Raw genomic sequence first — 288358 nt, 5'->3', positions numbered from 1 at the left:
TATAGAGACAAAAAAAACATATAATATACTTCTAGGAACTTTACCAGTTTTTAAACATTTTAAGGAGAGACAAAGACAATAAAATCGCTAAAGGCCAGCCCAAAACATGGGAACAATTTTTTAAAATACTAGCTATACCTCTAACAATTTTGTTTATTGATGTGATAAATAATAGCACTCAAATTAAACCCTTTTTTTGACAATTATAGTATAGATATAAGTAGTGATCGTTCTAGGCCGGGGATTAGGAGGGATTGCTAATCTAATGAAAACTAACTCAAAGATACAAAAATATGCTTAAAAATACTTAAACAAACTCAAAGACTCTTAACTAAACTTATATGACTCAAAACAAACTCAAAAGACTCAAAACAACACAAAACAATAAAAAAGACTCAAACTAGACTCTAGGACTTAATTTGGACGAAAATAGAATTGGTTTTGACTCAAAATACTTAAAAACACACAATAGGACAGATTTGACTCAACGAATTAAATGGGATTGGGTTTTTGACGAATTTAAGAGAAAAAACAAGTAATTAAAAGACTTAAGTAAACTTTGGATGAATTTGAGAAAAATTATGGATGATTAACTAGCTAGAGGATTCTTTTCCACACATGATACATTCAAATACAAATTGATTTCCAATTACCTTTTCGATAAACCATGAACCTCAACACCCCAGATTAACCGTGACATCACTAATTAACCCTCAGATTTTCCTTTAGTTATTGGATTGGATGACATCATACGAGAACCCAAAGCATTCTTCAAAAGTTCCCTACATGACATCATAATAGAGATACAATCAAAGATCATTACGTTCTATGAAAATCATAAGTATTGACAAAGCACTTGTAACTATGATATCATGATACTCATGCTTGGAATTTACTTAACATGATTGTGAAAACAACCTTAACTACTTGTGAATATAAGTTTGTAACGATTATGTGAAACTCTCTTATATTCTAGCACCAAATTCAAGCATGCAAATTAAGTAGGCCTCCTTAATCAACATACAAGAATAAATTATCCATCAAACGGTTAAGTAAATTGCATTCACAATTTATGAAATCACAACTGGAATTAATCAATTCATATCATAAACATAATCATGGTTTCAAAGTCTCCCCTAGCTAAAACGAGTTTAGCCTCTCATGTTCACAACAAAACAAAGAAAACTTGAATTAAACATTGAAAACAAAAGATAGATTACACCTAAAAATGTTCCAACACTTCAACTTGAATGCAAAAACATCCAAGGCTTATTCTTCTCCTTTTCTTCCTTGCTTTGTTGCGGCACAAGAGTTTTGGGGTGATTTTGGATGGATTTCTGGGTTAAGGATGGATTTAGGTTGGTAGGGGGTTGCGGCAAAGGTTTAGGAAAGGTGTATGAGTGTTTGGGTGAAGGTATGGAAGTATGGGAATGGTGGAAGAAAGGTTGAAGGCTGCGGCAAAGGTTGGTGGACAGAATGAAGGATGGCAGATTGTATGAGTAAGTGATTAGGGTTCTCTACAGGTGCGGCCTTGGGTATTTATTTGAAGGGTAAGGTCTTCACTTTTATCACATAGTTTAGGAAAGATTTTGACCCCAAATCCATAAGGAAAAGGAGATATAAAATCAGAAATCAAAGGGAAAAGGGAAGGAAACTTGCGGCCAAATAAATAGTAGGAAATGGAATGTTTTTTAAGGCTGAAATAAGGCAAGGATTTAGGATAGAATAGGTATGTAAGGTGCGGCTTTGAATAGGGTGGAAGAGGAATGTGATATTGTGACACAAAATAGGAAATAGGCATTCCCCTTACACGGCAAGGAAATGGAGGTTTATGGAAGGCACGGCAAGGGACATAGGATGCAAGGAAGGTTTAGTTTGTGTCCTAAAATGCATAAGAGTCCTCAATGTTGCTGGAACCTAGGGCCTTTTAGGATTAGGAAAGGTCAAACCAAAATAGGAAACCTTGGCTTAACTTTCCTACTTCAAGTAGGAATCCTTCTTTGATTAGGAATCCTAACATCTTTAGGTCTTCAATTTCGTCCATTCCTTTTGCTCCAAGCATATGCTATCCATTCCAAACCCAATTTTGCTCCAAAAGGCTCCAAAATGCACCTTCTTGCTTCCTTAGCCATATAAACCTATAAACACACGAAAATAGCTTAAAATACTAAAATAACTATTAACTAACAACAAAAATGTAAGAAAACAAGCTAACTAAGTCGCCTAAATATGCTCCTATCATTTATTAAAAGACCTCAGCCCACAGAACTTAATGAGATTAATGTGTGGCACCAACTAATTCCTCCTCGATCATTTTTGTAGAATCACTTTTGAAACTATATGTAGTACCAGTTTGTATCCTTTATTACTAGAATCAGCCCAACCGTCCTTGACCATTTTTGTAGAACCAGTTTCAAATATATATAGAATTAGTTTTGTATACTTTTTAGTAAAACCAATCTATATAATTTTAGTAGAATTAGTTTTGGCTACTTCCAACAAAACTACATATATGTCATCAGTCCAACACCTCATCGACCATTTTTGCCGAATCAGTTTTAAACATATGTAGATTCAGTTTTGTAAACCTTTTAGTAGAACCAATTTGTATAGTTTTATAGGATCGATTTTTATAGTTTCAACAAAATTACATACATGCCATCAATCTAACCCTTCATTGACCATTTTTGCAGAATCAGTTTCAAATATATGTAGAATCTGTTTTGTATACATTTTAGTATAACCAATTTGTATAGTTTTAGTAAAATCAATTTTGTATATTTTTAACAAAACTATATACATGTCATCAATCCCACCCCTCATTGACTATTTTTGCAAAAGCAGTTTCATAATATGTAGATTCATTTTTGTATACTTTTTAATAGAACCAATTTGTATAGTTTTGGCATAAACAATTTGTATACTCCCAACAAAACAACATATATGCCATCCGTCCAACCCCTCCTCGACTATTTTTGCATGAGCAATTTCATCTATATGTAGAATTATTTTTGTATACTTTTAATAGAACCAATTTTTATAGTTTTTAGTATAATTAGTTTGCATATTTTCAACAAAATTATATAAATGTCATCAACTCAACCCCTTCTCCACTATATATCTTTACAAAAATATTTTAAACTATATTTAAATCAATCTTTACTTTTTGATAAATTCAGTTTGCTTACATCTTAATGTCATTGTTGGGGCTCTGATATACCTAGACTGTAATCCACCATAGCTGAATACCACCCAAAAATTCACAAATGCAAAACCAAATCTTCAACCTTTACACATTCAAGTGAAAAAAAAAATAACTGGTAAAATAATAAAAAAGATTTACAGAAGCAAAAGCAAGAACACATAATTTCTTTAGACACTTTTGCCTTTTTCCTTTGACATCGACATTCGACATTTGAACTAATAAATTCCCCTTTTCTTTCTTGTTGATCTTAAGCTAAACCCAGAATGGAAATCTTCCATATTTTTTCCCCTGATAATAAAAAAATTGTTAGCAAGTCCTAACCCATAAAATTATTAAAATCTAAGCAAAACCCAAGATCTAAAACCCACTCCAAACTTTCATTTTATCATCTAAATAATCATATCACTCGATTTTCTCCAAACTAAAATCCACCACTAATTAAATAATAATACAATTTTCTTAAAACAAACCAACCAATAGATATAATCAAAACCAGATCATCAAATTCAACTGGAAAATAAACAATGACTAACATACCAAGAAAATTCCCCTCCACAACAAAACATTGGATGAAAAGCCATGTGTGGGACCATGATTTTTTAGGACCGGAGTAAGGCTGATCTGAATATAGTTACCTCAGAAGTCCAGTTATGAACTTACGAACTCCAAATGACGCTGTATCAGACGGAGTGGAAGTGCCACCATCCACAGTACTCCGGGGTAATAAGTGGAGTCCTTGCAACTCTATTGGATGATCATACTTGTTCTGCAAGACATGCGATCTGATTTGATCCTGATACTGACCCAATCAAATCCTTATGGGGGCGTTTGTTTGCCCTCACTAACTCGGATTGGACTGGACTGGACTAGCTATTAGTCCAATACTGTGTTTGTTCCATACTGGGACTAACATTAATGAGACTAAAGGGGACTAGCATGGACAAAACCCTTCACTAAGAGGTCTTAGTGAGACCCCCCAATAACCATGAGACTAGCTAAGACTATCCTCTATTTCTCGTCCTTGTCATGCTCAACGACCACTCTCGACAGACTCCTCGTCATTGCCGGTCACCTAGATCAATCATTAACTTCCCGACTCTCTTTCAGATCCATTTCACAACCAACTTACATATAAAATATACCAAATTGAAGCTGGGAGTGACAAGATTACGATTTTACTTGAATCGAGGCCAAAATGTGGTCGAATGTGGCCGGAAAATGGCCTGGAAGTCTCGGCCTGTTTGGGCTTCTTCAAATCCATGACAAATTCGAGCATGCAAAGCTAAGATCTCGGTCCAGGGATGGTGATGAATTTTTTGGCGGTGCTAACTTCATCCAATTTAATGAGGGTTGGCCAAAAAACACATCGGGAAACCTGCAACTCGTCGGGAAAATTGGAGTCGTGAGGTTCCGTTCGAACAACGCATAGCTAGAGAGGGAGGGAGGACAAAGAAATAGAGACTGGAATCAATAAGGAGTTTGACCAGGAATGAGAAAGAGACATGAATTGAGAGGTCTGAGAGGAAAAAAAGAGGGAGAGGGTGGGACGATGAGAGAAGAGGAAAAGAGTGGGACGGAAATGGTAGGAAAAGATGGAGAAAAAGATAAGATCGTAATAAAATATTAATAATTTATATATTAAATAAAATAATATTAGAATTTGTTATTATCCAGTTTCTTAGTCCAATACTGCACCAAACGCTTCACTAAGTTGGTCCAGTTTAGTCTAGTCTAAGCCAGTCCAGCTTAGTCCTTGAAACTAATCCAGTCCGAGATAGTCCGGCGCAACAAACGCCCCCTATAAGTACCATCTAGGAATTGACGTGCACCACAAGTAATCACAACTACTACGAGGGTGCAATATCTACTTCTAAATATCTTCTAAGATTCTCCTGGCTTAGAATGAGGATTCTATGCTAAAAATGTATCTCTCCCACGGTATAAATACACCCATCTAGGGTTCATCTATGGTAACGCAATCTAAACACTTCAATTTTATTGCTCACTGCTTGAGTCTAAAATCATTCACTAACTTGACCGTTGGAGAGTCTTTGGCTAGCAGCCCCCAAGGGCCGCCTTAGGCTTGCTCACAATTGTTTATTGTTTTGCATGTTGCTTGAGTATGTGCACAATTACCATTCACGGTGATACGCAAAATTATTGCCAACAATTGGTGCTTTTATTAAGAATGAACTCCTATTCCTCTCTGCAATATCAATCTACCTTATGGAAGTTATGCCCAAGTGGTCGCTTTATGGTCAAGCCATTAACCAGAACGAAGAAGATGCCTCATTCATGAATCAGGTTTGGGATGCCAACCTGAAGATATACACATCAGTGAAGGATCTCCAGAAGAATCTACAAGCTAGGGAATGGGCAAGACTCATGAAACTAGACGAAAGGATGAGAACTATCGAAGACACCATCACCCATTTCGAAGACTCCACCGCTCAAGCTCCTTGAAAGGTGACATGTCTAAATCCAAGCAAGCTGGTCCAAGAACTTGTTCCAAAGGTACGCCATGGGAAATCACAGAAAGCCTAATGTTTACCCTCGATTCGGTATCCAAGAAGGAGGTTGTTCCTCGGCATCAATCACGTAGGAGAGAGGCATGAGTACTTCCAAAAGACACGGAAGGGAAGAAAGACAACGCGGGAAGGAAATCAACCCAAGATCACCGCGATGTCTAGACTAGAAACGACCCAATTTCCCCTCAATGGCCCTCTTATTGTCAGTCACGCTTAAGAAGGAATGACAATATGGTCACTTACACAAAACATCCATGACGTCAACTTACATGTGTATTAAAATTTGTCTCTTCTTGAAATAATTTTAAAACCTTGTCTCAATTCAAATTTAAAAACTAAAGGTACACTTTGTGTGTAATTTCTCCTTTCAATTAATGAGAATGTAAAATGAGGGATGAGAACCTTATTTATTCTTGTTTTAAAGTTGGATGGAATAAATTAAAGATAATTAAAGAACAAAAATGATAGGGGTATGTATGTGGTGGCATTAGTCTTGGCTTTAAATTTTGATTTTTACATTTTTTTAATGTTTACGTGGGCTAGATTGACAAGTGGGGTATAATCATTATCCACTGGGTGCCACGTCATGGGTTAATGAAAGTTCTGACTAAAAGGCTAACAGATGTAAGAAAGTGTCCCACAATGTTCACTTTAGGTATGATATTGGGACGAAAAAAACTTGATGTAAGTTTGAAAACCACGATACTTCAAGATAGTAAATTGAAAACTACCTTTATTTTTATATGGTTTTATGTGTTGGTCAACCCATGTGATAACACAAATATAAATGATAAATCTGAATACGTTAGGTCATCTCCAACCGAGCCGGCCAAAGGGCTATAGGTCAAACCATGACCCGTTTTGACACAAAATTCATCTCTAATGGTGGGTTGGGCCAATAAAATTTGAGACCCACCAGGCCAAAATATAACCAAATGGCCAGAGGGTTGGGCAAACATAGCCATCTAGCCCTAAAAGTTAGGCCCAGTTGTGCTGCTAGCTGACGTCATGCAGCTTTTTTTTCTTTTTCTTTTTTTTTTCAATTTTTTTTTTATAATTTTTAAGACAATATTTAAAATTTTTTTTTCTATAAATACCTAAGTCATTTCTATACTATTTTTCACATCATTTTCACCCTTCCATACTATCTTACCTAAATGTCTAAATTGTTAACATGTAAGTAAAATTAAAATATTTAATAACATGAAACATAAAACAACATTTAGCGACAAGTGACCCTCAAAATATGTTCGGCAACCTTATTTTAATATCGCAGTTTAATTCAATTAACCGATAAAATTAAAGAACAAACTTAAAATAATAAATTATTGAGGGGACTTAAAAATAGCCCCTTCGGTTGGAGATTGTATAGATAGTCCTGACACTGTTCATTAAAAAATAATTTCTGGTAGGGCTTTAATCTGAACGGGAGCTAAACATATTCCCTTTGGTTGAAGATGGCCTTATTGCCAGTCCCTAAATGTGACCAAAGCTTTTATTAATAAAAACTGCCAAGTATAAGATTTGAACTTCATGTGACGACACAAGTAAAACTCTAGTTAAAAAAGGGGGTGGAAAAATTTTGGAGGACTTATTTGTAAATTTCCTTTTCTCTCTGCCAGTCAAGTATATATACGAATTATTTACATGCATCATTTGGTTGAGAGATTTTTCAGTGTGACTGAAACATGAAGTGGTACATCATGTGTTATTATAGAAATGGTGGGACATATGTGTTAAAATGTAAATAACTTAAAAAATAAAATTTCTCACCATTTATATAAAAACACGTGATGTACCACTTATGTTCCGATTACAATAAAAAATTCTCCCATTTGGAGAACAAGTCAAATGAATGTTCAACCAGTTACATACTAACTTGGAGTTTCAATTGGTCATGAAAATATGCAATGCATGGTTCAAATTTGACATATTTCTTGTGATTTTTTTATGTAAAACGACACACTTCTCTGTGGATACTTTATTATAATGTCGTTTATTGTCAACATCTTTTGCTGGCAGCGGGCAGTTTTGTGTGGTTTTGGGAATCCTTTGTGGGCTGTGGAGGTAAAAACATTGCAGGAAGAACGACGCAGTGAATTTTACTGGTGCGAGCTAAATGGGTAATTATTGGTAGTGAGGAATGAGGGGATTCAAGTATAACAACGACTGTGATTGAGAAATGAATAGTGGATATAATTGTAAGTTGACCAAACCCCATTTAGTATAAGAGTGTTTAAGGAGAAAGAGACGCCAGACAGCGCAAACAAGTGGAATTTGCAATTTTGAGACTTAAAATCATTATATTTCATTCTACAACAATAAGCGAATTCGAATTTAAAGCATCTTTTTGGATAATAGATAATAAACATTTATGTGTGACTATAAAGACGATTTATTATCTAAGTGAGTCAGGATGCTACGGATATAAATGAATTAAAATGATAGATAGAATGGATAGGTATGGACTACTATCTTCTAGTGCGAGGAGAGGCTTGAAAACCCTATAAACTTTGGTTCTAATACCAGCTTACAACGTAGACGCTAGAAAGAATAAAGCAGCAGACTCTTACGAAGAGAAAGGCACATAAAAACGAGTTTACAACTCAAATATCAATATGATAATTCAAACAACTTCTCCCCTTCTTTTTTACAAATACAAGTATTTATAGGCTTACAACTTAAAGTGAAAAATATCAAAAGACATAAAAAATAAAGGCTTACAATATAACTCCCAACAAACTAAATGATTTCATAAAATGCCATTAACCTAGGAATTTCATAAGCCACAAATTTAAAGCTAGATACATGCATTATAACTCTAAAAATGCATGTATTATATTATAAAATTTAAATCCCAGCTAACAGTAATTTTATGTAATAACGCATTCAGTCCTTGGCCTGCATCATTATCGTGGGGTTGGAGAGAATTCGTCCTCGAATTCGGATCATCATCTGATTTGGAGTGATAAAATTGAACTATGCCGGTCCAAACAAATAGATATTTGGAGCATTTAATATTGATTGTTGAAGTGTGAAAAGCACCCTTAATAGCATACCTTGCAACCTTGACATTCTCTTTCATTTGATTTATAATGTCAACCAAAACTTTGGAAATTTTGAAGTAGAAGACATCAACCCCAATTAAATCAACATATCCAGTAGTTTCCAATGAACTCATTAAATCATGAAACTCCAACTTCAAAAATTCTTTTTAATCAACATTTTTAATAATTAGACAAGATTCCATAAGAACATTTCGTTGAACCACACAAGAACTTTGACAACAACTGTGATAAGGGAGAACGATCAAACTCGGGAGGAATCACTTGAATAATGTTCACAACATATTGGACATGAACTATCCAAGCAACGATCAAATACTGGAGGAAGGTCCAGATTAAGATCTTCATCTAATGGCATCTGCGACATGTTGAATATAGCGTCACCCTTGGATTGAGTTGACGCTCTAATACCAACTGATGCAGAGCGTAGCGGACAAAAACAAATTAAAATGATAGATATAATGGATAAGTAGGGTCCATTATCTCCTAGTGCGAGTAAAGGCCTGAAAACCCTATAAACTTTGGTTCTAATAACAGCCTACAACGTAGACAATAGAAAGAACAAAGTAGCAGACTCTTACAAAGAGAAAGCAACATAAAAACGAGTTTACAACTCAAATATCAATATGATAATTCAAACAACTTCTCCCCTTCTTCTTTACAAATACAAGTATTTATAGGCTTACAACTTAAAGTGAAAAATATGAAAAGACATAAAAAATAAAGGCTTACAATATAACTCCTAAAAAACTACAAATGATTTCATAAAATGTCATTAACCTAGGAATTCCATAAGCCACAAATTTAAAGCTAGATACATGCATTATAACTCTAAAAATGCATGTATTATATATAAAACTTAAATCCCAGCTGCCAGTAATTTTATGTAATGACGTCTTTAGTCCTTGGCCTGCATCAGTCACTAAGATTATCAAATAATTTTGTTTCTACTTGTAAGTGAGAGGATAGGTTTAACTCCTGTGAATGACGAGTTTGATACCAAATTATTATGACTGTCTAATTTTGTTGTTTATAAAAATATTTCATTTATTAGTGTAAATATATCGTTGTATTGAAAATAAAAATCTAACACTTTTACACACTTAAAAAAAAATGAATCGAAATGGAAAAGAGTTCATTAATTGAATCTGTGTTCATAATTCTTCCCTTTCAAACAATTAAAACGTTATACAGATATTTTCTTCATTTTCTCTTGAACAAAATTAATGATGTTAATTAAAAAAACTTACAACACATTAAATACGTGTACAAAATTCGAGTCTTAGCAGGACTGCAAGAACAATAACCCGTAAGGCAAAACTAAGAGCATCTATAAAGGAGATGTCAAATTTTAAACATTAAAATGATAATTAATAGCTTATGTGGCAATTTGACATTTTGTACAATATTTTACTTCACCCGATATGTTAAATAATAATATCATTTAATAATTTTTTTTATCTTTTTGTGGAGTTCAATTAATAAGGCAACCAATCAAATATTTCAAAAACATAACAACATTTATTATGTATTATATTAATCTATTAAAAAATCATTTAATAAATTTGACATTTGCTGTCAAATTTGACAACAAAAAGCTTTGTCTTCAAATGACTCAGCGCCACGTAAGAAATTGAAGGCTCGGTTGGAGAGAGTTTGTTGTCATTTTTTACTGTTGTATGCCTACATGGTAATTTTGACATCTCCTTTAGAGATGCTATAAAACATACAAAATCTGCAAAAACAACTAAATAGTATGTAATTTATTTATAATCATCATTTTTCAAAAATATTCAACAAGATATTACAATAAAGCATCACTAATCGCAAAGCAACGAGTAATCTTCAAACACTAGTTCGAGCTCATCGGGATCCGCACGATTACACAGATAAATAAAACTGTTAAACTATGTGTTACAAGGAGATGATGTGAGAACAAAATCTCAAACCATAAATTGGGATTAGGAGTATGATGCCCATGGGTTTATCGCATCACCTAATCACCGCCACGATCCCAGAACACCAAATAAAGTAGATCCAGCAAATCAAACAGCTCCACCAAATTTTTCACGTCAAATTTTGAACATGGGCAACCACGCTTTAGCGGTTAGATTATCTCAACGATTCAAATTGATTCTTGATTAGATAAGGTTTAGATTCGATCCAACTACTTAAATAACACGAATGTTTAAGCGCTCGCTCCTACAAGGTTCTGTAACTAACTGTCGAAAATATATTATGTCTATTTATTTCCTTCTCAACAAAATTTCTTAGCAGGGAAGTTAATTAACCCTCATTTAGGACGTGTAGATTTTAGATTGGGCTAAATCTAAATTGGACCGGATTGTTAAGATATTCTTCCATAATTTAATTGCATACCATATTTCTTTACCAAAACTACATACCATATCAAATGAACTTTTATTTATTTATTTAAGGAACTATAAATCATCTTTGTATTGTCTGAACAAAGGAACAGTAAGAAAGTTCAAATGACAGCAAATATCTTAGATTTTAGCTGGAAAATCCAGACCTCTTGTAAAGAAATAAACTTTTGTACCAGATCCCATTACCAGTACCAAAGCTGAGACAGAGTCATAAATCCGAACCTCCTAGTCCCAGAAGAAAAAAGTATGAAAAAGTTACAAATGTTGGACTGTTTTTTCACAGACTTTCAGAGAGTGTGAGAGAGTCAACCGGCCCTTTTTGGAGCTTTGTGTTTGTAAGGCTTCGAAGTGTCCACATGGTGCGTTTTATCTTCACCTCTCTCTCTCTCTCTCTCTTCGTCTTCTCTCTCTTGCTTTTTTCTTTTCTTTTCTTTTCCTTTCTCTCTCTGCAACAAATCTTGGAAAAAATAAGCCCTTTCCTTTCCTTTCTCTCATTTTTTTTTAAAAATTTTCTCAGGCCCTTTTGGAATAGTCAAGCATGCAGTGGAAGCAAGGGATAAACACTCTCACCTAAAAAACTAGGGTTCCCCCATTTAGTTTTCCTCCAAACCGAACAGCAGTCATTTGAGGCCCCCTTCTGGTGCTTAGCTGTTTTCGTGAGTTTTTAGAGAGAGAAAGTTTGAGAGAGGGATAGAGAATGAAGAGCTAAGCAGCTGGAGATACCCAAAAAGGGCTTGCTTGCCTTCTTTCTCTTTCTTTCTCTCCAAAACCAAACCCTCCCCAAACTATGCAAGAGAGGGAGTTGGAGACACTTGGGTTAACTCTGAAACGTTTGTCTCCTTTGCCTCTCTGTGCTTTCCTTTTTCTTCCAATTTATTTTCCGTCCAAATATTTTTGAGAGAGAGAGAGCAAATTAAGTGGTTGTAAATTTGTTAAGAAATAGGAGCAAAATCTGGAGTGAGAGACGACAGGAGTTTGGTTTGATAGGGTTGAAGAACAAAAGAAAAAAGAATCTTGGGTTTTTATTTTTTGATGAGTTTTGGGGGTTTTCTGGACAACAGTGCCGGCAGTGGTGTCGGTGCAAGAATCGTGGCTGACATTCCGTACACAAACAACAGCAACAACATGCCCTCCAGTGCAATCGCTCAGCCACGCCTTGTCACTCAGTCTCTCACTAAATCCATGTTCAACTCTCCGGGACTCTCACTTGCCCTAGTAAACATCTCTCATTTTTTCATTTTTTTGATCGATTTTTCTTTGTTTCTGATGAAATGGCCTGAAATCTGATCTGGGTTTTTGTTATTTTTTGGCTCTGATTGTGTATTTATTTTATTTTTTGGTTATATATTATCAGCAGACAAATGTGGATGGGCAAGGAGATGTGACGAGAGTGGCTGAGAATTATGAGGCAAACAACGGCGGGAGAAGGAGCAGAGAGGAAGAGCACGAGAGCAGATCTGGGAGTGACAACATGGATGGTGCTTCTGGGGACGATCAAGATGCCGCTGACAACCACCACCCTCGTAAGAAGAAGCGTTACCACCGACACACCCCTCAGCAAATCCAAGAACTTGAAGCGTATGATAATAAAACCCCCATTTTTTTCCGTATTTATTTATTTATTGTTGTTGCATAAACTGATTAATTTTTCGAGTTCTTGTTTAATTATTTTTTATTATTTGTTCGGTTTTTGGTGGGTTTTTAGGCTGTTCAAAGAGTGTCCTCATCCTGATGAGAAGCAAAGATTAGAGCTGAGCAGAAGGCTTAACTTGGAGACTAGACAAGTCAAATTCTGGTTCCAAAATCGCCGAACCCAAATGAAGGTAAAATATATACATCTCCTTTTCCCCCTTTTTTTTATTTTTTATTTTTTATTATTATATCTCTTTCAGTCTCATTTTTTTATTTATATTTTGCTTTGATGTTGATGGAATTTTGATTGTGCTGGACTTTCTAGACGCAACTGGAACGCCATGAGAACTCGTTGCTGAGGCAAGAGAACGATAAGCTCCGAGCGGAGAACATGTCGATTCGTGAGGCTATGAGGAACCCAATTTGCTCAAACTGTGGCGGTCCGGCAATTATTGGAGATATATCACTAGAAGAGCAGCACCTCAGGATCGAAAATGCTCGATTGAAGGATGATTTGGACCGAGTTTGTGCACTCGCCGGAAAATTTCTAGGCCGACCCATTTCATCCCTGGCTGCATCCATGGGGCCTCCGCTCCCGAGCTCCACTTTGGAGCTCGGAGTTGGGAGCAATGGGTTTGGTGGGATGAGCAATGTGGCTACATCGATGTCCATGGGAAATGATTTTGGAGGTGGGATTGGGAGTGCTATGTCAGTTGTGTCTCATGGCAGGCCTAGTGTGACGGGGCTAGACCGGTCGATGGAGAGATCAATCTTTCTAGAGCTTGCTTTGGCTGCCATGGATGAATTGGTTAAGATGGCTCAGACGGATGAGCCCCTTTGGCTTAGGAGCTTAGAAGGTGCAAGGGAGGTTTTGAACCATGAGGAATACATGAGAAATTTCACTCCTTGCATTGGATTGAAACCGAATGGTTTCGTCTCCGAGGCTTCTAGGGAGTCTGGAATGGTCATCATCAACAGCTTAACTCTTGTTGAAACTTTGATGGATTCGGTAATAATCCAAACACTTTGTGTTGAAATTGTTGTAGCAATGAATGAAGATGCTTTTCTTATTTGGTACTTGTTGGTGCTTCCGATGCTTGTTTAATTTTTTGCTTACTTTATGTTCAAACTTAATTCTCGTTTTGTTTGATTTCTTTTTTCACAGAATCGATGGTTGGAGATGTTTCCTGGTGTGATTGCAAGAACCTCAACCACTGATGTGATTTCCAGTGGCATGGGAGGAACTAGAAATGGTGCACTTCAACTCGTAAGTACTTGATTGTCAGTCGGTCCTAAAGAAAAAAAAATAAAAAATTTAAAACATGTACTTTGTTTTGCTGCATTTTATCTGAATTATTCACATTTCAGATGCATGCTGAACTGCAAATCCTATCGCCCTTGGTTCCGGTTCGTGAGGTCAATTTCCTCCGTTTCTGCAAGCAGCACGCAGAGGGCGTGTGGGCTGTGGTTGACGTGTCGGTTGACGCCATCCGTGACACCTCCGGGGTACCGACATTTATGAACTGTAGGAGGCTCCCTTCTGGCTGTGTTGTGCAAGACATGCCCAATGGGTACTCTAAGGTAAAATTAGTACTAATGTCCTTATCAGTCTATTAAATTAATGTACTTTCTCTTCTAGTAAAATAGAAATCAAACTTACTAGCCTAAACATGCAATTTAGCGGTCAGAAATCACGCAAAAATCATCCATGCCCTCGTGATGCGGGCATGGATGATTAACCGCGGCACAACTCAAGTACACAGTTTCAGTTACATTACATGGTTCTTATTTGTTTGGTTCAAATTTATTGTGCTTTTCCCAAGTGGTTGTGTTCTTCTTCCCCTTTGCTCTTTAATGAGTCTGTTGAAGTAACTGCAAAATTGTAGCTTAGTTATTTAAGTCAAATATCATGCAATTTTCTTCATTCTCCAAAGCCACCACTTAATTAATTTAATTAATTAAGAAAAGCTCATGCATCAAAGAACTTTCTTTGTCTAGTGATTACTCACTAGATCACCACACTGTCTCAGTTTCTTTGATGGTTTTTTTTTTTCACCAACCCAATATTTAATGCCCTCTCCAAGAATCGGAACCTTCCTCAAAATCTTATCATCTGGTCTCAAATCTTATTCTAATAATTTTAAACAATTCCGATCCCATGTTTTAATCAACCCTAAAATATTATTATTAATTTATTTATTACACTCCCTAGGATATGAGCCCCCAATTTTTTATTCATGAGAAGCCTCCATTACCAAATTTTTGAACACATAAATTTCATATAATCCTCAATAACCCCAATTGCCTTGCAATCAACCACCACGGGGTGGCTTAGTGGTTGGAGACGAATTTCAAGTTTGTATTTTACACGGTATGTCTTGATTCGATTCTTGATGTTAGTGAATTGCACGATGGTGGCCAAGAGGAGGTTAAAATACCTCTGTAAGTTTTCACGGTCACCAAAAAATGGATTGCTGTGGTGAAGCCAGTAGCTGGTCCATTTTTTTAAAAAAGAACTGCCTTGCAATCCTCAAATCAGGTCAAATTATTTATCCATTTGATGTTTCTATTCCAATCTTTGATGCTTGTCATTTGGCCTTGTATTCCAGCCCTTTCTTAATCCAAGACTTCCTATTCAAACTCCCAAGACTGCCTATCTTTTGTTTCTACATGGCTCCTCTCCCCTCTCCCCACACTCCTCTCTAGGGTTCTGTGTATAGTTGTCATACACACACACACACGCGCACACATATATACAATTTATAATATACATATTTGTATTATAGACAACAACGTCATTTACAAATCTCGATGTCACCCTCTCTTCCTTTAAATGTTGCGCAACTATATCTTCGCCCAAATATTTTAACTCACTTTTTGCTCGATGGCCGTGTGATTGATTCCATGTCTCTGACTATTGTTATTATTATTTGGTCGACTTGCTGTATTTGTATTTTCTCACATTCCGCAACTATCCTGCATGATTTCTTCCGCATCAGAAAAAACTGCTATGTATGTGTCATGTGTCACTGACCCCACAATGCCGCAACTACTAACCATATTGGAAACAACTTGAATTTTGATAGCTGGCGTCGGCCTACCTTAGCCATAAACTATTATTGCTTTGTAATTAAATTTCCCACATTTTGGTTTTTGTTAGGTGGGTTGGGTTCAAGTTTTTTTATGTTAAACGATAGATTTGTTAGATAAGGAAGTCGACGGGGTTCAAACCCACACCATGGTGCAAGGGCATCACTTTTCTTCACCACTATGGTAGAGGGCCACTTGCGGGTTCAAGTTTTCTAACTTTGCAAATCTTTACCACATTAATAGTGTGATTATGTTAAGCTAATTAAGATAATTACTAATAATAAAGGTAATTAAGATAATTACTAATGTGATTTATAATATAATGTTGCAGGTTACATGGGTTGAGCATGCAGAGTACGATGAGAGCCAAGTCCACCACCTATACCGACCCTTGTTAAGTTCCGGCATGGGCTTCGGCGCCCAACGGTGGGTTGCCACCCTTCAACGCCAATCCGAGTGCCAGGCCATTCTCATGTCCTCCTCCGTCCCCTCCCGCGACCACACTGGTAATTTATCAATCAATCTAACATTTTTAATGAATTGATTAATGTGGATAATGTTTGTTGATATAATTAGTTGTGTATTTTTTGTAATAGCTATCACTGCCAGCGGAAGGAGGAGCATGCTGAAGCTGGCGCATCGGATGACGGACAACTTCTGTGCCGGGGTGTGTGCGTCGACGGTGCACAAATGGACCAAGTTGAACGCCGGGAATGTCGACGAGGACGTCAGGGTCATGACTCGGGAAAGCCTAGACGACCCTGGCGAGCCGCCCGGTGTCGTGCTCAGCGCTGCCACTTCGGTCTGGCTGCCAGTCTCCCCACAGAGGCTATTTGATTTCTTGCGCGATGAGCGACTAAGGAGCGAGTGGGACATACTCTCCAACGGTGGGCCTATGCAGGAGATGGCCCACATCGCCAAGGGCCAGGACCCCGGCAACTGCGTCTCCCTCCTGCGCGCCAGAGTACGTTTCTTTTTCTCTACAAAATCGAATTATTTATTTTTCAAAAATGTTATTTTTACCGTCTAGTTATACTATTGCTTGTACTATATTTTTAATAGTGATGAGACCTACATAAAATGATGGGTATAAGTGATAGTACAACTAGATGTGGGGAAGATGGGGAAGGGGTGAGTGAGGCAACGTGTTTATGGGTGGGGGTGTAAAAAGGTGAATGTGGAAAGGACAAGGTTGGAATTTGGCAGTATGTATAGGGACGTTTTGGGGTGGCAGAGAGCAGACAATGGAGACAGTGTTTGTTTCGGTAGTATCCAAAAAAAGTCAAAATTGAAGGACGGGGATTGTCAACTTCTTGTGTAGTTACTTTCTGACCTCACCTTTTACCATTTATTTATTTAGTTTTATTTAACTTGAAAAAATAAAATAAATAAAAAGAAAAAAAGTCCGGCTAGTGAGGTCAGGTTTTGACTCTTCAATCATGAAGTGGCATACGTGTAAAATAATGGGATACTGAGGGTATTGTGTTTGTGATGGTACAGGCAAACGCAAACCAAGGTAGCATGCTGATCCTACAAGAGACATGCATAGACGCGGCAGGGTCTCTTGTTGTGTACGCGCCTGTTGACATTCCGGCCATGCACGTGGTTATGAACGGCGGGGACTCCGCCTATGTGGCGCTCCTGCCATCCGGGTTCGCAATTGTCCCTGATGGCCCGGGCTCGCGCGGGCCCATGTTTGGCAAAGGTGGCAGTCACGGCAGCGGCAACAGTGGCGGTGGCGTTGACGACGGTCTCCATAGAGTGAGCGGGTCCCTCCTGACGATGACGTTTCAGATCCTGGTGAACAGCCTGCCGACGGCCAAGCTGACCGTGGAGTCGGTGGAGACGGTGAACCACCTCATATCCTGTACCGTCCAGAAGATCAAGGCCGCCCTCCATTGTGAGAGCTGATCATCTATCCGATCATATATCCTGTGTGGGGGTCACGTGGGCATCACGTGATCCAACCTCACCCTGTAGCTTTTGTGTTTTTGTTAGGAGACTTATTAATGTGGTTGTGCATGTGGCCGTGGCGGTGGCGGTGTAAGTTATATTAGGCGGCGGTGCATGATGAGTGCATGTGGTGGGGGTATTGAGTCAAGAACGAACCGCACTGGAGAGTCCTTGCATGGTGATAAGGATACATGAAACTTGCACGCACGTGTGATGACTTGCACACGTGTTTGGGGAGTGCGTTCTTAGCACAAGGCAAGGCTGGTGGTTCGGGTATTGACTCGGGTCCACCCCTGCTTTTAAATCCAGAAAATGAGTCTGGCTCGACATGGATTGTGAAAAGCTAAATAGTGTTGGAGAAATTGACCCTTTTTGGAGTTAGATATTTTAGTTGTTTTGTGAATTTAATTTCTGGGGTAAATTACATTTTACTTCCTTAGGTTTGGGGTGAATTTTAATTCCTTACAATATTTTTAAAACATTTCAATTTCATATATTTATTTATCATTTTATTTCAATTTTATACATTCGTTAGAAAATCTGTTAAGTAAATCGTTAAATGATGATGTGGCAAATATGAGATCTACATTTGTGTTAACGTAGTTGTCAAAATTGTGTCACGTGGCAAAAAATTAATTTTTTATGCATTTAAAATATAATAATATTTACCCTACTTAAATTTAAAAAAAAAAAAAAACCAAACAAACCTGGAAAATCCAAAATCCCATCTTCTCCTTCCCTTCCTCACCTTCACCGAGCCCAAACCCCTCCACCTCCGATGCTCTTCACCACCACCATGTCCAACCCTTTCCTTCTCACACTCCACCTACTTCTTGTAATCGGGGCCCACTCCGACCACCCTCCCTTCTCTTTCCCCAGAGACCCACTATCTTCACTACTTGTTCATGCCCAATCGGGACTCGCAAACCCCTTCACATCAAATCTGAAACAAACCCACCAACCCACTAACCAAATCAGAAAGAATCACAAAAAAAAAAATGAAAAAATTGCACGTAAATGCAAAATAACGAGAGAGAGAGAGAGAGAGAGATGTCGGAGATAGCGAAGGAGAGGGAGGTGAGGGGTTGAGTGGCGGTGGGGGGAGGGGCTGAGGGAAGGGAAGGAGTTGGAAGTGGGGCTTTATAAATGGTTCGGATAGAAGGATTTGGGTTCCGGTTTGGCGTCGTCTTCGGCGGTGGGGCTCGGCCAGGGAAGGGGAGATGGAGAGAGTGGAGGAGGGAGAAGGTGGGTCAGGAAGGTGAAGAGGGAGGAGTGGTCTAGGGGTTGCGATGGTGATGGGGAAGGGCTGCGGTGGTGATGGGAGGAGAGGGAGGTGGGTCGGGGGGGGGGGGGGGGGGGCTAGGTTTTTAGGTGGGGAGGTGGGTTTCAATTTGGTTTTCATTTAAAAAAAAAAAATTAGGGTAAATTATTATAATATTTTAAATGAATAAAAAAATTTGCCACATGGCACAAATTTGGCAGCCACATGGCACAAATGTGGTCTCCACGCCAGCTTTTAACAGATCAATAGATGAAAAATGTAATGAATGTATTCTATTGAAATAAAATAGTACGTGAGGTATAAAAGTGAAATGTTTTGAAGATGTTGTATGAAATTGTAATAGATCTCAAACCTGAGGTGGTAAAGTGTAATTTACCCTAATTTCTATGTTAATATGTGATCATTTTGATGTTGATGACACACAGTTCATGTTATCAGATTCGGTTTTGCAATTTGTGTTAATCAAAGTAATTTAAAATATCGTAATTATTCTCTCACTTTCTAAGTTTGAACAAAAGAATTAAGGGTAAAAATAAATTCAGTCTATGCAAAAGTAATGTGCAGAAATTATTTGCTACTTGTTACTTTTTTTTTTTTTTTTTTTTTTTTTTATGTTGAGAAAAATTGGTGACTATTGTTATTTAGTATTATTGTTTAGTAATATTTTTCTTTACATATAAATGAGAACTCCTTAGTTTGAATTTTTAGATGACGGGTTTGATATTAATTTTTTTTTTCCTCTTCTAATGTAAACACCTCAATGTATAAAAATGTAATTATCTACTATTTTTACTTTTTGTACCATCTTTTAGGGCAAAAGTTAAAATTTAAGTGGTCATGGTGGGTGAGTGAATGTGGTGGAGGCAATAAAATAAGGGCAAGAGGAAAGATTATTTGATGTGTTGTGAACACGGTCTGGTACAACATGTGTAATAATATAATTGGCTCGAAACTTGAAAAAAGAATTCAATAAATTGTATTATGACATTTGGCATATCAAGTCGTGTTTCTGGCATATTGAAATGTTTCTCCAAAAGAAGTTGAGGCGAAGAAATGGGGGGGCAGATTGTCTTCCCTCTTGTTTGGGTGCCCTTTCCATCTTCTCCTATTTTTGCGGTCACGGTTAAACCACGTCAATATTTTATATTGATTTTTTTATAGAGATAATAAGACAAAAAACAATAAGAATATAAAATGTTGACGTAGCTTAACCGTAACCGCACAAAATCATTTTTGTTTCAACTGTGGAAGAAGTTTTTGGAATGACATCATTCTTGTTTCAATTTCCTGTTTTTATTTTCATGGCAAAAAAATAGTATTATATAGCCATGAAGAAGTATTCACTGCATCAAAGACAATGATGAATTTCGTCAATGTCATATTTCAGACCTTTTTATTGTTGTTGGAGAGTTGCAAACTTAAACGACAAAGGGATCAGGAAGGAAGCTAGATCTATTTTAACTTCACAATATTCCTTTATCAAAATATTTATTTGAAATTTATTTTTCTTTTCATGTCATTGCCACATCATTTAGTAGTCATTTTAACTTTTAATTAGAAGAGTTAGATGTAAATAAATCCAAGAGCTTATAAAAAGTGTAAAAATATTTGTCAGAATGGTTGTCCTTTGATTCAATCCTATATATATGAAGCCTTTAAGGGAAGAGATCCCCAATTTTTTTTTATAAAAATGGGGATTAATTGTGGGGTCCACACTACATCAAACTTTAATGATCCGAACCGTCTATTTTTCAAGTTGTACTTCATAGATCGTTCTTGCAAAATATTAATTTGTCAAATCGGAAATATTTAAAACATCTAATTGGGTTCAAAGAAATGACTGAATACTTTGTTATATAAAAAACAATGAAATTTTATCTAGAAAATTAAATAGGCAAATGATTTCGGATTGAATTGAATTTTTGCAAGGATGATCTATGAATCTACACTTACAAAATAGATGGTTCGGATTGTTGAAATTCGATGTGGAGTGGCACCCACACCTAATCCCCATTTTTTTCAAAAAATGGGAATCAATTTGCAAAAGGGCATGTGTATATATATATATGGATGTATAGAAGAAGAAGTTATAAATTGAGAAAATAAAAGTGTACCCTTTTATGTTTAGGCTTTCAAAAGGAGAAAGAAAGGCTAAATTGTCAAAATGGTCCCTGAGATTTGTATAACACATCACTTTGGTCCCTGAGATTTCAAATCAATAAAAGTGGTCCCTGAGATTGTCCACCATCCATCATTTTGGTCCTTCCGTTAAAAACTCCGTTAAGTGTTTCGGAGCCCTTGGCCGGAAGTTTGGGCAATTTTCAAAGCTTTGTAACTCAGTTGTTTCTTAATCAAATTCGACCCATAATATATCAAAATGAAGACAAGAAAGTGGAGAATAAGATTATACCTATTGGGAAGCCCAATGGTTGCCGGAGATGGCCATAAAATAGCCTTAAAATTGACTGGTCTAAGGGAAAATTGGAAAACTCGTCGGAAACTGGGTAAACTTTAAACATTCATAACTTCTTAAATACTCAACGAAATCAAGTGATTCAAAAACGAAAAATCATACTTCTCGATGAAACAAAGAGAATGGTTCCTTTTTTGACGGCTAACTCGAGACCAAGGTAGCCACTTTCAAGCCATTTTCCAGCCAAACCACGGTGAGTTAGCCGTAAAAAAAGGAACCATTCTCTTCGTCTCGTCGAGAAGTATGATTTTTGTTTTTGAATCACTTGATTTCGTTGAGTATTGAAAATGTTATGAACGTTTAAAGTTTACCCAGTTTCCGCCTAGTTTTCCAGTTTTCCCTCGGACCAGTCAACTTTGAGGCTATTTTCCGACCATCTTCAACAACCATTGGGCTTACAAATAGGTATAATCTTATTTTTCACTTTCTTATCTTCATTTTGATATATTATGAGTCAAATTTGGTTAAGAAACGATTGAGTTACAAAGCTTTGAAAATTGCCCAAACTTTCGACTAAGAGCTCCGGGACACTTAATTGAGTTTTTAACGGAATGACCAAAATGATGGATGGTGGACAATCTCAGGGACCACTTTTATTGCTTTGAAATCTCAGGGACCAAAGTGATGTGTTATGCAAATCTCAGGAACCAATTTGACTATTTAGCAGAGAAAGAAATATTTTGGTGGCGTTCGGATTACAACATTCCTTAATTCCATAATTACAAAGTCTCAACCCATATCTCAGTGTGTAAAACAAATTATTTGATCCAAATGCGATGTGATGGTACCTAATTCACAGACCCTTTATCTAAAGAAATTCTCTTTTTGGGTAAAAATAAGGACTAGTCGTAATGTTCACTCCATGTCGAATTTCAACGATTCGAACGTCTATTTTGTAAGTCTTGATTTATGGATCATTTTAGCAAATATTCAATTTAATCTGAAACCATTTGCCTATTTAATTATCGCGATGAAATTTCATTGTTTCTTGTATAATAAAGTGTTCATCAATTTCTTTGAACTCAATTAGATGTCTCAAATATTTTCGATTTGGCTAATATTTTGTAAGAATGATCTATGAGGTTTAACTTGAAAATAGACGATTCGGATCGTTGAAGATGTGTTTTGGGCCCCACAATTAATCCATATTTAAAAATAAAATAAAATAAAATAAAAAGCTGCTAGACTCACCCCATTGTCATATTTCCTCACCTATGTTATAATTCCACTCACCATGAAAAGTTAAAAAATTGAAATATTATTTTCTCACCCACCATTAGGAATATATATATATATATATATATATATATATATATATATATATATATAAACTTGTCTCTTAGGAAAAAGAGAATAACTTCTTTGCCCCGATTCCACAATCGCAACGTCACAATAACAAAATCATTGATCTTCCCAACTTCTCGAGCTCATTATATTAATTCTTCTGTACTCTTGAATAATTACGTACCGAAATTTTACATTATGAATAAGCATACAAGAGTATAATTTTTCACACAAAACACTAAGAACCTTATTATAAGAAATGCGAAGGAAACTAATAGCTGCATAGAAAATCTCGAAAATGATATCACGGGGATTGAGAGAAGAGAAAGCCATTGGACTAGAGAAAGACAGGCTTTTCAAGGTTATAAATGAGAAATATGAGAACATAAAAAATCTCCAAGTAATGGCATCGTCATTAGAGCAAGACTTGACAAGTGCATTTATATTGTTCTTCTCAGAAGTTGTAGAAAATTTGGTTACAGTTGAAAAGCTTATTGAAGATTTGGAGAAGGCCAAACATATGATAGAGCTAGAGATTAAAGAGAAGAACAAGAGAATTATTGATTTAGAAAAGGAAGTATCTGGTTTGAGGAATAGTATGACAAGTTTGGAGGAAGCCATGTTTACTGAAAATCTACAAGCAGATGAACTTCTAGTCTTCAAGCATTATTGGAAGCCAACAAACTGGAAAATTATAAACTTGAAACCATTCAAACAAACCAAAATTTCACATGATGAATAATCACCAAAATCTTTCAATTGAGCGGGAAGCAAAAATCTCAATACCTGCTGCTAGTGGCATAGGTGTGGCTGTGAAAATATTATTATATATCTTTTAAGGTCTCTATTAGTCATTTTATAAATGAGCAAAAATTTAATTAAATTTTTTATTAAAATGGTGGGTGGAGAGATAAGACGTTGGAGTGAGAATAACAACACTAAAAGCAAAATGGGAATCTCTTCCCTTAAATGTCTCCCCTTCAATACTCTAGAAGGTTTTACATGTATAAGACAATCCTAAACTCCTAACATTAATTCCAATTCATGAAAAATGATAGGGTTATTAGTTGCCATTTTCTCTAAATCATGGAAACATGTATGTATGTGTTTTTAGATATACGCAACTCTCCTTAGCTGCTCATTTGCCCTAATTGTTGTCCGCAGAGCCAACTCACTTCTATGATACTGATTGCTTATTCATATTTGTATAAATAGGCAATCAATATCATGAAAGTGATTAGGGCAAATGATGGAGACATGAACATGATGAGAGCTTAGAGGATGGGATGGGGGGTTTTCAATCTTGCCAGGAGACCAAGGCCTCTGAGTTTTTGTTGGAAATAAATAAATTAAATCCCACAAAATTTTCCTTATAATATCATGTGCTCAGATTGACGCATCCTGATTCAAAATGTTCATCTGGACTCCAAATCAAGCTATGATGGTCGACACCTGAAGGTGACGAAACCATAAAGTGTAATGAGGTGGAATATGTGAATAAATTTAAATCTAAACGTGCCTAAATGTAAGGGTGCGCATATGAGCGGGAGTGAACCCAAATCACACGTGATATTAGAGCATAAATAAAGTATAGTAAAGGTAGGATAAGAATTATACCGTCGATGGTAATCACCTATACCAAGGTTTGCCAAGAATCCTTATCGACACGAAAGCTCAACTACTGAAACTTGGAAGGGTGAAAAATAAGGGTGAGTGGGCTTAAAAATAAAGCTTTGTAAAAACCTTTTTGAAAACATAATAACCCCTCGTCATAAAATAAGTATAGTTTCCGAAATATACGTACTACATATAGTATGAAAATACTTACCACAGTCTAATTCAATACGTCACAATATTTCATAAATAAATATTTAACGTCTGGTAATCACATAATCTCACATAAAAAGGCATAACATATTGAATGCTCATCGACATATGCTGACACACGAGTTCATGCAGAGATATTTTGACATGAATAGGACTGGGTGTAATAATGATATACGCTACAGTACTACAATCACGTGAAGACTGGTGCTATGCGCATCACATACGAGTCCTAATTGCCTATAACAATCTAGGACATGACTAACACCTACAATGGATCCAAAGTGAGCGTACGGTGCGATGTGAACATATACGTGAAAGACTGGCCCTAGTCGGGTGAGTACTAACACCAGTGCAGCAATGATGAGCATATAACATAAATAAAATCATATAGCAGTAAATCAATAATTTATATTGACATAATACTCTTCACTGCCGTAAATATAAATAAGGCATCCCATAATAATATGCATATCTGTGCATCTTGTGGGATTCATAATAATCTCACAATTTTCATCGTCGTGACAATTCTTATAACGTCAATTTAATTATGGCAATCACATAGAAAAATTCTTTATTAAATATATAGCTGGAAACTAAACAAATATATATACACACACACACACTATATATAAAAGAAAAGACCCACGCACATATACTTGCGAAGTCATAATCGTTTGAACGAAAAAACCCTAAGTTTGCGATAGTAATCACACCTAAGTATAATAATGGACTCGTTGGTAAAACTCAACTAAAACGATTAAATTTGAGAAAACAGAGTGCATTTGGAATCAGGGTGTCAAAATACGCTAAGAAGGGTCCTAGACAAATATGGTAAAATGATAGCTCATTTGCATCACGAAATGACAGTCAACGAAAGTCAACAGTATTGCCGGGTATTTATGTCAATTCACTCTTTTAAAATTAATAAAATCGTAAAATTAGGGACGGGTTGTTACACAGATTGCTCACACACACGTGAGTTAATGTATGAACTGTCCTCGTAAATTTTCCTGTTTGACAATTTCATCGTCACATGATGTCACAAAGTCACGCTTAGACTATAACATTTATATTGATTCCTTAATCATACACTTTAATCCTTGAAATATAAATCATGTGTTTTATCTATATTATAATATATTAATATATGAATTAGTAACATCACGTGTGGTTTTAAGTTGTAACTACCACAGTAACCACACCCAAAACTCACAAACATCCTCGCACATTGCTTATTGTACAATTTCAATTTACTTGCTATTTCAGAATGCGTTGTTCAATATTGTGTTAATATGAATTATGAAATGAAAATTTTTATTTGAACTTGTATAATTTTTTTTCTACACTCAATTTAAACTTTAAATGTGAATTATTTTTTTCACCTTATTGAATAACTATCATCAATACAAGATAAAATTAATAATAAAATTACAATTTATCAATAAACCCACACCCAATTATCAAACCCTACCATTATGTTATCTTTATCCTAAGTTCATTATGGCTAAAAACCCTAAGATCAACTCATACAAAAAAATAAGCTCTTTTTAACCGATGGATGATGATTTTGAAGTTTGAATCATCCAACTAAAGTATGAATCAATTTATGATAGTTTTTATTTTTTTTTTATTTTTTATTTTTTTTTATTTAAAGATTTAGGAGTGTATTGCCTGCAAAAATGGACTTTTTTATTTGAATTTTTTATAGGACTTAGGAGTGTATTGCCTGAAAACAAGGACTTATGCCAATCAAGTTTTTTCCCATTTGGTTTCAAGCTTTTTTAGGGTGTAGGAGTGTAAGGTTGCATCCATATGCGATTTTCCATGAACTGTGCATGCGTGCTTTTTTGTAAGGTAACCACGCGATTTTTTATGATTGTAGCCGTGCGTTTTTGTGTCTTTATAATTTGTTTTATCGAAATAGAGTTTTAATTTGGAAGTGACATTTTATCACATTAGTAGAAAAGAGTTGAGCTCTTATATAATGATATGTATCAATTTAAGCAATTTCGGGAGCTAGAGAATGTTGCCAGCAGTTTCTACCATGTGGCACAAAAAGAGTCAAATGAGAATTGTACTCAAAATACCAGGGGCGTGTGGAACAACTTAAGCAACTTTGAGGGTTAGAAAATATAGTTACCAATGATATTTTGGCTCTTGAAGATGATTAAAACTACTTTGATAGATACCTTGAGAACTTGAGATTTCCTTATCTTTGAAAATATTGGGTAAAGTACAAAAAACTACCTCAACTATTAGTGTCACGACACTTTCATACATCATCTTTTAAAATTGACAATGTCATACCTCATCTTACGAATTTGTGTCAATGTTATACCTTCCATTAGTTAGGCCGTTTATTTCTCAGTTAAATGCTGATGTGTCATGATCCGGAACCCATTTTTTTATTAAAAAATTATTAAAAATTAAAAAAAATGATTTAATATTTTTTAAATATTAAAATAATAAAGAAAAGTTATTAAAAAAAAAAAAAAAAAACCAACATCACAACATCAGTTCGTCCCCTTCCCCCCCCCCCCTTCTCTCTCTTCTCCCCATCTTCATCTTCTTCCCCCGCAACTGCAACCCAGAAAAAAAAAGAAGAGGAAAAAAAAAAAAAAAACCAATTTGTTTTCCCTGCTCCCCACCCCCTCTTCTCCCCGCACCCACCCTCTGCACCCAAACCCAGATCCCGTTGAGGTGGAATCAGGAAACTTTCGCCAGGCCGATTCCGAAGGTTGAGAACCTGGGCGCGAAGAAATTGGGGGGGGGGAGGAATGGGTGTGGAGGGAAGAGGGTGGGTGCCGAGGGGGGGGGGACAGACGAACTGGGTTTTTGTTTTTTTTTTTTTTCCTTTTCTCTTCTTCTTCTTGTTCTTCTTTTGCAGGTTGGGTTGTTGGGGGGGGGGGGAAGGGAGGACGAACTGGGTTTCCCATTTTTTTTTTTTCCCCTTCTTCTTCTTCTTCTTCTTCCTCCTTCGGGTTGGGTTGGGGTTTTTTTTTTTTTTTTTTTTTTCTTCTTCTTCCTCCTCCTTCTTTCTGGGTTGCAGGGGGTTGGGTTTGTGGTGGGGGGAGGGGGGATGAACTGAGTTTGGCTTGGGTTTTTTTTTTTTTTCTCTTCTTCTCTTCTTCTTCTTCTTCTTCTTCTTCTTTCTAGGTTGCAGGAAGATGGGGAACAGAGAGAGGGGGGAGGGACGGAAGGAGGGGTTTATTATTATTATTTTTTTTATGTACTTTTTTTATTATTTTAATATTTAAATAATATTAAATATTTTTTTTGTTTTTAATAATTTTTTAATAAAAAATGGGTTCCGGATCAAGTCACGTCAGCATTTAACTGAGAAATAAACGGCCAAGCTAACGGAAAGTATAACATTGACACAAATTCTAAAGATGAGGTATGATATTGTCAATTTTAAAAGATAAGGTATGAAAGTGTCTTGACACCAATAGTTAAGGTAGTTTTTTATACTTTACTAAAAAATATTTGATAGATATGTTGATGTTGTTGCTCTTGAAGATGATTAAAAGAGCTCATATGTGCTGACAAATTCTTGAAAGTCTACATTGTAAATGGGAGATATGTCGTACAAAGATGGTACACGTGTGAAATGCTTCCCCATGTCGTATGTTTTTGGTAAACATGTTTTCCGATCTTTTCCCTTTGCATCATTGAAGGAAGAAAAGAGCTGGTTTACTGTTGTATCTTCTTTTATTATCAGTAATATGGCCAAAATGTTTTCTCTGCAGGAGCATGATAGCTCGGCTTATAAGTCGGGAATCATTATGAATTTATGCTAACGAAAAGCTATTAATTAGCTCACTTTTTTTTAAAAACGATATTATTTACATTAAGGAATAGAGGGTGAGCTTAGCCTCACAATAGGGTAACAATAATGTGTTTTGACTTCGCCTTTGGCGAGAACCGAACCTAAGAGCTCTTATTTACAAATGAAGAGAAATATCACTAAACCGTAATACTAATTTACATTTTTTATTTTATTTTAAGGAAATTGTTCATCCTTGACATGAAATTTCAGGTAGTTTTTTATTTTGTTCTTTTAGTCCATTGGACAGATGACTATTTGCCGGCAATTACATATTGCTAGCATGCGGTAAGTTTAAAAGTTCAATGAATTTACATGGCTTTTTTATATTTTTTTAATGGGTGTAAGGATAAGTTTACATTTTGAATTAGGTTTATAAGGGTAGTTTAGGTAGTAAATTTGAATTTAAAGAAATATTGATAGTGTAATTAAAAATAATACAGGTGTAAAGAGTAAACTGAGTATAAAGGAATATTATATGAGTTTTAATAAATTTCTCTTCTGAAATTATGACATGATATTTCAATCACTCATATTTTGGGAAGAAATGCAATGTAACCTTCCTCTTGGCGCAACATGTACGCATGGGCTCTGCTTTTTCCCATGGCCCAAGAGTACGCCGACCCATTTTATTGTTCTTGTGAACTAGGTAAAACCCAAAGTTCAACAACTAAAAGAGGCCATAACGGCAACAAAGTAGAGCCCAGTGGTCCGAATTAGACAAGCAAGGGGGCACAACTAAACCGAGAAGCCTTAGCCCAACAAGAGGCATAGCTGGACTGGAGATAACCTAATGGGAACCCATCCATTGATAAATGTTATATTACTGAAAAGTTGAAGTTTTACCATAAAACAAATTGGTAATAAAAGAAATTATTCAAGCATAGTTGGTGCGGGATTGAATTGGATTGTATAATTCTACCTTCAAGCTGGACAACATTTTATCATTTCTTCTTTTAACATATCTTTAATATAGTGAGTTATTCAATCTTAAAAACCAAACCAGCTAGTTTAAGGAAAAAAAATTATATTCCTTCTCAAGGGTGAGTTAGATGTAACGACCCGTCCTTAATTTTAGTGTAATTTTTCCATCACTAAGGTACATTGACCAAAACACTCCTTTAGGGTGCACGTTGACTTTTATTGATTTTATTTTCATTATACGTGTGATGCATTAATCAGCATATTCTTGTAGCACTCGTTGCTACAAATGCTTATGCAATTGTGGCCTCAATGGGCTTTCTTATAATTTGGATATGATATTTTGGGGTTAATCTATTAGGAATAGGGTTGCATAGTTATGGTTCATTTACATTAACATCTAATTGAATAAAAGACTTGATGAATATAAAGGTACAAACAAAATGAGAATCAGATTTAAGGTGAAACTTTTATGGGTTGTTAAATGCAAGGGTATTTATGTAAACTTAATCAATTTCAAGAGAATTGTATTAGTTATATGGGATCCACGAGGATACTTATTTTCTTGTCCTGGTTCTCTTTTCTTCTCCAGCTCCTCCTGAAGGATATTTCCTCCATTTCGCATTTTTTTGTTTTCACTCGATGACAGGACATTGAATCCCTCGTCAATTTCTTGACGATGTCACCACCAATCACCATTGTGGATGCAAATTTCTGCCTTCTTCTTCTTGGACAAAATTACACCTACAAAACAATTAACACCTTAGGGTCAAGGCCACGAGCCTCATGCGCCAACAATGATTTTTTGGGGGGGGGGGGGGGGGGGGCGGCTTTGGCTGAAGAACCTCCGATGCCAAAGTTAGAATTTAGAGAGTTTTTGGAGTTTTGCAAGAGTGTGGATCTAGGTTTTTAGAGGAAATGAGGTTGAATATATAGTGCATGACCAGTCCCCCTCTTGAGAAAAGGTGGCAAGCCCTTTGGGGTATTTTTGTGTGAAATGGGTGATTTAATTGGTAATTAATGGATTAATTAGGAATAAATCCATTAATTAGCCAATTAACTTGATTTATATGGAATGCTTTGAAGGTTATGAAATAATGACCTTGTGGAAAATATAGGATGAGGATGGATGAAATAACTTTGAATTTGTTACCTATTTTGGGCACTTTTGACTTGATTGTGGGATGTTTGTCCATTGCTCGTGCGTAGGAATTTCGGTGCTCCTCAAGGGTAATTTTGTCCTTTTTGCCCAAAAATCCACGTGTCACCTCTTGATTATTTTTGGCTCCACAAATGCCCCCACACCTATTGGGCTGCTCGTAGGAAAGGGCAGCAGGTGTAGAGATCTTTTTGCTTTTGGAAACGTAGGATTGTTTCCTATTTTGATGTTGATTCCCTCTTTAATAGGAAATTAGATCCATCTAGGAAAGGGAAATAAATTTCTCTCAAAGCCAATTTAAGTGGGTTATTAAATCAACTTTGGAGAGTGATTTATTCTACCCTACAAGAGAGAGAGAGCTTAGAGGATATTTGTTCCCCCTCCTTTAGCAATCTTCTACATCTTGCCCGTGTAAATGATCGTCTTTCGTTGCTTTCTTCGTCTTCTCCGCACCGCATCGAGGTAAGAAAAAATTAATTTTCCTTGTCTTTTTCTTGGATAGCATTGTCGCGGGGCAGCCATCGGGGTGGTGCAGCACGTCGGCTGACAGGGGCCAAGAGTCGGCTCAGCATAGGCTAAGGAGGTGTTGTGGCAAGGATTGCTGCTTGGGCTGCTCGGCTTGTCCTCACCACTATCTGCATGTCCTCACCACCATAAACTTCATTGTGATATTTGTTTCATTGAAAACGAACCCGAAACACGAGTTCGAAGAACAAGGTTTTGGGCCGAGAATTCTAGGCGTGATTTAGACAATTTTTAGCCATCTTTTGAACTCAAAACATGTATAAATCGATTCTTGTTGTTGATTAGATAAATTTTCATGTTTGGATCGTGTGATTTGGTTGAAAAATGAGAAAGTTATAGCGATTTAAGGTTTGCCCAGTTTTGCGGCAAACCGTGACCTTCCAGACCATTTCCCGGCCAAACCACAGCCGTCGAGAAAGGTACCAATATGTTCGTCTCGTTCCAAACTATGATTTTTGTTTTTGAATCACTCAATTTCGTTGAGCATTGACAAAGTTATGGACATTTAAAGGTTGCCCAGAAATTCCGACGAGAACCTAGTTTTTCCGCGGACAGTCGTCTTTCAGACCATTTTCCGGCCACCTCCGGCCACCGTTTGGACTCCAACCAGATATAATCTTGTTCTATACTTCTCTAACTTTGTTTTAGTATATTATGGGTTGAATTTGGTTGAGAAACGAGTCAGATATGGAGTTCTAAAGATTGCTAGAAAATCTGCAAAATCTGCAGAATCCGGCAACCGGAGAGGTTGAAGAAGAGGAATATTCTTTGGAGTATTCCTTGCATTGACGGTTGACTTTTGTTGATTCTTTTCGGGTTTTAACCTAGGATCTAACATAGAGTAATTCGACGTTCTGAATCCATTTTTGACATCCGTTTAGTGAAATTCTAATGTTTTAATGTAGTTTCATAGGTGATCAGCTAATTGACCGCCACATGAATTTATGAGTGGCAGAGATCCAACCGTTGGATCGTAATGAAACTTTAGTATGATGTTTTATAAGCATAATGTGGATATTTGGAAGTTGCGGATAGGAAATCCTAGGTGCAGATCTTCCAGATCGAGTTACGTAGGATTGTAGACCCTACCGTCGATCTTTGATCGATGATTGGCTTTTGGTCAATGGGTCTCAAATCATTCAACAACGTCCTTGGGAGATGTGTTTTATGTAACGTACGTGTTCTATCGATAAGAATTCTAAAACGTGATATGATAATTGTTCTAGGCGACGATCGTTCGTGATGCCTTACTATTCGTGCTAGGGAGTTGTAGAACGGACTCTAGGTGAGTGGACATTTGCTTTATATATATATGGTTTCCAGAACATTTTTCTTAAATGATTTATGCTTTGAATGCCATGTTGTAAATGAGTTGCATTTTGAATATTGTACTATTATACTTGTGGATTATATTGTGTGATGCTGCGGAGATTCAGGTAAGTTTCAGGTGAGTTTAATGCGATTGAATGGATTGTATTGCATTGGTATGCATATATCTATTTAGAGCTCATCAAGGCTACACCCCGATATTAGTGCTCTTGCCCAGAGGTTAGGGCCAACCTTCCCGTGATCGTTCACCTCCCGCACTGCACGCTTACCTTGGATCCAAGTCTGGTGCCAGCTTGTCGTACATACCACAATAGGTGGTTCCAACTCGTAGGTGACTTGTGATTTAGCGCACAACCTTCACGTGATCGTAGCACTTAAGCATACATATTTATACCTAGCCTGTCGTACAGATCACATCAAGTGACTCCGACTTGTGTACTAGCCTAGGTTGATGAGCTATAGTTCCAGTCGTACAGGTCACATTAGGTGACTCCGACTGGCATGATATTTTATATTAATTACACACCTAGCTTATATGATTTAGAACTGATACGTTATGACATGGCATATTTTGGGTTTCAATGTCCTTGTGTATTGTTTTACTTATATAGTATTACTTTCTGGAAACTATACGGGTTTTACAGTGAGGGGGTTTTATGTTCAGACAAGATAAATATGTTTTCAAATGTCTTGTTTTTGCCCACTCACCCTTCTGTTTTTCGCCCCTCCAGGTTTTAGTAGTTGGCTTCCGTATCGACAAGGATTATTGGCATATCCTAGTATAGGTGACTACCTATGATGGTATAATCCTTATCTTACCCTACTGTACTTTACTTATGCTCTGACGTCGCATGTGAAATGGGTTCATTACCGTCATAGCGCACTTTTGTCTTTAGGCAATTTTAGGTTTCAATTTATTCACATTTTTCACATCATTATACTTTATGGCTTCATCATCTTCTAGGTGTCGGCCGGCACAGCTCGATTCGGAGTCCTAGTAAACATTCCGGGTTAGGGTGTGTCAACATATCTTTTGTAAGATGCATCTTTTATTCTAGATATTCACGTTGTGTTTTGGATTGTCAATTTTTGGTCATTCCTTGTACCATCCTATATTGTTTTTTTAATAAAGCATCTATTATTCAACCAAAAAAATTGTTTTGATATATGCTATGTTTTTTAATTTATTCGATTAAACATTTGTTTCCTTTAAGATTTTGATTAAACATTCTTACTACAATTTTTTATTAAAAGTTTAATTTTTCACGTTACTTCTTTCTTTTTACTTTTTTTGTTTACGCTTTTTTTTTTTTCAAGAATTATTTTCTACCCAATATTTTCACGTTACTTATGACAAAATAAAATTCACGTCAATTATTTACTTTCCTTTCTTCATTTTTCCCCTTTCTTTCTATTCCGCTGCATTTAATATATCCACCTTTGATTCAAATTTTTTATTTTTTATCATAATTTATTTTAATGAATTGAATAAATATTCAAAAATTTATTGTCACAGAAACAAATATAATAAGGGTACGTTTAATTTTCAACAAAAACTTACGTTTAATTACAATAGTATGTTTGGTTGCCTATCATATAAGTACAATGGTACATTTGGTTTCTTGGTACATTTGGAATCTAAACATACTAAAAGTTAGCCCATTTGTTTTCAAATGTACCATAAGTTTCAATTATACATAAACTTTTCATTATTTCTACTAATTTATTTTTCTTTTTGTTATTTCTTCTTCTTCCCCCTCTAAATCGAGAAAAACTTGTGTGGGGCTTTACTTGCCACTGGATTTTGTTGAGTGGCACTACAATCCAATCAAAACTCGCAATGTGGCAAGTCTTAAATATTATCTTTTATTATTTTTCTTTAATATTTAAAACTTTCATAATTATATTTCCTATTAATTGATATAAGATTAATTTAAGATTTCAATTTTCCTCTGATCTCCTCTGTCTTCCCTTTTTCTTCTCAAATTTTCTCTCTGCCAGTGCCGGCTTCTTCCCCACTCTGTGCATTTCCTTCCTTCATAAGAATAATGGGAAAAAAAATTAAACCATCTTCTCCATCTATAATGAAATAAAACTGTGATATATATATATATATATATATGTATATGTGTGTATATATATATATATATATATATATATATATATATATATATTCTAACACAGGCTTGATGTTTAACAAAATTTGTTTGTTCCTTTTTTTTCATTTTTTTTTCCTCTTCTATTTCTCGCTTATTTTTCTTCCCCAGTTTTCTCTGCCGTGTGAGGTCTTCTTCCCCCTCTTTATTTCCTTTCTTCATAAGAATATGGGGGCAAAAACAAAGTCATCTTCTCCAAACCTATACTTCTTTTTTTCGTTTTTTTTTTTTTAACAAAAGCTGTTTATTAATTTTTTTTTTCAATTATAAGCACAATTTCATTGCCCAACAACTTGTCCTGTTTTATATATCTCTGAGCTGTAATTTGCGTGTTTATGTTTTTCCTATAAAGGATTAGAATATTTTGTAGCAAACTCTAAATACAATCTTGCAAACTCACTCCATACAATCGAGTTGATCTTTTCACAATTATTGGTTATACTTCACTTTCTTTTGGTTGAAGTACAACTATTTTGGTTGATTATCCATCTTTAACATGATGGTAGAAGTGGGAGAGAGAGAAGAAACTGAAGACTTCTACGGCAAAACATAAAAGTACCAAAAGGGAAGATTTGGGAAGAAAAAGAGGGAGGGGGAGAAGAAAAATATACATCAAATTAATCTCATGATGTATATTAATTAGTAGGAAAAATAATTATGAGAAAAGAATGATAAAAGATAATATTTAAGACTTGCCATGTGGCAAGTTTTAATTGGATTGTAGTGCCACTCAGCAAAATCTAGTGGCAAGCAAAGCCCCACATAAGTTTTTCTCCTCTAAATCCCATTCATATATTTTATTTTTAATTTTTATAATCAACTTATATTGTATGTTAATTGTATTTGTCTACCTACATGACAAACTTTTTTTGTCACATCCCAGCTCGGGGCAGATCACTTCCCGGGCCCGCTCTACCACCGTAGCACGATATTGTTCGCTTTGGGCTTACCATTCCCTCACGGTTTTATTTTTGGGAACTCATGAGCAACTTCCCAGTGGGTCACCCATCATGGGATTGCTCTAGCCCCCTTCTCGCTTAACTTCGGAGTTCCTACGGAACTTGAAGCCAGTGAGCTCCCAAAAAGCCTCGTGCTAGGTAGGGATGAGAATATACATATAAGGATCACTCCCCCTGGGCGATGTGGGATGTCACAATCCACCCCCTTTAGGGGCCCGACATCCTCGTTGGCACACACGCGACCAGGGTTAGGCTCTGATACCAAATTGTCACATCCCGGCCCGAGGCGGACCACTTCCTAAGCCCGCTCCACCACCTTAGCACAATATTGTTCGCTTTGAGCTTACCATTCCCTCACGGTTTTGTTTTTGGGAACTCACTAGCAACTTCCCAGTGGGTCACCCATCATGGGATTGCTCTAGCCCCCTTCTCGCTTAACTTCGGAGTTCCTACGGAACCCAAAGCCAGTGAGCTCCCAAAAGGCCTCGTGCTAGGTAGGGGTGAGAATATACATATAAGGATCACTCCCCTGGGCGATGTGGGATGTCACATTTTTGATAATCAACTTGTATCACAAATTAATATGTCTTGCTTGTAGGTATGTTATGTTTTTGCACTTTTAAGTTAGGTTTTATATCTCAATTACAGGTATATTATCCATACATATATTTGTTCCGTAAGTAAGGTTGTACGTTATACAGGTGGATTTATGTTATCAAATTAATTGTTTTGTTAGAAGATATCAAGCAAATAATGACACACCCCTGACCCGAAGAGTTCAATTGGACTCCGATTGAGCTGTGCTGGTCGACATCAGGATGGTGACGAAGTCATAAAGTGTAATGATGTGGAAAATGTGAATAAATTTAAACCTAAAAGTGTCTAAATACAAAAGTGAGCTTGTGAGCAGGGATGAACTCATTTTACACGTGATGTCAGAACATAAGTAAAGTACAATAGAGTAGATTTAAGAATTATACCATCGAAGGTAACCTTATATACCAAGATTTGCCAAAAATCCTCCTCGATATGAAAGCTCAGCTACTAAAATATGGAGGGTTGAAAAAACAAGGGTGAGTGGGCCTAAAAAATAAAGTTTTGTAAAAACCTTTTCGAAAATATAATAACCCTTTATTGTAAAACAATTATAGTTTTCAAAATATACATACTACGTATAATCTGAAAATACTTACCGTAGCTTGTAATATCACAAGATTGCCATATGTAATAATATTGCGTAAATAAATGCATAATGATCGATATCACATAATCTCACATAAAAAAACATATCATATTGAGTGCTTATTGACATATGCTGACACATGAGTTCATGCAGAGATATTCTGACACGAACATGACTAGGTATAATAATGATTTACATTATAGTACTACAATCACGTGAAGACTGGGGCTATGTGCATCTCATACGAGTCCTAATTGCCAATAGCAATCTAGGACAAGGTTGTCACCTACAATGGACCCAAAGTGAGCGTACAGTGCGAAGTGAACATACACGTGAAAGACTGGCCCTAGCTCGGGTGAGTACTAACATCGGTGCATCAACAATGAGCATATTACGTAAACAAAATCATACATTGGTAAATCAATAATTTATGTCGAGATAATACTATTCATTACCGTAAGAATATGCATACCTGTGCATTCTATATGATTCAGGATAATTCCAAAATTCTGTCATTTCGCTAATTCTTATAAACATTAGTCTAATTTAGGCATACTGACACACCCCGACTCGGAATGTCCACTAGGACCCCGAATCGAGGCCTGTTGGCCAACACCTGGAAGGTGACGAAGCCATAAAGTGTGATAATGTATAAAATGTGAATAAATTAAAATCTAAAAGTGCCTAAGTACACAAGTGCGCGGTGAGCGGGTCTGGACCCATTTCACACGTGATACAGAGCATCGATATAGTACAGTAAGGTAAGATAATGATTATACCATCATAAGAAGACATATGTACTGAAAAGTGCCACGAATCCTCGTCGATACAGAACTCCGCTGCTAAAACCTGGAGGGGTGCAAAAATAGAAAATGTGAGTGAGTGAAACAAAACTTTTCAAACCAATTTCAATTACCAAAGGTAATAACCCCTCGCCGTAAAACCTGTATAGTTCCAGAAAATCATACTATGTATAAGTATGTAATCAAATGTATACTAACAGTAAATCCAGAAGTATACCACTACACAACATCTCATTAACAATATAAATAATCATGTGCTTAATAACCCATACTAGCTCGCAAGTCGGAGTCGCCTATGGTGACCTGTATGACTGCACTCATATCTCCTCAATCAATGCTAGCACATAAGTTGGAGTCACCTATAGTGACCTGTACGACTTATCCATATCTCATCAATTAATGCTATCACATAAGTCGGAGTCACCTAAAGTGACCTGTACGACTCATCAATATCTCATCAATTAGTGCTAGCACATAAGTCGGAGTCACCTTTTGTGACCTGTACGACTTAATCTATAGCTCATCAAATATCCCTGCACACGAGTCGGAACCACCTCTAGTGTTCTGTACGACAGGACTAGGTGTAAATAAGTACACTCAAGTGCTACGATCACGTGAAGACTGTGCGAATAATCACGGGTCACCTACGAATCGGAACCACCTATAGTGGTCTGTAAGACAGGCCTGCGCACCTACCTTGAGTACAAGGTGAGCGTAAGGTGCGGGAGGTGAACATCACGTGAAGGACTGTGCCCTAGCCACGGGCGGGAGCACTAACACGGGGGTGCAGGTTTATGAACTCTCAATGCATCTCAATATAACATGTACAACTCATGGGCAACTTGTACGACAGTATCAGAGTTGCCTAACATTGCAACCTATACGACAAGATCCTAAATCAGTGGATGTTCCTCTCTTTCCTGGGAGTATAAGAATCAAATGGGTCTAAACCCGGTCAAGGAAACCAGTGTGCTTGTTACGTCGGAGTTGCCTAACACATAAATGTAGTCATGCCGTAACTCCATCAATTCAACTAACACCATAAACTCACCTGAACTTACCTGGGTGTCCTGCGTTCACCTTTGCAACTCAAAGCATTCACAATAATTATGTGCATGTAATATACATATGGATATACCATGATGCAATCTAATACTCAACCATGTCATAGCATTTTCAATTATATACATATACATAATATGGCATAAAATGCATAAGCTGTAACGCCCTACTCCCGAACTATTTATTTTCGAGGATAATCATCGGTGATAAGCCCAACTAGACACTAATTTAAGTAACTATCATTACTTACATTTCCTCACTTTAATTTCTTGATTCTTCACACATTGATTTATAACCAACATTTAACCACCAACACATAAGGTTAAATCTCACATTTTACACCAATGTCCCTCACATTGTTCAATTCCCCAAACAAGGCTATTGTCTCAATTATTTAATCTCACTTCTTGTATGGCTGCATCTAATGTCTCGCTAGACTGCCTACGTACCCTAAACAGGGATCAAGCCATTCATAGTTCACGCATGTACTTCTAAATATTCACATAAATTATATGAAATATTCAATTTATAAACGTTTGTGGAGATGTCAATCTTAAATACACACACACACACACACACACACACGATAGAAGGGAAAAGACCCACTCACCTTAGGTCCATGTTACAACTCCTAAACACGAATATCGAAACATCACGAATGATTCTCACCTAGAACAATTATTCAATCACGTCTCAGAACTCTTATCCATAGAACCCATAATTTACATAAAACACATCCTAATGACGTTCTAGAATGATTTGAGATCCATTGACCAAAAGTCAACCTTTGGTCAAAGATCAACGGTAATGTCCACAACACTACGTAACTCAATCCGGAAAATCCGCACCTCGGATTTCTAATCTGAAACTTCTAAAGATACACATTATATTTCTAAAACATAATACTAAAGTTTCATTACGATTCAACGGTTGGATCTTTGCCAATTGCCAATTCAAGTGACGGTCAACGTTTTATTTTACGAACTTAAAAATCCAATTTGGGAAGATCCGTACGTCAAATTTCCAATCTGTAAGTTTCTAATATCCTCAAATATTACATACCATAATGTATTAAAATTTGGTGATGATCCAACGGTCGGATCGTCAATTCATGCAAGGACCTCTTAATGGCCAACTAGGTGGTCAACTATGAAACTATATTAAACATCATAATTTCACTAAACGGATGTCAAATGTGGAATTGGGGCTTCAAAATTAACCTAGGAAGGTCAGGTGGAGTCTTGGCCCACGCGCCGCCGCGCGTGGTGGCCGGCAGCCACGGTTTGTCGAGAAATTCCACTATTTCTAAAAATTCTCAAATTTCACGGAAATGAAGATCTCAAAGAGAGGAACAACTTTCATACCTACCACGAAGTCCAAAAGTGGACGGAAGACGGTCAATTTTGCCCACAAAGCTGGCGGGTGCCTAAAGGTTTCTGGTGTCGATTCATCATCTACAGTGGTCCAACGGGGTCAAGGTTGGTTGGGATTTTCTCCTGGGATGATGGGCTACAAAGCCCAAGTGGTGGCATCGGCCATTGCTTTTCCAATTAGCCGAAAATTTGAAAAGAGTGGCCAAACATGGTTTTGATATGTCGGATTTCATGGCTTCGCCCTGCCACATATGGTGGTTTATAAAGGTGGTTCTTGGTTGGTTTTCGTAGAGGGGAATGAGAGTTTCAAGGTGATGGTGATGGCGTCGAAAAACTCCATCGGAGTTGACCGGAATCGGCCTTAGAAAATGGAAGGTCGCGAAGGTGGTTTTGGGTTGTGCACGGGAAAGAGAAGCTGGGAGCTTCTCTCCTTTTCTCAGATTGGCTGCTGCCTTCATTCCTTCCATTCTGATTGGTCACTCCCTCCTTTATCTAATTGGTCTTTTACTAACACAAATTTGATTGGGCCACTTTCCCACAAGGTGGGAATTTAAATAATTTATAACTAAACTTTAAATAACCATTTTCAAACGTCCATAACTATACCGTTATAATCTGGACTCGCAAACGGCTCTCGCCTATGCGTTCGTACCAACGAGTACTATGAGGATACACTAAAAGAATAAGTCCCACATCTCTCAAACCAATGGTCAACGGAAGTCAAAGTCCTTGCCTCTAGGGCATTTTCATAAATTCACGATTTTAAAATTCATAAAAACGTAAAATTAGGGACGGGTTGTCGCACATACGTAGGAAATTCTTTTTCAAATGTATAAATGGAAACTAAATAAATATATAATATTTAAAAGCAAATACCCACTCACAGATGCTTGCGAGATCGCAGACGCTCGAACTAGAAAAGTTGGAGTCTCCGATAACAATCGCACCTAAGCATAATATGAGGTACTATCAGTAAAACTCAACTAAAACGATTAAATTTGGAAAAATGGAGTGTAGATATGGAATTAGGGTGTCAGAATACGCTGAGAAGAGTCCTGGGCAAATTTTGTAAAAAGATAACGAAAAGTCAATGGTCAACCCTAAAAGTCAGCCAAGCTGTCCCACCGGTCAACAACATTAAAAGTTTGGAATTTTGCTAAATAGATGTCAAAAAGGGACTCGGGGTGTCGAAATTAGCCTAGGAAGGTTTTCGAGAAAATTTTGAAAAAGTGAACGCAAAGAATTCTAAATCCATTAGGATGTAGGCCGAGCTGGATCCCAGTTTAGGGTTTATAGGCCAAAGGTTTGGGCTGGCCCATGGATCCGGTTTTGGGCCCCTTTTTCTCCTTTTTTTTTTTTTTTCCTTTTTTTTTCGGTTGGGGTTGCCATTGCAATCATCAGAGACTGTAAAAGAGAAGGTCGGGATAAATCTCGACTTTGATGAACCACAAAACTTAACTAAACGTAGCCATGTAATATACCAAATTGAAGATCGGAGAACAAGGAATCAGAATATACCTTCACTAGGTCTTACCGTGGCCAGAAAAGTCTGCAACAACCCGCAAGTTCGCTGGAAATTTGGGGAAAAGTTCCCCGTGCCATTTCTGCATCATAAAGTCGCTAAAACATCTCAAAATTTCCCTAATCATACACCAAAACAAGATTTAAGAATTTTTTTTTTTGGGGGGGGGGGTTGTTTTAAGGTCACCTTCACTAGGAATGGTGAGAACTCGCTGGAGTTTGAGAGGTTAAGTGGTGGTGGTGGTGGTGCCTATGTGCTTATAGAGTGAAGGAGAGATAGAGGGATGCGAAAGGAACATCATGGCTACTGGTGACTTGCTACGAGGCCTGCAGCAAGTGGGTGATTCAGCTGGGCTCATCGAAGATGGCAAATGGTGATGGGTCGCCAGTTTTGTGTTACATAAGTGAGAGAGAAAGAGAGAGATAATGAGAGTTTGAGTGAGAAAGAGAAAGAAATAGGATGAGATAAAATGGGAGTTAAGGTGGTGGTCTATAGGGTAGTTCGCCGAAGAAGGGTTTGTGGTCCTCGGCTTCTCAGCCTATCTGTTTACAGAGATGAAGAAGATAATGAGAGAGAGTTTTTTATTTATTTGTATTTTTATTTATTTATTTAATAAAAGTAGAGGGAGGAAATGAGGTGGCAGTAAGAGAATGGTCCAAGAATGTGTTGGAAGGGAACCCAAGGACAAGATAGAGGAGTGATGTGTTTCATAAAATCTTCGTTTTAACTCCAAATTCAACTCCACTTGCACCTATGCGTTCGTATCGTTAAGTACCTCGATAATACGGTAAAATAGTAGCTCGTACACATCACGAAAAGACAGTCAACGAAAGTCAACAATCTCGCCTCTAGGGGCATTTTTTCAATTCACTCTTTTAAAATTAATAAAATTAGGGATGGGTTGCTATATTCTACCCACCTTAAAAAAAAATTCGTCCCTGAAATTTGAAATCATTTGTTATACATAAACTATTTAATGATAGGAAGAATATATATATATATATATATATATATATATATATATAAGAGGAAGAAATCAGCTAGAGCGGTTGCATAAAAAAGGATGCCATTCCGTCGCAATCGGATTGCAATGATTCCTCTTTCATGCTTCCAAACTAAAATTTTCCTTCTCCTTCAGTATAATACTAAAATATAAATTCTTATAAAAACAAAATGTTAAAATTATATATATATATATATATATATATATATATATATAGATAATAACATAATGTCAAAAGTACATATGTAATAATGTAAAGTTAAGATAGTTGTATTGAAATCAAAACTGAACATAGAAATAATTTTCACCTACGCACTCGTAGCGTCACTTAATCCGAAGATATGCGTGTAGTATCTTTGAGTCAAGCCCAAACAATAAATAAATAAATAACAATACTAACGTAGACGGGCCTACTTGTTTACTTGCTTAACGAATCCAACAAATAAGTTATCTATATTATGGTATGTAGCCCGTAATACCGACAACTCATTGTTGTCCAGATAAGCAGGTAATAAATTCTTGAGGGTGCAATATTACTATCTTGCCCCTCATTGGGAAATACACATACATCGTCTAATGAAAGGCTCGATCGCGCTCACACACTACCCTATCAAGCAACAACATCAAAAGTACACAATTTCCTATATCTTAGACTCGATCCCTCGAATACCTGTTCGCAATACTCTTCTATCAATCATGTATTATGCATAAAATCTCTATACCACGTCTCAAATGGTGCCGTACCCAAAAACTGAAAGTGTAACTGCAATTACACATAACTGTAACGAAGATAAGTGTCTATCATAACCATGCAAAAACTACAGTACATACAAAACGCAACATGTACAATAAGGTCTGACTGGCCATTTGTCTGAGGGTAAAATGTGATAGCAGACAACAACTTAGTACTCATAGCCTTCAAAAAGACTTCCAAAGACTTGTAAGTGAAACGCGCATCATAGACAGATATAGTAATGACATGCACACCATGTGGCCAAACAATGTAGCACACAACGCCTTAGGGAGCAGATTCATATCGAATTTCTCTTGGATTTAGTGAAAAATTTGAGGATCAAAACAAGTCCATCAAACCTAGAGTACAAGATAATTGGATTGAATGCATAACATCTTACTACAACGGTAGCTTCAGGAATATTTAATCACCAACGATAAAGATTCGTTCAGCAGAGTATTTGTTAGGTGATTGAGGAATTAATGGTCACAACTAAAACTTCAATGTTCGAGCGATTCTCCTAGACGGTCTATCTGTCTCATAAATAATACGAAATGCAGTAAGGTTAACACATACTCAAGGTTGATTGGAATACCTTCCAGCACAATTAGGTGAATATGAAATCACAGTCAAAGCACATGATGATCGAAATGCCACAAAATTTGATAAGTTCAAGAATGAAAAATTTAACCAATTGTTCCCAAATGTAGTCCCTTTGGACCAACAAAAAGTGAGTTGACTTGTCAAGTCGGTCGATAATCACCGAAGCATCATCATAATCTCCATATGTATAAGATACCTCGCACCAATATGGTGATATTTCCCATCTCTATTCAGATACAGGAAGTGATTATAACAACCCGAACGATTTCTTGATGATTCGTAAATAACATCATATCAAAACGCGTGAATTCCAACTGAAACGAAATAGGACAGGCTGAGAGTGTTCAAGGGTAGATATGTCTTTTGCTACGGTAAACATTAATTATGTTTGCATGACTGAGATAATACATGATAGTGCAATCGTAGACGTTGATTTTGTTTTTTCATCACCGTAATTCGAGCATTAGCTCATTTTGAGTGAAGAGGTTTTTGGAAAGTTAGTGTGGTTGGTAAAGATTTTGCACGTTTATTTTCAAGTAAAGAAGGTAACCTTCGACTCTAGTCATGAGTAAGATGGTTCATTTTGTACGATCCCAATTGTTGGAACCAAAAGCAATACTCCATCATATTGTATCAGTACTCAACCAATACATCCAGAGAAACATCACTGTGGATTTTTGAAATTATCAATGTCATCAAAATATATAAGAATAAAGCTCGAGAAGAGACAACACTTCAGTTGTCAGAAATTTTATTCATAATCAACATCACAACTAAACTAACTTTCCTTGGTCAACAAGTGAGGAAAAAGCCATCATTGAAAAATCGCAAATAAATCGCTAAAAAAAATCGACAAAACCAAGGATATCTTGTAATTCACAACACTTTGTTAGGATTTCAACTTTCTTCCACTACAACCTTTTAGGGAAAGAAAGGAATATCATCTATTGAGATTACGTCTCCCAAGAAAAGTACCAATCTAAACAAAGCTAACATTTGATGAATTTGGTATAAAGCTAACTGTCGATATTTGGAGAATTTGATCTCGATGTTGGAGTAGGTAAGAAAGTCGTCGGTAAGATTACTACAAATCCGTCAAGCTACGGAAGAAAACTTGGGCTTTAAAAGTTGTTCGGAGAAACATCAACTTGAAGTAGAGGTTAACGGCTTCTAATCGTCACCCAATTGAGTTGCTAAAATCTAGTTAAGATCTTAAGGTTCAGTCTTCTGCCCTGCAAATAGGTTTGAGGTTTGTAAGATAATGTGTTGGGTTGAATGATTCCTAATCAAAAAACTTTTACAACTAGGTTTCTCAAAACCGAAGGAGTTGTTCGATATAATGCAATGAGAATTTGTGTAGTACGAGAAAGTGGATCTATGGTGTATTCTACTTCCCGCCTCAGTGGTATCCTAGGTAAAATTTTGGGAACCGATGCCAAAGATATTCGTTGTCGAAACTTACCATACAACTTCCTTTCTCTATGCCGTGTACTAATAAGTCTTCCCAGCTTTCTTGATACTCAAATTGTTCTTACAACGGGAAAATAACTCATGCTTTGATTTTAATGTTTACCTATGGAAGTGGTTAGAAACGTGATTGGTCGAAGATGTTTTGGTTATCTATATGGGTGGTAAGGTTAAAACAACTACGAGTTTATCGTCCTCATCTAATGCTTGCTCCTAAGTTTCCACGACTTAATTTTTTCGGCTCATGTAATCATTGTTAATCAGTTTATCAGTTATGCAGCTAATTAACACATTTATGATATTTTGATATTGTTCGTTATCCTGAAACTGTGAACCGGCGTTCTAGCACAAAGGTATCACTCCCAGATACTAGTATATGTGTTTGGTATCAGAAATCATACTGCTTGAATACTGGTTGACAATTTCTGGATATCGGACAATATTGTCAATTAGTAACGCCACCGTAGACTGATTACATGTTAGAGCTCGTTCGGGTGGATGGTTTCAGATGATTGGTAAAGAATTGGTTTTATGAGGTGGTTTCATTGATTTTAGGGAAAATCAATTACTGTTTCTAGGATTTCTACTAAACGTAGGCATAACAACTATTGCTCCCAAACTATACTCATCGTATACGGGTACAACTTTGAAAGAAATTCTGGGAATTAATATTGGTTGAAATGTCCTAAGGTCGGAAAAAGGAATTTGTTAATAACCTACCTTAGAATGGACCTAAATGGAAATCTATCTTCCACACAAAGATCCAGAATTATACTAGTACATTTAAAGGATTAATGCCATCAGGGACCAAAAGTGATTGTCTCCCAAACGTTTTTCCTGTTGAGTTCTACCAATGTACCACCACACCATCACTTGAGATATTTTGGAATTTTCGATGAAAAGTAAAACTTTGTAAGAATTCTAATAGGTGTTATACTAGCAGGTATTGCCAAAGAATCGAAACTAATTATGGTTCCCTATCTTGAAAGGTTTAGTAATGATGGCTGGAGAATATTGATGGGATTGATTGGTAATTCTTTGATCATACACAACTATCGATACATTAGTCCGGCTTCAAGGACAACAATTCGTTCCAAATCGAGATTTTCCTTGACAGTGAGGTTTTTCGTTTAAAATATAAGAGGTCGATAAGTCGTCTAAGTAACCCATAACTTAGAAAAAGCTAATACATTTTTCATGCTAAACGAGGTGGCAAGATTCGAAAATTAGGCTCAAGAACCGAGAATGCTTACATCACACGTGTGATGAACGCAATACTGCACCAACTAGGCTCTAATACCAAACTGACACACCCCAATCCAGAAAGTCCACCTGGACTTTGAATCAAGCTGTGTTGGCCGACACCAGGAGGGTGATGAAGCCATAAAGTATCGTGATGTGGAAAATGTGAATAAATTTAAATATAAAGTGCCTAAATACAATAGTGCGCTTGTGAGCGGGAATGAACCCATTTCACATGTGATGTCAAAGCATAAGTAAAGTACAGTAGAGTAGATTTAAGAATTATACCATCGAAGGTAACCTCCTATACCAAGATTTGCCAAAAATTCTCGTCGATACGAAAGCTCAGCTACTAAAATCTGGAAAGGCGTAAAATAAGGGTGAGTGGGCCTAAAAAATAAAGCGTTGTAAAAACCTTTTCAAAAACATAATAACCCATCGTCGTAAAACAAGTATAGTTTCCAAAATATAAATACTACGTATTGTCTAAAAACACTTACCGCAGCCTGCAATATCACAAGAGTGCCATACATTGCAATATTGCGTAAATAAACACATAACGACCGATATCAGATAATCTCGCATAAATAAACATATCATATCTAGTGCTCATTGACATATGATGAAACACGAGTTCATGTAGAGATATTCTGACTTGAACAATGCAGGGATTTGATGCTAGAATATAAGGGAATTTCACTTAATCGTTATGAGCTTATATTTGCAAGTAGTAAAAGTCATTAGTCATGATTGAGTTAAGTAAATTCTTGGCAGGAGTATCATGCTTTTCATAGTTACGAATGTTTTGTCAATGCTTATGATTTTCACATAACTTAATGATCTTTGAGATGTATCTCTATTATGCTTTTCATAGTTAGGGAACTTGAAAAAGAATAATTTAGTTGCATCGCTGAGTCCAATTCAATGAACTTAGGAAAATCTGAGAGTTAATTAGTGATGTTCACAGTTAATTTGGGGCATTGTCATTCATGGTTTATAGGAAGAATAACTGGAAATCAATTTGTATGCATATTTTTCATGTGTGGAGAAGAATCCTTTAGCTATCCTTTCATCCATATTTCATTCACAACTTAATTTACTTGCTGCCCTTGACTTTTGTTTTAATTAAATTCGTCCAAAATCTCCCCCCTCATTGTTTTAATGTTAGTTTAACTTAGTTTTCAGTTTTATAAGTTTAGTTTGTGTTGATTAACATCCCTTTTAATCGTTGGAATAGAACTATCCCTACTTACTTGTACTACGATTGCATAATTTATACGGTTAATTTATGTGTTAGTTTCTACCACATTAGTGGCACACTCCCATTGGCCCAAAAAGAAACGTGTTCCAACCAAAACACCCTCGTTGTTCCAATTTTCGTGAAATCTTCGTTATAATTTTGAATCACATTCCGTTTGACGAGTACTATTCAAATATGTAAAGAGAAGTGGAAAAATATGTAAGGATCAAATACGACCTTGTAGAATTTCGTTTAGTCCATTAGGCGCGTTTTCATCTTTTTACTTCTCGTAAAAGTTATATGTCGTAAATATAAATGCATCGAAGCCACATATGAAATATGAAATACGTAATTTTAAACAATAAAATCTTGGGGCGGAATTTCACACAATATGCTCGAGAAGTTGGATTTAGTGTCAGAATGGGTTCAAGTAAGAAGAAAAAATGAATGAATGAATGAAATCACTTGGAAACAATTTGTTTGTTCAAAGGAAGGTGAACTGGATGAGACTTATCAGAAACAAAGAAGAATACATCAACCAAGGAAGAAATGAATCTTAAATCAACACGCGTTGTAAGGCAAACTTAAGCATTTCTCGTGACAAGTCGGGGACGAAGTGGTCTATTTGTAACTTTGAAAGTGTCATAATCATGTACTTTCAACACCTACAAAAATACACCTACTACTTTTTGAAACGTTTCGAAAGTAAAGAAGCTTTACATGGAAAAACAAAGTAGTGCAAATGCACCTAGAAGTCAACAATTCAGAATTATGGAAAATGAGGCAGGTGGAATTGCAAATGTTGGATGTGTTGACAAAGATTTGAGAAAACTTGAAAGAGATTTGTAGAAATCAAGGGATATGATGCTGGCATGCTTCTTGAATATTTTGATTCAAAAAAGGAAAAGAACCCATCTTTTTATTTTGAAGTTAATAAAGATGAGGAAAATAGGTTGAGCCATTGTTTTTGGGTTGATTCCACTGCAAGAAAAGCATACTTCTTTTTTGGTGATGTAGTTACTTTTGATGCGACTTACATCACAAATAAGTATAGTATGATCTTTGCTTCATTCGTAAGGGTTAATCATTACAATAAGACAATTGTATTTGGATATGGTTTTTAAGTGATGAGAGAAAACAGTCATTTATTTGGTTATTTGAGCAATGGCTAAAAGCTATGCCTAGCGGTCCACCTCAAATGATAATAACGGATCAAGATCAAACAATATCAAGGGCCACTGCTAAAGTTTTTCCTTTAGCTTTCCACCGGTATTGTATTTGGTATAATGGATAAGTTTCCACAAAAGCTTGGCCCCAATGCTTTCAGTTTATATGCCACAATTAGCGCTAGTATATACGGTTCCGAAACTATAGAAGAATATGAAGAAAGTTGGAAGCATGCATTATTGCAACATAGTGCATTGGAGAATCATGAACAACAGCTCCCAATATTCAAAGTTCATAAGCAATGGGTTCATTGCATTTTGCATGCTTATATTTTCAGTAGGAGTGTCGAGTAGTCAAAGAGTTGAAAGTGGGCACTCTTTCTTCAAGAAATATGTTTCAAAATGCATCTCTTTGTGGGATTTTGTAACACATTTTAAATGGGCACTCAAACATCAAAGACACAAAGAATTGGTTATCATGTGGATGTTAATGAAGTTCCAAAGTTGAAGACATTATTTCCAATTGAAAAGCAGATGCGTGGTTTTTATACAAAAACGATATTTTAAAAGTTTCAGATGAAGTGATTCAAAGTACTACCTATTTAAAGCGAAGCTATAAGGCAGCACGAAAAGAATGTGTTTATGTTGTTATACGTGCTAATGCAGAAAGCTCAAAATTGTGACATATTGTTCATGATAATGTTTCTAGTTTTGCCAAGTGCAGCTGTAAAAAATTTAAGTTTGAAGGAATTCCGTATAGACATATTATATTTTTTTCTCAGAAGTATTCATATTGTAGATTTGCCAAGCCATCATGAAAAGATATACAAAAAGTGTGAAGGCTGAAAGAGTTGAGGATGGAGATGGATTGGAAATAAAAATTGTGCAAGATAAGTCATTAATGATGAGGCATATTTAGTTATCTCAACTTTCACAGTGCTTAATTGATAAATCATCCATTCTGGAAGAAACAACTGAACTTGTAAGAAAATGAATCAAATTGCTTCATATTGCAGTTAAAAAGATTATGCTCCAATTTAGGTGTTGGCGAAGTGCCAACAAAAAGAAAACTTCAAAAACATATGATCAATGAACCAGCTCAAGTAAATACCAAGGGAAGTGGGAAAAAAAATGAAGTCTTCCAAAGAAAAGGCAATGAGGAAAGTTAAGAAGTACAAGGCATGTGGAGGACTTGGGCGCACCATAAGAAAATGTCTAGTATCAGAAGACAGGTAATATTTATTTGCTTTTAATTAGTATGTATAATTCTGATTTTTTTAATTAACTTATGCTTGGTCAATCATTGCATAACATTGTAGTTCATGTATACTTATATATCAAGTTTATATTTCATAGATCAAGCATACACAATGCCGAAGCTTCTCATGACTGAACATGTTTACCAAATGAAACACCACATATTGCTGGTATACATGTTAAGTGCTTTATAGTAAATTTACAATTATCTCTTTGGCATAATAGCACTAATTTAGTTGGTTCCAATCATACAATTCGCTTGTATCTTATTTGCCAAATCACTGAAGTTGCTTCTAAGTCTTACAATTCACCGCAGAAAGTACATTTTCGTAACTAAAGAGAATTTCAATTTTCCTAGGACCTTGTGAAATTTGAAGTCATGTTGCTCTCCTTTAACCTGCAACTATCGAAAATTTGAGCGTGAACCTATTTTTAATTTTTGGCGTGTTTTGATTTTGTTTAGGTGTAAAAGGATTATATAGACTCATCAGTTTTTTGGACCGTTAGATTAATCCTATGGTTAATATAAAAGAGGTCCTCACAGGTCCTCAAAAAGCGGACCTTAGGAGAGCATTCCTGTTGGATCTAAACTAAGATAAACTTGTGGTTAATATGCATTTGGTCCTCACAGGTCCTCAAAATGAGGAGCATGACTGTTAAAATTGGTACCAAGTGGAATATCCTATATATAAAAATTATAATCCTCTGGATTGACTAGTCAAGCACGCTAATCAACTAAGATATATTTGTTAGTCAATAAATCAAATATTCAATCACCAATTTCAATTCCCAAAAACTGTCCTAGTTAGCAAGGTCTCAGTTCATTGCAAGTTATTAATGTGTCAAGTGAGCGTGACTATGAGCACATACCATTTAAATGTTCAAGAGATATGTGTACCATGTATGTGTATGTATGTGTACGTGAGATATGTGACACAATATAAATAATTTTGAACACAAGATGTTTTTGGTTGAAAAAACCCACCTCTGGGTTTAAAAACAAGGGATTCTCCACTGAGTCTAATCCACTAGTGTAAACAATGGTCATACAAAGACCACACAAAATCAATTCCTAGATCACTATCTACGAGGCAGCCTACCTTTGTGCAACCTTGCCTTACACGAGATGAACTCATTTGGTCTTCACAAAGCGGCAGCTCCTCATGAGCTCTTCATCTTGTGGCACCAATACCAACTCAATTATGAAATGATATGATGTTATGATATGCATATAAAATTTGGATTCAAACGACCAGTCAGATTCTCCAGTCAAATAGTTGAAAGAAGAATCTAACTTGAATCCAAAAGCTTGGTCTAAAAACATATTTAAAGCTTAAAACCAAACCAAGAATTTAATGCAAAACCTTAAAAGAATGCAACCCAAATATACAATGATTCGGTGTGTAATGCATGAACTTGGTTTTGCAACTAGGGTTTCATAAATGAGGAGGAGGAATAAGGTGGAAGCCTAAATGCTCTATTTCGCTCTAACTTCTCCCTCTAAACAATATGCACCAACAAAAACCCGAAATGAAAAGAAACCCTAGCTAGGGATTTTAACCCCAAAAGTATCAGTTTGTTTTTCTCACCAACTAAGAACACTTGTTGTACTACAAACTGATCAAAAAAGATTAAGGGCTGAGATCTGACCATCAAAAGAAAGCTGTCAGGAATCCCATATGGGCAGCTCTTAATTTACGTGCCTAGCCAGCTGGAAAGCAATGAGCAATACTAGACAACAACACTAAACAAAATGCACAAAGAATATAGACGTGAAATGCACATGCATGACCAAACCTTTTGAAGTGAAGTGAGCCACATCCTTGAACATTTAATCCCAATAGCAGCAGCCCATAACCAGAGAATATAGTCTAAAACTAAATTAAGCATGTGGTACACAAATTCAATATTTGACAAGGAAAGCCAAACACTTAAGACTAGACTTTACAACTGTAAAACAACATCGACGCATTTAATTGGAAGTTATCTCTCTCATTTTGTTACTAATAATGAGAAATTGTTTAAGTTAATTCTTAATTAAAAAAAATCACAAAAATAAAATTCCTAAATTTTGGGTAAGAGTAATGTTAGGCTGACTAAATTTACAAACTAAATGATATGCCACCAATAATAAATAAGCATGTTATTCTCTCTAGCATTAATAATTAGTTGAGACTTGCTATGTGAAACCCCGTTCTCAGATTTTACTATTCAATTTCCTATTTCATAGTTATAGGAATTAATTTTTATTTATATTTTCATTAATTTTACAATTGTAGTTTGTTAGAAAGTTTGATTTTCTATAAGTAGTCAATAAAAGCCATAGACCTTATGGGTCACTTGTAATATTTTCGGGTACAACTTGATCCCATAAACACGTAGGCGAAAATCATTCATGAAACAAAGTTTTAACTTAGGAATTACAAGACCCTAAAGAAAGGGGCATTTTTGTCAATAAGACCCGATATATTTGGAAAGCTCCAGCCTTGCTTGCTAGAGCAACATTTCTAATTTGGGGAAATCCAAGTCGTGGGTTAACCTAGATACCACTTGACTCGATGAACTAACCCAGCTCGCTAAGGATTTTTTTTATCGCCGTTTCTAGCAATTCTGATGACTACGACTGTGATCACCACTACAATTCGACTCCCTTCATCACCATAAGCATAACTCACCCCTCAATTTCTCCAGTAACTACCATCATGGACTCCGACGCAAAGGTTGTGAATCACTGCCATTGTGCACCGGTGACTCGTCGTTCTGTTGACGACACTAGCAACCACCACCACTTCTGAGAAGCCCTTTATCTCAGGAGCAAGACCTTACCTTATGATCCTCTATTGGTGCAATATCGAAGACGCGGCAAGCCCATGTGTTTTCTGGCCACCTGGAGCTTTTTCAACAAATTTCGTCGGCTTCCGCCCTCATCTGGCCTCTAGTACAAGTATAACTTCTTATCCTCATGCTGAGATCTACATTGTGATATAATTTTTGTGTATTTTAGGGTTGACCAACATCCAGCGATGGCGGTGTCACATGGCTAGTGATCCAACTTTGTCTCCCTAAGTTAAATTTGATACCGTGAATCCATTTTTGATATCCGTTAGATGAGATTCCATTGTCTGAACTTGGTTCAATAAAGATCTGCCACGTGCCCTTTGTAGTAGATGAAGAGTCGACCGTTGGATTGTCACAAAATTAAAGTATGTGGTTATACGTAATATTTTGGGGTCTTGAGAATTTACGGATAAAAAATCTGATGTATGAATTACGAAGGTTGTTGATCATACCGTTGACCACATTGACCGAGGGTTGACTTTTGGTCAAAATGTTCCGAATTGTTCTTAAATACTGAAATTAACATTACTAAATATCCAATAAAGCCCAGTGAGCCTATCTTGATCAGCGAGCCATCATGAGGGATCTGTGCTTCAATTTGCATGCCAGTGGCACCTTACTAAAATTTACGTAATTATTGAACTTCTAAATGATGGATATGTGTGACTAGTATGAAAATATGAGCATGGAACCATATTAGAAGTATTATGTAGAACTTATATGTATGTATGACAAGACTTTTGGTTAGTCATATGACATTGATAATGTTTGTTCTTACAATTGCGATTCATGTTGAATTGATGTATGTTGTATGATGTATGATGCATGATGTAGAATGCATGATGCATGATGTGTGATCATATAACTAAAACATGTAACAATGTAGTACATTGGTGGTTTCTTTTAGGTTAATCCGCATTGGGGGTCATTGCCTATTTGGTTACCTTGTCCCCACATGCAATCCTGCTTAATTAATTGCATTGGGGGACCATAGTATTGGGTGCATGCTTATGGTTCTGCTTGGTTAATCTGCATTGGAGAACTATACACATTCTAGGGCGACCCTGCTTGGTTAATTCACATTGGGGGTCATTACCTACTTGGTTACGTGGTGCTTATGGGTGGTCCTACTTGGTTAATCAGCATTGAAGGACCACACCATTTGATGCATGCCTATGGTTCTGCTTGGTATATCCGATGAAGATCATACGTATTTTAAAGGTGATCATACTTAGTATATCTACAAGGGGAGATCACTGTATACACGATTATATTACGTCTATGGTCCTACTTGGTATATCCCGATGGGGGCCCATACGCATTGTAGGGGTGATTATGCTTGGTGTATCACGATAGCTGATCATTACCTCCTTAGGGTTGTAAGGAGTGGTTGTGCTTGATAAATCTGTGACAGGTGACCACTTCCTAGTGAGATTCCATTTGAGTGCTCCAGAATCCTAGTTCTTGGTCGAGTCTGTTGAGCTAGCCCTAAACCCTACATACTTGTGAATAGAAATATTGATGGTAGACATTTGTTTGTAAATTAGGGTTATGATATTGCTTGAAATCCATGTAGGGAAATATAGAGATTTACTTTATTAAATTTCATGAAAGGATACTTGTCTTGTTGGTTGATTAAGTAGTTAAATGTTAATATTGTGTATCCTTGGATCATTGAATCGATTATTTGTTGTGATTGTAAAATTGTGTTGTAAAACATTGTGATGTATGTGGATGACGAAATGACAATCCTGCTTGTCATATGATTTCATTATGTAGTCTGGAATCTAGTGATTTATGCTCATTGAGTTCCATTGAGTGCTTATGGAACTTTTATGTTTTTCTGCTAGGAAGTATCATGAGAAATGTCACAGTTTAAAAAAAGGGTGACACAAATGGCTTGATCCTATCTTAGGGTACGTAGGTAGTTTAACACAGAGGTAAGATGCAACCATGATGAAAGAAGAGGAAAAGCTACTACACTATTGAACTGTTAGTGTTTTTTGGTCATTGTCTCGAAAGCGAGACATGATAGTTGAACAGGTAAGTTGTGACGTTACTCTTTGATCATGGAATAAAAATTTGATGAGGTAACAATTGATTAAAACATCTTCGTCAAATCATAAAAAGTAACAGATATTTAATTTAAAAAAGTGAAAAATTAGTTGGGGATTCTAATTTCCTAGACAAAAAAATTACAAATTTTACTGAATTTCTCATTAATCATTACACCAACAGCACTCTTCCCTTCAAATGACCACAATCATTGCCAAAACAAACATCTCATTACATCTCAGAATCTAGTTTTACAACAAAAACAATCTTTCAATAATTTTTTTCCATTCCCTCTATTTTTACTCAATATCTTTCTTGGCAATGCCTCTATTTTTACTCCATTGTCCAATTCAAAACATCAATTTCCAATTTTTTTTTAAAGTTTTAAAAATTACATTTCATAAAATAGATCGATTCGTTCGGCATTCGGGCCAACACAGTTAATTAAGTCGAAATAGAAAATGTCTCAGCCTTTGGAGGCAGATTGTCTGCCCTCATGTTTGGGTGCCCTTCCTATCCCTTTCTATTTTATGCGGTCATGTTTAAACCACGTCAACATTTTTTATTCATTTTTTTAATAGAGACAATAAGACAAAAAACAATAAGAATATAAATTGTTGACGTGATTTAATCGTGACCGTACAAATAGAAATAAATAGGAAGGACACCCAAATAAGAGAGCAGACAACTTGCCTCCTAACAACTTGATTGGAAGACAAACCATCCAATGACCAGTCAAAAAGGCACTCTCACCCGAATATTCCGTTTCAAAATCTCCTCTTTTATATGGAAAATCCGCAAATACGCGCCGTCTGATCCTCCATCATATCCGATCAACGGCTGGAATTTAACCTTTGACCAAGGTACAATAAAGAAATGGTGTAAGGCTGGAATGAATGATTTTCTTCTTCTGTCCAAGTTTGACCGCAGAATCAAAATTCCCAAATAAAAAGTAAAAAAAAAAAAAAAAAAAAAAAAACAGCTAACAGACAGAGAGATAAATTCTAGAGAGAGAAGACTACAAAAACAATTGTAGAGAGAGAGGGATAGGGAAGAAAGGGAGTTTGTGGTTTTTTTCTTCCTTTCTTTTCCTTTGATTCTTCTCTTTTGGGGGATTTGCAGTGTTTGATTTGAATCAGGGGAGGAGCGAGAGAGAAGGAGGAGAGGAGAGAGAAAGCTTGGCATTTCTCTCTCTTCTTGTTCATTGGGAGGAAATTCAAGTTAGGGTTTTTGGGTTGTTGAATCAGAACAACGAACAAAGATGAATATGATGCGCCGGCTCAAGAGCATTGCTTCGGGACGGACCTCAGTTTCGTCGGACCCTGTAAGTTTGAATTTTTGTTTGTATTTGATTTCTAGTTTTGGTTTGGAGGATTTGAGCTTGTTTCTGGTAGTTTGGAAATGGAGGAAAATAAAGCAATAATGTTGAATGTTTTGACTTAGGGCGGTTTGGTTTTTTGATATTTCAAATTTCGATTTCAGAAGCTCGCGTCTGGTAAGATTTAGTCGATGTAGAAAAACATGGTGGAGGATTTGTGTTTGTTTATTTATAATTTGGGAAGTATATGACTTGAAAGTATATATGTGTGTATGTATGTATGAATGTATTCATTTTCCTAGTATCACACAACTTTTTACTGGGTGTGTAATTATGTGGATTTGAAGGATCATTTGAGTGAAGTTGATTAACATTTGTATTTTATATATTATTAAAAGAGGCTTTTATTTTTCGCCCAAGGGGCGAGTGGATGTTCAATCTTATGCATATAGTTGATCCAAGTTGAAATGGAATTTTAATTGGTTTTCTTTGTTACTTTTGTATATGGCTCGCTGTTCAATGTTGGCTGCTAGTTTTGATTGGCATAGCATTTTCATGATGCATTTCTATTGTAATTAATTGCGAGCGTCGGATTTTGTTTGTGTTACCACAGATAGTAGTGTTTTTTGAAAGAGCATCTTGGGGGATAACTGATGGAACAAATTACTACTTTCGGTTCTTGTATGAGCCATCACATGTAATGCCTACTTTGTGTTTGGATATTAGATAGATATGTGTATGTACATATATGTATATAAACTATAAAGTTGGACGAGAATGATTTTCTACCTCATGAATGCCGTGGCTCTTTGGGTTTGCACATCAATGAGTCAAATTGTTATTTTAGACAAGTATATTGGATTTCTTCTTATTTCCAGGACAATGTCCAACTGAAGTATATCACAATGTGTATACTCTATTGATTTCTGAGATGCAATTTAACGTGTTTTGCCTCATATGTACTGCATATGGTTTTGCATGGCTTTTAATGCGCCAAGTTAGCTGTGGGTTTTTTTTTTTTTTTTTTTTAATTTTTTTTTTATACCTCTTCTGGAATATAAATCTTCTGTGTTTATGTTAATGTTTACGTCTTTAGTACTTTCCTAATTTTGTTGTGATGAAACGATCACGTGGTGATCTATGCAATTATGCTAATAGTTAATGACACAATGAAGGCTGAGTGGATTTTTTTTTTTCTTCACAATTTGGTAATTTGGATGCGCAGTTCTTTTTTTCCATTTGAATCTATATTTAGCAAAGTTAAATTTATTTCTTTTTTCATTTTAGGGAATTGATTCTACCACAAAAAGAGCAAAGGTGGATCAAGAAACTGAGAAGAAGGCTAATAAACAGTCAAATACTGTTGAGGGAAGTTCCACTGGTCTAGAGCAGCATATGGCTTCAACGTCACTGGAAACTGCTGCGAGCACATCCAGTGTATCTTCAGTAGGTAAGACCGAGACCAAAGAAGACAAATCTAGTAACAATCAGCTTCCCAAAGAAGTGCATGAAATGAAAATTAGAGATGAGAAGGCCAACCACCATGATGACAAGGTATTTTTTTTGTTGGCAGGCGTTGATTTTTTTTTTCTGTGATCCTTTTTTCCTCCATATATGTGTCTTTATTAACTCTCATGTGAAAAAGACATGTTTTAAACAAGTGAATATCGGTTACTGGGTAAATTGTGTAAACTTGCCCTGTGCAGGATATGGAAGAAACTATTATAAATGGTAATGGAACAGAAACAGGTCATATAATTGCAACGACAGTAGGTGGTCGAAATGGACAACCTAAACAGGTGTGCTTAGTAATTCTGCATTTCTTATGTTGTCTCCTAGGAAGTCCTCATGTTATTCTTGTTTTTTTTGTTTCTTTCTTTTTTCGGAAGTTCTTTCTGCATGACCTCATTTTCTGCTGGATTGACTAATTTTTCATTTTTGGTTACAGACTATCTCTTACATGGCAGAGCGTGTAGTTGGCACTGGTTCGTTTGGAGTTGTCTTTCAGGTACTTAGAATTATTTACATTTGTTCATTATTTAGGTTTCTTTGGTTCCGTTTTCCACTGATACAGATCTCGACGTCATTTGTTACTTTGCTTACTATAATTTATTGTGCAGGCTAAGTGTCTGGAAACAGGTGAAGCAGTTGCAATAAAAAAGGTGTTGCAGGATAAAAGATATAAAAACAGAGAACTTCAAATTATGCGCTTTCTTGACCATCCTAACGTTGTTCAATTGAAGCACTGTTTCTTTTCAACTACTGACAAGGATGAGCTGTACCTCAATCTTGTCCTCGAGTATATATCTGAAACTGTTTACCGGGTCTCAAAGCATTATATCAGGATGAACCAACATATTCCCATTATTTATGTGCAGTTATATACATACCAGGTAATTTTGGAATCCGTCTATTTCCTCCACTTAGTGGGAAAAGGCTTTCTTGTTGTTGTGTCTATTTCCTCCACTGCCTTTTCATTAGTGGGTTGTCAGGTTTTTTTATTCCTATTATGTAATAATAAACTGAATTATTTTCTTTTTTGTAGATTTGTCGCGCATTAAATTACTTGCACCATGTTGTTGGTGTGTGCCATCGTGACATTAAGCCACAAAATTTGCTGGTAAGATTTCTTACAGTTTATATCAATTTAATCTTAGTGTTGATCAAGTATGAACAAGAATTAGTTTTCTCATTCATAGCAGTTCGACTTTAATTGATCTGAGATTGTATCTTCAGTCATTGTAATGCTGCTGAGGGTTTGATGCATGTGCAGGTCAATCCCCACACGCATCAGCTGAAGATATGTGATTTTGGGAGTGCGAAGATGTTGGTATGTTTCGTATTCTGTGAATCTGGAGGTGCTTTGATGATATTTGGAATTCATGAAGGTCTTGGAACTGATGACTTCTTTAATTTCCTCATTTTTAGGTGCCTGGTGAAGCCAACATATCATATATTTGTTCACGCTATTATAGGGCACCAGAACTTATATTTGGGGCTACAGAATATACCACTGCAATTGATACGTGGTCTGTTGGTTGTGTATTTGCTGAGCTTCTTCTTGGAGAGGTACGTGAATAGCACGTCAGATTCTTGTTTAACTTGTATGAGTTTGGTTTGTTTTATTTTTCCAGAATCTCATGACTATTTCTGATATCATTACAGCCACTGTTTCCCGGGGAGAGTGGTGTTGATCAGCTGGTGGAGATTATAAAGGTACAGTAGATGTAAACCATTCGTTTCTTGTCATGGTGGTGATATTTGTGCTATTTTGTGTTCTCATCTTTCTTTTGGGTATTATTCTAGATTCTTGGGACACCAACCAGAGAAGAAATAAAGTGCATGAATCCCAATTACACAGAGTTCAAGTTTCCGCAGATCAAAGCTCACCCGTGGCACAAGGTATGTTCAATATTTTAATTCAGTATTTATGGTCAATTGGATGTATTTGTTCAGCCGAAATCTTATTGTGATTGTTATCTTCAGATATTTCACAAGCGAATGCCCCCAGAAGCAGTGGATCTTGTGTCAAGGCTGCTCCAGTACTCACCAAATCTACGTTGTACCACTGTAAGAAAATGAACTTACTTTTGATAAATTATGATTAAAGTATGTGATATGGACAAGTCTAAAGCTAAATTGTTTCCTGGTTTTTAGTTGGAGGCTTGTGCACACCCCTTCTTTGATGATTTGAGAGACCCGAACATGAGTTTGCCTAATGGACGAGCATTGCCTCCTTTGTTCAATTTCACAGCTCAAGGTAAGATATTTCACCATTCTATGGTCTGGTTTTCGTTGTTGTCGCCTCCAGTCTTTAACTTGATGACGATTGCCCTGCAGAATTGGCTGGAGCACCCACTGAACTCCGACATCGTCTAATCCCTGAGCATGCTAGGAATTGATGCACGAACCTGAGGGGGTCACATAAGTTCACGATGTAAATGCCGTTTTGATTGCTTGGATGCTCAGATGAGCCATGCTGCCTTGCACCCCTAGGGTCTGCTGTCTCTCGATCCTTTCAGTTCAGTAATGAAAGTACGCACCGGAGATGAAGTGGCAGGCTATTCGATCGAATAGATTTTGCGGGTGGAATTTTCAGGTGGGTGTTTGTGGGGATTGCTTCGGCTAAGTTTCCAAGACCAAATTTTCGCGATGTATGTCGTATACCTTGACTGTGAAAGAAGAGCTTTTACATGTGAATGCTAAATCATGTTGTCTCATTTAGATGAAATCAGGTTCTCATTGTATGCTGTTCCACTATTACAGAGATTCAAATCTTTGAGTGGATTTTCCGACTTGCCTTTCTTCATTTGCTTCTCTCTTTCGGTGGTAGATCTGTATGTTCGTTCTACTAATCTTCGAGCTAAAAACATCATGCTTGAAACACCCTCTGAAACTAAACTCAAGTGTCATTTAACATTATACACCTTCCATATATTTCCTTCCGAAGAACCTGCGTCTCAGTACGGAGATGACAATCGGTCGTCCGTGAAGCAGCATTTCTCAGATAGACCTACCAAAACGGTTGTTTGTGCTACAGATCATAAAATGGGTTACAGTGTATCATGGATAGACCTCAGTGAAGATTCACCAGCATAGTCTGAAATACCCTACCGAATGTGCATGAACGGTAATGTAATAGCATGCTTTGAAGTAGTACGAAAAAAGATTCTCAACTATAACCTAAATTACTGAGAACTTGGCTTTCAGCAGATTTAAGATGCTTACAGAAAAGTGACATCACAGAGTATGAGAGAAGGGAAAGTTTATATTACCATTTAAGTCGATGTTCATTTGATCGTAACAGGATTGAAGGGTGTCGATGGAACCTAACCTTTGAAGTGTTGCAAGTGGACCGGCTTTAGAAAGAGCACCAAGAACGAGCCATTTGGAGTTAACAGACGAATCTTCTACCAGTAATCATCACAAGAGCAGTTCCCTTCTTTGAAATGATGAAAACAGTTTGAATCTCTTAATATAATATGCCGAAGATAGACCTTTGATATAAATTTCATTGCAGTATGGCAATCTCCACAAACCCGGAGATTCTTAAAAATTCGGATTGGTGCCCCTGGTGGTGTGGTGAGAAGCCCAAAAGCAACAGCCAACTTCTCACTGTGATACGCTAGGCCAAGCTCTTTACCCTCTTTATCCATGTCATGAAGCGCAAAATTCATATCTGGCACGTATCCAGCTTCCTTGATCAACATCATGATCTCATCAACCTTTGAATATATTTCAGCCGTCCTCGAATGGCTTCTATCTTCAGACATAAAGGTATGCATTTGGCTGTTCGTCTCAATCCAGCTGCATCCAGGCTCCTTAAGAATTCCCTTTGATTTCATCAATCTTCGGATTCTTGCAGCATCTTCCCATCTAGAAGCCGCAGAATACATGTTAGATAACTGAACATAAGGCACAGCATTTAGAGGTTCCAATTTGAAAAGGTTTGTTGCTGCCCGCTCTCCAAGTTCTATGTTCCCGTGTACTCTACATGCAGCAAGCAGTGCCTTCCATACAGTTCCATCTGGTTCCACAGCCATTTTATTAACTAATGCTTCGGCCTCATTAAGCTTCCCTGAGCGCCCCAAGAGGTCAATCATGCATGCATAGTGCTCTGGACCTGGTTGTATTCCATAAACCCTACTCATCGATTCAAAGTAGTACTGACCTTTTTCCAGAAGACCAGCATGGCTACAAGCAAATATTAAGCCGATAAAGGTAATGAAGTCCGGTTCTGCGCCAGCTAAAATCATTTGATCATAAAACTTTAGGGACTCCTTTCCTCTACCATTCTGGGCATAACCAACTATCAAAGCTGTCCAAGTAATCACATCTTGAACTTGCATAGAGTCGAAAACTCTATTGGCGTCTTCTATGCACCCGCATTTTGCATACATTGCTACAAAGGAATTATCTACTGATAAGGAGGCTTGAAGGCCGGACTTAATAAAGTTTGCATGAATTTGTTGGCCAAATTCCAGAACTGTCAGTTCGGCACAGGCACTCAAAGCGCTGGCAATTACAAACTGGTCGGGATAGATCCCTGCAGTTCTCATCTCACAGAACAATCTAAGTGCTTTTTCATGAGAGCCATTATGTACATAGCCTGTGATCAGGGAGGTCCATGAGATAACATCCTTGTTTGACATACACTTAAACACCTCAACCGCAGCATCTATGTTCCCCTGCTTAGCATACATATCAACGAGAGCATTTCCCACAAGTTGATAAACGTCAAAACCAGTCTTGATTATCAAACAATGGATAGACATTGCATTTTTCATGTCCTTCATCGCAGCAAAGGAGTTTAGAACAGATGGATACGTAAAATGATCAATCTTCATTTCTCTCGAACGCATATCTTTAAACAAGGACAAAGCTTCTTCTGCGAATCCCTGCCTTACACAACCCACAATCATGGAGTTCCAAGAAACAACATCGTCAACCTCCATGCTTCTCAATGCCTTCTTTGCACTATTAAGGTCTCCACATTTGACATACATGTCAACCAAGGAACTTTGGACAAACACATTAGCCCCGAGACCACTCTGAACAACACATCCGTGCACCTGAGCACCGAAACTATGTGCTAAGACTGATGCAGAAGCTGTCAATACACTAGGGAACGTAAAATGATTGGATTCAACCCCTTCTGCTCGCATGTCTCGGAAAAACTTCATTGCCTTAAACCCATCACCATTCTGAGAGTACCCAGTAAGCATGACAGTCCACAAAACGTGGTTTTTCCTATCAGGCAGAGTCACAAAGAGATACTCAGCTTCTGATATGCGCTTGCACTTTGCATACATGTCCACCAAACCCGTGACAACGAAAATATTATTGTCAAATTGGGTCTTTGTCATATAACCATGAACAAGCGCACCTCTCTGGAGCAAACCCAATGTTGAACACAACCTCAGAACACTGCCCAACGTGTACTGGCTGGGCTTGTGCCCCTCGAACTGCATTCGCCAAAACAACTCGAAAGCTTCACTTTCGCTCTCATTTCGGCAGTACCCAGATATCAATGATGACCATGTGATGGAGTTTTTACTTGGGGTCGCATCAAAGAGTTGTTTTGCTTCAGCGAGTCTTCCTGAGTTGGCATAAGCAGCTATCATAGTGTTCCAAGAAAACTCATCCCTGCTCGGCATTTTATCGAACATCTGGCGGGCCTCATCGACTCGGCCGGATTTAGACAGCTCATTGAGAAGTAAATTGGAGTGAAACTTAGACTCCGTTGAATCCACAGTGCTGCGGAGGAAACGGGTCAGTCCTCTGTGATTGAATCTGGATTGATGGGAATAATTGATAAAAATTGAATTGAATTTGTTCATAACCAGCCTTCGCTTTTCAATGGCCGTGTAGATCATCAAGGTTCGAACTCTACAAATATAGCTGACTTCAACATCATCCAATTGATGAAAGAAATCAATGTCCTTTTGGATTCTATGTAACGAAGGAAAGGAAACAAGTTGATCTGAAATTGGGCCAGAAAAATGGATACAGGCCCATTTGAATATCAAAGCTTGCTTATTAATTCAAACTATGTTTTATTATTTAAAAAGTAAATTGTAGTAATGATTCATCAACTTTAACCTAATTAAAGTGATGGTTCCTCAACTAAGTGATCATTAGTTCTTAACTAATCAAAACGTACAGCTATGGTCCTTTTTGTCAACTCTGTTAGAACTTCTATCAAAATAAGTCACGCATCACGCACGTGAAGCTAAACCAAGGGCAATAAGGAAAATCAAATGAGAAAAATTGTAGCAATAATCCCTCAACTTTTTTTAGTACATCAATATTTTTACACTAAGGGGAGGGGAGTTCGGCTAAGTCGCACAATGGACATCCTAATTTGATATTCAATTTGCCATATCTTTAATTCAATTAAAGAAATGGTCAATTAATTTTAACCAAATTGGAGCAATGATCTCTCAACTTTAACCCAATTGTAGTAATGAACCTTCTAGCATGACCCATTTTGACGAAATTCTGACAGAGCTGATGAAAAAGATCATATCTGCATATTTTGATGAATTAAGGGGTCATTGCTACATTTTTCTCTTTTTTAAATAAACGATATTCCACTTTAAACTAATATAAACTGCATGAAACGACATAGATAACCACATTGGTCATTCCAATGTGTCAACACTAATGTTTACTTTGTATACCACACTTTTAAAAGAAAGAAAATTAAGGTTTTACTTTTGTTCAAAAAGAGAAAACAAGGTTTCAATTGTTTCTTCTTGTCTTGAAAATAACTTGATAGTTCTTTTGTGAAAGAATGGTGTCGTTGACGCGATGAAACGAATCCTTTGTTGTGTTTCTTGACTCACGTACGTAAAATTCTTATATCTTCGACCCCAAAAAAGTAAAATGCTTATGCAATAGAAAAGTGATAAACTCATTTCTCATTATGCATACTCATTTTCTTTTTAGTCGTTTGGACTGAGTATATCCCGTAATAAAGGTTCTCTATTTAAAAAAAAACTAATGAAAATGATTTGAAAACTTTGAGTTTTAACGATAAGGACAAGATAAAGGGTAAAGTAAATAGTACCAAGATTAACTTTTTAGGGTAAAAATGTGGTTTTTCGTTAAAGTAAACAGTACAGAGAGCTTTTCGTTAAAGTTCCCTTTATTAAAAGGAATGGAGATGAACTATGGAGCCTACTCTCCATTCTTCTTAACGATCTGAACTGATCATTCTTGAAAAATATTTTTTAAAAAAAAAGGTGATCATTTACCATAGTGGTAAAAAGATGTTGAACCCTTACATGACGGTGTAGGTTTGAACCTTGTTGGTAGATAATTTAACATCTAATCTAATAAAATCTATCGTTTGACAAACAAAAAAATATTAATCAAAATGAAAATCATTAAAAAAAATTTAATTTTGGTATTCAAAATTGATGAACATAGTGTTATAAGAAATATTGAAGTTTCATGATGAGAATTATATGAGATATGATTTTGGATTAAATAGAATTTTTAGCAAGAATGATCTTTGAATAGACATAAAACTTAGACGGTTCATATCGATGTAAAAGAACGAAGTGTGCCCTATAAGTAATCCCCATTTTTTGAGAGAGATGACATCCCCTCCTTAACAGATAAAATTAAAGAAAAATGAATGAAAATGATTTCAAATCTTTACATTTTATTCAAAAATCATCAACTAACTCTTTTCAAAAGGAAAACTAATAAAAAAAAAGGCTTGAAAACTTTGAGTTTTAATGATAAGGACACAATAAATGGTAAAGTGAATAGTACTAGGTTTGACTTTTTAGTGTAAAAATGTGGTTTTTCATTAAAGTGAACAGTTCCGTAGGCTTTTTCCGTTAAAACTCCCTTTATTTAATGATAAGGGCCAAAGAATAAAAAAAAAAACATAAAAGAAAGACTTCAAATTTAATACATGTTTTAGTTTTATTTTTGTGGTATTGTTTCCCAATAGTAGTTAAGATGACGAGAGATTTTTCAATATGTCCGGAATACGGGGTGGTATACCATGTGTCTTTATACAAGTAGTGAGATTCTTGTGTTAAAAAATTAATAACATAAAAAATAAAATTTCTCACTACTTACATAATAATATGTGATGTACCACTTGTGGTACAAACATAAGGAAAAATTTCTCCAAGATGACACACAAGCAAAAGAAATTGGATGGAGAGTTACATTTAATTATTGTAGGTATGTAAAAAATATGAGGGAATTTTAATTTGGTAATTGAAAACAACTTTCTAAATATAATTACTAGGGACATAATCTTCTCAAGGTTTTGATCTAAATGATCACTTTTGGGTTCATCGTTTTTGGCACAATGGGTGTTTTGATAGGACTAAAGAGAGTCTAAGTTTCAAACCTTATGAAACTGAACAAAGAATTAGACATTATTTATAAAACTTGACCAATAAGTAGACATTATTTATGAAACTAGACCAATAAGAAGACACTACTTATGAAACTAGACCAATAAGTAGGTACTATTTCTAAAACTAAACCAATAAGTGGAAACAATTTATGAAACTGGACTATAAATTATTTATGAAACTTGACCAAGAACTAGACACTATTTATGCAACACGACCAAGAATTAGGCATTATTTATGAAAGTGCACTAATAACTAGACACTATTTATGAAACTGGACCAAGAAAGAGACACTCTTGATGAAATTGTACCAATTACTATACACTATTTATGAAACTGGACCCAATAACTAGGCATTATTTATGAAACATGGCCAAGAATTAGACACTATCTATGAAATTGGACCCAATAACTAGGCACTATTTATTAAACATGACCAAGAACTAGGCACTATTTATGAAACTTGACTAATAAATAGTGTAGTACCGTTCAATTTCATAAATAGCGTCAAGTTTCATAAATAGTGTTCCGTTTCATAAATAGTGTTTCAGTTTCATAAACAGTGTCTGTGATAAAGCCCTAGTTTGGTACTGAGGTGATTATCGAAAAAAGTGGTTATGAAAAAAAGCTAGGAGCTTTTTTATGTTTGGTAAACATTTAGCTTCAGCTTTTTTTCACAGTTTTGGGTGAAAAAAAGCCAAAAACACAAAGTTGCAAAACCCAGCTTTGAAAAACCAGCTTTTTTTCACATTTGTTTTACATAAAAGTTTATCAAACACTATAATACTGCTTTTTTTTTTTCTTTTCAAAAGCACTTTTACAAAAAAGTTTACCAAACACTCTGCTGTTTTATTTCACAGCTGCTTATTCTCACAGCACAGCAGAAGCAGTTTTTTTTTCAAAGCACAGCAATACCAAACCAGCCTAGAGGCACGCACGTCAGGTCCTTTTTTTTTTAATTTTTTTTTATATTAAAATTGTGTCATTTTCAATAAAATTTAAGTTTCTTTGTCATTTTTATTAAAATTTAAAGGTATTTCATGAATATTTAATTTATTTTTATTAAATAAAGTTATAGCTTGGTTTTTGGTTAAAATAAACTTAGCCTTTTTCATTAAAGCTCTCAAATCAATGCTTTTTTTAATACATACAATATTATTTACACAAAGGAGTAAAGGCAGTGAGCAAAGCTTCAAAATGGGCGGACTATAATAATTTAGTTCAAATTTATTTTTGCGAGAATTAAATCTACCTCTCAATGTCAAAAGGAATAAAAATGTGTGCAAAAATTACTTCTCATATGATTCATTTAAATATTCCCATTTTGGAAAGGAGATTGTTATTAATAAAAAAAAGTTATCATCCACTTCTTCCCTCCTCGTTTGTATGAAGTTCGTCATATGTATTTCGGAGTATTAATACCAACTGACACACCCTGACCTGGAATGTCCACTAGGACCCCGAATCGAGCTGTGCTAGCTGACACCTGGAAGGTGACGAAGCCATAAAGTATGATAGTATATAAAATGTGAATAAATTAAAACCTAAAAGTGCTTAAGTACACGAGTGCACGATGAGCGGGTCTGGACCCATTTCACGTGTGATACAAAGCATATGTATAGTACAGTAAGGTAAGATAATGATTATACCATCATAAGAAGACATCTATACTGAAAAGTGCCAAGAATCCTCGTCGATACGGAACTCTGCTGCTAGAACCTGGAGGGGTGCAAAAATAGAAAATGTGAGTGAGCGAAACAAAACTTTTCAAATCAATTTCAATCACCAAAGGCAGTAACCCCTCACCGTAACACCTGTATAATTTCCCAGAAAATAACAGGCGTGACTATAACTCAAAACCATAACCAAAATAACAATCTCACAACTATGCCGTGTCAAATATCTCAACAAGAATAAGTAACTCAGGTGAAATAAATCAATATGAAATGGTATGTCAGCCGAATCCACCTATTGTGGCTTGTATGGCTAAACCAATAGCTCATCAACATGCTAGCCACCTATTGTAGCCTGTACGGCTGAACCAATAGCTCATCAACATGCTAGCCAATAGCTCATCAATAGCTCATCAACATGCTAGCCAATATCTCATCAACATGCTAGCCAATAGCACATCAACATGCTAGCCAATAACTCATCAACATGCTACCCAATAGCTCAATAACATGTTAGCCAAAAGCTCATCAACATGCTAGCCAATAGCTCAATAACATGCTAGCCAAAAGCTCATCAACATGCTAGCCAATAGCTCAATAAAATGCTAGCCAATAGCTCATCAACATGTTAGCCAATAGCTCAATAACATGCTAGCCAACCATCAACATGCTAGCCAATATCTCAATAACATACTAGCCAATAGCTCATCAACATGCTAGCCGAAGTCACCTCACGAGACATGTACGGTTGAATCAATAGCTCATCAACATGCTAGCCAATAGCTCAATAACATGCTAGCCAATAGCTCATCAACATGCTAGCCGGAGTCACCTCACGTGACCTGTACGGCTAAATCAATAGCTCATCAATATGTTAGCTAATAGCTCATTAATATGCTAGCCAATAGCTTAATAACATCCTAGCCAATAACTCAATAACATGCTAACCAATAGCTCAATAAGTATACCTGCACACGAGTCGGAACCACCTAAAGTGGTCCGTACGACAGGACTGGGTGTAAATAAATATGCTCAAGTGCTACGATCACGTGAAGACTGTGCGAATACTCGCGGGTCACCTAAGAGTCGGAATCACCTATTGTGGTCTGTACGACAGGACTGTGCACTTACCTTGGATCCAAGGTGAGCATATGGTGTGGGAGGTGAATATCACGTGAAGGACTGTGCCCTGGCCATGGGCGGGAGCATTAACATCGGGGTGCAGGTTTATGAGCTCTAATTGCATCTAATATAACATGTACGACTCAGGGGCAACCTGTACGACAAGGTCGGAGTTGCCTATTATTACAATTGTACGACAATGTCGGAGTTGCCTAAAACATAAATGTAGTCATGCCATAACTTTATCATTTCAACTAATATCATAAACTCACCTGAACTTACCTGTGTGTCCTGCGTTCACCTTTGCACTTCAAAGCATTCACAATAATTATGTGCAGATAATATACATATGGATATGCCATGATGCAATCTAATACTCAACCATACCATAGTGTTTCCAAATATATAGTGTTTCCAAATATATATATATACACACACACATACATACAACATGGTGTGAAATGCATAATCTATAACGCCCCACTTCCAAACTATTTATTTTCGGGAATAATTATCGGTGATAAGCCCAACTAGACACTAGTTTAATTAACTATCATTACTTACGTTTCCTTACTTTAATTTCTTGATTCTTTACACATTGATTTATGACCAACATTTAACCACCAAATCATAAGGTTAAATCTCACATTTTCCACCAATGTCCCTCACATTGCTCAATTCCCCAAACAAGGCTATTGTCTCAATTATTTAGTCTCATTTATTATATGGCCGCATCTAACATCTCGTTAGACTGCCTACGTACCCTAAATAGGGATCAAGCCATTCGTAGTTCGTACTAGTCCTTCAAAGCATTCACAGAAATTATATGAAATATTCAATTTATAAACGTTTGTGGAGATGCCAATCTTATATATATGATAGGCGGTAAAACCGTCCATAGAATCAAGAAGTAAAATACATATAAACAGAGTAGCATTTCAAGATAATAAATCAGGAAGAACTGAGGCTGATTGAAACGGAATATCCATGTATGATCAGCAATAACATGAAGACATAAGATCAAGTTAAACATAGGTGATAATTCCATGAAAATAATGAATTAAAATTAATGACGCAGTTTAATTTTGAAAATAAGTTTTATTAAACTTACTGTAATGCAAAATTACAAACTGTTTTGCCTAATGGTAGATGTTGAACATGAGTAAGATGGAGCTCGCAGGCATCCTTGATAATAAGTGTTTGATAATATGTATTACAAGTGTTTCTACTGAAGGTTTTCTCTGTTCTTTCGAATACGCAGAGAAATGTTTTCGACTAAAGTCCCCTTGCTATGACAAAGAAAACATTATTCTTAGGATCATGTATGAACACTTTTTGTATCATTTCTAGTATAAAATAAATAGAAATGTAACATCAACAACATTTGCACTGTTGTCTAGTTTTCTTAACGTTATTCTATATAGGAAATATATATATATATATATATATACACGATAGAAGGGAAAAGACCCATTCACCTTAGGTTTGCGTTATAACTCCCAGCACGAATATCGAGACATCACGAACGATCCTCACCTAGAACAATTATTCAGTCAGGTCTCAGAACTCTTATCCGTAGAACCCATAGTTTACATAAAACATATCCCAAGGACGTTCTAGAATGATTTGAGATTCATTGACCAAAAGTCAACCTTCGATCAAAGATCAACGTTAGGGTCCACAACCCTACGTAACTCAATTTGGAATATCCGCATCTCAGATTTCCGATCTGAAACTTCTAAAGATCCACATTAAACTTCTAGAACATAATACTAAAGGTTCATTACGATTCAACAGTTGGATCTCCGCCAATTGCCAATTCAAATGGCTGTCAATGTTTTATTTTACAAACTTACAAATCTAATTTGGGAAGATCCGTACGTCAGATTTCTAATCCATAAGCTTTTAATATCCTCAAATATTACATACCATAATGTATTAAAATTTGGTGACGATCCAATGATCGAATCGTCAATTCATGCAAGGACCTCTTAATGGCCAACTAGGTGGTCAACTATGAAACTATATTAAACATCATAATTTCACTAAACGGATGTCAAATGTGGAATCGGGGCTTCAAAATTAGCCTAGGAAGGTCAGGTGGAGTCTCGGCCCATGTGTGGTGGCTGGCCGCCACTGTTCGCCGGAAAATTCCACTATTTCTAAAAATTCTCAAATATCTTAGAAATGAAGATCTCAAAGAGAGGAACAACTTTCATACCTGCCACGAAGCCCAAAAGTAGACGGAAGATGGTCAATTTTGCCCACGAAACCGGCGAGTGCTTAAAGCTTCCCAGTGTCGATTCGTCATCTACTGTGGTCCAACGGGGTCAAGGCTAGTTGGGTTTTGCTCCTGGGATGATAGACTTGACGATGCTTTCCAGGCCATTGAGAATTTGACATAGCTTGTTCAGGCTTACATTTGTGCGACCTATAGAGAAGTCTTTGTGTAGAGAGTTTCGTACTCACAAGTTGTCTTCATTTGATGGTATTACTGATTTGTAAGCAGCTGAGTCCTAGATCAACTAGATAGTCAGGGCTTTCACTGTTTTAAGTTGCTTATCTAAAGAGCAGGTAGACCTTTCGACGTACATGCTGATAGACGAGGCTTATGAATGGTGGCAGAGTGCCCGTCTGTTACTAGCAATTAAGGGATCCATCACTTAGGAGCATTTTTAGATAGCATTCTATGAGTAGTACTTCCCATAGTCCTTTCGAGAAGAGCTCGAGGCGAAGTTTGGTACTGTCAAGCAGGCACGAATATGATTGTTGAGTATGTGGCCTACTTTACTCGACTTTACCACTTCTCACAACCTTTCTTTGAGGAGAAGAAGACGAAGAAGTTGATCAGAGGTTTCTAACCGAGCATTCGAGATTTGCTGTCGCTTCAAGGGCTGACTTCATATAGCCAGGTTATAGATCGTGCACGCACGCACATCGGATCTTAATGAGGAGTGTAATACACGAGTGAGTGGAGAACAAAAGAAGAGGACCCGGTCAGAGGCAGGGCCGGCCCTGAGGGTAGCCCAAGTAGGTGCCCACCTAGGGCCCCCACTTCAGAATTGCCCCCAAAAAAATTTTATATCCTGTAATTAACATATAAATACCAAAAAATGTAAGAAATATCATAATTCATTTGTTAGTGCATTGGAAATGTTGGCTTCATTTTTCTTTGGGGTGTTGAGTTCGAAACACGAAACTGCCTTTCAATCACTAGATTTTTCTTGATTTTTCAAATTTACTACCAATCCATCTGTCCAAATGCATATAAAGTTATAAAACTCAAGTCTCTTTGCAATCTTTTTTCTTTCAAATTCTCATTCTCTCTATTTCTATCGAATGTTTAAACTAACTTCCCATTCTCTCCATTTCTATTGAATGTTTAAACCAACTATTATATGGTCTTAAAGATTGTACTTTAAGGTAATCAAAACTTTGAATTTATATTTTTCTTTTCAATAACTTTTTATTCAATGGATTACTTGAATATTCAATTCGTTAGTGTGATGTTGATTTTAGAAGAAAAAAACACAAGAGAAACAATTGGCGTTGAATTTATTATACTCGTCAATCAAGTTTTATTGTTATTTAATCTCTTGATCATCAAGTTTTATTGTTCTTCACTCTCAATCTTAGACTCTTGACTACAAATATTTAGTACATTTGTGTCTAAAAACGTGAATCGTGTAATGTTTAAATAATGTTTGTATATTTATCTTCTTTTGATATTAATTTTTAATGATATTTGACGTGAAAATAGAACTTTTTATGTATTTAGTGAATTCTTTCTTATACAAATCAATATACAAAGAACGATCAGAAAAAATTTTGGACCCCACTTCGAAGGCTCGCCTAGGACCCCACTCTTTTAATACACATTCGAGTAGAGCCCGAAAATGTTATAGATTTTTTTGGGTGGTTCTCAAGGATCTTCACATGGAGGACATCAAAGTGCTACTCGTAGAGATTTGCAGGCTACTTCTGGAGGAAGCCCTTAGCGTTGAACTAGTGGAGTCATCATAGTCATTTTTGTGGTGATGCTTAGAGTGCCTTCAGGAGTGGATCTCATAGTTCTTCTGGGGGAAGATCACATGCGTAGTCTTAGAGGACCTTACTATGAGATTCCTCACATTGCAGACGTCGACCTGACATCCGTTTAGCATAATTCTACTGTTTTAGCCTAGTTTCGTGGTTGGCCCCCACTTAAACTTGCGATTAGCGGGGATCTAATGGACGTCGGCTCGTCATGAATTTTTAGTATATTATTGTAGGAGGGACTCCACACATCAACCCTGGGAATATGTCAAGATCTGGTCTTGATAAATTATATCAATTTCATTGCCATCTTCATAATTTAGTAACATTGATGTGCCAATATCTTCAATTCATTTATTGTGTTTATTTGTGTATTTTTTCCTTATTAGTTCTAGATACGTGAATGCTAGAGTTTTGTTTCCCATAATGCATTTAGTTGTGGAATTATAAGCCAGATGATCTGTAATTCTTATTCCATTTCATATTATTTGAACATAATAAAAATTTTCTGTGTATGAGATTCTTTGGACCCAATTTTACACCATAGGCCTGAGTAATCAAGGCCATTGAGTGAGCATGGTTCTCAACCATTGGATGGAAAAATGGAGATATTTTTGCTAAAGGATAATATTATGGATTTTATCATAATAATTATCTTCTTGGCATCTTCTTAAACCAGATAAATAGGATGCGATTTATATCTCAAATAAAGAAATACAGTTCGAATTTATTTGGGATGTCTGGCAGCACTTGGAAGCTTAAAATGAATTTGAAATTCATTTGATCAAAATGCATGCACGACAATAGAGATGATGGCTTTTGGTGATGATCTGAGGATGAGATAAGAAACCTAGGTAGGGTAGGTTTTTAATGCATGGTGATGGTGTTGTCAGATTGAGTACAAGACCATAAGAATTGATGATGGGATTAGGCCATATAGTCTGCATGCCATGTGGACTGGGCTAACTATTTATATATATATATATATATATATATATATATATATATATATATATATATATAATTGGTGGCTATTTATTTGTTCATCTTCAAGTGTGCAGATTATTTGGGGATTCGATGTGATAACTGATAAGACTAAACACAAGGATTGGATTTGGTTGTATTTTTGGCTAAGTTCAGAGTCTTGGGGGCAGTAAGGCTTATCCGAGGCTCAAATAAGTGGAAGAGTTCTAATAACATGGTAGTGTTTACCAGCTTATCAACCAATGCATACTTGTCCCTATAAATACAAGGCTACAAACAACAGAAATGGCTTCTCCAATTCAACCCACAACTGCCCTGCGCAAACCTCTCAAACATCTTGAGATTTTTTATTTTCTTTTTCCGCCGACACATCTTCAGTTTGGATAAACAGCACTGTGAAGGCAACCGGCGAACATCTTCAGTTTGGATAAACAACACTGTTGTCATAGAATCAACCGACCGAGGAGCACCTTCAGTCTGGATAAACAACATTGCGTTGAGGTCAACTGGTTACCTATCTAAGTCTCAGTCGAGAAGGGTTTTTGAATCCTTATTAGCAGAGGTCATCTTATTAGACTTCTCGGCAAAGTAAGGTGTTACAAGTTACGACATTCGACATATTGAACGCCGAGTGATTTTATGATTGGATATTCACAAGTGAGTTTCAGAGTTTGGCATTCTGACAGCCGAACCACATTTACCATCAAGACATACATCTCCTTTGAGTATTTGTGTCCATATAGTCTGGTGTCGATTCGACTTGCTTATACTCTTACGAATATAATCATTGTGACCGAATCCAGTGCCGACGATTCGTGAACTTCGCAGAACTAGCAGCCTTGTCTTCAAGCTTGAGAACCCAAAGGCTGAGACTTGTTTCTTCCTTGGCCACAATCGCAAGATCAAGAAGTCAGCAATGTGCTCAACGCAACATCAACAAATTGTACTCCTCGGCTCGGCCGACGAGTTAGCACGCCCCACATCAACTAAAGGACGTAGTTAGCTCATTAGTTACTCGGCATGCGCGCCACGTAGGCTTTGTAATTTTTAGGGTCAACAGAGATATGCTTATTTACTTCATGGTCCCCGCCTTCTGAAAAAAAGTTATACGTTTCAACTGTGATGTTTTTAAAGTTGGAAAATGATCCTCGCTAGATCATTTTCCTAGGGATTCCGTAATCGTGACCATTTATCGTACATCGTATAATCATAAATCATTTTAAAATTTAAAATTAAATACAAGTAGTACCAAACTAAAACTGATCGCATGATGTTCGATGAATAGTCATGATTGCAGGATCCTTCCCGGATCCTTTTCCTTTAAAGTTAACGATTTATTTGTACTTGTAATTTTTAATTTGTACTTGTTTGTTTTTTACTTTGTTTGTAACAACCTGTTTTTTTTTTTTTTTTAATTTAAGTGTGCGCCACCACTTGGTTAATAAATAAATCGATAATCCGACCGTTGGATTGTCACCAAACTTTAATACGTTATAGTACGTAATATTTGAGGATATTAGAAACTTACGGATCGGGAATCCGATGTACGGATCTTCCCGAATAGGATATGTAAGTTATGTGTTTTATCGATAAGAATTTTGAGACGTGATTTGATAATTGTTCTAGGCGCCGATCATTCGTGACGCCTCGATATTGGTGCTAGGGAGTTGCAGCGCGGACCTCAGGTGAGTGGGCCTTTTTCCTTTTTATAGTGTGTGTGTGTGTGTGTGTGTGTGTGTGTGTGTGTAAACTTTATAGTTTCCACAAATGCTTTGAATTGAGTTATGCATATCATGCCATGATTAAATAATGTTATATTTAAAATGTTACATTGTTATGAAATTGTGAAATCCCAAACGATCCTACGGGATGCACAGGTAAGTTCATGTGAGTTTACTTGGTGATTGGAATTGTTGCATCATATTGGCATGGATATATTCATTTAGAGCTCATCATTGTTGCACCCGGGTGTTAGTGCTCCTGCCTCAGGCCAGCAAGGGCACAGTCCTTCACATAATGTTCACCTCCTGCACTGCATGCTCGCCTTGGATCCAAGTAGGTGTTAGCCTGTCGTACAAACTGCATTAGGCAGTTCCGACTCGTAGGTGACCCGTAATTTATCGCTAGCCATCACGTGATCGTAGCACTAAAGCGTACATATTTACACCCAGCCTGTCGTATAGGTCACACTAGGTGACTCCAACTCGTGTGCTAACATAGATTGATGAGTAACAGGTCCAATCGTACATGTCACATTAGGTGACTCCGACTAGCATGCTAGTTTAGACAGATTTCACATCTGGCTTACATTTATTATTGCTGAGACGTTGTGACATGGCGTGCTTTTATTTTCACTGCACTTGAGCATTCATTTTCATACTTACATAGTATTATTATTTTCTGGAAACTATATAGGTTTTACGACAAGGGGTTATAACGTTTTCAAAAGGTTTTTATTAAAACTTTATTTTCAGGCCTACTCACCCTTGTTTTTCACCCCCTCCAGGTTCTAGTAGTAGAATTTTCACACCGACGAGGATTATTGGCAAATCTTGGTGTAGACGATTACCATCGATGGTATAATTCTCACCCTATTGTACTGTACTGTACTATACTTATGCTCTGTTATCACGTGTGAAATGGGTTCATAACTCGCTTACCGCGCACTCTTGTATTTAGGCACTTTTAGGTTTAAATTTATTCACATTTTCCACATCACTACGCTTTATGGCTTCGTCACCTTATAAGTGTCGCCCAACACAACTCTATTTGGTGTTCTAGTGGACATTCCGGGTCAGGGTGTGTCATTGTTATTCTTTGACATTGTTTTAAAAATTGACAAACCGTTATTCTCACAAAAAAAAAAATTGTTTGTTTCCTTCTAAACATCTTTAGAAAACATTTATTGAAACACCACAATAAATGCAACAAAAAATGAAGAAGGAACTGCCTATTGATAGGATTCCTAACAGGTGTGTCTCTATTTCTACACTTGATTGGAGCATATATGTCGGAATAAAACTCCTTATCTAAACCAACTGATTCTGAAAAATTGGAAAAGAAGAAGCATGAGCCATATGCATTCTAAATCCTTTTTTTTTTTTTTTTTTTTTTTTTTTGTTTTTGGTAAGAAATTTCTAGCTTTATATATACCTTTAATATATAGTTGGTGCACGAAAAAAGGCTGTACAAGAACTAAAACGTTCAATGACTCTTCATATCATACAGATTTGGAATAAAGTATAACGAATTAAGTACAACACCATTTCATGCCTATTTATTTTTAATGCCATTCTCTATATCATTATACAAATTAATTATTTTAAATTTAAAAAACTTATGGGTTCTGAAAAAAGATTAATAGTGACCAAACAACTTTCTAAATATGACAACTAATCTCTTATTTTCATGTGGAAGTATACAATAAAATCAAATTGCATTCAAATTCAAATATAAATAAAATTGCATGTTTTGTCAGTTTTACAAGCATCACACCCGTCTCAAAGTTAAAAGGTTGAAGTACAAGATTAAAGTAACATTTATTACTACTTAATTTCGTAAAAATGAGTATAATTTGTTAACTCAAACTTGAAAAGTTATTTATCTTACAATACTCTTCAAGTAATCGGAGTATGCTATAGGTAAATTGTCCAAGTTAAGTTTATTTGGGTTAAACTTATGTTGGTCATAACTTTTAATTACACATTCAAAGGTTAAATTATACATATTAATGATTTCACAATATAAACACCTTCTCATGATAGAATTTCACCTAAAAAAACTTATACTGAGTTTTTTGTGTTGGTTCAAATTGCTTGCAACTCTTATATTTGTGATTGTAAACTATAGTGCATTATTCTCATTTTTAATTAGTTAGATTTTTTATTTTATCATTATTGCTCGCAGATTGACAATGAAAATCTGAAGCATCAAGTGCAAACAAATGGGTGGCGAGTATGGCTTTGATGTTACAAGTAAACGTTATGTTTCCATATGTACATATTGTTCATATTTGCTTTGCTTGATACATTAAAACATACCATAATTTGGTAATGGCACCACCACGTTACAAGTAGACTTTATTTTATTTTATTTTTTTTATGTACATATTGTTCATCTTTTGTTTTGGATCGGTATCAAAAATATATGAGCATGGCTTTGATGTCACAAGTAGATGTTATGTTTCAATATGTACGTGTTGTTCATATTTTGCTTTGCTTGATATATTAAAACATACCATAATTTGGTAATGCCACCATCACCTTACAAGTTGATTCTATGTTTTTTTTAATGTCATATTGTCCATCTTTTGTTTTGGAACAATGTATTAAATATACAAGCATTTGGTTATGACAATTTGAAAAATGTGACCTACTCCATACAATTAAACATTAATGTTATTTTTGTTACACATTTATCAAACATATTTAAAAAATCTTTAGGAGCGCACTGCACGCCTATGACAAATAAAAAGTATTTTGTACATGCGTAAACGCGTGTAGAAAGACTAGTAGAAATAATATGGGGTAATTAAGACCTGGTTTTGGTACTGAGGTAATTCTGAAAAAAGCTCGTATCAAAAAAAGCTGGGAGCTGTTTTTGTGTTTGGTAAACATTCAGCTTCAGCTTTTTTTCACAGTTTTGGATGAAAAAAAGCCAAAAACAAGAAGCTGCAAAACCCAGTTTTGAAAAATCGGCTCTTTTTCACATCTGTTTTACATAAAAGTTTACCAAACACTATAATACTGTTTTTTTTTTTTTTCAAAAGCACTTTTACAAAAAAGTTTACCAAACACTCTGCTGCTTTATTTCACAGCCGCTTAGTCTCACAACACATCAGAATTAGTTTTTTTTCAAAGCACAGCAATACCAAACCAGTCCTAAGTATATGCTAACTTGGGATAATGAGTCAAGTGAGTTGTAAGGACTAGAATGAAATTAAAAAAAAAAGTATAAAGAAAGATAAAATTATATTATTGTGCAGAAACTAGTGTGGAGGAGTTGAGCAGTTGATTTGTCGGATGACAGGGGCTTGAAAGTTAGGGCGGGAAGGTTGTAAGAAACAGTTGGCGGCAGGGCAGGAAACAAGGCAGGAGGAGCGGGCGTGCGTCGTACAATCTTATCCCCAAGATCATGAAAATCATATGGAGTTCAGACTAATACGGTTACATTACATCACTAAAAGACAGACACACACACACTTCAAACCATCTCAACATTCACTTTTTTTTATGTTCATTTCCACTCAAGATAAGACACCCCAAAAAGAAGTATACTAGCATGCAAAATCTCGTTTATTTTTTGTTTTTGATGTTATAAAGATGATAATTGATACGTTTGTGTATTATGCAACAACATAATACTAGAATTATATCCTTAACAGATCAAAGATATTAGGAATGTATAAAGAAAAAAAATGATGTGTATGAATCAATTTTCAGTATTATATAGCTATGAAATTTACCAAAGTATGTATAGCTATGAAATTTACCAAAGTAAATTGTTATTTTTGTCATAGTAAAGAAGAGAATTTTACTCCTGAGAAATCTATGCACATTGATGATTGGGTGATAAGGAAGCAAGTTTGAACCAACTAATATTCTTTTAATGATATTTTTCTTTCCATTGTAAAAGAACTCTAAAATTCATATCCTTCATCATGTTGATAAAGAGATATGCAATTTGAACTATTAGAGTTACAAAAATGTGTGAGCTTAATCTGAAATTTGTCTTGAATTCGAACCCTCCTTCACTTTGATAAAACTAAGATATACTATATGAACTATCACAGTAACAAAAACGCGCGCGAAGAGAAGCACTCTTTTTTATGACTTCCACTTATCGATCCTGGCCCGTGAAAGTGACCGATGGGGGCCCTATTGATGAAGTTTATGTAGAATGATAAAATTAAATGTGTCTGACCGTGAAAGAATATTAGTGTGGACGATTGATTCCAGCATATTCTTCACCTCATGTCTGTGCTCAATCAACCAATAAAAGGCACTAATTTATGTAGCGCGAAAAATTTAAATACATATGACAGTTAGAGCTATATGAGCGTCCATGATTGATAGTTGCAAATTTTTTTCCCTATTACTCAATTGATCAATGAAAGAGGTGAGGGCGCTGACTGCGGCTCTCAATAAACATAAAAATGTGGGAGGTCCTGGGTTCGATGCTCTGAGTTGTTGAGTCTGCTTGAGTGTGGTGATAGGTAGAGTGAAATTCTCTATAGCATTTCTGGGCCCGTAAGAAATAGATAGTTTGCCATCAGTTGTTTCTTTTTTTTTCAAAAAAAGGAAAGGGGTGAAGATATTCTGTTGTGCCAACAAAGTTATGTGACAAAATTTATTTACCAAAGAAGTATTATTGCTTCAGAGCTGGGAATGTGAATTCAAACACACCAAGCCAAACAAGCAATGAATAGAACTGCAATTTCCCCATCCCACAGCATAACTCCCAATCCTGCAAATTTGAAAGAAACTGAAGCTCACAGACTTCAAATTTCAAAAAAATAACAAGAGATAAAAACAAAAGCAGTTTTTGTCCCAAACAAAACTTCCCCATCAATTCACCCTGAAAAATTCCAAAACCCTAATGCAGAAACCCAACTCAGCTGCCACTCTGCACCAGCAGCTCCCCTTTAAAGCCCCCTCTCTCTCCTCCCTCAAATGCTTCATTTTAAGCCTTCTACTTTTTCTCTCTCTAGACCCCAATTTGATTCCCCAAAGCCCAATTTCCAGCTCCCAAAAAGCTTTCACCTTTACCCTTCAAATCTCTCAGTCCAATGAATCACAGCAACCCAAATAAATAGATTTGAGTCGGACCCTGTCAAAATCACAAACCCAATTCCCAAAAATCAAGCACAGTCCAAAAGCCTTTTGCTTTACCATGATGAATTCCGTAGACATTCACCCACTCATCGGGTACTCGATCGGCGACGAGCTCCTCCAAAGCCGGCGGCTCATGCGCCACGGCCCGCCACCGTTGCGGGGCGCGATGCGACTCTTTCGGCGCGCCAGCGGGCGCCGAATGAGACTGCGGGACCCGTCGGTTAGGGTCCGGGAGAACGCGGCGGAGGAGCTGGAAGAGCGGCAGAGCTTCTGGTTTCACTCGAAGCCCGCCATAATTCTGGACCTGCTGTGGAATTTGGTTTTTGTGATTGTTGGGTTCACTGTGCTGGGGCTAAGTGTGGAGGAGAAGCCATTGGTGCCTATGAGGATTTGGGTTGTTGGGTACATTTTGCTGTGTGTTGTTCATGTTGGGTGCGTGGTTGCGGAGTATCGGAGGAGGCGCGAGGCGGGTTGGGGGAGTGGTGGGAGTGAGAGTTTGATGTCAGGGAGTCATGTTGGAGGTTATGGGGGTGAGCATGGTGTGGCTGATGATACAAGGTAAAGCAATCTTGGAGATAATATTAATAGTTATTCTTGCTTTTAGGAATTAGGACTAAAAGTACACTGATCAATATTTTTATGATGTAAAAATATGAATCTTGATTCAAATGTTGCATCTATGTTCATTTTGTTTTGAAGTATGCATTAATGCAGGTGTTGTGATACTGTTCTATGGAATGATGTATAGGAACTTTTGTGTTTGTCAGTTTAGTTCAACGGACATGGAAAATATGGTTTCTAAGTTTCACCATACGAGGATGAGCGTTTTTTGAATTGTGGAGTCGTGATGCTGTTCGTATATAGTTCCACATTTGGCAAGCTTTTTGCTTTTCTTTCTTATTACAATTCTTTTCTTTATTTAGATATGTACAATTGAGCAGGGTTTGCATTCTATGATGTCCTTTATCTCATATCTGAATTCAGTCCTTTTTCATTTGTTTTTGTTGTCAATTTGAAGCGGTAAATTGAATGTGAGTAATGGTTGGCATTTGTTGTGAATGTGATATTCTCCGCATAAAGCTAATCTTGTGGCCATATGCCATGAAGTATATTTAACCATCTCCATTTTTTGTGCAACAGTGTCACCAAAAATCTGGAGTCGGCCAATAGCATGTTTTCATTTATTTGGTGGGTCATTGGCTTCTACTGGGTGCTTAATGGTGGCCAGACTTTGCTATCTGGTTCACCTCGCCTTTACTGGTTAGAATTGTACAGTTTTTACTCTGAAGTGGTTTCTTTTGAGTGATTGTCTTGAATGCATGTGTGTGCGTGGATGTGTTTTAATTATTTACACACCGCTCTTTTTTTGCAGGCTCTGTGTTTCATTTCTAGTTTTTGATGTTGCCTTCATCATCGTATGTGTTGCTGCTTCCTGTCTCGTTGGAATTGCAGTCTGCTGCTTTCTGCCATGCATAATAGCAATCTTATATGCGGTGACAGATCAGGTATACCTCCATAAGGATTGTACGCAAGCTTTAGTTTATTGTCGAGAAAGGGGTAGCTTCATATAATATTTCCTCTGATCATGTGACATGAGATATGTTAAAAAAATTAGCTCTCATCTAAGCTTAGGATCTAACGGAAGACGTGGCACAGAACGGAGCGCAATGGCGTTCTAGGATTCATATAGCGGACCCCACTTAGTGGGAAATGGCTTTGTTGTCGTTGTTGTAGCTCCTCATCTAAGCTTAAAATACACAGTGAACGTGATCATATCTACATATAGAAAAAAAAAAAAAAAAAAAAGATATAGCATATTCAGTAATGATAAGCAAATTATAGATCTCTTTGATGCACGTGGCATGCGCATTATGCACAAATATGGAAATATGTGAATGGAAACAGATGATACTTGACTATGCGGCGATTGGCTAATAGGCTAATAGCTTTACTGGTCATTGTTGTGTTTTGTATGTTTGTCGTTTCTTCTATTATTAGAAAGAGTGAGGGAGCATCTCCAGTGCTAAATGGAGATGTATAGGCACATTTAGATCTCATGTTCCAGTGCAAGTTGTATTTGGGCTGTAAAACCAACAACTAGCCGACAAACGAATATATAGCTGCAAATTTGTATCTGTTTTGCATCGTGCTCTGGCGGGCCCAAAACAAGTGTGAGAACGAGTGAAACATGTGAAGAGAGTGGAAAGATGAAGTGCAATAATTACTTTCTTGCTTAAACCCTAAACCGTTGATATTAAATTCCCAAATTTGTATTTCATAAGTGCATCCAACTAACTGGAGTGAGATTCTCTATCGTCTTCCGGAGATTTTAGATGTAATTACATCCCAAATTACATCTCCCCCTTGGAGATGCTCTAATACATGTGAAGGCTGCTGACTCATTTAATCCCATTTGATATTTATAATGAATGCTCAACTGTTAGTGAATTCAGTTCTCCTTGATTTTCATCGTGAACTCCCTTTATAATGTTGAAGCATTAGATCTCATGCTTCCTATTTTATGCCGAAGTTTGAGTTTCATACGGGCCATCCAAATGCCATGTGACGTTCTGGATTGAAGAATCAATCCTTTCCTTTTTCTGTAGAACCTATTCATTTTGCATGAGGTAGTAAGCTCTATATTAAATGAAGGAAAAAAGCAATGAAAGAAGTTTTGGATTCTTGATTACATTTCAATCATATACGCTTATATGACTCAACTTCATACAACTTGTGCATGAAACAGGACGGGGCAACAGATGAGGAGATTGATAGATTGCCAAAGTTCAAATTCAGAAGGGTAGGTAACTCGGAGAAAGTCAATGGTGAGGTCCAAGCTTCTGAAGGATTCATGACCGAATGTGACACCAATGCACCAACCGATCATCCTATTTCCCAGGCTGATGCTGTAAGTTCTCGTGCCATTATACTTATAGTTGTATTCCGCTATGTCTAATATGCACGCAAGTGATCATTTGATGTTTGATTTAGCAAATCATTGCTGTGAAAAAGTGTATGACTAGACGGCCATGGCCGCGTTGACGTGAATGTTTTTGGTAAATTGCAGGAATGCTGCGTCTGCCTTTCTGTCTACGAGAATGGAGCAGAACTACGCCAACTTCCTTGCCAGCATCACTTTCACTGCACTTGCATAGACAAATGGTTACATATCAATGCTACCTGCCCTATGTGCAAGTTCAACATTTTAAAGCCTCGTGGCCGACATGAAATCGGACAGGTGTGAACGGGAACGGAATCAAATATGTCGATATTAGGGAAACCAAAATCGATATATTATGTAAAGTTAGTGTAAACTAACTTGTAATGCCAAATAAGAAAATATAATAGATGGTTACTGTGCTTAATTAATGTGTAGGGGATTATTTTTCATGAAGGATTCGGCATTCAAAAAGAAGATTTAGGGTAAGCTAGGCATTTGCATTTTTAAAACCAAATTGAACTGGTCCCTAAGTTTTAGTGAAATTAGGGTGCGTTTGTTGCACTATATTATTTTGGACTAGATTAGTTTGAGGGGTTAAGTTGGATTGACTTAGAATAAACTAAATTTAATTAACTTAGTAGAGTGTTTGGTGTAGTATCGGACTAAGAAGTAAGATAATAAAAATAATAAAAATTAATTCTTTTTTTTCCTTTCTTTTTTCTACTTCTTTTTCCATTCCTAGAACACTCCTTGAAAGCTCTCTTACCTCTCCCTTTTTTGAGTCCAAATTCCATAGCTTCCAACCACAGCTTTCTCCTTCATTTCAATTGATAAGGCTCTCCGTCTAAATTCCTCAACTTCCAACCACAGCTTTCTCCTCCATTTGAATCGATAAAGCTTCGAAAACACAAACAATTAAAAATTCAATTTCAATAAAAATCGAACCTGTAGCTGGATTCCTTGTATACTCTACGACGACACTCTAATTCTAGTCCCGATTTGAGTCTGGGTTGCGAACCAGGATTGACCAACCAAGAATCTCTCCTCGAGTTTAGGTTGCACAGATTGGCGTTGGCATTGAGCAGGATGAGGAGAGAGAGAGAGAGGACGTGATTCTGGGTTCAAGGTGAAGGGTGAGGGAGAGGACACGGGCAACAGTGAGAGAACGAGAGCAGCAGAGAGGACACAAGAACAAAGAGAGGCATCTTAGCTAGTCCCATAGTTTGGGTTTTTTGGGGGGTGGGGGTGGGGGAGAAGGAGGGGGGACATGTTAAGACCAACTAGTAGCGTTTGGGTTGGGGGGGTGGGGGGGGGGGGACATGCTAAGACCGGCTAGCAACATTGTTAGTCGAGGCAAGTCCTCCTTAGTACCACTAAAGTTACTCCCTCAAGCGAACAAATATGGATTGCACTAATCTTTTATCCAATCCAGTCCAGTGAGAGCTAAAGAAGGCAAACAAACACCTCCTTAGAGCTTTGGTTCATTAATTAAAAATTTATGAGTATTGATTTTTGAATTCGTCACAAGGCAATGCAACGCAATGGTTCATTTGGTTAATTTTGTTAAAAATTTCAACCTTATTCCCATTTAAACTCTATATTTTAAACGTAATTTTAATAGAATTACCCGAAAGAACATTTATTCATGACTTTTTAATTCAGAGATCAATAATTTTATTGGGTCCACAAATTTTTACAAGGTAACTAGTAAATAATGGTAGAATATACTAGAAAGTGGTAGATTGTTTTAGTGGTTAGGTTTTTTTCAGTAACATGTTTCTCCCAACCACTAATTAATCAAGTCAAGGGTGGTCGGGTGGTGTGCGTTACTCGACTGCTGCCGCCGTCATCTGTTTCAAATATCATATTAACGTTTCCCTATCTTCTTCTGCGTAAATTGGTTTAGTATTACACAATAAGAGAGAAAGAACCGGTATATGAGATCAATCTAATTCTTCGTTTTCGTTTACCAGATCAATTGCATCCAAGAATGGATAATATAGAATTACAATCTCTATAATATATTGAGAAAATTTCTTTTAATCATGTATTGTAACAATGAATTGAATGGTTGCATCAAATTTCCTACAAGAACACAAAACACGTTGAGTTCGTATTCTCCTTGACCAAAAGCCTAAACCCTCTAATATTTATGCACAAAATATTGTGACTTGGGTCTGCAATAATCTTTCTGATACACACCATACCAAACCGGAACTCCGGTCACAACGCCGCTGCCAAAACTTTTGTTCCCAGTCGCCGGAAACCCCATCGTCGAGTTAGACCACGTCGTTGAACTTGCATATGCGTACATCTTCTGAGCCTCCATACTCACAGAAATATTAATAATCCCATTCCTTTCCCCCTTGTGATCTCTCAGCCTGTAACTCAAAAAATGCAGGTAACCCTCCGGCACGTACCCGCCAACAAAATCCGACGCCGGAATCGTCGCCGTCCCGATCGTCCTGACGCTGGACGAAGTCTTGCATTGGACCTCCACCGTGATGGACTTCGAGTGCGTTGCCAAGTCGAGCACGAGCGTCTCATTCCACCGTGGGTAGGCGCCGCCTTCAGTGTCCATGCCCGTGGTGCGAAACTGGCTGTTGGTGTCGGTCCGGACGGTCACGGAGGCGTTTTTCTTGATGGGTTTTCGATCTAATTGCAGGTTCTCGGCGGAGATCACCTTGATTTCGAGAGTCCGGGAATTGGCTGCCATGTTGGATGAAGAGTGCGCGTGTTTGATGAACTGCTTGGGTTAGGGAGGAAAGAGGTGCGGGTAGGAGGTTATATAGGAGTGTTGAGGGAAGGGTGTGAGAAAGGAGAGAGAAACACCCACCTGGTTTCCGTGGAATCGAAATTGGACGATGAAATACACTACGCGCCGAATTTGGAATGGATGGGAAAGTGCGTGGGAGAAATGTAATTTACTTTCGTAGTCAGGGGTTTCCAAGTTGACTCGGGCCTTTAATTGAGTTTCACTTTTCTTAGAGAAACTTCCGTGTAATAGGATTCATAGCGGAGAGAAACTTTCAAGCAATTAGTTCTTACAATTTAAGGAAATAGACAAACATGAGCAATTTTCTAAATCTTTGGACTAAGATAAGACAAATCGGTCATGCATAAGTCATGCAATCATGCATAATTAGTGCACATCATGCACAAGTCTTGCACATCATGTACGGACAAGAGGAGTGAGGGAGGGAGGGGCATAATGCCCATCCGTAGTATGATTACCAAATTGAAGGAATAAGAGGAGCTCATGAGTGAAGGGATTTTCCAGAAAACAGCAGAGGCAGTGGATTATGAATGGATCCCATTTCAGGAGAGAGAGGTGACTAGGGTTCGTGCAAAGGCGTGGGTTTTGGGAAGAGAGATTTCCGGAGAAATGTGCAAACGGTGATTGGGTTAGAGGAAATAATCTATTTATATACGAGGGTAACTAGCTTATTTTAAGGTGTAGGAAAAATCTTATTTCTGTCATATTGTTGTGCATACTGTGTGCATGCTTTGTGCATTTCCGTAAAATCTAATTTTGATCCTAGGATTAAGAAAATGGGTCATTTCTATCAATTTTCCTATAATTTATTGCGGAGTTAAAACTTTTTGAAAATATGGATTATCTCTACTCCTTATTTTTCAATAATCGCATGGAGAAATTTTTTGGTATGACTGCTACACATGAAAATGTTGTCTCAATACATGTAATTCTCATTCTTTCTTATCCTCGTGTGGATAAGTTCTTCTACATAAATATAACATACAGATAGTACGAATACAGTGACGTTGTAACGTCCATATGATAGATACACACATTCACACATCTCTCCTCACTACTTGACTTATCACGTGTGTGGAACTATGATTTTTCGAGGCTGGAGTAAGTTTGATTTGAATACAATTACTTCAGAAATCTAGTCATGGACTCACCGGCTCCGAGTACAGCTATAGCAAAAAGAGTAGCTGTGCCACCATCACTCTGCTCTAGGACACTAGGCAGAGTCCTAGCTACTCCGCTAGATGACCATGCTTAGTCTGCAAGACATGCAATTTGATTCGGATATGGACACAATCAGATACTGTAAGTCTTCGAGTTTTTACAATCCAGGAATTGGCGCTCCTTAGCTATAACATTCCAGAGTCATGCAGAACAGACACTAATCATCCTCGTGCGCCACAAATAATCACAACTCGTAAGAGGGTGTAATATCTACATCTAGATCCTCTAGGATTCTTCTAACCTAGAGCGAGGATTTTATCCTAAAAATGTTTTTCTCCCTACGGTATAAATACACCCATCTAGGGTTCATCTATGGTAATGCAATCTAAACACTTGAATTCTCTTGCCCACTACTTGAGTGTAAAGTCATTCACTAACTTGAATTCTCTTTCCCACTGCTTGTAGTCTACTGCTTTCTGCCATGCATAATAGCAATCTTATATGCCGTGACAGATCAGGTATACCTCCATAAGGATTGTATGCAAGCTTTAGTTTATTGTCTAGATAGTGGTAGCTTCGTATAATCTTTCCTCTGATCATGTGACATGAGATAAATTAAAAAAATTAGCTCTCATCTAAGCTTAAAACATATGGTTTACGTGATTATATGATATACCTCTACATGTAGAAAAAAAAAAAAAAACAAAATGACGTAGCATATTCAGTAATAATAAGCAAGTTAATAGATCTCCTCGATGCACGTGTCATGCGCATTGTGCACAAATATGGAAATATGTGAATGGAAACCGATGATACATGACCATGGGGCGATTGGCTAATAGGCTAATAGCTTTACCAGTCGTTGTGTTCTGTATGTTTGTGGTTTCTTGTATTATTTGACAAAGTGAGGGAGCATCTCCAGTACTAAATGGAGATGTATAGGCACATTTAGATCTCATGTTCCAGTGGAAGTTGTATTTGGGCTGTAAAACCAACAACTAGCCGACAAACGAATACATAGCTGCAAATTTGTATCTGTTTTGCATCGTGCTCTGGCGGGCCCAAAACAAGTGCGAGAATGAGTGAAACACGTGAAGAGAGTGGAAAGATGAAGTGCAGTAATTACTTTCTTGCTTAAACCCTAAACCGTTGAGATTAAATTCCCAAATTTGTATTTCATAAGTGCATCCAACTAACTGGAGTGAGATTCTCTATCGTCTGCCGGAGATTTAAGATGTAATTACATCCCAAATTACATCTCCCCCTTGGAGATGCTCTGATACATGTGAAGGCTTCTGACTCATTTAATCCCATTTGATATTTATAATGAATGCTCAACTGTTAGTGAATTCAGTCCTCCTTGATTTTCATCGTGAACCAGATGTGAACTCCCTTTTTAATGTTGAAGCATTAGATCTCATGCTTCCCATTTTTTGCCGAAGTTTGAGTTTTATACGGGTCATCCAAATGCCATGTGACGTTCTGGATTGAAGAATCAATCATTTCCTTTTTCTGTAGAACCTATTGATTTTGCATTAGGTAGTAAGCTCTATATTAATGAAGGGCGAAAAAAATGAAAGAAGTTTTGGATTCTTGATTACACTTCAATCATATACGCTTATATGACTTCATACGATTTGTGCATGAAACAGGACGGAGCAACAGATGAAGAGATTCATAGATTGCCAAAGTTCAAATTCAGAAGGGTGCGTAACTCGGAGAAAGTTAATGGTCAGGTCCAAGCTTTTGAAGGATTCATGACCGAATGTGACACCAACGCACCAACCGAGCATCCTATTTCCCAGGCTGATGCTGTAAGTTCTCGTGCCTTTATACTTACAGTTGTATTTCGTTATGTCTAATATGCACGCAAGTGATCATTCGATGTTCGATTTAGCAAATCATCGCTGTGAAAAAGTATATGACTAGACTGCCGCGGCCGTGTTGACATGAATGTTTTTGGTAAATTGCAGGAATGCTGCATCTGCCTTTCTGTGTACGAGAATGGAGCAGAACTACGCCAACTTCCTTGCCAGCATCATTTTCACTGCACTTGCATAGACAAATGGTTACATATCAATGCTACCTGCCCTATGTGCAAGTTCAACATTTTAAAGCCCCGTGACCGACATGAAATCGGACTAGTGTGAACGGTAACGGGATCAAATATATGTCGATATTATGGAAACCAAAATCGATATATTATGTAAAGTTAGTGTAAACTAACTTCTTGTAATGCTAAATAAGAAAATGTAATAGATGGTTACCAGGCTCAATTAATGAGTTGGGGATTTTTTTTTTGAAAATTGTAGATATGGTACCTCAACTTTAACCTAATTGGAGCAATGGTCCCTCAACTAAAATCCATGATCATTGGTCCCTTAACTCATCAAAACAAGCAATTATGGTCATTTTCGTTAACTTCGTCAAAATGACTCATGTTGGAATAACCATTGCTACAATTGGGTTAAAGTTGAGGGACCATTGCTCTAATTGGGTTAAAGTTGAATAACCATTTCTCCAATTGGGTTAAAGTTGAGGGGTCATTGTTACAATTTTTTTCATTTGATTTTTCATATTTGTCTTGGATTTAGCCTCATGTGGGTGGCATGTGACTTATTTTGACGGAAGTTTTGACGGAGTTTATGAAAATGACTGTAGATGCACGTTTTGATAAGTTAAGGGACTAATAATAGTTATGAATTTTTAGTTGACGGACTATTGCTGCAATTAGGTTAAAGTTAAGAGACTATTGCTATAATTTCCCCTATTTTTCATGAAGGATTAGGCATTAATAAATAATAGACATTTTCATTTTTAAAAGCAGATTGGATTAGTCCCAAAGTTATAGTGGAATAAGAGCTTTGGTCCATTAATTAAAATTTTATGAGTATTGTTCTTTGAATTTGTCACAATGCAATGCAATGCAATTGTTCGTTTGGGTAATTCTATTAAAATTTTCATTCTTATTTTCCATTTAAAGTCTATAAACCAGAAAAGAAAGAAAATAAGTCAAGTTCAGTGGGCTGAATCAAAGTCTGCCTCCTCACGCTTTCTATATTTTGGATGTAAATTTTAATGGTATTACTGAAAAGAACAATTACTCATTAATTTTTAATACAAAGATCAACATTTTTATTGGGTCCTCAAAATTTTGATAAGGTAACTTTAAATAAACGACAAGTGAGAGAATGTCACTCGAAAGTGGTAGATTGTCTTAGGTTTTTCAGTAACGTGTTTCTCCCAACCACTGGTTAATCAAGTCAAAGGTGGTGTGCGTTATTCGACCGTTGCCGCTATCAGCTGTTTCAAATACCATAGCGAATTTGAACCACCGTTTCGCTTCTGCGTAAATTGGTTTAGTATATATAATATAAATGTAGTACAGCTGCCTGCTGTGGGCATATTGTACATAAGTTGTTTAAGCCAAAAATCAGAGGAAGTGTTTTTTTTTTTTTTTTTAAATTTTTTACATGGGACCGGTTGGTGGTTTCGTCACGACAATCTAGTATTTTAGGATAAGAAAAACTAACAAAGGCATTTCAGTCTCCCCTGGTCAGGGCCGTCTCTGACATTTTAGGGGCCTTGTGCAAATTTAATAAAAAGGCCCTCCTTATTTAAAAAAAAAAAAAAAATTGGACGATATATTCATAAAGCTCAACAATCAATAATCAAAATTAATTGAAATCCATATCTCACTCTTACTAATTGAATAATTTTCAACATAAAATCATGATTTAGGGTTCATCTGTGAAAAAAATGGAGCACAACTGAAAGAGAGATATGAAAGTATGTTTGTATTTGTAGACGAAAATAATACACTAGTTAGTTTTTTATCGTTTAATAGGAAAGTGGAAGAAAGTAATTCACAAGTTTTTATTAGTATAGAAAACTATAAAATTAACATATTAAGTATAAGCTCTATTGCCACTTAGTACTACAATTTAGTGGTATTTTTCTTCACTTGTAAGTGAAAGGTCTTAGGTTCGAGTCTCGCCAAAGGAGAATTTGAACCAAATTATTGCTAACCCATTATGAGGCTAAGCCCACCCCCTTCTCTTTAGTGTAGAAAATATCGTTTGTACAAAAAAAAAAAAAAAGTATAACCTCTACGTGATCAATTGTAATATAGATAAAATCTTACGATGATGATTTTTCGTTTTAATTTAAAACTTTTTTTTTTTTTTATAAAAACCATTCAGTATTACGGTCTTCACTTGGAAGTGAGAGGTCTTAGGTTCGAATATCGTAGATAGCGAATTCAATACCAAATTAGGTTGTCTATTGTGTGGCTTATAGCCAAACTCTCTCTTCTCTTAGTGTAAAATTATATCGATGTAATAAAATTTTTTTTTTTTTTATAGAAATTCATACTCATATGAATATATAGGAGGATCAAAAATTTTGGGGCCCCCAATTGTGCCACTGCATCGTTTGCACACCCCCAACGCCCCATCTGCCCCTGGCCACCATTGTGTGATTCATCAACGTCAGCAATGGAACCCAAGATGTATCGTGTGAAATACGATATTGGAATTCGTTCCCAACCACTGAGCCACCGTGGTTAAGGAAATGGGTTTTCTGTACATTATTAGAGAAGTTGGGAAAATAGCAGTGTAAGAACCGGTATGAGATCAATTCCTCGTTTTCGTTTACCAGATCAATTACATCTGAGAATTGATAATAAGAATTACAATCACCATAATATGTTCAGAAAAATTCTTTTAATCAAAACAAAAACAGTAAGTGTTGTAACAATGAATTAAATGAATGCATCAAATTGAGTTTGTGTTCTCCTTAACCAAAAGTCTAAACCCTCTAATATTTACGCTCAAAATATTGTGACTTGGTTCTTCAACTATTTTTCTGATATGCACCATACCAAACCGGAACTCCGGTCACAACGCCGCCGCCAAAACTACTGTTCCCAGCCGCCGGAAACCCCATCGCCGAGTGAGGCCACGTCGTTGAACTTGCACAAGCGTACATCTCCTGAACCTTCATCCTCACAGAAATATTAATAATCCCATTCCTCTCCCCCTTGTGATTCCTCAGCCTGTAACTCAAAAAATGCAGGTAACCCTCCGGCACGTACCCGCCAACAAAATCCGACGCCGGAATCGTCGCCGTCCCGATCGTCCTGACGCCGGACGAAGTCTTGCATTGGACCTCCATCATGAAGGACATCGAGTGCGTTGGCAAGTCGAGCACGAGCTTTTCGTTCCACCGTGGGTAGGCGCCGCCTTCAGTGTCCATCTCCGTGGTGCGAAACTGGCTGTTAGTGTCGGTCCGGACGGTCACGAAGGAGTTTTTCTTGATGGGTTTTCGATCTAATTGCAGGTTCTCGGCGGAGATCACCTTGATTTCGAGCGTCCGGGAATTGGCTGCCATGTTGGATGAAGCGTGCGTGTAAGTGTTTGATGAATTGCTTGTGTTAGGGGAATTGTGAGAGCCGTTGAGAGGAAAGAGGTGTGGGTAGGAGGTTATATAGGGGGTTGAGGGAAGGGTGTGAGAAAGGAGAGAGAAACACCCACGTGGTTTCTGTGGAATCCAAATTGGAGGATGAAATACAATACGCGCTGAATTTTGAATGGATACGAAAGTGGTGGGTGGAGTGTAATTTCCTAGTTGGGATTGGTTTTCCAAATTGACTCTTGGACCTTTAAACGAGTTACGAGTTTTTTAAAGAGAAACTTCCATGTAATTTGTTCACGCTTCTTATATAGAGAAACTTCCATTCAACTGGTTGTTGGGGGGGGGGGGGGGGGGGGTTGGGGAGATGGGCATGTCATAGAGAGAAAGAGAGTGGAGAATAGTTTTGAGGAATTTTGTGTGTTATTCTCTAGTCATTGTACCTTTATTTATAGTAAGAAGAGTATTTCCAATTGAAGTCCCTATTTAGGGATTACCACCACTACTTTTAAGTACTCATGTGAGGACTTAAAAGGAAATTTTTGTGTTCCTAAAGGAATATTGCCTCCAATGGTAAAGTCCTTATAATAGAATCCCTAAATTTAGAGTTTTTATGATTTTACGTGATAGTTTGATTAGGTGCATATTTTTTTTACTTAAGATTATCCCTATACAGTCCCTATATGGGAGGACATATACTATGTATTCGGTAAGTCCCTATACTTTAGGGACTGACCATCCGATCTATTGGAGATTCATTTTTGTCTCTATATTTGTTTTATACTCATTTTATACTGTGGTTTTCCCTATTTAGGGACTTCACTGGAGATGCTCTAAAGAGGATAGAAACTTGCTCAACAAGTAATATAAAGTCTGTTAGGAAAGATTTTCTAGATCCCAAGGGATTCCTAATCTATCTCTACTTAGGATTTACACAATCACAATATGTATTAGAATGTATATCACAACACTCCCCCTTTTGAGTGTGCAAATACTCAAGTAGATGGCGCATCAGATCTTCAGGCAAATGTAGAAGCAATTGATAAAGTCGTCTCGTCTAGTTGACAAAAGTAGCGAATGTGAGTCTCACAACCAACGGAAGAATGTATAGATGGTAAAACTCACAAAACCTCGCTATGGCAAACTTAAGGTGGGACAAAAGCCCGTAGTCAAAGGAGAAAAGTGAGAAGTTGCATTAAGCCGAAACTATACATCTTCATGACGTAAGTAGAACGTATTCAAGGGTATGACCTGCTTAGGATGGGTGCCTTGTCAAAACCTAGTAAGGTAGCAAAAACCCAGTGGGAAAGTGTTCTTAAGCATAGGAAAAAGGAATACATTAAGGTCAAGTAAGCATACTTCTGGATACTCCTCATGAGTTTGACAGAATTTCCAAATGAAACTACAAGCATTGTAAACGAGAAAGTTATGCATACCAATTTCTTGGACAATCTTTTGGAAGGTAGACTTGGGTTGGGCAGTGACTCCGTGTAGAGGTCGGCAAGGTTGTCTAGGATCGAACTGCTTGACTTCAGTCTTCTTGGTCAAGACTTCAACGGCACAATCGTCAAAAATTGCCTTCAGGTTGAGGTCGAATTCGTACTGCGAGAGAGTAGCGTCGACTAGGAGACCGGGGGGGAGATGCCAAGTATGGTCGTAGCATCTAGCACAGTAGGGTCGATAGGCCCGAGAGGAATAACCATCGTGTTGGTGGCCGAGCAGCAGAAGCTTAAGGTCGCCATTAGAAGTTCTCGATCCATGATAATTTCACGGGTCGAAAGCTTGATGGCGTCAAAAATTCCAAGGGCTTTCCACTCATCGTCGAAGAGAGGCTTCATGCGAGTGACCTAGGCTGCCCCGGCTGTAGTGGTCGAGGGCCAATCTCCTTAACGTCTGGCCCACTCCCACTTTGACTAGTTGTACCCTTAGAATATGGGTTTAAGGCAGTGGGCCTTCAACATGTTAGTAATTGACTTTGGGATGTTATCCTTGAAAAGTGATCCTAGAGTTTGGTGGAGGGCGCTCGAATCACCCTCGGATTAAAAGGACTTGATGGCGTTTCGTTTGATAAAGTCCCTGTACTTATTGCATTCCTCGGCAAGCTTAGTAATGAAGGTGTTGGTAGCCATTGATGAAGGTTTGAAGGTTTTTGGATTTCGAAGTTTGGCTTCTTTTCTGGGTTGAGAGTAAATAGCAAGAGTGTTTGGAGGTTTTGAAAGCGTAAAAATCCAAATGAAAATGAGCTGAGTATTTATAAGCAGTTGGGAGGAAGATCAACAATTTAGTTTTAAAAGAATAAGGGGTAAAATCGACCAGAGAGTTTTGTAATCATGACGGATATCCAAAGAATCTAGATGAAAAAATCGAAAAGTTCACAGATTGAGGATGCACGTTTGAGTATGACGGCAAGGTTTATGGTGAAGGGACGTTTTGATGTTTGCACGCTTCGAATGTCATTATTAAAGACAAACAGGTAAGCTGAGAAACTGCCACGTGGAAAGGAATCTAACATGTTTAAGAAATCGTGCAATTATGCTCAATAAATGCGCCTGGGTGGTTGGAGCATTTGAGGTCTTTGGTATTATCTGGTTTATTAGGAATGTGCTAAAGGATTATTTCATTTCTTCAAGGTTGAGGCTCGGTCAGGACTTGCAGGCCGAAGACCTCAGAAGCGAGGGGCCAATGTTTGGTTCTTGGCCCAATGGCATTTATCTAGAAGTTTCTTGTGGGCCATTCAGCTAAGGTTGGCCGAATCCTATTGCAAAGGGAATTGATTCAAATAAAAGTGAAGCAGTCGAAACCCAGTGCAACGGGGAGTCGTAAAGTTAAGGATGCTGAGAATTAAGTGATGAATCTGGTTTGTTTTAAAGCTTGGTTCAGAGTCCTATTAGAGTCAGGATTGACGAGACCTAATTAGATTAGGTTGAGGAGTTATAATCCGAATACGATTCTAGCTCGACCATGAGGGGGTTGGCTACTATAAATAGAGAAGGAAGTGCATTATTCAAGCCCCCTCCAATTCAACAACCTTGAAAATTTTATCTTTCTCTCTTTTCTTCCCGCCAACACATCTTCAGTTGGGATAAACAACATTATGAAAGCAACTGGCGACATCTTCAGTTTGGATAAACAACACTGAAGCTGTAGAATTAGCTGATCGAGGAGCACCTTCAGTTTGGATAAACTGCACTGCTTCAAGACCGACTAGTTATTTATCCAAGTCTCGGTCAACAAGTATTTTCGAGTCCTTGTTGGTATAGGTCATTTCATCAGCCTTCTCGGGGAAGTGAGGTGTTACCAGGTTACTACATTTGGCACATTGAAAGCTAAATTTGAAATTGAACTTTGCAGAACTAGCAGCCTTGTCTTCAGGCTCTAGAACCCAAAGGCCGAGATGTGTTCCTTCCTCGGCCACAGTTGCAAGATCAAGAAGTCAGCAACGTCAACACATTTAACTACCTGGCCAAGCTCGGTCGTCGAGTTGGCACTCCCCGCACATAATCGAATGACGTAGTTAGCTTATTAGTTACTCGGCCTATGCACCACATAGGCTTAGTAGTTTTTAGGATTAACAATTTCATATCATGATCCTAGAGATACGTTACAACCACGTTTATGTGCTGCAATCAATCACATGGCGTATGAGAGAAGTCTTTTGCCATAAGGTGGCGTTATATCTTACTATTTAATTCATCTAATTCGACATGGATTGTTTATTTTTAATTGACCACTCAGTTTTACATTATTAATAATCAATGAAACATAGTTCGATATCGTCGTTTTTCATTTATGTTGGTAAGTAAAATATAATTGAAATATCATCGATGATAATCTCATTCCAATTCCATATCTCATGTAAACTAGTATACTGGACCAAGAACTTCAGGTTATAGGAATATTCTGGATTTAATCTCATGAGATGAAAATGATTGAGACAGTGATTGAGGGAAAGATTTGTTCGTGCCATGTTCATCTACTTTGGGGGAGGCGAATCCTTTGAACTGAGTGATCTGTCGCGCTTTTGGCAGAGGACTAGTTGATTTAGCGGCTACTGGGATCGGCCATTAGGTGCGGTCAACCTACCTTAAGGGGATGTCCGATACACGTTAGTAGCGTCCCGTCCTTTTCTAATCTAGTAAACATGTCTTTCCTTGCAAGCATGTTTGCAGGCGGTATATGTGATCTTGTCACACTTACTAGATTAGAGAAAGTGTCTGGTAACTTTGTAATGATCTAGATCAAGGATCGAGATGAGACATAGTGGGGATGTCCACGATAATTCGCTTCATTTTTTAGTGACGTTCTGATCTCCCCCTAATGCTGGAAATATTGTCTCATTGAAGTGACATAATCGCTTGCAAGGGCGTAGGAGAATCATAATCGACATTGATTCATATCCTTTTCTGAGGACCCATAGTGGTATATTGCGGCAGCAGAATTGGCACATATAATGTACACCCAAAATGCATAAGTATGATGCTTCAGGTTTGTACCCAGTTATCAACTATAACGTTCAAATAGGATTGAAGATGTTTAACGAACGCTTCAATCCTATTTTGAACCCAATTACCAACTGTAACTGCCTAGGACCATTGGCACATAAGTATGAACGCCACCCAATCCTATTTGAACCATGCACTACTTTAGCTATGGATTAACATAGCTAAAGTAGTGCATGGTCCTAGGCAAGGGTCGAGAGTATGGTAAATATGAGCAATGACCGAGCGATCAATTGAAGATGTTTAATGAACGTTTCTGCCAGGCCATTTTGAGGTGAACATAGGACTTTAATATTTAATTACAAACCCAAAATTGATATTAGGGAAACCATAATCGATATATTATATAAAGTTAGTGTAAACTAACTTGTTGTAATGCTAAAAAGAAAATATAATAGATGGTTACTATGCTTAATTAATGCGTGGGGGATTATTTTTCATGAAGGATTAGGCATTCAAAAAGAAGATTTAAGGTAACTAGACATTTTCATTTTTAAAAGCAAAATTGGATTGGCCTTTAAGTTTAAGTAGAATTAGAGCTTTGGTCCATTAATTAAAAATTTGTGTATTGGTTTTTGAATTTGTCACAATGCAATGGTTTTTTTTTTTGGGTAATTCTATTAAAATTAATTTTCATCATTATTTCCGTTTAAACTCAATATTTTGAACGTAATTGTAATGGTATTACACGAAAGAACATTTACTTTGAATTTTTAATTCAGAGATCAACAATTTTATTGGGCCCACAAATTTTTACAAGGTAACTAGTAAGTAGCCAGTTAATACTACGGTCTAATGATATTCATCTTCGCTTGTAAGTAAGAGATTTTAGGTTCAATTCTCGTTACATGCTATTTTGAACCACATTATTGCTAGCCCATTGTGAGGTTAAGCCCACCCCTTCTCCCTTAGAATAGAAAATATTGTTTTTTTTTTTTTTAAAAAATAGTAAATAAACGACCAATGGTAGAATATCACTAGAAAGTGGTGCATTGCCTTAGTTGTTAGGTTTTTCAGTAACGTGTTTCTCCCAACCACTGGTTAATCAAGTCAAAGGTGGTGTGCGTTACTCGACGGATGCCGCTGTCAGCTGTTTCCAATATCACAATGAATTTGACACCGTTTCCCTCTCTTGTTCTGCGTAAATTGGTTTAGTGTATATATAATGCATCTGTAATACTGCTGTCTGCTGCCGGCACATTGTAAATGTGTTGTGCAAGCAGAAAAATAGAGGAAATGGTGGGCGTTGATAATATAGAATAACAATCACTAATATATTGAGAAAATTTCTTTTAATCAAAACAAAAAATGAAAAAAAAAAAAAAATCAAGTATTGTAACAACGAATTACATGGTTTGCATCGATTTGTATTTTCCTTAACCAAAAGTCCAAGTCCTCTAATATTTACGCACAAAACATTAACCATACCAAACCGGAACTCCGGTCGCAATGCCAGAAACCCCTTCGTTGAGTGAGACCACGTCGTTGAACTTGCACAAGCGTACATCTCCGGAACCTTCATCCTCACAGAAATATTAATAATCCCATTCCTCTCCCCCTTGTGATTCCTAAGCCTGTAACTTAAAAAATGCAGGTAACCCTCCGGCACTTAACCGCCAACAAAATCCGATGCTGGAATCGTCGCCGTCCCGATCGTCCTGACACCGGACGAAGTCTTGCATTGGACCTCCACCGTGATGGACTTCGAGTGCGTTGGCAAGTCGAGCATGAGCTTCTCGTTCCACCGTGGGTGGGCCCCCGCCTTTGGTGTCCATGTCCTTGGTGCGGAACTGGGTGTTGATGTCACTCCGGACGGCCACGGAGGCGTTTTTCTTAGTGGGTTTTCGATCTAATTGCAGGTTCTCGGCGGAGATCACCTTGATTTCGAGCGTCCGGGAATTGACTGCCATGGTGGATGAAGAATGCGTGTAAGTGTTTGATGAACTGAGGGAATTATGGTGAGAGCCGTTGGGAGGAAAGAGGTGTGGGTAGGAGGTTATATAGGAGTGTTGAGGGAAGAGCGTGAGAAAGGAGAGAAAGACCCACGTCAGCTTCAAATAATTTTTAATTAATTACTAAATCTTTTTTATTAAATTTTTTACCCTCTCTCACTCTACACATGTTCTTGTTGAACCAAGACCAAGCTCACGAACTGCAATCACAAAGAAAATCTTTGATTTCCCATCCATCACACACTATGTGGATCAATTTCGACTAAAAAATCATCGCTTTTGAAAACCTCCAAATTGAAAAATCCTAGTCTCCACCAAATGTGAATCCAGCACCTCCACAATGCGCCAATGCCCAATCCAACTCACAGAAGATGACTTACGCTAGAGACGAAGTGGGTGGAAGCAACATCAGCGATGGTGGAGGTGGATTTCAAAGAGTGCAAGCAGAGCATGACCTAGAATTCAATTGGAAACTCAGTCTCGCACAAAAATCCAAATCATATCCAAGTGGCAGCAACGACAACAGTGGAGGCGGATTTCATAGAGTGCAATCAGAGCGTGACCTAGAATCCAACTGGGAAGTCGATCTTGCACAAACTCGAAGAGTTTTTGCTCAAGATTTGCTCCGGTGAAATGCCCACTGAAGTAAAAGGCCATGTCACTATTATTTTTGCAGAAGGTGTTCCCTTTGCTTCAAACTACTATTTTTCTATTAATTTAATGTTTCTTTAAAATATAAAACAGATCTTCACAAAAATATATATATATATATATATATATATATATATAACAAAAATAAAGAAAAGAAAATAATGTAATAAAATAATAATTTAATTTGACATGTTAGGTGGAGAAAAAAAAAATTAATGTCAAAGTGCCACATAAGCTATCAAATTTAAAATTTTTGTTTAAATTTGACATCTCCTTTGGAGATGGTCTTAGGCCTTTAAATAAGTCTGAGTTTTTTTTAGAGAAACTGTTAACTACATTGCAATATTTGGGAATTGAAGGGAAAATTAAGAAGAAAGGACGAACACAGAAGGATGAACACAGAGTTAGAGAGAGAGAGAGAGAGAGAGAGAGAGAGAATGAAGATTACACACTTTGTTTTTATACTGTAAGCCTAACAACTCTAACCAAATACTAACAAACTTGCTAACTATATTTCTAACTGTATTGCTGACTTGTAATACTCCCCCTTAATCTCAACTGGGGAAACTCAGTTTGAGATTGGAAGAACATCTGTAATCACTACTATGAAACCAGAAAACATAACATAGAGTTGAACCATCATCAATCTTGCAAATTTGAGACAGCCATATGAAACTTTCCTCTTGTTTTTTTTTTTTTTAGGTACCTGCAACTTATCCTACCTTTGCCCCCTTACCAAAAGCACCATTTAACCAAGCTACTCAAACGATCACATGCCTGATTTTTTTGACAGCTGACCGCGTATATTTCAATTTTCTCTCTATTGCAAATACTGCTACCATTGTTTTATCTGAGACATGAAGCCTCTGATCAACAAACTTCACTTTCTCATTAACCACAGAAATGCCTACTGTCAATTTCTCTGCAAGCCCCACTTTCATGTCAAAGGAAATGAGCTTCTCTGATGCACTTGCTGCCAACCGATGCTTTTCATCAAATGCTTTAGCCTTGTTCACAGCATCTTGTCCAATAGTCGAACCCTTTTCAAACATAAGTGATTGTCCACACATCCAAAAGTCTAATATTCCTCTGCCTTTGACAAGAGCTTCATAAAGAACATCCTCTTATAAAGTTGTAACACACCCTCATGCCGATTATAACAATTTCTTGCGGGTTTACCCTTCATGGGATTTACTGTCAACAATCTCATTCAACTTGGCTTCGGCCTTTAATATTTACAAAAACAGAAAATTAACAAACTATAGTGTGGCATCGACCTTAACTATATAGCACCACGGGATCGCCCTTTGTGGATATTACCAAAAAACAACTTTTTTGAACAATGGCATCGGCCTTCACAATTTCAACAACAGAAAATCAACATCTATGTAGGATTACCCTTCATGGGATTTACCTACTCACATCATAGAATTACCCTTCGTGGGATTTACTGTTAACAACTTCTTTTACCCTTCGTGGGTTTTACCTATTCACATCACGGAATTACCCTTCCTGGGATTTACCGTTATCAACTTCTTCAAACTTCATCGTATAACTGGACTTACTCTAGATACATGCTAACAACTGAGTTCGTTAGACTTGACATTATAAGTTGTAATAAGAAAACATATTGCACAAACTCCTCAATAAGCACTTGAACAATCTTCTCATGCATTACACTTCTCATTTTGGCACAAACCATAATCTGAATAACCAGAAAATTATACATGCCAGAATGCAAGAATTCACACCCATTTCTCCAAATATATCAAGAGTTACAGAAATATCAAAACCCAATAAACTTGTAGAATATCAATGAAGCAAAGAAAGAACTGGACACCACCATACAAATTGCACAATCCAACAATGACCAATATTCTTGAATCCAAATATCACAAACATGGATCTTGAAACAATGAAGAATCTTGAAAGCAAATATCACAAACAAGCCCTTTTCAACTGGAAGAATCTCAACATATCAACTGAATAACTTCATACCCACAACAACAAACTAACTGATTTATAAAATACTGAAAGAATCATAGTAAGAAATTCAGAAGAAGTGGCTGAAAAAACTTAACCTTCACAAGAAAATTCTGAGCTAGGCATTTCGTCAAACATTTAGACTACACAAAAGTCTAAACTTTCTTCCACACCAGAAAGCAGAGCACATATCAAATTCGCAGACAATATCGAAAGGTCTGATTATATCCATCTCCCTTCCTAATGATGTCAACACCCCATATGCCTTTTCTACAATAGATCTCTTTGCAAGGAAATAATCTTCGTCTTCGTGTTGTGACATAGGTGGGAGCATCATCCTTTCCGTCCATGTAGCCAACGATAGGCAGGACACCGAAAACTATCTAATTTCAGGTCTTTCTTACCCAAATGCTGTTGTTCTTTTGAGAGCCCTTGTGATGGATTCTGATCGAACTTCCAAAACCCAATTGGGAATGATCAAAGCTTCATCTCTTAGTAACCCGAATTTGATCTCTATGTGGATAAAGTTGTTGATGTCGTCGTCTGGGTTGCAATTTCTCTTGAAAAAAATGAACCCATATCAAATTGCTAAGCGATTTTGCTTCCCGAAAGGCAATTTGCAGAGATCAAACTAAGCAAGTAACTTAGGTCTCTGAACACAACAAGAAATTGGGCCAAACCTTCAAGAAATAGATCCGCCTGGAACACGTTGGTGGCACCAAGGATCTCCACAAGAACGCTCATTCTCAGCCGACTCGCATCCATAAAAAACTAAGTAAGAAATTGATTTTGCTTCCTTCTCTAATTCGGGGATCAAAGAGAAGAAGGAAACACCGAAGAACTTGATGGAAAATTCAAGAAAATCTGAAGAGAAAATAAAACTAGAAGATGAAATCTAATAATAATAAAAGAAAAAAACAGAACCACCAGAATCCATGGTGTGAGCCTGATGGCTCTGATACCTGATATCATGTTAACTACATTGCAATATTTGGGAATTGAAGGGAAAATTAAGAAGAAAGGATGAACACAGAGATTTTTAGAGAGAGAGAGAGAGAGAGAGAGAGAGAGAGAGAGAGAGAGAGAGAGAGTATAGAGAAAGAAATATGCTTTTGTATTGACTGAAAGAATGAAGATTACACATTTTGTTTTTATACTAGTAAGCCTAACAACTCTAAGCAAATACTAAAAAACTTGCTTAACTATATTTTTAACTGTATTGCTGACTTGTACCCTTAATAGAAACTTACACTAGTTCACCCTTCTTATTGCGGTGAGAAACTTCCAAGCAACTGGTTCTTACAATTTATTGCGTAGTTGAACTTTCTGAAAATATGGATTATCTCTACTTATTTTTCAATCATCACGTGGAGAAATTTTTTGGTACGGCTACTACACATGAAAGTGCTCCAGCAATACATGTAATCCTTATTCTATCCTTCTTATTCTTGTGTGAATAAATATTCTACATAAATATAGCATATGGATAGTCTCTCACGAGTGATCAATTTTTATATTACGAATACACAAACGTTGTAACGTCTATGTGATAGACACACATTCACACATCTCTTCTGACCACCTGACTTGCAACTAATTGTGGAGGAAATCCAATTGTGGTGTGGTTGGAGAATTTTCTCGAGTCATGCTTGGAATTGAATTTGCACAATTTGTTACGAAAACTCAACTCTTTACACAAATGCGTTTGTTATATAATTTGAAAAGTTAATTGCTTCTTCTTTTTCTAAACATTGAATTGAAATTGCGTGGAATGTCATTCAAGTTTGTACGAATAAACTGATGTTGGTATATTCTAATGTATTTCATGCAATCTTAATTATCCATGTTAGGGAAACCAAGTATATGTATAAGTTGGTGTAAAACAACTTGTTGTAATGCTAAATAAGAAAGTATACTAGATGGTTACTGTGGAGAAAAAAATAATTCCAAAAATTATGGAGATGACATGTGGACTTTTTCTCAAGAAATACAGGATTGCCCTCATTAAATGGGCAGGGCTCTCAAATACTTCAATGCCCAGTTCAACATCCCTGGAAGTCTAAGCAGCTGACTAAGACTGCCCATAACTCTCTTGCTCATGACATGGAAAAGTCAAAGGTTTTAACGATGGGGATTAATTGTCAAATCTTATCTTTAATACATTCCCAATTGAAGGCCAACTCTATCAAGTAAGTAATCTTTATTTCAATCAATTAGTGATAGTTTCACCATTATCCCAAGATATTATCCTAAATTGGAGCAGCTGTCATAGCAGGCTAAGGGCAGGAAACCCAGCCCACCGTAAGAAGTAATACAGCAGCAGGCCAATCAACCCAGGTTGCATATGCCTAAGCCTAAGTCGCAACCATTGCAGCACAGGCTCACGGGTAGGCAACCCACGTATAAACCTAGAGTGCCCTAGTGCATAGCCTAGCCAACCAAGCGGGTTGGCCCGCTTCACAACTTGCTCCAGTTACTCGTCCCATGGCCTAGACTGGTCTAAGACTGATTCAGCTAGCCCGAATTCTGGTCATCGGATCGGCGACTGAAACAGAGATATTTTCACCTCATTTTTCCCCAGGTTTGCCCATTTCAGGTCCAAGTTTACACATTCAGTTCATTATACTTTCACCACTCATGTAGACGCCCATCATTCGAGCTCTTTCAACCCAAATGGTGAACAACACCCGTGCCGACATGTCGTCAACCTAACCAGTGCCCTTGCACAACAGATGATCTTGGTGAATTAGCTCTTTGAGCACATCGAGACCCAGTGCACCCTAGACAAGGTGTCCAAAAGTAGGACAAAGACTGATCATGACTTTTTCCGTCAACGACTTAGTAAGCTACCACTCAACCCGCCATGAATCAAGCATTCGGGAAGTGTGCACTCTCGGCTTGGCCCTCAGGAATATGTCTTCTCTCATCCAAGTGCCCAGAGAAGTGTTCATTCCTGACTAGGTCCACGAGCTATAACTCATAACATATGGGAGATTTTACTTTTAAAATCATCGGTGTCTGTTGTGATAAAACTCAACACTTAGTAATAAGTAGGTAAGTTGGGACAATATCAGTGATGTTGGCGGTAGACCATCAGACTCCACTTCAACTTTTACGAATTGAAAATAAAAGTTTGAGGTGAAAAACCATCATTGTGGGTTGAATGAAATAAAAGTTTGAGGTGAAAAACCATCATTCTTTCTCCAAATTAAATTAAGAACAACTTCTCGGAGAATTACATGATCCTTATGGATCAAATAGATTTTCACACTTGAACAGCCGCAATGGATCAGACTAAAAACGTTGGATTATGAAGAGAATGAAGCAGGTTCTTTATTTATATTCTCGTGTTTGATTTTTCGAGGTGCTTACTGATCAACTTCTTTACTCATACAAATTCATTTAGTCATGATTAGATTGCATCTAAGAATTGTTCTAAAGATTTTCAAGAAACATAGATGGAGTTTTACTGCAGTGCCAGAAAACAATCATGTCAATATTTTTTGGTGCGGGTTCGATCCCACTGATCCATCTTACCCTTAACAACTAACAATTTTAACCAGTAACACTATCGTTTTTCAAAAATAAAAAATAAAAAAAAAATAAAAGAAAAATAAATCAAGAACCAAAGTAAATAAAAGCACTAACTACATTTTACACCTCAAGGTTTGAGGTGATTTTTAAAATGGGCAAAATGGGATATCAATTTTCTCACATTGACCCCTAAAGTTTTAAAATTGTATCAGTTTACTCCTTTTGTATATTTGGGGGTCTAATTATTATTTAATCGATGAGTTTTTTTAGTCAATGTGGTGTAAATGTGGCTTACATATCAACTCATTTACGAGTTATATGCTCACCATATCAACAATTTAACGAAAATTTAAATAATTCACTAGACAAAATGTCTAAATTGCTAAACCTTAGAGAGCAATGTGGGAAAATTGAAAATTCGTGACCCATTTTGGATCACTGTAAACATGGAGGGTGTCAAATGTAGTTAGCACTAGATAAAACGAAGACTACAAAATAAAAAATAAAAAAAAATTAAAAAAAAAATAAAAACAAGAGTTTTTACAAAGATGGTTTATTATATTTATTATAGTATGCTAATTCTATTAGGTTACATTTCCTTTTCTTTTATTTGTCTTATTTTTTCATGCATTGAATCTCTTCACGAAAAATGTGTGTAAGAGTTAATTCGTGAAGATTTCTTTCAACGTCTAGTAATTAAGATAACATAAGGTAGATCATTTCCAAACGTGTCCAATGGAACAAAATGATGTGTGCATATTTTCATATATTTTTATCATATACTTCCTTTGGATTTTGTATATATGAAAGGGTTAAATGCACTAATTTATATTATTTTAATTTATAGGCTTTCAATTTTGAAGTTATGTAGAAATGAAGTGAAAAATAAGCTTTTTGGGTGTGTAGAGTAATTCTAGTGGAGCATGGGGCTAACTAGCTGCGCGAAGACATGTGCATTACAATAAGAAGATGAAACAGAGCGGTTTTGGAATCAAATAGACATGAGAATGCTATTCAATGGACTTTAGGAGAGAACTTAATTTCTAGTTTTTATTATTTCTGTTTATTTTTTCTTTTCTTTAATAAGGACTTAAAGTTAATTAGTGATAGGATTTTAGTCGGGTTTTAATTGTTATTTTTCTTTCTTGAACGCCTTCTTGCCATGGGTTTTATATAAGGAGGTTACTTCTCCTTGTTAAGTTGGAGAGCCACCAAAAACAGAACCAAAAATCATATTTTAGATAGGGAGTTGCAGCAAGGAAGGGAAGAGGGAAAAGCTTTCTTAGGTTTTCTTTTCTTATATTTTAATCTTATTATTTTATGGATTTTATTTTTAAGTTGTATTTCATTTCAGTTTAATTCAAATCATGTTTAACTTTTCTTTTTTTTTTTGGTTAAAGGTTCTCAACTATAATTTGTTTCAATTTAATTGGTAAGAATTTTAGAATCAATTTGATCTCTGTGGGATGATATCCGTGCTTATATGCTATACAATCATCCAATTCGTATACTTGCGAGCACTAAAATTCGAGACTTAATGAGTTTAATTTTGGTTATCTAATTTTCACAACGCAAAACTAGATAAAGCATATCAAAACTTAATACTGGACACAGATTTATGCCCATTGTTTTTTCAAAAAGGATATTCTAGATCTTTCCTCTTCAATATAAAAGGGACCAAAGGCTAGCTTTTTTTGTACATGCTTACAAACAAGAATATCATGATATATAATTGCTTTAGATTTTGATTTATGTGGAGAAAATGATGCAAAATTTTGAGGCATTTGATGACTAAGATGAAGTGGAGTATGGTGATATCGTTGAAGAGCTTGAATATTTGCAGTTCTAAAAAATCGTATCCATGATTTACCAGAAGTATATACTAATTTTTATCGCTCTTCTATTCACTTTTCATTTTAATATATTTAATTTTGATTTTCACGGTTTATCTATTAACTTTATACCTCTTCTATTCACTTTTCATTTGTATCTATTTGCTTTTGTTTTCAAGTTTTATGTATCCATAAAACTAACACACTTGTTGACATATTCACTAATAAAGTGAGTCTTACACACAAATCAATTTTTAGATAAGCATTCGTAATTTCGTTTCAGATCTATCTTAGGTCCTCAGGGCACCAAAATAATAATTAATTGATGCGGTTGCTTCGAAAATGCAAGAAGACGATTTCTTAAAGGTTAAAATTTTAAGGAGTTTTACTTGGAGTGGTTGTATATGATTATGCTTTTGCATCAAGGTTTAGGTACTATGTCCCCTTGTTATATTTTTTTTTTCTTCAAATAATATAATATAGGCGTGAAAGCTTAGCGTTCCCCCTGGCTTCGACTGGGTTCCAACCCTCTTTAAATATTTCTTTTATATACATGTTCGTGTATTGAAAAAAAGGCACATTTGGATCGTTCGCCAGGGCACCAAAAACTCAAGGCAGGCCCTAGTTATGCAACAAGAAGCAAGGGGAGAAGACGAAGTGGTCCAAGTTCTTCAGCAGACACCGTCACCATCACCGTCCCCTGCTGAACTGCATTGCATTGGTCATGAATGGAGAGTGGAAGGCAATGTAGCACAATAGGGAGAAGATGAGGATGCTTAAATGCTCAAGCAGCAGCCTCCCACGCCCCCTGTTGAAGTACATGACATTGGCCTTTCATGGAGAGATGAAGGAGCACGAGGACAGGAAGATAGAAGGGAGAAGAATGTTAGAAAGAAATCAGAATCCACTGCAATATGGGAATAGAATAGGCAATGGCATGTATATTGTATATTGCAATTGTTTGATTGATTTTTTTTTTTTCCCTTTATTATATAGCTGTAGAGAAATTAGTTCCTAGTTTATAGTTTCTTTGTTGTATACAAGTATTCTATCATTAATAGAGTAATTATTCTTGATAAATACTTTCTTTGCCAATCCTAAATTTACATGGTATCAGAGCAGGGTTAATACTTACTCTGCTCTTCCTATTTTCTTCCGCTGTTGGATTCCCTCACGCCTATACAGCGAAGGTGTTCTTCTATTTCATTTTGTGTCATTGGTTCCATCAATAGATAATGACCAAACCTCGGAAGGAGGCAAGTCAAAAGTCTTTAGTCCATTTTTAATCCACACAGAATTTCAGTTGGGACTCGAACAGTTCCTGAAATTCCTAGACTTTATAGTATACTACATTGTGGTTGTCTTATTTCTTGGAAGATACGTTTATTGTCTCTACGGTTTGGTCTATCCTTCATTATAATGTCTTAAGAAGTTGCTTTGTGACTAGGTGTTTTACGGCAGGATGTCAGCCTCTTGTGTAGGTGTAGAAGCTCATCCTTCTTGCATAGCTTCCACTGTAAACGTTGTGGTTATAGATTTTGATCGTGATAAGTTGTGGCTTCATCCCTTCTCATTTGCTCTTACTTACCCTCTTCAGTTTCCAATTCGCAGATTCATTTTCCTACCACTGGGTTGCTGATGCAGCACGATTTTTGGTATGGACCAGTAAGCAGAGTCCAGGCCGAAACTACAGGACCACTAAAACAAGCAAAACCTCGAAAGAAATTAACCACGTAAAAAGTAAAGGTCTAATATACGGCATGCAAACCATATCTGGTTCTATAATGTCAGGCTTTCATAACAAATCTAAATCTCTTGCGTTCATGTGAATTCTGATACGCATGAATGATGTGGTTCGGTTTTATTTTATTTTATTTTATTTTATTCTCTCTATTTCAGTGGAAGGTTGTGTTTGGTTTCGATTCTAATCGATTTTAATTAATTTTTCAAAGTTTAAGAGTGGATGTTTGTTTGCTAATCCTTTTTAATTCTGTCACTCGATCCTTACGGATTGAAGTTCATCATAATCCTTACGTACGACAGATTAAAAGAGAGCTACAACATGCATGGGATGAAGTTAAAACTTCTTTAAAAACATAAACAGTGCCCACATCAATTCGCAGCCTTATGACTTGATAATATGGATTCAGTTAAAGAATAAGATCCTACAGCGGCATATGATAAAATAATATAGATAATATACGGGAGATTCTACTTCTGATATTACCGAGGTTTTTTGAAATAAAACTTAACATCTAGTAATAAGTAGTTAAATTGGGGATTTGGATCCTCTCCTGAGCCCAAGGAGAGGATTCTCCTAACCAAGCAGTGTGGGCCGTTGGATGAAAACCAAGCAATGTGGACCGTTGGATTTTCATCTAATGACTATAATTAATATAACTTTAAAGGGACCTTCCTGTTTGTAACCGTTGGATAAATATCCAATTGCTCACATTACTTAGTCAGGAGGATCCTTTCCTTGGGCTCAGAAGAGAATCCAAATCCTTAAATTGGAACAATATCGATGATGTTAGTGAAAGACCACCAGATTCCGCTTCAATCTTTAAGGATTGAAAATGAAAGGTTTGAGGAGAAAAGCCATCATTGCAAGTTGAAGGAACTTCTTTTGAGGAGAAAAAACATCATTGCAAGTTTAAGGAACTTCTTTCCCGCTTTGGAGGACATCTTCAAAGCTTGAATCATTCTTTCTCCAGGTTAAAACAATAACAAGTTCTCCGTGAATTAAATGATCCTTACAGATCAAATAGATTTTCACACTTGAACAGCCGCAGCAGATCCGGACTCAAAACGTTGGATTATGGTGAGAAGGAAGCAGGTTCTTTATTCATGTTCATGTGTCTGATTTTGGAAGGTGCTTACTAATCAACTTCTTTGCTCATACAAATACATTTATTCATGATTGGATTGCATCTAAGAATCGTTCAAAAGATTTTTTAGAGACAAGACAGCGCTTTACCGTAGTGGCTGAAAACAATCATATTTATACACCCTGGTGTGGGTTTGATCCCACCGATCCCTATTTCCCCTAACAACTAACAACTTATCTCACTAACACTCAAAAAAAATCTAGAAACAAAGTAAATACAAGGGCTAATTACATTTTACACTTTCAAAGTTTAGAGGTGATTTTTAAAATGGGCCATGAGATATCAATTTTCTCACATTGCCCCCTAACGTTTTAAAGTTGTTTAAATATACACATCTATTTATTAATTAATCAATGAGTTTTTAAGTCAATGTGGTGTAAATGTGGCTTACATATCAACTCATTTACGGGTTTCATGCTCACCATGTAATCAACTTAACGAAAATTCAATTAATTCACTAGACAAAAAGGTCTAACTTGCTAAAATTTAAAAAATATAGGGAGCAATGTGAGAAAATTGAAAACTTGTGGCACATATGGAAAATCACCCCAATTTTTTTTTAATTTGTCCTATTTTTTCGTGTACTGAATCTTTTCACGGAAAATGCGTGTAAGATATGTTTATGAAGATTTCTTTCAACGTCTAGTAATTAATATAAGATAAGGATGGATCATTTCTAACCGTGTCTAAAGGAACAAAACCAGATAAATAAAGCATATGAAAACCTAAGTTGATATATCACATTGACCTTATTTATGAGACAAGAAGAGTTTAAATGTCCTAACCCACTCTAACTAATACTGGGGCCTTTGATGATAACACCCCACACCTGTAGTTCTATCCAAGTGGTAATTAACAAGTTGGGGACAAGATTTGTGTTGTTGGAAGTGGATTTTTGGCTCGTCTCTTTGATAATTCCACACTTAATACTGCACATAGATTTATGCCGACTTTTTTTGTTTTTTTTTTTTTTTTTTGAAAAACAATATTCTAGATCTTTCCTCTTAACTATAAAAGAGACATAATGCTAGTTTGTTTTATACATGATTACAAACAAGACATATCATGATCTAAAATTGCGTTAGATTTTGATTTATGTAGAGAAATGATGCAAAGTTATGAGACATTTGGTGACCAAGATGAAATGGAGTATGGTGATAGCTTTGAAGAGCTTGAGTCATATAAAGTTCTAAAGCTTCGTATCCATAATTTACCAGAGATATATACTAACTTTTATCTCTCTTCTGTTCACTTTTCATTTTGATCTATTTAATTTAGATTTGCACGGTTATCGATTAACTTTCATGAGTCTTTTATCTTTTCATTTGTATCTATTTACTTTTGTTTTTCAAGTTTTATTTGTGGACATATTCATCAATATAAGAGTCTTATATATGATGGAATGGCCTACATGTGGTAGCAAAAATCCGTCATCTTTAGTCTTGACGAATTTGTACCTACAAAATAATCAACACCTTTGATCAAAGACCAAGGCCTCATGTGCGCATGAAGGGGGGGAGGCGGGGGGAGAGGGGTTTGGCCAATGGATCTCCGATGCCTAAGTTAGTTTCTCTAAAAAGAGTGAGTGTTTAGGGCTTGTATGTATAGCAAGAAGCTTACCAAAATTCGGTAGAGATTGAGCTATTTATAGGAGGGGGCCGACCATAGTGTGAGGGAGTAGCCTTACCAATGGCGGCATCCTATTGACTAATTAGGAGATAATATCTTGGATAATGGTGGAAGTATCCCTAATTGATTGGAATAGAGAATCCTTGCTAGAGTTGATCTTTTATTTGGGATTGTATTAAAGATAGGATATGGTAATTAATCCATATCTTTAATACCTTTGACTTTTCCATGCCACGAGTAGGGGAGTTTTGAGCAGTCGTAGTCTGCTGCTTAAACTGCTAGGGATACTGAGCTGCGCATGCGAGCATTTGAGAGCCTTGCCCATTTAATGAGGGCAATATGATTTTTCTCGAGATAAAGTCCACGTGTCATCTTCTGCATTTTTGAGATTATTTTTGGCTCCACAAATGCCCCTACACTTGCTAGGATGCTTGCAGAAAAGGGAAGTAGGTGTAGAAGTCTCAAACTGCTCAGGTAAGCAGAGAGTTGTTTCCTAATTTGATGTAGATCTTCCACTTTGACTTAAAGATAAATTCTTCTAAGAAAGGGAAACCAATTCTATCAATATTTATTTAATTCTGCCTTAGGCAGGGGGTTAAATAAATCTGGAGAACAATTTTCATCCATACAAGAAAGAGAGAAAAACAAAGAAAATTTATTCCCCTTCCCCTAGCCTTCTTCTTCGCTTGCCCTTACAAAGAATTGTTTCTCATTGTTTTTCTTCTTTTCAACACCTCACCAAGGTAAGAAAAAATTAATTTTCTTTGAATTTTCTTGGGTAGTGTGCTACTGGGCAACCATCGGGTGGTACGGCACGTCAACTAGCAGGGGCTGAAAGTCGCGTGGACCGATGAGGTGGCATGGCAGGGGCTATAGCTTAGGCTGTTGGCTCAGCTAGGGCAACAACTTGAGGCGCAGTACAAAACGAAGCATGGGGTTTGAGCTCCTTCTAGGGACCTGAATCTGACACGGGCCAGTTAGGCATGTCAGATGGTGAGGAACAGTTGAGGTGTCGCCATAAGTTGTTTCACGCTTTAAGCAAAGGTGATCATGAGTGGGTGATGGACACCTTGAAGACCAACGGAGAGTGGGAGTCTGACCCCTCGCCTAAGCTGCGTGTTCTAATAGAGTTCATGGATGGTAATTGAACTGCTTCTTTTTTTGTCTACTTGAAATTGTTGTTCAGTTACTTTTGACTTCAAGTGACTGAATGTCTTCTTTTGCTTGTGGAGATTCGAATATGAAGAGTGCTTCCTGCTAAGTCGTCTTTGTTAGAAGAAATATGGTTTGCCTCTTAAGGAATAGATTAAGCAGATTAAGGAGGAGGCGATTGCTCGTCCAATTGCTGTTGTAGAGCCTGCTGCTGATGAATGTAGAAAGAAGAGACCTTCAACACTTGCTCGAGAACCATTGGTTGAGAAAAAGCCAAAGACTTCTTCTGCTGCTCATGGGGCTCGTCTGCTACTGAAAAACTTGGCATTGATTTGACTTCTCCTAAGGGGAAGAATGAGAGTATTAAGTCTAAGCCTGCAATGCCTGTCATTTCTAAGGTAACCCTAACCACTGCTGAGATGATTGCCCATCATAGGAGTTTTATGGTGCCTTCAGTGTTCGGATTTGCATCGAAGCGTCCGTTTGGAGCTAATTCTAGCTCAGCTTTTAAAAGACTCGTTACCATAAAGAGTGGAAATGAAAGTCAGTCACTTGGAAAAGTGGATTTGGCTGTTAAAGAGGCGTCAAAGCTTGCTCTTTGTATGCTGCCCCAATTATGCTTCTTGCCAAAAATGAAGGAACTATTCAAGTTTGATATCTCAGTTGTCGTAGATGGCCAAGATCAGAGCTGCTGAAGATGAAGTGTCGGATGAGCAAACTATTGAGGTGAAGTGGTAGCATAAGGCAGGATGGCTACTAGAGAACCCAAGGTCATCCAAGCTGCTAATTGAGTAGTCTTATTTGTTTAGCTTATGTTGGATTTTGGCAACCTTCGTGCAAGTTTATCAATTTGCTAGAAATTCAATAAATTGCTTTCTTCACTTTACATTATCTTTATTTTTCTTGAAACTTTGCTTGCTTGAAATGTCTCACAAAACTTTTAGCCATAGGATCATCGGCTGGGCACGTTGCTTTGAAAAAAAGCCGACAATCCCTTAGAGTCACTTATGGTCGTGAGCTTTGGTTTCTTGTAACGTCGAGCTGTTTAAGTTCGTCGTGAGTTAATGCCCTCTGGCCATGTGTTGCTTAACTGGTCTTTGAATATTTAATCATTTGAGTTACATGGCTTGCATCACAACATCATAAAGATGTGTAGGATATGAAAATCGTTACCTAATCACATAAAAAACGTGTAGCTGTGTGGAAATTTATGGGCAGTTTGCCCTCTCTTATTGGAGAGCAGATCCAAGTGAATGTTGGGAAATTAGTTTACCCTTTCGCACTAGAAAATATACCCATATGGGTGTTGAGGAATTAGTTTATCCTCTGGCACTACAGATCAGACCTAAATGGGTGTTGAGGAATTAGGTTACCTTATCGCATTGAAGAGCAGGCCTGGATGGGTGTTGGGAAATTAGTTTACTCTCTTGCACTAGAGAGCTTACTCAAATGGGTGTCGATATTACTTTATCTTCTAGCACTAAAGAGTAGACCTAGATAGGTGTCGAGGAATGAGTTTTGCACTAGAGAGCAGACCTAGATGAGTGTCGGAAAATTAGTTAATCGTCTTGCACTATAGAGCTTACCCAGATAGGTGTCAGTAAATGGGTTACCTACCTGCACTGAAGAGCATAGAAGTCATTCTGAATGCAGTTGGGGAAAGTTGAACTACTGGACAACTGAAATAATCCTCATATTGTGAGGTCTTATGAGGTGATCTACTTGAGACTTCAAACTACCTGTGGAACCCGCGTAAAGGTGTAAGTAGGGAGCGTAATGTATTGCACCATCCTTGGATTTTTTTATTGTGTGCTCTCTTGAGTTTGGTTGGTGATCAGCTGAGAATCTAAATGGATTTCAAGCTTCTTCATCGCTAAGTCATTCACTAGCAAAGGGCTACTGGTTAAAGCCTCGTGCTCTATTTCGTCTTTGGATGCTTTGAAGCATAGACTGTTACAGACCTAGTCGACGTGGCTAGGAGCTGCGAAGCATAAGTTGGTGCAGTGGGGAGCCATGGTACAAGATAGGCATAGTTGAGGGCCGTAAAGCAAGCAGGTGTAGCTGTGAGCCTCGGAGCTGACAACGGCTTAGGCTAAGTTGTACGTAGCAAGAGGAATTGGGCTACTAGGTCTATGATGCTCGGCTGTTGGCAATATGCTTCTCTATTGTTGAACCGTCATGGGTGATGAGGACAAGACTTGTTCTTGATCCATGGTGGTTGAAGGAACTATCATGCAAGTTGGGCTGGTGCATCGTCCGTTATTCGTCTGCCCCCAGCACGCTATTCGGCTGAGTTCCTACGTTCGTGAGAACATAAGTAATCTTTGTATCTATCAGCATATGCAGGGTGGTTCTGTCTACTTGATCATGTCAATGAAAGGTGACCTACTCATGTTGGCCATATTCTTCCAAAGGCCTTCGTAGATGGTTTCTATACGCTGGAATCCGCATAGCTGCTTTGCTACAAGCCTTTGTACCTCCTCTTAGATTTTCCTTTGATGGGGCAATGGAAATTGTGGTTGCCTTCGGTGTTGACCTACTAGTCTATAATGCCCTTCCCCTTGTCTTACTCCTTTGTGTCGGGGTTACGGTGCACGTGGTTCGTTAATGAACGAGGTGCTCACTGCACTTGGCGTGGGCTGCTAGTTGGACTTGAGCCAATTTGCTTTTATGCTTCCCTTTGTCCATCGTGCTACCAACTCTAGTGCTTGATAGAAGAATCTCCTTGTAGGCCTAGGCGCGAGTGAATGCTTCGCCTAGAATGTCTGAAATGCTCGTTGGAACGCGGACCTAACTGCGAGTGTACACTGACTCGTGGGCCAAGTTAGGAATGAACGCTTGCACACTAAAACAGGCGAAGACATTTTCCTGAATGCCAAGCCGAGAATTATACTGCATGAACATTCGATTCTTGGTAAATTGAGCGGCTACTTCAATTTTGACTAATTTGTACGAGGCTCTCAACGTAATAGAAAATTCCACGAACCAAATGCAAGAGTCTTGTTCGAGTGTTGAATCAGGCTCTCAATGAAAGCATCAATTTGTGGTAGCAAATATCCGCCGTCTTCAGTCTTGACGAATTTGTACCTACAAAACAATGATCACTTTCCTTCATTTCTCTGTTCTCTTAACTCTGCTTGGGACCAATAATTTGTTTCTTGCCAACATCCATTCGAGGCCTTATGACTTGATAATATCGACGACTAATAACAAAATTGGAAGAAACTAAGAAATAAACAAACTGATAGTTTGTTTACCAAGTCAAAGTAATTTCATTCGCAAAGTATTTAAACTGCTCTGATACCATTGAAAATCAAAGCACGCCACGAACAAACGAAATAGAAAACTTTATTAATCGAAAACAAAAAATGCCAAAAAAAAACTACACAACCCAAAGAAACTACATATTACATATTGATTGACTTGGCAGCTTAGAAGGGTGTATCATTTTATTCTTTCTCTAAAGCAATTGCATGCAAGATTTGAATATAAAATGACTAAAATTTCCTTTAATCATCGTCACACAATTACATGCAAGAGATGATAATATAGAATTATAATGACAGATATATATCGTATCTAATAATGCTAGGAAGATTAAATTTATAGGCAAAATTTTGTAAATTAAAAGATATAGAAGTTGATGATCAGATTATTATTTAAATATTGATAAACGTGCTCAGTTGCTATTGATGAACACATAATTTAATTTTCAAATTTAATCTTCAAATTTAATATCCCTAACACTACTCATATAAATTTCCTTTAAACAGCATCATACAAAAGTAAAGTATTGTGACAATGAATTTTTCTCTCAAAAATAAATAAAACAATGAATTAAATGGTTGCATAAAATTTCCTTCAAGAACACAATCCTTAATCAGAAGTCTAAATCCTCTAATATTTACGAACAAAATATTGTGACTTGGATCTTCAATAATTTTTCTGATAGGCACCGTACCAAACTGGAACTCCGATCGCAACGCCACCACCAAAACTATGGTTCCCAGCCGCCGGAAACCCCATCCTCGAGTGAGACGACGTTGTTGAACTTGCACAAACGTACATCTCCGGAACCTTCATCCTGACAGAAATATTAATAACCCCATTCCTCTCCCCCTTGTAATCTCTCAGCCTGTAGCTCAAAAAATGCGGGTAACCCTCCGGCACATAAGCGCCAACAAAATCCGATGCCGGAACCGTCGCCGTTCCGAACGTCCTGACGCCGTACGCGGTCTTGCATTGGACCTCCACCGTGATGGACTTGGAGTGTGTTGGCAAGTCGAGCACGAGCTTCTCGTTCCACCGTGGGTAGGCGCCGCCTTCGGTGTCCCTGTCCGTGGTGCGAAACTGGCTGTTGGTGTCCGTCCGGACGGTCACGGAGGCGTTTGTCTTAATGGGTTTTCGATCTAATTGCAGGTTCTCGGCGGAGATCACTGTGATTTCGAGCGTCCGGAAATTGGCTGCCATGGTGGTGGATGAAGGGTGAGCGTAAGGTGTTGTGTTAGATTAGGGGAATTGTGAGAGGCGATGAGAGGTGAGAGGCGATGAGAGGAAATAGATGTGGGTGGGGAGGGGTTATATAGGAGTGTTGAGGGAAGGGTGTGAGAAAAGAGCAAGCAACAGCCACCTGGTTTCTGTGGAATTCAAATTGGACTAATAAATAAAAATACGCGCCGAAGTGCACTTTTGTTTTCCAAGTTGACTTTGGACCTTTAAATGGGTTTTTGAGTTATTCAGGAATCAGCAGAGAAACTTTCATGTAATTAACGGACGGTTCATGCCCCTTGTACCGACAGAGAAATTTCTAATCAAATGGTTTGTACGACTGTTTTAAAAGTCTTGGCCTACCGTAACCTAGGTTCCGCTTAGGTGATAGGTGATTGGTCATCAGTCCAGTTAATTAAGTGTTTGAAAATTAAAAATTGATGTCTAGATCTGCTTAGGTGTCTGCTTAGACCCGACTAGCCATCACTTAGGTCGTGACTCTCACTTATACAAAAAATAGATATATTTCATTTTGAGGTTTTTTTTAAATAAATTGTAATAGACTTGTTGAATACTTATTATCTGATCTATAACAAGTTTTCTTAAATCCGCCTAAGTGCTAGGCCCCAGTCCGCCGCACAACTAGCGTCTAACGTCTTTTAGAACCTTGGTTTTTATAAGTAATTGCCTGACTAATTTTTTGGAAAATAGGGCTATATTTCTACTTTTTATTTCTCAAAAGTGCAGTATACGACATATCTTTAATAAGCAATTAAATTTTATGGTACGAATACAATGTTACGGTAATATTTTTATGCACTGTCACAAACATTTACACATTTCTCCTCACTTGACTAGTTGACTTATCATGTGGGGAATCCGAGTTGAAAACTTGCAACTAATTGTGGAGCAAAATTCATTGTGGCGTTGTTAGAGAATTTTCTCAAGTCATGCTTGGAATTGAATTTTCATGATTTGTCAAGAAAACCTAAACTCTTTGCACAAAATTCGTTTTATAATGTTTGAAAAGTAAATTGCTTATTGCTTACTATGTATGTAAACATTGATTGGAAATTGACGGGGAATGACATTGAAGCTTCTATGAGTATAATAATGCGTTGGGTAAATCCAATAAGAGTATATCTAATTAATACAAACTAAATAAGTGTAAGTGAAAGCGTTATTTAGCTTCAAAAGATAAAATTTAATTTTGAAAAGGACATTTCTAGCCTAAGCTAAAATAGCATAGGACTCTTCAGGGGGCCAGTTTAGCCCTGACTCTTAAATGGTTAACTTTTAAAAGAAATTGGTAGCCAATGAAAACTAGGCACTTAACACTTTGCAACACCTAGCCTCTCACACCATTAGAATAACAAAATTTTGAAAGTTACACCTCATTGATCATCTTTACAAAATATTAGTCAAATTGGAAATATTTAAGATATCTAATTGGGTTTAAAGAAATTAACGAATATTTTGTTTTATAAAAAACAATGAAATTTCATTGTGATAATTAAATAGGCAAATAGTTTCGGATTGAATAGAAGTTTTGCAAGAATGATCTTTGAATCAAGATTTATAAAATAGACGGTTAGGATTATTAAAGTTTGATGCGGAATAGATTCGACAACAAATCTCTATTTTTTTCAAAAAATGGGGATCCCCTTCCCCCTATATATACACACACATTAATGCTCAAGTAAAACAGCAGGAAGAAAGACAGTACTTATTGTAGTTGCAAAAGACATCAATTTGAGAGAAAACATGATGTTGAATATGAGTAAAAACTCATCAAGTGACCAATCTCAAAATTACATTTGTGAGAAACTTGACGTAAAGTTAAAATGACGAGAAGAGAATCACCCGCAAACCAAAGCTTTTTCATCATAAAATTCCAAAACTCGGTTTCTTCAAATACCTCTTGTAGTTGTAAATTGAATGTTCACGATTTATCTCTTTTGCATAGGAGAAAGACTTACGTAGAATGAATTCACAATCACTGTAACGTTCAATTTCATTGACATAATGACATGTATGTAAATTTCTCAACATAGAACAATATATTATTGGATCAAATGCTACATAACTGTAAATCTGTTCATGTAAAGTTGTTATCCTTGTATAGTTCATCCATGTGTCATGCCTTGGAAAAGATTTGACTCACCCAACCACTTTTTAAAGCACACAGTTCCTTTTCACCCGTATTGCCCATGCTAATCCTATGCGCCTCTATTTTTTTTTGTTTATCACCTTAACATCTTACTTTGAAATTTCTCCACTGAATGTGACTACAAGTGTTACCCGTAGTATAAGTACGTTGGCTTAGTGCTTTAAATCAAAGACTGTGTGCGTGGTCATGATCATGGGCGCCGGAGTCACTATATACATGAATTCTCGATCCAAACTCTTTTCTATTCTAGACCAAGCCACATTTTCCTCTTTATCATTCTTATTGAGGTGCAATCTTCACTTCTCCTCATTCCATCAACTTTTCCTTAGCCTTATCATCATTGTGTGGCATACGGAGGATTACGCACTAACTGGGGATATTTTTATGGTATGAGAGAGACTTTTATTTTTTAGTTTTTATTATTTGGTTATTGTTTCAACCGTAAACGTGATTACGCCATGAAAGCTGACGACACACAAATGACAAAGGTGGGAATTTGTAAGTTACATGCAAAGCTCATGGAAGGTAAGTTTATATAATGGCATACTCAAAGAGTTGTTCACCTAATGTGTATTCTACAATGATCGTTTAACAAACACAGCCACAACCACGATATGTAAGGAAGACCCTAAATATAGGTAATTTGAATTAAAAATATGAGAGATTGGAGTAATTTACATAAAATTGAAAGACCCTAAATCCAATAGAGAGAACTAAAAACATTGTACAAATCCAAAAACTCGAATATGAGGTAAAAACTAAGCAATAATTTTTTTAAAATATAAATTTGGTTAGGTACACTATTCTAACAAATTTGACTAAACTCAAGTTTACTTTGTACTTGTTCTATTTTCAATATAATCTTGTACTTTTAATAAAATAAAAAAAAAATTATGGTTTGTAAAGTTTCTTCGAATTTAAACCTTTTAGGTTAAAATTTTCATAAAATTTAACTCAACAAGTAATACACAAAAATTAAGTTCACCTCAAGTTTTAAACAATGAACAAAATTGTCGTACTGAATTTTGATATTGCATGGTTACTTGGATAAATTTTTTTTGTGCGACCTTGTGTACATATGAATTCGTGTATTAGGGAGTACAACATTTGGGTTCAAAACTTTTGGTTGAGATAATTACTGCTACCAATCTCATTCTCAGGTCTCTCCACCTAAGAGCATCTCAATGAAGCGCTCTATATATTATCCAAAAGAAAGAAAAAATGAAGGGCTGCATATGAGGCTGGAAAAGTAGTGGATATAACTCATTTTAGAGCCCCGATAAATTTTTAGGGCTCTAAAAAAGAAACTCTCCCAATGAGGAGCTATATATATACACATAGATTGAGCTCTATATAGAGCTATAATTTATTTATGTAGTAATTTGATTGCGCTTTGTTAACTTTTATTAAATTGAGTTTTAGACGTGTTATCTTAAAAAAAAAATTATAAACTTTTCAACCTCAAAAATTCAAAATTCTGATAATATTAGATTTCATCACGTATGGTAAGTTAGAATTCATCACTTATTGGCGAACTTGTTACACTCACTATGGATGACCCCCTATTTTTGGGGCCCTTCGGGTTTCTTGAGCTATCATCACTTTTGTAGAATTGTAATTATTAATGCTAAATACGAGTCCACATCGTGGTGCCAACTTGATTTTTTCCATGCTCGGCCTAGCGCTACATCTTCCAAAAATCGATATATTATATAAAGTTAGTGTAAACTAATTTGTTGTAATGCTAAATAAGAAAACATAATAGATGGTTACTACGCTTAATTAATGCGTGAGGATTATTTTTCATCAAGAATTGGGCATTAAAAAAGAAGATTTAGTGTAAACTAGACATTCTCATTAGCCACTCAATACTATGGTATGGTGATATTTCTCTTCACTTGGAAGTGAGAGACCTTAGGTTCGAATCTCTTGGATCGCGAATTCGATACCTAATTAGGCTACCCATTTGTGTGGTTTACCCGAACTCCCCCTTCCCTTAGTGTAAAAATATCGGTGCACTAAAAAAACTAGACATTCCCATTCTGGTCCCTTAGTTTTAGTGAAATTAGAGCTTTGGTTCATTAATAACAAATTTAATACCATTGATCTTTGAACTTGTTAGAAGGCAATGCAATGCAACGGAATGGTTCATTGGGTAATTCTGTTAAAACTTTCAACCTTATTTCCGTTTAAACTCTAAATTTTGAACTTAATTTTAATGGTATTACATGAAAGAAAATTTACACATGAATTTTTAAGGGAACTGTTATTAGCACTCCAAAAATATCATTTTATACTCATCACAAGCGTATTTTTCTTTCTAATTATAGGAAGTTTGGGTGCGCAATGAGATTTTTGAAGTGTTAATAACAATTCTCATTACTAGATCAGAATCAACAATTTTATTGGGTCCACAAATTTATACAAAGTAACTAGTAAATAAACGATCAGTGGTAGAATATCTCTAGAAAGTGGTAGATTGCTTTCATGGTTAGGTTTTTCAATAACGTGTTTCCCCCACGTTAATCAAGTCAAGCGTGGTCGAGTAACTGTTGCTGCTGTCAGCAGTTTCAAATATCACAATGAATTTGACCCACAGTTTTCCTATCTTCTTCTGCGTAAATTGGTTTAGTATAATTCCTCGTTTTCGTTTACCAGATCAATTGCATCTAAGAATTGATCATAATATAGAATTACAATCACTATAGTATTATTCAGAAAATTTCTTTTATTCAAAACAAAAACAATCAAGTATTGTAACAATGAATTAAATGGTTGCATCAAATCTCCTGCAAGAACACAAAACACGTTGTGTCTGTATTCTTCTTAACCAAAGGTCTAAATCCTCTAATATTTACGCACAAAGTATTGCGCCTTGGATCTTCAATAATTTTTCTGATAGGCACCGTACCAAACCGGAACTCCTGTCACAACGCCACCGCCGAAACTTTTGTTCCCAGCAGCTGGAAACCCCATCGTTGAGTGAGACCACGTCGTTGAACTTGCACAAGCGTACATCTCCGGAACCTTCATTCTCACAGAAATATTAATAATCCCATTCCTCTCCCCCTTGTGATTCCTCAGCGTGTAACTCAAAAAATGCAGGTAACCCTCCGGTACGTACTCGCCAACAAAATCCGAAGCCGGAACCGTCGCCGTCCCGATCGTCCTGACGCCGGAAGAAGTCTTGCAATGGACCTCCACTATGACGGACTTGGAGTGCGTTGGCAAGTCGAGCACGAGCTTCTCGTTCCACCGTGGGTAGGCGCCGCCTTCGGTGTCAATGTCCGTGGTGCAGAACTGGCTGTTGGTGTCGGTCCGGACGGTCACGGAAGCGTTTTTCTTGATGGATTTTCGATCTAATTTCAGGTTCTCGGCGGAGATCACCTTGATTTCAAGCGTCCGGGAATTGGCTGCCATGGTGGATGAAGAGTGCGCGTAAGTGTTTGATGAACAGCTTGTGTTAGGTTAGGAGAATTGTGAGAGCCGTTGATAGGAAAGAGGTGTGGGTAGGAGCTTATATAGAAGTGTTGAGGGAAGGGTGTGAGAAAGGAGTGAGAAACACCCGCGTGGTTTCTGTGGAATCCAAATTGGAAGTTGAAATATACAATACGCGCCGAATTTTGAATGGATAGGAAAGTGAGTGGGAGAAGTATAATTTAATTTCCTAGTTGGAAATGGTTTTCCAAGTTGACTCTTGGGCCTTTAAATGACTTATGAGTTTTTAAAGAGAAACTTTCATGTAATTTGTTCACGCTTCTTGTAACGTAGAGAAACTTTCAAGCAACTGGTTCTTACAATTTATTGCGAAGTTGAACCTCTTGAAAACATAGATATATCTCTACTTTGTTGTGGCCTATATTTAATTGAGGGAGAATAAAGGGGCATGACATAGAGACAAAAAGAGTGGGGAATAAGCTTGAGAAATTTTATGTTATTCCCCAGTCATTGTGCCTTTATTTATAGTAATAAAGAGGAGAGAAACTTGATTTCCAAGTAATATTAGCAAAGATCTTCTAGATCCCAAAGAATTCCTAAACTATCTCTACTTAGGATTTACATAATCACAATATGTATTAGAATGTATATCACAATGCTCCCCCTTGAGTGTGCAAATACACAAGTAGATGACACATCACATTTTCAGGCAAATGTAGAACAGTTGATGAAGTCATCTCATCTAGTCCGCACAAGTAGCGAATGCGAGTCTCAAAATAAACAGAAGTGGTAAAACTCATAAAACCTCGCTATAGCAAAACCCAAGGTGGGATAGAAACCCATAGTCAAAGGAGAAAAGTGAGAAGTTGCATTAAGTCAAAACTATAAGTCTTCAGGATATAAGTAGAATGTAAATAAGGGTATGACCAGCCCAGGATGAGTACCTCGTCAAAACCTAGTTTGGTAGCAAAAATCCAATGGGAAAAGTGATCCTAAGCTTAGGAAAAAATGATTACATTAAGATCAAATGAGTATACTTCTGTATACTCCCTCTCAGTTCAATAGAATTTCCAAATGAAACTACATGCATTGCAAATGCAAAGGTTATGCATACCAATTCCTCATACTAGCTTCTGGAAGGTAGACTTCAGCAGTGAATCCATGCAGAGGTCGGCAATGTTGTCTGGGATCGAATTGGTTGACTTTAATCTTCTGATGCTCATGCTGATGTAGGTACAATATGCTTGGCGTTGACATGTTAGATGTATCATGATCTGATCGATACATATGGCATTGTCTTCATGGATCGTTGTTGGGACTTAACGATAGATGAAAATTGCAGGGACTTCGAATATGCTTAACAAGAGTTCTCAACTATAACTCTCACGTGATGATATACAATGAGTCTTGGAACGATTCAAAGATTTCGCAACTTAGGCCTATCTAGTTGACCTCCAAAATCTTACGATGTTCCTTAACGGTAAAGGCATAACCATTTGGGAACGTACCTTGTGCGGATCAGATAAAGATTTTGATTTATCGACTCCCACAAGGTAGGCATCATTCTGAAGATCAAGTGGGTGTGATCTATTCTGAGATGCATAAGGATAAAGTAAGCCCAAATCCGCAGTAACAGAAAAACGTTGTTAACACTTAATTTGGTGGTGGTGTGTAGGCGCCGTGGTGCTTTTTGCCAAAAGATTATCAGCACTTAAGATGTCCAATCTAGTGCATAGAGCTAAGTACAATACACGCCAATTGCACTCAGATATGGTGTTACATGTTTCGATATGAAACCTTATGCACCATAACCTCCATAAAGGTCTCATTTGCATCTAGTGTACAGATGATCAAGATTATACTCGGAAGCAATACCTTATTATGGGTCTAGTTCGACTAATGGGCCAAAAAACTATTAGAACCATGCTCGAAACTTCAGGTCGAGGTAGCATCGAGTTTTCCCAAGATTATTCATCTCAAAGTCCGACTTTAGTTGCGAGTTAGTTTTCTTAAGCTCTTCTGAAGTCTTAGTGAGATTCATGTCATTGACATAAACTCCAATTCCAGCAATTTTGCATTTTGTACATGCAGGGGCATTATCCCTAACTGATCAAATATTCACTTAGACGAGTATACCACATCTGCCCGGATTGTTCTGCATCCGTAAAGTGAAAGACTCAAAACCGAGAGGGTGTTCTATGGTCTAGAACTTATTTGAATCAGTACATGTAAGTCTTTCTAAAACTTCCATGTATATTTTGGTATCATGATTCCAGAGATACGTTACAACCATGTTTATATGCTACAATCAATCACATGGCGTATGAGAGAAGTCTTGCGCCATAAGGCGGTGTTATACCGCATTATTTCATTCATCTCCTTGGACATGGATTGTTTATTTCTAATCGACCAATCAGTTGTACATTGTTAGTAATCAACGGAATGTGGTTCGATATCGTTACTTTTCATTTATTTTAGCATGTACCATATAATTGAAACGCCATTGATGATAATCTCATGCCAATTCTGTAGCTCCTCTAAACTAGTATGCTAAACCAAGAACTTTAAGTCTCGGGAGTAATCCAGATTTAGTCTCATGAGATGGAAATGATTAAGACATCGATCTAGGGAGGGATTCATTTGTGCCATGTTCCTCCACTTCTGATAAGGTGAATCTTTCAAATCGAGTGATCTATTGTGATTTAGGCCAACTGCAGATGTACTAGGCCGACCACTAGGCGAAGCGGCCTACCTAGATACATAAATCATTGCAAACATGTTTGCAGCTAGTAAATGCAATCTTGTCACATTTACTAGATCAAAGAAAGTGTCTGGTACCACTCTGATGATCTAGATTAGGGATCGAGATGAGATATGGTGGGACATCCACAAAAATTCACTTCGTTCTTCAAGAATTTGTGATGTTCTCATTGAAGTGACATAATCGCTTGCAAGGGTGTATGAGAATCAAAATCAACATTGATTCACATGCCTTTGTGAAGACCTATAGTTGTACATTGCGGCGGCGCAACTGGCACATAAAGTGTTCATCCAAAACACGTAATTACAAAACTTTAGGTTTGTACCCAATTACCAACTGTAATGCTCAAATAGGATTGGGTGACATGAGCCTCAGGTGGATTAACATAGCTAAAGTAGTGCATGGGCCCAGTTAAGGGTTGAGAGTTTGGTATGTATGACCAATGACCGAGCGATCAATTGAAGTGTTTAATCAACGCTTATGCCAGGTCATTTTGGGGTGAACATGAAACTTTAATGTTCAATTACAAACCTAAATTGATACTAAGGAAACCAAAATCGATATATTATATAAAGTTAGTGTAAACTAACTTGTTGTAATGCTAAATAAGAAAATAGAATAGATAATTACTATGCTTAGTTAATGCGTGGGCGATTATTTGTCATGAAGGATTAGGACTTCAAAAAGAAGATTTAGGGTAAACTAGAAATTTTTTTTTTTAAAAGCAAATTTGGATTGGTCCCTAAGTTTTAGTGGAATTAGAGTTTTGGTTCATTAATTAAAATTTTAGGCTAAATTGGATTAATGGTCCCCATGGTGATAGGTTAAAAGGAAGATAACCCCCGTGGTGAAAAAATTTAGATTTAAACCCTAGTGGTGAAGTTCCGTTAGGATTTAAGCCCAAAATTAACATTTCCGTTAACCCATTCCATCTTTTTTCTAGATTACCCTATTAACATTTCCTAATAGTTAATTTAGCCTGCAATTAACTATTAATCCAATTCAGTAAATTAATCATTAATTTGTTGGCTGGTTTTGTTAGATTAACATTTCTTGATTGATTTTGTTTGCTATAGAAATGATGAAATCTGATCCAACCAACAAAACCAATTGATGGGTCAGACTAATTCGTTGAGAATCACACACCAATTAAGCAAAACAAAACCCAAGAAACATGAAAAGAGGAGCAGCAAACAGACCTCATCATCATTCACTGAAGAATTATCTTTGTTTAAGGTTTGATTGTTTTATCTCAAAAGAAAAACAAAATAACGAAGGTAAGCTGAAGAGAGAAGAGAGAAAGGAACGGGATTTCTGAGGCATGCATGGAGAGAACGAACAATGTTCCGTCAATTTAAGTCACATTATTTGCATGTGATACACATTGAAGGGTAGATTGATAATTTTTCATAAAGAAATAGTGTATGGAGTTTGTCACATCCCGGCCCAAGCCCCCACCACATCCCAGGCTCGACTCCACTGTAGCACGATACTGTCTGCTTTGGGCCCCGACCATGCCCTCACAGTTTTGTTTCTGGGAACTCACATGAGAACTTCCCAGTGGGTCACTCATCCTGGGATTACTTTTGCACGAACTCGCTTAACTTCGGAGTTTCTACGGAACCCGAAGCCAGTGAACTCCCAAAAGACCTTGTGCTAGGTAGAGATGGGAATATACATATAAAGCTTACAGGATCCACTCCCTTAGGGCGATGTGGGATGTTACAATCCACCCCCCTTAGGGCCAGACGTCCTCTTCGGTACACTTTCGGCTAGGGATTGGCTCTAATACCAAATTGTGTTGGAAAGACATTTTAGTCAACTTTGGGTACATGCCTATTCTGCTGCAGTTCGTATTATTTCAAAGACAAGTAGATTATTCAGAAGAATTGATTGGATATTGAAATCTGGTTGTGATCATTAATTCTTCAATCACCTCTCAAATACTTCGTCGAATGGATCATTACTGTTGGTGATTGCTTATTCCGGAAGTTGTTTTTGTAGTGCAATGGCTGGCAATCAATCTAGATAGCTTGAACTTTAAATTTGATGGACTTGTTTTGGCCCTCAAATTCTTGACTGTTCTTTTAGCAAGTTATTTTAAATTTTGAGGACGAAATTTTCTTAAGGGGGGGTATATGACCCGTCACTAAAAATTATGATTTTTATAATTTTTACATGTGAATTTACAAAAATGCCCTTCAAGGTAAAGTGTTGACTCTTGTTGACTGATGTGTTGTGCCATGTAAGACTCATTTTCTTGGCGTATTCTCGTAGTACTCGTTGTTATGAACACGTGGGTGCAAACAGAATATAATTTAGAGTTATAACGAAGATTCTATGAACCTTTAAACATCGAGGGCATTTTGGTAATTTTCCATTTGAAATACATGTTGTATCTGGAATAGTGTGACATGTGGGACCCATAGATTGGTCCCCAAAATATCTGGAACCTTCTCTCCTTCCTCTTCTTTCCTGCAACTCTTCACTCTCTCTAACTCTCTAACTCTCTCTCGGCTCTTCCCTTCTCGCATGAAACAAACCACCATCATCACCAAATCTTTCGGCTTGTTGAACATCAAAACCACCATTATCTGCATGTCTTCACCGCCATAAACCCAGTTTTGAGTTTTGTTTCATTGAAAATGAACCCAAAACATGAGTTCAAAGAACAAGGTTTTGGGCCGAGACTTCTAGGCGTGATTCAGATAATTTCTAGCCATATTTTGAACACTATACGGTATAATTTGATTTGTCTCATTGATTAGATAATTTTTCATGTTTGGATCATTTAATTTGGTGCAATGAGAAAGTTATAATGATTTAAAGTTAACCTAGTTTCTGGCGACCTCGGCCATTTTCGTGGCGTTTTTCGGCCAAACCACGGCGAGATAGCCATTGTGAAAGGTACCAATCTCTTCGTCTCATCGAGAACTATGATTTTCATTTTTGATTCAATTGATTTTGTTGAGTATGGACAAAGTTATGGACATTGAAAGGTTGCCCAGAAATTTTGGCGAATTTCCATGTTTTCCCTCGGACAGCCGTCTTTCAGGCCATTTTATGGCCATTTCCGGCGACCATTTGTACTCCAGGCAGTATAATTTTGTTCTACACTTGTCTAGCTTCGATTTGGTATATTATGAGTTGAATTTGGTTTAGAAACAAGTGAGATATGCAGCTCTAAATATTGCCCAGGAAATCTGCAAAATCTGCAGAATCCAACGAAGTTCCATCAAGGTCCGCCACTTGATTAGAATAGTAATTGATGATCCAACCGTTGGATCGTCACCAAACTTTAGTAGGTTTTAGTACGTAATATTTGAGGACCATAGGAACTTATGGATCGGGAATCCAACCTATAGATCTTTCCGAATTAGACTTGTAAGTTTGTAAAATAAAACATTAACCTCCACTTGAATTTGCAATTAGCGGAGATCCAACCATTGGATCGTAATGAAATTTTAGTATGTTATTCTAGAAGCATAATATGGGTATTTGGAAGTTATGGATCATAAATCCGAGGAGTACATCTTCCAAATCGAATTACATAGGGTTGTCGACCCTACCGTCGACCATTGACTGATGGTTGACTTTTGGTCAATGGGTCTCAAATTATTCTAGAACGTCATTGGGGATTTGTTTTATGTAAGTTATGTGTTATATTGATAAATATTATGAGATGTGGGTTGATAATTGTTCTAGGCAGCGATCATTCGTGATGCCTCGATGTTTGTGCTAGGGAATTGTAACGCAGACTTCAGGTGAGTGGGCTTTTGGTTTTCTATATATATGTATATATATCTTTTCCATTTTCCCAAAAATTGTTTTAAATCGATTTAAGTTTTTAAATGCCATGTCAATTGCATTACATTTTAGTATATGAATTAGTATAAATATACATATTACTGCATGACGCTGCGAATGCCCAGGCAAGCTTCAAGTGAGTGCATATTGATGATAGTAATTGCAGTGTGTATGGTTATGTTTAGATGCATTTAGTGCTCATTCTCCTGCACCTCAGTGTTAGTGCTCTCGCCCGTGGCCAGGGCACAGTTCTTCACATGATATTCACCTCCTGCACTGCACGCTCACCTTGGATCCAAGTTTGGTGCACAGCCCTATCGTACATACCACATTAGGTGGTTCCGACTTGTAGGTGACTCGCGATTATTCGCACAACCTACTTGTGATTGTAGCACTTGAACGTACTTATTTACACCCAGTCCTGTCGTACAGACCACAATAGGTGGTTCCGACTTATGTGCAGGCATATTTGATGAGCTATAGGTTAAGCCGTACAGGTCACATTATGTGACTTCGGCTGACATATCATTTATATTGATTTATTTCACCTGACTTACTTATTTCATTGTTGAGATACTTGACATGGTATATACTTGGTTTTCACTACTCTCGAGCATGATTTCTACATATGTATGTATAACTATTTTCTGAGAAGTATTACGGGTTTTACGGTGATGGGTTATTATTATTTTGGAAAGAGAAATGGTTTCAAAAAGCTTTGTTTTTGCCCACTCACGTTTTCTGTTTTTTGCCCCTCCAGGTTTTAGCTGCTGAAAATTCGTATCGACGAGGATTCTTGGTGAATCTCAGTATAGGTGGCTACCTCTGAGGGTATGATCCTTACCCACACTACTGTACTTTACTTATACTCTACCGTCGCATGTGAAATGGGTTAATTCCCACTCACAGCGCACTCTTGTCTTTAGTCACTTTTAGGTTTAAATTTATTCCATTTTCCACATCACTATACTTTATGTCTTCGTCATCTTCCAGGTGTCGGCCAGCACAGCTCCATTAAAGGTCCTAGTGGACATTCCGAGTCATAGTGTGTCAGAGTTGACTTTAGAAGGTAAATTAGATGTTAGATTCACAACCTATATGACATGTTAAGGGCTTATGGGTGAGAAAAAGACGGTATTACACCCTAAAATGTGTTAAGTGATTTAAGTAGACAAAAAATTGGATAAAATAGTAGGGATCAAATTAACAATTTTTATTGAATTTAGGGACTCAGTTTACTGAAAAAATAATTCAGATACCTAATTTTCACTGAAGTGAGAGTTTAAGGACTAAATAAGCACTTCACCATATCTGTTGTCGGCTGCTTGGTGCCGGCACATTGTAAATGTGTTGTGCAAGCAGAAAAATTGAGGAAATGGTGGGCTTTGATAATATATAATTACAATCACTATAAGATATTGAGAAAATTTCTTTTAATCAAAACAAAAACAATCAAGTATTGTAACAATGAATTAAATGGTTGCATCAAATTTCTTTCAACAACACAAAAGCCCTTGAGTTTGTATTCTCCTCAACCAAAAGTCTAAATCCTGCAATATTTACGCACAAGAAATTGTGCCTTGGATCTTCAATAATTTTTCTGATAGGCACCACACCAAATACGAACTCCGGTTACAACGCCGCCGCCAAAACTTTAGTTCCTATCCGCCGGAAACCCCATCTGCGAGTGAGACCACATCGTTGAACTTGCACAAGCATACATCTCATGAACCTTCATCCTCACGGAAATATTAATAATCCCATTCCTCTCCCCCTTGTGATCTCTCAGCCTGTAACTCAAAAAAAGCATGCAACCCTCTGGCACATACCCGCCAACAAAATCCGACGCCGTCGCCGTCCCGATCGTCCTGACGCCGGACGAAGTCTTGCATTGGACCTCCACCGTGATGGACTTGGAGTGCGTTGGGAAGTTGAGCACGAGCTTCTCGTTCCACCGTGGGTAAGCGCTGCCATCGATGTTCATGTCCATGGAGCGGAACTGGCTGTTGCCGTCAGTCTAGACGGTCACGGTGGCGTTTTTCTTGATGGGTTTTCTATCTAATTACAGATTCTCAGCGGAGATCACCTTGATTTCGAGCGTCCAGGAATTGGCTGCCATGATCGATGAAGAGTGCGCGCAAGTGTTTGATGAATTGCTTGTGTTAGGTTAGGGGAATTGTGAGAGCCGTTGAGAGGGAAGAGGTGTGGGTAGGAGGTTATATAGGAGTGTTGAGGGAAGGGTGTGAGAAAGGAGAGAAAACCGACGTGGTTTCTGTGGAATTCAAATTGGACGATGAAATACAATACGAGCCGAATGTTGAATGGATTCCAAGTTGACTCTTGGGCCTTTAAAGGAGTCTTAGTTTTTTAAGAGAAACATCCACGTACCTGGTTCACGCTTCTTACAGCGGAGGGAAACTTTCAAGCAACTTGTTCTTACAATTTATTGTGGAGATAAACTTTCTGAAAATATGGATTAATCTCTACTTATTTTTAAATAATCGTGCGGAGAAATTTTTTGGTATGACTGTTACATTTATAGTATGATCACTGAAGTTGTAACATCTATGTTATAGACACATACATTCATACACCTCTCCTCACCACTTGACTTATCACGTGGTGAATAAAGTGGCAACTAATTGTAGAGGAAATCCAATTGTAGAGTGTGGCATGGTTGGAGAATTTTCTCAATTCATGCTTGGAATTGAATTTACACGATTTGTTACGAAACTCAACTCTTCGCATAAATGCGTTTATTATATAATTTGAAAAGTTAATTTCTTCTTCTGTATCTAAACACGGAATCGAAATTGAGCATGAGGCTTTGGTCTTTGATCAAAGATGTTGATTGTTTTGTAGGTACATTTTCGTCAAGATCAAAGGCGACAAAAATTTGCTACCACAAATTGGTGCTTTCATTGAGAGCCTGATTCAAACGCTCGAAGAAGACTCTCACATTTGGTTCTTGGAATTTTCTGTTATGTTGAATTTCTCATATGCTCTTAGTCACTGAAAATTTTCCTAGAAAAATTCTTTGATTAGTCCCTGGAGTAAAGATACAATGAAATTCTGAAACCACAACGAACGGAACCCCATAGTTTAAGGATTTGGATTGGACACTGGAGACGAGGATGTGGCTTCACAAAGACTGTCCTCAAGGTTTAATACAACGGCAACAGAAGCTCCACCGTTGCGGAGCGCCGTTATCACCACGACTATAATGTAGCAGCCACCACGTGGCCACAGGCTGTAGCCCTTGCTGCCATTGCCATCACCACCTAGGGCAAGAGGCCCAAATTGGAGCAGTTGCCACAACAGGTTAAGGCAGGAAACCCAGTCCACTGCAGTAATTGTAGCAGCAGGCCAAATAACCCAAGCAGCAGGCCTAAACTCAAGCCACAGCCATTACAACGCAGACCCACAGGTAGGTGGCCTACGCGCGAGCCTAGCGTATGACCTAACCAACCAGGCTGGTTGCCCCGTTCCACGACTTGTTCTTACTACTCTCTCCATGGCCCAAACCAGTCCAAGACCGATTCTGGCCATCAGACCAACGTCTGAACCAAAGATATTTTCACCCTATTTTCCTGCAGGTTTGCCCGTTTAGAGTCCAAGTTTGCCCCTGCAGTTCATTACACTTTACTTATGTAGATGCCCATCACTTGAGCTCTTCCACCCGAAATTGTGAACAACACCCGTCCCAGCAGGTTGTCGACCTAACCAGTGCCCTCACCAACATATGACTTTGGTGATTCAGCTCCTTAAGTAGATCGAGACGCAACACAGCCTAGGCGAGGTGTCCACAAGTAAGACAGAGGTAGATGCTCGTGATTTTCTCTATCAGACTCCACTTCAACCCTTACGTAGTCAAAATAAAGGGTTTAAGGAGAAAAACTATCATTGTGGGTTGAAGAAACTTCTTTTCCACTTTGGAAGGCCTCTTCAAAGCTTGAATCATTCTTTCTCCAGGTTAAATTAAGAACAACTTCTCGGAGAATTACATGAATCTTATGGATCAAATAGATTTTCACACTTGAATAGCCGTAGTGGATCAAACTCACAAAGTTGGATTATGGAGAGAAAGAAGCAGGTTCTTTATTTATGTTCTCGTGTCTTATTTTGCGAGGTGCTTACTGATCAACTTCTTCACTCATACGAATTCATTTAGTCATCATTGGATTGCATCAAAGAATTGTTCAAATTTTTGTTCAAGAAACATAGATGGTGGTTTACTGCAATGTTAGAAAACAATCATGTCTATAGTTCTTGGTGCGGGTTCGATTCCCACCGATCCATCTTACCCTTAGCAACTAACAATTTAAATTACCAACATTATCGTTTGTCAAATAAATAAAAAATTCAAGAACCAAAGTAAATAAAAGTGCTAATTTCATTTTACACCTCAAGGTTTGAGGTGATTTTTAAAATGGGCCATGAGATATCAATTTTCTTACATTGGCCCCTAAAGTTTTAAAGTTGTATCAATTTACTCCTTTTGTATATTTAGGTGTCTAATTATTATTTAATCAATGAGTTTTGTAGTCAATATGGTGTAAATGTGGCTTACATATCAACTCATTTACGGGTTACGTGCTCACCATGTCATTAATTTAATGAAAATTCAAATAATTCACTAGACAAAAGGTCTAAATTGCTAAACCTTAGAGAGCAATGTGGGAAAATTGAAAATCCATGACCCATTTTGAAGATCACCCTAAATATGGAGGGTGTCATAAGTAGTTAGCCCTAGGTAAAATGAAAACCTTGGATGGTCTTGAAGAGCCTTTGAAAGCTCAACACTCGAGTGACATCATTCAACTCATAGAGATTTCGACAATAAAACGGATACGTGTCAGCCGGAGAAAGGTAGCTAGAATATATTCATCACCAGAAATCATTAAATACACTGGTAGCTGCTTATAAAGATTGTCAAGCCTAATTCGAAGATTGGTATTTCTTGGCTTTCTGCTACTTCAGAAGAAAAAATTCCATGTTCAAAATCAAGATGAAGCAGTCCAAACATCCAATGTAAATTTTTTTTTCGCTTCTAGCTCATTCCAAAGCGTGACAAAGGCTTCTCTTCTGTGACTATGGAAAAGGTTGTGCCTAAATTCTTTTTTGTAATTGTAAATAAAGTGACTTTCTGTCTTCAGCCTTCTGTCGCCTTAAGACTCAAAATGGTGATCCAAGAAGAAAAGGGGAACAAAGCCCTTGTAGTTGATAGTTTGATCCACCCACATACGTTACTCGACTCACGCACAACCCCTCTTTTTCAATTATATGTTATGCAGAGTGAGTAAAGCCCTCAAGCGGTAATCGAAATTTATTGTTTTTATTGAAACAGAAGAGTTAATTCGTGAAAATTTCTTTCAGCGTCTAATAATTAAGATAAAATAAGGATGGATCATTTCCAAACGTGTCCAAAGGAACAAAACCAGATAAAGCATATCAAAACTTAATACTGCACACAGATTTATGCCTACTATTTTATGAAAACGATATTCTAGATCTTTCCTCTTCAATATAAAAGGGACCTAAGGCTAATTTGTTTTGTACATGATTACAAACAAGAATACCATGATCTATAATTGCTTTAGATTTTGATTTATGTAGAGAAAATGATGAAATTTTTTGAGGCATTTGATGACTAAGATGAAGCAGAGTATGGTGACAGCCTTGAAGAGCTTGAATCATTTGCAGTTCTAAATAATCGTATCCATGATCTATTGGAGGTATACTAATTTTTATCGCTCTTCTATTCACTTTTCGTTTTAATATATTTAATTTTGATTTTCACAGTTACGGTTTATCTATTAACTTTGACAACTCTTCTATTCACTTTTCATTTGTATCTATTTGCTTTTGCTTTCAAGTTTTATCTATCCATAAAACTATCACACTTGTTGACATATTCACTAATATAAGTGAGTCTTATACACATACCACTTTTTGGGAAAGCATTCGTAATTTCGAATCAAGTCTACCTTAGGCCCTCAAGGCACCAAAATAATAATTAATTGATGAGTTTGCTTCAGAAAATGCAAGAAGACAATTTCTTAAAGGTTAAAATTTTAAGGAGTTTTGCTTGGAGTGGTTGTATATGATTATACTTTCGCATCAGGGTATAGGTACTATGCCCCTTCATTGTATTTTTTTTTCTTCAAGTAATATAATATGGGTGTGAAGGCTTAGCGTTCCCCAGCTTCAACTGGGTTCCAGCCCTGTTTATATATTTCCTTTTTTTTTTATATATGTTCGTGTATTGTAAAAAATGCACATTTTGATCGTTCGCCAGGGCCCCAAAAACAATAGGCAAGTCCTAGTTGTGCAACAAGAGCAAGGGAGAAGACGAAGTGGTCCAAGTTCTTGAGCAGACGCCGTTACTGTCCCCTGCTGAACAGCATTGCATTGGTCATGAATGGAGCGAGGAAGGAAATGTAGGACAACAGGGGGAAGATGAGGATGCTCAAGTGCTCAAGCAACAGCCTCCCACACCCCTGTTAAAGTACATGACATTGGCCTTTCATGGTGAGAGGAAAGAGCACGAGGACAGGAAGATGGAAAGGAGAAGAGTGTTAGAAAGAAATCAGAATCCCTTGCAATCAAGGTACAGAATAGGCAATGGCATGTATAATGTATATTGCGATTGTTTGATTGATTTTCTTTCCCTTTATTGCATAGCTGTAGTGAACTTAGTTCCTAGTTTATAGTTTCTTTGTTGTATATAACTATTCTATCATTAACAGAGTAATTATTCTTGCTAAATACTTTCTTTGCCGATCCTAAATTTACATGGTATTAGAGTAAGGTTAATACTTACTCTGCTCTACCTATTTCTTCTGCTGTCAGATTCCCTTGCGCATATACAGTGAACATGCTCTTCTATTCCATTTTGTGTCATTGGTTCCGTCAATAAATAATGAACAAACCTCGGATGGAGGCAAGTCAAAAGCCTCTAGTCCTTTTTTTTTATCCGTACTCAAAATTTCAATTGGGACTCAAACACTTCCTGGAAATTCCTAGGTTTTATAGTATATTACTTTGTGGTTGTCTTATTTCTTGGAAGATACGTTTACTTTCTCTATGGTTTGGTCTATCCTTCATTATAATGTCTTAAGAAGTTGCTTTGTGGCTTCGTGTTTTATGGCAAGAAGGATGAGATTCTACACCTACACAAGAGGCTGATTCTATAATGTCTGGCTGTCATAACAAATCTGAATCTCTTGCGTTCATGTGAATTCAGATACGCATGAATGATGTGGTTTGATTTTTTTTTTCTTTTTTCAGTGGAGGGTTGTGTTTGGTTTCGATTCTAATCGATTTTAATTAATTTTTCTAAGTTTAAAAGTGGATGTTTGTTTGCTTTTCCTTTTTAATTCTGTCACTCAGTCCTTACGTACGACGGATTAAAAGAGAGCTACAACATGCAAGGGATGAAGTTAAAACTTACTTCTTTCAAAAAATAAACGGGGTTGACATCGATTCGCAGCCTTATGACTTGATAATATGGATTCAGTTAAAGAATAGGATCATACAATGGCATAAAATAAAATAATATAGGTGATATATGGGAGATTCTACTTCTGATATCACCAAGGTTTTTGTAGTAAAACTCAACACCTAGTAATAAGTAGTTAAGTTAGGACAATATTGATGATGTTGGTGGAAGACCATCAAATTTCATTTCAATCTTTACGAATTGAAAATAAGGTTTGAGGAGAAAAACCATCATTGCAAGTTGAAGGAACTTCTTTCCCACTTTGGAGGGCATCTTCAAAGCTTGAAACATTCTTTCTCCAGGTTAAAACGGTAACAAATCCTCGGTCAATTAAAATGATCCTTACAGATCAAATAGATTTTCACACTTGAACAGCTGCAGCGAGCTGGACTCAAAACGTTAGATTATGGAGAGAAGGAGGTTTTTTATTCATGTTCTTGTGTCTGATGTTGCAAGGTGCTTACTGATCAACTTTTTCGATCACACAAATACATTTAGTCAGGATCGAATTGCATCTAAGAATCGTTCGAAAGATTTTCTAGAACGTAGATGACGATTTAATGCAGTAGCAGAAAACAATCATGTTTATACACCCTGGTGCGAGTTTGATCCCACCGATCCCTCTTCCCCTAACAATTAACAACTTAACCCACTAACACTATCATTTGTTAAAAAAAATTCTAGAAACAAAGTAAATACAAGGGCTACTACAATTTACAATCTCAAAGTTTAGAGCTAATTTTTAAAATGGGCCATCAAATATCAATTTTCTCACATCGCCCCCTAAGGTTTTAAAATTGTATCAATATACACATTTAGTATATTTAAATGTCTATTTATTAATTAATCGATGAGTTTTTTAGTCAATGTGCAATAAATGTGGCTTACATATCAACTCATTTATGGGTTTTACACTCACCATGTAATTAATTTAATGAAAATTCAAATGATTCACTAGACAAAAGGTCTAAATTGCTAAAATTTTAAAACATTAGGAAGCAATGTGAGAAAATTGAAAACTTGTGGTACATTTTGAAAATCACCCTAAACATAGAGGGTATGAAATGTAGTTAACCCTCAATAAAAGAAAGACCTAAAAAAACATTAGGATTTTTTTACAAAGATATTACATTACATTTACGTATAGTATGTTAATTCTAAATTATGTCACATTTCATTTTTTTTTATTTGTCCTATTTTTTCGTGGCTGAATCTCTTTATAGAAAATGCATGTAAGATATATTCGTGAAGATTTCTTTCACCGTCAAGTAATTAATATAAGATAAGGATGGATCATTTCCAAACGTGTCTAATGGAACAAAACCAGATAAATAAAGCGTATGAAAACCTAATGTTGAAATATCACATTGAACTTATCTGTGAGACAAGAAGAGTTTAAATGTCCTAACCCACTCTAACTAATATCGGGGCCCTTTGTGATAGCACCCCACACATGTAGTACTGCCCAAGTGGCAATTAATAAGTTGGGGACAAGATTTGTATTGTTGGAAGTGGGTTTTTGTCTCGTCTCTTTAATAATTCCACACTTAATACTGCACACAGATTTATGCCGATTGTTTTTCTTTTTCTTTTTTTTTTTTTTCAAAAATGATATTCTAGATCTTTCCTCTTAACTATAAAAGAGACATAATGCTAGTTTGTTTTGTACATGATTACAAACAAGACATATCATGATCTAAAATTGCGTTAGATTTTGATTTATGTAGAGAAATGATGCAAAGTTCTGAGACATTTGGTGACCAAGATAAAATGGAGTATGGTGATAGCTTTGAAGAGCTTGAGTCATATACAGTTCTAAAGCTTCGTATCCATAATTTACCAGAGGTATATACTAACTTTTGTCTCTCTTCTATTCACTTTTCATTTTAATCTATTTCATTTTGATTTGCACAGTTATCAATTAACTTTCATAAGTCTTTTATTCACATTTCATTTGTATCTATTTACTTTTGTTTTTCAAGTGTTATTTGTGGGCATATTCATCAATATAAGAGTCTTACATACGATGGAATGGCCTACATGTGGTAGCAAAAATCCACCATCTTTAGTCTTGATGAATTTGTACCTACAAAACAATCAACACCTTTGATCAAAGACCAATGCCTCAAGCGCGCACGAAGTGGGAAAGAGGGGTTTGGCCAATGGGTCTCTGATGCCTAAGTTAGTTTCTCTAAAAAAAGTGAGTGTTTAGGGCTTGTATGAGGGAGTAGCCTTACAAATGGCGGCATCCTATTGGCTAATTAGGAGATAATATCTTGGGATAATGGTGGAAGTATCACTAATTGATTGGAATAGAAAATCCTTGATGGAGTTGATCTTCATTTGGGATTGCATTAAAGATAGGATTTGGTACGTAATCCATATCTTTAATACCTTTGACTTTTCCATGCCACGAGTAGGGGAGTTTTGAGCAGTCATAGTCAGCTACTTGAACTGCCAGGGATACTGAGCTGCACGTGCGAGCATTTGAGAGCCTTACTCATTAATGAGGGCAATCTGGTTTTTCTTGAGATAAAGTCCACTTGTCGTCTTTTGGATTTTTGAGATAATTTTTCGCTCCACAAATGCCCATACACTTGCTGCGATGCTCGCAGAAAAGGGCAGTAGGTGTAGAAGTCTCAAGTTGCTCAGGTAAACAGAGAGTTGTTTCCCAATTTGATGTAGATCTTCCACTTTGACTTAAAGATAAATTCTTTTAGGAAAGGGAAACCAATTCTATCAATACTTATTAATTCTGCCTTGAGCAAGGGGTTAAATAAATCTAGAAAACAATTTTCAACCATACAAGAAAGAGAGAAAGATAGAGGAAATTTATTCCCCTTCCCCTAGCCTTCTTCTTCGCTTGCCTTTACAAAGAATTGTTTCTCATTGTTTTTCTTCTTTTCAACGCTGCACCAAGGTAACAAAAAATTAATTTTCTTTGTATTTTCTTGGGTGGTGTGCCACTGGGCAACCATCGGGTGATGTGGCACGTCAGCTAGCAAGGGCTGAGAGTCACGTGGGCTGATGAGGTGGCATGGCAGAGGCCATAGCTTGGGCTATCGGCTTAGTTGGAGCCGCAACTTGAGGCGCAGTACGGAACGAAGCACGAGGTTGAGCTCTTTTTAGGGACCTGAATCTGACACGGGCCAGTTAGGCATATCATATGGTGTAGAACAACTAAAGTCTCGCCATAAGTTGCTTTATGCTTCGAGCAAAGGTGATCATGAGTAAGAGATGGACACCTTGGAAACCAATGGAAAGTAAGAGTCTGACCCCTCGCCTAAGCTGCGTGTTATAACAGAGTTCATGGTAATTGAACTGCTTCTTTTTTTTGTCTGCTTAAAATTGTTGTTGAATTTCTTTTGACTTCAAATGACTGAATGTCCTCTTTTTCTTGTGGAGATCCGCATATGAAGGGTGTTGCCTGCTTAGTCCTTTTTGTTGGGAAAAATGAGGGTTGTCACCTAGAGAAGAGATTAAGCGGATTAAAGAGGAGACGCTTGCTCGTCCTATCGATGCTACGGAGCTTGTTGCCAATGAAGGTGGAAAGAAGAAACCTTCATTACTTGCTTGATAGCCATCGATTGAGAAAAAGCCGAATACTTCTTCTGCTGCCCATAGGCCTTGTCTTCTGCTGAAAAACTTGGCATTGATTTGACTTCTCCTAAAGGGAAGAATGAGAGTATTAAGTCTAAGCCTGCAAAGCCTGTCATTCTTAAGGTAGCCCCAACCACTGCTGAGAGGATTGCCTATCATAGGAGTTTTATGGTGCCCTCAGTGTCTGGATTTACATCGAAGCGTCCGTTTAGAGCTAAGTCTAGTTCGGCTTCTAAAAGACTCATTACCATAAAGAGTGGAAATGAAAGTTCGTCACTTGGATAAGTGGATTAGACTGTTAAAGAGGCGTCGAAGCTTGCTCTTTGTACGCTGCCACATTTGTGCTTCTTGCTAAGAATGACAGAATCGTTCAAGTTTGATATCTCAGTTGCCGTAGATAGAACAGTTGAGGATAAAGCTGCCAAGATCAGAGCTACTGAAGATGAAGTGTCAGATGAGCAAACTACTGAGACAAAGTGGTTGCATAAGGCAGGATGGCTACTAAATAGCCCAAGGTCATCTAAGCTGCTAATTGAGTTGTATTATTTGTTTAGCTTGTGTTGGATTTTGGCAACCTTCGTGCAAGTTTATCAATTTGCTAGAAATTTGATAAATTGCTTTCTTTGCTTTACTCTATCTTTATTTTTCTTGAAACTTTGCTTGCTTGAAACGTCTTACAAAACTTTTAGCCATAGGATCATCAGCTGGGCACATTCCTTAGAGTCATTTATGGTCGTAAGCTTTGGCTTCTTGTAACGTTGAGTTGTTTGAGTTCATCGTGAGTTGCTGCCCTCTGGCCATGTGTTGCTTAACTGGTCTTTAAATATTTGATCATTTGAGCTGCGTGGCCTGCATCACAACATGATAAATATATGTAGGATATGAAAATCGTTACCTAATCACATCAAAAATGTGTAACTGTGTGGAAATTCGTGGGCAATTTGCCCTATCTTATTGGAGAACAGATTCAATGAGTGTTAGGAAATTAGTTTACACTCTCGCACTAGAAAGCTTACCCATATGGGTGTCGAGGAATTTGTTTATCCTCTAGCACTAGAAATCAGACCTAGATGGATGTCGAGGAATTAGTTTAACCTTTCGCATTGAAGAGCAGGTATGGATGGGTGTTAGGAAATTAGTTTACTCTCTTGCACTAAAGAGCTTACTTAAATGGGTGTCGAGATTACTTTATCTTCTTGCACCAAAGAGAAAACCTAGACAGGTGACGGGGAATGAGTTTTGCACCAGAAAGCAAACCCATATGAGTGTCGGGAAATTAGTTAATCGTCTGCACTAGAGAGTTTACCCATATGGGTGTTGGCAAATTGGTTTACCTACTCGTACTAGAGAGCATGGAAGTCGTTCTAAATGCAGTTGGGGAAAACTGGACTACTGGACAATTGAAATAATCCTCAGCTTGTGAGGTCTTGCTCCCGAACCTTCTCCAAGTATTGCGCCATCCTTGGATTTTTTGTTGTGTGCTCTTGAGGCTCGGTTGGTGATCAGCTGAGAATTGAAATAGATTTCAAGCTTCTTCACCAATATGTCATTCGCTAGCAAATGGCTGCTAGTTAAAGCCTCATGCTCTATTTCGTTGTTGGATGCTTTGAAGCATAGAATGCTGGGGGCCTAGTCGGCGCGGTTGGGAGCCAAGGAGCATAAGTTGGTGCAATGGGGAGCCGTGGTACAAGATAGGCATAGTTGAGAGTCGTCGAGCAGGCAGGTGCGACTGTGAGCCTCGAAGCTGACGACGACTTAGGCCAGGTTATGTGTAAAAAAAGGAATTAGGCTACTAAGTCTATAGTGCTCAGCTACTAGCAATGTGCTTCTCTATTGTTGAACCGTCATGGGTGATGAGGACAAAACCTGTTCCTGATCCATGGTGGTTAGAGGAATTTTCATGCAGGTTGGGCTGGTGCATCGTCCGGTATTCATTTGCCCCCGACACATTATCGGGCTGAGTTGCTATGTTCGTGAAACATAAATAATCTTCGCATCCGTCAGAGTATGCAAGGTTTGTTCTGTTTGCTTAATCATGTTAATGAAAGGTGACCTGTGCCTATTGGCCACATTCTTCCAAAGGTGTTCGTAGATGGTTTCTATATGCTGGAATCCGCATAGCTGCTCTGCTACAAGCCTTTGTACCTCATCTTGGATTTGCCTTTGATGGGGCAACAGAAATTATGGCTGGCTTCGGTGTTAACCTGTTAGTCTATAATGTTCTTCCCCTTGTCTTGCTCGTCTGTGTCGCTATTTGCTCTTATGCTTCCCTCTGTTCATTATGCTACCAACTTCAATGCTTTATAGGAGAATCTCCTTATAGGCCTAGCCACGAGTGAATGCTTCACCTAGAATGTCCGAAATGCTCATCGAAATGCAGACCCAACTGTGAGTGTACATTGACTCGTGGGCCAAGTCGGGAATGAACGTTTGCACACTGAGACAGGCAAAGACATTTTCCTGAGTGCCAAGCCGAGAATTATATTGCCCGAACATTCGATTTGTGGCAAGTTGAGTGGCCACTTCAATTTTGACAAATTTGTATGAGGCTCTCAACGTAACAAAACATTCCAAGAACCAAATGCAAGAGTCTTGTTCAAGTGTTTGAATCAGGCTCTCAATGAAAACACCACTTTGTGGTAGCAAACATCCGCCGTCTTCAGTCTTGACGAATTTGTACCTACAAAACAGTTATCACTTTCCTTCATTTCTCTGTTCTCTTAACTCAGCTCAGGACCAATAATTTGTTTCCTGCCAACATCCATTTGAGACCTTATGACTTGATAATACTGACGACTAATAACAAAATCGGAAGAAACTAAGAAATAAACAAACTGATAGTTTGTTTACCAAGTCAAAGTAGATTCATTCACAAAGTATTTAAACTGCTCTGATACCAAATTAAAAATCAAAGCATGCCACGAACAAACGAAATAGAAAACTTTATTAATCGAAAACAATAAAATGCCAAAAACGCTACACAACCCAAAGAAACCACATATTACATATTGACTGACTTGGCAGCTTAGATGGGTGTATCATTATATTCTTTTTCTAAAGCAATTGCATGCAAGATTTGAATATAAAATGACTATAAAATTTCCTTTAATCATCGTCATACAATTGCATGCAAGAGTTGATAATATAGAAGTATAAAGGCAGATATATATCGTATCCAATAATTTTAGGGAAATTAAATTTATAGATAAAATTTTGTAAATTAAATTATATGAAAGTTGATGATTGGATTATTACTTAAACGTTGATAAATGTGTTCATTTGCTATTAGTGAACACATAATTTAATTTGCAAATTTAATCTACAAATTTAGTATCCCTAACACTACTCATAAATATCCCTTAATCAGCATCATACAAAAGTAAAGTATTGTGACAACGAATTTTTCTCTCAAAAATAAATAAAACAATGAATTAAATGGTTGCATAAAATTTCCTTCAAGAACACAATCCTTAATCAGAAGTCTAAATCCTCTAATATTTACGCACAAAATATTGTGACTTGGATCTTCAATAATTTTTCTGATAGGCACCGTACCAAACTGGAACTCCGATCGCAACGCCACCACCAAAACTATGGTTCCCAGCCGCCGGAAACCCCTTCCTCGATTGAGACGACGTTGTTGAACTTGCACAAGCGTACATCTCCGGAACCTTCATCCTGACAGAAATATTAATAACCCCATTCCTCTCCCCCTTGTAATCTCTCAGCCTGTAGCTCAAAAAATGCGGGTAACCCTCCGGCACATAAGCGCCAACAAAATCCGATGCCGGAACCATCGCCGTTCCAAACGTCCTGACGCCGTACGCGGTCTTGCATTGGACCTCCACCGTGATGGACTTGGAGTGCGTTGGCAAGTCGAGCACGAGCTTCTCGTTCCACCGTGGGTAGGCGCCGCCTTCGGTGTCCCTGTCCGTGGTGCGAAACTGGCTGTTGGTGTCGGTCCGGACGGTCACGGAGGCGTTTGTCTTAATGGGTTTTCGATCTAATTGCAGGTTCTCGGCGGAGATCACTGTGATTTCGAGCGTCCGGAAATTGGCTGCCATGGTGGATGAAGGGTGAGCGTAAGGTGTTGTGTTAGATTAGGGGAATTGTGAGAGGCAATGAGAGGAAATAGGTGTGGGTGGGGAGGGGTTATATAGGAGTGTTGAGGGAAGGGTGTGAGAAAAGAGAAAGCAACAGCCACCTGGTTTCTGCGGAATTCAAATTGGACTACTAAATAAAAATACGCGCCGAAGTGCACTTTTGTTTTCCAAGTTGACTTTGGACCTCTAAATGGGTTTTTGAGTTGTTCAGGAATCAGCAGAGAAACTTTCATGTAATTAACGGACGGTTCGTGCCCCTTGTACCGACACAGAAATTTCTAAGCAAATGGTTTTTACCATTGTTCTAAAAGTCTTCGCCAACCATAACTTAGGTTTCGCTTAGGTGATAGGCGAATGGTCACCGGTCCAATTAATTCTTAAGTGTTTGAAAATTAAGAAATTGTGCTTATATTTGCTTAGGTGTTCGCTTAGACCCACCTAACCACCCACTTAGGTCGTGACTCTCACTTAGACAAAAAATTATAACTTTCATTTTGCTTTTTTTTTTAATAAATTATAATAGACTTGTTGAATACTTGGGTAAACACTTATTATCCGATTTATAATAAGTTTACTTAAATCCGCCTAGGTGCTAGGCTCCAGTCCGCCGCGCAACTAGCATCTAACGTCTTTAGAACCTTGGTTTTCATAAGTAATTGCCAAACTAATTTTTTGGAAAATAGGGCTATATTTCTACTTTTTATTTCTTAAAAATGCAGTATACGGTAGATCTTTAATAAGCAATTAAATTTTATGGTACGAATACAATGTTACGGTAATATTTTTATGCACTGTCACAAACATTCACACATCTCTCCTCACTTGACTAATTGACTTATCACGTGGGGAATAAGAGTTGGACACTTGCAACTAATTGTGGAGGAAATTCATTGTGGCATGGGGCGTGTGGCGTTGTTAGAGAATTTTCTCAAGTCATGCTCGGAATTGAATTTTCATGATTTGTTAAGAAAACCCAAACTCTTTGCACAAAATTTGTTTTATAATGTTTGAAAAGTAAATTGCATATTGCTTACTATGTATGTAAACATTGATTGGAAATTGGTGGGGAATGACATTGAAGTTTCTATGAGTATAATAATGTGTTGGGTATTCTAAGAAGAGTATATCTAATTAATATGAACTAAATTAGTGAAAGTGAAAGGGTTATTTAGCTTCAAAGGACAAAATTCAATTTTGAACAGGACATTTCTAGCTAACCTCTGTTCAAGGATGTCATGTAACATCCCACATCGTCCAGGAAAGTGGATCTTGTAAGCCTTATATGTATATTCCCATTTCTACTTTGCACGAGGCCTTTTGGGAGCTCACTGGCTTCGTGTTCCATCGGAACTTCGAAGTTAAGCGAGTTCGTGCGAGAGCAATCCCATGATGGGTGACCCACTAGGAAGTTCTCATATAAGTTCCCAGAAACAAAACCGTGAGGGCGTGGTCAGGGCCCAAAGCGGACAATATCGTGCTACGGTGGAGTTGAGCCCGGGATGTGGTAGGGGCCCGGGCCGGGATGTGACAATTTAGTATCAGAGCCACTTTGCTGTGTGGTGCGAGTGTGCCAACGAGGATGTCGGGCCCCTAATGGGGGTGGATTGTAACATCCCACATCGCCCAAGCAAGTGGATCTTGTAAGCCTTATATGTATATTCCCATCTTTACCTAGCACAAGGTTTTTTGGGAGCTCAATGGCTTTGGGTTCCATCGGAACTTCGAAGTTAAGCGAGTTTGCGCAAAAGCAATCCCGTGATGGGTGACCCATTGGGAAGTTCTCGTGTGAGTATGCAGAAACAAAACTGTGAGGGCGTGGTCAGGGCCCAAAGTGGACAATATCGTGCTACGATGGAGTCGAGCTCGGGATGTGGTGGGGGCCCGGGCCGGGATGTGACATGTCATCCTAGAACCTATTGTGGATGCAAATTTCTTCATCCTTGTTCTTGGACAAAATTACACCCATAAAACAAATAACACCTTAGGGTAAGGCCAAAAGCCTAACGCGCCCACAATGAATGTTGGGGGGAGGGGGGGACTTTGGCCGAAGAACCTCTGATGCCAAAGTTAGAATTTTGAGGGAAAAGTGTTTGGAGAATTTTTTTGAGTCTTCATCAAAAGTGAAAACTTAGCTTTTTATAGAAAATGAGGTAGAATATATAAGGCATGGCCGTTTCCCTTGGGAGAGAAGGTGACCGGCCTCTTGTGTGTTTTTTGGGTGTAATTGGTAATTTAATTGGCCATTAATAGATTAATTAGGTAATAAATCCATTAATTAGCCAATTAACATAATTTAAAAGGAATGTTTTGGGGGTTACCTTGTGGAGAAGATGGATGAAATAGGTTTTGAATAAATACCTATTTTGGGCACTTTTGACTTGATTGTGGGATGTTTGCCCACTGCTTGCACATAGGAATTCCGGTGTTCCTCAAGGGTAATTTTATCCTTTTCGCCCAAAAATCCATGTGTCGCCTCTTGATTATTTTTGGCTCCACAAATGCCCCCACACCTGTTAGGCTGCTCGTAAAAAAGGGCAACAAGTGTAGAGATTTTCTTGCTTTAGGAAACTTTGGATTGTTTCTTATTTGATGTTGATTCCCTCTTTAATAGGGAACTAGATCCTTCTAGGAAAGGGAAGTAAATTTCTCTCAAAGCCTATTTAAGTCTACCTTAAGTGGATTATTAAATCAACTTTGGCGAACGATTTATTTTACCCTACAAGAGATAGAGAGCTTAGAGGATATTTGTTCCCCCTTCTCTAGCAATCTTCTACATCTTACTCGTGCAAAGGATCGTCTTTCGTTGCTTGCTTTGTCTTCTCGTTGCTTCTAGTTAAGTAAAAATTAATTTTCCTGTCTTAATAATCTTTTTGGGAACCTCGGGGCTTGAAATTGGCTCGATGGGGGTCGAGGAAGTGTGAAAAAGTGGTTTTGGGAAGCCAGAAGCCACGACAAGGTAGCGTCGTGTGTGGCTTCATCTGACTTGGATGCTAGTGCGAGGGAGGATAAGTCAGGTTGTAGGGCCTGGCAGGTTTGCTGGGCTTCTACGGCTTCAGTCTTTATTGTTGTTTTTTTATTTTTTATTTTTTATTTTTTTGAAAATGCTGGGCTCGAGCCCGTGCCTAAAGGAGAAAAAAAAAAGAGTGAGCCCGAGAGCCTCTAACGAATTCCTCTCATATCTTTGTAGAATTTTTTCAAGCATGTCATCCTCAAGCCACAAGAATGATAATGGCATGCCGCCATTGTATCGTCAAGGAAGGTTTTTGAGCAAGGTTGGCTACTTCAAGGCTACTCACGATTAGCTCTGATGACTTGTTTAGAGACTTCCTCGAGGCATATTGGCATGCCATTCCATCGGGAGTGCGTGTGAAGTGTGTTAACGATGGTAGTAGCCGTGAGCCATGTGATAGGGTTCAAGGAGCCATCAAGTTTCACCCCTACTATTTTGTGTTGGGGTTCACTTTTCCTGTGCTGCAATTTTTTCAAGAAGTGCTATGTTCCATAAGATGTGCCCCAGCTCAATGTTCTCCAAATGCGGTCCGTGTAATGGTGGAATTCCACAATCTTAGCCAATTTTTTTTCTCAGATTTGACCATCAATGAATTTTGGTACTTCTTTGACATAGGCCACATCGAGAGAGTTGGGCAGTTGTGATCTTGCCACAGGCTTTTTGATAATTCGAACAAGGGAGATCATGACTGGGCCAAGGAGACTTTGGAGATAAGTGGAGAATGGGAGTCTAATTCTTCACCCGAGCTGCATGTTCCTACAATCTTCGTATCCGGTAAGTAAGCTGCTTAATCTTTTGGCTACTTTGTATTTGTGCTAAGCTGCTTTTTAATTTTCTGATGGTCTTCCGCTGCTTTTGTAGATTCAGAATTCGGCTCCACTCCTAAGACTTTTTAGGACATGAAGAAAATGCATGTTGCTCTGGGTATCCCCTCCGAGTATCATGAATGGCATAGGCTGCTTAGTTCTCTTCGTAGGAAAAAAGGTGGCATGCCCCCGAGAGAGGAGATAAAACAAATCAAGGTTGAGGTGTTGGCTCATTCTATCACTGTGGTGGAGCCTGCTACAAATGAAGGTGGGAAAAAGAGGCCTTCCCCGCCTGCCCAAGAAATGCTTGCTGAGAAGAAATCGAAGACTTCTTGCGCTGCTCGTGAGGGTTCACCTGCTGCTCCCAAGCTTGTGATTAACTTAATTTCCTCCAAAGGTGAGAAAGATGAGGCTACTAAATCTGCGCCGGTGGCGTATGTCGTTCCAAAGGCTACTAGCTCAATTTCTGAAAGGATTGCCCAGTGTAGAAGTTTCTTCATGTCTTCGGTGCTGAAGTTTATGCCAAAGCGTTCGTCTGGGGCTAAGTCTAGTTCACCTTTGGAGAGGCTTGCTACCATGAAGAATGATAAAGTGCCCCCGCCTGCTAAAATGGTGCCAAAATATGTTCTCTCTGCTGCTGAGATTGGCTCGTCTGCTGAGAATAATGAGACTGTTCACACAGGCAGTCTTGAGAAATCCACCAACTCTATTTCTGGGGAAGCTGTAGAGATTTATGTGCTCTTAAAGCTAGACCTGCTCGAGGACTGGATATATGTGCCAAGTTTGTTGATGGCGTCAAATGAGTTATTGGCCCAAGTTCATTTGCAAAGCCTACGACTGAGTATAGGAGGATTGCTCTGCTAGCAATGATGCAAAAAACGGTGATTCTAACAGCCAAGTCTATGCTTCTTCATCAAGAGGATACCAAGGCTGTTGAGGAGGTGGCAAGAATCGTCGCAGCCAAATCTTACTCCTCGGCCGAGAAAGAAATTGGAATCTAAGCTTGCTGCTTTGAAGAGGTCTAATATCTCCGCCCCTACTTCTCTGTAGCTTGAGACCGCACACTAAGAGATCGTGGATTTGAGGGCTAGGCTTGAAGTGATCCAGGTAAAGTATGAAAGTACAAAGAAGGAGATTGAGTGTTACATACCTCAGATTCGAGATCTTTAGCGTGCTATCTCTGAATTCTGTTCCTCTGCTTATGCAAAGGATGAAGAACTGATCACTGCTTGCAGCCAAGTGATCCATTTCAAGAAGGTTGTTAATAGGCTTGAGCCTCAAGTGTTGGAACTCCAAGGTGCTTTAAAGATCAACAACAATCTAAAGAAGGAAGTGGAAGAGCTGCAGCAGGTTCGTGATTGCCTGCTCGAGGAGAATGAACAATTGAATGCTGAGAAGGCTGGGTTCGAGACTTCGCTTACTCAGAGTCAAGCCGATTTCTACAAGCTGGGTTAAGTAGATCATTTATTTGGGCGGCCGTCTGCTTTGAGTTTTCTGGTTTTTACTTTTGAGTCTTCTATTAGTGAAGTAGTCGGAAAGGTTAGTGCTTAGGCTGGGGCAACTGAGGGTGAAATGCCGGATGGTACCGTTGCTGAAGGCATCACGCTTGCTGAAGGTGTGGCGATCGAATAGTCGTGGAATGTCCAAGCTGCTAAAGAGTAGTGTTTTAGGTAGCCTTTAGGATTTTCTTTGTTTTTCCTTGTTGCTTTTGCTTGAACTCTTTCGGTCTTTGCTAGTTGTTTATCAATTTTGCTAGAAAATTTAATAAACTTGTTTCCTTCGCTTTCTTCCATCTTCACTTCTTTTGTTCATGCCCTAACCTTTAGACTTTACAGGCCAGTCGTAGGAGTGATGTTTTTTTATAAGTAGACAGGCCTGCGAAGCCTACGCAGCCATAGGTGTTGGTGTAGAACTTTTTCAAAGTTGTTAGCCATAGGGTTGGCAGTCGGATGTCTTACTTACAAAAGCAGACAAATCCACGTAACCACCGGGCTATTAACCATGGCTTTCTCCAATTCCGTAGGTTGCGTAGCAAGTTCTACAACACTTTAGGACTTGGTGTAGGTTGTTCTGTGCTTGGCAATGATGAAGCTTATCAACTACGTAGCATGTCGGCAGTGGATAAGGCTTCATATATACACACTAGATTGTTTAGCCTTTCACAAGAATATGCAGTTGTATAAGTCCGATGCAGCTTTACTGCTTGAAGGGCATGCCGTAGGTAGTCTTCTGAAAACCGTAAGCTACCTTAGTGCACTCGGTAGCAGCTTTAAGTTTCTAGGGTAGCCGTCCATAGAGCATACTGTGTAATGTGCCCTATCCGTCTCTAGGGCCCGATTCCTCACGGATTAGGACAAGAGACTCAAAACCCTTCTATTAGCTAAGCCTTGAAAAGGATTATTGTGGCTACTTCTAAGAATCTCGGCGCAAGCCATCGTGCATCTAGTTAAACTAGAACAGCCAAGTGCATCCATGTCTGGATATTCAGAGTGTAGAGTTTATCTTCCCGCTTTGAAGAGCAGACCTATGTGGGTGTTGGGGTTTACCCTCTCGTACTAGAGAGTATGGTTGGTCATTCGAGGGGGTGTAATTCATATGGTGAGTCCCTAAGAAAGGGCGCGATCTTCTTTTGAAGTGCATAAGAGATAAGTTGTTGTAGACATGTAGTCAAGCCAAGCTGTAAATTACTTTTGAATTCCTCATTGAAAACGAGTGAAGCGAACGAATAACTTAGCTGTAAAAGACTGTATGACAACTGGATAGTCCTCAGCTTGCGAAGTGTTACCCGTTAAACTACTTAAGTCTTCGTGTCTTGATATAGTGGGAGGTCACACATGGTACTTACTCAGTTTGTAAGCGTTTCATTGCTTCTCTATCTCTTTGTCGTTCATGGTGGCGAAGATGTAATTACCTTTGCCGTCTACTCTACTGATCTTGTATGGACCTTCCCAAGTGGGATCCATCTTTTTGGAGCCTTCTAAGCGAGTAGTTATGAAGGCTTTTCTTAAGACTAGATCTTCAAGTTGGAACTACCGGATCTTGGCCCTTTTATTGTAGCTTGAAATGAGCTGCTGTTGGTAGGATGCGATGCGGGTGATGGTCTGCTCATGCTTCTCCTATTCCAGATATAAGCTTGTGGCCATCTCTTTATTGTTATGTTTAATGCTTGGCAGTAAAGTGATGATGCTTGGCACGATGATGTTGGGAAGAATGATTGCTTCCAAACCAAATGCCAAAGAGAAATGAGTCTCACCAGTTGCTTGTCTTTTGGTGGTGCGATATGCCCATAGATATCCGAGGAGTTCGTCTAGCCATTTTCCCTTCTTGTCGGTGAAGGATTTCTTAAGGCAATCGAGGATCGTCTTGTTGGATGGTTTGGCCTACCTATTGCCATGAGGATATCTCAACGTGGATATATACTGCTTGATGTCATACTTTTGGAAGAACTTCGCCAAATCTTTACCTATAAATTGCAGACCGTTGTCGCTGATAATGGACTGAGAGATGCCAAATGGACAAATGATTTTCCTCCATATGAAGCGCTCTATGTCTGTCTGAGTCATGGTCGTCATGGGCTCTGTTTCTACCCATTTAGTGAAGTAGTTAGTTGCTATGATCATCATGCTTCTTCCCCCAGTAGCAAATGACATAAGCCCTACCAGGCCGATTGCCCATTACATGAATGGGCAAGGACTCATCTGTGGGTGTAGCTCACTGGCAGATAATGCTGGTACTGGCTTGTAACGTTGGCAATGATTGCACTTTTGCACTAAGCCTTTAGCATCTTGGTGCATGGTAGGCCAGTAATAACCTGCATGAAGAGCCTTCTGTGCTAAAGATCGACCTTTAGAGTGATTTCCACAAACGCATTCGTGGATTTAGCTTAGAATCTTCAAGTTATCGATAGGCACTAGGCAGCGGAGAGGTGGTCTGGTGTAGGATCTTCGAATGAGAATGTCGTTCCACATATAATAGTGTGCTGCCTTGATTTGGAGCTTCTTAGACTTTAATCTTTTCGGGTTAGTGTGTCATTGACCAGGTAGTCTATAATAGAACTTTGCCAATTGGGAGTTATACTAACCTCTGACACTTCGGCTGCCAACTCCGTCTCTATGCTTGGCTTATCTAGATATTCCACTGGAATAGAGCATTTGAGTTGGTGGTTAAGGGCGGAGCCTAGGCCAGCTAACGCATCTGCGTAGGTGGTGTCTGCTGGTGGAACTTGAGTGAAAGTGTAAGTCTGAAATGCCTCAAGCTGCTTGCGTACCTTCTCTAGGTATTGCGTCATCTTTGGATGTTTTGCCATGTGTTCCCCAGTAGTCTGGTTGGTGATTAGCTGGGAATCAAAATGAATTGCAAGCTTCTTCACTGCCAAGTCTTTTGCCATTCAGAGGCCTGCCAGTAAGGCCTCGTACTTTGCTTCGTTGTTGGATGCTTTGAAGCTTAAAGTGATCACCTGCTTGAGCATTAAGCTGTATGGGGTGACAAGGACCATGCCTGCTCCTGAGACTTTATAATTGGATGCGTTGTCAACATGCAAATGCCAAAAATCTTCGTTAGGGGGAAAAGGGGCGGCTAAGGTGTGCTCGGCTGCTTTTGGGGCGTTGCTGGGCCGTTATCGTCGTGCGGGGTCGGAAAACTAAGTTGTATTGGCCAAGTTCCAACGCCCACTTCATCACTCATTGAGAAGCGTCCAGACCATGTAAGATTGATCATAGAGGATACTGAGTCATAACGATGACTGTATGAGCTTCAAAGTATGGTCTGAGCTTTCAAGCCTCAACAACTACCGCCAAAAATAACTTTTCTGTCTTCAGATATCTTGTTTCCGCATCGAGAAGAGCTTTAGAAGTGTAGAATACTTGCAGTTGGGCCCCTAGCTCTTCTCATATGAGGGCAGAGCTCACTGCTACCTCGGAGATTGCCAGGTAGATATATAAATCCTTCGCTGCTTCTGGCTTAGATAGTAACGGAGGTGATGTAAAATACTTCTTCAGGTCTTAGAAGCCTATTTCGCACTCTTCATCCCATTTGTCTCGTTATGCCCTTTTAATAGCCTTAAAAAAAGGCTTACATCGATCGGTGGACCGCGAGAAAAAGCGTTTGAAGGCAGCTACTCGTCCGGTCAAGCTTTGGATCTCCTTCAAGGTAGTTGGAGACTTTATCTCTAGGATCACTCAAATTTGTTTGGGATGTGCTTCAATTCCTCGTTCGGTTACTAAGTACCCTAAGAATTGGCCTGAAGATACTTCAAACGTGCATTTGGTGGGGTTGACCTTCATCTTGTACTTTTTGAGGATGTTGAAAGTTTCCGCCAAGTTGCAAATATAGTTTGTTCGCTACTTGCCTTTTACCATGATCTCGTCGACATAGACCTCCATGGTTACCCCGATTTGCTTTTTGAACATCATGTTTACTAACCTTTGGTAAGTGGTTCCCGCGTTCTTGAGGCCAAAGGGCATGACCTTGTAGCAGTAGGTTCCTCGCTCGGTCTTGAACGCGGTTTTCTCCTTGTCGTGCTCGTACATGGCTATTTGGTTGTAGCCTGGGTATGCGCCCAAGAAGCTGAGCAGTTAGTTCCCAGAAGTTGAATCTACCAATAGATCGATCCGAGGGACTGGATAAGGATCTTTTGGGCATGCTTTGTTGAGGTCGATGTAGTCTACGTAAACCCTTCATTTGCCATTCTTCTTTTTCATCACTAGCACAATGTTGGCAAGCCATGCTGAGTGTGCTACTTCTTCTATAAATCCGGCCTCTAGTAGCTTGTCAATTTCTACTTCAATGATCGCTACTTACTCGAGTACGAAATGTCTTCTCTTTTAGAATACCGGTTTGTTAGGTGAGGTCGACGTACAGCTTGTGGCAGGCTACCTCAGGATTGATAACGGGGATGTCGGACGGTGACCATGCAAAAACATCTCGATTTTCTTAAGGAAAGCCGTGAGTTCTTACTTCTCAGCTGGGCTTAAACGTGAGCCAATTCTAGCCATCTATTCTGAATGTTGAGGATCAAGAATGATGTCTTCGATGTCGTTTTCGGGTTTCCATCCTATATCATCTACTTAGGCACCATCTTCTCAATCCGCTTACTATAATTGCTATTTGGTAGCCTCTGTGTCCCTTTGGACTGTTGTAGTCTCCACAGGGGTAAAGGTCTTCTTTTTTTACTCATTCAACACTTGCACAGTGCATCGTTGAGATATGGCCTAGTCATACTTGATTTCTCCGACAATTGACGGAAGTGATGGCATCCAACTTGATCAACCAAGGTCTCCCAAGAATCCCATTGTAGGGAGATGGGTCGCTTACGATCGTGAACGTCTGTTTCGAGACAATTGGCTGATGGTAGTTAAAGTGTGCTTGTTGAATCTGGTGAGTACCTCTGCTCGGCGTATGATTGTGCTTTCTAGGCCCATATTCTAAATGACTGATAGCTGAAGTAGGTTGATTACACTTCCATTGTTAACCATCATTCTATTAACTATAGCATGGGCTAGTTAGACAGATACTACTAGTGCGTCCTCGTGTGGGAAATCGACTTCTTCTGCATCCTACTTAGTGAAGCCAAAAATGGGGCCAGGTTGTGTGTCAACTGCTTGGACTTGTGAGACTAGTAGAGCCTACTAGATCTTCCTCTTCTTAGAGTAGATGGTGGCCCCTAAGTGCTCGGACTTGACGAAGATACCATTAATTCGAACCGTCTTAGTTAATGGCTCTTCGTCGTTGTTTGCATTCCTTCTTGGTTGCGCAACTGGCTTGTCCAAGTATATGTCGACCTTGTCTTCTTTCATGAGCTTTTTTAGGTAGTTCTTCTAAGTGTAGCAGCCGTCGGTTGTGTGACCAAGACCTCGGTGGAATGTGCAATACTTGGTGTGGTCCAACTTGGAAGTATCTCCTTTTGATTATTTCAACAATTTGAACCATGGCTCATTCTTGATGTTGTGAAGGATTTGATGGATCATAATTGAGAATTTAGAATAGTTCTTGGTCATCGAGCCTTCTTTGGTCGTGGGTCGGTCCCTACGATTGGCCTTCTGCCTGCCCTTGCTGGACTGCTTCTTATCCTCCTTCCTTTAAACCACTGCCAACTTTTTTCGAGGCTACTCGGGAGCCTTTTCTGCTCGTCGAGCCTCATCCCAAAGTACACGCTTCTGTGCCAGAGCAAAAGAACACACTAGAGTTAAGTCTTCTTTCATGATCATTTCTCCAAACAGTGGGTGGTCTGCTATGAGTCATTTTTGGAAGGCTGCACTTGCTATTGAGTTGTCACATCCATAGATCTTTGCCTTCTTTACTTTGAACCTCCTTACGTAGTCGCAGAGCGACTCCTTTGGGTTTTTCTTCATGTTGAACAAGTTGTCGGACTTTTTCTTGATCGAGCGGTAGGATGAGTATTCTTTGGTGAAAACCAAGGAAAGATCATCAAAATTCCAGATGGATTGTGATGGCAAGATGTGAAACCAATCTTGCGCCTCGCCTTGTAGAGTGGTGGTGAATATTTTGCACATTAAGGCATCATTGTTTCGATAAAGGGCCATCGCACTTCAGTAATGCTTCAAGTGCCTCTCCGAATCTCCATCTCCTTTGAAAGATGTGAAGTGTGGCATGCTAAACTTTAGTGAAGGCTCTGCCTGCTCGATCTCATCCGTGAAAGGTGACCTGCTCATGTTGGTTATATCCCGTCGTATTGCTTCATCAGTCACTTCGTTACGTTGGAAATCACAAAATCATTTTTTAAGGAGAATCTTTACCTCTTCTTGGATTTGTTTTTGTTGGAGTAGCAAAGCCTTCGGCTGCCCCCGGTCTTAACTTGCTGGTTTAGGCTGCTCTTCTATATTCTCGTCTTGTCCATGCCTCAACGACGGTGCATGTGGTATATTCCTAGCAGGCAAAGGAATTCTTTGTAGGCTGCCTGTTGAACTTGAGCCGGATTGAGTTACTGCTTCTCTCCGTCCATTGTGCTGTCTACTTCGATGAGATGTGAATCATCAGTGTGTGGTCCCAACCGTGAGTGTATACTTGCCCTTGGGCCTAGTCGAAAGTGCATGCTTCTCTGCATGCTAAGACGGGTGTATACGCTATCTTGGCAGCCCAACTGGGAGTGCATGTTGCCCGAATGCTCAGTTGGTGGCTGGTTGAGTGGCTGTTTGCCGGGACACTACTGGAGAGGTTCCTCGTCTACCCTTGTCCTACACCGGGACACCTCTCTAGGGCACGTTAGATCTCGATGCGTTGCAAGAGCTGATTCACCAAGGTCATCTATTGTGCAAGGGCGCGCGTCAACTCTATGACTTGTCAGGACAAGTGTTGTTCGCCATTCGGATTGGAAGAGCTTGGAATGAATCTGCCTCATTGAGCAATGGAAAAGTGGTAGACTCCGGGCGTGAGATTTGAGTTGGGAAATGTCAAATCCGTAGAGAAATGTGATGAAAATATCCCCGGCTCGATGGTTAGTTTGGATAGTTGAGAAAGGCTGACTTAGGCTGCTTGGGAAACCATGAGAGCAGGCTAGGCCAAGAGAACAGGCTGCTCGACGTGTGATGCACGCGGGTGCGAAGTTTGTGCTTAACTTGGCAACATGTTGGGCTCACGTTGGGCGTGGAGTGACATGGTTTAGGTTGTGGCCTTGGTACCATGAGCTTTGGATGACACGGCTTGGGCTTGCTTAGATGGCACGGCTCAAGTCGTGGTGGTGACACCATGAACCTCGCCGCGGGTGGCTACCGTGGTGGCCATCATGGTGGTTCCCATGGTGGAAACTCGTGGTGGTGATGCCTCTCCACTTATTGTCACATTCAGCCTCATGGATCACCGCGGTCCTATCTCTTGAATATTGGAATTTTCACTTGTTGAATTCTCTAAATTTCTAGCTATTGTACTTCTCTTTTACGTTTTATCAAAGAATTTTTGAAAATAAAAATTCTAATAATAAAAACATATGAATGATCTACAAATGGACAAGAAAATAGAAAACCTTGGATGCGAGAGTCTTCTACGAGTGTGAGACTCAACTCTCAATGAAAGCACCAATTTGTGGATGCAAATTTCTTCCTCCTTGTTCTTGGACAAAATTGCACCTACAAAACAAATAACACCTTAGGTTAAGGCTAAAAGCCTCGCCAACCCACGATAATTTTTTCTTTTTGGGGGGGGGGGGGGGGTGGGCTTTGGCTAAAGAACTTTCGATGTCAAAGTTAGAATTTTGAGGGAAAAGTGTTTGGAGAATTTTTTTGAGTCTTTAGCAAGAGTGAAAACTTAGCTTTTTAGAGAAAATGAGGAAGAATATATATGGCATGGCCGGTTCCCTTGGGAGAGAAGGTGACCGGCCTCTTATGTGTTTTTTGGGTGTAATTGGTAATTTAATTGGTCATTAATAGATTAATTAGGTAATAAATCCATTAATTAGCCAATTAACATAATTTATCAAGAATGTTTTGGGGGTTACCTTGTGGAGAAAATGGATGAAATAGGTTTTGAATAAATACCTATTTTGGGCACTTTTGACTTAATTGTGGGATGTTTGCCCACTGCTTGCATGTAGGAATTCCTGTGTTCCTCAAGGGTAATTTTGTCCTTTTTGCCCAAAAATCCATGTGTCGCCTCTTGATTATATTTGGCTCCACACCTATCACCGAGTTGTTAAAGACCCATTGCCTGAATCCTCTCCTCCAAGGCCACAATTGGTCAAAATGAGATTCAGCGAAACCCCAAGGGGCCCCGTAACTTAGGCTGCTTAGGTCGATTGAATGGAACCTCACTTTGGCGCCACCTGGAAAGAGCTCGGTATCTTTGACGCCATCGAACTCTCGACCACAGAGATTAGCATAGGCCGAGAGCTCTTGATGACCGCTCTAAGTTTTTGGTGTATAGCCACCAACACCATGGTAATTCCTTTCGGCCTTATGAAGTCAATTGTATTCGATGTGACAACTATCTTGGGCACCTCCCTATCTGGCCTTCCAATTGATATCGCCCTCTCTAGGTATCAGTTTGACTAGGACCTGAAGATGGTCTTCGAATAACACCCTTATGATGTTCTAAAGAAAAATGACCAAGAAGTGCCAAAAGATGAGGTGAACACACTTCACAAAAATTTCTTCAATTACAGCACTTTCATCACCCACTTTACTGGTCAAGACAAAAGCAGGCTTAAGAAAGGAAAACATGAGGCCTTCTTGTTTTATTGGTACAATGAGTTCATCTTTTGTACCAAATCAAACAAGTGCCTCGCCAAGAACGTGCCGTTTGCCGAAGCCTTGGCTAGTAGTCACCAATTGGCACTCAACCCCACCATTCTCGCCAATCTCACATGTTGCCTTGCCAAAGCCACATTCGAGAAAATCAACCCATACTAGAACGACTGACTTTAGGTATTCCAGCTCTGGCCATAATGTCTCGGCTTTGATTCTTTCGAAGCAAAAGGTCTCCACCTGGCCTCTCGACCAACCCCAACCCACTGGGTCAAAGAAGCTATTCCTCCTTCATCTATCTCTTAACATCGGCTTGGGGAGAAACAGAAGATGCAGCCCTTTGGCAAAACTAAGGATCTTTTCTACTGGCTCGTGACCTTCCATTTGGTTGCAATGCACGTTGAGCTTGTTAAGAAGTATACCATCCTCACTTCTTGGCTCGACAGTTTGGTTATCTCCAGGGCTGCCCCTTGCCTTTACTCACTTCTCACTCACTCTTGAGTCGAGAACGACTTTCTGGCTCCTCAGAAAGGGAGTGTAACGAAGAAGAGAAGGAATTTGAAAGACGGTGCGCTAAATTCCGCCTTCAACCATACGCCCATGAAACTTATAGTACTAGTACTTCATTGACTAGTGGACAATTTATACAAAGGACTTTTTCGGCAAACCAGTCGAGGAGGCAACAAAAAATGTCTTTGGTGACCGGCCGAAGAAAACCCCTGCTCTGAAATCCAAGGAGGTGGCTCAAGGTATTTCTCAGTTCTTACATATTTCAATGCATTCAATTGATTGCCTCCGCAACTAATTTCTCATCAGTTTATCCAACTAGCCGTTCGATCGAACGTGCTGAAGTAGTTGCAATGGTCGCAGCGAAGAAAAAACTTGCCTTACCCAACAAGGCTCAAAGACATTTAAGAAAGCTACTCAAACTTTTAATAATCCATTAAGTTTAAGAGCCAACGCTTTCAAGATAAATTGAGCAAGGAAAAAAAAAACACAAAACTACACATTAGGGAAGTTATAGCCAAAAGGAACTTTAAGATGGCACATTGAAGTAAAAAATAAAAAAATTAAACCCTCCAAGTCATTTCATATGGTTGATGCAAGATAAGCACCCTAAGACACTTTTGAACTATTTATAACAATAGAGATGGGATTGAAGACACATGACATTGCATGTTAACTTGTAAGGATGAAAACTTGATCATCCCCCCGTTTTTGAATAATTAAGAAAGTGCCATCTTTTGAGATACAGAAGCTCATAATAGTGATTTTCTTTTGAAAAGCAACAAGCAAGGAGACAAGATAGAACCTGGTGGTGTTTTGCACATGAGTTAAAACTTAAACTTAACTTACGGATTAAGTAATGTCACTGACAGTTTCAATTATATCCAGTCCAAACTTACTCATTTGCAAAAAAAACCACTTTGTCTATTAGCTGGCGAAAGGTTGGTACATTTTGCTCGGCCCCGATTGATTCCAACATGGCGTGAGACATTTTATTTTTCATCTTTTACTTTTCTGTCTAAATTCTAGACAAAATTTTTGAAAAAAATTTTGCAAATCATGTGATGTTTCACCAATAAGAAGTAATGACATTAATCAACATATAGATCATAACTCATAACCCCATTATCAATAACCACATCATATAGCTCATAAAATTTGAATTTGGAGTGGTCTAATGTCACAGTCCTTCATTCTTTTCTTATATACATAATAGCCAAATATATATATATATATATATATATATATATGGGTAACGGGAGAAGGCATAGGCCTCGTTTGGCAGCTCGAACTGTACTGACTATTTCTGTCGGATAGGATAAATAGTCACCGGATAGTACTGACTAAATTAGTCGGGTGTTTGATGCAGTATCGGACTAGTAACCGTATTATTTATACTATGTTTGGTATTATACTAGATAGGAGGAATCAAACTTAAAAAAAAAAAAAAAAATTTAAAAAGTGAAATCATTTTTTTGTTCCCAGATCTCTCCGCACCCCCCAAACACCCTCCCTTTCTCTCCCTTCTTCTTCCCTGACTGCAGAAGAATCCCAAATTATTGTTCCCCAGCCCTCTCCGCCACACCCCCCAAACTCCCTCCCTTTCTCTCCCATATTCTTCTTCCCCGACTAAATAATCCGGGCATTTTGGTTGGTTTTATTAAGCGGGTGTATACCGTGTTATCCTATCCAACCGGTTAAATTAATCCGGTGCTTATTTAGTACGAATGAACGCCAAACACCCGAGTCCGTATAACTAATCATATCCGATCCTTTATCCGATCTGCCAAACAAGGCCATAGTGGTCAACAAATGCATAAAAAATTATCAACAACTGACAGTGAGGTGTTAGAGAGCTAAGTGGTAGGACTATGAGTAGTGCCGGTTGTGTCGCGTGTTGTTATCAACTTTTAATGTGTGGGACAAAAGTTATCGAGAATTCGTGGTAGGGCTATGTGATAAAACAACTGATAGTGAGGTGCTAGAAAGTTAGGTAGTAGGGCTATGTGTGGAATTTCGTGGGCAGTTTGCCCTCTCCTACTGCAGAGCAGATCCAGATGGGTGTTGGAAAATTAGCTTACCCTCTCGCACTAGAGAGCTTACCCAGATGGGTGTCGAGAAATGAGTTTATTCTCTCGCACTAGAGAGAATACCTAAATAGGCGTCGAGGAATTAGTTTACTCTCTTAAACTGGAGAGCTTACCCAGATGATTGTTGGGGAACTAATTTATCATCTCACATGGGTGAGCAGACCCAGATAGGTGTCGGGGAATTAGTTTACTCTCTCGCACTAAAGAACTTACTCATATGGGTGTCGGGGATTAGTTTATCCTCTCTCATTAGAGAGCATACCTAGATAAGTGTCACCGTGTCACGGAATTAGTTTACCCTTTCGTACTGGAGAATAGACCCAGATGTATGTCGAGGAATTAGTTTCCCTTTTCGCACTGGAGAGCTTACCCAGATGGGTGTTGGGGAATTGGTTTACCCTCTTGCATTAGAGAGCATGAAAGTCATTGTGAATACAACTGAGGAATGATGAACTGCTGAACAATTAAAATAATCCTTAACTTGTGACGTATTGTTCCGCGATCTGCTTTCGACTTTGAACTGCTTGTGGAACCCCCGTAAAGATGTAAATGGGGAGTGCAGTGAGCTGCTTCTAGACCTTCTCCAAGTATTGCATTATTCTTATAATTTTTTTCGTGTGCTTTTCTGAGGCTTTGTTGGTGATTAGCTGAGAATCTGAATGGATTGCAAGCTTCTTCACCGCTAAATCTTTCGCTAGCAGAGGGTTGCTTGTTAAAGCCTTGTATTCTACTTCGTCATTAGATGCTTTGAAGACTAGAGTGTCGTGGGCTTGGTCGGTGCAGTTGAAAGCTGCAAGGCAAAAGTCGGTGCAACGGGGAGCCTTAGTGCAAAATAATTTCCCATAAAATAGAGTACATATCTATACCACAACCATGCCCAGAATAGCAAAATTCACAAATATGCCATGTCGAATATATCAGCATAAAAATATGTAAGCCAGGTGATATAAATCAATGCAAATGATATGTCAACCGAAGTCACCTAACGTGACCTGTACGGCTGAATCTAGAGCTCATCCATCTAGCCGGAGTCACCTAATGTGACCTGTATGGCTCAAATCCACATCTCAACAAATATACCTGCACACGAGTCGAAACCACCTAAAGTGATCTGTACGACATGACTGGTGTAAATAAATACGCTCAACTGCTACAATCACATGAAGACTGTGCGAATAATCGCGGGTTACCTATGAGTCAGAACCACCTATAGTGGTATGTACGACAGAACTGTGCACCTAACTTGGATCCAAGGTGAGCGTATGGTGCGGGAGGTGAACATCACGTGAAGGACAGTGCCCTAACCATGGGCGGGAGCACTAACACCGGGGTGCAGGTTTATGAGCGCTCAACACATCTCACATAATCATCAATTCACATAACCAATCTACAACTCATATGGCACTTACCTGAGCGTCCACCGTGTCAAATCACATTTATGCATACCATACAAATTCATAGTCTAAGCATAAATCAATAGGCATGGCATTTCAAACATAATTTCATTTAAACACATTTTCTAGGAAAATAACAAGTATATAAGTATATACTGAAAACCAAAAGCCCACTCACTGGTATGTGGAAGGGTCGTAGCCCCCAAACCTTGATTGATTGCGCTCGTCCTGAGGATAGGTCTCACCTATATGCAAAACAACTATATAAACGCTACTTTAAAGCACATAAACAAAACTAGCTAATAACTTATCATACATTACTCAAATGGGGTGTTTGAATATACCAACGTGATCTACTCAACACCACGAACATCTCCATATTTTTAAAAAAAATTTCCGACCACCCACGTGCCGGCCAAGGCATGGCTAGACATGCCCCCACGCGCAGCCAACCCAAACAGAAACTTAACTGCCGTTTGGAATATTCTGTTAAAACCCTAACAGAAATTAATGGTGTTACCTGACGTCGTTAGAATATTCCGTCAACTTTGACGGAATATTCTTTTCCTTCTCCGGCTAGCCTTGCTAGTCGCTACCATCAGCGCCGCTGTCTACAACTTGAATTTTTGCCGGTTTCTGGAAAAACTTTAAAACTTCATATCTTTCTCATTTCTTAACCAAAATCCATGAAATTTGTCTCAAAATGAAGCTTAGAGTGAGTAGAACACATTCTTACCACTTTCAAGCCTTGAAATCCATGGGATCTCGCCAGAGAAACCTCAAACACTCTGGCAACCTCTACAACTCGATGAACTTAAGCTTCCCGACATCCAAAACACTTCAAAATTACTCCCCGAGCTTTGTGGAGACGTCCTAAAGCTTCCTAGAACCTTAAAACTCACTGAAAATTCCACGATCATGATCACATGAACAGTGCTCAAAATTTGGGATTTCTAGTTCTCGAGTAAATGAAGTCTTCACGTCGAACTAACTATATGGATGAGCTTCTAGGCTCACAAGGAACACAAAAACAACCTCCTCGACGTCGATTCGTGCATGCAAGTGTTAGTTTAAGAGTTATCCATACAGTTGTACGGAAATGGAAGAAAATCCGAGAGGGAAGAAAAGAGAAAGGTCAACAGTTTGATGTGTGTGTATGAGTGTGTGGTCCAGGTTGCAGCCAACCAAAAACAAATAAAATCCAAGTTCTAATTGGGTCCAAACCATTAGGACTTAACATATTTGGACCACCACCAAAACATATCACCCACGACACCAACTAACGCCCAAGGGCAATTTAGTCATTTCACGTCATCGAGGATAAAATAATATACACCTTCGGGACGGGCTGTCATAGATTGTTTCCGAAAATTTAAGGTGCGTTAATTGTACCAGATTATCTTGGACTGGACTAGTTTCAGGGACGAAGCTAGATCACTTAGTCTAGACTAAGCTAGACTGACTTAGTGAAGCGTTTAATGTAGTGTCGGACTAAGAATCAAAATAATTAATAAATTATAATATTATATTATATAATTTGTATCAATTAATATTTTATGTATTTTATTATTAATTTATCCTCTTCTTTTTTTGTAATCTTCCTCTTTCTGGAAACGTCCACCATTTTTCTACTTCCCACCCCTCTCCCTTGTTTTCTCCCATTTTTTCTCCGACACAACGTGTCCCTCTCCTCACTCTTTTTCTCCCTGATTTCTTCTTCAAAGGAGGAAGCCTTGCATTTTGCACCTAATTTGGATCGAAAGACCCATAGGTCTTTCTTCTTGTTCCTCGAAGCAAAGATAGCTCCTTTTTCACAAAAATCCCAAATCAAAGTAATAGATTTTTGGGTTTTTGGATAAGAACACCGTAGATTTCTGGAGGTCTTTAGTTTTTTTGGGATTTCTGGAGAAAAGCATAGCAACCCAAGGTAATAGATTTCTGGATTTATTACAGATTTTGATATTTTTTATATTTGGGATTTATAAGTTTTAATCTTCGAATTGAAGTGTTGTTTATGGTGTGGATTAAGCTTATTGGAAGCTTAACTAAATGAATTCATCGCTGAAGCAAGAAGGGGTTAGGTTCGCAGGACGGAGATTGGTGAGAGCCATTTCAAATTTGGAAACCAGAAAAGGGGGTGGAAGGCATGATTTGGTGACTAGGTTCACGGAAGGAGATCGGGAACGTATACTTGCAAATGACCCGGGCGCTAGAAACGGGATTTGCAATCTGCCAATTTTCGAGGGGACTTGCTAAGAACAGCTAGTGAAAATTTTAGTTGGAGCGAGTCTGACTTAGTCTCATTAAAGGCAGTCTTTATTTGCACCAAACACAGACTATAACTCTTATCTAAAGCAGTTCAGTCTAATGAAACTTAAAAGAGGCCAAACATAAGTGCCCTTAAAGAAATGTAATGAGAATCTTCTGAAACTAAAGGATTTTGAAGCAATTTTTTAAAATTAAGGGATTGCGTAGGGAACTTGCTATCGCATTTGGGGAAAAATAATTAGGTAGCTTGTGCGGTTACTGTATTTAATTTATCTTCTCTCGATAAAGTTTAGTTTGTTTTCTTTACAAAGTGGCTTTATGTATTTATTTTTAATTAAATACTTTTTTTTTTGGCAGGCCTACTATGATCCATTCAAAAATCCTGAACCAAAAAGCATGAAGCCATTGATCTCTGGAGCCGAATGGGTATCATGTTTATCACTCTAATACCAAGTTGAAAATGCACACCACGACCAAATAAAATAAAAAAACTTTATTAATTGAAAGCAAAGAATTGCCAAGAAGAATTTGCTTGTACTTAGAATCTTGTATCATTACAGTCTTTCTCCAAAGCAATTGCATGCAAGATTTGATTATATAGAATTACAATGACAATAAAATTAACGAAGGGAAATTTTATTTGAACACATGTAATCTTTTTCTACACTTAACTTATTATCTACATCCATATTATTTTTTATTAAAAAATTAATATCTCTTTAAACCCAAATTTATTATCTAAACTACATTCTTAAACCCAATTCAAAATGTAAAGTTGTCTTTTCACCTAATTATAAAAAATTTCTAATTGAATAATTTTTTTTCAAAGAGGCTCAAAAATAAAAACATTACGCATCCTTTGCCCACCACCCCTCCCCCTCCCCCTCCCCCTCCTTTTCTAGCATTTCCTATGGCTACTGTTTTTTTCTGCTACAAAACCAAGATATTTGCTCTCTTTACCAAACCAAGACACATGCTCTCTCTCTCAACCAAACTAGTTACGTGGGTTGCTATCAACACCACCACAATAAATAACCCCCATCACCTTCTCTTATCAAACCAACTTTCCTCTCTCCAAATTTTTGTTCTTTCGGAAAAAAAAAAAAAAAAAAAAAAAAAAAAACAACTCTACCGCATGTAAGTTGTCATTGTTTGCCTGATCAATTGTTTTCTCAAAAATTTGAAGCACTCCTACTTCTGGAACTAATTATCTGGGATTAAGCAATTCATCTTTTCCTTACTTTCTGATCAATTTGTTTCTGCAATTTGTTGGATTATAATCAACGAGTTAATTGATCGTTTAAATGGCTAAAGAACATAATTATAAATTCTAAGAGAAGCTGCAACCATTAGAAGCTGCAAAACCAAGTGCTTACAGATGCAAGTGTAAAAAGAGCCATAAGACCAACCAAACCAGCGCGACAAGCTGTCAAACAAGCACAGTAACAAATTGACAAACAAGCATGGCAATAAATCAAGTCATACCTTAGTTGGAGAAATCAAAACTTCAAAATCACCATTCATCGATAAAAAAACTTATTTTTCTCTATAAGAGCTATTAGGATTTTAGCTAAAATGAACGTAGGATAACAAGGAGTGATGTATGTTTAATCATAGTGGGTGGGTTTATTGATAAACTTTAGCTTTATTTTTAAATCATCTTGTACTTGATAGTAATTATGCAATAAGGTAAAAATGACAATTTCATTTAAAATTTAAGTTGGGTGTCACATCCCGGCCCGGGCGCCCACCTCATCCCAGGCTCAACTCCACCGTAGCACGATATTGTCTTCTTTGGACCCCAACCACACCTTCACGGTTTTGTTTCTGGGAACTTACATGAGAACTTCCGAGTGGGTCACCCATCTTGGGAAGTTCTCGTGTAAGTTCCCAGAAACAAAACCATGAGGGTGTGGTTGGGGCCCAAAGCGGACAATATCGTGCTACGGTGGAGTTGAGCCTGGGATGTGGTGGGGGCCCGGTCCAGGATGTGACAATTTGGTATTAGAGCCAATCCCTGGCCGGATGTGTGCCGACGAGGACGTCGAGCCCCTAAGGTGGTGGATTGTTAGATCCCACATCGCCCAAGAGAATGGATCATGTAAACCTTATATATATATTCTCATCTCTACCTAGCACAAGGCCTTTTAGGAGCTCACTGGCTTCGGGTTTCGTAGGACAGAAACAAATCCGTGAGGGCGTGGTCGGGGCCCAAAGCGCGTGTGAGTTCCCAGAAACAAAACCGTGAGGGTATGGTCGAGGCCCAAAGCAAACAATATCGTGCTACGGTGGAGTCGAGCCCGAGATGTGATGGGGGCTCGGGTCAGGATGTGACATTAGTTGTAGAAAGATGTTACATGGGTTTAAATAAAATTTTCCATTAACAAAAGACAAATATATTTTGAAATAACCTTACCAACTGAGGCAACGCTCTTTTGCCAAATATAAATTTTCTTTACTCATCGTCATACAAAAATAAAGTTTTGTGACAATCAATTTTTTCTCTCAAAAAAAAAAATTTAAATAAAACAATGAATTAAATAAAAAATTAAATAAAACGATGGTTGCATAAAATTTTCTTCAAGAACACGAAAGACGTTGAGTTTGCATTCTCCGTAACCAAAAGTCTAAATCCTCTAATATTACGCACAAAAAATTGTGAGTAGGATCTTCAATAATTTTTCTGATAGGCATCATACCAAACCGGAACTCCGATCGCAATGTTGCCACCAAAACTATTGTTCCCAGCCGCCGGAAACCCCATCCTCGAGGGAGACGACGTCGTTGAACTTGCACAAGAGCTGTACATCTCCGGAACCTTCATCCTCACAGAAATATTAATAATCCCGTTCCTCTCCCCCTTGTAATCTCTCAGCCTGTAACTCAGAAAATGCAGGTAACCCTCCGGCACGTACCCGCCAACAAAATCCGATGCCGGAATAGTCGCCGTCCCGAACGTCCTGACGCCGTACGAAGTTTGGCATTGGACCTCCACCGTGATGGACTTGGAGTGCGTTGGCAAGTCGAGCACGAGCTTCTCGTTCCACCGTGGGTAGGCGCCGCCTTCGGTGTCCATGTCCGTGGTGCGAAACTGGCTGTTGGTGTCGGTCCGGACGGTCACGGAGGTGTTTTTGCTGATGGGTTTTCGATTTAATTGCAGGTTCTCAGCGGAGATCACCGTGATTTCGAGCGTCCGGAAATTGGCTGCCATGGTGGATGAAGGGTGCGCGTAAGGTGTTGTGTTAGATTAGGGGAATTGTGAGAGCCGATGAGAGGAAACGGGTGTGGGTGGGGAGGGGTTATATAGGAGTGTTGAGGGAAGGATGTGGGAAAAGAGAGAGAAACAGCCACCTGGTTTCCGTGGATTTCAAATTGGACTAATAAACTAAATATACGCGCCGAAGTACACTTTGGTTTTCCAAGTTGACTTTGGCCCTTAAAATGGGTTTCTGAGTTGTTCAGGATAGAAACTTTCATGTAATTAACGGATTCACACCTCTTATTGCGGGGCTAATGTTTTGAAAAATGTTTTTTTTATTAGCATGCAACATTAAAATTTAATATTAAATTACTTACATACCCTAATTGCAATGACAATTTATATTTTATAAGGGTTTTAAAAAATAAAATAAAATTTTAAATAAACCCCTAATCACTTTAACACGTATATCCGAAAATTATTTGTCTTCCCCAACTCTCTAAATCAATCTTACCCAAGGCCGGCCCTAAGGGTAGTCCATGACCATGTAGGCACCCCCTAGAGCCCCCTTCAAAGAATGAGGATCCTCTCCAGATCCTATTTGTGAGGACCCTAGTGATCTTTAATCATATATGTTCATCGTATATTGTGCAGTCAGAAATTATTTTAAATTTTTTATTTAAAATTGAACACAAACAGTACCTAACAAAAACTGATTGCACGATATACAATAAACAGATATCATCCTGTAAATAAATATAAATACAGAAAAGTAAGATATATTATACTTTATTTTTTGGTGCAGTGGAAATGTTCGACTTCTTTTTTCTTTGAGGTGTTGAGTTCAAAACATAGAGGTGCATTTTTAGTCACTAGTTTTTTCTTGTTTTTCAAATTTACTCCCAATCCATCTCTCCAAGTGCATACAAAGTTACAAAACTCAAGTCCCTTTGCAATTTTGTTTTCTCTCAACTTCTCAATCTCTCCATTTCTATTGAATGTTTAAATCAACTATCACATGTTTTGAAGATTGTATTTAAGGTAATCAAAACTTTGAATTTATATTTTGTTTTTCAACAATTTATTATTCAATGGATTATTTTAATGTTTGATTCGTTAGTGTGATGTTGATTTTATAAAAAACACATGAGAAACAATTGGCGTTGTTGAATTTATTATACTTGTCAATCAAGTTTTATTGTTCTTCACTCACATTCTTAGTTTCTTGACTTCAAACATTTAGTACATTTGCGTCTAAAAGCATGAGTCGTGTAATATTTAAATAATATTTGTATATCTACCTTTTTATATATTTAGGGAATTCTTTTATATATATATATATATATATATATATATCAATATACAAAGAACCGGGAATTAGAGAACTTTAGGACCCCCTAGTTCTCAGGGTCAGCCCTGCTCACCCTCAATTGTAGAGCAAAATTTTAACCAATACAACTACAAACACGTTAATTAAGAAAGAAAAAAATTGATGAATGAAACTTGAAGCTCCACCTTGTTCAAAATGTACCATCACAAGTGGAGGAAAGTTAAACTTGATTGGTGTTAGATTACAGTCATCGCTTTCTTTCAAAGCCATGTATTAAAAAATAATAATCTGACGATGATATAATACTAAATTGCATTTGTGCCTTGACAATTTTTGCATTTATAGCCATGCCCTCCAACAGTTCATGTAAACTTAAATGAATTTTAATACCCTGGTCAATAAAGCGATACCGTTACTGTAATTCTACATAAAAAAAAGTATAAAATATAAAATAAAATAAAAACTTATTGGACCAATATAGTTTATAATAAGGAGAGGGGGAGCTTGGTTAAATCACACAATAGATAGCCTAATTTGGTATCTAATTTGTCATCCACGAGATTCGAACCTAAGACACTTCTCAATTACAAGTGAAGATGAATACCCCAGATTGTAGTATTGAGTAACATCACAGCATAATATTTGAGTATGATATGCAATGCATAAAAAAAATATCATTCCGTGTGCATCCCAGCCAAGGACAATACTTCATACTGCCGAATTTATTTATTTAACTACCAAAATAATATACCAGTCTGAATGATCAAATTGACCTATGGAGCCTAAGGTCCTCACATCATCATCTTATACTTTCTAAATTGTCATTTTTGAGATATTCATTTTGTTAGAAAAAAGTTGAGCAAATCTTTGAATGACATAAATGATTTTGTATGCATGGCAAAGACAAGGGAAAAAAAAAAGAAAAAACGTATTGTAAAGAGTGGGGTGTATGTAAAAAATGTGGGGTATGTGTAGAAAATGTAAAGTGTATATTGGGAGTGTGAAGTATAAAGATATTATAGAAAAGTATGTAGAGTGTAAAGATAAATTGTAAGTGAAAAAATAAATATAAAGTGTATTAAGTATGTAATGTATATTTAACAATATGTAAAACGTTAATGAATGCAGAATATGACAGATCTCTGACAAGCGACCAAGTTTCATGGTAGGAATACATATCGTACTGTCAAAGACAAATTCACACATTTCTCGTTTCTTGACTTATCACGCGGTGAATAAGAGTTGGAAACTTGCAATTAATTGTGGAGGAAATTCATTGTGACATGTGGCGTGGTTACAAAATTTTCTCAAGTCATGCATGGAATTGAATTTTCATGGTTTGTTTTGTAAAATATTTGGAAAGTAACTCTCTTCTTTATGTATGTAAATGTTGACTGGAAATTGGCGGGGAATGACATTGAAGTTTCTATGAGTAAAGTAATATGTTGGGTAATTTAATCTAGCATTCTTGCAACCAAGTAATTGAAAAGTGAAATTATCATCATCTTTTTCACGCTTCTATGATTATATCTAATGCATGCAAACTAGTCTAGGTAAACGTGTTATTTAGCACCAAAAGACAAAATTCAATTTTTACAGGGACATGTCTAGTCCAGGTTAAAATAATCCACAACTCTTCACGAGAAAGTTTATCTTTGACTATGGTCAACTTTTAAAAGAAATTACAAAACTTAGCCTCTCGCACTATTAGAATAACAAAATTTTGAATGGCTAGATTTCATAAATAATGACATTTTGAAAGGCCAAATAAAGCCTCTAGCCCCTCATCCTTGCCTTTTCCATTAGACTTGCTCTAATGCTACACCATATATTTTATTATTTTGTACTCAACCATTATCCAAGACTATAGTATATTTAACTAAAATAGACTATAATCTTGTCCTATGACTTGGGAGAAATTTTTTACCGATGACCAAAACCATATATATAGAGTTAATTTTCACATCATGAGTTAATTTTCACATCATTTCCTTAGTTCTAATTTTTTTTTTTTTTTTTTTTTTTTTAGTTCACACTATATTCAAAAAAATCAAAAATTGTAAGCACCTTAATTTTCAAATGTCAAGGATGCCTGCGTGCACCAATATCTTTTTTGTCACATCCCGGCCCGGGATGTGGTGGGGGGGGCTCGGGCACACCTTGATCTAGGTTGGGGTGTGTCACTTTTCATCAGTCACTTTCTTATTTGCTGACTTAATCGTCAGTAAATTAATTGTAAGTCCCAATATATGTCTTGCAATAAAACTTTTTTTCAAATTATATCTACATCATTATTTTCATTATGAATATTTTCATAACAACTGATTTCAATTGGCATACAATTCTTACTCACAGTCAATTCATCGAATATCTCAAATTCAAGGTATACACATGTCAGTCTTTCATATCTTTCTTTTTATTCATTTAACACAATTGGTTTCATGCTTTATTAATCCCACATATGAGCCTCATTTGCTCCCAGTTCCGCCCCATTTGGTATCAGAGCCAAGTGAGTGGTAGTTGAATTAGTAATCTTAATAGTTTATTCATTTGCTCACCTATCTTTTTTGTTCATTCCAGTAGGTCCTATCTATTAGCTTTCTTAAGTAGGATTGTTTGCTCTCAAACCAAACAGTAAGGCGTGTTCCAAACAATAAGTCTATAGGATTGGCATGAGCAGAGAGAGAGTTTAGCAAATACGCGAAGAAAGGAAAACCGGTAAGATCTCTATAATTACAAGACTTGATTTTTGAACAATGAGTAGATTATTTAGCTCTAATTCAACTACCAACACTAGCTCCAAATCCACTTTGAGTAGGATTCCATACATAGTATATGAGGATCAAAATTTAAAATTTCAAACAGATGAAAGCATTGATTTTGGAGATTGGAACATCCCCAAAATATCCAGTAAAAATATTTACAAAAATAAATGGTCAGTAGCTTCTTTCAGAAGTGAACATCATGTTAAAACAGTCGAGAAAGCTTATGCTCTCAGTAATAAACATGAGACTTGTCAATTATTCACACCATAACAAATCAAAGCCCATAGAAAAGATGGTCACAATTACATTCACATACGTCTAGTTCAGATGGCAATCAAGCTTTTAACAAGAAGAGGCATCAATACCTCTATTTTGTTATGTCTTTGAGATGCAAGATTCACTGACTTCAGTGATAGCATTCTTGGAATGTTCGAGTCAAACCTTTACAATGGTTCAATTCATTCTGATTGCTTATCAAATCTCACAGTAAGCCTTTCAGATCCTCATATGTTGAAAGCACTCACATTAAACATCAAAACTTCAAGATATCAAGCCCTTGAATGAGTCCAACCATTAGCCTTAATCTTTAGAGTTTATTACAAAGTTACAGGAACAAACATGAATTTCAAAACCTTAGTCAAAAGCCCTAGAGACCACACACTCTTGATACAAACCAATCAAGAGAATGCCAACATCAAAATACCCAAAACCATCAAATGGTCAGATATTAGTCTACCTTTAGACCGGTGCTTGATCAATGAAAGTAAACCAGTAAGCATACAAAATAGCGTAGTCAACCTAGACAACATAGAACAATAATTTGACAGAACAGTTAAAATCAACTTCAATCCTCCATCTAGCCATGCTACGCGTCCACCTACACTAGTTAGCCCAATCACATAAGTTTAGAGAACCAACTAGGAATTCTTTTTCTGGATCCACATCAGCTGATATGGTGGGTCAATATCAAGATCTAATCAATTCCCTAGTTAATAAGAAATTAAAATTAGTAGAAACTAGCTCAGTAGTCACCCAGCAAGAATTGATTAATAATTTAATCAACATGAAGTTAAAATTAGTAGAAACAACCTCTCAAGTGACACATCCACGGTTCCAAACTAACACCCAGAACCAAGAAGAACAAACCTCCCCAACAGAATCTGATTTCGAAGCAAATCAAGTTAATCACCAATTGCTAGTCCTGAATAAACAATTCAAAATTCGATGGAAGAAACTCAATGCTAACATCGAAGCAACGGAAAACATTCCCAAAAGAAACACCTTTAGGGAAAAATATACAAATGAACAAAAATTGGGCATTTACAATAAATGGACAAATTTCATGAAAAAACACAAATTTGAAGAATTTTTCTTTGATTTTGTTGAAAAAAATATTACGAGTCTGAAAAAAAGCTAGAAGTCATCACCAAAGAAAATTGGGTTAAAGAAGATAAAACCATAGTCTCTTATGGTCACCCTCCATAAGAAACAATTTTAATTACGACCGCAAACACACAAATATCAGCCAACTCCTTTCAAACTTTCCAAAGAAGATGCAGGAGTTAAGCCAGTCATTGAACAAAACAATTTCACAAACCAAAGTCTACACACCATGGGAAAACAGCTGTATAAAATAGAAACCAAAATAGATAGACTTTCACATCCCAAACCAACAATTAAAGAAAAATTAAAGAAAAACCCTTAGTCAACTTCCTAGCAGCCTCGTCTAGCACAATAGCTTTAAAGAAGATCTCCACTTGTCAAAAAATAGATCAAATGTTACAAGAGTTAAAACAAGAAAAAACAATCAATGTCTTACAACACCCCGATGAATTTCAACTAGAAACAACTTATGTAATATGGGATTTAAAAGATAAGAGTGAAACAAGTTCAATCAAAAAAGTAAAAAAAGCTTTTCAGAACCTTGAACTAAAATGAATCAAGAAAGAAAAAAAAAAAAAAAAAAGAAATCAATCCAACAACTCTTACAAAGAATTGGTATCCAAAGCTAACACCTTCGGATATTCAATTTGAGGAAAGAAATATCCAGAACCAATTTTTAGTCTTAGCTAATAAACTCTATGAATGGAACATATATGGGTTATCAGAATAAGAACTTTTAAACAAATTACAACACATCTCCATGGTTGCTAATAGTTATGTTACCAACCATAATCTCAATCATGCCCAAGTTGTCGACCTTTTAGTTACTAGTTTTACAGGAATGCTCCATTCCTGATAGGAGAAACATCTCATTGAACAATCCAAGAATGAAATTAGAAATGCAGTAAAACAAGACGAAGAAGGAACACCTATTTTTGATGAACGAATTGGAATAGGAGTCCCAGACGCAGTCAATGCGTTACTTTTCACAATCATAGAACATTTCATGGGAACACCCATTAATGTCACCTCAAGAATTCATGACCAACTTAGTAATTTAAGATGTCCAACCTTAAACAATTTTAGATGATACAAAGACGTTTTTATGTCTAGAGTCATGCTTAGAGAATGCAGTAATCAACCATTTTGGAAAGAAAAATTCATTAATGGCTTGCCAAACTTGTTTACCCATAAAATTAGACAAGTTTTAGTCAATTAAGAAGGTATCATACCATATAATACCCTTACTTATGGAAATATTATTAATATTATCCAGAATGAATGATTAAAAATGTGTATTGATATGAAAATCACAAAACAAGTCAACAAAGACAAGTAAATAGCCAAATACAAATTAGGAACATTCTGTGAACAATATGGATTACCTCATATTGCTCCGTCCAACAAAAAGAAGAAATGAGAAACTATACCCAAATAGGAGGAACCCTAAATACAATAAATACAAATTCAAAAATAAGAATTTTGAAACAAACAATTTTTACAAGAAACCCAAGTCCAGCAAAAAGTGAAAGAGGAAGACCTGAAGAAAATTCCACTCCAAAACCAAGAACAAAAAGTAAATTGCTGCAAGTGTGGCAAATTCGGTCACTATGCAAACAAATGTAGAGTCTGAAAGCAATCAACCAGTTAAAGATCTCTAAAGAAGAGAAAGTCCAGTTAATCCAAGTCTTAGAATTAAGAGACACTAACCATAGTCAATCTAAAGATGATTTACAATTTAATTCATCTTCTTCCAGTCACTCCTCAAGTAGCCTTTCATCTCCTGACATCAAGATAAGATGCACGGATACTTGCTGTAAGAAAATTCCAATCCTCAATAAACAAGAAGAACAAGAATATCTTCTTATCGAGTTAATCAGTCAAATAGATGACCCTGAGCTAAAATCATTTTACTTAAAAAATCTTAAGAAATTAGTTTCCCAATGAGAGGTCAGTAGTAGTCAACCACATATAACTCCAAAAATCTGTCTTAGTACACCCTGGAAAAGTTTAGTAAAACTAAAAAAGAAGTTACAATCAAGGATCTACAAAGAGAAGTCAATAAGATCAAATAAGAGATTAAGTTTCTAGAATCAAAAAACCTAAAAATTCGTTCACATCTTAGTAACATTCAAACACTAGAATTTCTTGGGAACAATGAAATCCAATCCCCAACAAATGAAGAACAAAATAATTCTCAAGAATCATAATCCAAGTCCGTAAATAATCCAATACAAAACTTAGTATTAGGATTACTGCAAAAGATTAGAATCCAGAAATGGTATTCTAAAGTAAAAATAATAATTGAAGATTTCTAGTTAGAAATAATCGCCTTAATTGATTCAGGTGCGGATTTAAATTGTATCCAGGAAGGTTTAATTCCTACTACATATTTTCATAAATCAACAGAAATCCTTAGTGCAGCAAACCAATCACCAATGTAGTTAAAATATTAAATTTCGAAAGCACATGTTTGTCAAAATAATGTTTGATTTAAAACACCATTCGTTCTGATGAAAAATATATCAGATCCAGTTATCTTAGGGCTACCCTTCATAGCTCTATTATATCCTTTCAAAGTACACCGCATCGCATAACCACGAAAATGTTAGGACAAAAAATCACATTTGAGTTCTGCACGAAAACAGATCTCCAGAAATTAAGACAATTACAAAAAGATAGTATTTCAAAAACCATCAATCTAGTTACCAAAAAATCACAACAAATTAATTTCTTAAATGAAGAAATTAATTACAAAAGAATTGAAGAACAATTAACAAACAAATCTTTATTACAAAACATTGACAACTTCCAAAAGAAACTTGCTAATGAAATTTGTTCTGACATTCCCAACGGTTTTTGGCACAGTAAGAAGAAAATACCAACGAAAGCCAAGCCAATTCAAATGAGTCAATAAGTTATGGAATTCTAAAAAACAGAAATTGAAGAACTTCTCAATAAAGGAATAGTCATAAAGAGTAAATCACCCTGGTCTTACCCTATTTTCTATGTCCAGAAAAATGCTAAATTAGAAAAAGGAACACCTAGGTTAGTCATTAATTACAAACCTCTTAATGAAGTCTTGGAATGGATACAGTATCCAATTCCTAACAAAAGAGATTTAATTAAGAGACTTAGTTAAGCAGTAATCTTCTCAAAGTTTGACATGAAGTCTGGATTTTGGCAAATTCAAATTCATGAGGATGATAAATATAAAATAGCTTTTCTCACTCCTTTTGGTGATTATGAGTGGAATGTAATGTCATTTGGTCTTAAGAATGCACCTAGTGAGTTTTAGAATATCAAGAATGAAATATTTAATCAATACAATCATTTCTCAATCGTTTACATCGACGATTTAGTCAGAGTCAATTGCAAATCTGCAAAGCATATGTTCAAAACATTGCATCAAAATAGATTTTTGCACAATGGCAAGCTATATTAAGTATTTTTTTTTTATTTTGAAATTGAATACATCAAAGGTAGCCAAAATTGCATTCCTGATTTCCTAACTAAAGAATTTCTGCTGGGAAATAATGATAGAACGAAAACCTAATCGAAGAAAGCTTCCAGCCTTTCTACCACCACCACCAGTAAAACAAGAATCAAACCCAAATTCTTCATTAGCCCTAGCCATAACCAACCGTTTCACTCCCTTAGGTTCCACAATAGGAAACCCCTGACCAAACTACCACTCACCACGTCCCAATTACTAATCAATACCTTTTTAGTGTTCTTTTTAATCTCAGAAATGAACAAATACCAGAAAAACTAGTCAAAAATGTCTTTCCACCCAACTTCCATTATCAACCCACAGAGTCATACAAAACATTGAAATTCTATCAAGCTATTCCTAGGGAAACCGAGTCAATTTCCATCAAACCACTTTACAGTAAAACCCATGAAAACAAAATCCTCTGTCATTCCCTTTGCATTGGTAGATTTTTAATTGAGTCAAATTGGGGAATACTTCTTTACAAAAGTAAACCCCTTCACACCCAACACATCCAGTTGCCCAATATTCACTACAATTGTTTTGATTGCATTGATGCCTGGACTAATATCTTTCTTCACCAAACAGAAGATTTCAATTGGCATAGAATTCTTACTCCTAGTCAATTCATCGAATATCTCAAGTTTAAGGTTAACACAAATCAGTCTTTCATATCTTTCTTTTATTCATTTATCACAATTGGTTTCATACTTTATTTGATCCCACATATGAGCCTCATTTGCTCCCAGTTCCACACACACACACAAACCCTTTAAAGGAAGATATCTCAATTTTATTTAAAAAATAGGGATTAGTTATGGGACTCACTCTACATGGGACTTCAACAATCCTAGCCATCTATTTTGTAAGCCTCGATTCATAGATCATACTTACAAAACTCCAATTCAATTCGAAACCATTTACCTATTTAATTATCACGATGTAATTTCAATGTTTTCTTAGAACACAGTGTTCGTCATTTCTTTGAACTCAATTAGATGCCTCAAATATTTTCAATTTGACTAATATTTTGCAAGGATGATATATGAGGTGCAACTTAAAACATAAACTGTTTGGATCGTTAAAGTTCGATATGGTGTGGGTACAAAGCCGAAAATAATCCTAAAAATCTACAAGGCGACACGTGGACTTTTACTCAAGAAAGACAAGATTGCCTTCATTAAATGGGCAGACTTCTCAGATAGTCTCATGTGCAAGTTAGCATCCCTGAAAGTTCAAGCAGCGCACTACGACTGTTCAAAGCTCCCATGTTCCTTTCCTCCAATTCACCTCCAAGGAAGATCCCGCTCCCAAACAACCACCAATCTCCACCGACACTCAAATCCACCATTGTCGCCATCTTTTAGTACAACTCCAATCTAGTTCCCTCAGTCCATGTAGAAACCAACACTCTTGGAGTGTTAGAGTTTTTGTGTCTTCCGATGAAGTCCACAAGCTCTGTCGTTCGACACCAAACAAAGTTGAGAGAGAAATAGGGCGAGAGTTCGGTGATTCAGGGAATTAGGAAATCTTATGGGTTTGTGTTGTTTTTCTTTGGTTGAGGGTGGGGTGGCTCATGGACTATTATTGCAATGGCTTCTTCTAGATATTATTGTGAATCTGCGATTGCTTCTTCTAGGTATTATTCTGATGGCTCTTTTTGTGCTTCTATGGCGATGTCAATTTTCAATGGTTTTATTTATTTTTAGTGATGGGATGATTGTTTCTTCAAAAGAATTCATGATAAAGTTAATGACTTTTGATCAAAGTTCAAAATTTTCAAGTTCCAATGCCATTAATTCATATCACATCGGATGATTCCCATAAAATTTGGAGAAGATGTAATATTTACAATCGCTAGTCTAGTTTAGTCCAACATTACACCAAACGTTGAGTCTAGCTTAGTTTATTCTAAGTCAGTTTAGCATAGTCCTTGAAGCTAGTCCAGTCAGATAGTTCGATGCAACAAATTCACCCTTAGTGCCAAGCATTAATCACCGCAAATCCATCTCCAAATCCCTCAAAGCCTATTTGGTGGGTTGGGTGGGATTGGGTCTGTTTGGACTGATAATTCTTGGGCTTGGTTTAATTAGGCCCAGTCATTTCGGAAAGCACTAAACTCTTGTTTGGTATTTAATTTTGGCTAAAGTGCACAGTGTTGTGTACTAAACATTTTTAAATATTATGATGTGGCAGTTAGTGGCCGACGAGTCTACAATGGTTAGGCTAAAAGGATTTCGGAACGAGGATTAGGCAGAAGAAATGTGTTTTTCAATGGCAAAAACTCGTAAATAAAGAAGGATCAAGTGTGAGCTCTTGATGGATTTAACCCATCCATAAATAATCCCTTGAATGAAAAACTTAAGACTTTCTCAAGAATTGGCGTACAATACAAATTAAAAGTCCTTGATCACAAGGTAGAGAAAATAACTCTTGATGGATTTAACCCATCCATAAATAATCCCTTGAACAAAGGAATTTAAGTAACTTGTGGTGTAAGTATTCAATCTATTCATGACTAAATAACTTCAATTTGTTGGTCTATGCCAACAATGGCACGCCCAACATTCCTTAGCTTTCATAGAGAGCCTGCCAAAAGGTTCGCAAAGGCACATTTCAAAACTAATCTAGGAAATTGCAATGTAGACAAGGGGAAGTTGTGTGAGACACACTTAAGACCGAACAGGGTCTTCGGGATGAGATTGGATTGGCAGGGACATGTAAGAACTGACTTATAACTCATGTATAAGGATAGGTTAAAAAAAATCCATTCTATTGTGGATTCATAGCCCATCATGTCCAATCTTGTCCAACTCATTTTGTAACACAACAAACAACGGACTGGACTTAAGTCCATTTTAATTGGTCACAACCTATCTCTACCAGCCCACCAAACAAGCCCTCATATTATAGATAAACCAGTGCATCTTTTATCGGGAAAAATATTATTTCATGCCGCTTGATCACGATTAACGTGACATGTCTGACCACCTAGTATCGACATGTTATCAAACTATCAACATATCATCATATTATTAATATTTATATAAAACAGAACTTATAAAAAATAAAACATAAAAAAAAAAGGTGTGATATCCACACACCCTTTTTTACTTCTCACACACCTCTTGTTAATTTCTGTCATTTGATCTTCTTCACTTCATCCGATCCAACGGCTAAAAATTAGAAAAGTGTGTGAGAAGTAAAAAGGTGTAACATCTCACATCGTCCAGGGGAGTGGATCCTGTAAGCCTTATATGTATATTCTCATCTCTACCTAGCACGAGGCCTTTTGGGAGCTCACTGACTTCGGGTTCCATAGGAACTCTGAAGTTAAGCGAGTTCGTGCAAGAGCAATCCCATGATGGATGATCCACTGGGAAGTTCTCGTGTGAGTTCCCAGAAACAAAACCGTGAAGGCATGGTCGGGGTCTAAAGCGGACAATATCGTGCTACGGTGGAATCGAGCCCGGGATGTGGTGGGGGCCCAGGCCGAGATGTGACAATTTGGTATCAAAGCTAATCCCTGGCCAGAAGTGTGCCAACGAGGACGTCGAGCCCCTAAGAGGGGTGGATTGTAACATCCACATCGCCCAGGGGAGTGGATCATGTAAGCCTTATATATATATTCTCATCTCTACCTAGCACGAGACCTTTTGGGAGCTCACTAGCTTCGGGTTCCGTAGGAACTCCGAAGTTAAGCGAGTTCGCGCGAAAACAATCTCAGGATGGGTGACCCAATGGGAAGTTCTAATGTGAGTTCCTAGAAATAAAATCGTGAGGGCGTGGTCGAGGCCCAAAGCGGACAATATCATGTTACGGTGGAGTCGAGCCCAGGATGTGATGGGGGCCCGGGCCGAGATGTGACAAAAAGGGTGTGTGAATATCACACCCCCTAAAAACAAAGAAGATCCATCTTCTTCTAATCCCCATCCCACCTCGTTGCATCAAGCCTGCACCACCTTGCCCGCTTCCAGAGCAAGCAAAAACAGAAAAAAGGATGAATGTCAGAGATCTGAACCTAGCACCCTAACCCACCTCGCTGCTCATGCAACTCATTTATCTCTCTCATCTATTCTCGCCGGAATCGAAACCCAAATATCACTACCATCAGACAAAATTAAACAAGTAATCAAGGTTGGGGTATTGGGCTTGCATAAAGGGAGAAGAGGGGTGAGATCCATGAGAGTGGGTTTGCAGCAACGGGTTGGGGAAGGATCCATTAGGGAGGGGCAGTGATCTGATTAGGTTTCACAAAAGAAAAACTAAAGCTCTACTCTTCCTTCTTAGTAATTTCACAAAAAACAAAAATAGAGCTATATTCTTCCTCTGAAATTAAAGAATTTTTCCTTCAAAGATTGTGTTAGGATTTTAAAATTGAAGTTCCCAACTGGATCGTTGTGAAAATTGGAAACAGGTGACAAGTTCTACAGAAAAAAATCCCTCAACTTGATTTGGTGGGTTCTGGGCAGCTGCAGAGGCTTCTTGCTTTGTTCTTTACGACAGCCAACTTCTGTTTTTCTTTTGTTTTTTTCCACATTATAATATTTAATTAGACTTGTGGAACCCACTTATGTGCCACATCAGCACATAAGAAATTAAAATTAGTAGAAACTAGCTCAGTAGTCACCCAGCAAGAATTGATTAATGATTTAATCAACATGAAGTTAAAATTAGTAGAAACAACCTCTCAAGTTACACATCCACGGTTCCAAACTATCACTCAGAACCAAGAAGAACAAACCTCCCCAACAAAATCTGATTTCGAAGCAAATCAAGTTAATCACCAATTGCTAGTCCTGAATAAACAATTCAAAATTCGATGGAAGAAACTCAATGCTAACATCGAAGCAACGGAAAACATTCCCAAAAGAAACACCTTTAGGGAAAAATATACAAAAGAACAAAAATTGGGCATTTACAATAAATGGACAAATTTCATGTAAAAACACAAATTTGAAGAATTTTTCTTTGATTTTGTTGAAAAAAATATTATGAGTCTGAAAAAAAAGCTAGAAGTCATCACCAAAGAAAATTGGGTTAAAGAAGATAAAACCATAGTCTCTTCTAGTCACCCTCCATAAGAAACAATTTTAATTACGACCACAAACACACAAATATCAGCCAACTCCTTTCAAACTTCCCAAAGAAGATGCAAAAGTTAAGCCAGTCATTGAACAAAACAATTTCACAAACCAAAGTCTACACACCATAGGAAAACAGCTGTATAAAATAGAAACCAAAATAGATAGACTTTCACATCCCAAACCAACAATTAAAGAAAAACCCTTAGTCAACTTCCTAGCAGCCTCGTCTAGCACAACAGCTTTAAAGAAGATCTCCACTTGTCAAAAAAATAGATCAAATGTTACAAGAGTTAAAACAAGAAAAAACAATCAATGTCTTACAACACCCTGATGAATCTCAACTAGAAACAACTTATGTAATATGGGATTTAAAAGATAAGAGTGAAACAAGTTCAATCAAAAAAGTAAAAGAAGCTTTTCATAACCTTGAACTAAAATGAATCAAGAAAGACAGAAAAAAAAAAAAAAAAAAGAAATCAATCCAACAACTCTTACAAAGAATTGGTATCCAAAGCTAACACCTTCGGATATTCAATTTGAGGAAAGAAATATCCATAACCAATTTTTAGTCTTAGCTAATAAACTCTATGAATGGAACATATATGGGTTATCAGAACAAGAACTTTTAAACAAATTACAACACATCTCCATGGTTGCTAATAGTTATGTTACCAACCATAATCTCAATCATGCCCAAGTTGTCGACCTTTTAGTTACTGGATTTACAAGAATGCTCCATTCCTGGTAGGAGAAACATCTCATTGAACAATCCAAGAATGAAATTAGAAATGCAGTAAAACAAGACAAAGAAGGAACACCTATTTTTTATGAACGAATTGGAATAGGAGTCCCAGACGCAGTCAACGCGTTACTTTTCACAATCATAGAACATTTCATGGGAACACCCATTAATGTCACCTCAAGAATTCATGACCAACTTAGTAATTTAAGATGTCCAACCTTAAGCAATTTTAGATGATACAAAGACGTTTTTATGTCTAGAGTCATGCTTAGAGAAGGCAGTAATCAACCATTTTGGAAAGAAAAATTCATTAATGGCTTGCCAAACTTGTTTACCCATAAAATTAGACAAGTTTTAGTCAATGAAGAAGGTATCATACCATATAATACCCTTACTTATGGAAATATTATTAATATTATCCAGAATGAATGATTAAAAATGTGTATTGATATGAAAATCACAAAACAAGTCAACAAAGACAAGTAAATAGCCAAATACAAATTAGGAACATTCTGTGAACAATATGGATTACCTCATATTGCTCCGTCCAACAAAAAGAAGAAATGAGAAACTATACCCAAATAGGAGGAACCCTAAATACAATAAATACAAATTCAAAAATAAGAATTTTGAAACAAACAATTTTTACAAGAAACCCAAGTCCAGCAAAAAGTGAAAAAGGAAGACCTGAAGAAAATTCCACTCCAAAACCAAGAACAAAAAGTAAATTTCTGCAAGTGTGGCAAATTCGGTCACTATGCAAACAAATGTAGAGTCTGAAACCAATCAACCAGTTAAAGATCTCTAAAGAAGAGAAAGTCCAATTAATCCAAGTCTTAGAATTAAGAGACACTAACCATAGTCAATCTAAAGATGATTTACAGTTTAATTCATCTTCTTCCAGTCACTCCTCAAGTAGTCTTTCATCTCCTGACATCAAGATAAGATGCACGGATACTTGCTGTAAGAAAATTCCAGTCCTCAATAAACAAGAAGAACAAGAATATCTTCTTATCGAGTTAATCAGTCAAATAGATGACCCTGAGCTAAAATCATTTTACTTAAAAAAATCTTAAGAAATTAGTTTCCCAATGAGAGGTCAGTAGTAGTCAACCACATATAACTCCAAAAATCTGTCTTAGTACAACCCTGGAAAGGTTTAGTAAAACTAAAAAAGAAGTTACAATCAAGGATTTACAAAGAGAAGTCAATAAGATCAAATAAGAGATTAAGTTTCTAGAATCAGAAAACCTAAAAATTCGTTCACATCTCAGTAACATTCAAACACTAGAATTTCTTGGGAACAATGAAATCCAATTCCCAACAAATGAAGAACAAAATAATTCTCAAGAATCATAATCCAAGTCCGTAAATAATCCAATACAAAACTTAGTATTAGGATTACTACAAAAGATTAGAATCCATAAATGGTATTCTAAAGTAAAAATAATAATTGAAGATTTCCAGTTAGAAATAATCGCCTTAATTGATTCAGGTGTGGATTTAAATTGTATCCAGGAAGGTTTAATTCCTACTACATATTTTCATAAATCAACAGAAATCCTTAGTGCAACAAACCAACTACCAATGTAGTTAAAATATTAAATTTCGAAAGCACATGTTTGTCAAAATAATGTTTGATTTAAAACACCATTCGTTCTGATGAAAAATATATCAGATCCAGTTATCTTAGGGCTACCCTTCATAGCTCTATTATATCCTTTCAAAGTACACCACATCGCATAACCACGAAAATGTTAGGACAAAAAAATCACATTTGAGTTCTGCACGAAAACAGATCTCAAGAAATTAAGACAATTACAAAAATATAGTTTTTCAAAAACCATCAATCTAGTTACCAAAAAATCAAAACAAATTAATTTCTTAAATGAAGAAATTAATTACAAAAGAATTGAAGAACAATTAACAAACAAATCTTTATTACAAAACATTGACAACTTCCAAAAGAAACTTGCTAATGAAATTTGTTCTGACATTCCCAACGGTTTTTGGCACAGTAAGAAGAAAATACCAACGAAAGCCAGGCCAATTCAAATGAGTCAAGAAGTTATGGAATTCTAAAAAACAGAAATTGAAGAACTTCTCAATAAAGGAATAATCAGAAAGAGTAAATCACCCTGGTCTTACCCTGTTTTCTATGTCCAGAAAAATGCTAAATTAGAAAGAGGAACGCCAAGGTTAGTCATTAATTACAAACTGATGCGAAAATAGTTAAGCACACAAATTAAACCCTCTTTTTGACAATTGTAGTAAGGATGCAAGTAGGGATCGTTCTGGACCGGGGATTAGGAGGGATTGTTAATCACTTGGATTTGACTCAAAAACGTAAAAACACAATATAAAACACTATACTAGACTCAAAGAATGCAAAACTAAACTTTAAAACACTAAGACAAACCAAAGACTCAAAATGCTTTAAAAACACAAACTAAATTGATTTCTAACTAAATTGAACAATAAAGTAAAGGGGGATTGAGTTTTGGACGAATTTAAAGGTGTTTGTGACTCCAAATACTTAAAAACCAAAATAAGACAGATTATAATGACTAAGACTTAACAAAATATGGGGGGATTGTGTTTGGATGAGATTAAATTAAATGGACAGATTATAATTAAGGGCAAAATGTAAATATGAATGTGATGAAAATATGGATGATGGAATAGCTAAGGGGTTCTTCTCCACACATGTTACACTTGCATACAAGATGATTTTCAGTTGGTCTTTCGATAAATTATGAAACTCAACACCCCGGGTTAATTAGGTCCGCTTAAATTAACCGTCAAGTTTTCCTTAAGTTAATGAATTGGATGATTGCATGCGACAACCCAAAGCATTCCCCACAAGTTCCCTACATGAATTGCATAATAGAGATACAAGTAAGAATCATTAAGCATCATGAAAACTATAAGTGTTGACGAGGCATTCGTTACTATGATTGCATGAAACTTATGCCAAGAATTTAAAATTAAAATTAACTTGTGGTGTAAGTATTCAATCTATTCATGACTAAATAACTTCAATTTGTTGGTCTACGCCAACAATGGCATGCCCAACATTCCTTAGCTTTCATAGAGAGCCTGCCAAAGGGTTCGCAAAGGCACATTTCAAAACTAATCTAGGAAATTGCAATGTAGACAAAGGGAAGTTGTGTGAGACACACTTAAGACCGAACAGGGTCTTAGGGATGAGATTGGATTGGCAGGGACATGTAAGAACTGACTTATAACTCATGTATAAGGATAGGTTAAAAAACCCCACTCTATTGTGGATTATAGCCCATCATGTCCAATCTTGTCCATCTCATATTGTAACACAACAAACAACGGACTGGACTTAAGTCCATTTTAATTGGTCACAACCTATCTCTACCAGCCCACCAAACAAGCCCTCATATTATAGATAAGCCAGTGCATCTTTTATCGGGAAAAATATTATTTCATGCCGCTTGATCACGATTAACGTGACATGTCTGACCACCTAGTATCGACATGTTATCAAACTATCAACATATCATCTATATTATTAATATTTATATAAAACAAAACTTATAAAAAAATAAAAAATAAAAAAAGGTGTGATATCCACACACCTCTTTTTACTTCTCACACACCTCTTGCTAATTTCTGTCATTTGATCTTCTTCACTTCATCCGATCTGACGGCTAAAAATTAGAAAAGTGTGTGAGAAGTAAAAAGGTGTAACATCTCACATTGTCCAAGGGAGTGGATCCTGTAAGCCTTATATGTATATTCTCATCTCTACCTAGCACGAGCCCTTTTGGGAGCTCACTAACTTCGGGTTCCGTAGGAACTCCGAAGTTAAGCGAGTTCGCTCAAGAGCAATCCCAGGATGGATGATCCACTAAGAAGTTCTCGTATGAGTTCCTAGAAATAAAACCGTGAAGGCGTGGTTGGGGTCTAAAGCGGACAATATCGTGCTACGGTAGAATCGAGCTCGGGATGTGGTGGGGGCCCAGGCCGGGATGTGACAATTTGGTATCAGAGCTAATCCCTGGCCGGAAGTGTGCCGACGAGGATGTCGAGCCCCTAAGAGGGGTGGATTGTAACATCCACATCGCCCAGGGGAGTGGATCATGTAAGCCTTATATATATTCTCATCTCTACCTAGCACGAGGCCTTTTGGGAGCTCACTAGCTTCGAGTTCCGTAGGAACTCTGAAGTTAAGCGAGTTCGCGCGAAAGCAATCCCAAGATGGGTGACCCACTGGGAAGTTCTAATGTGAGTTCTTAGAAATAAAACCGTGAGGGCGTGGTCGAGGCCCAAAGCGGACAATATCATGTTACGGTGGAGTCGAGCCCAGGATGTGGTGGGGGCCCGGGCCGAGATGTGACAAAAAGGGTGTGTGAATATCACACCCCCTAAAACAAAGAAGATCCATCTTCTTCTAATCCCCATCCCACCTCGTCACATCAAGCCTGCACCACCTTGCCCGCTTCCAGAGCAAGCAAAAACAGAAAAAAGGATGAGTGTCAGAGATCTGAACCTAGCACCCTAACCCACCTCGCTGCTCATGCGACTTATTTATCTCTCTCATCTATTCTCGCCAGAATCGAAACCCAAATATCACTACCATCAAACAAAATTAAACAAGTAATCAAGGTTGGGGTATTGGGCTTGCATAAAGGGAGAAGAGGGGAGAGATCCGTGAGAGTGGGTTTGGAGCAACGGGTTGGGGAAGGATCCATTAGGGAGGGGCAGTGATCTGATTAGGTTTCACAAAAGAAAAACTAAAGCTCTACTCTTCCTTCTTAGTAATTTCACAATAAACAAAAATAGAGCTATATTCTTCCTCTGAAATTAAAGAATATTTCCTTCAAAGATTGTGTTAGGATTTTAAAATTGAAGTTCCCAACTGGATTGTTGTGAAAATTGGAAACAGGTGACAAGTTCTACAGAAAAAAATCCCTCAACTTGATTTGGTGGGTTCTGGGCAGCTGCAGAGGCTTCTTGCTTTGTTCTTTACGACAACCAACTTCTGTTTTTCTTTTGTTTTATCCACATTATAATATTTAATTAGACTTGTGGAATCCACTTATGTACCACATCAACACATAACAGAATTTTTGACAGAATTGTGACGGAAGAACCACATTGTTTTGCGACGTTCATTTTCAAGGATTACACTTATCGATTTTGAATTTCAGGGACCATCTTGATAAGATGGGTCAATTTTAAGCACCATTTATAATAAAAACTCATATCATTTTATTAGATAGTCGGGGAAGCAAAGATAAAGCGAAACAACAGCATAGTCGGAGGAAATAGTTCAGGCAAACGCCTGCAAAGCGGTCTACTCTGTGACTTTTATTTAATTTGATATATACTTTTAAAATTATTTCCCGCCTAACACGACGCCGTTTCCGAAAGCGCCAACTCAGAAGAGATGACCCACTGCAAAATTTACCACATTATCTGATATCCGAAAAACAATCCAACCTCAGCTCCGAGGGCTCAACAGCAATGGCGTCGCCTTTGCCGTCCTCTCACCCTCCTCGTCTCTCACTCCTCTCCAAAACTTCACCGCCTCAGTACCACCGCCTTCTCCTTTCCCCGAGCCGACCCGACCATTTCCGGTTCGAATGCCGGGCGGGGCAGACCGGGTTCTTCACCCGGCTCGGCAGGCTTATCAAGGAGAAGGCCAACAGCGACGTGGAGAAGCTCTTCTCGGGATTCTCAAAGACTCGCGATAATCTCGCTGTCGTCGACGAGCTCTTGCTCTACTGGTACCTCGCCGACACCGATCGAGTCCTCGACGAACTCGAAGAGGTCTTCTTTTTATCCCTGTTTGTTTCTCGGGAAAAAGTTCCCCTCAATTTTCCGGGGAAAATGTATTAAGTATGTTCTTTTAGGTTTCAGGCTCTGCTGGTATCCGATTTCGGGCTGAAAATCACGATTAAGATTGTGGAGAGTTTGAGGGAGGATATAGTTGCTGGGAAGCTGAAATCTGGAAGTGAACTTAAGGTAAATCCTAACAGCTGACAAGAACATTAACATTGTCTCTCCGAAAAGTACCGAAATTCTTCCAATTATATAGGAGTTAGGTATATAAATTTGGTTGATCAATCGAATGGAGCGCTTGTTAAACTTAAGTTAATTGGTATGCACGTAAAATGTAATAATGTGGTATCGGGATCGGGATGTTTGTAGGATGTGTTGAAGAAGAGTGTGCTCGATTTGTTAACTATTAAAGGGAAAACCGAACTTCAACTCGGATACAGGTGATGAGCTTTCTCGAGTTTTAGATGTTGTGTCCAGCCTTAGAGTTTAGTTGTGGTTATTATTTGTTGTGTTATCAGGAAACCGGCTGTGGTTATGATTGTTGGCGTTAATGGACGCGGGAAAACATCTCTTGGTAAGAATAGAACTAGGCTCGTATCATGTGCTCTCTGCTGATGTCTTAAGACACATTTTGATTTCCAGCCTATTTAATCTGACGGCATGCATATTTGGGAAAACTTAGTGGACATGAACTCAAGTTTAAGAAACCTTTAATCCGAACTTCATAGTGAGTCAGTGACACATCGCTACAAAAATCCAATGTTGTGGACTGTTTTCTTTAATATACTTTCAGCTATCTGTGGTTTAAGTGATCGAGGACACATTAAGATTGATAATGATCTGATCAACTCTCCTCATGCAGGAAAGCTCGCTTATAGATTGAAGAATGGAGGGGCAAAGGTGTGACATTTTCATCTGTTGATTGTCCTGGCTGCAAGGAGTTGGCTTTGTCCTTTGCAAGTAAAACATGCTTATTTCAGTGGCTTTGCGGTCTAAATCCCTTTGTGGTTTCAAATTGGCCAGGTATTAATGGCTGCAGGGGATACCTTTCGAGCAGCTGCATGTGACCAGCTGGAGATATGGGCCGAGAGGACTGGGTGTGAGATTGTTGTGGCTGAGAGAGAGAAGGCCAAAGCAGCATCAGGTAGGTAGACAACTTGGATTAGACAGACAGATGAAATTTTATTTTCTTTTTCAGTTGACATGGTATAACTACTGACATATAGTGTTAAAGTGCTTTCTGAATAGTTATTTCTCAGGCTGTGAAGAGAGGGAAAGAACAAGGGTATGATATTGTCTTATGAGACACCTCTGGACGTAAGTTTGTTCGAGAACCTTTCATACGTCTGTTGAACTGTTTATGTAAATTTGTGAGCTTAGCTGATTCATCTGCACTTAATGTATATAACTTCAGGTCTGCACACTAATTACAGCTTGATGGAAGAGTTGATTGCATGCAAGAAAGCTGTGACCAAAGTCATGCCTGGTGCTCCTAATGTAAGCTCAGCCGTTGGACACTTTTATCATCTTTCTATAATTCAGTTTGAAAATCTAGGCATGTGAGCGCATATACTTCCCCTTGAACAGAATAATTCTGAGTATAGTATGTTCTTTGATAGTGTATCATGTCGAAAAATAGTTCTTGCAAGATGATGCAGTTGCGTCCTTGGAACCAATATGGGTCCATGAATAGGATACTGTGAATGGTAAAATCAAGTCTGGTAAAGTGATGATAGCTGAGGAAAATGTTAGAGATATTGTATTTACCAGAGACCTTCTATTGGATTAAAACAAGGAACATCTTTTAACTACTTTGTCATGCTCTCAAACCTTTTGCGTAGTGTTTATTGGTGATATGTAACCGTGCCTCTGAAAATCTTACCTTTTTATGCCATATTTCAAATAACCTGTTTGTGCTATTATTAACACTTCATACTTTCATTTGTTTGATTTGTGAATCTATCTATTCATGCCTGCCACTACCATATCCATCCGTGTATTCTTTGATTTGTATGTGCCCGGTTTATTTTGTGAGATATCTAGTAACTTGTCCAAATCCATACAATCTGTCTTGTGACACCTTTTTCTATATGTGCCTATCTATATTTCTTTTAATACATGCAGGAGATCCTACAAGTTCTGGATGGGACCACGGGTTTAAACATGCTTCTGCAATCAAGAGAATTCAATGAAGTAATGTTCTTATTGTTTACCTTCTGGATTAAGATGGTTGATTATTCTTCGCATGATCTAGTTTGTCACAAGAGTGTTTAAGTTTGTTCCCTTTTGTGTTTTGGGTGCAGCATGTTATATTCCAGTTTTGTCAGTTAGAATAGAACTTAGATATTTGATTGAATATCTTGCCCTTAATCTGTACTCTTAACTCTTTGTGCCACTTCATTTGTGTTTTGATTGTTTGCCTTGTACATATTGTGACAGATTGTTGGTATAACTGGTTTGATTTTGACAAAACCTGGTTTGATTTCAGACAATCACGATTATTATTGGTCATGAAGTAGTGCTACTTTCCGCCATATTGGTGCTGTAGGATGAAAGCTAAGGTTTAGTGTTGATGCAAAATTGCCAAGCCTTAGGTTGCTGGGCGGTTTCCGCCATGTTTTCTCTTGCAATGTTTTGTCAGTGTATATTATTTTGGTGCAAAAGGTTCAAAGACCCTCTGTTTGGCCAGGGACTTTAACTACTAAGGAATTGGTCTCCCCATTCAACCTTTCACTTCTCTCCAAAGCAGCAGCAGCATTAAACATAAAAAGCTCCAATCAAGTCGGCAAAGTCTCCCCGATTAGCATCGTATTCCATTATCGCAGGAGGAAGCAACTCTTTGAATACTAATTTGAAGACTAAGCCGTCTCAACTTCAATACACAAATTGTACGATAACCACTTTCATCTTCTTCTCCAAGTCGTCTTCAGACTCATTGTATGGATGATATAGCCCGTCGATCGGGAGGTAAGTGATTACATGGCAGCCTCAAAGGTGCAATAGGTGACAAATATTTAGTCTTTGGACATGACATACACCGGTATACACCCCTGCAAGTGCTCCCCACTCCGTTCCAAGTTCAAACTACGGTATGTCAAAATTGCCCATGCATTGTCTTCTTCTGGTACTGCTGCTGCTTACCCAAGTGAGGAAGATTTCTTGAGCTTCACGCGTTGCAATAAACGTCGATTGATGGACCTGGCCTGCAAGCCCGTGGCAGAAATAACAAAGGCTGGCAGCTGAAGAGGTTCGTAAAGGAAGAAGCTCTCCCCCGCAGGATTTGTGGTTTTGTACAAGTGTTACTTGGATATAGAGATGTTGAGGAAGGTCCTCAGGAATTGTTGGTTGCATTAGTTTTGTACTTTGTTTCGAGGGAATGCCGAATTAAGATCCGTAAGCTTGAAATGAAAGATACATTGTTTACATACCAGTGAACTGTAGTGTCTTGGCTGCACGTCCCACATCTCCCAACCTTTTCTTGCGCGAGGGGAGAGAGATACGGAGTTGGGGGATATGAAACTCATGTAGAGAACGTTATTTTCGTACGCATAAGCGTACATATAATTAGCTCCAATGTTATATGGACATAAGATCCGTAGAGAAATTGACAAGATATGCAATAGAAATGTGCCAACGAGGTACAAATTTGGGTAAACAAATAGAGAGATTTGACATGCGAATCATAATTTTGCAACAGGCGTATGGTAGAACGTAGCACGAGCAGTGTAAACCAAGCGCCCGGTTTTCTTGAGTTTCAATTCAAGAGCTATCACGCTCAGATTTCTTCCACTCCGAACAACAGTTGCGTCAACTATCACCTCTTCCTGTAAAAGTCCCGTCAGGTAAAGTAAAAATCGAAACAGAAAGAAATGAACAGCATGAATAACGCAAACTATAATCAAAACAGAAAGAAATGAACAGCATGAATGTCGTGGTTAGCTGATTGCACCTTAACCGATGTCCAAAAACAAATTGAATACCTGCTTAATTTTTTAATAGTTTCATCAAAGTCTGGGAGCATTGTGTGCAACTTGGGCAGTTATTCTTGGAACCTATACCTAAACAGAGTTTGGGGGTTTCAAAACCACTATCAGCCTGAGTCAATCAAGTATGACACGGCCACGATTATGTCGTTTAAGGTTTGGAAACTTGGCACCGTCTGTATATCCCAATTTTTGGCCCATTTCAGTTGGTATCACAGCCTGTAATAACACAATTCCACATTGGCATCTTCAGAAAGTGGATTCAAAGTACAGCGAGCAACCTTTTTTTAATTCGTAAGAGATTTTATTAACAAAAAGAAGAAACGACTCAAGAATGACAGAAGTATAAGTTCTCTGCATCAAGATGCACGAAAGGCAGACCCTTGACATTCAAGGAATTGCACACAGAAGGTACAAATCCTCATCACAATTTACAAGTTTTAAGTGCCAACAAGATCCAAAATCCTAATTTCTTCCTTTGACATTCTATACCAATACAATTACCATTTGAAATGCCTCAGAAGACCATTCGATCTCCAACGAAGACAGCTAAATAATCTATAGCAAAGTTTTGAATTCATTTCCACTCTATTTTGGCATGTGCATCAAACTTTATATAGCGACATTTAAAAAAAAAAAAACATATGTAAATTCTACGGGACTTACATTCTTTGTTGCACTAGAGAGGTAAGAAATGCTCAGTTCCCCCAGAAAAAGCTCCTTATCATTAGCCACGACAGTTCTTGCACAAGCTACGGCCACAACCTCAGCAACAGCAGCAATAGCTCCTCCATGAAATCCGGAATAGAAATTCTGCATATTCATCAATAAAACATCATTACGTTTGTTAGGTTTCAAAGACAACAAACCAAAACAGAACAAAATTAACCCAAAATACAAGAACAATTGAAACAGACGTCAAATTGAAATACAAGTGCACATTAGTGAGCAAAATGGCGGAATTCGATGACGAAGTTCATAGCTTTGAAATGGAGTCTAACAAAGCATCTTTGCTTTGCTTTAGATCAAAGTCTCAATCAGACAAGCTAATAGAATGGATCTAAGCCGATCATTAGTTTGGTTACACAAACACCCTTTTAAATCAAGCAACTTTGTCTTCCTTCCTTAAATTTTCTCAGCAACCAAACAAGCACACAGCTCAATTCAGTCAAACCCAGTTACCAAAAACAATCAAAACCCAATTCAAATCAAATAAATCCCAAAAGGGTCCAATCCTATCCCTCAAATTTTCCCACTTTTGGGAATAAATTACCCATTTCTAGAATTTTCTGAGCAACCAAACAGAACCACTGAAAACTAAAAATTGAAACAAAAGAGGGGAAGATAGATTACGGTGACAGCAGGCTTCACAGATACGAGGCAGGTGACACGACCACGGGATATGTGAAGGGGCTTCAGGAGGTCACGAATGATGTCGGAGTAGGTATCCTTTCTAGCATCGAACTCATCTGGGACAGGGTCCGAGATCGAAACTCCTTGTAGAAAATTCAGAACTCTGATTACGTCTTCCCGAGGAATGTCGTCTGCAATTTTTGCTGCGGAAGCGAAGTCCTCTGTGATTTCAATGGAGGGTTTCACCATATTTGCCCTATTGCTCCTGTCTCTCTGCAACTAGTGAACCAACTGCATGTTAACAATTGGAGAAATGTTCACACCAACACCAAATGGATCGTCAAGACGCAAAACTTAAGTTTGAACTCGTCCAAACTTGTTCAATTATTGGGCTAATAAAAAAAAAAAGGGTGTGATACATCCACACCATCCCTTTTTACCTTTTTAATTCTTAAATAAATTGAAAAATATCAAATAACAGAAATTAACAACGGATGTGAGAGAAGTAAAAAGAGATGTGTAAATAACACAGCCCTAAAAAAAAATTTGTTTAAACTTATTTTTTGTCAAATTTAGCCTAGAAAATGAGCCAATGTTGGCTAGGTCCCAATTGTTAACGTTGCCAACCACTTGCAGAAAGACTAATGACTATTTTATTAATCGGATGACTTACATGGTTGGACCACTGGTTCACCAACAGTCCAAATTCAATTTAAAAAAAAAATCAAATTTATAAATTTATTTGTTGGGGGACTTTAGTTTGAGGTGGATTGGAGCTTTGTGAGTACTCTTTTGCTTCTCTTGATTCGCTTTTGTACCAAGTCACAGAATATTTCAAAAGAATTAACACGTCTTAGGAAATATTCCAGTTAGATCAATGACTCAAAGATAGCATGATTAAGTAAATAATGGCTTGCTCAAGTGAGACATGGTGTGTAAACTAGAAGTTTATTAGTTTAGCATGAGAGAGAACTTTGCACGGTTGCATGATATTCTAGGTTCATAGGGTCTAAAAAGGCTTCTGTTGACTGAGAGGATTGTCAAAACCAAATATGCGCACCTCCGTGGGGGTGGTTGAGTACAAATCCGCATAATCATGAGCAACCTGCAAAACAATAAAACAACCATAAACAAACCTTAAGTCAGGGGGTGTGTCAGCCAAAGGCTCTCCGACAGTCAAGTTTGTGAATGATTTGAGACTCCGGCAGTAGGTAAGAGAATTCAAGTGTATAGATTACGTTACCATAGATGAACCCTAGATGTGTGTATTTATACCGTGGAAATGAGACCTTTTTAGGATAAAATCATCGCTCTAGGTCGGGAGAATCTTAAAGGATATCTAATAAGTAGATATTGCATCCTCTTAGGAGCGCACGTCTATCTTTAGATTGTAGGAACTTCAAGACTTATAGGACTTGATTGTGTCCACATCCAGATCAGATCGTGCGTCTTGCGGAACAAGCATGGTCATCTAGCAGACTCCACATATTACCTCGTAGTAGAGTGATAGTGGTACCCTGCTTCATCTAATACAGCTTCGAGCAGAGCTGGTGAGTCCATGACCAGACTTCTAAGGTAACAGTATTCGGATTAGCCTTACTCCAGCCTTGGACAATCATGGTCCCACAAACCTTATAACAAAAAAGGCATTCCACTTCTCAATTAGCCAAAACAATTCACATGACATACATGTCCAAGTTCAAACATGAAACAGAGGGTTTTAATGCCAAGTTCCACCGGTGGTACAACATAGAACCTCCTCCACTTCTGAGGTCACCTAAGGCAAATCCTACGTCATCGTTTAGCTCTATTGACTCAACGACACTGCTGGAAAATATATATCAGGTTTGTGGGAGACTCGATTATGAGACAAGAGTCGTCGAGTATTGGAACCACAAGCAAATGACGGAAGAAAAAGGGCTTGTGGACCTCAATAGTAAAGTCAACGAAACGCTCTACCGTGCAAGCAAGCAGAAAATGAAGGTTGACACATCTGGAGAAAGGATCTCATTCCTAAATTTTGAATTGTCGCAGAAGCGTCACAAACATATTGAGTTGTACAAGCGTTCCCAGGAGGAAAATGCCTAAATGGAAGAGGAACGCAACAAGGGGTTTGAGGATTTTTGTCAGGTAACGAAGGGAGAGGTATCACATCAACCACAATGAGATTCTATGATAGTGAAGGAGTCGAATCATTTAATAAAATTTGGGATCGATGATCATTTGGCAAGGGTTATGCTTAATAGCCAGTGTTCTAAAAATCGGCCTAGGTGGCCGCCTAGGCACTGGGTAGTGAAAGCCCATCACGATTTTGTGCAAAACGTTTCAAAAAATCGATCGGGAGCTAAGCAGACGCTTAGGCAACCCTAGGCGGAGTTAGGCGGTCTTTGTGTCTTTTAAATTAAAAATTAATTAAATCAATTAAGTTCATGTGTCCAATCCTATTAACCTAATTTCCTAAAGGGAACTTAAGCTCCCAGTACTGTTCACTTTAACGAAAAACCACATTTTTACACTAAAAAGTCAATCCTGGTACCATTCACTTTACCTTTATTTTGTTCTTATCATTAAAACTCAAAGTTTTTGAGTCTTTTTTATTAGTTTTCCTTTTCCTGAAGTATCAAACTTAGTTCTACACAATTCTCTCTCGTCGGCCATCTCAACTCTCTAATCTCAAATTCTTTGATAGGCATCGTCTCTCGACTCTCGAATTCTTCTTTGGGCCATCATCTCTCGAAGATACAAATCCTACAATCCGCATCTGCAATTCTAAATTTCCACGGTGAAAAAGCTCTCAAATCTCCAACTTGTAGGTTTGCATTTCCAAAGTCCAGGGCCTTTTTTTGGTACAAAATTTTGATTTTCTGAATGGTTCTACATCTGATTGATGCCAGTTGTGATGATTGACTTCTATACAATAATTTCAATTATTTATGAGAAAACTCGAAACTAAGCCTTGCGATCGTCTTTATTTGGTTCATGTGAAAATCATCTCTTTGTTATATGTATACTATATATTCCAATTGTTATGAATTTGCCAGATTAACATTTTAGCCTTCATCGTGATTCGTATTAAACTTCTTCTTGGGGTAGTTCAGTTGCAAGAAAAGCACAGAGGTTTGGGAAAGCTTTTGGGGTAGTTGGGCAATTTTAATTCCACGAATTCACGCAGAGAGCAATGGCAAAAGAAAACCTCTCTCACAAAGCTTTTTCCCTCTTTATTTGTATATGTATAATGATTCTTTTTTGCATCCCTGTTTCTCAAAATCATCCCTATTTCCATATCAAATATAAGTTTGCACTTGGCAATTTATATAAGGCGTCGTGGTTTGCCATTATATAAGCATAGGAATTCCAGTGGGTGGCTTCACTCTGATCTTCATTTGTAATAGGGATATGATATTTGTGCATTTGATAATGATTAATGGATTTATTTAAGTATTGAAGTACCTATAGATTCTCTGCACATTTTGTAGGGATATGACATTTGTAACTTTGTTTGTATAAATATTAAGCAGTATAAATATGTTGAAGTAAATTTGATAATGAAATTTTAATTGTAGTGAATTTGTAGTGCAGTTTGTTGTATAATCTTATTTGTAGTGATTCTAGTGAATGAATGTGATAATTGAATTTTAATTTTAGATGGCAGGCACTACATCATCTAAAGCATCTAATGCAATGTCGTGCTCCCAATCAGATAATCCATTAAAGCGTGCTTCAGACAATGTGGGCTGGGAATATAGTGTTGGTAGATCCTTTAAACTCAGATAAGGTGCGATGTAAGTTGTGTAATAAAATAGTCAGTGGTGGAGCTTTTAGAATGAAACAACCATAGCTAACATCAAGGGAAATGTATTCGGTTGCACAAAGTCTTCCAATGATGATAAAGCAAAATGTAAAGCCGCTTTAGAAGAAGCAAAAAAGTAAGAAGATAGAAATAAGCACAATGAGGAAGTGGGGAAGTGGGGAAGCGAGGGAAGAGGTTCAACTTCCACATGTTGAAGAAGAAGATGAAAACATTGAAGTTAGTGGTGGGCCTATGGATAGGTTTGGATCCACCATCAATCCCGATTCTTCAAAATCATGGAAGCAAGAGTAAGCAATAACAAAATCTCCATGATGCAATTTGGAAGGATAGAACACATCAAGTGGATCAATATTTGGCTTGATGGGTCTATAAAGCCGATATTCCTTTTCAAGCTATTGATAGCTTCAAATGCTTTGTGGAAGCGGTTGGTTAATTTGGCCCAGGTTATCAACCTTCAAGTCAATATGATTTAAGGGAGCCATTATTGAAAGAAGAGGTAATGAGTAAAACAATTCCTAATGAAGCATGAACAAAAGTGGGCTTTGAATGGTTGCTCAATTAGAACTGACGCTTGGAGCAACCAAAAAAGAAGCATAATGAATTTGTGTGTCAATTGCAAAGAAAGCATAATATTTCTTTGGGTAAAGTACAAAAAACTACCTCAACTATTGAGGTCACGACAGTTTCATACCTCATCTTTTAAAATTGACAATGTTATACCGCATCTTACGAACTTGTGACAATGTCATACCTCCGTCAATTTTTCTGTTAGTTTTTTCTGTTAAATGCTGACGTGGCAAGAGACGGGGACCACTTTCTATTAAAATATTATTAAAAACTAAAAAAAATGTCACATCCCCGCCCGGGGCGGACCACTTCCTGGGCCCGCTCCACCATCGTAGCACGATATTGTCCGCTTTAGGCTTACCATTCCCTCACGGTTTTGTTTTTGGGAACTCATGAGCAACTTCCCAGTGGGTCACCCATCATGGGATTGCTCTAGCCCCTTCTCGCTTAACTTCAGAGTTCCTACGGAACCCGAAGCCAGTGAGCTCCCAAAAGGCCTCGTGCTAGGTAGGGATTGGAATATACATATAAGGATCACTCCCCTGAGCGATGTGGGATGTCACAATCCACCCCCCTTAGGGGCCCGACGTCCCCGTCAGCACACCACGGCCAGGGTTAGGCTCTGATACCAAATTGTCACATCCCGGCCCAGGGCGGACCACTTCCCGGGCCCGCTCCACCACCGTAGCACGATATTGTCCGCTTTGGGCTTACCATTCCCTTACGGTTTTGTTTTTGGGAACTCATGAGCAACTTCCCAGTGGGTCACCCATCATGGGATTGCTCTAGCCCCTTCTCGCTTAACTTCAGAGTTCCTACGGAACCTGAAGCCAGTGAGCTCCCAAAAGGCCTCGTGCTAGGTAGGGATTGGAATATACACATAAGGATCACTCCCCTGGGCGATGTGGGATGTCACAAAAAATATTTAATATTTTTTAAATATTAAAATAATAAATAAAAGTAAAATTAAAAAAAAAAAAAGGGTAAAGTACAAAAAACTACCTCAACTATTGGGGTCACGACAGTTTCATACCTCATCTTTTAAAATTGACAATGTCATACCGTATCTTACGAATTTGTGACAATGTCATACCTCCGTCAATTTTTCTGTTAGTTTTTTTGTTAAGTGCTCACGTGGCTTGATTCGGGACATACTTTCTATTAAAAAATTATTAAAAACTAAAAAACAATTATTTAATATTTTTTAAATATTAAAATAATAATAAAAAGCAGAGAAAAAAAAAAAAACCATCAGTTCGTCCCTCCCCTCCCCCTCCCCCCTCCTCTCTCTTCTCCCCATCTTCATTTTCTTCCCCCCACCTGCAAACCCAAAAAAATAAAAAAAATAAAAAAATTTTGAAAACCCAACAACCCCCCTGCGGAAGAACAAGAAGGAGAAGGAGGAGGAGGAGGAGGAGGAGGAAGAAGAAGAAGAAGAAGAGGAAAAAAAGGAGGAAGGAAAAAAAAAATTCCCCCCCCCCGGTCAGCGTGGAAGAAGAAGAAGGGAGAAAGAGAAGGAGGAAGAAGAAGAGGAAGAAAAAATAAAAAAAAATTTGAAAACCCATCAACACCCCCCTGCGGAAGAAGAAGAAGGAGAATGAGGAAGAAGAAGAAGAAGAGGAAAAAAAGGAGGAAGGAAATTTCTTTTTTTTTGAAAAAAAAACCATCAACTCCTCTGCGGAAGAAGAAGAAGGAGGAAGAAGAAGAAGAAGAGGAAGAAAAGAAGGAAAAAAAAATAAAAAAAAATTTGAAAACCCATCAAACCCCAAATCCACCACTTTCATCCATTCTCTACATCCTCTTCCGCACCCATCCTCCACCTTCTCTACTCACCCATCTTCCCGCCGACGGGATCTGGGTTTTTTTTTTTCTTGGTTGCAAGAGGGAGAAAAGTGTGGGTGTGGGGAAATTGAGTGTGGGTGTGGGGGAAGACAAATTGGATTTTTTTTTTTTTTTTTTGGGATTTGCAGGTGGGGGAAGAAGATGAAGATGGGGAGAGGAGAGAGGAGGGAGGAGGGGGGAGGGGAGGGACGAAATGAGGGTTTTTTTTTCTGCTTTTTATTATTATTTTAATATTTAAAAAATATTAAATAATTGTTTTTTAGTTTTTAATAATTTTTTAATAGAAAGTATGTCCCGAATCAAGCCACGTTAGCACTTAACAGAAAAATTGACTGAGGTATGACATTGTCACAAATTCGTAAGATGCGGTATGACATTGTCAATTTTAAAAGGTGAGGTATGAAACTGTCGTGACCCCAATAGTTGAGGTAGTTTTTTGTACTTTACCCTTTTTTTTTTTAATTTTACTTTTATTTATTATTTTAATATTTAAAAAACATTAAATATTTTTTTTTAGTTTTTAATAATATTTTATTAATTTTTTAATAGAAAGTGGTCCCCGTCTCTTGCCACGTCAGCATTTAACAGAAAAACTAACAGAAAATTTGACGGAGGTATGACATTGTTACAAATTCGTACGATGCGGTATGACATTGTCAATTTTAAAAGATGAGGTATGAAATTGTCGTGACCCCAATAGTTGAGGTAGTTTTTTGTACTTTACCCTATTTCTTTCTTCCAAGGAATGCTCTAGTGAAGCACACCAAGGACTACATCTTTGAATATGTTGACAAGTGTGTCGAAGACGTTGGGCCACTAAATCTAGTTCAAGTGGTGACCAACAATGCTTCTAACAATATGATGACGGCCAAGATGATGATGGAAAAGAGGCCAAACATGTTTTGGACACCATGTGCCACTCACACTTTGAACCTTATGCTTCAAGGAATTGGTAGCCTACTTAGGTTCAAAGGAGTGATTGATAAAGCAAAGATGTTTACTATCTTCATTTATGCACATCATAAAACATTGACATTGATGAGAAAGTATACGAAGAAAATAGACATTGTGAGACCCGAAGTCCATAGATTTGCAACTTCTTTCCTAACTTTGCAAAGCTTGAGTGATAAGAGAAAGGACTTGAGGATCATGGTTGCTAGTGATGAATGAGAACAATGCAAACATTCCAAGAGTACAAAGAAGAAAGTGGCATATGCTACCATGGTGAGTTCACACTTTTGGAATGGGTTCTCACTTTGCTTGAGAGTATTTGAACCTTTATTTAAGGTGCTTCGACTTGTGGATGGGGATAAAAGCCATCAATGGGGTTTTTATACGGAGAGCTACAAAAAGCAAGGAATGAGATCAAAGAGGCATTGAAAAATAATGAGGCCAATTATAGACCAATTATACAAATGAGTCATTTGCGAGAACTCATGACTCATTATATAGGGCACTAAAATATGTCTGCAAGAAAACCAAGGGCAATGCACAAATTGAGGAAAGGACAAAGGGGAAGGCGAAAGGGGAGGAGCATGGGAAAAATATCCAAGACAGTGAGAGTGAAGAAGAGTTCAATGCGTTTAATGAAGACGAGGAGGATGAAGAAGCACAAGAATTTGACGAGGGGAATAATGCAACAAAGGAAAAAAAGACAAAAAAATGGAGGTTTAAATAGCAAGTATAAGTTGAGGGGATTTGCTTTAGCGTTTCAAGTATGGGACGATGACCTAATAATTTATAAAGAATACATGCTTTGGAGTTGTAGTTAATATCATGTTTATTAACATGTTACTTGATCACTCAGGCTTGGGCTTTTGAATGCTTTCCTGGTTTCCAAAAATTGAATCATGTTGTGATGAATCATATCCCAAAGTTACCACGGATATTGCATTGGCATATTGTTAAGGGTGGGTTGTTCAATACCCTTCAAAGTCATATTTACCAATCAGATAGGGTAAGTTATGAATTGTAGGATGTAGGAAATGAGATATAAACCTCTGTATTGGTTCTGAGTTTACCTGGGGTTCCATTATGCCTAACTATTCTAGCAATTGCATACTCAAGTGTTATGTTTTGATCCAACAGATGAGGAGAAAAATGTTGGTCTTTGGCCATATGGCACCACGAAATCACCCCGAAACACAGATGCTAGTGGTAATCATGATGTAGGATTTGATTGTGATGTTGGCATACCAGACTTATTGATGCCACAGGGTTATGATTTTGGCGTTTGGCATCAACATTTGAAGAAGTTGACTGATTATGTCACCAATCTTGGGAAAGAAAATCATGTTTTGAAGAAAATGGTTGGTTGGTTGGTTGCTTAGATAGGAAATATCAGGAGTTAGAGGAGGTGGTATGAGTGAAGCTTGATAAATTTGATATTGGATCAAGGAAAGCTTCTCGGAATTAAACCACAAGATAAGGGTTGCATATGCTTTTCATGGAGATAGTATGCATCCGTCGAATGAACCTGATGAGGATCCTCAGTATCACCCCACAGCGAAATCACAGATGCCGGTGGCACTCACAAATGCCAGTGGTAATCATGATGTACGACCTGATGGTGATGTTGACATACCAAATCTATCGATGCCGCAAGGTTATGATATTGGCGTTTGGCATCAGCATTTGCAAAATTCGACAGATTATGTCACCAATCTTGGGCATGAAAATCATGTTTTGAAGCCAAAGGTTGCTTACCTGGAAAGGAAAAATCAGGAGGTAGAGGAGGCGCTGCGAGTGAAGCTTGATAAATTTGACATTAAAAATCAAGGAAGGCTTCTCAAAGTTAAATCATCAAATAAGGGTTGCATATGCTCCTAATGGAGACAGTATTGTCAATGACACTTAAATAACCACCACTACACCTCTGCCTGCAGTTGACGTGGTTGTTACCCCAGAATTGATGACCATGCAATCATGTAAGCAATTGTGCAAGCGACTAATTGCTCAACTGAAGCCGGTTGTGAAATCCTTCATGCATAAGATAGAAAAACCTGGTGCTACAAAAAGCAGAATGAAGGTACCTGATAGGGGCAATCGTTATGAGGCTTCTATCCACATTGTCGAGGAAGATTCGCTAATGAACAAAACCCTAAAAGGCAAGGGTGTTAAAGAGAAGTGAATGGCTACTCCATTGAGGCCCCCTTATACTATTCCACTGAAGAAAAGACAGAAGGTTGATGAAGGCACTACAAATGCCATGTATGCCTACAATCCATTATCTGCAATTCCACATGATGATGTGTTGATTATGGTTGACTTTTTCAAATCTTGGACAGTAACCCCAAAGTAAGTTTGGCCATATAGAGCAATGCGTGGATTTGTTCATATAGGATCATGCTAGTTGGTATTACTTCATAGTTTTATAACAGAAATCATTATATCGTATAAGGAATCACTTTATCTAGACAACTATGAAGTTATGCTCAGCTTTTTCCTTGAACTGTTTAACATGGAAAGTTGGTTGTTGGATGAGGTTTTCCCCTGAACCTAACTACACTATGGTTATAATTCTCCATTTTGATAGGTTTAGTGTTAACATTGTGCGTATACATTGCAGCATATGAATATTGCATTATATCTGTTTCGGAAGCGGCAAGCTGACAACCCAGACTTATTTTCAACAGATTGGACAACAACAGACTGCTACTTCCAAGTTAGTGTGCATTACCTGACTAATAGTAATAAGAACATATATTTGACTAATGTTTTAAAACGCAAGGGAGAAGCCAAGGCCTTTCATGGATAGCCTCACCTAGGCAATAGTCTCAAGGCTTGTGGGGATAGCCTTATGGTATCTAAAATTATTATAATACTCACTATATATATATATATATATATATATATATATATCATGCTTTGTAAAACAATCAAGCAAGCATGCCAAGCAGTCAAGTATTTGACAATTTTTATTATTTCTCTAATTCATATCATAAAGTCATAATAAACTAATAGAAACTATGTTAGAAACATAAAATTAACATGAATTTTATAAAAACCCTGCCCAAAATGACGTCGTGGCTTTAAAAAATAAATAAATCAAATGCCCAGGTCGCCTAGGCGTTTCTTCATAGCCCCACCCCAAAAACTTCCTAGGCAAGTCTATAAACTAGTTTTTTTAAAAGGGAAGTGTTATTGGCACTACAAAAATCTCATTCTACACTCCTCACAAGTGTATTTTTCTTTTATGATATAGAAAGCTTGGAGTGTAGAATGAGATTTTTGGAGTGCTAATAACAATTCCCTTTTTAAAATACTTGACTTACTCCTTTTTTTGTTGCCATGATGTGTCCATTCAATGTGACATTTAATATTTCATAAGTTGTTGGAGGGTGCATTATCGGAAACATTTCCTTCAAAAGTGGAGGGAAAAGCTGGAGAAGCTGAGGAACAAGATGGGGTAGAGCTTCCGTATAATATGAAGCGACTACAAGAATATATCCTCGGGAGTAGGCCACCAAGTCATACGTTGCCATGGTCGCAGGTTTTGAAAGTGTATGTCCCTTATAATTTGGGTGGTGAGCATTGGGTTGCTGCTGAAGTCGCCCTTGTTAAGCAATCAATTGTTTTGTATGATTCTCTTTATGACAACACAGCAAGCAAGCACATCCCCAAATTGTGTGAGCCACTTACGAGTGCTCTGCCTCGAGTCCTGAAACATTTGGACTTCTACAAGACGTATGAAGTTGGTCACAATTGTGGAGCCTCTACTTCAAAGGTTTTACTTCCCTTGGAAGGTGACAAGGCCTTAGCAAAATACCGCAGCAAACTGATGAGTAAATTCTCATACCCTTATGCCTTCCAATGTCTTACATCATCTGTTATACGTCCTAATTACTGATGTCGTGTTGTTTTGGACCAGATCTAGCTGTGGTGTTTTCGCTATACGGTTCTTTGATTTCCTGGCTGCACACAAACATCCCGATGTTTAGGTTGAAGCTTGCGGCTAAGACATTGCGAGTGCAAGCGTACAGTTAGTATTATTTTTATTTATGGACAATTTTGTAATGTTTTATGAGAGAATAGATGATCAGTTGAGAGGAGAGGGTCGAAGAGTCCAAACAACATCGTTATTCATTGAAGTTGAGACTTGAGAGAGGGGTACATCAAACTCCATTCATCTTTACTTTCTGTTACCAAGTTTTCGTTTAAATGATACTTCAATGATTTTTCTTTTCTTTTGGAAGTCCAATGGGGTTTTCTAAAGAAAATTAGAGTGCCGCAAGAGAGGAAGATACTTTCATAGAAATGTCATTATAGCAGTATCTCAAACTAATATTGTTATCGTTTTAGCTTCCTCATATAATATTGTGAATTCTCTAGGCATTCTTTTATACCGTCCATTAATCTTTTCTTCAAATTGTGGTCATTTCTGTCCATTTTGATGGAATTGCTAACCAAAACTAAACAAACAAAATAATCTAACGAACTTCAGAATAGGGATAAATTAGGATGTTGAAAACTCCACCAATATTCCTTGACTACTTAAACACTCACTCCCTCACTCTCTTTCTCTTCTCATCCAACAAATTCTAAAGAAAGCAAAGAAAAAGATGCCTCTCTTTGACGAAGAACTTATGGTACTATTCACTTTACCCTTTATTTTGTCATTATCGTTAAAACTCAAAGTTTTCAAACCATTTTCATTAGTTTTCCTTTGATTTAATTCTCTGAAATGATATTTGGGGGCCTGGTTTGGTTTTTAATTTCTGCGTATCTTTGCAGGTCTGAATTCTTTGCTCCTTGTATCAGTTGAATGTTGTTAATTTGTTTTTTTTTTTTTTTTTTTTTGTGTGTGTGTGTGTGTGTGTATGCATGTCTTAAAAATAAGTTTAATATTCGTTTAATTACCCCCATAATGAAATTAAAAAAAAAAAAAAGTGATGATTTGTTGTAACCCCTTTTCGCTAATTCATAGGAATTTCAAGTGATGCACAAAAAATGTGATTTTTCTTTGGTGTTTGTTTTTCCTAACTAGTATCATCTTTTTATGTCTAACCCATTTATTTTAGTTTTTTTCTTACATGTTGGTATTTGGGTTTAATTTTCATGGAATCAGAAAAGATGAACATGCATTTACGAAAAAAGCCAATTTACTGTGATCAAAGATGTGGGATTGATTTTCGCACCCAGTCTCTCCACACTCACCCCCCTATTAAATTCCGACATTTGGATTGAATAAAATAAAGGAGAATAAAAAGATATAAATAAAAAATAAAAAACTTCATTTTAATCGCTAAATAAGATTAACTTTTCAATAATACCATATTGAAGATTAAAAACTAAAAATAGTCTTTTGAATCGTGTCCATGTCAAATTATATAGCCCATGTCATATTTAATTATTTTTCTACAAATTTATTATATTTTTAGTTTCCCTATATTGTCCTTAGGTACAGATAAATGTTTAAACGTTTTGGAGTTATTGATTCCTTCCGTTTATGTGCATTCGGTTACGATTCAGCTTTCCATCTCCGGCGTCAATGAAGTTTTTCCCTTTTTCTCTGCTGATGACGATGTTCACGCTTCCTTTCTATATATTGATCCTGAAAATCAGTTTCCCTTTATTGGTTGGATTGTCTCATTATCAATTCATAGTAAACATCCTGATCTTCAGAGTTTTTATATAAACTCTTGGGTCCAAAATCAAAGTGAAGCAATTGTTGTGGTATTGACTGCTGATTCGTGCATACTAGACTATTTTTCATTCGGGTTTTCATCACCAATTCCGACCAGTCCATCCATTATGGGGTAAGTTCTGTAAACTGTAAAATGTTGTTCTTTATTTCTCTCAAATGTTTCAATTGAACTTTTTACAAATAGTTGAAGCATGGATTACCTTTGATCAAACTTGTGTTTCCTAAAAAGACGCTAGGCGCTAGTCGGGCGGTAGTTTGGGGTCTAGCGCCTAGGCAGCTAGATGAGGCCTAAGTGAGCGCCTAGACGGACTAGGCGCATTTAAGTAAATCTGTTATACTTATTATAAATAAGTGTCTGTTTATACTTAAAATATATATATAATTACATCATAAATTACAAAATAGAATGTCATATATATTATGAAGTGTTGAAACATAATGAAAACATAGGGAACAAGCATATAATTTGTGTTCATTTTAGTATTCATCAAGTTTCTTACAATTTTTTTTTTTAAATAATGCATAATAAAAGTTATCTATTTTCTATCTAATTGAGTCGCAACCTAGGCGGGTGTCTAGGCGTGTCTGGGCAGGCTAGGCACCTAGACGGTCTAGGTGGACGCCTAAGCAAGTCTAGGCATCCTTTCCAAATTTTCAAACGCCTAGACATTAATCGAGGAGGTGGCTAACCGCCTAGCACCAGTGGGATTTATGCATATATTGTGTATGATGAATGCTCAAGTGAATTCTTTTTTAAATGATCCCACACGTGCGAACTTGGTGGCATAGTTTTACTAATCTGTGCATTAGTGAGAGTTTTGATGGCAATTTGTACCAAATTCTCTAGTATATCATAACATCAGTTTTACTAAACTGTGCACAATCCCTTCTCTGTATGTTCCTGGTGCACCAAGTTGTATGGTATAATTTTACTAGAGAAGGCATTGTGACTGATGATGCATTCGTATCTTGTGTGAACAAACCGTGTACCTATGCATTCATACATCTTGTTTGCTTTCTCGCTTTTTAGTTCAAAATCATATTATGTAACCACATGGTTAGTTCATTGCACTCACTTTTTTTTATGTTTTATTTGTTTGTAAGGAAAAATGGAATTGGTTATCATTGGCAGATGTAACCACAATGCAAAGGTCCCCATATGTTAGACATGTATTGTAGGAATGAATATTCACTCCTCTTTCGTGCCATAATTCTTGTAACTTGTGGATTCATACAATATGGAAACGCATCATGGTTTACAAAATGACTGAAATGCATCAGGCATTGCAACAAGATGAATTAAATAAGTCCTCAGGAAACCTAATTAGTACTAATGGTACCAACTTTTTTCATGCCGAATTGTTCGGACCTACATTATAAACATAATTATTTGAAAGTGTGTCCAAATTGAGATTACCAAATCAAACAGACCTAAACATCATAACGTAAGTAATTGAATTCACAACTTAACTGACCATACCGAATCACTTGGACCTAAACGTACGAAACGTACCTAACTGACCATACCAAATCGATCGGACCTAAATAACCGTACAAAAATTACTGAAAAAAAAGGATGGCATTGCACAGCCAGCAAAGACTAGGCCATATCCTCATTCCCTTCCCAACTAAGATGCACAATATACTATTTTTCAATGAGCTTTCATCCCCCTGCTTCACATCCTATTTTACTTGCAATTTTGCAATGTTTCAGTCTCATTTATCTTTACGCTGTCTCAAATGAATTCAATTTTTTTTTTTTTTTTGTTTTGGACTCAATAAATTAAAAATGAGTCCAAAGATAAACGAAAAGAACTAATTTGTATGTAGAGAAAATGACAGTAACAAAATTATATAGTGTACCTAATTGACCATACCAAATGGAGAGGACCTAATTGACCGTACCGAATGAAGAGGACCGAAACAATTGTACTGAATGGAGAGGACTAATTGACTGAACCGAATGTATAGAACCTAATTGACTGTATTGAATGGATCGAACCTAATTAACCGAACCTAAATGAAACAAGAACCAACATATACAAAATCTCCACAGAGGCCTTTCAACAAACACATGGTGTGTTGATTATGAGAGCTAAAACAATGAAACTTATCGATCCAATACATACAAACCATACCAACAAGCTATACAAGTATCAACTGGTGTGTTGATTATGAGAGCTAAACACATTTTTCACACCATATAGCTTATGATTATGACAAACAGTAGCTTATAAGTGATTCGTGGTTTCTGACGAAGGCAACGAATCGAGGAAGCCGAATAATCGTAGCTTCAAACAGATTTTCGTGAAGCATGGGTCTAGACAGTTACAACAACTGAAATACTGTTTAGTGAGAATAGATAGCCTATTTGAAAATGTGAAAATTTTCATTGATTATAGGTGAGTGATTTCAATTCTGGGCAACGAATAAAAAACGGACTCTCCTGCTCTCTCTGCAAATCTTTCTCCAATTGACTGTTACGTTTATGAAATCAGCAAAAGTTGAGGTTACATTTCTAACAATGAAGATGGCAGACATGTAAATAGTGGTAAAAATTTTGGTATTCGTATAAGTGACATGTCATGGTGCTAGACCTGGCATTCGTGTCGTGTTTCTTGTGTTCGTGTCGTTTTCGTGTCATATCTGATAGCTTAACGGGTCGTGTCGTGTAACTTTTCATTACGAGTGATTACATTTTTCATTACGAGTGATTACATTTTTCACACTTCTACAATAATTATTATTAATTTTTCACTCAAATAAATAACATTGTTCATGGGATTTGGAGGGTTTTAAAAATCTAAACGACCATGTAACCTTGCCAATGAAACTCAAAGCTTACATGTTATTCCTTTTACAAAATCCTCAATTTTCATAGATCATCATGACATAAGATTTTGTGGTATCCACTTCTGTAAATATTTTAAATTGACGATCAAATTAGTTCATTGTATTCATATAGGATCAAGGAGTGTAGCTGTAAAAAAATCATCAAAATCAGAGTTAAAATAACCGTTAAATCGTGATTTTTCGTTTATAACCATCAAAAAGTTGTCTCGTTACTTGATCTCTGAATGTTTGTTTTTTGCAATTTTTGGCGTATGCGATCTCGAAGCATATATAAACAAGTTTGATGGTTGGATCATTGAAATTAGTTTCATAGGATGCGTATCCCATCAAAACGATACATTAACTAACACTTGGAGTTTATTTATTTCATTAAGTATAACATAAGATTTTGTGGTATCCACTAGTGTAAATATTTTAAATTGAAGATCGAATTCATTCATTGTATTCATATAAGGTCAAGGAGTGTAGCTGTAAAAAACCATCAAAATGAGAGTTAAAATAACCGTTAAATCGTGATTTTTCGTTTATAACCGTCGAAAAGTTTTGTCTCATTACTTGATCTCTGAATGTTTATTTTTTTCAATTTTTGGTGTATGTGATCTCGAAGCATATATAAACAAGTTTGACGGTTGGATCGTTGAAATTAGTTTCGTAGGATGCGTATCACATCAAAACAATAAATTCATTAACACTTAAGAGTTTATTTATACTTTCATCAAGTATAACATAAGATTTTGTGGTGTCCACTAATGTAAATATTTTAAATTGAAGATCGAATTCATTCATTGTATTCATATAGGGTCAAAGAGTGTAGCTGTAAAAAACCATCAAAATGAGAGTTAAAATAACCGTTAAATCGTGATTTTTCGTTTATGATCGTCAAAAAGTTTTGTCTCATTACTTGATCTCTGAACGTTTGTTTTTTGCAATTTTTGGCGTATGCGATCTCAAAGCATATATAACCAAGTTTGACGGTTGGATCGTTGAAATTAGTTTTGTAGGATGCGTATCCCATCAAAACGATAGATTCACTAACACTTAAGAGTTTATTTATATTTTCATCAAGTATAACATAAGATTTTGTGGTATCCACTAGTGTAAATATTTTAAATTGAAGATCGAATTCATTCATTATATTTATATAGGGTCAAAGAGTGTAGCTGTAAAAAATCATCAAAATCAAAGTTAAAATAACCGTTAAATCGTGATTTTTTGTTTATAACCGTCGAAAAGTTTTGTCTCGTTACTTGATCTCTGAATGTTTGTTTTTTGCAAATTTTGGCGTATGCAATCTCAAAGCTTATATAAACAAGTTTGACGGTTGGATAATTGAAATTAGATTCATAGGATGCGTATCCCATCAAAAGCGATACTGTGACATCCTTCATCACCCAGGGGAGTGATCCTTATATGTATATTCCCATCCTTACCTAGCACGAGGCCTTTTGGGAGCTCACTGGCTTCGGGTTTCGTAGGAACTCCGAAGTTAAGCGAGAAGGGGGCTAGAGCAATCCCATGATGGGTGACCCACTGGGAAGTTGATCGTGAGTTCCCAAAAACAAAACCGTGAGGGAATGGTAAGCCCAAAGCGGACAATATTGTGCTAAGGTGGGCCCGGGAAGTGACCCGCCCGGGGCCGGGATGTGACAATTTGGTATCAGAGCCTAACCCTGGTCGCGTGTGTGCAGAGGAGGACGTCGGGCCCCTAAGGGGGGTGGATTGTGACATCCCACATCGCTCAGGGGAGTGATCCTTATATGTATATTCTCATCCTTAACTAGCACGAGGCCTTTTGGGAGCTCACTGGCTTTGGGTTTCGTAGGAACTCTGAAGTTAAGCGAAAAGGGGGCTAGAACAATCCCATGATGCGTGACCCACTGGGAAGTTGCTCGTGAGTTCCCAAAAACAAAACCGTGAAGGAATAGTAAGCCCAAAGTGGACAATATTGTGCTAAGGTGGTGGAGCGGGCCCAGGAAGTGATCCGCCTGGGCCGGGATGTGACAGATACTTAGAGTTTCTTTGGGTTAAATATTAGACAGGAAATGGATGGATATAGGCTGCAAAATTTCCCAAACATTAGGCGGGAAATGGATGAAACTCTTGAAATATTAGGCGGGAAATTAATTATTATAATTTTTTTATGTGTTTGGTATTTTTAAATTACTTGATATTTTTATTTTTAATGTGTTTTATGATTTTTAATCTCAATCTTTGCCTATAATATACTATAAAAATAAATACATAAATAAAAACTAATATCTGTTTCTGAATAAATTAAAATTTTAATAAGTTGTTGAATATACCGTTCATTTGCCTTTTCTTTTAAAAATTATCTTAATACATTTCACATACTTCCTTATAATACTCTCATATTTTCAACATAAATTTTACATTTTCTACATACACTCCACATCCTATAATGCTAATTTTTTTTTTTTTTTATAAATTAAATTGACTTAGGGGTATTTGCTTCTGCTTTGGGTATATCGAGCAATCCTATATAAACAAGAACGCTCTGATTTACTAATTACCTCCGCATTTATCAACTTGGGCTCATTACAGTAATGCGTTTTTTTAACAATTAGTACGCAACCAAATTGTGCAGCATGAACTAGTTAGTAGTTAGTACCTACTGACAAGTCAGTATGCAAACTAAGTTCCGCTACCCCCAATTTAAGATTGCAATTCCATACCTTTCCAAAGTGCCCTTTCCAAATTTTAGACATTGTTGTGAAACTTAGTGTGAATGACACATATGTAATTATATAAGGAAGTAAACCAAATTAGGCTTTGGTGACAACAAAGTATTAGGTGAAAAGTCCTAGGGTGGTAACAATTTTTTTCATGTCGGATCAAAACGCCTACATATACAAGTATATATGATTGTAACCTCATTACAACACACAAGATCAAGAGTGAAAGTAATGATACCATATCCCTCCCCTCGTTTTATTTGCAACCTTTGTGTGATACAATTTCAAAGAGCCCTTTCTAAAATTTAGACATTGTTGTGAAACTTCGTGTGAATGCCACATATGTAATTTATGGGGATGCAAACCAAATTAGACTTTAGTGGCAACCTTTAAAATTCTAAGGTGAAAAGTCCTAGCACTACAAGAAAACAAAGATTAGGTGACGAAATTGATTGTGATGCCTAACAATTCATCACATACTATAAAAATCCATGATGAGTTATTCATTTGCGTCACATATATTTATCCATTAAATATTTAACTTAAAAACAAGCTAGTGGCGAGTAGATTCATCATGTATTCTCGAAACATGTGACCAACAACATTTGCGTCACATAAACTTTTCAAATCTTTTACAAAAAATGCATAGCGGGAAATTATAGCGCCATAATGAAATATCAAACAAGTGAAATCCTAGACCTTTCCACTTCACTTTCCCCTTTCTTTCTCTCTGCCTTTCATATTGCTTGTTCACCGTGACCCAACAGGAAGGCCATCTCCTCTCTGGCGTGCATGTCATACCTAGATTTATTTACCCAGACAACAAACCCTCTCTCCATCGCTTTATCGCGGTCCATGACCTCATCTCCACGTTGCTTGACCTAAAATTCAAGTACCTGGAGATCCATTCTACCAAAACTCAAATTGACACCTAAATCTTCCTCTCCCAGACACATGAGACCGTTGTTTTTCTCCCAATGTTCTAAGGTTGAAGTTTTTTTTCAAATTTTTATTTTATTTTTATATAAATTTGGTTTTGAATTTATAGGTACTTTGCTCCAGCAGCCCCTCCACTTGCACATTCGCACTCGCAGCCTCCAATTTGGGTAAATTTGGTTTTGATTTTTCTAAATCTATATGCATTTGTGCCTGGCTTTATTATTCTGTGATTGGGGATTTTTAAACTTGATTTATTATTACATATGGAGGATTTTTTTAATCAGTTTTCTATTTGCTTTTTATTCTTCAATATTTTTCTTTTTGTTGTGAATTTGTAGGATGAAATTATTTTTCTGGGATGCTTCTGTTTTTCTTGTTGTTTAAAGGTAAAATCTTTATGGCTTGCTGCTTATACAAATTAATAAGAAAAGAAGGTTTAGTATTTTTGGGTTTTGTAGATGCTATGAAATTGAACCATACATAATTGTTTAAGCTACCACTTTATACTCTGCAGTCAATTCCAAGAGCTATCATTTATGTGTTATGGAGAAGCGATTTTATTATATGAGATTCTCTTTGAATCCATAGCAGAGAGTGCTTTGTACTTGAGTAGTTTTAAAAATTAAAAACATAAGCTAATGTTATTGGATATTAAGATATTAATGCTCTTAATTGTAATGTTTATCTTTTAGTTGCTCTGCATTGTAATCCTACATGTCCTGGAGGCTTACCTCCTCATGTTGCTTGTGTATACCAATACTTGTATCACTCATACGAAAATCAATGTATCGATCGGTTTTTACTAATGATGAAACTTGTGCTTATTGGTTGTATTTGGTTTTTGGGATCACTATCTATACACTTCAATATTTTTTTCTTTTTTGTGCTTTTGGGCTTCTACAATTGGATCTTTCTGAATGTTTGGTTAATTCATTTTTTATATTAATTTTCAATTACAGGTTGGTACTTGGTTGCCTTTTATTAGCTCATATCAAGAATTGGGTGCGTGCTTTCTCTTTGTTGTGATGGACTTTTGTTTGAAATTTTCGTCGAAGTTCTTGTTTCACTAAAGTCTACTTGCTTTGCTTTTTAAATGGGATTGAGTATTTTGGGTTTCACTATAATATGGAAAAAATGGTCCAAAGATCCAAATAGCCTAGGTAGCAAATAACTTTTGTGAATCCATTTCTATCCTTTGCAGGTCGATCATGCTATTCGTTAGATCACCACCTATATTTTCAAGTGCAATGACAAATATATACAGGTTAAGTGAGTTAATAACTTAAATAAGTGTTAATATGCCCACCTTTAAATGTATTGTAGGAAATGTATCAGCACTTTTTTTTCTTGTTATGATGTTTTTTTTGTAAGTTATAAACTTATATATGCATTTGAACAACATTTGGGTTACCTAATCTTTTTTATTGAGTGAAACAGTTTTGTATAGGTATGCTGGAATGGATTACAAAATGAAAAGTGATGATGCAGCTGGAGCTGTAAATATTGAACTTATTCAAATGGCTAGTTTCTTCTAGGTTGCCCTGTTATTGATACTTCAGATATTGTAGCAGACAACTCCAATTCAATATTTTTAGTTATGATATTATCTTTTTTTAGCTATAATTGGGATGTGTTGTGTTCGGTTAACCTTGGACATGATGTAAAAACTACCTATATTTGAATTATAAGAGTAATTTTATCATTCATCTTCCTAGTATTTACTGTGCTTGCCATTTACAGGAAGTTGAAATTTTGGTTTAATTACTCAAATGATAAAATGTAAAAGAATAAATGAATAAAAATAAAATACAAAAACTTCAAAGAAATAGGTGACGATATACCTAATTCATCACATAATTTTAGGATTTGTGACGTCTAGGTTGTCACAAATTGACTTAGAATTGACATTGGGCTTGAAAATATGTGAGGAATTGGGCGTCATGCATATTGAGAACATGTGCTATAGGTGACGATTCTTGTGACGACCGAAATTCGTCACATATACCATTTTGTGATGCTTTGCCATGGTCACTGAAGCCCTGTTTTCTTGTAGTGTAGGGTGGTGGTGTGTTAAAAACTAAGATACAAATTAAACCCTATATATTATGCAATTGTAGTACAAGTAAGTAGGGATCGTTCTATTCTGGGGATTAGAACGGATGCTAATCAACACAAATTAAACTTATAAAACTGAAAACTAAGTTAAACTAACATCAAAACAATGACTGGGGGGATTTTGGGCGAATTTAATTAAAACAAAAGTAAAGCACAGCAAGTAAATTCAGTTGTGAATGAGATATGGACGAAATGATAGCTAAAAGATTCTTCTCCACACATGAATCCTATGCATACAAATCAATTTCTAGTTATTCTTCCTCCAAAGCATGAATGACAATGCCCCAAATTAATTGTGAACAACACTAATTAACTCTTAGATTTTCCTAAGTTCATTGAATTGGACTCAGTGACGCAACCAAATTATTCTTCTCAAGTTCCCTAACTATGAAAAGTATGATAGAGATACATCTCAAAAATCATTAACTCAATCGACTAGTGACTTTTATTGCTTGCAAATATAAGTTCAAACGATTAGGTGAAATTCCCTTATATTCTAGTATCAAATCCCAGTATGCAAACTAAGTGTGCACCCTTAATAAATGTACAAGAATAAGTTATCTATAAAGTAGATAAGTAAATCGCATTCATGTTTTATGAAACAATAATTGGATGTAATCAATTTATATAAAACATATGATGTTGGCTTCGAATTCACCTTTAGCTAAAAAAAAACTTAGTTACACATGTTCATCATAACTGAAAAGCAATGTAAAATAAATATTGAAACTTAAAATAAAGATAGAAAGAACTCTGAAAATTCCAGTAACTTCAATGGATGAATGGTAGGCATGGCACCCTCTAAATCGCTGCAGGAATTTCATATATATAGGGGGGAACGGCTGAATCCAAGGAGGAAAAGGTTTGGCATTTTGAATTATTTTAGGACTCTAAAAATCAGGTAAAAAGTGTTGGAATGTGATTAGGATTCCTCCTTGCAGCTGGAGATAAGATAAGATAAGATAAGATTAGATAAGATAAGATAAGGTACGATAAGATAGGATAAGATAATGTTCCTTTCCAACTAGGATTCCTCTTTCTTGTGTAATTCCTTGCCTTCCAAGCTGCAACTTTAATTTCTCCAGATTTTAGCACATGTCTAACACCATTTAAACACCAAAAACGTCCGGCCCATATGCCATCCACGCATGCTATCCAATCCAAGTCCAAATTGCTCCATTTTGCTATTTATTGTCATCTTTACCAACTGGACCTACAATAATACGAAAATAACTTAAATTACTATAATAAATGGAAATTAACTAAGTAAATGCAAATAAATAAGATAACAAAGTCACATAAATATGCTCCTATCAGGTAGTGAGATTTTCTTTCATGCGTGTAAGGTTGTATCAGATCAAAACGCCTATATATATAGATATATATGTTTGTAACCTCATTACAACACACAAGATCAAGAGTGAAAGTAATAATGCTATATCCCTCCCCTCTCTTTACCTGCATCCTTTGTGTGATATAGTTACGAAAATAAACAGTGTGATACATTGCATCCATTCCATTTCTATCTCTAACAAATTTTATCTCTCTCTCACTTTTGCGTATTTATAATATGTTATTAGCACGACTCTCTAACCCTAACCGGCTTTCATTTCCTTTGCCAAAAAATGTTTCCCATAAGGATATTATTGTTCCTCTTCCTTCTCTGCCTGACCTGCTTTGTGTTTCCTCGCCAAGAACAACTAGCACCAATGCCTTCTCCTAGTCGTCAATCTAATAATTACTTATATTTTTTATTTCTTATTTGGGTAGCTCCTAATTACTAATCATGTACCACAATTTTAGATGGTGCAGTATAATCGCTCATCTTGAACTGCATATTTAACTTTACTGCAATTTTAGATGGTGCAATGTAATCGTCCATCCTAAATTGCATATTTAATTGTTTGCTACTTGAATGGTACAGTACAATTGCCACTTTACACTATATTATTTTAATGAGAGTGGTGTGGTACTATCGTCTTCCTCATTAATTTTCTTTCATTCTAGTAGTGATACTTAATATTGATGGCAGTGCTTGTGTAGTGAGTATTACTAACTACCTAATAATTTTTTTTAATTAATGTCTAATTTATGTAAATCTTGAGCCTGAAGTTTCGAGTGCTTATCATTTTGGCCTGAAGATCAATATGAAAAATTTGTAAGAACTAGAAGTTCTAACACCACATTCCTCCGAAATCTATATTGTTGCAAGTTCTTACACATCTCATTTTTCTTTCAGAAAAAGAAAATGGTGAACTTGGCAAAGCTTGATTTTGCTGCCCTTGATATCACTAGGAAAAACTACCTTACCTGGGTTGTGGATACCAAGATCTATCTGGAGGCAGGAAATCTTGGAGACACCATCGAAGGGGGGAACACTACATCCCCTCAAGGTCGGGGGAAAGCCATGATCTTTATTCGTTGCCACTTCCATGAAGGATTGAAGGGCGAGTACCTAACAGTTGAAGACCCGCTAGCTCTCTGGAATGCACTGAGAAATAGAGTAATCACCAAAAAACGGTGATTCTCCAAAAAGCTCGTTATGAGCGAGCACACTTAAGAATTCAGGATTTTAAGATGGTTGTTGAGTATAACTAAACAATGTTCAGAATTAGCTCCCACATGAAACTTTATGGGTATCATTGAGGAAGATATGATGGAAAAAGACTTTTAGTACTTTTCATGCCTTCAATGTGCGCCTACAGCAGCAGTATAGAAAGCAAGGCTTTACTGAGTACAACCAATTAATATATGTGCTCCTAGTGGCTGAGAAGAGAATAATGAGCTCTTTATGAAAAATCATCAGTCCTAACTAACTAGGTCGACGTCATTCCCAAAAGTGAATGTTGCTTCCCTTGAAGCAAACACTACCTCCTTTCATGACTATAATTACAAATGAGGACTTGGCCACATGTGAGGACCCGTATTTTAAAAAATATATAAAAAATAAATAAAACTATTTGATTTTTTCTTAAGAGTGGAGTATTTTGAGAAATTACCTATAGTGAATTCTATTTTTCTTATTTTATTTCCCACCGTGGTAAGTGTCAATTAGTAACAACTTCTCCAAGTCTAGCATTTAGTTGTAATATCCTATAATAATTATTATTATTGTTATTTTGTTAAACGATACATTTTGTTAGATTAGATGTTAGATTAGTCATCGACAAAGTTTGAACCCATGCCGTCATGCAAAAGCTCGATGTTAGATTAGTCATCGACGAAGTTTGAACCCACACCATTATACAAAAGCTCAACCCATTTCCATCACTGTGGTAATCCAATCTTAAGTTAGTCTAGTCAGCATGGCAAGATAAACCTGGAAGAAGTTAATATCTCTGTTTGCCGATTCGAATCGACTTAAGCATCCCATACTTATATATATGGAACCTTATTGCTGGTACTGAAGAAAACAGACAGCAAAGAAGAAGAAGATTTGAGGAAGTGAGAGATGAATAAAGAGAAGAGGGAAAAGGTATTTTGGGTCGAAGTGAGTGAGTGAGAAAGAGGATGAGAAAAGAAATTAAGATGAAGGTTGAATTGGATGTCTGCGGAGATGGCAATAGGATGGGAAACAAATTAAGGTATAGAAGAAGAGAGCTGTTGTATTGATGACGGTTAGTCGGCTTTGAAAGAATCAAATAAAGAAGCAAGGCTGATTACGGTGGACTAATGTCCTTCTACCAGTATGAAGGGGAACATGGACACAGGGGTAAGTACTAATTCTTTGACCTAAAGGGTATAGCTTCTGAGGTTTTAATTAAGGTTCTGATTGAATTGAGTTAGGCAAGAAAGTATTAGTTACAGTGAATCGTTTGATTTGTGATAGCTCTTATGAAATTACCTTCTCAAACCCATTCCTACAATATTGCTATCTATTGCAATACCTCTTTATATATATGTCATTTGATTTCTCAGTGAGTTATATATTTGTGTGCATATATGGACTAAACAAAGCTAGTTTTCATCTAGTTAAATAAAGTAGCATGTTAGTGTAGAATTATCAGAGAAACGAGTCATACGGTCCACTTTCAACAACAACAATATTGTCCCTAACTTGGTAATTACCACCTGCACAATCCATCAAGTGTGGGGTTTTATCACAAAAGGTCTTGGTGAGTTGGAGTGGGGTTAGGATATTTAAACTCTTATTTTTCTCATTGATACGGTCGATGTGAAACATTTCAACACGCTCCCTCACGTGGGAAGCAATTAGTGGATCACACGTGGGAGATCCACATATCGACAACCACGTGGAGCCAAGGGGCTCACCTTACACGCGGGCCAAGGGGATCCACCCATCACATGGTAGTACAGTACGGGCCTGCTCCCCGGCTCTGATACCATGTAGAATTATCAGAGAAACGGGCCATATATCCCACTTTCAACAACACCGATATTATCCTTAACTTGGTAATTACCACATGCACAATTCATCATGTGTGGAGTTTTATCACAAAAGGCCTCAGTGAGAGTTGGAGTGGGATTAGGATATTTAAACTCTTTTTTTTTTCTCATTGATACGATCGATGTGGGACATTTCAACAGTTAGTATCAAACTATACAAATATATATACCAATCGGAGGATAGAACAGTTATCTACTAACTTGATGCAAGCTTGTTATATTGTTATCAAGCTACATACATATATGATATATAGTTTCAATTATATATAAAGTAAAGCATATGTTTTGGAGTTGGAAATAATTATTTTATGCATATACATAGTTCAAAATGCCACCCTTCTTATATACCAAGAAGAAAGCATGCATATGTATATTTGAATTTCACAATCTCCCTGATTTTCTAAAGGTTGTACTTATTCACATTAGTTTGTTATGAACAAGCTATTCTAGATCAACTAAAATGACTTTTGGATTACTAGTGAAATTAGTAAACTTAAGTATGTTGGTTAGGATTAAAGTTCATGTCTTGCATATAGTGATTTGATTATACTTGTGAATAGGAGCTTATCAAAGTGGTGGTTTCTTGTGTTATTATCTCGGAGCAATGCTTTGGAATCCATATAGGGGAAATACGGCAGAACTTTACAGAGATTAATTATATTAAATTTTGTGGAATGCTATATTATTATTATCTCATTGGTTGATTAATGTGATTTGATGCTAATTGGATAAATGTTTCTCTTGGGTGTAATTGTGAAATGCTATTCGTTGAAAATATACTATGATACATGCGAAAGATGAAATGACATTATTTTTGCATCACTTATGTTGTAAGATGTGGTTGGAACTTCAGTGTTGGGATGGAAATTTGGAAATGAGGGTTGTTGAAAAGGATCTTTTGTGTAGTTGAGCCAAACTCTTAGTAGGTACCAAGTCTCAGGCAAGCAAACAATGCACAATTTCTTTTAGGATAATTTGGGATTGGCGACGAAGGGTTTTGGAAAGACGACTAACAAAAGGGGAAACTGGGATGATTGAATTATGGGGATTAGTTCGTATAATTAGTCACTCGGAATCAAGTGGTATAAGTACAGAATGGGACGTACGAGGTCTAGGTGTTAAGTTATACGGATTAATGGGTGTAGACAAAGAAGCATTGCACTATGTATTGTTATTAATAATGATTTGATACTTGATTATATGATCATGACACTTAATTTAGTATTATCAATTTACTTTGGTAGGTTATGTCCTTACTGAGCTGTTAAAGCTCACTCCTCTATTATGTAGGTTGACAAACTAAACAGTTGAAAGGGTACGCAAAATGAGAATGAATTAGATGTGAGGCTAGAAATTAATTTATTCATTTTCTTTGAAGCTTTGTAAAAATTTTTTTACTTTTATTTATAAGAGGAACTAATTTTCCATATAGTTTCATTTAGTTATTTGATTTTTAGTTTGCGTTTCGTATTCGAGTTTGGATTAGGGTTTTTCTACCGACCCAGGATTGGGGCGTGATACCACAAGCGAGGCAGATGCAATGGGAATGACAAGAATCAAGGTGTCCAGTCTTACAACCAGGGTCCAAGGCATAATTCAAACCCGAGCTTTAAAAATGTAAATCGACACAAGGGTAAAGCTCATAGGAATAACACTTTTAGAAATCCTGAAGAAGTCTACCATAAGTGTGGTGGCAATGTGCACTTCGCACGTACCTGCCATACTGCAAAGCATTCTGTGGATCTGTATCAAGCCCCCCTCAAAGGAAAAAAGTGTCGAAACTAATTTCATTGATTACGCTAATTCAATGAATATATTTGATCCAGTATTTGACTTATTAGGTCAATTGAATATAACCCATCTGGATGTTTTAGATTTTGTTGCGGAAAGGGAGAATGAAGTATATTGGTCCGATAAATCATTTTTATGTTTAATGTACTATTGCTTCATTGTCAAAACTTGTCGTTTAAAGCTTGTATTTCAATTCAATAGAGTGGTATTGCAATTTCTTTTTATTATGAATAAATTATTTTTAACTCGAATTGTCTTACTCAGAAAGCATGGATAAAAATTAAGGTTGTTCTCAAAACAAGAACAATGGCGGAGATATTTGTCTTGCAAACTTTCCGACCACGAATACAATACTTTGAGATCGAAAATATTTCTCAAGCTTGATGCTAACAAAAGTAAAGCTAACAACAATATCAGGCTAATCAGATGTAATTGAAGGCTCAGGGAAAGCCCAGGTCATGTTACCAAATGAAAATGGAACACACAAAATGCATTATACGCTACTCGATCTATAAGAAATTTTTTGAGTTTTAAATATCTACGTTTAAATAGATACCACATTGAAATGAAAAGTACATATAACGTGGAACGTCTATGCATTGCCTCCAATGATACCCAGAAGCATACATTGGAGAATTTGTGTGGTTTATCGAGTGGATTGTATTTACATAATAAAGACAATTGAAGTACATACTGTCATGAACTAGAAGTTTATTGATCCAAAAATTTACATGCTTTGGCATGACCGTCTAGGTCATCTAGGATCCATCATGATCCGTAGGATCATTACAACTCTAATGGGCATCCATTATTAAGCAGACATATTACTATGTCAATGATAATCGTTGCAAGGCTTGTTCTCAATGGAAGTTGGTAATTAGGTTATCACAATCAAAGATTGATGCTGAATCTCCATCATTTTTTCATAGAATTCAACGGGATATTTGGTGGCCTATCAACCACCTTGTGGACCATTGCGATATTTTATGGTTTTGGTTGATGCTCCTACCTAATGGCCACATGCTTGCCTCTTGTCTACTCAAAATGTAGCTTTTGAAAGACTTCTTGATAATTATATTTCAAGCACAGTTTCTAGATCATCCTATTAAGTCGATCCAATTTGATAACAATGGTGAATTTACATCTCAAACTTTTGATGTTTATTGCATGACACTAGGCATTGATGTTGAACACCATGTTCCTTAGGTCCATATTCCAAATGGTTTAGCAGAAGCATTTATCAAGCGACTTCAATTAACTACTCGCGCTCCGCTCATGAAAATAAAATTGCCAGTTTCTACATGGGGACATGCCATCCTACATGCTGCATCATTAGTTCGATTGAGACTTAATTGTCAACTATCAATACTCCTAAGTACAACTCGTGTTTGGGCATCAATCAAACATTTCACATTTACGAGTTTTTAGTTGTGTTGTTTATATGCCTATTACATTGCCACAACGTACTAAAATAGGACCTCAGCACAGACTGGGAATTTGTGTAGGTTTTGATTCACCATCTATCATTAGATATTTGGAACTCTTGATGGGTTTTTACAACTCGTTTTGCATACGGTCACTTTGATGAGACAATTATCCCGCCGTTAGGGGAGAAAAGACTGTTCCTGAATAACGATGAGAATTAACATAGGATGTACCCACCTTGTCTCATTTCGATCCACGAAGCACTCAATGTGAAAATGAAGTGGGAAAAATCGTTCATCTTCAAAGTATTGCTAAGCAAATGTTAGATGCATTTAATGATGCAATGAAAGTGATAAAATCACATATACCAACTGCAAATGTGCCTGCAGGAATCGATGTCCCTATTAGACAAAACAAAGTGGTAGCAAATGATTCATTCGATGCACGCCTGAAGCATGGTAAACCCCTAGGTTCAAAAGATTCAGCTTCTTGAAAGAGGAAGATAAGGCACACCTAAATCTAAATGAAATCATTCATGAAAAGGAAATGAATGACGAATCCACAATTCATGAATTTGTACTTCCAAAAAAAGAAAATGTCCTTGATGAGACACACGTCCCTGAATAGATAAAAGTACATGAAAGCAAAGAAATCTCCATAAGATATACATGTAAAAATGAATTGTGGGATCGAAATGAAATAATCATTAATGACATGTTTGCATTCGCAGTAGCCATTGAAATCATATTAAGCGATGATATTGAGCCCCACTCTATTGATGAATGGAAACAGAGACAAGATTGACCTAACTATAAAGATGCAATCTAGGCATAATTAAATTCCTTGTAAAAGTGAAGTGTTTTGGTTCAGTAGTCCAAACCCCGCCCGGCGTGAACCTTGTAGGTTACAAATGGGTACTCACAAGAAAGTGCAATGAGAAAAAACGAGATTCCAAGATATAAAGCACAACTTGTTGCAAAAGTTTAGAATTGATTATGATGAGACATACTCTCCTATAATGGATGCAATTATATTCCGTTATTTAATAAGTTTGGTGGTTTTAGAAAAACTTGATATGCAGCTTATAGATGTTATCACTGCATATCTATATGGAGAATTAGATATTGATATCCATATGAAAGTCCTAGGAGGACTTAAGTTGCTTGAAACAACTAACAAACCACGAGGTATGCTCTTAATCAAATTAAGGCGATCATTATATATATGGGCTGAAATAATCTAGACGAATGTGGTATAATTGTCTCAGTGATTATTTGATCAAGGAAGGATATACAAATAATGTCATTGTCCTTGTCTGTTTATTAAGAAGTCAAATTCTGGATTTGTTATAGTGGCAGTATATATCGATGGCATGAACTTAGTCGAACCTCCTGCAAAGCTCACCAATGAACTTACTCGGAACTCCTGAAGCTCACCAAGACTATTGAATATTTGAAAAGCGAATTTAAAATGAAAGAACTTGGGAAAACAAGATATAGTCTCGGCCTGTAGATCGAGCATTGTGCTAATGGAAATTTGGTTCATCAATCAACTTACATTGAAAAGGTCCTAAAGCAATTTGGCATGGACTAGGCTTTTCCACTTAGCATGCCAATGGTTGTTCGGTCTCTTGACATTAAGAAAGATTTATTTCGCCCAAAAAAAGATGATCAGATGGTTCTTGGTCCATAAGTACTATATCTTATTGCAATAGGTGCTTTATTGTATTTAACACAATGTATTAGACCAAATATAGTTTTATCAGTCAACTTGTTTAGTAAGGTATAGCTCTGTTCCAACAATTTGACATTGGAAGGGAGTTTAAGAATTTTTATGATACCTGCGTTGGACAACAGACATGGGCATCCTCTACTTCGAGAAACCCACAAACGACTAGAATCTTGTTAGATATACAGATGCCGGTTTTCTCCTCGATCTTCATAAAGCCCGCCCACAAACTGGATGTGTTCACATATAAAAATACATCAATTTAATGGCATTCAACAAAGCAAACATTAGTTGCTACATCTTCCAATCGCTCGGAAACACTTGCTCTACATGAAACCAGTCGTGAATGTTCTTAGTTAAGATCAATGATCCATCACATCTGGAATTCACATTGTCCACCTTCAAAGACAGACACTGTTGTCCAAATAAAGGTCAGATTCATCAAGGGCGATATGACTAAACACATATCTCCAAAGTTTTTCAGTGCACATCAGGGAGATACACATCAGGGGAATGATGTTGATATGGAGATACACATCAGTCAGTCAAATTGAAGAATGATGCTTACCAATCAGTCAAATTGAAGAATGCATAATCATAGGGAGATACACATTAGGGGAAACATCTAGGACACATGCATGCTGTACTTTTTTTCTTTTGACTAGGATTTTTCCCATTGGATTTCTCTTATCTAGGTTTTAATGAGGCAACATAAACATACTTAACACTATATCAATTATCCAAGCAAAGTTGTATTCTTTTTCCTTCGCTATGGTTTTTTCCCACTGAGTTTTTCCTAGCAAGGTTTAATGAGGCAAATGATGTTGATATGTGGGCATCCAAGGGGGAATGTTGTGAAACTTAGTAAATTAGTAATGCCACATATGTAATGAAATGAGGAAGCAAACCAAATTAGACTTTGGTGGCAACCTTTAAAAGTCTTAGGTGAAAAGTCCTAGGGTGGTGATTTTCCTTCATGCATGTAGGGTTGTGTCGGATCTAAACGCCTATATATAGAAGTATGTGCATTTTGGGTCCAAACAGTGTGTAACCTCATTACAACACATAAGATCAAGAGTAAAAGTAATAATACCAATATCCCTCCCCTCTCTTTAACTACATCCTTTGTGTGATACAATTACGAAAATAAACAGTATGATACATTGCATCCATTTCATTTCTATCTCTAACAAATGTTATCTCCCTTCACTTTTACCTATTTATAGCAGACATAATATTATTTCTGTAGTCTTGAAGTAATGGCCATCCCAGAGTCAAAGGAAGACCATTTCACAGTCAAGCAATGGCAGTCCACCGAGGACTGGAGCATCGTAAAATGGTGACAAAAGAAGGGAAGCAAAAGAAAAGCCTCCTAAGAAACATGCTAAAGGCAGGCTTAAATAACGCAGGGTTATCATAACCCATAAATATTTGCACGTACATTAGAGAAGCTTAAATAATATATGCTCATAGCTTAAGTAACGCAGGTATATGGGAAGCAAAAACAGGCTTAAATAAAAAATCCACTAAAACAATGAAAATATGAAGTCTTATCTCATGAGAAGTTTTTGAAACATCGATCTCATGTTGCATTCGTCAAAATAAATTTTCTCAATTAACATGTTTGTAGTTTTATTGGTTAGGAAGTGTTTTTAGTTTCATTAGTTAGGATTTTATTCAAAAACGAAAGGTGAGAGAAGTTTTGAGGGTTGAAGAAAATAAGTAATACGTTAAAAGGCATTTGAGGTGTATTTAGATTTTTTTTTTTATTATTTTAAAAAACCTTATAAGGTGAAAGGTGTCATTGCATGGTAGGGTATATAATTAATTTAATATTAAATTTTAATACAAGGTACATTCAACATTATGTGGGATACTAATAGAAAAAGCCATTAAAATAGTAATATATGATACAAAATTTAGTTATAAATATAAATATATTAAATGTACTGTTTCTAATGCTGGGTGGATCTATTTGGAAATGGTTAAGTATTTTAATTATAAAATTTGTATGTTGAATGTAGTTATTTTATTATGGAAATAACGATGTGGATAAAAATAAAAGAACATTGGTAAAATATTAAAAAAGAATTAAGTTTCAATCAATAAAATACAAAAATAAGAGATGTGAACATAATTTCTCATCAATAAAACCTATTTGGAAATTGAAGTATGCTAGTCAAGTAACGTGGCATGTCCAACTTAGCTGTTACATAGGGTAATATAAGATTCTGGTATAATAATGCGGTACGAGATTGTAGTATAATAATGTGGTACGAGAAACCGATCCAAGTCAACAAAGTCAACTCCCAATCAGATCCATACAGGCTTGGCAAATTGGCAAACAGATTTAAATAGCTGACAGGTGACGACAGGCCAAAGATTTCTTCCTAAAGTTATTGCAGCTTAGAAACCTGCAATCAAACGCGTAGACTTTCTACTCCCTCTTCTCTCTTTCTGTGGATTTCAACTTTCTCCGATCCAAACACATGCCTCTCGGAACGCTTCAAGTTCTTCTCGTCGATGCCAAGGGCCTCGACAACAATGACTTTATGGGTAATTATTATCTCTCCCCACTCTGTCAATGTTTGTGTAATATTTTTATTCATATATTTCTACATGCTATATATCCTGAATCTTCCATCTTCCACTTTAGTTTATGCTGATCATTTTTCTGTATGTATATGTAGAAACACATATATATGAGAAAATAATTTCTGGGTTGCTTTCTGATGCATCTGTGGATCTCTACTTTTTCCCAGTTTTGCACTTCTGGATGAATGCTTTTGCCTGATTTTTCCATACGTGTGTGTATATCGGTATATGTATATTTGTTAAATCTTTGATGCCGTAACACAAAAGAAAGAATTACTGAAAGTTTCTGGATCATGTTCTCATTGTGTGCGCCTATATATATACATGTGTGTGTATCAGTGTGTGTGTGTGTGAATATGTACACACACACATATATATATATATATATATATATATATATGTATATGTATATTTGTTAAATCTTTGATGCAGTACCACAAAACAAAGAATTACTGAAAGTTCTTAATCCATTTTCTTAGATCCATCGTAATTTTAAAGTGAAGCAGAAAAGATCTATCTATTTTTCACTGTTTTTCTTTCTCGTCAGTAATATTTATGTCTACTTGATTTACCTTCCTGTTTGACATGTGGGTGATTTGGATTTACTTGTCCTATAATTCATCAAGTGTTAGCATAACAAAAACATGGTTTGTATCATCATTGGGGTTGTTTACGAGTGCTCTTCTAGCTAGCCAATTTCCATATCAGTAGACATGTATCCGGTTAAAGCTGGTTAACTGTCTTAAGTTGGATCGAGATTTTTGTACGCGATTTTGGAATGTTTAGAATCTGTCTGCATTGAATTTCTGAACCTGCTTGTTATGTATGTACTAATGGGTTGAAGCTTTATGATGAGCAGCTGACATGGATCCCTATGTCCTTTTAACTGTAAAGACCCAAGAGAAGCAAAGCACTGTGGCCTCAGGTAAAGTTCCATTCTTTGTCACCTTTTCAGCGCATTCCTTGCAGTAAAGATTGAGTTATTAAAAACTTGTGCATGCTGCAGGGCAAGGATCTGCACCAGAATGGAATGAAACATTTCTATTCACCGTCTCAGATGATGTTTCCGAACTTCATTTGAAAATCATGGAGAAGGATAACTTCAGCGCGGATGATTTTGTCGGAGAAGCAACGTGAGTGTTTCCCTTTTTTTCATCCTTTATTTTGTATACTGTCACTCGAAAGAAGTTTGCACCCTGTTCTGTCTGGTGCTGGCTGAGTCTGGTTAACGTATGTGTGGGTGTGGCATATATGCAGCATTTGTTTGGAGCCAGTGTTCAGTGAAGGAAGCCTTCCTCCCGCTGCATACAATGTTGTCAACAAGGACAAAGAATTTTGCGGAGAGATCAAAATCGGACTCACATTCACTCCTGAGCCTGAGGTATTACTACTGCTCAGTCTGCTCATTTCGTCTATTTGTTTCGTTTCTGCATTCGCGTTTACTTTTTTCAGACTCTGGAGCGTGTTTTACTTCACTGTATTCTTGGTTGCAGAGAAGCAACGACTTTCCTTCTGGAGGGTATGGTGAATCTGAGGAGAGCTATGGCGGATGGAAACAATCGTCTTATGGGGAGGAGTAGGGCTGTATCGGATGAGGAAAGAGAAGCTTCAGTGATGTTGGAGGTTTATGTTTTTTGGTGTGTTTCAGTGTTTAAACCTACATATTTATGTGCCTCAACTTGTTTGATGGACTGAAATCATCCGTTAAGTTGGTTTTGATTTCCATTGTTTTTGTAGTTTCGTTGTTTGATTGCTTTCAAATTTTTTCTTTCGCCGACATTCTTAGTCAGCACAGGACAAAATTCTGAACAAATAAGTTGTCACACATTTTGGATCATCCTTTAATACCCTAATGTTATCATACAACATAAACTAGTTTGAATACTAATCCAAAAGCACTTTGGATCGAATCAGATTGAAACAATCTGTCCATTTTATTCGTTTTTTTAACGGCCTAGTCGGCCTCTCATGCTGAATGCATACGAGACTCAAATCAAAATACCAAACCAAAGTAAACTCAGGATTAACCAAACTGGAAAATGCATTATTCTGAAGAGACCAGAGTAAATAGCAATCCGACAATCAACAGAAAAGCTAATACTCCGCACCTTGCAGACACGAATGAATAGCCTCGGAGGCTTATTCTTTCATAGCTTCTGATGCTTCAAGGGCACCAGCTTCAATGCTCTTCCCAGCCTCACCAACTTCGGTGTCCTCCCCGGTATCATTGCTTTCCATAGGGTTGGCGGTTTCCTCTAAACCATTGCTTTCTTTACCTAGAGGAGAAGGTGCAATTAACAAATCATGAGGAAGAAACGAGAAACGCGATATGCTACTAAGCGAACTAATGGTCCAGCAACAATGCATTCTAGATAAAATATTTTATTTTCTGTAGAAATTAAAAGACACCGATGTAATGAGTAATGTACAAGCAAAAGCATTTATTTTTTAATGTTATCACATGCTCTTTAACTAATATATATCTTCAAGTTTGAGTGCAAGAGCAAGACAACTTTGACGATACGTGCAAAACTTAGGAACAAATTAAAGGGTCCTTGCAGTTCAATCCTATTAAAGTTAAACAATTTCCTACAACATACTACAGAGAGAGGAGGTTTCAAACATTGTGTAGTTCAGAAATTTACCCGGATTCAGAGGCGGTGGCCTTGAGCTCTGACCGCCAGAGTTCCCCCTAGCTGCAGAGCTAGGTTTGTTCCTCATCCTCATGCGTTTCCTCTTTAGTTTGTTGATCTTAAAATCCTACAAGAGGATATATGACTAAGTCGATGTCCGACAGTATAGGGCTTCTACATAATTTCATGCAGTACAAATGGAGGAAGGTTCCCGTAAGTAACAAAAGAAAAGCAAGCCCATCAAGTCCCACAGATATATTATGAACAGTACAATGAAGATTCTCAAGGTAGCAATCATTACAATATATGAAAGACGTGAAAATATGAACAAAGAAGACTAAATATTTATAGAAGCAAAGCAACAATGATAAAACTCACCGGCACATATATTGAAAGCTTGTTTTCCTTCGCATAGTTCACATATCTCATAAGATCTTCATATGTTGAAAAATGTTGACCAGTTGTAGGACACAAGTAGTGCTATAACATCCAAACAAGCAATCCCTCAGTTCTGAAACCAGTTGAAACACCAGGGCGGACACAAACATTAAGAAAAATAGCATGCCATTCTAACAAACATTTAAGAAAAATAGCATGCCATTCTAAGTAAAATAACTTCTATATTTTAAGCCAAGAACGCAGAACGTTGTCTACTGCCATTTCATCTGGTGTGGAAAGGCTAACTATGCCACACCAATTACTGACTAGATAAACCGGTAAAGATAACCCAAATACCTTGACTAACAATATTTATTTGTAACATCAATGTTAAGAAATGGGCCGCAAGCTAAATAAATGTTCATCTATTCACAAGCACAAGGACACAAGATGACGCAGAAAGAAATATCAAAACAATTACGCACAGTTATGGAAAATGCCAGACTAAAGACTCCCTTCAACATGGATAAAAGATCTTGTGATATTTATATGAAAACAGTAACATAAAGCTTCTGTTCAAACTGTAAAAAATGGGTTATTATACAAAATGGTCCCTGAGATTTGCATGATCAATAGAAATGGTCCCTGAGATTGAAAATCAATAGAAATGGTCCCTGAGATTGTCCACCTTCCATGATTTTGGTCCTTCCATTAAAAACTCTTTGGGCAATTTTCAAAGCTTCGTAACTCAATCAATTCTTAACCAAATTCGACCCATAATATATAGAACAAGATTATACATATTTGGAAGCCCAATGATTGCCGGAGATGGCCGGAAAATAGCCTGAAAGGTGACTGGTCCGCAGGAAAACTGGAAAACTCGCCGGAAACTGGTAAACTTTAAACGTTCATAACTTCTTCAATACTCAACGAAATTGAGTGATTCAAAAACGAAAATCATACTTCTCGACGAATTGAAGAGAATGGTATCTTTCTTTACTGCTAACTCGCTATGTTTTGGTCGGAAAACTGCTCGAAAGTGGCTAACTCGAAAATGGTTAGCCACTTTCGAGCCGTTGTCCAACCAAACCACGACGAGTTAGCCTTTGAAAAAGGTATCATGCTCTTCATCTCATCAAGAAGTATTATTTTCGTTTTTGAATCACTTGATTTGGTAGAGTAGTGAAGAAGTTATGAACATTTAAAGTTTACCCAGTTACCGGCAAGTTTTCCAGTTTTCCCGCGGATCAGTCACCTTTTAGGCTATTTTCCGGTCATCTCCAGCAACCATTGGGCTTCCAAATAGGTATAATCTTATTCCACACTTTCCTATCTTCATTTTGATATATTATGGGTTGAATTTGGTTAAGAAACGATTGAGTTAAAAAGCTTTGAAAATTGCCACAAATCGTTTTTAACGGAAGGACCAAAATCATGGATGGTGGACAATCTCAGGGACCATTTCTATTGATCATGCAAATCTCAGGGACTATTTTGTATAATAACCCGTAAAAATTTGATGGCTTAGAAGCCCAGCGCCATATGACTAAAGATAAGTTACTTGAAACTCCATAACTTTGAAGAGTGATATTAATGCACAATGGCAAGACGTCCATCAAAGAAAAAACAACCAAATACAGCGCCATCAAACATTCAAGAAGCAATCCAACATGCATGTTTTAATTAACGCATAAAAGTATTGTGCAGTAAGATTTAAACCAATTAGCTAAGTCAATCTAACACCAAATACAAAATTCACTTCCAAATTTACTAATCTTATGAAGATGAAATTCTATGCTAAATCATAACAAGAATATCAGAGATATAAACGAGATTTTTGTTCAGTAAAAATGCAAATGCGCTTTTGGTTAAATAGAAAATTAAATTAGGTTTCAACTACTAGGAGTTCATAGATCTATTGTGCAAAAGTTGAATTACTTCAGCTGTCAACCCACTAACAAAAATGAAACCTATTGCAACTGTAAAGGAACTAGTGCCGGTAATAGAGATATTGATTCTTATTACTGGTAAAAAATTCAGATCTAAAACCGAATAAGATAATCAGCAGCGTAAATGAGAGCCTGGGAATCAGGTGTTTAATTACCGAGGTTTTGGAGCCTTCATCCTTCAATTCCCATCCTTCAGGAATTGGCTCTTCCAAATTCTTATCTTCCATTGATGTTTCCGCTCACCAGTGCTCTGAATAAACTCCCTTCTACTTCCACTCCGCTAGAGGGTCCTTTTAAACCAAGATTTTGATAACAACGAGGCATTGCGATGGCAATTTGATAAACAAAAAAGATGCCTTCGAGTCCATGTGTTCCCATCTTTTCAGTGTATTTGGACGAGGGTCCAAAACGTAACTGAAAATAGAAAGAATTAATTTTTCTGTAAGAATATATCAGAACAACTGGAAATGACAAACTAAAATGCATACCATTCACAAGAAAATTCAAACATTTAAAAGGGGGGGATGGATGCAAGATAACAGCGAAAGTACTACCAAAAACGATTAACCATTTTGAAACATCCACACTTTTTCCTTGTGACATTTGATTTCAGAAATCTGACAACTTATGTGCTGTGTACCAAATATGCATATAAACAAAACCAAGCACATTTCTGACCTTAAACTGGTTATCAACAACGAAAAGAATCAAATTCCGATACTTTGAGCCCAGTACAAAATTAGAAGATATGAGTAGCTTAATTGGTGCACAAAAACAATAGAATCCATCGATGTCAAAACACATTTGATTTCTTATATGAAACTTTCTTTTCAATAGCAATTCTTACACACGCCCACGCACACATGAACTCACACCTTCGTATCTCTGCCCTCAAGAGAGCTATAACCTACTGGGGGAGATACAAAACCCTTTAATATGAAGTAGTTCTGAATGCTACTTGCCATTAGTCTTAGCAGCTCAATACCATCGAAAAACAACACAAAACGAAATAATCACTCCATAATAGCTGCATTGTTTTGAACTTCCACTACATAAATGCACAAACTAAAATTCCTTGTCCCGAGAAATAACGACGAATCGAACAACACCAGAAGAAGATACATCATCATAAAGAAGATAAGAATTGCGAACTAAAGTCCGGAATCCGGATTAACAACCTAAATTCAAACACCTTTTGCCTCCAATTGGAATAATATAAAACCCTACCAATAATGGGAACAAACAGACCCAACTTGAAAAATAAAACATATACATCATGCAATCAAACAGAATGAAAGATACATCAAACTTCCATATATGTAAATATGCTCTAACAATAAAATACACACCAAAACTAAAATAGTAACTAAGATTTTTCCCCCACACAATTTTTCCTCTCTTTCTCGATCAATTAGAAACCGTTGGCCACCATTTTCTCGGCAACCAAAAAGAAAAATAACAACTAATACAAATAAAATCGAAAGGGTTCGGCTCTACCTTCGGAGTTCTTCTTCGTCGTCTTCCTTACAGAGATTGCTCCGCAGCTTTGCTTTGTTGCCAGTTGAACGACAGCGGTGAAATATTGGGTCGGTGGAGTATCAAAACAAACGAAAAAACGACACCGTCAGGTCGGACTGGCAACAGGGAAGGTGCGTGGGGCCACACTTTGTAAAACGGTGTCGTTTTTAAGCTGCAGTCATTGGGTGTAGAGGTGTTAAACGGACCGGCCCAACCCAGCCTTACCCATTTAAAGCACGTGTGTTGGGCTAACAAACTTAATAAGTACCACGGATTGATCTATCACATTTCTTTTCTTCTTAACGAACCATATTTTTTACACTAACTGGGAGGGGAATGAGCTAGTAATAATGTGATTCAAATTCTCCTTTAACGAGAATCGAACCTAAGTCTTCTCACTTTCAAGCTGTTGAGGCCCATAAATGTCACAAGCAAGGCATCAAGCCTTGAAGCCCAATTGTCATGCAAGCCTCTATTAAAGCCCAAATACATGCAAAGTTGCGGAATCGAGGAAGAAATATATTTACAAACATGTCATGCTACGATAATTAGACCAAATCACGCATGCCTATTTATCATGCTACTCACTATTCATGTTGAGATAAGTCCAAGTCACATGGCGGGGGGCTGGTCAAGTGAATCGTGGTGTAAATGGTTACGGAAGTTTATTAGGCCTACATTGAGTCAAGATTGTAGAAGACTTTGGGCTGCTTGGGAACTCAAAAGTCCAAGCCCATAACCTTTGTATTCCACGCGGGTAGGTTTGAGAGAGAACTAGCCTAGTTTGCCTCTTTCCCTACCAAGCGAACCCTCTTAGTTAGGACTAAACTAGATTCCCGCATTAAATTCACTCTAAGCCCATCAAGTTAGGCATTTAATGCAGACTTTCCCTTCTTAGCTTGCACAGAAAACCAAGGTGCGAAAGCCATAAGGCACGCTACTTGAAGTAGCGTCTACGGAATGCTGGCCTGGGAAAGCCACTCCTCCGGAAGAAGCATAATGCAGGTTTCAACAATATTACTAACTTACACCAAAAGGAAAATAGTAGGAGAGCTAAGGAGAAAAGAAGGGGAAGACTAAGTCAAAAAAGGAGATCCATTTGAAGCCTAGAGAAAAAACCTTCACTTACAAAAGGAAAGGATGAGCCATTAAGTAGAATGAGGGAGAATATAGATAGAACCAAGAAGCACCACCCAGGAAACATATCCAGAGAACCCCATTAGCCCAAAAATATCCTTTAAACCTCAAGAATCATCATCCATGCAACCTTAGTATTTCCCACAACATTCCACTAAAAATCTCAGCCATCTTAAACCTTGTTATCACCCTAGGAAACCCAGATTATCTACCAGAAAACACCACGCAACCATGCCAACTCTCCCTCTCTCTTTCTCTCTCACTCTCTCTCAACATGCTAAACTGATGAACTTCTAGCTTTCACACTATGCCTCACTTGAGAAAGCCATTATTTTCTTAATCATGCTATGTTCGAGTCATTGATCTAACCAAAATATTTTCTAAGACAAGTTAACTCTTTCGAGATATTCCAGGACTTGGTACAAAACCGAACCAAGGGAGACAAGAGGACGTTCTCAAAGCCCAAGTCCACCTCGACCTAAAAATCCCCCAACATAAGTGAAGAGGAACACCACAAAAGTATAACACGGCCCATAACTCTAGCACATTTAGGTACAGTTTGGTGCGTCTAAAATGGGTGGAATGCGTTGTTCCATGGGATGAGTTTTGGGTGAATTTTGGTTCCGCCTCACCCCCCTGGAACGACTCGTTCCACATCCGTGGAACACAAAATTATAACATTTTAAGACAAAAATACCCCTTATCTTTATCAATATTTACACCATCCAAAAAACAAACCCTAAAATTCTATCCTCTTCGTTCCATCTTCTCTGCCTGCCACCACCTTTTCCCATAGCCTTCCTCCTCATCCTGTCTCGTAGCAGCTGCATCTCCAGGTTCGATCTCTATCTTCTCCCGTAGCCACTGCATCTCCAGGTTTGTTTTCTTGATCTTTCCATGGAAAATTTCAATTTTCTGGGAAAATAGGATGTTTATGAGAAAATAAGTTAGTTTTCTTGGTTTCTCTGGTTTAACTTATGCATGGGAAAAAGAACAAAGTCTGATTTTTAAGGTTTATTATGATTTTGGTTTGTAAAGAATTGGATCTGGTTCCGAGCTGTGCAATTTAGTGGGTTCGGCTGTGAGCTTGGCTTTGTATGATGGAAAAAGTTGGTTCTTTAATCTGGGTCTTCCTCCTTTTATTCTTTCTAAGTTCAATTTTAGTACTTCAAATTTTTTGATAATTTTTTGAATTTGAGTTTTTGGGTTGCTCTTAAATTGGAGCTTTCGTGTTGGATATTTTGGTTTTTTTTTCCCTTTATTTTCTGATGCAAGCACTGTTCCATTCATGCAATTTTGGCTTCTGAAACTGGGTATTCTGCAAAATTTCATCAATTTATCAATTGGGTTGTTCTTCTTTTGTGATTTCGAGAATTGGGTTGTTCTTGTTTTGTGATTTCAAGAATTGGGTATTTAGTGATTGCACATTGTCATGGTTTTTTCACTATTTCAGAAGCAACTGATTAAGTTGGATGTGATGCTGCTGAAGCTGCAAATCGTCGAGTCTTCAGAGTAAGCGAGTTTGTAGATCCATTTTGTTTTGATTCTTATATAGTGTGATAATATTTTGGGTTAGATGTTTTTTGGAGTGGATTTGAAGCAAAGGTGAGAGAATGTGATAAGCGAAGTCTTTCTTTTTTTGCTTAAATGCTTTAGATTTGGTGGAAAGAATTTGCTTCCTGAATTTGAAAGGCTTTGCTGTATTAGTTGGAGTTATAGTTCTGCAGGCTTTGCTGTATTAATTGGAGTTATAGTTCTGCAGCAACAATCTCTAAGGATTTCGTTGTTGGCTAACGACACGGATATGTATACGGCGATACGACACGATACGACACAGGGACACGTCAAATTTCTAAAAATGAAGACACGATACGTCAAGGATACGGCAATTAAAAATATATATAAATAAATAAATATATCTAAAATATTATAAAATAAACATTCAAATTTATTACTCAAGTTTAAATTTATTTCAATAAACTCCTAACAGTTAGAAAGATAGTCCATCCAACAAGCAATTAGTCTTCAAACTTGAAAAGTTAAAATGAAAATCCAAACAAAAATTAAAAAAAGCAAAGTCTCATTCAACTTCCACATTCGTGATGTCTTCTCCAGTAACTAAAGTAGTCTCCAATGACGGTTCATCAAGTGAAAGGTTAGCTATTTCAAGCATCCCGACACTTTCTTCACCCAAGTTTTCAAAGCCATCTCCTCCAACATCCCACAATTGAGTAATACCTTCCTTGTAGGTTGAGCTATTCCTTGATAAAAGACAAAGATTATTATGCACAAATACCAAATCCTCAGCTCTTTGTGGTGTAATCTTGTTCCTTCTTAAAGAGTGAATAAAACTATAAGTGCTCTTTCTTTCACAACAAGAGGAGGAACAAGGTTGTCCAAGTAGCTTCAACGCTATGGATTGGAGACTAGGTGTAGAAGCTCCATGGACAATCCACCACATCACTGGTTCGAAATGAAATCTATCATTCATAGAATCAATAGCTCCAAAGTCATTCAAGCACATAGAGAACGAGGCATACTCCACATTGATATTTCTTCTAATTTCCTCATTGGAAAAGTATCTCTCAAAGCACTTTTTCCTTTCAATTGTAAGTTCAACATCTCGGTGTGGAGCAAGATGACTAGGGTCTTCTTGGAGCCATTCTGAACTATAATACCTAAAATAAAAGAAATAACAGTTTAAAAATGTACTCATAAAGCTAAAAATTAATCTAGAAGAATTTATAAGTAAGTTAGCAAAATCATTACCTTGGATTTAATGAATGTGCCAAACAATGAAGTGGTGTGCTACTTTTAGTCCATCGCTCCAATAAAATACGATACACCGCATGAAAAAAGCTGCTTTTTTCATGTAATGCCTTGCGCTCATTCCTGTATATAGCAGCTTTCACCTTTTCAATCATAGCATCCCACCACTCATACACCAAGTGAAGACAAGGTTTATCTGTGTCAGCCATTCTAATAACCTCATATATTGGAGCTGTAAAGAAAAAAATATAATCAATCTTCTCCCAAAAATCCTCATCCAATATCTTTTGCTTCACCATCATTGCTTTAACCAAATCATCTTCTTTGTACAAAGCCCAATTCGGGCTAATCACCATTTGTTGTAAACCTTCCTTTATTTCCTTAAATCTTCTAAGCATCACAAGTGTGGAAGCAAATTTGAAAAATTTAAAAATTAGGACAACTTATAATTAAATAAGGAAAAAAAAAAAAAAAAAGAGTGGAGAAAACAAACCTTGTTTCGGCAATGGAAAGTAACTTTAGTTTGCAATGTTCATTAAACATGGACAATCTCATGCTATGGTTCATAATAAAATTTTTTATGGACCAAGCATCACTAGCAATAGTGGAAATCCAATTGCAGTCATCATAGGAAACTTATGTTTGTTTCGGAGTACATATACTCTTCAAAGCAAGATTAAGAGTGTGAACAACACAGGGTGTCCAAAAGATATGGGGATAGTGGGCCTCAATAAGTAACCCAGCAGCTTTACAAACAGGGGCATTATCAATGATCACTTGAACAACATTTTCATGACCAATTTCTTTAATAGCTTCTGTAAGAAAGTTGGCAATACAATGCTTGTCTTTGTATTCACCTTCACAATTAATTGCTCTCAAGAACATTGGCCCACTTTCACAATTGCCATAATTTTAATAAGTGGTCTCCTTTGAGCATCTGTCCACCCATCACTGCAAACACTTACACCTTTAGTGCTCCATGTGCGCTTGATTGGTTGGAGGCACCGCTCAATGTGACTCTTTTCTTGTTGCAGAAGAGTAGTTCTCAGTGCGTTGTAACCTGGTGGAACATACCCTGGAAGTGTAGAAGCACGAACATATGAGTTCCGATAGTGCGGATTTCTTGCAAGGTTAAATGATAAGCCACCTGTATAAAACATCCTTGCAACTTCGGCATCACATTGATCTCGAGCCTCCTTGTTAAAAGCTTTACTGAGAGGCCCACTTGTTCCTTTTCTCTTCTTTGGATCAAGATTTTCTTCAGGTAGATCATAACAGAATGAACCAGTATTGGGCAACGAAACATGTTTAGGAGCAGAACTCTTCAACTTGTATTCACACTCTCGAACTAACTTATTCATTTCCGCAAGAGTTTCATCAATAACCTTGTTGCAAGGTGCGATCCCATTTCCAGACATTTTTAACAAATGAAACTTGATCCTAGAGTAGGATCCTTTATAAGTTTTTTGACAATAATTGCACTCAAATTTAGTATTTCCTCCTCCTATATTTCCCACTTTTTCAAGCTTTTTGACATACTTCCACAGCGGAACATTATAATTTTCAACAATCTCATCCAGATTAGCATTATCATTCACATGATTATCAGGGTGATTCATTTTCCTAAATTAACAAACATATAAACAATAAAAGTCAATTCATCGTATAATCGTATAGACAAAGACTAATACATGAAAAATTTATATTAACTTAAGAAATAAAAAATGCATCATGAAAGCATATACATAAAATATTATAATCTAAATATCTAGAACACTGTATTCCCAATTTACATAACAGATTAAGCTAAATATCATGAAAGCACAATAATATCTAGACCAATGTATTATAATCTAAATATGATGAAAGCACAATAGTATATTATAATATAATATATAAAATACAATAATAATATTATATACAAAAAGCAAAAGGGGCTTTTGGCTTTTCCAATCTACATAACAGATAACTCATTGAATCAGTCAAAGCAAAAGGCCTTTTAGCTTCGAAATTAAAAACAGAAAAGCAGGCTTTCCTTTCAACTGCAGAGATGGGTTCTGCTTCTGGGAATCAGATTGAGCTTCAAAATTAACATAGTGAAAACGAAGTCAAAAGCTCTTACCAGCAGTTGCAGACGGAGACTATGGAGACGACAAAGCAGTTTGACAGAGACGATGAAGCAGTTGGACGGAGACGACGGAGCAATTGCAGACGACAAGTCTAATTTCTGAGGTTCGAGTGAAGAAAAATAGGTAAATCATTATTTTATACCCAAAATCGTTTTGGGTTTTAGTCAAACAATCGTTTCAGTTTAGCTAATTGGAATCAATCACGATTCTGTGCGAATTTCTTGATTTATTTTTTATTTTTTTTCTTCTGATCATCCTCTGATATATTTGGAAACGTATCCGAAAAGTGTGATACACGTATCTCGACAGTATGATACACGTATCTCATCAATAAACAATGTATCCCTTCATTCCGATATGTATCAGGCTCGTATCCACACGTATCCTATGCGTATCCGTATCCTTGCGTGTCAGATACAGGATACGCTAGCTGTTACCCGTGTCCATGCATCATAGTATTTAAGGCTTTCATCTTATGTTTCGTGCAATTTTGAAGAGGATTCAAGGTGGGTTTTTGATGACTCTGTAAAATTGTAATTATTCGTTGTAGATGAACACATTGTAATGTGCTAGTGGAGGAGTTGGAGAATTGAACCGTAGATGGAGCGTAAGTGGTTGTGGAAGAAGAAGTCTTCTGAGAAGAGCTCTGGAGAAACTGACAGTTCAGGTTCAATATCTTCACACTCTGAGAGGTACCCCAATGAACAGGTAGGTAGCTGAACCCTGAGTCACACAAAAATTGAGTTCAATTTTAATTTTGGAAAGCTTGCATACATTTGCTCTCGTGGAATTGAACTCAGTAATTAACCTAAATGGTCTCTTTTGTAAAAGTTGCCCTTGTCTTTAACCATGTCAGACATCATGTAAGTTTGTAACTGCTTTTGCTAGGAGGGAAGCATGCATGTGGTTTAGCAAAAACTATGTGAAAGATTGTGACTTGCAAGCAGTCTTACTAGTGTGTGTAATTGTAAAAGATGGTTTGTTGAAGTTTATTTGGTGTTCTCATATGCTTATCTCTCCTCCTTGTATATGGGAGTTCTATCGTTTAAGTGTTGAATGAATTACCATTTGAAAAAAAACAAATAAAAAATAATAAATAAAACATGATTTGAAATTATCACGAGATTGGTCATTCATGGCTTGTTGATAAATTTGTGTAGTTTTTCTATTTTACGATTACTTACCAATGCTCTTTGCTTTTCGTTTTATAGGTCTCCATGTATGTTGTTGCAGCACATTAGATTATCTTAAAGATCTAGGCTTGTCCCAAATAGCCTTTTATTAGATGAATACTCAAGAAACATGAAGTTATTGCTTTAGGCCATGGGTCTGTTGACTGATATGTACACATTAGTATGGCTCTACAAACACATCAGCATGAAGGTTACACATCAAATTGTAGGAAGGCTGTTATCTGTTGGGATTTGTAAGGATATAAGGAAGTTAATTGGTTAGTAGCTTATGAGTGAAGCAAATAATACTTGTATAAATAACAAACACCTCTCTCTGTAATTCAATCATTGTTCAAGGAATACAATCTTTAGTCATTCACTTTCTCTCTCTAAGTTCTCTGCCATTGTTTTTCGTTTTGCTTCTTCTGCCATGTCTTCAGCCAAGAAATGGCATAACATATCTTCAGCCATGTGCTACTGTAAAAAATATATCATAGATAAGCATATATGTGTTCAAATATGAACAAGTTCAAAAAAAAAAATGTCCCGTCCCGTCCCACGCATAAACATTGTACCAAACAACAAACGAAACAGAGGTAAGTTAGTCATTCAATCTTTTGGTTCTGTTCCATCCAGCGTGTTACCAAATGCAGAACGGAACAACCGTCCTGTGCATACCAAACATAACACATAATCTCCATTCTGTCCTGTCCTGTTCCATCTCATTCCGTTCCGTCTCGTCCCGTTTGCATACCAAACGGTACCTTAGGGGTCGTGTCACTAATCGGGCAAGTCACCCTAAGCCCGACACGAAGCAAGACTTATTTAAAAAAAAGCACGGTACAATCTAATCCCATATAAATAATAGCACGACATGACCCATAAAACAAGATTTGTGCCTTAATATTTATGTTGTTGGAATATCCAACATCCTTCCAAGTTGGTATTGGAGTTTCACTCATAACACAACATTTACCAGTCTCTCTCGCAACAAAATTTGGAGAAAAATTTACAAATTTGACAGACTAGTTTGCATATTTCCTTAAAGTACATTTGATCTCGAACCAAATTGAAGGTCCGATTCCCATAATTCCACCACTAAATAACCAAGTGAAGTCAATACATTTCCACTTGCATTGTGGAAATTTTGGTTTTGTTGGTCATCTATTGCCTCAGCTTGTAATTTACTTATTAGCGTACATTTTTGTTAGCGTAATTGAGATGAACTGAGAAAGCATAATTCATATTCAATTGAAACAAAAACAGTGAAAATGCATCAAATACAATGTAGTTAATAGTGTAACACATTTTGATTTAGTTTATTAATTAACCAAACACATTAGTTAAGATGCAGGGTGATGGAAGGTGTTTGAAGAAACTCTTTCACGCTTTTAATTGAGCTACTAAAGAATGGCCCACAAGAACGGAAATTCTTAGGGTAATGCTAGAGAGGCTAAATTTGCAAACTAAATGATGTGTCAGCAGTAAGAATGAGCACATTTATCAACACTCAAGTAATAAACCAATCATCAACTTCCATGTCCTTTAGTTTCCATTTTATCTACAAATTGAGTCCTCCTAACATTACCCAAATTGTTAATGCACATTGTTAGTTGTGGGAGAGATTTTTTAGTTTGCTGGGACATAGTCTGGTATACAATGTGTCAAACTATAAGTGGTTGGATATTTGAAAAACAAAAAATTTCAACCATTTATATTATGACATTTGATGTACCTACCGTATTTTCGGCTCACTGAATTTTTTTTTTTCAATGGTGGAGCTAAAGTTGTAGTTTTATAACTGGGGTCATAATAAATAAGCTTCCAAAAATTGAGTCCAGGCTAAGATAAATCATAAAGGATTAGCTCGGGCATTGTGTTTTTATTTTAAGTTCAAAAGGAAGAAGAATAAAAGTATAAGAAAGAGGTGTTGTGCTGTAGTGAGGAGAGGAGACTGCCTCCTCAATTCTTCATATCTCCATTCATTTTCATGATAAGTAAATATGCACCAAGTTGTTGCATGAAAACAAATCATGTCAACTAAGGTCCCTACTAAACTCAAGCATCTGTTAGAGCAACTCCACCATTGCTAATTGCAAGCAACTTAGTCCACTTCTTCCTCCCAAAAATACTGTAGCTCGCTCGGGCAATTGGGCTCAAGGGGAGCCCAATGGAGAAGTCAGGCAATAATCCACTAGTTGAGGGCCTAGGCTATGTGATGCAAAGATGATGTCATCAACAATTTATATTATAAAAATTATAAAAATCATTAAAGAATTAATTAAAAATATAAAAAAAATTCTATAAATACCTAACCATGTTCTTTCACTTTACACTACATTTCAAGATTTTCAAAAACTTTCAATCATTCTTTTATTATTATCTGAAGTTAAAAATAAAGTTACCTTTTATTATTTTATAAAATAAAAAATAATAATATTTTAATACAAAATGTGTGAGTTATTCAGTTTAGAAATGGAGATGCATTTGTGCAGTTAGTGTTTACCGCAGACAGTTACTGTTTATTTAAGGGGATTGAGTTGCCTATTGACCAGGATGGCCTAGCAACGGTGGAACTGCTCTTAAGTTCCACTGTTGAAGCATTTTGTACTGTCAAGCAGCTGTTACAAACATTGTGAGCAGCTGCCTCAAACATATCGAACAGTCGTCATAAAAACCCAAATGTAAGCCCGTGTAACATGGACGTTTTAAATTTGTTAGGCTTGGCTTGAGACATGCTTAATTTAAGCGGTGCGGGGTTTGTAGTTGTTTATGCGATTTTTGTCCGCTTTAGTTTTGTATCTTGAGTAAAATCCGCCAGTTTAAACGAATTGAAACCATCAAAAGCATGCTTACGTTCCGACGTTGCTTTTCATTCAAGCACTAGTACATACCTGCATTTCTTTTGATGCATAAACAGTTGAGCGCGGTGGAAAATACAAAGTAATCACACGTATTAAATGTAAATGGTAATCCACAACAATGTATATGTACATTGCAGTTTTAATTACAAATGCAAATTTACCCTCCCTCAATAGAACACATTGTTACAGGCAACAATGTATATGAACATTATTCGACTCGTGTCTTTCGTATAAATTATTCCTTGATTCCCACCCAATTCTCAACTTCAGGTAGCAGGAAAAATGGAACCATTTACACATTTTGATTTGGATACCTCAGTAGCCAAGCAAGCATGTCCTGAAATTGATAATGAAGATACTCCCGAGTCCCGAATAATGTTATCATACAAACAAAGGACGACATTATTTTCGTGAACCTCGTTTACCTGCAGGTATGGCCAGCCCAAGCTCCTTACATTGTTCCTCATCTGGTTGCAAACTCTTCGGGATTGCACCGAATATCTTTCTTGTTGTTTCAAAACCAGAAGCCACATGATGCACATATGCCGATGCATCCTCCACACTACTCCAAAGGCCTAATGAGGTAGACATAAATCTTTTCGAATTACTTTTCGACGGTTTCCTTGTAAATGCCTGGTCTAGCTCAGCAACCCGTAGAAATCTTTCTGTGGCAGCTTCCCATGAAAGCTCATGCCTCTATGCATCAGTCAGCTGGGCAGGCTCTTCAGCAAGCGCCTGCTGTGTGACCTTAACAAACCCATCAGCATTGTCATATGTGCGGCAATTCGGGAACTGCTTGAAGAATTCATTTGAGGGGTGATTGGCACATACAACGATTTTACCCATTGCCAATGCTTCTGCCGTTGTTGTGCAAAGCACATCCGTTGTGCTTGGATTGAGGAATACTTTATAACTGAGAGAGTACCAGGATAATATGTCAATATCCAACCAGGCCGATCATCTCTATGAAAGAAAATCTCAAATGAATAGAGGTATATTTCGAAGGAGAAACGTTCAAATTGGTAATAAAACTACCCTTGACCAGCCCTTGATAGAGACTAATTGAATTTTCAGCCCCCGGAAAACTAGAGTACTTGTATAAACAGAAATCAGTGTATCATCAAAACATTGGTGGTATAATGCGATGTTGGACAATTAGTGAATGTCATTAAAAATTTGGACAAAACTAATTTGATCTTATGATGAAGCTGGACAGATAGGTAGAAGCTTACTCGTGAAATTGAAGATCAGCATGGTCACAATGATAGGAGCATATTCATGCGACTTAAATGGCTTGTTCTCGTACATTTACGTTATGTTTCTTTAGTTAGTTTAGTCCTTTATGCTTCTTTTGTGTGTTTTCAGGATAATAAGACGTGTTTGACGAAAGGATGCATTGTGGAGTGTTTTGGAGCACTATTGGGCTAAGGATGGATAGCTTATGCTTGGAGCCCAAGTGTTGGATGAAATTGAAGGCCTTGTAAGCACTTGAGGACACAAAACAATGGCCCTAACCCAATTACATTCACCTTGCCTTGGGCTTAACACAAACACCATTCCTTGCCATGCAAGGGGGAGCAATTTGGGTCCATTTCATGTACTTAAACCCTAGCCCAATCCACAATCACTTCAAAGCCATGCAAAACCTTTCAACACCCTTTAATCATCCCCCTTTAAGTTATGATTTTATTTCCTAACCCTACATGCATTATTTATTAGCATCTTCACATGCATTCACACACACTTCACACAAACAAACAATTCAATACCGTGCATGATGCGTGATTTATACGCACACAAATTAAACCCTCTTTTCGTCAAATTATAGTATATGTATAAGTAGGGATCGTTCTGGACCGGGGATTAGGAGGGATTGTTAATCACTTGGATTTGACTCAAAAACGTAAAAACACAATATAAAACACTAAACTAGACTCAAAGAATGTAAAACTAAACTTTAAAACACTAAGACAAACCAAAGACTCAAAATGCTTTTAAAAACACAAACTAAAATGATTTCTAACTAAATTGACATTAAAGTAAAGGGGAATTTAAGTTTATACGAAAATTGAAATAACGAAACAAGTTAAATAAACTAGACAGAATGTAAATATGAAATTGATGAAATGGAATGAATGGATGATAGAATAGCTAAGGGGGTCATCTCCACATATGTTACACTTGCATAATAAAAAGATTTCCAGTTGATCTTTCGATAAATTATGAAACTCATCACCCCGGGTTAATTAGGTCCGCTTAAATTAACCGTCAAGTTTTCCTTAAGTTAATGAATTGGATGGGTTAGCGCAACGCAATTCACAACATTCTCCAAAAGTCCTTTACGTGAACAGCACAATAAAGATACAATCAAAGATCATTAAACATTATGAAAACTATAAGTGTTGACGAGGCATTCGTTACTATGATGAGCATGAAACTCGTGCCAAGAATTCATTTAACGCGATTGTTTATAAGCAACCTCCACTACTTGTGAATATAAGTTCATAACAATTAGGTGAAAATCACTTATATTCTAGCGTCATATTCATGCATGAAAATTAAGCGCGCATTCTTAATAAACATACATAAATAAGTTATCAATCAAACGGTTAAACAAATTGAATCAACAACTTATGAAATGCAATTAGAAGTAATCAAATCAAAATGCAAGCATAAACATATATTTCGAATCACCCCCTAGCTAAGGGGGGGGGGGTTTAGTTCCTCATACAAAACAAAGAGAATTAAAATTAAACATTGAAATCAAAGAAACACCTAAACATTCCAACAACTCAAACTTGAATTGTATGAACGTTTAGGCCCTCTTCTCTTCCTCTTTATTGTAGCATAAGGTCTAAGGATAGTTGGTTTGGGGGAATGGAAGTGTGGAATGGAGTGAGGAGTGATGGAAATGGAAAGATGGTTTTTTGATTCTAAGGGAGACTCACGGCTAAGAGAGAAAGGGATGTGTTTGTGGTGTGTTGTGTATGAAATGAGATGTCCTGAATGAATGAATGCAAGGGTATTTATAGGAGTAGTGGAGGGAACATATGGCTATGTCATTTGTAGGTGAAGTAGGTGGATGTTGTAGGTGAAGTAGGTGGATGTTGTAGGTGAAGTAGGTGAAGTAGGTGGATGTTGTAGGTGAAGTAGGTGGATGTTGTAGGTGAAGTAGGTTGTGAAAACATGTGAATGCATGTGTTGATGAATGATAAGTGGTTATGATAAGTGATATGATATGTGATGAGTGATATGATATGATAAGTGGTGAATGATATGTGATAAGTGATATGTGGTGTATGATAAGTGGTAAGTGATATGTGGGAGTGTGGAATGTTGGAATGTTATGCACGGCTAAGGATAAAGGAAAGGTTTAAATGTCCTAAAACTAAAGGGAACAAGGTTCCAACACTTTGGTCTTCAATTAGGTCTTCAATTTCGTCCAACACTTTGGCTTCAAGCATAAGCTATCCGTCCTTAGCCCAAAAGTGCTCCAAAAGTCTCCAAAATGCATCTTTTTGCTCCTTTAGCCCTTTGGACCTACAAACACACGAAAATAGCTTAAAGTACTAAAATAACTAAAGAAACAGAACGTAAATGCACGAGAACAAGCTATTTAAGTCGCATGAATATGCTCCTATCAAATACCCCCACACTTATCTTTTGCTAGTCCTCGAGCAAAACAAAACAAAAGAACACGAAACTAGACAAAACGAACAAAACACAACCTACACCTTCCAACAATCGTCTCACGGATTTCCAATGCACAAGACAAGTTAAAAATCATTATTCCCACAGATTTTAGCCATCTTGACACTTAAGTACATTCTTAATCATAGTCACCACATACTAATTCACAATTAAGCATTTAAAACTATATTTTGAATGTAGTAACATGCCTTAGAGAATTTGCTCAATTCCTTACAAGATATGCTCTCGTTTTTCACACAGATTTTCTGACTACACACCCTAAACTAGTTATATGTGAGAAGATTGATGTAATCATAAAAACGAACACTCACATATATGTATTTCAAAGGAAGCAATTTCTGGAGTTAATAAGCATGTTTAGATATGATCTCATGAATGGAATGCTACTACTTAGACGCGAGAACCAGTGATACCATATGCTCATACCAAGTTCAAACTCCACAAATTGAAATACACAACACTCAAGATAGAAGTCAAGGGTTGTAACGGGGCTTGGGGTATGTGGATAACAAAGAAGGGATATGGAAAACAAAGGTTTTTAAAGAAATAGTGAGCAAAGCATTTGAATCAACTTAGAATTCACTTTTGAATGAAAACTCAACTTTTGAACAAAAAGGGAGAATTTAGACAATTTACGCCCAGAATTGGTGTTTTGGAACCTTTCTTCAATCACTTATTCTTTCATTTTTTTTTTTTTTTTCAAGCTCTTTTTTTTTTCTTTCTTTCTTTCTTTTCTCTTTTTTTTTCTTTTCTTTTGAATCTCAAAACATCAACACTTAAACATTCTCTCCCCCACACTTATTTTCTTTCATAATGTAACTCAAAAGGAATTCAATTAAGTTATGCTCACTATCTTTTAAGAACAAGGGTGGGGATTGTCCTAAACTAGGCTAGGTGAGGAAAATGTGGGTAAACAAAGAATAAAGGCTAAACAAGGCTCAACGGGGTTAAAACTTACAACATATACGAAGTATGGGAAGTAAGGCTATTTGGCTATGGTGGTGGTCACTACACAACTTCTTCTTGAATATGTGTTATGCAAATCAATAACATGCTTTGAATGAAATGGGCATGAGTTCTAGCATTTGGAACTATATGATAAAACGCCTTCTAAGTAGTAACCAAGCAAAGAATAATGAGATCATGCAACGACTTTAGAAAACAAGAAATCACAGATTATACTCTCCAAAGAACGTTATAGGCTCAAGTCTCTCAGGGTTGTAGCGTTTGTTTGAGTTCCTTGCTTCAAGCATGTTACAAAAACGAATTTTTTTTTTCTTTTATGATTGCATGTGAAGTCATACATTATAACCATAACCAAGCATATACCAAGAGTAAATCAAACTTTTCTCTATGTTTATAACTCTTTCTAACCGTCATGCAATTATAAACCAAATCCTTATCATTGTGTTGGAAGGTACCCTAAGACACAAACACACACACAAAAACAACTTTAAAACAACTCTTTTTGGGTTTTTCAAAACAATTTTTCAAATTTTTATGGGATTTTCGAATTATAAAACAAAACACACTAAAACACTCTAAAACAACTTAAAAACACCTTAAAACAGCAAGGAACAACATTAGAAGTTATGGTGGATAAAACCCTACGAATTTGCATCAAAACACTTTAGTTACCCCCCCACACTTAAATCAAACATTGTCCTCAATGTTTTAAGCATAGATTCACACAAAACATAAGTAAACACACAAAAAGCAACTAAACATATTAAACATGGCATAATGTAATTAACAAAGAGAAGAGTTTAGGGACGAAAATCTGGTTATGGAGTGTAAATTCCCTCTTCTCCTTGGTGATTGCATTGAGGCTTTGATCTTTGTGATTCCACAGGCTTACTCTTGAACTGGTTTCTGCCAATCGTTGATTTTCCTTTGTGCTACTTCTTGAACTGGGCAGCAGGATGGTTCTTTTGGTTTCCCCCGAAGGTCTGAGCTTCCTCCTGTTATCTGTTTCTTTGTTCAATCTTTGCAGGAGTGGTCCCTTCTCTGGAAGTGTAACAACCGTTGAAGATGACTACTCGAGAGCAACACTAGGTAAGCAATCAGGAATAGATTCCAGGCAGTTGGCTCCAGATCGGAAGACTGACTCCAAGTGCCGGCTGATTGCTTCTTTTACTTTGCCATGCAAGTAAGAACAAGGACAAAGAAAAAGACAGGGAAAGAGCATGATATGAGATACTTTTGTTTTTGACCTTGATGATATGAGATACCTTTGCTTTGAAGAAGCGGTGAATGAATCAGCACATGCTTCAATCCGCCGTTTCCTCCTGGGTCATATGTACTCCAAGCATCTGGTATCATCTTTGGGGAAGAAGAAAGAATTGAGTATTTTGAAAGGCTTTGCTGGGAGTGCGCCCTCAGAGGTGAGTGAGAGTTGGGCATTTTCTTCAGGTTTGCCCTGCCATAAAAGACGAAGGTCGACATATATAGAGATAATATCAAGTGGTGGTACTTTTTACCCTTGTCGACAAACGTTTTGATCCCGCAAATCCGGCTCTTTGAAATAGTGGCGCCTCTTCGATCTTTGAATACGCCTCTTCGATTTCTGAGCAGGCGCCCCTTCGATTTCTGAACGACGCCCCTTCGCTTTCTAAACGACACGTGGTAGTGCAGATGCGGCTCCTTTTGACAAAGCTGCACGCGTCTTCTGAAAAGCAGAGAAAGCGTCGCCGAACTTTGCGCTTGTCGGCTAAAGATGTGTAGATGCGATGATGGCCTCCACGTGTTTTCAGCTTTGTCAGAAATCTTTTGACAAAGTTGAACGCGTTTTCTGAAAAGCCGAGGGAGCGTCGCCTAAATTACGCCGGAAAATCCGGCTCTTTGAATCGGTGGACGCGTCGTCTTGGCTTTTTATAGAGCTATCAATCACCCCAACACACATACTCTGAAGATTTCCCATTCCTGAAACTCGACTCCGGCCCTTTGTGAAATTTTAACTCCATCCACCCCTTCTCTTTGAACATCGTTGAAAAAAAATGGCAAACTCATCGAACCTTAGCTTAGATTTGAGTCTCAGCAGCGATCCGGTTGCGCCCCGTCAAGGTAATGTATGGCGCCCTTCTTTTTTATCTTCTAACGGTCCTCTTTCAGGTGAAGACTCTGTGATGCAGGACGCCACAACAGCTACAATAGTAGCTAAAAACCTCCTCACTCCAAAAGATAGTAGGCTGCTGTCAGGACGGTCCGATGAGTTGGCCGTTCAAGAGTCCCTCGCACTTAGTGTTCAGTGTGCGAGTTATGTGTCCAACATGGGCCAACGCCTGCTTGCTCGGTCCCGCCAAGTGGAATCGTTGATGGCAGAGGTGGAAAGACTTAAGCAAGAGATCCAGCAGCTTAAGTACGAGAATAGAAGTTTGCATGTGCTTGCAAATAACTATTCGTCGGGGATGAAGAGGAAGCTTGATGAGCTGCAAGAATCTGAGGGTCGAATTCACAGTGACCGTCAAAGGCTTGCGTCTTATCTCCAGAGGCACCTTTTTCCTAGGTCATCCAGCGCTTGGCCAAGTATTGAGGCCTGGAATGCTCTAGCTCCGATGCCTCCCGCTCCGATGGCTTCCGCTCCGATGCCTCCCGCTTCTATGCCTCCCGCTTCTATGCCTTCCGCTTCTGCGCCTCGTAGTGGGGCTTCACGCAAACAACCTTTGTGAAGCTCCACCTTTCTCCATGTTTAGTATCTTTCTTTTTTTTTTTCTTTTTTTTTTTTATTTTTTTTTATTAACATAAATAAAATCAAACGGCATGGAATTGGTCCTTGAATGGAAGGTGATACTTGAAGTGAACCGGCAGTGGTTTGAATTCTAGTGTAGGTGTCTGATTAAAAAAAAAATAGCAAGTTAGTATAAAATCTAATGGAATTTGGAAAAAAAAAACTTACTTGTTTTGTCCGATAAGAACTCAATGACAAACACCACTCCTTTGAAAGTTTCAGGGATATTGGATTTGGCCAGATTGCAAGTGATGGTTATGACTTGTCCAATGTCATCAAATTTAACTTCTTTGGATTTTGTGGTTTCAAGAACGTCCTCTTTGATGAATTCATGACATTCCTTACTTGTCACCTTTGGAAGGGCTTCCAAGATGTCTTTTTCACCTTCTTCTTCCTTGGAAGTCATGAATCTTGGAACAGGGTTAAAAATAATGAAATTTGGAACAACCATACCTGTATTAGATGACATAGGAGCAATAGGTGCCTCCGGTAAAGGTGTTTCCACCCTTTCCGTGGGTTGGGTGTATTCCTCTTCCTTGTGATTTGATTTTGATGGTTGAGGGTCCGTTCCAACCTCCTTGTCACTTCTCAACATGATTTCCTTGGCAGTTTCAAATTCTCCCTTCGGATTTGCAATGGTTGAACTAGGGAGTTCGCCTTGGCCTCGAAACTGTCCTACGAACTCCGCGATCTGCCCAATTTGCTTATCCAAGTGGTCCAACCTTTGTGGTGGCTGCATAGGCGTTGAATAGAACTCCTTATATGGCTGCCAATATCCTTCTTGTTGAGCCTCATTGTCTTGAATTTGTGAGCCCTGCACCAAACAAATTAATTCATTAAGCTTTTGATTATAATCTATTGACGAACTTGAGTTTGGTTGGGCATATTGAATATGAGGTTGTGGTGGCTGCCAATATCCTCCTTGTTGAGCATTTTGAGGTTTCCACCACATAGAGTTTGAATGATCACTCCAATCCGAATTGTAAGTATTGGAAAACACGTTATTCCTTGATTGAAGATTAAATATATCAACTCTTTGCATTTGGGACCTTTCCATGAGTTGTGACAAAAGAGAAGCATTATCAAGTGCCATCTTGTTCTTAACAAACAAAACACAAATAAAAAAAAACTAAATCTAAAAGACAATACAGAAACAAACAATCCAAGGGATTAGCAAATTTTCTAATCCCCGGCAACGGCGCCAAAATTTGATGCGTGATTTATACGCACACAAATTAAACCCTCTTTTCGTCAAATTATAGTATATGTATAAGTAGGGATCGTTCTGGACCGGGGATTAGGAGGGATTGTTAATCACTTGGATTTGACTCAAAAACGTAAAAACACAATATAAAACACTAAACTAGACTCAAAGAATGTAAAACTAAACTTTAAAACACTAAGACAAACCAAAGACTCAAAATGCTTTTAAAAACACAAACTAAAATGATTTCTAACTAAATTGACATTAAAGTAAAGGGGGATTTAAGTTTATACGAAAATTGAAATAACGAAACAAGTTAAATAAACTAGACAGAATGTAAATATGAAATTGATGAAATGGAATGAATGGATGATAGAATAGCTAAGGGGGTCATCTCCACATATGTTACACTTGCATAATAAAAAGATTTCCAGTTGATCTTTCGATAAATTATGAAACTCATCACCCCGGGTTAATTAGGTCCGCTTAAATTAACCGTCAAGTTTTCCTTAAGTTAATGAATTGGATGGGTTAGCGCAACGCAATTCACAACATTCTCCAAAAGTCCTTTACGTGAACAGCACAATAAAGATACAATCAAAGATCATTAAACATTATGAAAACTATAAGTGTTGACGAGGCATTCGTTACTATGATGAGCATGAAACTCGTGCCAAGAATTCATTTAACGCGATTGTTTATAAGCAACCTCCACTACTTGTGAATATAAGTTCATAACAATTAGGTGAAAATCACTTATATTCTAGCGTCATATTCATGCATGAAAATTAAGCGCGCATTCTTAATAAACATACATAAATAAGTTATCAATCAAACGGTTAAACAAATTGAATCAACAACTTATGAAATGCAATTAGAAGTAATCAAATCAAAATGCAAGCATAAACATATATTTCGAATCACCCCCTAGCTAAGGGGGGGGGGGTTTAGTTCCTCATACAAAACAAAGAGAATTAAAATTAAACATTGAAATCAAAGAAACACCTAAACATTCCAACAACTCAAACTTGAATTGTATGAACGTTTAGGCCCTCTTCTCTTCCTCTTTATTGTAGCATAAGGTCTAAGGATAGTTGGTTTGGGGGAATGGAAGTGTGGAATGGAGTGAGGAGTGATGGAAATGGAAAGATGGTTTTTGGATTCTAAGGGAGACTCACGGCTAAGAGAGAAAGGGATGTGTTTGTGGTGTGTTGTGTATGAAATGAGATGTCCTGAATGAATGAATGCAAGGGTATTTATAGGAGTAGTGGAGGGAACATATGGCTATGTCATTTGTAGGTGAAGTAGGTGGATGTTGTAGGTGAAGTAGGTGGATGTTGTAGGTGAAGTAGGTGAAGTAGGTGGATGTTGTAGGTGAAGTAGGTTGTGAAAACATGTGAATGCATGTGTTGATGAATGATAAGTGGTTATGATAAGTGATATGATATGTGATGAGTGATATGATATGATAAGTGGTGAATGATATGTGATAAGTGATATGTGGTGTATGATAAGTGGTAAGTGATATGTGGGAGTGTGGAATGTTGGAATGTTATGCACGGCTAAGGATAAAGGAAAGGTTTAAATGTCCTAAAACTAAAGGGAACAAGGTTCCAACACTTTGGTCTTCAATTAGGTCTTCAATTTCGTCCAACACTTTGGCTTCAAGCATAAGCTATCCGTCCTTAGCCCAAAAGTGCTCCAAAAGTCTCCAAAATGCATCTTTTTGCTCCATTAGCCCTTTGGACCTACAAACACACGAAAATAGCTTAAAGTACTAAAATAACTAAAGAAACAGAACGTAAATGCACGAGAACAAGCTATTTAAGTCGCATGAATATGCTCCTATCAGTGCATTTCCACAATCTCATTCAACACATGCATTCCCTTCACATTCACCCACATGCACATTCAATCATTCACTCATGCACTCTTTATTCTTCATCATTGCAGCCACATTTCCAACCCACATGCACTCTTTAATCATTCAACCATGCATCACAAAACACCACTCATTGCACATGCCTTCCCCCTCTAGTTCACATGCAAAACCACCAACACATGCACCCATCTACATTCACTTTCCTATGCCGTGCACATTCCCTAACATTTCCAGCTTTTCTTCATCATTATTCCCCCTTTGTTCCAGCCATTTTCAACCCACATGCATCCTTTATTCTTCATCATTTCCAACCATGCACATTTAATCATTCATTTCATTCCTATGCCGTGCCTTTCACATGCAATTCCAGCATGCATTCACATTTCAGCACCTACACACTTTGCATTTCCACTTCCTACTTCATCATTTCAGCCACATAACCAACAACACACTACACAATCATTCAACACATGCATTCACATGCATTTTCAACACACTACACAACACAAAGACCCATCCTGAAAATCAATGCCGTGCCTTCACACACCATTCCAACACCTTCACATGCAATTCCAGCTTTCACATGTTTTCCTAGCTATTTTTCCATCATTAATTAGCCACTTGCATCCTAAACAAACAGCCATATACACCTCCATTCCTCCTATAAAAACCCTTGCATTCTCATTCATTTGTCATTCATTCACTCCCCATTTCATCTCTCCATTTCTCACACCACAACTAACACAAACACTTTCCCTTATAATCCAAACACCACTCCTCTACCAATTCCATAATCCCCCAAACCTCACCTTAGACCTTGTGCTACAACAACGAGGAAGATAAGAGGGCCTAAACATTCATACAATTCAAGTTTGAGTTGTTGGAATGTTTAGGTGTTTCTTTGATTTCAAAGTTTAAATTCAATTCTCTTTGTTTTGTACGTATGAGGAATGGAAGAGAAGAGTGCCTAAACGTTCATACAATTCAAGTTTGAGTTGTTGGAATGTTTAGGTGTTTCTTTGATTTCAAAGTTATGAGGAACTAATCCCCCTTTAGCTAGGGGGTGATTCGAAATAAATGTTTATGCTTGCATTTTGATTTGATTACTTCTAATTGCGTTTCATAAGTTGTGTATTCAATTTGTTTAACCGTTTGATTGATAACTTATTTATGTATGTTTATTGAGAGTGTACGCTTAATTTTCATGCATGAATATGACGCTAGAATATAAGTGAGTTTCACCTAATCGTTATGAACTTATATTCACAAGTAGTGGAGGTTGCTTATAAACAATCGCGTTAAATGAATTCTTGGCACGAGTTTCATGCAATCATAGTAACGAATGCCTCGTCGACACTTATAATCTTCATAGAGCGTAATGATTCTTGCTTGTATCTCTATTATGCAATCATGTAGGGGACTTGTGGGGAATGTTTTGGGTTGTCGTATGCAATCATCCAATTCAATAACGTTAGGAAGATTTGAAGGTTAATTTAAGCGGACCTAATTAACCTGGGGTGATGAGTTTCATAATTTATTGAAATGCAATTGGAAATCTTTTTATTATGCAAGTGTAACATATATGGAGATGACCCCCTTAGCTAGCATTCATCCATTCTATTTCATCAATTTCATATTTACATTCTGTTTTAATTTGTTCATTTAATTTAATTTCGTATAAACTTAAATCCCCCTTTACTTTAATGTCAATTTAGTTAGAAATCATTTTAGTTTGTGTTTTTAAAAGCATTTTGAGTCTTTGGTTTGTCTTAGTGTTTTAAAGTTTAGTTTTGCATTCTTTGAGTCTAGTATAGTGTTTTATATTGTGTTTTTACGTTTTTAAGTCAAATCCAAGTGATTAACAATCCCTCCTAATCCCCGGTCCAGAACGATCCCTACTTATACATATACTACAATTTGACGAAAAGAGGGTTTAATTTGTGTGCGTATAAATCACGCAACAAATTTTGGCGCCGTTGCCGGGGATTAGAAAATTTGCTAATCCCTTGGATTGTTTGTTTCTGTTATGTATTTTAGATTTATTTTTTTTTATTTGTGTTTTGTTTGTTGAATTCAAGTACTAGATGGCACTTGATAATGCTTCTCTTTTGTCACAACTCATGGAAAGGTCCCAAATGCAAAGAGTTGATATATTGAATCTTCAATCAAGGAATAACGTGTTTTCCAATACTTACAATTTGGATTGGAGTGATCATTCAAACTCTATGTGGTGGGAACCTCAAAATGCTCAACAAGGAGGATATTGGCAGCCACCACAACCTCATATTCAATATGCCCAACCAAACTTAAGTTCGTCAAAAGATTATAATCAAAAGCTTAACGAATTAATTTGTTTGGTGCAAGGCTCACAAAATCAAGACAATGAGGCTCGACAAGAAGACAAAAGGTTGGACCACTTGGAAAAGCAAATTGGGCAGATCGCGGAGTTCGTAGGACAATTTTGCGACCAAGGCAAACTCCCTAGTTCAACCATTGTAAATCCGAAGGGAGAATTTGAAGCACCTTTGCTGGAAGCACTTATTGCTCCTACGCCATCTAATTCAAGTAAGGTTGTTCCAATTAGTTCTAACCCCATTCCACCTAATATCCCTATTCCTTGCAGGTTCATGAATTCCAAGGAAGAAGAAAGTGAAATAGACATCTTGGAAGACCTTCCAAAGGTGCAAAGTAGGGAATTTCATGAATTCATCAAAGAGGATATACTTGAGACAACAATGCCCAAAGAAGTTGAATTTGATGACATTGGACAAGTCATAACCATCACATGCAATCTGGCCAAGTCCAATATCCCTGAAACTTTCAAAGGAGTGGTGTTTGTCATTGAGTTCTTGTCAGACAAAACAAGTAAGTCATTTTTTTCAAATTCCATTACATTTTATACTAACTTGTTGTTTTTTATGAACCAGGCACCTACATTAGAATTCAAACCAATGCCGGTTCACTTCAAGTATCACCTTCCATTCAAGGACCAATTCCATGCCGTTTGATTTTATTTATGTTAAAAAAAATAAAAATAAAAAAAAAATAAAAAAAAAAGGAAGAAAGATACTAAACATGGAGAAAGATGGAGCCTTCACAGAGGATGTTTACGTGAAGCCCCACTACGAGGCGTCGAAGCAGAAGGAATAGAAGCGGACGGCATAGGAGCGGAAGGCATAGAAGCAGGAGGCATAGAAGCGGAAGGCATCGGAGCGGAAGGCATCGGAGCTAGAGCATTCCAGGCCTCAATACTTGGCCAAACGCTGGATGACCCAGGAAAAAGGTGCCTCTGGAGATAAGACGCAAGCCTTTGACGGTCATTGTGAATTCGACCCTCAGATTCTTGTAGCTCATCAAGCTTCCTCTTCATGCCCGCCGAATAGTTATTTGCAAGCACATGCAAACTTCTATTCTCGTACTTAAGCTGTTTGATTTCCTGCTTAAGACTTTCCACCTCTGCCATCAACGATTCCACTTGGCGGGACCGAGCAAGCAGGCGTTGGCCCATGTTGGACACAGAGCTCGCACACTGAACACTAAGTGCGAGGGACTCTTGAACGGCCAACTCATCGGACCGTCCTGACAGCAGCCTACTATCTTTTGGAGTGAGGAGGTTCCTAGCTACTATTGTAGCTGTTGTGGCGTCCTGCATCACAGAGTCTTCACCTGAAAGAGGACCGTTAGAAGATAAAAAAGAAGGGCGCCATACATTACCTTGACGGGGCGCAACCGGATCGCTGCTGAGACTCAAATCTAAGCTAAGGTTCGATGAGTTTGCCATTTTTTTTCAAAAGTGTTCAAAGAGAAGGGGTGGATGGAGTTAAAATTTTTCAAAGGGCCGGAGACGATGTTCAAGAATGGGAAATGTTCAGAGTGTGTATGTTGGCGGTGATCGATAGCTCTATAAAAAGCCAAGGCGACGCGTCCACCGATTCAAAGAGCTGGATTTTCCGGCGTAAGTTAAGCGACGCTCCCTCGGTTTTTCAGAAAACGCGTTCAACTTTGTCAAAAGATTTCTGACAAAGCTGAAAACACGTGGAGGCCATCATCGCAACTACATATCTTTAGCCGACAAGCGCAAAGTTCGGCGACGCTTTCTCTGCTTTTCAGAAGACGCGTGCAGCTTTGCCAAAAGGAGCCGCATCTGCACTACCACGTATCGTTCAGAAAGCGAAGGGGCGTCGTTCAGAAATCGAAGGGGCGCCTGCTCAGAAATTGAAGAGGCGTATTCAAAGATCGAAGAGGCACCACTATTTCAAAAAGCCGGATTTGCGGGATCAAAACGTTTGTCGACAAGGGTAAAAAGTACCACCACTTGATATTATCTCTATATATGTCGACCTTCGTCTTTTATGGCAGGGCAAACCTGAAGAAAATGCCCAACTCTCCCTCACCTCTGAGGGCGCACTCCCAGCAAAGCCTTTCGAAATACTCAATTCTTTCTTCTTCCCCAAAGATGATACCAGATGCCTGGAGTACAGATGACCCAGGAGGAAACAGCACAACAAATACATGTGCTGATTCATTCACCGCTTCTTCAAAAGCAAAGGTATCTCATATCATCAAGGTCAAAAGCAAAAGTATCTCATATCATGCTCTTTCCCTGTCTTTTTCTTTGTCCTTGTTCTTACTCGCATGGCAAAGTAAAAGAAGCAATCAGCCGGCACTTGGAGTCAGTCTTCCGATCTGGAGCCAACTGCCTGGAATCTATTCTTGATTGCTTACCTAGCGTTGCTCTCGAGTAGTCATCTTCAACGGTTGATACACTTCCAGAGAAGGGACCACTCCTGCACAGATTGAACAAACAAACAGATAAAAGGGATAAGCTCAGACCTTCGGGGGAGACCAAAAGAACCATCCTGCTGCCCAGTTCAAGAAGTAGCACAAAGGAAAATCAACGATGGGCAGAAACCAGTTCAAGAGTAAGCCTGTGGAATCACAAAGATCAAAGCCTCAATGCAATTACCAAGGAGAAGATGGAATTTACACTTCATAACCAGATTTGCATCCCTAAACTCTTCTCTTTGTTAATTACATTCTGCCATGTTTAGTATGTTTAAGTGCTTTTTGTGTATTTACTTATGCTTTGTGTGAATCTATGCTTAAAACATTGAGGACAATGTTTGATTTAAGTGTGGGGGGGGGTAACTAAGTATGTTGATGCAAATTCGTTGAATTTTATCACCCATAACTTCAAGTGTTGTTCCTTGCTGTTTTAAATGTTTTTAAGGTGTTTTTAAACTGTTTTAGCGTGTTTTGTTTTATAACTCCGAAAATCACATAAAAATTTGAAAAACATTTTTTTTGAAAAGCCTAAAAAGAGTGTTTTGAGTTGTTTTTGTGTCCTAGGGTACCTTCCAACATAATAATGAGGATTTGGTTTGAAATTGCATGGCTGTTAAAGAGAGTTATAAACATGGATGAAAGTTTGATTTACTCTTGGTAAATGCTTGGTTATGGTTATAATGTATGACTTCACATGCAATCATAAAAGAAAAATTCGTTTTTGTAACATGCTTGAAGGAATAAACTCATACAAACGCTACAACCTTGTGAGATTTGAGCCTAAACGTTATTTGGAGAGTTATTTTCTGTGATTCTTTGTTTTCTAAAGTTGTTGCATGATCTCATTATTCCTTGCTTGGTTGTTACTTAGAATGCAATTGTATCATGATAGAACTAAATGCTAGAACTTATATCCGTTTCATTCAAAGCATGACATTGATTTGCATAACATATATCAAGATGAAGTTGTGTAGTTGCCACCATAGCCAAATAGCCTTACTTCCCATATTTTGTATATATTAGTTTTAACCCCGTTGAGCCTCGTTTAGCCTATTTTCTTTGCTAACCGCATCACCCCTTACCTAGCCTAGAGTAGGACTTTCCTATACCCTTGTTCTTAAAGTATAGTGAGCATGACTTAAATGAATTCCTTTTGAGTTACATTATGCAAGAAAATGAGTGTGGGGGAGTAAAAGTTTGTTCTTACGTTTATATGTATGTTTCGAGATTCAAAAGAAAAAGAAAAGAAAAAGAAAAAAAAAGGAGTGAAAATAAGTAAGAATGAACTCATGATCGTTGATGGTTGAAGAAAGGGTCCAAAAAGTTGAATATGGCCCTAAGTTTTGTGTGACTTTCCCTTGGGTGTTCAAAGTTGATTTTTGCGTTCTAAAGGGAATTCTAAGTGCCTAATTCAATACTTTGCTCACTATTGCTTTAAGAATGTTTGTTTATCCTTCACCTTTCATTGTTAGCCAATACCTTTAGCTCCGTTTCAACCCTTATGCTTCTATCTTGAGTGTTATGTGTTCAATAATGTGGAGTTTGGAATTGATATGAGCTTATGGAATCACTGGTTCTCGTTCTAAGTAGTAGCATTCCATTCATGAGATCATATTCATGTCATTGTCGTAAATCCAGAAAGTGCTTTCTTTGATATAACATATGTGAGTGTTAGAATTCATATTTACATCAATCTTCTCACATATAACTAGTGTAGGGTGTGTAGTCAGAAAATCTGTGTGAAAAACGAGTGCATATCTTGTAAGGATTTGAGCAAATTCTCTAAGGCATGTTACTACATTCAAAACATGGTTTTAAATGCTTAATTGTGAAATAGTATGTGGTAACTATGATTAAGTATGTACTTAAGTGTAAAGATAACCAAAATCTGTGGGAATAATGATTTTTAACATGTCATGTGCATTGGAAATCCCTGAGGCAACGTTGGAAGGTTTAAGATTGTGTTTGGTTTGTTTCGTTTCGTTTTATTTTGTTTTTCTGTTTTGCTCGAGGACTAGCAAAAGCTAAGTGTGGGGGTATTTGATAGGAGCATATTCATGCGACTTAAATGGCTTGTTCTCGTACATTTACGTTATGTTTCTTTAGTTAGTTTAGTCCTTTATGCTTCTTTTGTGTGTTTTCAGGATAATAAGACGTGTTTGACGAAAGGATGCATTGTGGAGTGTTTTGGAGCACTATTGGGCTAAGGATGGATAGCTTATGCTTGGAGCCCAAGTGTTGGATGAAATTGAAGGCCTTGTAAGCACTTGAGGACACAAAACAATGGCCCTAACCCAATTACATTCACCTTGCCTTGGGCTTAACACAAACACCATTCCTTGCCATGCAAGGGGGAGCAATTTGGGTCCATTTCATGTACTTAAACCCTAGCCCAATCCACAATCACTTCAAAGCCATGCAAAACCTTTCAACACCCTTTAATCATCCCCCTTTAAGTTATGATTTTATTTCCTAACCCTACATGCATTATTTATTAGCATCTTCACATGCATTCACACACACTTCACACAAACAAACAATTCAATACCGTGCATTTCCACAATCTCATTCAACACATGCATTCCCTTCACATTCACCCACATGCACATTCAATCATTCACTCATGCACTCTTTATTCTTCATCATTGCAGCCACATTTCCAACCCACATGCACTCTTTAATCATTCAACCATGCATCACAAAACACCACTCATTGCACATGCCTTCCCCCTCTAGTTCACATGCAAAACCACCAACACATGCACCCATCTACATTCACTTTCCTATGCCGTGCACATTCCCTAACATTTCCAGCTTTTCTTCATCATTATTCCCCCTTTGTTCCAGCCATTTTCAACCCACATGCATCCTTTATTCTTCATCATTTCCAACCATGCACATTTAATCATTCATTTCATTCCTATGTCGTGCCTTTCACATGCAATTCCAGCATGCATTCACATGCATTTTCAGCACCTACACACTTTGCATTTCCACTTCCTACTTCATCATTTCAGCCACATAACCAACAACACACTACACAATCATTCAACACATGCATTCACATGCATTTTCAACACACTACACAACACAAAGACCCATCCTGAAAATCAATGCCGTGCCTTCACACACCATTCCAACACCTTCACATGCAATTCCAGCTTTCACATGTTTTCCTAGCTATTTTTCCATCATTAATTAGCCACTTGCATCCTAAACAAACAGCCATATACACCTCCATTCCTCCTATAAAAACCCTTGCATTCTCATTCATTTGTCATTCATTCACTCCCCATTCCATCTCTCCATTTCTCACACCACAACTAACACAAACACTTTCCCTTATAATCCAAACACTACTCCTCTACCAATTCCATAATCCCCCAAACCTCACCTTAGACCTTGTGCTACAACAACAAGGAAGATAAGAGGGCCTAAACATTCATACAATTCAAGTTTGAGTTGTTGGAATGTTTAGGTGTTTCTTTGATTTCAAAGTTTAAATTCAATTCTCTTTGTTTTGTACGTATGAGGAATGGAAGAGAAGAGTGCCTAAACGTTCATACAATTCAAGTTTGAGTTGTTGGAATGTTTAGGTGTTTCTTTGATTTCAAAGTTATGAGGAACTAATCCCCCTTTAGCTAGGGGGTGATTCGAAATAAATGTTTATGCTTGCATTTTGATTTGATTACTTCTAATTGCGTTTCATAAGTTGTGAATTCAATTTGTTTAACCATTTGATTGATAACTTATTTATGTATGTTTATTGAGAGTGTACGCTTAATTTTCATGCATGAATATGACGCTAGAATATAAGTGAGTTTCACCTAATCGTTATGAACTTATATTCACAAGTAGTGGAGGTTGCTTATAAACAATCGCGTTAAATGAATTTTTGGCACGAGTTTCATGCAATCATAGTAACGAATGCCTCGTCAACACTTATAATCTTCATAGAGCGTAATGATTCTTGCTTGTATCTCTATTATGCAATCATGTAGGGGACTTGTGGGGAATGTTTTGGGTTGTCGTATGCAATCATCCAATTCAATAACGTTAGGAAGATTTGAAGGTTAATTTAAGCGGACCTAATTAACCCGGGGTGATGAGTTTCATAATTTATTGAAATGCAATTGGAAATCTTTTTATTATGCAAGTGTAACATATATGGAGATGACCCCCTTAGCTAGCATTCATCCATTCTATTTCATCAATTTCATATTTACAATCTGTTTTAATTTGTTCATTTAATTTAATTTCGTATAAACTTAAATCCCCCTTTACTTTAATGTCAATTTAGTTAGAAATCATTTTAGTTTGTGTTTTTAAAAGCATTTTGAGTCTTTGGTTTGTCTTAGTGTTTTAAAGTTTAGTTTTGCATTCTTTGAGTCTAGTATAGTGTTTTATATTGTGTTTTTACGTTTTTAAGTCAAATCCAAGTGATTAACAATCTCTCCTAATCCCCGGTCCAGAACGATCCCTACTTATACATATACTACAATTTGACGAAAAGAGGGTTTAATTTGTGTGCATATAAATCACGCAACACACAACCAGGGTGGACTCGAACGGCCAGTTCCAATCTTTTGGCAGCTTCCTGAACTTGATCAGAGTCCTCCCCGTTTCCATATAAATCAACTTCAAGTCCAGTTAATTCCTTTTGATGATCCTGAAGAAGCTTGAGTAGCTCCTTATAGCCTTTGCTCCATACCATCTTCCCAATGTAATAGGCACCTTTGGTGAAGGCCTGGACTCCATTTCGTTGTTGCTCTAGCTTTTTCTTGCCGATCTCCAGAAATTTTGGGTTGACTCCGTGAACATTGCAAACAATGGATTTAGGATAATCCTGGGTGACGGCAGATAACCGGATTACCTACAATACGTCATAGTTGAGATCTGGTTAGCATGTATAGCAAGACGATGACAATGATATCCGCATTCATCTCTCTCAAACTTCATCATCGTCAATCATAAGAAGAGTTATCAAAAGTATCCAACAAACTACCAGTACAGCTTTGTTGTCATACAGTAACAACTCGAAGAGCATATTTCACCAAGTCTAATGCAAAAGCTAGAAGAGGCTAGATAAAATAAGTGATGGAAAGCAAAAGATATATTACTAGAAAACTAATATTTATCAAGATGTACCTTGTGACAATATATTCCGACAACCCAGTTATTTAGATATTTAAGAAGAAATGCTTGCATTCTTCCATTCCTCTCCCTTCTCACATATTCCAAATAATTGGTGTGGATGATTCCTACAACCAGCCGGAATTTAATCTTCCATCTCTTCCCATGATGAAACCATGTAAGGTGCTCAGGCTCCTCAAGGATGGCAACATCTGCATTTTCGTCAGGGACTACTTCTGAAATATCTCCAGCAGCAAGGATGCTCCTTTTACCTAAGGAAAACTGCAACAGAATTGACGTAACAAGTTGGTACTACTACACAAGGAATGGAAACAAAAACAGCACACATCCTTGAAGGTACGAAGGGAAGAAAAAATGAGAATATTGGATAGGGCACAGGGGTAGATGGCTCAACCTGGATGTCCACCAGGTGGACTCACGCCACGGGCTTCCATCAACAGATAGGCTAAAAGTTGTTAAATTCAGAATTTATTGGACTGAACAGAACAGGAAAGACCCAAAACGGAAATTAAATAAATGACACTCTACGCATCCTACCATTGAAAGGCATATATAGAGCTATTCCCTTTGATATAATGAAACCCTTGACTAGCAAGTAAACTGGTTTGTGTGTACAGTGGTAATTGTATTAAATCTGCAGGTGTATGCACCTTTGCAGGATAAAAAAGTATACTAAAATCAGATTTAAATCCAATCCTCTCGTCAAGCCAGCGACGGACATAAGCCTCCTGCTCCGTAGGTCTGCTGAATGTGATGTTGTTGGGATATACTAGTTTTTGATCTTTCAACGATAACCAAGGGATGACCAAAGAGACAAGTCTCTCCCCATCTTTTGCAAGATAGGCTGCACGGAATAGAGGGTTGACAGCAGTGCCGGTCATCCATGGAAGGCTTGCAGTGGTGAATATCGCAAAATGCCGCTTTTTATTCATCCAATCAACAGAAACGCATGCAAAAAGCAATCAGCTATGTGTACTACTACCGTACCCTCTCACAATTTGGATCAAACAGATTGGGAACACAAGGAACCTCAATAAACTGCAGTAAGTAACAAAAAGGAACCGTCAAACTATATAACGAACTATGACCGTTGCAACACATTAAAATTGAAGCAGCCTAAGTAATTAAACACAATTTATTTCAAATGCACACATAAGCAAATAATAACGTTATAGAACTACAATTTGTAGACACTTCCCTGCGAATTCGATACTAATTTTGAATTAGGACTAGTTAAATGATTCTTTTGCACGCGGAAGGGACAATTAAAAATCATGAGTAACTTAATTTAACTCCAATTTTGTGAGTCAGTATTAGGTTTAGTCTATTTTGTTGAGTTAGGCCCTTTTACTGATCATCCACATCAATTTCTTTTTATTATAAAAAATTGTGATAAATGTCATTCTTTATTTATAGTTTATCTTTTACTTAAATTTAGGATTAAATATAATAATTAAATATTGTTTCCCCTTTTTCTTGCACCTAATTCCTATCTCATTTTTTTCTTCTACTCCATCACAGATTATATGTGTTAACTAATCTATGTTGTAGTCTTATAGATACTATATATATATATATATATATATATATATATATATATATATTTTTTTTTTTTTTTTTTTTTTGATGAAGATATATCAGCATATATACTAGTATGCATTTATAATGCATCAACGATTAAAAAATTTTGACCTATTTTATCAACTTATGATATAGGTATCATGTATATCTCGTTTTTATCAACTTTTTATTCATCTTTGTACATATCTCATTTATAGGTTAAATGTATTTTATCAACTTATGATATAGGTATCATATATGATGACATATAAATTTTCTTTTAATTATTTTTCATGAAAGTGGTTAAATTTTTATATTTAGATATTCAAATTAAAAATTTGACTAAACATGCATAAATCAAGAAATTTAACTAAAATTGAAATATAGAAAAACTGGACTAAATCCAACAACAACTCAAATTCTTGAATTCTTGGACCTGATCAAAGTAACCCATTAAACCTTAATTAAAACTAAGATTTACAGTTAATTTTTAATTAAATTTCCATAGATTGATAAAATTATACAAAAATTCGACGATATACCCAAATTTTAAAGATCCAATACGTGTAAAAGCTATCTAATACACCACATCCTTTATAATATCGATTTACACTTAAAATGCATATCGAAGCGACCTAATTCGAACGATACATCACAAACAGACATACAAATTTCATATATTAAATCCGTAAAAAGTATATAAATTCAAAAGTTTCTGAGAAAACAGTACCTTACAAATTTTCCGGAAAAAAAAGAGAAAGAATTGAAGCTCAGGTTCTAAGGAATTTCAGGCACAGAGAACGAGAGAGGAAGAGGAAAGATGGTTGCCTAGTTGGCTACGTTAAGTGGAGGAGGAGGAGAGCGAATAAACGTTTTCCGTCTGTGGAATTTTACGCGGTTTGTTTGGGCGGATAGTCTGGTTATACGATGTCGTAAAGGGTAGCTTTCACTGTTTGACCTTGGGGGATTACGAGGCTAAGCCGCCACCTTCGGTCCGGACGTTAACATTAACTACGAAGAGCCGTTGAAACTCGTAGTTGTAAAGCGTTTGGCGCCATTTTTATATTGATTTTAACAGCTACAAGGTTGCTTTCTTTTCAGGAGTTTTTTTTCTTTTTTTCTTTTTCCTGAAAGTGTTTTTGTCTTTTTTTTTTTTTTTTCAATGAGAGTGCATTTTAAATTCAAGAGGGTCCAAATAGAAAGAGTAAATAAGAAACAAGCATCAGCCCAAAACCCAATCTGGAATCCAATAACACATTTGGAAACTCAGAAAAAGGAAAAATAGATGGTTTTTATGTACCATTCTCAACCTAAGGTATAAGAAGATTGGCTGAACTAACTCATTTTTTTATTAGACGAGTAATTGATGGAATTATAAATGGAGTCGGTATTGCGAGTTTATTCTGTAGGAGAGGGTTGGGGTGGATTTTTTTGCCAAATTGTCGTGCCAACCGAATTGTCAACCGTACCATATCGATTTTGTGACAATCAGTAATGGTACGGTATTGTACTGTATTGAAATTTTATGGTACGTTATTGGTAATCGATACCATTACCACTGTATTACCGTACCATACCAAAAATATAAAATAAAACCCTATTTATATTAGCATTGTTGTTGGTGACTTTGATCTTTTGAGTTGGTGGAAATCAAACACAAAACTGTTCTCAATTCTTTCATAAATAGCCAAAGATATCTTCGCAATCCTCACTTCTACTATTGCTAGTGAAAATACATTTAGCGTAAGGAGGAGGGTTGTGGACCCTTTTAGGGATTCTTGACTCCTAAAATGGTAAAGGCACTAGTGTGTACTAGTGATTGGCTTAGGGCGGATGAAGTAAACTTTTACAAGGAACCAATGGAATATATGCTTTAATTTTACAAGGAAATGGAATGAGTGGAAACAAGTAAGATATGCTTTAACTTTTTCAGTAAATTTGTTATTAAAAGGTTTTCAATTTTAATGCTTCTTGCTACTAATATGTTTTCTTTATTTGTAATGTAGGCTTGACACAAACTCAATCTCCTACAAGTTCAATACCTCCTCCAAAAACTTCGACATCTCAAACTTGAAGAATTGATCAATGAATTTTACTTTTTGAAGTTTAGTTCCAATTTTCATTTGGTTAGAAACTTTAACTTCTATTTGTTTTGGTTAATAACTTCTACTTGGATTGTAAACTTAATTTTCATCATAAATCTTAATGCATCATTTGAATTATTGTGCATGTGAATTGTGAATGATGAATAACAGATGAATTTAGGCTACAATGTATGAGATAAAGGTACCAAAAAAAAAAAAAAAAAGTTTTGCACTTGAATTGTGTTAAAAAAAAACAAAAACAGATTTTGTCCCAAAACAAAGTGGCAATTACCATTGTCATACCATGTCAACTGAACTATTTGACAATACTAAAGTTTGGTACGGTAATGGTAATCAATTTTGTTACCATTAAGGTTTGACAATACTCAAACCTTTTATTTTCACTACGTAAAGGTTGAAGTGAAGTCTGATGGAGAAAATCACGATCATCTACCTCTGTCCTACATCTGGGCACCTCGCCTAGACTGTGCTATATCTTGATCTGCTCAAGGAGCGATTCACCAAAGTCGTCTGTTGACGAGGGCGTTGGTTAGGTCAACGACCTGCTGGGTCGGGTGTTGTTCATAATTTGGGGTGGAAGAGCTCAAGTGATGTGTGTCTACATAAGTGGTGGAAGTATAAGGAACTGCAGGGGCAAACTTAGAGCCTAAATGGTAAAACCTGAGGAAAAATAGGGTGAACATATCTTTGGTTCAAATGCAGGTCTGGTGGCCAGAATCGGTCTTGGACTGGTCTAGACCATGGGGCGAGTAGCCAGAGCAAGTTGTAGAACGGGGCAACCCGCCTGGTTGGTTAGGCCGTGCGCTGGGCTCACGCGTAGGCTGCCAGCCTATGGGTCTGCATTGCAATGGCTACAACTTAAGTTTAGGCCTGTTGTCTGGGCTGTTTAACCTGCTACTGCAATTCCTGCAGTGAGCTGGGACTCTTGCCTTAGTATGTTGTGGCAGCTGCTCTCCAGCCCTAGGTGGTGATGGCAATGGCAGCAAGGGCTGCTGCCTATGGCCACGTGGTGGCTGCTACGTTGCAGTGGTTGTGATAATGGTGCTCCACGACAGTGGAGCTTTTATTGCTGCCATGTTGAACCTCAAGGACTATCTTCGTGAGGCCACGTCCTCGTCTCCGTTCTTCAATCCAAATCCTTAAACTCTGGGGTTTCGTTTGTCGTGGTTTCAGAATTTCCTATCATTGTATCTTTACTCCAGGGACTAATCAAAGAATTTTTCTAAGAAAAATTTCAGTGACTAGGAGTATATGAGAAATTCAACATAACAGAAAATTCCAAGAACCAAATGTGAGAGTCTTCTTCGAGCGTTTAAATCAGGCTCTCAAATAAAGAACCAATTTCTGGTAACAAATTTTTATCGTCTTCGATCTTGACGAAAATGTACCTACAAAACAATCAACACCTTTGATCAAAGACCAAAGCCTCATGTGCCCAGGAGTAGTTGGGGGGTGGGGGGAGGGCAAGTTGGCCAATTTGATCTCCGACGGCTAAGTTAGTTCCTTTGAAAAGAGTGAGTGTTTAGAGCTTTTTTTCTAGTAGCAAAAGCTTACACAAAGTTGGTAGAGATGGAGGTATTTATAGGGGAGAGGGTCGGCCATAGTGTTATGATTTTGCCCTATACATGGCGCCTTCCTCTTTATTTCTTCTTGTTCCCGCTTCAAGGAGAGGCGATACTTCTGCAAAAAATAACGCTTAATAAAGAAGTACCGAGCAAAGATATAATTTGTTGATGTTTATTGTTATATGAATTTGCAAAGAAGCAAACCTGCAAATGGCTTGAAACATTTGCTTTCCTCAGGCCGGGGACACTCATGTGTTGAAGTATTTTCTTTGGATGAGCACCTAAATCAAGAAACAAATTAGCTGCCATAGATTTAATGGCACCAAAGAAAAAATAAAAATTCATCACAAAAACTAATTTGAAGACTCTACAGACGTGGGTGTAACCACGTTGGCTAGAGTAATACGCTCCTGCCTATTACCCAAAGTTCAAGTCCCCCTCCTCCGCAATTTAGATTAGTTTAAAATATAATATCTTTTGTACCGAGAAAAATATGAAGAGACTCTTACTATCAACTCCCATCAATTTAGCAGCTTGCAAGAATTTCTTATTAAGCTCATTAGTCCAAACCATCTTTGGCTTCTTTTGGGGAAAAGTTGAATCAGAGTTATCTCCTCCCTCATCTTTGTCCATCCACTGTGGATTTTTCCGTTTCAGGGATGTTCCTGATCTGCTTTTCTTTCTTCATGGATGATTCAATCTCCAAACCCTCACTTGATGTGTTCTCCTGTTGGAATTCATCACTGCTGTCCTCTGCGGTGACATCTTTCACTGCATCTCTATTGTTGATGAATGCAAATTGCCGTAGGTTTATTAGGCTGTCCATCGTGAGTGGTTTAACAATGTAATATACTGCCCCCTTGAACAGCCCACCTAGCACTAGCATGGCATTCTCATCATCATCATCCGACATAACTGCATAAAATAAAGGAAGTTAAAACGTAAAAAACGAATATTAATTGAATGGAAAGTCCATCGACATATGATATAAGAGGGGCCTAATTCTATGCACTAAATGGTGACAAACTTGGCTCCTCAAAGGAGTCATTTCTCCTTTAACGATGTATGTGATATCATTTCAGTGTAAAAACGTTATATTCAAAACCGTTAATCTTTTTATCATCATTTAAAAATCATATATAAAAAGATTCAATTTGATTTGGAGACCGTTTATGAATAAACAAATATGGGACGGCTAAATAGTCTCCAAAGTTAATGAGTTTTTCTATAGTTGATCTTTAAATGATGTTAAAGAGAATGAAGGGTTTCATTATAACAAGTATAGTAAAATGAAAAGTACTAACAATGGTGTTACAGACGTTGGGTACACCAGTTGGCTAGGGATAATGTGTATTAATCCCTTTTTCCATAAATTAGAGTGGTTTATAATATCGTCTTGTTAGCAAAAAAAAAAAAAAAACAGTGGTGTCTTTGAGAGTGAGGACTTACTAACAACTGGTAATTTGGAAACTGCTCTCAGTTTTTCTAGGAGCTCATATTTATCCAAGTCAGGCAAGTGAACCTCGGTCAGAACAAGATGAAGCTCGTCTTCCTTCTTCTGAGCAATGGATAATGCATCACAAGCTCTTTTTGCTGTCAAAACTGCTAGGAATTAAGAGTAAATTAAGTTGGAAACTGTCAGGGAGAAAAATAATTAAAACTCAACAATCATACCAAATTCAACCAGAAAAAAAAAAGAGCGAGAAGAGAAAAGTCTGGTTTTCTGCCGGTTACCTTTATACCCCAACTGACAAAGCATTCTTGATAGTAAAGTAAGACATGCTGAATCACCATCAACAGCCAAAACATTGACACCTTCAAGTACTGGAGTAGAGTTCTTCATAGATTCAAGCGAGGCGGCTTTCTCATCGTTCATGGCTTCGCGCAGTTGCTATAATCTTGGAAAAGAGAAAAGCGAAAAAGAACCCATAATTTGTGTAGTGATTTCACTGATTGGAACTGGTTTTATGGTAGAAGTTTGAGGCTGAGTGTTGTAATCACATACCTGAAGAAACTAGTGTTGCGTATGAGAACTATTGTTAATTACAATGCCGAGGAGATAAACACTTTATTTCTTCAGCAAATCAGGTAAGTTGGGAATAGATTTGAGCATCCATCCATAGCCACAAGTTTTCAAATATTTTGAACAAGTGGCTATATAGGGAGACCAAATTTGAAAAGAGATTGTAACAATAATCATTAATTACTATAACAAAGTCAAATGTAAAATTAGCATGATAATCATCTTTAGGAACAACTGCCATTTATAGAACAAGAAGAAGAAGGTCAAGGGCAACTAATGAATTTCCAAGTTTGAAGATTGTAAATTCTTTAACATACATGTGTTTTTCTTTTTCTTTCAGTTACCCGCCTTTTAAGGATTTGTTTTGACCACTAGGTCATTTACATTTCGATTCCTTTTATGGCATGTTTACTTACTTAGAATGAGGCAAGTTAAGAACAGAGTATGAAATTAACTACCTTCTTATTGCTCTTATTCCTAATTTTTTTCGGTATTAAATTATGAATTGTAACATGAAAACAACAAACTTTAGATTTTGTATGCTTTAGTAAATGCATGGGCGCATGGGGAGTCAGGAATCAAAACAACATCTATTTCAAGTAAATAAACATGTCATTAGTAGCAGCATACATGAGAATAGCGGCGCAATGAAATGAGTTGTAACGTACAGTTGTGATTCTATATGCATTTGTCAAAAATTAAAACTATTTTAATATTTATTTCAAGTAAATAAACATGTCATTAGCAGCATAATTAACAATTTGGGTGTTCTAACGTGTAGTCATGATTTTGTATGCATTAGAGAAATCATGAGTAAGGAATCAGAACAATTTCATCATCTATTTAAGTAAATAAACATGTCATTAACAACATGATTAAGAATTTCGGCGTAACGCATCTCTAGTGTATAGCCGTGTTATGTCACACGAAAACCTAAAAATAGGCAGCGCACACAATAGTTTAAACAAAAAACCGAAATAGGCGCCGCTCACAATGATCTAACGGAAACCCAAAATTCTATAAGAAGGCAAGAAAATAAGGAGTGCACTATGCGCACAAAAACCTAGAGAAAGAGTTGAAAAAGGAGAGCGCGACAAGCTTAGTGGCAAGTATTGTCTAGTTAAAACATAAAATGTGTCCTAAACACTTGACCATGCAGTGCCAATTGCAACACTTTTTCCATATCAAACTACAAGTCGTTTGAGATTTGATTTCACTATTTTAATATTTATTTCAAGTAAATAAACATGTCATTAGCAGCATAATTAATAATTTTGGGGTTCTAACGTGTAGTCACGATTTTGTATGCATTAGAAAAATCATGAGTCAGGAATCAACGATTTCATGATCTATTTCAAGTAAATAAACATATCATTAACAAAATGATCACGAATTTCAGCGTAACGCAATGGTATCTCTAGTGTATAGTTGTGTTATGTTAAATGTAAACCTAAAAATAGATGTCGCACACAATAATTTGAACAGAAAACCGAAATAGGCGCCGCTCACAATGATCTAATAGAAACCCGAAATTCTATAAGAACAAGGCAGAAAAATAGAGAGCGCATGGCACACACAATAATCTAGAGAGAGAAAAAAATAAAAAAATAAAAAAATAAAAAAATAAACTGAAAAAGGAGAGCGTGACAAGCTTAGCGGCAAGCATTGTCTAGTTAAAATATAACATGTGTCGTAAACTCCTGACCATGCGGTGCCAATTACAACACTTTGTCCATATCAAACTACAAGTCGTTTGAGATTTGATTTCACTAGATGTCAATTGGACCTCGGAATTTACATCAATGTAGGATAATAAACCATCGGACTTGAGATAGCACTATAGCAAAACAAAGTGAGGTAGCTTTACAAAATTCCAAATAAACACACCAGAAATCTTGCCTTGCTCACTTAATGAAGATGCAAAAACCTTAAACCCTATGTTAACCTAAACCCTAAATCTTTACAAAAAGGAAAATACACATTCTGAGCTCATGCAGGATCGAAGGACTCACTTAACTAGACATCTTAATTTAATATTCCTAAATAGCTGCAGCAAAGGGCCTCAAATCTGAAAATGCCTTAGTCAAACAAAAGACGGCGTCTCACAGACTTGGGAAGATTTGAACTCGATGGACTTCTCTTTTCTTTGCCGGTTTCAGCTATCTGACTATCAGTATTCTGCGTTAGGTCTTCTCCCTGTTCTGTCTCATATTGTTTTTTAGCAGACCGGAAGAATTCTGTGATATTTTGTTGAACGCCTTTTGATCCTGCTGTTTCTGGGTTTCCACCGGTTGCTTTTCTTCTTTTCATTTCTTTCAGTTCCTGCAAGTTTCAGGTCTGTAAGATTTTGCTAATTCATAGCAGGTCACAATCATAATTTAGTGCCCAAAAAAAAATTCTTGGTGAGAGATGGAAACAAAACCATACATAAGAAAAAAAAAACAATAAAAGGGAGAGAGATTACACCTTCTCCAGCAAAAATCTGTCAACTTCCTCCGGGAAAGCAGCATGGACAAGGTCCATATTTTCATCGGTCAACAAAAAGCAGCACCCGCCACTCATATCTATTGTAGGAACATCAGACTCATCCAACGAACTAAAGGATTCATCAACCACCATAACATCATCTTGCTGTATATCCAACTCCTCCGGAGGGATTGGGTAACTGACACAACACGATGTAGGTGCAGTTTTTTTCCACTTGACCACATAATACTGGTGCCCATATCTTATTTTCAAGCGATTTATGGAATTGAACTCATACTGCCCATATAACAATTTTTTCACAGGATTTTTAGCCATTTCCCTCAAAACAATGGTTGACAACATGGGCAGCATCCTCTGGCGAATATAAGATGGTTCCCACCGCTGATGATAAGTCAAGAACTCAATCAGCATCTCAGTCTTTGGACTTTCCCACGATATGATAGGACCGTCATTTTCTGTGCAAAAATTTTAAATCATGATTGCAAACTGAAATTGGCAAGATACATTCACAAAACAACATATGCAAGAGAGAAACTCCTTTCTGAAAAACAAATGTTTTCTTGAGCCCTACTGGATCCATGCTTGTAAAAGAAATTGTTCTGCATTTGTAGCAAGTATGGGAAGAATGTCCAAAAATACCATTGAAGCAACCATGGTTGTTGCACAAGTACATTTCAATAATCTCATCATTGGGGAAATTTGGCTCCAGTGCAATCTTGCTAAGAACTTTCAATCGCCAATTCTCATTCTTCTTCAGCTTCTTTTCTTTACGATCCTACCATTACCATAAAATGCTTATACTTCAGGACAGATGCAGAAAACATTGCTAAGTATCGTAACAGACACTATCTGTACTGAACTTATGATGGGGCCCACTATGTTGATATATGATATAACATACCAGAAAGAATAATATACTCATGGTGATACCTAAGTATCAGAGGGGAAAATCAATGTACCATATCACAGGAAGAGCAACTGCATTTGAACCCCTCTGACTTTTTCATGCAACCCTCACCAACTGCATTGCTACAAAATTCACAGGAGGACTTGAAATGAGCTCTTTTGCTGCCAGGATGCCCACAAAAAGAACAATGAGAAAATTTTGTCTTTGATGGGCTCTCATCCAAACTGGGTACACTATCATCCACAGATTTCATACCACCTTGAAAGAGAGAAGCATCACCATTGCCTATTTCACATAACCTGCATGACATGTGATCTTTAATTTTTTTTCATAAAACAGTTTAAGCAAAAAAGAAACCATGTATAAATCCAATTAGTATCATACCTATTTAATATCTCATCTTCACTAAATGTTTGGGCAAAACGAAGAGCTGTATCAAGCCCAATGCCTTGAACCCCATTTAAATCGTGGTCATTTCCAGCCAAAAGAGAGAGAGCAATCAAGTGGTTCCTCTTCAAACCAAGACCAGCTTCAATATCTGACATATAGTAACATTCAAATGGTTCCTACATACACAATGAGATTCTCTTAGTGCATAAAAAGATAATACAGCACGAGAACTGGCAAGAGAAAAGATATGAGTTCAAAAGCATAAAAATTACATATGAAAAAGCAGAAACAAGTGCTCAAGCAGAGGACAGTTAAAACTTACTGAAACATTAATACCTACTTTGGAATTAGATCGAAAAGTTTTTATTACACATTTTGCCCCAAAGAGGAACGCATCGCTGTCAGATGTAATGCAAGCATCTACATGGCCATCGCCATTTAACTGGGCACACAGTGCTTCAGCCTCTCCTTTTGCTTTTAAAACAGGCATCCCAAGAAGTTCAAGTAGTTCCTACAAAACCACCTTTAGTAAATAACTGATAAGCATTCCAAATGCCTCACCAACTAGCCAAATTTTGTCTAATTTGCACAAAGAAATATTACATATTCTAACAGGATTAAACAGATCATAAAACTTCAGGGAAAAAAAATGAGCACAGAATTTCAAAAAGATGAACAGATGTTGAAAAAAAAAAACAATTTAAGTATCAATAAGCATGGATACTCAGTCAAGTACTAGACCATGAGCAAACCAAGCGTTGCCATTTGGTACAAACAACAAATTGCGTCAAAGTTCCAAAACAGTACTAAAAAATACAAACCACAGTTTTTAATTGATAACATAATCACAACATCAGAAACAACTGACCACACATTCTTGAATATACTTCGTAAATGTGCTATTCCTCTCAGCTGAAACACCATTTTCAGCCACTGGCAAACTCGATGAATCAATACCAGAAGAACGAAAGAACCTTGCAATCCTCGCCTGAGACTTTAGAGGCGATGGAGTTCCATCAAGCACAAAGACCGGAAATGCCCCAAACTGCATAAACACTGAACAATAATTAAGCTCTCTCTCAATTAAAAGCCTCCAACTTTATATACGGTAAGCAACAACAAAAATCGACATCGTCAAAAATGAAAGAAAAATTACTGGGATTAAGACAATTCATATCAATTAACCAACATTCAGTTTCAATTTTGAAGTAACCCCTCCGCATTTCCCAAACCATGAAACCAAAACACAAAAAATTAAAACCAAATTTCCAATTTTTTTTTTTTTCATTTCCTTCCAAATTTCCAATCAATAAAACATACCCTTTTAAATTTTTGAATCAAAGATTATATAAACAAACTAAAATCCCAATTCCAAACAAACCCAACGTTTGTTTATGAATTTCTCTTCAGAAAGCAATCAGAAAATGCAAGCGGACAAACAAAATACCGAACCTTGGAGAAGAGATTGATGGTACGGAAGAAGGTGAGCCTGAGGTGGGGACTTCGTGCGCGGTCCTTGATGGCGGCTTCGTGCTGTACGATCCAAAAGGAGAGGTCCACAGCAACCCGCTTGTTCCTTAAGAAATCAAAACCCTCGTTTCGGGCGTAGGGTTTTAGCAAGTCCCAGAATTTACCCCCGACTCCCATTGCTTTTGGAATTTGCAAATATGGGTCTGAGAGAAGTGAAGCCGCAGAGTTGGCTTACATATTCATCGTACTAATTACTGAGTGAGAAGGACGAAGAAGACGAACGAATCAGAAGAAGATTATGTGTCGTTTGGTTTTGCACCGTTGGCGTTGGGTCGGCTTTCAATTCGGGCGGGGTGAATTTGGGTTGGACTATGGTATTATGAATTTATCAATAGCACGTTTACATGACCGCTGATAGTTGGATACATTCTTTAATTATTTAAATAAAAAATTTAACTATAAATTATCATATCATATGATTTACAAAATATTATTCAAATATATTATTTTTCTAGCATCACCCTTAATGTATTAGGAATGTGAAAACTAAAGGATGAAATTGGCATCAACTACTCTTTTATGTTATCTCATTCCTAGTATGAGTGTATTGGATGTCTTTTGGCTTTTTAGCCAAAATGATCATTGAGATTGGCTTAACTCCTCATTTTGGTGCTTGAGATTTGAAGTCGATAGAAGTAGTCCTTCAGTTTATCCACTATCAATCATTTTGGTATTTTTGTGCAAAATCTCCATTAAATAAAGATAAAATGACGAAAATATCCTCAGTTTTTGTCAAATCATTTTGGCCTATTGTTTATTAAATTGAGAGTTTTTTTTTTTCTTTATGGTCCTTATTTAACATTTTTTTTTTCTTCATAGAATGATCAAAATGATTGATAATGAACAAATTTAAGGATCATTTCTATCAATGTCAAATATCAATGACCAAAATGAATAATTATGTCAATTTCATGGACCATTTTAGCTAAAAAGTTTTTATTTTCTTTTCTTTTTGGTACAATGTGACAACCCGTTCCAAATTTTACGTTTTTATTTTATTTTAAAAGCGTGAATTTACGAAATTGCCCTAGAGGTAAGGACTTTGACTTCCGTTGACCATCGACTTGAGAGATGTGGGACTTATTCTTTTAGCATATCCTCGTAATACTCATTGGTACGAACGTATAGGCGAAAGCCGTTTGCGAGTCCAGATTATAACGATATAGTTACGGACGTTCGAAATTGGTTATTCAAGGTTTAGTGTTAATTAAATTAAATCCCCACTTTGTGGGGTGAAGCCCAATCAGAAATGGAGGAAAGAAAGAAAAAAAATAAAAAAAAAGGAAAAAGGAAGTGGCTTTCCCGTCCACCCGCACCCACCACGAGTTCCCATTTTCCAAGGCCGATTCCGGCCAACTCCGGTGGAGTTTTTCGATGCCACCACCACCATCTTGAAGCTCTCATTCCCCTCTACAAAATCCACCCAAGAACCACCTTGAATAACCATGGTATGTGGAGGTTTGAGGCCACGAAAGTTGACGAAAATCAATAGTGCTCCGGCAACCCTTTTCGATTTTCCGGCAAATCGGCAAAGCGATGGCTGTTGCCACCACTTGGGCTTTGTAGCCCATCATCCCAGGAGCAAAACCCATCCAACCTTGACCCCGTTGGACCACCGTAGACGACGAATCGACGTCGAGAAGTTTTAGGCACCCGCCGGCTTTGTGGGAAAATTGACCATCTTCCGTCCACTTTTGGACTTCGTGGCAGGTATGAAAGTTGCTCCACTCATTGAGATCTTCATTTCTGTGAAGTTTGAGAATTTTTGGAAATAGTTGGATTTTCCGGCGAGTCGGGGCGGCCGACCGCGACCCGCGGCGGCGCGTGGCCAGTGGGGCACCAATGCTATTTTTAGGCTATGTCGAATGTCTTGAATTCAGTTTTGTCATTTGAATGACGTAGGTTGATCGTTGGAACCTAAATTCGTTACGATACGTTACTTGATAAAAATGTGAATCGATGATTCGATCGTTGAATCGTCCCCAAAATTGGGTACATTATAATACGTAATATTTAAAGATCATAGGAATTTATGGATCAGGAATCCGACTTACGGATCTTCCTGAATTGGATTTGTAAGTTAGTAAAATAAATGTTCACGACCACCTGTTTTAAGCAATTGCCGGAGATCTGACCGTTGGATCGTAATGAAATTTTAATATGTTATTCTAGAAACATATTGTGGATCGTTGGGAGTTGCGGATTAGAAATCTGATATGCGGATCTTCCGGGTCAAGTTATACAGGGTTGTAAACCTTACCGTCGATCTTTGATCGACTGTTGACTTGTGGTCAATGGGTCTCAAACTATTTTAGAATGTCGTTGAGGTTGTGTTTTATGTGAATTACGTATTCTATAGATAAGAATTCTGAGATGTGATTTGATAATTGATCACAGGGACCAATCATTTAGGACGCCTCGATGCGTGCGCTAGAGAATCATAGTGTGGACTCCAGGTGAGTGGATCTTTTCCTTTTTATTGTACATATTATTGAGAGTTCTATCGACACTTTTAAATTGATTAGGTATATTACCTTCATATAATTATTGTGAATGCTTGAAGTACCTATATGAACTACGAATGGCTTGATCCCTGTTTAGGGTACGTAGACAGTCTAACGAGACGTTAGATGCAGCCATAAAATATTTGAGACAAAAGCCTTGCTTGGGAAATTGAGTAATGCGAAGGAAATTGGTTAAGGCAAGTTTTAGTTTTGTGAATTAGTTAGTTAAATTAGTGTTAATTGGGTTGTCATGGATAATTATCCCTTAAAATAAATAGTTCGAGAGTAGGGCGTTATTGATTGTACACTTCACACCGTATTGTTTATAATTGAAAATGCTACGACATGGTTAAGTATTAGATTGCTTCATGGTATATCCATATGTATATTACTTGCATATAATTATTAGGAATGCTTTCAAGTGCAAAGGTGAACGCAGGACACTCAGGTAAGTTCATGTGAGTTTATGGTATTAGTTGAATCGATTGCGTTATAGCATGACTACAGTTATGTGTTAGGCAACTTCGATACTGTCGTACTGGTTGCCATGAGTTGCACATGTTATATTGAGATGAATTGAGAGCTCATAAACCTGCACCCCGGTGTTAGTGCTCCCGCCCGTGGCGAAGGCACAGTTCTTCACGTGATGTTCACCTCCCGCACCTTACGCTCACCTTGGATCCGAGGTAGGTGCACAGTCCTATCGTACAAACCACTTTAGGTGGTTCCGACTCGTAGGTGACCCGCGATTATTCGCACAGTCTTCACGTGATCGTAGCACTTGAGCGTATTTATTTACACTCAATCCTGTCGTACAGACCACTTTAGGTGGTTCCGACTCGTGTGCAAGTATACTTATTGAGCTATTGGCTAGCCATGATTGATGAGATATGGATAAGTCGTACAGGTCACTATAGGTGACTCCGACTTATATGCTAGCCATGATTGATGAGATATGGATAAGTCGTACAGGTCACTATAGGTGACTCCGACTTATATGCTAGTCATGATTGATGAGATATGGATAAGTTGTACATGTCATTTTAGATGACTCTGACTGATATATCACTTTGTATTGATTAAGTTCATTTGGCCTACTTATTAATGTATGGTGGAGTTGATGGCAAACCTTGGTTTTGGTCATTTTTGAGTATGGTTTGGATATATGTATATATGTTGTACTGTCCTATAGAAAACGATAAGGAAATTACAGTGAGGGGTTATTACTGTTAGAAAGGTAATAGTTTTGGGAAGCTTGGTTTTACTGCTTACTCACACTTTCTGTTTTGTACCCCTTCAGGTTTTAACTGCTGAGTTCGTATCGACGAGGATATATAGCTAATCTTAGTATTGGTGGCTACTTTTAAGGGTATGATTCTTACCCACACTACTGTACCTTACTTATGCTCTGACATCGCGTGTGAAATGGGTTCGCTCCCACTCGTAGCGCACTCTGGCATTTAGACACTTTTAGATTCAAATTTATTCACTTTTTATACACTATCACATTTTATGGCTTCGTCACCTTCCAGGTGTCGGCCAGCACAACTCGATTCAGGGTCCAAGTGGACTTTCTGGGTTGGGGTGTGTCATACAAAGTATTGGATTATTGTCTTTAAGGTAAGATATATTTTTTATTTCTTATATGTTTTTTTTTTTTTGAAAGATTTCTTATATGTTGGTAACGTGAAAATGTCATTACTTGACATGACTTTCTTTCTTGTCGCACAATCATACTCATTTTCGGTAATTAAACATGTCATCGATTTTGAGAGTTGTATATTCAAGAAGTTGTTGATTTCAAACACCAAGACAACGTTAGGCGTCTGATGCTCCTTGGAAAGAAAGGGTGATCTTTCTTTTAGCATACTAGTTTCTTTTTTTTCTTTTCCCATCTTCTTAAGGAGATGTTTTATTTCAAGTGCCGTAAGAAGGTGAGCAACACGACCAGGCAAGTGGTGGACTCGATGTATTCAAGTAAGCAGAGCAGAGACAAATTAAGATTTGTTGCCTTCGGCAGTAACACAATAAGTGCGATCAGCAGGATGTAATCTATATTTTTTGTGGTAATCTTCCCTAGTTTGTTATTCATTCCTTATGTGACTCCATGCTGAGGTTGAAATAAAATTATTTTTTGGCTATAAATTTTATTTTAGATTTCTATCTAATTAGTATTTGGTAATTTACTGCAGTTAGTGATCTTTTGTCAAATGAATGTATAGAATGAAGTAAAACTACTGTCTCAAAAAATGAAGTGAGGATTGACGAACAAACGTGGATTGAGCTAGTTAATTATGACAATGTGGTTGCCCACTTAAACTCAAGTTTGATTCCTGCTTCCCATAGAATAGTTTAGATTAACATCACTTTGTAAAAAATAGTGGGAGTGTAGTTTAATATTAATCAAACAAATGGAAAGAAAATGGAGGGGAAAAAAGGAAAAGTTGGAATTTAATAAAAACAAAAATTCTAATGCGGTGAAGGTGGATCGAACACCTGACCTTCAGATCTTCAGTCTGACGCTCTCCCAACTGAGCTATCCCCGCGGTTGTCTTTCATTTGAGTTCAATAAATATTTAGTACATACATTAGTTAATTAAATGCAATTATAAATTTTCGTGTCGTTGACCAACGTTATCGACATGTTTATTTGCGTGACATTCATTGTGTAAGAGTAGTCATTTTTCGTTAGGTATTATTTATATATAATTTTAGATAAAAGATTTATAATAATTTCTGACCGCACGATGTACAATAAACTAATGTAATTTGAAGATTTCTGAAATCCTCACAAAGAGGATCCGGCGAGATTCCTCATTTCAGAACAAATACAATGCCTTCCAAATTTCGATGGTTTTGCAGCTTTCGAGGTTAACAAATTATAAATAAGAAGAGAGGAACCAAGAGTTTTTTAGGATGTGCTAGCTAGTAGCTTGTACAAATTGTTAAATGTAGTCAAACTAGAGTGTATTTTTGCTCCACCCTCTTGTAATGCTCATCACACTATTTATCATCGTTCATTGAGTTTAAATTTTAAGATTTTTGCATATCTCCTACACGAGTCTCGAGATTCAAACTCATCTAACGACTATAAATAAGATGATGAGTATAAATCATAGTCTATGGTAATGAGCAAAAATGCTTCCAACTTAAATGAGATGTTTTATTTTGGATAAATTACACAAAATTACCTCAATTATGGGTCAAATTACAATATAATACCTCATATTTTAAACATTGTAATTTCATATATCAACTTATCAATTCGTTGTAATATCAAACCTCTGTTAAATTTTATATCAATTTGGTTGTTAAGAAGATGTGCAGGAACGGGGTCCATTCATTTGCCTAGTGGAATAAATTAATAATTTTTTATTTAACAATTTAAATTAATTAAAAAACAAAAAAAAATCTCTCTTCTTCGTTTTTCCCCAGAACCCGTTCGTCCTCCCCTCCTCTCTGACCGCCCCTGGTACGCATCCAACCAGATACTCCCCGACGGATGCATCATCGCCGTCGGAGGAAGAAAAGCCTTCTCCTACTAGTTCTACCCCAAGAAAAATGACAAATTGTACAACAAAATGTTCTACTTCCGGTTCTTGGCGGAGACCGACGACCATGACAAGGAACTCCCGGGTATGCCCGTCACCGTCAAGCGGAACTACCCAGTACGGGGTCCTCTGTCCTCCTCCCGTTCAAAATGAATGGGCTCCCAAATCATCTGGCAGCAATTTTTTCCTCCTAAAAACTGCTGATAAATTGGGAAATTTGGAGATTTTGGCCCCAAGTATGAATGGGTTCAGGGGAGAAAGAAGGGAAGGAAGAACGGGTTTTGGGGAAAATGAAGAAGAGAAATTTTTTTTTAAGGGGAAGAAGAACGGGTTCTGGGGAAAAAGGAAGAAGAGAGATTTTTTTTTTGTTGTTTAATTAATTTAAATTGTTAAATAAAAAACTAATAATTTATTATTAATTAATTATTATTTTATTCCACTTGAGAAATAAGTGGGGTCCGTTCCTATCACGTCATCATTTAACAGTCAAATAGACAGAAAATTTAACAGATCACTGACATTGCAATGAATTCATAAGTTGATGTATGACATTGCAATGTTTAAAACATTAGGTATGAGATTGTGATTCGATCCATAATTAAGGTAGTTTTGTCTAATTTACCCTGAGCTAGTTTTGTGTAATTGATCCTTTTAAGTTTAATTTTCATAAATGAATGATGACTTTGATACTAATTATTACTGGTCTAACCCCACACACTATACTATTGTATTAAAAGAAAAATGTCGGATCATTTTGCTATACTCCTCGTTAATTAAATACTAGCATTTGCCTACACATTTTTTGTGTATGAACATTTTTTTTTTAAATGAGAAGGGGAGAGAGAGAGAGAGAGAGAGAGAGAGAGAGAGAGAGAGAGAGAGAGAACATTGGGGGAGTGGGAAGTTTTTGGTTTTGGTCTTTTTTTTTTATTTTTTTTTTATTTTAATATTGGAGGTATTTTAACATCACCGGTAGGTGAGACTTCAATAAAAAAACAGTAAATTTTGGACTTATGAAATTACATTATTGCCCATTATTTTTTTTGTGTGATAAAAGACTAATTTGTCTTTTTACCTTTTTTTGGTTGACAAATAGAGTTTTATTAATTGGTAGAGATAACAAAGAAAATATATGCAAAAGAGTGAAAAGTAATGTTTTAAAACATCAATAACAATTTCCTATTAAAATATATATTTTATTATGAGGGGGAGAGTTCAAAACTATTATAATAATTTGAGGGAGAATTTTGAATCTGTGACGCATGAGTAGAAACCTAACACCCTATCTACTAGAATGTTGAACCACATGCAGATCAAGTTTTGGATACTATGAATTTAAATTGATAATCTTAAAAAACTAACAAAGAAAACGGCGAGGATGTATGCATTGGACTTGTGTCTTGTAACAGACATTTAGACAGGGAAACAAATTCATGACTCATGAAGGGCGAGGCATTGAAAACTGACAAAGTCATAAACTCAACTCAAACTCTCAATATAAGTCGTGGATTTTATGCAACAAATTAAAAAGTGAGAAATCTTAGGTTCTATTTTGGCCAAAAGTGAAGTTGAACCACATTACTATGACAAGGCATAACCCACTTCTTCACACCCTTAGTGACACACCCCGACCGAGATAAGGGAGTGCTGGCCGTCACACGAAGGTGACGTAGCCATGTGCGCGTGCGGAAGCTATTAAGATAGTAATATAAAAGTACGAATAATTAAAAACTAGCATACAAAGTACTAAAACAAGTGTTAGCGTATGTGAGACACAACTTCAGAGCAAGTCTACAGCAGTCAAAAAGGAAAGATGCGACATAAATACACCCAAAGGTGACCCTACAATGGTGAGTGTCTGTCAGAAATGCCGGGACGCCCTCTGGGAAAAACCACCGAACCCGCTAGACCACTAGAACCTGGAGGGGCGCAAAAACAAAAGCGTGAGTGGGCAAAAACAAAGCTCTTTGAAAACTCTTTAGCAAAATACATTCTAACCCCTCGCCGTAAAACCTGTATACTTCCCAGAAAATGAACATATATACGTATGTATAGATATGCCAATCATGCTCCAAAATATGCCATTCATGCTCGAGAATATGCCACAACGGAATCTCATAATCAAATGTAAATGCTCAAGCGTAAATCACATCAATAACATATAATCTGGCAGCTGGGAGTCACCTAACGTGACCTGTACGGCTGCATATAGAGCTCCAATCTCAACTCAATAACTGAATCTGCACACGAGTCGGAACCACCTAACGTGGTCTGTACGACAAGACTAGGTGTATCATATATACGCTCTAGTGCTACGATCACGTGAAGACTATGCGAATAATCGCAGGTCACCTACGAGTCGGAACCACCTAATGTGGTTTGTACGACAAGCCTATGCACCTAACTTGGATCCAAGCTGAGCGTGTGGTGCGGGTGAACATCACGTGAAGGACTATGCCCTGGCCCCGGGCGGGAGCACTAACATCGGGGTGCAGATTATGAGCTCTCTAAGCCTCTCAAGCTATTATTGAATACAAACATGAATACCACTTACCTGGCACTTACCTGTGCGTCCACAACACCAAATACACATATATATAAATGTATGCCGCTACTAATGCATGTGATGATGCATAAGCGATAATAGTAAAGTGCATGGCATAAATCAATTAACTCTTTTTAATCTATTTCTGGGAATTTAAATGTATATAGGTATATACGGAAAACAAAAGCCCACTCACTGATAAGTGGAAGGGTCGTAGCCCCCCTACCTCGAGTGTGTACGCTCGCCCTCGGGAAACGAATCACCTATACGCGAAAAAGCTACGAAAACGTTAATTTAAAAGCACATAACCAACTTCTCGTAATAACTTCTCATACATTGCTCAAAATGGACAATTGAATATACCAACGTGCTCTACACAACCTCAGGATCACACCCATATTTTTAAAATAATTTTTGGACCCCGCACGCGCCCCCTCGCGCCGTCCAAGGCACGGACCTACGCGCCCCCCACGCGCGGCCACGTGCCATGCACACTGACGGCGTCAACTGACGCCGTCAGGAATATTCCGTTAAACTAACGGAATATTCCGTTAAACCTAACTGATGCCGTTAACGGCGTCAGGAATATTCCGTCAACTTTGACGGAATATTCCGTCTTCTTCTCCAATCAGTCCCCGACGCCGGCGCCGGCGCCGTCGCCGGAAAACCTGCAAATCACGATTTCTCGCTCGTTTTTCCACCTTTTTCCACGTTTCTTGCACCAAAATCAACCCTAGAGCTAGTAGAACATGTCCCAACAAGTTTTAAGGCCTAAAATTACGAGATTATACCTGTCCAAATCTCCAAAACTCGGCCAACTTCGTACAGGACGATCCCGACGTCCAAATTCACCCAACGAGCTACTCCCAAGCTCCTGGGAACCTCACAAACACAACTATAAGCTTCAAATGTCCAAAAACTCACTAAATTAATCTTGCATGAACAGTAACTAAAACGGACATGGCGATATCGACGTGAAAACGTCGAAGTTCTTACCTGAAAATGGCACCTCTGAACTCCTCTCAGCCTCACGAGCACGAGGGTGGTCTTGGTTTCTTGATTCGTGAAGGTTTGAGTATGTTTGTGTGTGTGTCCGTATGTTGAAGAAGGAAGAAGAAGAACTCGGGGAGAGAGAGAGAGAGAGAGACAGAGAAGAGACACGGGAGAGGGAATCAGGGAAAGGTAGAGGGAAAGGGAAAATGACAGGTGTGTGTGTGTGGTCCTACAACACCACACAACACAAAACTACACGTAAAGTAACGAACTAGGGGGTAAAATCGTAAATTCACACGTACGTTTCGTTAGTTTCGGGACGGGATGTTACACTTAGTGTAGATACTATCGCTTGTTAAAAAAAAATACAAATGTAAACTCTCATTAAATGGATAATGCATGATATTTATGTTCATTTATTAATTGGTGTAACCGTTAGACCATTGATTCCTCAATTGATTAGGCAATTGATTCTCCTTATTCAATTAGGAGCATTTGCGTAGTTTGCTAGGATAGCCACTCCACTATATAAAGGTGGTTGTCTCACTTTGTAACATAGTAAAGAAATTTTCTAATAGAATTCTCCCATCCTCTCTCAAATTATGTTCCTCTACAACACGTTATTTGTACTTTTACTCCTACCCGAATCAAAACCTACAGTTTGGTTTTTCTCAACTTTTGGCCTCAAAATTTCAATTTCTCTAAATTTTGAAGTAGAATTAGTTTTTATTTTTGAAGTAAGTATTTTGTTTCATGATTTCAAGTTCATGCCAAACTCGTAATTATATGGTTAAGAACCTCATGAAGCATAAACTTGATTATCATATTTTATTGTTGCTTATGTGATATTTATTTTGCTTTTCATATATCATTTCATTTTTGCAATTTTGCAAAACCCTCATGATACAAAACATCACCATGATGCACGTTCCCTTTTAATCTAATTTTATGCATATTAAACTGAAAACGATTGTTTGTGAGTTTTCATTATAAACATGTTTATATCATATAGAGGCTAAAGTGATGCCTCAATCACCATTGCCAAAACCCTAGCAATTTTGTTGTTAGTGGGC

General features: G+C 37.3%; 19 protein-coding genes, 3 long non-coding RNA genes, 1 other non-coding gene and 3 pseudogenes across 29 annotated transcripts; 9 read left to right on the top strand and 17 right to left on the bottom strand.

Annotated features, from left to right (window-relative positions):
• Positions 1-11553: 11553 nt before the first annotated feature.
• Positions 11554-18378, top strand: LOC137733895 (homeobox-leucine zipper protein ANTHOCYANINLESS 2). Of its 2 annotated transcripts, none has more exons than XM_068473106.2 (9): positions 11554-12400; positions 12540-12763; positions 12891-13008; positions 13143-13826; positions 13983-14084; positions 14186-14398; positions 16239-16413; positions 16504-16871; positions 17408-18378. In XM_068473106.2, exons 1-9 carry the CDS (start codon positions 12218-12220, stop codon positions 17816-17818), a joined length of 2478 nt encoding a protein of 825 aa, XP_068329207.2. In that variant the 5' UTR covers positions 11554-12217; the 3' UTR covers positions 17819-18378. The 2 variants fall into 2 exon arrangements, with proteins under 2 accessions (XP_068329207.2, XP_068329209.2); XM_068473108.2 differs by having other exon boundaries at positions 11584-12400; positions 12543-12763.
• A 37601-nt stretch (positions 18379-55979) lies between these two features.
• On the top strand, positions 55980-60775 carry LOC137734860 (shaggy-related protein kinase theta). The gene is made up of 13 exons (XM_068474168.2): positions 55980-56472; positions 57754-58020; positions 58173-58265; positions 58415-58474; positions 58587-58859; positions 59012-59086; positions 59240-59296; positions 59395-59535; positions 59632-59682; positions 59773-59868; positions 59953-60036; positions 60124-60226; positions 60307-60775. Exons 1-13 carry the CDS (start codon positions 56410-56412, stop codon positions 60366-60368), a joined length of 1425 nt encoding a protein of 474 aa, XP_068330269.2. The 5' UTR covers positions 55980-56409; the 3' UTR covers positions 60369-60775.
• LOC137734859 (Tetratricopeptide repeat (TPR)-like superfamily protein) lies at positions 60035-64119 on the bottom strand. The gene has a single exon (XM_068474166.2). The coding sequence runs from the start codon at positions 63840-63842 to the stop codon at positions 61377-61379; it is 2466 nt and encodes an 821-aa protein (XP_068330267.2). The 5' UTR covers positions 63843-64119; the 3' UTR covers positions 60035-61376.
• A 16416-nt stretch (positions 64120-80535) lies between these two features.
• On the top strand, positions 80536-84365 carry LOC137735023 (E3 ubiquitin-protein ligase At4g11680). Its single transcript, XM_068474381.2, has 5 exons — positions 80536-81558; positions 82141-82260; positions 82373-82505; positions 83747-83908; positions 84068-84365. The coding sequence occupies exons 1-5, from the start codon at positions 81059-81061 to the stop codon at positions 84242-84244; spliced, it is 1092 nt and encodes a 363-aa protein (XP_068330482.2). The 5' UTR covers positions 80536-81058; the 3' UTR covers positions 84245-84365.
• A 1514-nt stretch (positions 84366-85879) lies between these two features.
• Positions 85880-86712, bottom strand: LOC137735763 (BON1-associated protein 2-like). Its single transcript, XM_068475208.2, has one exon. The coding sequence runs from the start codon at positions 86655-86657 to the stop codon at positions 86085-86087; it is 573 nt and encodes a 190-aa protein (XP_068331309.2). The 5' UTR covers positions 86658-86712; the 3' UTR covers positions 85880-86084.
• Positions 86713-87958: 1246 nt separating this feature from the next.
• On the top strand, positions 87959-90028 carry LOC148695784 (E3 ubiquitin-protein ligase At1g12760-like). Its single transcript, XM_088697396.1, has 4 exons — positions 87959-88019; positions 88344-88396; positions 89531-89692; positions 89852-90028. The coding sequence occupies exons 1-4, from the start codon at positions 87959-87961 to the stop codon at positions 90026-90028; spliced, it is 453 nt and encodes a 150-aa protein (XP_088553522.1).
• A 2479-nt stretch (positions 90029-92507) lies between these two features.
• LOC137735717 (BON1-associated protein 2) lies at positions 92508-93347 on the bottom strand. Its single transcript, XM_068475161.2, has one exon. It carries the CDS (start codon positions 93267-93269, stop codon positions 92733-92735), a length of 537 nt encoding a protein of 178 aa, XP_068331262.2. The 5' UTR covers positions 93270-93347; the 3' UTR covers positions 92508-92732.
• A 7483-nt stretch (positions 93348-100830) lies between these two features.
• On the bottom strand, positions 100831-103612 carry LOC148695783 (uncharacterized). The gene is made up of 3 exons (XR_015963928.1): positions 103056-103612; positions 101916-102934; positions 100831-101878 (listed from the first exon to the last, which is right to left on the bottom strand). It is a non-coding gene; the product is annotated as an uncharacterized LOC148695783 (long non-coding RNA).
• A 13487-nt stretch (positions 103613-117099) lies between these two features.
• Positions 117100-117952, bottom strand: LOC137733173 (BON1-associated protein 2-like). Its single transcript, XM_068472332.2, has one exon. It carries the CDS (start codon positions 117878-117880, stop codon positions 117344-117346), a length of 537 nt encoding a protein of 178 aa, XP_068328433.2. The 5' UTR covers positions 117881-117952; the 3' UTR covers positions 117100-117343.
• A 4743-nt stretch (positions 117953-122695) lies between these two features.
• On the bottom strand, positions 122696-123556 carry LOC137733160 (BON1-associated protein 2-like). The gene has a single exon (XM_068472320.2). It carries the CDS (start codon positions 123486-123488, stop codon positions 122952-122954), a length of 537 nt encoding a protein of 178 aa, XP_068328421.2. The 5' UTR covers positions 123489-123556; the 3' UTR covers positions 122696-122951.
• A 7901-nt stretch (positions 123557-131457) lies between these two features.
• LOC137734306 (BON1-associated protein 2-like) lies at positions 131458-132373 on the bottom strand (annotated as a pseudogene).
• Positions 132374-144596: 12223 nt separating this feature from the next.
• On the bottom strand, positions 144597-145311 carry LOC137733290 (BON1-associated protein 1-like). The gene has a single exon (XM_068472443.2). The coding sequence runs from the start codon at positions 145237-145239 to the stop codon at positions 144703-144705; it is 537 nt and encodes a 178-aa protein (XP_068328544.2). The 5' UTR covers positions 145240-145311; the 3' UTR covers positions 144597-144702.
• An 11018-nt stretch (positions 145312-156329) lies between these two features.
• On the bottom strand, positions 156330-156635 carry LOC148695782 (uncharacterized). The gene has a single exon (XM_088697395.1). The coding sequence runs from the start codon at positions 156633-156635 to the stop codon at positions 156330-156332; it is 306 nt and encodes a 101-aa protein (XP_088553521.1).
• Positions 156636-164920: 8285 nt separating this feature from the next.
• On the top strand, positions 164921-165737 carry LOC148695781 (uncharacterized). Its single transcript, XR_015963863.1, has 2 exons — positions 164921-165205; positions 165308-165737. It is a non-coding gene; the product is annotated as an uncharacterized LOC148695781 (long non-coding RNA).
• A 2169-nt stretch (positions 165738-167906) lies between these two features.
• On the bottom strand, positions 167907-168811 carry LOC137733278 (BON1-associated protein 2-like). The gene has a single exon (XM_068472420.2). It carries the CDS (start codon positions 168755-168757, stop codon positions 168218-168220), a length of 540 nt encoding a protein of 179 aa, XP_068328521.1. The 5' UTR covers positions 168758-168811; the 3' UTR covers positions 167907-168217.
• A 20192-nt stretch (positions 168812-189003) lies between these two features.
• Positions 189004-192795, top strand: LOC137734019 (uncharacterized; the record flags this gene model as incomplete). The annotated part of the gene is made up of 10 exons (XM_088696314.1): positions 189004-189353; positions 189437-189548; positions 189735-189805; positions 189884-189939; positions 190228-190265; positions 190389-190509; positions 190592-190682; positions 190780-190862; positions 191490-191558; positions 191854-192795. Coding segments are annotated over 7 exons (813 nt in total), but the record flags the coding sequence as incomplete, so codon positions are not given.
• Positions 192796-192890: 95 nt separating this feature from the next.
• On the bottom strand, positions 192891-195080 carry LOC137735646 (uncharacterized). Of its 2 annotated transcripts, XR_015963927.1 has the most exons (4): positions 194702-195080; positions 194015-194161; positions 193346-193567; positions 192891-193189 (listed from the first exon to the last, which is right to left on the bottom strand). XR_015963927.1 is itself a non-coding variant. In XM_068475089.2 (3 exons), the coding sequence occupies exons 1-3, from the start codon at positions 194948-194950 to the stop codon at positions 193046-193048; spliced, it is 540 nt and encodes a 179-aa protein (XP_068331190.2). In that variant the 5' UTR covers positions 194951-195075; the 3' UTR covers positions 192891-193045. The 2 variants fall into 2 exon arrangements, 1 of the variants encoding a protein (XP_068331190.2); XM_068475089.2 differs by lacking the exon at positions 193346-193567 and having other exon boundaries at positions 194702-195075.
• A 3570-nt stretch (positions 195081-198650) lies between these two features.
• Positions 198651-204051, top strand: LOC148695780 (uncharacterized; annotated as a pseudogene).
• Positions 204052-227859: 23808 nt separating this feature from the next.
• LOC137735400 (elicitor-responsive protein 3) lies at positions 227860-229838 on the top strand. Of its 2 annotated transcripts, none has more exons than XM_068474827.2 (5): positions 227860-228074; positions 228973-229038; positions 229120-229246; positions 229371-229494; positions 229607-229838. In XM_068474827.2, exons 1-5 carry the CDS (start codon positions 228008-228010, stop codon positions 229691-229693), a joined length of 471 nt encoding a protein of 156 aa, XP_068330928.2. In that variant the 5' UTR covers positions 227860-228007; the 3' UTR covers positions 229694-229838. The 2 variants fall into 2 exon arrangements, with proteins under 2 accessions (XP_068330928.2, XP_088552439.1); XM_088696313.1 differs by having other exon boundaries at positions 227866-228074; positions 228958-229038.
• A 159-nt stretch (positions 229839-229997) lies between these two features.
• Positions 229998-234701, bottom strand: LOC137735401 (uncharacterized). The gene is made up of 5 exons (XM_068474828.2): positions 234571-234701; positions 233229-233487; positions 231125-231226; positions 230759-230873; positions 229998-230389 (listed from the first exon to the last, which is right to left on the bottom strand). Exons 2-5 carry the CDS (start codon positions 233298-233300, stop codon positions 230253-230255), a joined length of 426 nt encoding a protein of 141 aa, XP_068330929.2. The 5' UTR covers positions 233301-233487; positions 234571-234701; the 3' UTR covers positions 229998-230252.
• Positions 234702-236354: 1653 nt separating this feature from the next.
• On the top strand, positions 236355-242191 carry LOC137735507 (uncharacterized). 3 transcript variants are annotated; one of them, XR_015963924.1, is made up of 4 exons: positions 236355-236604; positions 237182-237240; positions 241177-241334; positions 241838-242191. It is a non-coding gene; the product is annotated as an uncharacterized LOC137735507 (long non-coding RNA). The 3 variants fall into 3 exon arrangements; XR_015963925.1 differs by having other exon boundaries at positions 236506-236564; XR_015963926.1 differs by lacking the exons at positions 236355-236604; positions 237182-237240 and adding an exon at positions 240474-240749.
• LOC148695779 (uncharacterized) lies at positions 237751-239079 on the bottom strand. Its single transcript, XM_088697765.1, has 3 exons — positions 238991-239079; positions 238498-238914; positions 237751-238406 (listed from the first exon to the last, which is right to left on the bottom strand). The coding sequence occupies exons 1-3, from the start codon at positions 239062-239064 to the stop codon at positions 237809-237811; spliced, it is 1089 nt and encodes a 362-aa protein (XP_088553891.1). The 5' UTR covers positions 239065-239079; the 3' UTR covers positions 237751-237808.
• A 22275-nt stretch (positions 242192-264466) lies between the features above and the next one.
• LOC137735506 (digalactosyldiacylglycerol synthase 2, chloroplastic-like) lies at positions 264467-266137 on the bottom strand. The gene is made up of 3 exons (XM_068474937.2): positions 265776-266137; positions 265120-265386; positions 264467-264844 (listed from the first exon to the last, which is right to left on the bottom strand). The coding sequence occupies exons 1-3, from the start codon at positions 266055-266057 to the stop codon at positions 264467-264469; spliced, it is 927 nt and encodes a 308-aa protein (XP_068331038.2). The 5' UTR covers positions 266058-266137.
• Positions 266104-272231, bottom strand: LOC148695778 (two-component response regulator ARR2-like; annotated as a pseudogene).
• A 1882-nt stretch (positions 272232-274113) lies between these two features.
• LOC137734814 (5'-3' exonuclease family protein) lies at positions 274114-278008 on the bottom strand. Of its 2 annotated transcripts, none has more exons than XM_068474099.2 (8): positions 277615-278008; positions 277031-277207; positions 276503-276673; positions 276157-276338; positions 275825-276071; positions 275505-275640; positions 274845-275320; positions 274114-274700 (listed from the first exon to the last, which is right to left on the bottom strand). In XM_068474099.2, the coding sequence occupies exons 1-8, from the start codon at positions 277807-277809 to the stop codon at positions 274458-274460; spliced, it is 1827 nt and encodes a 608-aa protein (XP_068330200.2). In that variant the 5' UTR covers positions 277810-278008; the 3' UTR covers positions 274114-274457. The 2 variants fall into 2 exon arrangements, with proteins under 2 accessions (XP_068330200.2, XP_068330199.2); XM_068474098.2 differs by having other exon boundaries at positions 276485-276673; positions 277615-277957.
• A 4661-nt stretch (positions 278009-282669) lies between these two features.
• On the bottom strand, positions 282670-282742 carry TRNAF-GAA (transfer RNA phenylalanine (anticodon GAA)). Its single transcript has one exon. It is a non-coding gene; the product is annotated as a tRNA-Phe (tRNA).
• Positions 282743-288358: the final 5616 nt, after the last annotated feature.

Source organism: Pyrus communis, chromosome 7 (assembly GCF_041283825.1).
Source record: "Pyrus communis isolate YQ-2024b chromosome 7, ASM4128382v1, whole genome shotgun sequence".
Lineage (NCBI taxonomy): Eukaryota > Viridiplantae > Streptophyta > Magnoliopsida > Rosales > Rosaceae > Pyrus > Pyrus communis.
Note: the sequence above shows the minus strand (reverse complement) of the source record. Positions and strands in the feature narration are given on the sequence as shown.

Bases quoted from the DNA above. Each gene is read 5' to 3' on its own strand.
- LOC137733895 (XM_068473106.2), top strand. From the start codon at position 12,218: ATGAGTTTTGGGGGTTTTCTGGACAACAGTGCCGGCAGTGGTGTCGGT. The intron at 14,399-16,238 runs GTAAAATTAGTA...ATAATGTTGCAG, and splicing joins TGCCCAATGGGTACTCTAAG to GTTACATGGGTTGAGCATGC. The intron at 16,414-16,503 runs GTAATTTATCAA...TTTTTGTAATAG, and splicing joins CCCCTCCCGCGACCACACTG to CTATCACTGCCAGCGGAAGG.
- LOC137734860 (XM_068474168.2), top strand. From the start codon at position 56,410: ATGAATATGATGCGCCGGCTCAAGAGCATTGCTTCGGGACGGACCTCA. The intron at 58,475-58,586 runs GTACTTAGAATT...TTTATTGTGCAG, and splicing joins CGTTTGGAGTTGTCTTTCAG to GCTAAGTGTCTGGAAACAGG. The intron at 60,227-60,306 runs GTAAGATATTTC...ATTGCCCTGCAG, and splicing joins GTTCAATTTCACAGCTCAAG to AATTGGCTGGAGCACCCACT.
- LOC137734859 (XM_068474166.2), bottom strand. From the start codon at position 63,842: ATGATCTACACGGCCATTGAAAAGCGAAGGCTGGTTATGAACAAATTC.
- LOC137735023 (XM_068474381.2), top strand. From the start codon at position 81,059: ATGATGAATTCCGTAGACATTCACCCACTCATCGGGTACTCGATCGGC. The intron at 81,559-82,140 runs GTAAAGCAATCT...TTTGTGCAACAG, and splicing joins GGTGTGGCTGATGATACAAG to TGTCACCAAAAATCTGGAGT. The intron at 82,261-82,372 runs GTTAGAATTGTA...CTTTTTTTGCAG, and splicing joins GGTTCACCTCGCCTTTACTG to GCTCTGTGTTTCATTTCTAG.
- LOC137735763 (XM_068475208.2), bottom strand. From the start codon at position 86,657: ATGGCAGCCAATTCCCGGACTCTCGAAATCAAGGTGATCTCCGCCGAG.
- LOC148695784 (XM_088697396.1), top strand. From the start codon at position 87,959: ATGACCATGCTTAGTCTGCAAGACATGCAATTTGATTCGGATATGGAC. The intron at 88,020-88,343 runs GTAAGTCTTCGA...CACTGCTTGTAG, and splicing joins TATGGACACAATCAGATACT to TCTACTGCTTTCTGCCATGC. The intron at 89,693-89,851 runs GTAAGTTCTCGT...GGTAAATTGCAG, and splicing joins CTATTTCCCAGGCTGATGCT to GAATGCTGCATCTGCCTTTC.
- LOC137735717 (XM_068475161.2), bottom strand. From the start codon at position 93,269: ATGGCAGCCAATTCCCGGACGCTCGAAATCAAGGTGATCTCCGCCGAG.
- LOC137733173 (XM_068472332.2), bottom strand. From the start codon at position 117,880: ATGGCAGCCAATTTCCGGACGCTCGAAATCACAGTGATCTCCGCCGAG.
- LOC137733160 (XM_068472320.2), bottom strand. From the start codon at position 123,488: ATGGCAGCCAATTCCCGGACGCTTGAAATCAAGGTGATCTCCGCCGAG.
- LOC137733290 (XM_068472443.2), bottom strand. From the start codon at position 145,239: ATGGCAGCCAATTTCCGGACGCTCGAAATCACAGTGATCTCCGCCGAG.
- LOC148695782 (XM_088697395.1), bottom strand. From the start codon at position 156,635: ATGGCCCTTTATCGAAACAATGATGCCTTAATGTGCAAAATATTCACC.
- LOC137733278 (XM_068472420.2), bottom strand. From the start codon at position 168,757: ATGGCAGCCAATTTCCGGACGCTCGAAATCACGGTGATCTCCGCTGAG.
- LOC137735646 (XM_068475089.2), bottom strand. From the start codon at position 194,950: ATGGTGAAACCCTCCATTGAAATCACAGAGGACTTCGCTTCCGCAGCA. The intron at 194,162-194,701 runs GTAATCTATCTT...ATGAATATGCAG, and splicing joins CTGTGAAGCCTGCTGTCACC to AATTTCTATTCCGGATTTCA. The intron at 193,190-194,014 runs GTAAGTCCCGTA...GGACTTTTACAG, and splicing joins TCTCTAGTGCAACAAAGAAT to GAAGAGGTGATAGTTGACGC.
- LOC137735400 (XM_068474827.2), top strand. From the start codon at position 228,008: ATGCCTCTCGGAACGCTTCAAGTTCTTCTCGTCGATGCCAAGGGCCTC. The intron at 229,247-229,370 runs GTGAGTGTTTCC...GCATATATGCAG, and splicing joins GATTTTGTCGGAGAAGCAAC to CATTTGTTTGGAGCCAGTGT. The intron at 229,495-229,606 runs GTATTACTACTG...TCTTGGTTGCAG, and splicing joins CATTCACTCCTGAGCCTGAG to AGAAGCAACGACTTTCCTTC.
- LOC137735401 (XM_068474828.2), bottom strand. From the start codon at position 233,300: ATGGAAGATAAGAATTTGGAAGAGCCAATTCCTGAAGGATGGGAATTG. The intron at 231,227-233,228 runs GTAATTAAACAC...TGGATGTTATAG, and splicing joins ATGAAGGCTCCAAAACCTCG to CACTACTTGTGTCCTACAAC. The intron at 230,390-230,758 runs GTAAATTTCTGA...CTTCTCCTCTAG, and splicing joins GCCACCGCCTCTGAATCCGG to GTAAAGAAAGCAATGGTTTA.
- LOC148695779 (XM_088697765.1), bottom strand. From the start codon at position 239,064: ATGAACCATAGCATGAGATTGTCCATGTTTAATGAACATTGCAAACTA. The intron at 238,915-238,990 runs GTTTGTTTTCTC...TAAATTTTTCAA, and splicing joins CTTTCCATTGCCGAAACAAG to ATTTGCTTCCACACTTGTGA. The intron at 238,407-238,497 runs GTAATGATTTTG...CTTTTATTTTAG, and splicing joins GCACATTCATTAAATCCAAG to GTATTATAGTTCAGAATGGC.
- LOC137735506 (XM_068474937.2), bottom strand. From the start codon at position 266,057: ATGAATAAAAAGCGGCATTTTGCGATATTCACCACTGCAAGCCTTCCA. The intron at 265,387-265,775 runs GTGCATACACCT...ATTCTGTTGCAG, and splicing joins TACTTTTTTATCCTGCAAAG to TTTTCCTTAGGTAAAAGGAG. The intron at 264,845-265,119 runs GTACATCTTGAT...GACGTATTGTAG, and splicing joins TCGGAATATATTGTCACAAG to GTAATCCGGTTATCTGCCGT.
- LOC137734814 (XM_068474098.2), bottom strand. From the start codon at position 277,809: ATGGGAGTCGGGGGTAAATTCTGGGACTTGCTAAAACCCTACGCCCGA. The intron at 277,208-277,614 runs GTTCGGTATTTT...GTGTTTATGCAG, and splicing joins CCATCAATCTCTTCTCCAAG to TTTGGGGCATTTCCGGTCTT. The intron at 276,674-277,030 runs GTCAGTTGTTTC...GTGGTTTTGTAG, and splicing joins AGTATATTCAAGAATGTGTG to GAACTACTTGAACTTCTTGG.